A 288,358-nucleotide genomic window follows, 5' to 3' on the forward strand; every position below is an offset into this window, starting at 1 on the left:
AAATAAGAAAGCAATGGAGTCAAAAATCACTAAGGGAGAGGTCAGAACCACAGTATAGTGAAGGATGCTGAGACCCTAAGTGGTGTTAAACCTGGGATTAAACCGGGGTCAGTGCCAAGCAAGGCAAGCACCTTTATCTTAGTTCTCTCTCTCTCTCTCTCTCTCTCTCTCTCTCTCTCTCTCTCTCTCTCTCTGTGGCCTCATAAATCTCCCAATTTCAAACTGTTTACAACTAATCCAAATTCTTTTTTTTTTTTTTTTTTTTGCTTTTTGGGTCACACCTGGCAATGCACAGGGGTTACTCCTGGCTCTGCACTCAGGAATTACCCCTGGCCATGCTCAGGGGACCATATGGGATGCTGGGATTTGAACCCGGGTCGGCCGCGTGCAAGGCAAACGCCCTACCCGCTGTGCTATCTCTCCAGCCCCACTAATCCAAATTCTTAAAGAATCAAAGTGATTAAAAAAGCCATTGAGTCTTTGGGCTGCTTAGGTGCTTTTTTTCCTGGAGGACGAAGAGTACAGCTGGCAGTGTTCAGGGGATCATAGTGGTGTCAGATTTGGAACTCCAGCCAACACACCTCAGCCCTTCGAGCTCTTTCCCATCCAGGACTATCTAGTTGGAAAAAACCACAGTGCCAAAGCAGCGTGACCAGGCTTTTGAATAAAATAAATCCCATTGTCTCTCAAGAGTTTCAAATCCAAAGGGAAAAAAACAGAACATATCTGTTTACAAAACTAGATGACACGTATGGGGAACGTCCTAAGGAAGGCTGGAAGGTGGAGCTGGGTTTTGAAGGATCAGTAGGAATTCAGGACATGGCAAGTGAAGCTTTTGGAGAAGTGGGTTGAGTGATGTTTCCAGGATGAGAGAATCAGAATAGACAAAGATACTGAAGGTGTGAGGAAAACCTTTCCCTCCCAAGAGCTGGGAAGGTGGGAGGTGGGGTGCACATGGGAAATGAACAGGAAAGGAAAGCAGAGGCTAAGTCAAGCAGAGCTTGGCAGGCTGTGTTAAGTCTTTGGACAAGGGATTTATCAGGATTTCTTTCTTCAAGGAACCTGAACATGCTTCTTTTTGGCCCAAATTAAATTTTGCATATTGTGGCAACATCCTATTGCACTCATTTAATAAATATTCATTAATATAATGCTTTGTAAGTACAAGTATTGTTTTAATACTTCATATAAACTCACTTAATATCATCAAGGGTGGTTCTCAAACTCTTCACTTGCATCAGAATTACCTGGAAGTCCTCCTAAAAGAGAGATACCACAACAGTTTTTTATTTAGTCTGGAATGGAGCCCAAGAAGTTGCATTTCAAATCCAGTTCCCAGGAGAAGCTGATGTGATGGGTCCAGGGAGCACAATTTGAGAACCATTGCTTTACACCAGCTTTGGATGGAAGGTATTATTATCATCGCTATCATTCCCATTTTTACAGAGGAGGAAACAAACAGGTTAAACAACCCCTGACTGAGTCCATATAGTGCTTGGTGAGGAAGTTGTGAGTCAATGTCAGGTGGCAAAGTTTGCTGTGTCTCTTAGTTCACAGGTTTTTTGCAAAGTGAAGTTAAGCGTTGATATTTTTAATCCTTGTTTTCAATTATCATTAGTGTATTAGACATACACACTCACACAGACAAGTCTTCAGTGACATCAGAGATGAATTAGAGATGCTAGCTGATGCTGAGGAGATGGTTACAAACAACAACAAAAAAAGTGAGATTTTTTTTTTTTTAGCACAGTGAAATATTACTGGTCCCACTAGGGGTAAACCCAGGATTTAAAAATGCACAAATGCCAATGTACAAAATGATAAATTAAATACATGAAAGAATAGGATGGAAATGGCAGAATTGAACTATACGTGAGTATTCAATAATGCTGTTTTACATGTATTGCACATGTTGACTAAATAATGAAAACTAACAATTTAAAAGAAGAAAATCTTATTACAAGTGATGCTTGGGAGGGGGCTGGGTGGGGACTGAGGCAGAATTTTTAGATGAAAAATGGCAAATCTTTCAGTAATCTGGTTGCTTTTCACATCTTGATCTAATTTATAGCATCTCCCTGGTTTCCTTCTAATAAACAACTTCTTCCGTGAATTGGTGGCATTATGTTATTTTTGAGATCTGAATCACAGAGACTGTAATACAAGCCTGCATGCTCCATCTTGTCATTTTGTTGAATGCTGTATATCTAATTAAAGCGTCTTACAGGTCCATAAAAAGACCTAACATTAGAAAAAGCAGTTTGTGTTGGAGAAAGCCCCAGGGCAAATTGGAGAAGGGGTTTCATCATAAACAATAAACACAGTTGCTTAAATTCAAAGTTAAGTAATAATATATTAATTTGTACTTGAATATTTTAAAATATTGCCCAAGTATAATCAGATCATGTTGCCACATTTATGGTGTGGAACCAAAAAAGGATCATGTTGTTGCCAGAAGCACACCAGCCCCCCAAGAAATACTCGGGATAAATAAATGATTTACCACATGGTCTTTACTGCATCACTCTTTCTGGAAGACGGTTGGCACCAACTTCATTTAAATCAATTTATTATTATTCTGTTTTCACTTATTGTTTTCCTGTTCTTATGTCCTTGTGTTTCTTTCAAATGTATTTGAAACCCGAGTTCACAGCAGTAAAAGAAACAGCTTTTCGAGGACCATTATTTTGTAGTTATTGTTGTATCTCAGGGATTACAGGCCTGGCAGTGGAGACCTTAACCATTGAAATTCCCTTGGGGAGACCATTAGTGTGGTTATTTTTCCCTTTACTTGGCTAGGGGGGTTCTCTGAATAGTGATATCTCCCAGAGGGGAAAGAACTGAAAAGGCTTCCAACTTCCCAGCAACAAAGGAACAATTCCACACACCAAGTCAGACATCCTTCCCTAATACACTGCTAGAGAATGTCAGCATCAGAGAGACCACGATCTTTCCTAGCTTAAACCAGTGATACAGGATTGGGCCCTTGATTCAGACCAGTGGAATAGAAGCTCCTTCTGAAGCTTTCCCCTTAAGATCCTTTACCCCATGGAAATGCTTTGAGGCAACTGGGAGAAAACCTGTAATAGAAATTCTTAATCTCCTGAGGGTTTGCAACTCCCAACAACCCACTTTTGCTCTCCAATCATCTTCTGACATGCTGGGTCCATCATGCTGTGGAGAAATTCAGAAAGAAAACGTTCTTTATGTTTGCAGGTTCGATGGAGGCATTCGCTAAAGCCTTCTGGGTTTCTCTCCTGCAGACTCAATTTAATAAAATTTGGAGCATCCAAGCCGTTGTTTTGGCTTGCGTCCGTCTTTTCCAGGGCTCTTTTTTCGGGGTGGGGGGGCGATGGGGTGTGGGTAAAGGTGAAGAGACTGTGTGGGGGTAGGGATGGGGTAGGCAGGGGAGAAAGGGAAAAAGCATGCTGGACAAATTTGATATCCCATCCAGCTTTGCTGCTTGCTCTCTTCCAGGAATCTGCAAGAGTTCTGTGCTGCCTGGTCAGCGCTAAGTTCTTTTCGCAGCCCTGGCCTGGTGACCAAACACCCGAACCACCCAACGCCTGCATTTCATATGCTTTAATACTTTCCAAGACCTTTTTGCCTTTGTACACTGTTTCCAGCGAAGGCAGTGTAGCCAGACCAGTGTCTCCCAGTGACCTTTAAAGCCAGAGGTGCAGTCAGATGTCGGACTTTTTGTTTAAATAGCAACAAACCCGACAAAAATCCTTTCCATTTGGACTCCCAGAGAGAAGGCGCGGCAGAAACGAAGGAGCAGATGCATGCCTACACGCGCCAGTGTCTCTCTCCCTTTCCTTGTTTAAACTTGGGCGGGAGGCGAGGTGAAACCCTTAAAAAGGATAAACAAGCGCGCGCAGCTCTCAGCCCCTGGCTCCAGGGACGCAAGACTCTTTGCTTTCCCATTTCCATGGACAGCTCGCTCTACCATTTCTTCGGTCATGTTCCGCTGTCCCCGGTGCTTGCCCCGTCACCCGAGCCTCCCCTCCCCGAAAGCTTCGCCAGCTCCGAGCACCAGCTGCAGCCCAGACTTGCAGGATGCCCTGCAGCAGCACCAGCAGCAGCAGCAGCAGCAGCAGCAGCCGCCCGCGCGCGCCCGGTCCCGCAGGTGCGCCCCGCCCCTCCTGAGGCCCCGCCCACCGCAACCCCGCCCCTGCTGACGTCACCGTGACGCGCGTACCGCGCAGGCGCAGCCCGGGCCCCACCCCCTCCCGCGGCCGGCTGTCCGCTCCGTATTATGATTAGCGCTGGGTGCGGGGACTCGGCAGCCGGGAGGGAGTCGTCGGCGCCGCGGCCGCTGCGGACGGACGGCCGCCTGCAGGCGGAGGTAGGGGCGAGCGCCGAGCGCGGCGGGGCGCGGCGGCCGGGGGCGGGCGGACAGACAGGGGCCGGCCTCCAGCCCTGGCCGGGAGCGTGTGCCGTGGACCGGGCTGGGCTGCCCGGGCCGGGGCGCCCGCCCCGGGCGGAAAGTAAGTTGCGCGCCCGGCGCTGCCCGAGCCCGCTGCAGCCTGCGCGGGCCCGGGAGGACGCGGGGCCCCCCGGGCTGCAGCGGCCCCGAGCTGGCGGGGCGGCGGCGCGGCCTGAGTGGCGGGGCCCGGGCGGGAGCCGTCACTGCGGCGGCGGGTGGCGGACGCCCCGGAGGCCCTGCCCTTGCGGCCGCGGCGGGATTGCGGCACCTCGGGAGGCGCCCGCATCCCCGCGCCCCGCCCCGGAGCGGGCCGAGTGCGGCGCCCGCGGGGCCCCGCGCCCCAGCCGGGGTGCCCGCGCCCAGCTTCTCGCTCGCGCGCGCGCGCGCACACACGCGTGTGTGTGTCTGTGTGTGTCTGTGTGTGTGTGTGTCTGTGTCTGTGTCTGTGTGTGTTCGTCTCCGAACGTGTTTTTTTTTTTTTTTTGCAAACGGTTCTAGAAATGTGGCCGCAGTGAGGGGGGTGTCCCTCGGTTAAAACTGCAGCCGTACAATAGAATGGGGATATTGTTGTCGGTAGAGAAAGGGCAACGGGGGAGCAGTGCGGTTCCCCAGGGAGAGCTAGATCCCACCCTCCTCCACCCCCCCACTCCCCCAACCCGTCACCCCCTCCAGTTTGGGAGACCTCCCTTCTGATCCATCGTCATCGCCTGTTGATTTCTTTCTGGACCATTTTGCACAATACCATCGTGTGTGTGTGTGTGTGTGTGTGTGTGTGTGTGTGTGTGTGTGTGTGTGTGTGTGAAGCTTGGTCTCTAGGAAAGTAGGAATGGCCTTTTATTCTGGGGGTGGGGGGGGTGGCTACGGGGACCTGGTGAAGCTCCGTTGCCCATAGCAGTTGGGTAAGGTGCAGCCCAGCAGCTTCCCGGGGAGTTCGGTTAAAGTCCTGTTATTGGGGAGAATTGAACAGGAGGGTGATGAAACAGTAGCCCAGTGAGAATACGTATAGGACCTTTCCCCACGTTACTCTCCACCCTACCCCACCCCCTCTTCAGTTCAATTGAGTTCTCAAAGCAGACTTAATGCACTTCACATTTGATCTGGTGTTAAGGTGAAACATGGCTTGCCAGGGATGGCACTGCAAATACTGGGCATCCTGTTCAATTTCCACCAAATTCGTCTCAAATGTCAGCTACCCCAGTCTGGGTTCCTTGTAAGGGGGTCGGGGTGCTAGGTCCCAGATCCTTCTAATTTATCCAAGGGTATATCCAGAGTACTTTAAAGCTTGGAGTTGTCAAGACTTATGTAATCAACTTGTTAATTTATAAGCTTGGTACATTGCTTTCCAGATTCATAAACGTACTCCCTTAAGGAAATCTGTCTTCGGCGTCTGCTTAAATATTTCTCATGGAATTGGATTTGTGAAGGGGAATGTACTGTACAAAAGCAGTGATTAAGGCATACCAAATAGACAAAGTTGGATTTTTTTTTTAAAAAAGGATTCTTTATCCAATTATCTAATAAACCTTAATAGGGAAAAATGATACACCCATTTTACAGAACTAGAAATGAGAGAAATCACACATTCCCAAGGTCGCATGTGGAAGCAGTGTAGTGACTGACCATGCTACCTTTTCTTTATACACCACCTTCAAGACTTTCCAGACAGGGCATTTTGGGTGGTACCTTTCTTTTTCAATTTGCACAATTGATTTTTTTTTGTTTTATTTTTCTGCATAGGAATTGCTCTCTAATGTTTTTTGTGTTCTGAGTAAATTGAAGTGAGATCCATTACTTTAAAACATAGGAAAACTCAGAAGTTAAAGTAATTTTTAGGGTTTTTTTTTTTAGGTTTTTTTTTCTAGAATGGAAATATATTTGGGACTTTATGGTTAAAATTTAATCCCATAATGTTCAAATGAAAGCTTCTGAACATTTTTATTAAAATAGAACTTTTGGCACACTTTTTGGGGTCTCAGGTAATATTATGCATTTGAACTTTTTACTGTGGGTATTATATAGAAAGTGAAAGTAAGTGGTGGGGCTCTTTGTTTTTGGAAATATTGAGTAACCTTGTTTCTAAACATCAGTATAAATAAGACTTGGTTTCTTCTCCATAACCACTTGTCTGAGCCTCCAGGGTGGTTGTACTACAGAGGAAGGAAAGGGTGCAATAGATGAGGAACTTTCCAGGCTTCACCACATGCCAGCTGTTTGCTTGACAACCAAAACAAAGTTTTTAGTCAAGATGCTTTTTTTTTTTTTTTAAATAAGGGAACTGTGAGTCAAACTGTGAGTCAAGGTGCTTCCCATGTATGCATGTATATGCAGGTAAATTCTTGAAGCAGCTTAGCAGGCAAAATGTGGAGCACATTTTAGCAGTTTGGAAGTAGTTTTATCATTTGGTTACGAAGCCTTTGTGTGTGCCCATGAGGGCCCTGGGTTAGAGTGAGTAGTCATAGAAAAGTGAGTGAAAACTAGTTACCACTTTAGGAATTTGCCAGACGATTGGGGAATCCTGAGATAAACAGTAGAACGCAGTGACCGCGGGTCCTAGGAATGACTGTGGAGAAGGTACAGGCAGAACCCCACAAAAGCTCAGGGGATGGGGCCGGGAGCCGTATGATTTATGATTTGGGATTGCGTCCCAGAGGAAGTAACTGTTGAACCTGGACTTGCTAAGACAGCAGGGTTCCCAGGCAGAGAAATGGGGAGAGAGTTTGGAGGGTTCCGGGAGGGTGGGAAGGCAAAGCCGGGTGGTAGGGGACGTTAGCTACAGGCGTTGAGGTTGCTGTTCAGTTTTTTAAAAGACCGATGTGTGGTAACGTGGTCCCGAGCGATAGCATGCGGGTCAGGGCGTTGTCTGCCTTGCAGACAGCCCACCCCGGGCACTGCCAGGAGTGACGCCTGAGTGCAGAGCCAGAAGTTAAGCCCAGAGTACCGCTGGGTGTGGCCCCAAACAAAACAAAAATAAAACAAAAAATAAAAATAAAAAACGGAAATGGAGGCGGAGAAGTGGGCAGTGCCTCTCAGGCGGGAGCTGCAAGTGTTTTGTTTCAGTTTGGGAAGGGCCCGCGTTACCATCTTGCGCTTAAGGGCTCCCTCATGTCCTCCCTGGAAGCGAGTCTTCTCTGATGATCTGGAGATGGATTATTGTTCATACCTCGGAGCTTCTGTTTTTTACTCTCACTGCCTGGGGATGAAACCGTAGGGTGTTAGGGGAGGAACCTGTCTAAAGAGGATCCCTGCTCCACGGTCCCTGGATGTTTATTTCTCTGCTGTCACTTCCACAGTCTCCGGAGAGTCTGCTTTGGCACCTGCAACTTTGACCTTTCCTCAGGTAGGATCTTTTTCCATGACAAACCAGGTCTCTTTCTCCTCCTCCCTTGTTGATTACCACCACCCCATGCCCCATGCACACTGGTTGCTGCCACATGGCCAAGAAGTTACCTAGCACCCAGCAGTGTCTTCAGAGTCAGATCTCTCTTTGTGTCCCGGGGAGCCCGGGAGAGTCTCCCGGCAGAGAAGTGTTAGGGCTGTCTGTTGAACAACCACTCACTGCGCATTGGCCAGAGGATTGATGCAACTTATGATGGGTCAAATCACTTTCTGGGCTACAGTTTCGCAGTCATTGGCCTGTAGATATCTTCCTCAAACCCCAAAGACTCTCAACGCCTTATACCAGAGACTACTTTGATTTCTACACCCCTCGACCAGTGTTATCTGTGGCTGCAAACTGAGAAGCGTCTTGGTGAGGAAACTTTATAAAAGAAAATTGAAATTTTTAGTATTATCAATGTATTAGTAGAAACTGTAACCATTGACTATTAAATTCAGCTGCGGTTGGATTTAAATTCTTCCCATCATAGAATTTCAGAGCTAGAAACGTATCTGCTCCATACTAGCAGGCAGTGGTTACTCAGGAAGTGTTTGCCCCGTCCTGGATTTCTGGTACAATTGAGTGGCATCGCATGCCACTGGCCGTGCCCTGATCATTCTTAGATTTCTCTCTTTGTGTCCCTGGCACACAGAATTATCAGATTTTTGCTTCCTAATTGTGTTTTCAAGATAGCCTTCTCACTATTGCCCAGATGCTGGTGGCCTGCATTTGCAGGTTCTTAAGAAATTATTTATGTGCAGGCCTTTTCAGTGGTCCCCTTGTCCCCTAGGCCTAGTCTTGTCCCTCCAAACTGATCTTCACTCGGCTACCAGAGCAGTTGAACTGTCATCTCTAGTTGCAGCTCCCCTGCCTAGAATTCTTCTTTGGCTTCTTAGTGCCAGTCTTCATTTGTTCATCTACTAAAATGTATCTGTATTATGGGTAGTTGACATACTTTGCAGCTCCTAGGATCATAGCTGAATAAAACTTACATGTGGTCCCTCACACAGACCTAATTCTCATTTAGTTTCCTGGGGGACACTCTGAATTAGATACCCACACTAGTTACCTGGGCTGTAATGGAAGAGGGCCTGGTACTGTGGGAGAGTCCAGGAACTGGTCTGCAGGGCTGTGAGGAAGGGAAGGGAATGGTCAGGAAGGTGGCCATCAAGCTGGCCCTTAAAGCTTGAGTAAGGCCACATTTGAGAAGCCTGAGGCGATTTGCTTGAAACTCAAAGGCCGCCTGAGTGTTCATCCACTCCCTGTCTGTCCAACCTTATTTTGTCTGCCCTATGTCTATTATTGTCATCCCGATCTTACTAAGTTCTCCTGCTCTTTTCTGAAAAGTTTCCTTCCTACCAATTTCAGGGCTTTGGTCAAAACAAGTGACTTTCTCTGAGACGCCGCCTCTATAAATTCCCAAGGTAGATCGAGGGGAAAGAATACTTACTGTGGTATGTCTGTCTCGTAAGAATTTGCAGACAACTTGAGACAGACAGGAACTTTCAGTGACATCCAGTAGAGCTGTCTTGGGCCAGTTTGTTGATCCCCTCACGTATGGGTGAAGGTGCTGAAAAGATGGGGAGCTGCGTATGCAGCCCGTCTAAATACTAGCCTCTCCTCCCTTTGGAAAGGAAACCAGTTCTGGAAAGTTGGGAGGGGAAGTTGTTGGGTGATGTGGTTTTAGTTTTGGTGAGGGCTTGCTGACGACTCTGCTTGGAAGACCAGGTGGTGCCAGGGCTTGAACCTGGGGCTGCAGCATGCAATGCGCGGGCCCTGAGAAGTGATTGGGACCCCACTCACACCTGGCTACTAAGTGTCATCCTACTCAGCTTTCATAATAACTGTCAAAAGGTGGCGATTAACTTAGTTTCATAGGTGTACTTGTTTGTAGGAGCCGAATAACTCATTGAGTATGATGCTGCGCCTCATATTTACTGAATAAATGGATTTTAATTATTTTTAAGGTGTATTTCTATAGTGAAGACAGTAAGAGAAGTTATTACACACGTAAACACAGCTACTTCGGTCATTGTATTATCTATATACTGAGTAACTGGGGTGTGGTGTTTGAATAATATATTGAACTTGGTTTAGTATTTGGCCATGTTGATTTTTCAGTATTCGATTATATTAATGTAACTTTTACAGTGTTAGTTAAATAGGTCACAGATTACGAATTTTAGGTGTACTACACGTATGACTGTTTAAAGTGGTCATAAATATACTGTATAGCCTTTTTATTTAGCAGTGTACAAAGCTAAGTGATGGATTTTAAGCTTTCTATTTTACTTCTTCATTTTCTTCAGGTTAAACAATTTTCTGTTGGCATAAAATATTATGAATCTTACTGGAGAAATTTGGAATGAAAATACTCAGTTTTAAGTTTCAAGGCTGGATTTTACTCACAAAACTCCTACTTTTAAGAGTAGCTGCTAATCCTTTAGTGAGGGAAATACATTTCAGGAACAAATGGAGGGAATATCTTTTGTAAAGTCCAGAATTAAGTTTGCAGAGGGGGACCAGTGTCATGGGCAGCTGCAGACTGCGTGTCTCATGTATGTGAAGCCTTGTATTTGACCACATATGAAACACAACAGAATTGCCATTTGTCGGGGGAAAATGCTATTTAGAGAAGGATAGACTTTTTAAACCAGAAAATAGAATCTGCCTCAATTTCACCGGATTATTTATTTAATGTTGGCAGTTTTATGTCAGCGGGAAGAAATTTTGCCATCACAAAATTATATGTAGACTTGAAGGTGAAGTTACTTTCAAGGTGCCATTCTATTTTTAGACAGCCGGTAATGACCTCAGTCTCTTTTGAATGGTTATTTTCCTGACACTTTCTTCCATCACTTAAAAAGCAGTTTCTAAACAAATATTTCAATGAATTTTAAATGAACTGAATTGTTAGTCATTTTTATTAAGTGATTTTTTTTTTTGGTGTTGCCAAGGATTTCCTCCATTTAATTGATTGCTGGAGCAGGTAATTTGCATTGCACATCAGAATTGGAAGAACACCAGAAATGTCAAAATAGGTTTATTATACTGCTACCATTTCCCCAGGAATTGGAGAGGCTCAGGTAGAAGAGAAGAGAAGTAGAGACAGATTCTGGAGCTGGAGGGAGTGGGGCCTGGGGTTGTTAGGGTGTAGGGCTGAGCCGAGGAAGACCTTTTACCCTGCTTTCCGCCCAAAGGCAGGCAGTCTGTTATTTCCATTGCGCTGTGTGCTGTGGGGAGTCAGTGATCTAACAAATATCCCTTCATAGATTCTTAGCAGTGGCTCACCTTTTTTTTTTTTTTTTTAGATCTGCATTAAAACGAATTCTAAAGTGAGCAGTTGTGGCATTAGAAGACACTTTAAAATTTTGAAGCGAGACAATGAAAGACAAGTCCAACTGTGTTTTTTCACTCAGTTTCTCCATAAACCTAGTTTGTGGCAGATTTTTAGGCAGAGTAGTATGGGTGGTAATGGGAGGGCTCTAATCAGTCAAAACAGGAATTGGGTGTTTGTGCAACTTTATAGTAGACAGTGAACTATTGACATTGTATTCCCGAAGCGTTCTTATTAACACTATTGTAAATCACTGTGCCCTCAAAAAAAGTAAAAGAAAAACCCACTTTCTGTGCACACATGTACACAGAAATGGACTCTGAGCTTTAAAATTGGTTTAAATTCTCTAATGATCTTATTTTGATGTACTTTCACCTTAATACCGAACGAGGTTACTTTTTAGCTGAGGCCTCCCATCAGCTCTGTGATAAGCTGCTTCTGTGCATTTTATCTTATTCTCCCTCTTTCTTTTTGGCAGGGGGATGCGGGGTGGGGGTGAGCTCCCTGCTGTGCTTCGGGGGGGCTGCGTCACCCCCAATGAGGTGTCTCTGACCGCCAGGCTGGCCATTCATTGCCAGGGCCTGAGGAGGGGTGGTTGCTTGGGTGTGGCAGTACCAGCAGTTCTGTCCCAGGGAGACTGTGTAAAGGGGTGGTGGTCGTGCTTTCTGGGCTACATTCGCATTGCTTGGGGGACCATGTGGTGCCGGGGTTCCTGGTGGGTTAGCCATCTGCACAGCAAGTGCCCGGACCCCTGTACTCTCCCACCAGCCTCCATTTTAACTTTCCGATGACCCTTGACTTGAGTATATTAGAAGGACAAGTGTGTGGTAAACACTTTAGTCATGTCAGTACTGTACTTAGTACCACAGGAAGGTAAGAGTTTGGCAGCCGATGGCCAGCGGTTGGGTACTTTTCAGGTTCAGTCCAAACTCTCCCTCCTGAATTGATCCCCTTGCACTAAACTGTAACTTTCCTTGCCTTGATGGTCCCCTTCCTGAAGCTAGCACACTCCCTGGCACTCTCAGCTGCCTCTGTCCCCCACGTGCAGAAATGGGGTTCTGCCACTCCCTGTTCTCTGGACTGCCCGTGTCCTGCCCTGTCGTCTTAGTGTCCTCTGCTCTTCCATTGACGTGACTGCCTAGGCTAACTCTGTTTTTATATGTAGACAAGTTATATGTAAGACGCTAAGGCTAAGGCAGTTTTTCTGTCTTTTTGCCACCATAGCCCTGGCCCCTTCTGACCTTGTCTCCATTTTAGGGATGCCACTGTCCCTTCTGCCTGCTGACCCCCTCGGCCCCTGCTGTGACAGCTACTCATTTACAGTGGTTGCCACCTGTGGCCCCCGTGAACTGCCCTGGGGACCCGCAGGGGACCCTGTGGCCCCCTGTTGAGGAGTGCTGTTCTAAGGGACAGGCGTGCATTGTGGCCGACACAATTGGGGCCCACGTACTTGGCTAATGGAAATAGACTCCGTGTTTCTGTTCCTTGTCAGCCTTAAGGAATGGCCTCCTCGTCCCTTAAGGGAAGCAGATGTTTCCTTGACTCTGTCTTGTTAAGATTACATAACTAACCTTTAGACAGTATATTTTCATGAAATTGTATTATTTCATAGCTCTCAATGGAAAAGTAAACTGATTGTGTGGAGTCAGAATTTTAATAATCTCTGCTTTGCCTCGATGATAGAAACAACACATTCACAATGTTGCCAGAAATGTGAAAAGAACAGAAAACCTGTTCTTATAGAAATTGGGGAGGCTTTCTATAATCTTACCAGTTTAACATCTTGGTAATTAAAAAAAGAAGTATGCAGACAAATTATGTGCTTTATTTAAGAAATGGAATCATATGCTATGAAATTTGGCATAAAGGTTTAATTGGGGGGGAAGGGGGTGTCGCACACCCAGAGTGCTCTGCCTTCAGGGATCAGACCTGCCTCAGCTGTGTGGAAGGCGATCATCTGATACCCACTATACTGTCTCTCTGACTTCTTAGCATAAGAATTTTTTACTGTACAGTGTACTGTGAGAATGTCCTCTTTGCCTCAGGGTCTAGAAGCATAGTGCTAATGTTAGGTATGGAGTGATTTATTTGACCATTTCCTTACTTAGATCTTGAGATTATTAATCATTTTTTGCACATATAAATATTATCAAATATCATTGAATAGAAGTATTTGTCCACAGCTTTAAGACGTCAGCCTAGCAGTAAGGAAGTAATTCCTTGGCTACTTCTGCTGGCATGCATGTGGCTATGTTTAAGTCAGACCAAGAATGATTAAAATGATGAATAAAAGGAGATTAAATTTTTTTTCAAAGGGATGCGATTCTTTTAGAGACTCTTGATATATGTGTACAGCCAGATTGCTTCTTAGGAAGGTAATCTGCTGTCCCGACAGGGTAAGAAAATCCCAAAATAATTCTTGTAAATCAAAGTCAGTAATGTTGGTTGTCAGCATTTTTGTTTGGATTTGTTTATATTTTCTGTTCTAGTGTTCTTTGTGAATCATTTCTTAATGATCATCTTTACAGTATCTGCAGGGGGTAAATACGGTGTGGGTTAAATGAATTTTGACAGTGTTAATAGAAGTATTGGAAGAGAGGTTTAGATTTGGAGGCTTTTAACTTGACGTATTTTTCATTTACACTCTTTTCTTGGCAGCAAGAGTGGCATTGTGGGTTGGCTTTATTCTGGAGTGATTTCTACACACTGATTTCACTGAAGTCAGTGTGTGCTCCTCGGACCAGGGCTGCCACTACACCAGTCTTTAGTCTCACCATTAGGAGAGGTGACAGACCTAGCAGTTTCCAACATTTTAATAAAAGGCAGGTTACATAGAACTTAACTGAGCTGCTTTGCCCAGGGTTAGTGGCTTGGGTTTAGCCCCTTTTTCTTAACAAATAATGGAGTGCTGCTTTACATATTTGTATGTACATTGCCTGGCTCTTGCGTACATTGAAATTCTTGATGTATCCTGGACTTGCTCTTGTTTTACTTGGAGGAAATAAGGATGACAGGAACTGGCATTTTAGGGGACTGATGTGCAGTGGCAGCTGGGTCAGTGTCTGAGGGACTCTTCCAGCTGGCCCTTCCTGGTCAGCCCTACCCCAGGGCCTTAGAACTGCTGCCCCATGACTTCCGACTTCCGCAGCACGCTCGCTTAGGCACTTACCTTTGTGTCTTGAAAAATGCTTCTCAGGCTTTCAGGAGATGCAGTCTTGCTTGTGAGGACTTTGATCGTTGACCTTTCAATTTGTACTTGTGGCTCCTGTTTTGATGCCCTCCGTGACTGCAGACACCTTGCCTGGTCACCACGTAGTGCTGGATGCCTGTAAAGAATTACGCACGCTGAAGGATGTGTGTTCGCAGGCTCTTCGGGTGGCTATGTTATCCTACAGATACCCACCTCAAGGTACTCTAGAGTTCATCTCTAAGGTAGAGTTCATCTCAGCCTGTCGACTTGTGTATGGTTTCTTTGTCTTTATAGTTTATGTTGCTGATTCCCAGTTGGAGTGCTGTTCTAGATAGGTGGAGACTCTACTTCGGACAAAGAGAAAGGCAAGGTGGGGGTTGTATTCAGTTTGTTTGCTGGGGGGGTGGGTAGGGGGATGGATGGTTGCTCCCTGAGGGTTTCTTGCCCAGGCTTCCACTCTGCAGGAACTCTCGATAGACATTTGGAGTTTTAGCAGTTTGATTGGTACTGTGGTAATAATCTCGGAGTGCTGTTTCCTCCACGTGAGTTGACTTTCCCATAAACATACAGTATAAGAATGTAAGAATTACCGTTTTCAGTTTTTGGTATTTGTAAGTGATAGCAGATCATTTCCATGGGTAAGAAGCTTAAGTGCAGTTTTAGTTTGGCTTTGCAAAAGCTCCTCTTTTATTTGGTGGGTATTAGAGAGAGGGCATTGGCACAGATTAAAAAGAAATTTAATTTGTTTGGAAGATTTTTATATATTTGAGTATCAGCAATCGCCTTTTTTGGTGGGAGTAACAGTAACCCCCTCCCCCCTCCCCATCTCAGAGGCTAGAAAGTCCCCCAATTCTTAATACATCGCCTTTTTTTCCATCTTCTTCACTTTCCCATGCCATGGATTAGTTTGCTGTTCCCAGCAGGGCCACTTTTGTTCCAGGAGACTGTTTTGTCCTCCCAGCTCCTGGGGAGATATGAAGGGGAGGTCTTTTGTTTGCGATGCAAGCCACACTGCAGTGGTGATGTCAGTCGAAAGCCAAAAATGAAATTTGCTAAGACCAACCGAGCGACTTCCAGATCGACAGTATGTTTAACTGAGGCTGGTTCTACAACTGTTTTTCAGCAGCTTGCAAAATGCGTTGTAGGGCCTCCCACACTTCCTTCCTCTTCCCCAGCCACGCCCGCGCACAGGAGTCGCTTCTGCAGTCTCTAACTGGGCGAAGAAAACATCAGAACGGTCTTGCAACACATACTATTACTTGTTTCTCAAATAATGAACTTCCATATTATAAATATGCTTGATTAGTTGCCTGTTTCATTTAAGTCCAGTCTAAGTTACACATGTGAGCATTGGCGAAATAAAACTAATTTAGAAAGGCCTAATTTTGTGGTGGGGGGGGGTTTGTTTGTCTGTTTTAAAAGATGTTCTGTGGGAAATGTTCATCATGTAAGGTAGAAAGAAAAAGTTGTTGTGAGGTTACAGGTGATTTTCTTTTTTCCCAATTTACTTTTCTGCATTTTCCAGATTTCCTAAAGGGTAACTTTCTTAAGTAGTAACTGGTTTTTGGGGAGAAATATTTGAAAAATGATTATATTTCCCTGACCCTGGATATGATTTGTCTTACCTCATTTTATTAAAAAATTGTTACTAGGCTGGAGAGATGCCTCACAGGGGTGGACTCAGGTCCCTCAAGCGCTGTTGGGTGTGGCCCCCAAATAAATAAGGGGGAATAATGGATGATTTAAAAAAAAAAATCCTCACTGGTTCTGCCACTCTGTATAAAATTGTATCTCCTCCTCCTGCCTTTGTGTAGGTATTTCTTTTATAAATTCATAATTGGAACAGAAATACACAAAACAAATGTGCTGTCTCAGGAAAAAAAGGAGAATATGAGATAAAAGCTATTTATAGATGCTTGGGTTCCTTGGGACTTCGCTCATGCGTGAGGCTCGGGCAGAGCACGTGGAAAGCTGCCTGGAGCGTGGTAGTGGTTGGGTAGTGGAGGTCGGCTGCCGGGGCTGGGTCCCTTGGGGTGGGAAGGGCTCTCACCCGCCCCCCTCTGGGGCGCCCTGAGTGGAAAGAGCCTCTGGCATGGAGTCTGGTGGCGTGGCTATGGGAGCATCAATCTATGCTCCCTTCGGGGAGAAGTAGCAGTGAGTTCTGGAGGGTGGTCGACCCAGGGGTCACACCCATAAGCCACCTCCTGCCGGCACCAGGGAATCTCCTCATCGGCCACCCTCCAGAATTCATGACTCCTTCTCCTGGAAGGGAGCATAAAATCAGGCCCCCATAACCATGCCACCAGACTCTGTGCCAAGCTATCTTCACTCCGGGTGCCCCAGAGGGGGGTGGGTGAGAGCCCTTCCTGACTCAAGGGACCCAGCCCCAACAGCTGACCTCCACTCCCCAGCTGCTGCCTCGCTCCAGTCCACTTTCCACAGGCTCGAGCCGAGCCTCATGCATGAGTGAACATATTCCTGGACCTCGCTGTCACGAAGCCATCATAAGACACTCATAAGATATCATAGGATACTCCCTACCCATTTTCCATAAAATCATAGAGGGAAGTATGCCTCTCGGAGAGCCCGGCAAGCTACTGAGCGTATACCACCCACACGGCAGAGCCTGGCAAGCTCCCTGTGGCGTATTCGATATGCCAAAAACAGTAACAGTAACTGGTCTTATTCCCCTGACCCTGAAAGAGCCTCCAATCGTTGGGAAAGACGAGTAAGGAGAGGCTGCCAAAATCTCAGGGCTGGGATGAATGGAGGCTTTACTGGCACCCGCTCGAGAAAATCGATGAACAAGGGGACGACAGTGATGACAGTGATAGTGATAGATGTTTAGGCCTTTGTAAAAATATACAAAGTATAAAAATATTTTGAGAAAAATCAGGAAAGTATTAATAGTGCTGATTTTTAGTGATAAGACTATGGATATCTTTTTGTTCTTTCTACTTCCTAATTTGTGTTTCCTCATTTTCCTATGAGGTTATATTACTTTGAGGGGAATAAATGTAAAGGAACATGTAGTCATCCATTTTGAAAGAGTAGATTTCATAGTCATTCTAATATTTTAAAAGCAAAAAATTTGGGACAGGGAATGTGGCTTAAGTAGAAGAATGTTTGCCCCCGTATGTGGGACCTTTGGTGTGACCCCAGGCACCGTGCTGCTCCTTTCTGCATCCCTCCCACCAATGAATGTGGCCCCAAAGAGGTATATATATGTATAAAAAAATCTTTAGGCATTGTGGAGTGTTTAATTGAAAAAGGATCAAACATTGATGCTGAACCAGAGATACTGGAGATACTGGTGTTCTCCCCCCGCCCCCCACCATACACACACCCTTGTATTCTTTATCACATTTTCACTTTAATACATTGTAGGAAGCTGTAACAGCTCCATAACTTCATTTTCTTGCAGTATGCAAGGATGAGGACTGAAAGGATTTCTCCCTAGGTGGGGGAGATACCGTCATTAAGTCATTAACAGTGAAGATGTTAGCTCGGATTTCCTTAAATGCTTGTATCCTGCTCTCAGTGCTTTACCTCCATTAGCTCTTTTCATCCTCAGTTGGGCTTCAGAGGTGGAGCCCTTACTGCTTACATTTTCTGATGAGGACTGGGACTATGCAGAGAAGTCAGGTTTGCTTAGGTCCTGCCCCAGTTCGTGATTGGTAAGCAGGTGTTCTGATCCAATCATTGGCCTTCTGGGCCGGTACAAAACCCTCATCTGACACCTGCCTTGCCACAGGACCTTTAGAGAGAAGCAGGCAAAGAGGTTGTGTGGAGCTGCTGTCCCCACCAGAAGCTGAAGGACCTGGTGAGCATCCTCCAGTTCCCGCGTCCAGATCTGGGTCTATTCCTGTCTGGTGCCCCTGCAGAACTGTCTTCATCCCCTCAGCTCCTTGTTCCGAGCTGGAGAACTGCTTTCACTTCAGAGGTTATCGCCTTTCCTTCTGCCCCTTTGCACTTCTTTGCACCGCTTGGCACCTCCTTGTACTTCTTTTCCCAGGCTTGGGGGAAAAAAGGCGTAATGCTTACCTGGACACTCCCTTTTATTCTAGGGGGCATGTTGTCTTGGCCTGGTAGGAATCCCTTCATTATCCTGTGCTTTTGCAGAGTTGTGGGAAGACCCACCAGGATACCTCGGGGATCCCTTCTCTCCAGCGATGCCAAGAACTTTAGATATAAGTAACTACCCCCATTCTCTTTGTTTGCAGAGATGGTCTTTTTTTTTTTTTTTGCTACCAAATGGAAAGCTGTCAAATAGAATGTGAAGGTGTCTCTTCATTCCCTGGTGGTGGCAGTGCAATTATTTCTGCTGCCTGCAGAGGCCTGTGAGTTGGAAAGGTGGCAGTCTTTGCTGTTGGAGGGAGTGTTTGTGAGCCTGCAAGGGCTCCTGCAAGTGTGACCAGCTTTGAAGTGGGGCTGAGCAGGACTGGAACTGCAGAGCCACTGCGTTTGGGGCAGGGAAGCCTCATCATACCTGACTCACAGGCTCTCAGTGAGGATTCATTAAAATGTGGATTTGGTGCCAGAGGAATTTTGAAGTGGTGAATTTACTGTTACTTGTTACTAATATTTTCTCCTCCTTGCAGTGGAAATGATCTTTCAGACTTCATCCTTATGTTTCTGTTCACTATGAGATTGCTGTTTACCAAGGACTCACAGGATGACTGATAATTCATAAAGGGGAAAACATGGGAGACGGGGTTCCTCAAGGCAAACTGTCTTAATATGTCTGGAATTAGTCTCAGGGTATAAATTGATATTTAAGCGAAGTTAAACAAAACTAAACCGAAGTCCTCTGTACTTTCTTTTAGGAGAAAGAAACAACTAGCAAAGCAGTGATAACAAGGATCATGCAACACGCAGCTTGTGCGGTATGTCTTGGAACCAGTACCAAGTCACCTTTATTCGTATGTTGTATGTTAGCACTCAGTATTGATTTTTTAGGATAACATTTGAGCTCTGGAAGGCCCTTGCAGATCAAAAAGTGATTTAATCACTTGCTCTACTGTCTCCACGTGTCATTAGTAGTAAAACAAGACAGTGAACTAGTATTTAACAAAAAATGTTTGATACTAAGAATATCACCCCCACCCCCCCAGCCTTGTTTAGAAAGTACCACAAGAAAATAAGTCTTTGATAGTGAGACCTGTCTTTATGATGAAAACTCATTAGATTCTTTCCCATGAACTTGGTAGTAGATTAAAAATTATTTTATTGTGCTTCTTTGTTGGCTTTGTTCAGCTAAGAGATATGTCAAGTAGTAATATTGATTATCTCTGGGTGTCTAGAAGTCCTGAAAAAAACATGATTTTTCTTACCTGTATACTCATTTATTATTTTTTTAAGAGCAAAATTTAAAAACTAAATTTAAACAAATTCAGTTTTATTTGGAATACTTTTTTAAGGAATACACCTATACTAAAGTACGAAAGTGATAGAGAAGACAAATATAATTTGGGTATAGTTCAAGGAAAGTGTGTTTTGGAAACTAAAGTTGCATTTGCAAGCTTATGCAATAGAAAGAGACATAGATTTGAGTAGATTTTTAAGAATAATTTTGTAAGAGAAGGGATATGGTACTTGCCTTTATGGTTAATGAAAGTTAAAGTTCTCTTTTTTCCTTTTTTGTTTTTGGGCTACGCCAGCGGTGCTTCTGGGTGCTCTTGGCTCTGTCCTCAGGGCCCACGCTGGGGACTGTGTGTGTTGTTGGTCATCAAGCACCTTGCCTACTCTCAGATTCTTCAAAGTTAAGGATTAAAGATAACTTTCAACCCACCCCTGGAGGTTAGCTCAGTGTACATCTTTTGGAAAATTAAATACGCTTGAATTAAGTGTTTTTTTGGAGAACTGCTGTCCAATAAAGACCTTTGAGCTTGGGTTTTCTTGCTAATCTTTTCACTAAAATTATTAGTTCTGAGACAAGATTAATATACAGCATTCTCCTATACATAGTACTGGTTCCTATAATAATTTAGTTTTTGTTCTGATATTATTTCAGAAACAGTATAGTGTAGTGGCTAACAGTAAACTGGTGTCAAATGGTCCTGGGTCTGAATCCCAGCTCTCAGTACACTGGCTCTGCTGTATAGGCCAAGTTACTTACTGTTTCTTTGCCTTAAATAGGACTAGTAATCCCTTGATCAGAAAACAACTACAAGGACTAACAGTGATATTTTAGTCACCTGAGGGTGATACTGGTATGTGGGGATACTTACCATATTATCTATCTGCTTAGTGAATGAATCTTCTTACAACTGCTGATTTATCATGAAAAACCATTAATAAATACTAATACTGGCCTTTAGATTTATAATGTGTGGGGCTGGAGCAATAGTATAGCGGGTAGGGCGTTTGCCTTGCATGCGGCTGACCCGGGTTTGATTCCCAGCATCCCATATGGTCCTCTGAGCACCGCCAGGGGGTAATTCCTGAGTGCAAAGCCAGGAGTAACTCCTCTGCATTGCCAGGTGTGACCCATAAAGCAAATAAAAAAAAGAAAAATAGATTTATAATTTGTATATCTATATATTGTATATTAATGTATATATATGTATATAAGGTAGTCTTAGATATATGATTCAGATTATTTCAGTTTACATGTAAGAATGACTTTGTTTCTTTTTAACTTATCTCTTTCTTAAAGGTGTTATCCTTAATGTAACATTGTTTAACTTGGTCAGATATAGTGTTTAAGCTTTGAAGTAAGAATTAAGTTTAAATCATAACTTCAGCTTTTAGAGCTTATCTAGAATATTTTTTTTCTTGGACGTGATTAAGGGATTAGCACTTACTTCTGAGGATAGTTAAGATTCAGTGACATTAGGGCTGGAGCAATAGCACAGCGGGTAGGGCGTTTGCCTTGCACGTGGCCAACCCGGGTTTGATTCCCAGCATCCGATATGGTCCCCTGAGCGCCGCCAGGGGTAACTCCTGAGTGCAGAGCCAGGAGTAGCCCCTGTGCATCGCCGGGTATGACCCCCCGAAAAAAAAGATTCAATGACACTAATCTGGTTTGATTTATTTTGCATGAATACACGTGTTAGGTTTTCAATTAATGTTAGCTTTTCTTCTGTTCTTTTCAAACAAAAATGAGATTTAAAATAAATTAATGTTAGTGCCTTGAAAACAATTAGATTATTGTATGTACAGTTTAGTTTTCCTGGATATCATTTCAGTGATATCCAGAAAGGAATAAATAATTTTAATACCGTTCTTAATAAAAAGTAACTGAAAATGTGCAGCTACATAATAGGAGAATTAGAAATAGCTTCACTGAAGGGATAATTAGCACTAATAGGAAGGGACTAGTCATCAGAGATTGCGATATTCCTAATTGAAATTTTTTATTTAGTTCTATTAATCTCAGAAGAAAACTCAATCTGTGAGATATAAAGTGATATCTTAATTTGTATAATTTATGTATTTGTTTCTCTGAGGTAGGATCATTTATAAGAAACTTTTTCTCTTATGGCATAAAGGTTATAAAGACTGAGAATTAAAAAACTTAATGAAATGTAGATTTTAAAACTAAATGATTTAATATTACATGCTTATTCTTGAAAATAAGCAGATCCTGATGAGGGATCTTTGAGATTTGGGAAATCTTAATATAGATACATAACTGACAAGTACAAAGAGTAAGTGCCAGTCAGCCCACAAATACTAAGCACCTACTCTGCTCCAAATACTTTCTAAGATCAGTTAAAGAGTAAAATAAAGGAACCATAACATCCTTAAGAGCTTTCAGCCTCAGGTAGAGGTGATGTACACAAAAACTATAGAATGAGGCCCCTTGAGACATAGGTGTCCCAGCGTGCTTTGGATATAGAGAAGGTAAACATTATCAGAAGGTGTCATGGAAGAAGTTTTTTATCCTTATTATTGTTGTTCTTACAAAAAATAGTGCTAGTCTTGGAATAACAGCAAAGAAGTTGTTGGGTTTCAAATGTTTATTTCTTTATATCTTGCCAATTCTTGTCTTGTTTTTAAGACAGTAATTGAAATTACTTTAGGAAAAAAATTTTTTTAGCATAACCCCAAAGTTGGCAGCTTGCTTAAACTAATATCACCATAATGATTTCAACATACATTTTTAAGTCTGAAAAATTTAATATATTTAAATTCTTAACTTTTACAGCACTGTAGCACTATTGTTCCATTGTTCATCAATTTGCTTGAGTGGGCACAGTAATGTCTCCATTGTGAGACTTGTTGTTACTGTTTTTGGCATATCAAATATGCCACAGGTAGCTTGCCAGGCTCTGCCAGTCGGACGAGATACGAGATACTCTAGGTAACTTGCCGGGCTCTTGGAGAGGGACAGTCCAACTTTTACAGCATAACCCCTAAATATGTAAATTTGTTATTAATGGACCTGACTGATGTTAGGTTTCACTTTACTTCAACTTTTTTCTTTAAGATATTTTTGTTTTGGGATCAATAACAGGTAGTGCTGGCTGGAGCGATAGCACAGCGGTAGGGCATTTGCCTTGCACGTGGCCGACCTGGGTTCGATTCCTCTGCCCCTCTCGGAGAGCCTGGCAAGCTATCGAGAGTATCTCGCCCGCATGGCAGAGCCTGGCAAGCTACTCGTGGAGGAGTATTCGATATGCTAAAAACAGTAACAATAAGTCTCACAATGGAGATGTTACTGGTACCCGCTCAAGCAAATCGATGAGCAACGGGATGACAGTGATAGTGACTTGGTAGTGCTCAGGGCTTATTTCTGGTTCTGCACTTGGGAACTGCTCATGGTGGCAGTGTTTGGGGAATGATACGGGATGTTGGGAATTGAACCCTGGTTGGCTTCTTGCAAGGCAAAGGCCCTACCCGCTGTATTATTACCCATTTATTAGTTTGTTTTTGGTTTTGGGGCACACCTGGCAGCGTACAGGGCCTACTCCTGGTTCTGTCCTCAGGGATCATTCCTGGCAGGCTCAGGGAGCCATATGGGATGCCTGGGTTGAACCAGGATTTGCCACCCACTACACAGGTGCCCTACCTGCTGTACTATTACTCTGACCCCTAAGATATATTTTTGAAAGGAAGCAGTAAAAAGAAAAGTTGACCAAATTTAATTTTGTCCTTTTATTTTTTAGATGTCCATGGCAACGTAGAAAATGAATTCCTTCTTGTTACCAGACTTTCTTTTATGAGACGATCCATTTGAAGCAATCTAAATATTTTTCCTTCTGTTGGACCAGCATGGCAGGATTCAAGCGAGGATATGATGGAAAGATTGCTGGGTTATATGATCTGGATAAAACCTTGGGGCGAGGCCATTTTGCAGTGGTTAAACTTGCCAGGCATGTCTTTACAGGTGAAAAAGTGGCAGTGAAAGTTATTGACAAGACAAAATTGGACACTCTAGCCACTGGTCATCTTTTCCAAGAAGTGAGATGCATGAAACTAGTGCAGCATCCCAACATTGTACGTCTTTATGAAGTTATCGACACCCAGACTAAACTGTATCTTATTTTAGAACTTGGGGATGGAGGAGATATGTTTGATTATATAATGAAACACGAGGAGGGCCTTAATGAAGAGTTGGCCAAGAAGTACTTTGCACAGATAGTTCATGCTATATCTTATTGCCATAAACTCCACGTAGTTCACAGAGATCTAAAACCAGAGAATGTGGTCTTCTTTGAAAAACAAGGTCTTGTCAAGTTGACAGACTTTGGTTTCAGCAACAAATTTCAACCAGGGAAGAAACTCACAACAAGCTGCGGATCTCTTGCATATTCTGCTCCGGAAATTCTGCTTGGAGACGAGTATGATGCCCCTGCAGTAGGTATGTATACTACTCCTAGTATTTATGCGCTGACTTGAATTCTTTTTTATAAAAAATTTAATTTTATTGAATCACCGTGAGATAGTTACAGGCTTTCATGTTTGGGTTACAGTCACACAATGATCAAACACCCATCCCTCCACCAGTGCACATTTCCCACCACCAATGTCCCCGGTATACCCTCCTCTCCTTTTCCACCGTCTCCCTACCTCTGTGGCAGACAATATTCCCCATACTCTCTCTACTTTTGGGCGTTGTGGCTTGCAACACAGACACTGAGAGATCATCATGTTTGGTCCATTATCTACTTTCGGCATGCATCTTCCATCCCAACTGGTTCCTCCAGCCATCATTTTCTTAGTAATCCCTTCTCTGTTCCATCTGCCTTCTCCCCTCCACTTAAGAAATAGGCTTCCAGCTATGGGGCAACCCTCGTGGCCCTTATATCTATTGTCCTTGGGTGGCGCTGCCTTGAATTCTGCCATCTAGAGTATAGTTGCTCAAATTTGTTGTTTACCTAGAAATAATCCTTAAAGAGCATTCTCTTCATTTGTGTCTTCACTAACATGCACGAATGTCATATATCCCTACAGCTGGCAGCTAGTCTGTTTTTCCTCTTAGATGGCAAATCACTCAAGTCTAACACAAATAGGAATGTCAGTTTTCTAAGGTAACCTCCCATCTGCTCATCATCATCGTTATTATTATTATTATTATTATTATTATTATTTTGTTATGGGAGATTTTCTATCTCCTTTGATTCTTCTGGTAGTTGACCTGGTCTTCTCCTTCTGTGAATGCCCTAAATGGTCTTTGATACCCATGCTGAAAGGTACTGTGGCTGTTCCAGTGCAGCGTGAATAATTTGACATCGATGTTATTCACCGTGACCTTGAACAGTCTGCTAAAGCTCTTTTAATTCATAAAGTAAAATTAGATCATATTCCCATCATACCTTTCTTGCTTATCATGGCAACCTGTATGGTGGGTATTGTCCATCTCATTTTACAGACTGGGAAGTTGGCATACAGAGGACCTGGTATATGGGGGTTCCAGAATGATAGAATCCATAGCATGCCCAGCCACGCTCTCCCTTCAGTCTAGCATGTTTTTGTCCTCTCACTTGTTATGAGTTACCTACCTGTAGGAGTGTCCACTGCTTTTCTGCTTTTGTCCACTTGTTTCCTCAGCATTGTATTTATATTGAAAGTCACATAAAGATGTATTTCTAATTTTTAAGGATTTTTTTTTAAATTTTATTGAATCACCATGTGGAGGGTTACATAGTTCTCGGGATTATGTCGGTTATACAATTCTCAAACACCCTTCCCTTCACCAGTGCCCATATTCCATCACCAACCACCCCAGTATACTTGCCGCCCCCTCCCGCCTCCCCAGTCCCCACCCTTGTAAGTGATAAGTTTCACTTCGTTTACGCTTTATCTCGATTACATTCCATGTTTCAACACATAACTCACTATTGTTGCTGGGGTTTCCCCCCAAAAAGTAAAAGACAGTCCTATTGCCAAGGAAGCATTTGATAGTTCTCCATTGCTAAGAATATAGAGATATTAAGTCCCGCTGTTTGTTACATAACTTTTCTTTTTTCCCTCCTTGCCCTGCGCCACCGAGTTCACGCCTGTTTAGTAATCGCCACGCTGCCTGACAAAGGGAAAAAAAAAACGAAAAAGATGGTTATTTCCCGTCATCAGCCGGCGTGGGGCTCTGGCTTAGTTGATAGTCTAGTAGAGTGTCTGCAAGCAGTTTCTGGAACCAAAGGTATTGCGCTGGTATCAGCTCTGGCTCGAGATTCCACCAGCGTCCCGCTGTTCCATGTACATAATTTTTCCCCTTATATCCCATTCCCACTCCACCAGGTCTGTGTTTGCTTAATGGACATCACACTATGGTTGATGCCACACCGCGTTTCTTCCTGAGAAAGAAGGATATTTCTTCTCAGCCGGCGTGGGGTTATGGCTTAGTTCAGTCTAGAGAGATGGCTACCACTTTGATTGCCTTGAATATTTCAGCAAAAGACTTACTATTCTTGTTAGGATCCCCCACAAAAGTCCGACCCGTTAAAAAGGAACCATTACATATTGCTGATGCTTAGGTGACATTAGGTCGTGGCCGCGCGGTTTGGGGTTTCTGTATAAAGTCCAGGGAAAGTACAACCAGAAATAACATCATTACGAACTTTTACCCTTTTATGGTGCTCATAAGATGGAGAAACCTAGAGAGAGCTGGCTCGGCGTCTCCATTTTGCTCTCAGAAAGCCGTGGACCCTGTGCTGTGCTCAGGAGGAAGGGGTTGAGAGAGAGAGGTTAAAAGAATTGGGGAATGCCCGGTTTCCACTGTCGCAGCCTGCCGTGGGGTCTCCGTTCCCGTGCCGGAATTAGTTCAGTGGGCTGCTTGGAGTCCAAGGGCGCTCTTTTGGCCTCTTCCATCATGCTCGATCCGCAGCAGCGCCAAAAGGGTTTTTAAGGATTTTTGCTACTCCGATGGTGTGGTCTTTCTTAGTATTTTAGTTTAATCGTGGAAAAATTTGTTCAGACACTGCACAAACATTTTGTCAGGTTTATAGGTAGAGTCTTATTTTTGTATTTTGCTGTTTTCAAGGCAGGTTGCAGAAGATTAAAACTACACCTTGAGAAGCACTATGCTGTCACAGTGCTTTTTATGCTAGGGTATGTGTTCAGGAGAAGAAAGGGTTAATTTTGCCATGGTAGATAATGAGGGCTTCCTTAAAGTCTTGCATTGGACTGTTTAAACCAGAGATGTTTCACTTAGTGGGGCAGTTCCAACCAGAAAATGAAGTCAACAATTTACAAAAGAGAAAACAATTGTCTGAATGTGAAAAAAATGTTCAAACTCATTAATAAGCAGGAAAAGACCAAACTGTTATAACGTGTGTGTGCGCTCGCGCGCGCGCACACACACACACACACACACACACACACACACACACACACACACACACACCTGTTTTCTTCTTTTCTTAACTGTGAATGACAAATAGAATCAAGAATAGATTAAGACTATAGAACATCAGGGTCTCTTGTACTGGGTCGAAGGCAATTTGTCAGTTTCAAATTTAAAGATGTATGTCAGGAGTCCTAGCAATTCTACCTCTGTATGCACCTTAGAGAATTTCTCACTTGTCTACACAGATTTTCAGACAATGCCTTTAACAGCATTATTGATTATTCACCAGCAAAGGAATAAATTGACCAGTATTCATATAATAGAATTCTGTAAGTTGGGCTGCACTCACCCTCAGCTCATTGTGCAGGCTTAGGGGACCCCCACTCCCCACTTTCCCATGGAAACCTAAAGTCTACACTGCAATTTAAAAAAAAAAAAGCTTGAGTCTTTGGGCTTAATCCCCCCCAACCCTCTCCAGAGAATTTGTAAGTTAGTGAAAGTTTATACAATTCACAACCACAATGTTTAAGAAAACAACTTGATGATACGTACAGATAGTCGTATGACATTCAGTAGAGGTTTAAAACATATAGAGCTGCATTATATGTTGTTTAGGAGTATGTGCACATGTAATAAAGTGTGTAGGAGGTATGACATCAGTATAATTATTTCTGAGGGGTGTACTAACCTGGGGACTCAACCCTACTGGGGTGGGTAAAATGTACACAAATTTTCAAAGGGAATAGAAAATTGAAAGGATGCTCTCCAGTCAGGTGAATGGTTACATTGTGTCAGTAACGCAGAGCTAGGTAGAGTTTATGGTAACTTTATTTGTATTTATTTCAACTTATTTTATTTAATTACATGATTGAAATGAGCAATTGCTTTAAAAAATTGGACAGCTACTTTCTGTTATGTAGTATTCATTTTTTTTGGTACTCAAATCAGTGATTTTTCACGATTGTTTAGCAGCAGCATTAAATGGTTAAAAAAATTAAAATCTTTATATTATCACATGTTGCTATATAAAACAAATTTGGTTCAGTTTTATAAGTAAATGTTTAAAGTAGACCGGTCCTCATTAGGACATGGTTCAGGAATGTTAAGAGTTACTTTTAAAGAATCAGATTTTGATTTTACTTAATCATCTCCCCCATACCCCATGTCATTATATCATTCCTTTTTTTTTTATTGGGGGGGGTTAACCATTCTTTCTGGGATCTTTGAGTTTTCTTTCTCTTTCTCTCCCCGACCGCTTTTTTCTTTTCTAGTATCTTGAATGTTTTTTCTTTGAGACCCTGTTTCTTATAGGAAATCTATAACCCCCATAATATTAACTAAGGCTGTATTTTGCCTTAATGATAGCTTCTGGTAACATGCTAAAGGGGGTTATTCTGCAATCCTTGTTCATAGGTAAAATTTATCTTTACTGCTTTGTTTCTTGTTTAGATGTCTTTGTTTTGTTTAAATTTCAAAGTGGTTTTGTTTTTCCTTTTAGTTATGTGAATTTTAACTAATTTTGTTCTATTGCAATCAGTAAATATACATGATTGGTTTCTGCTTAGGGAACTATTTTTAGATTTTTGGTGTAACTAAATATATAGTAATTTGGGGGAAGGATTTCCCATATAATTATCTTTTTTTTTTTTGCACATACAAGGTTTTTAATACATAATTGAGATTGTTAATTATTTAACTACTCCCCACCCCCACCCTCTGCTGCCTTGAACTCTATTTTGTTACTTTTCTTTTGGCCTTAAAGCAGTTTCCGAGTGGAACTCAGAGCCTCCTGCATGAACAGCATGTGCTCTGCCAAGAGGCCTCATGCCTGGCCAGGCTTATTTTGCTTAAAACAGCAATAAGTAGCTGTATTTTGTGTTTAATCAGCTTGTCAAGTCTTTCAGTAGGTAAATTTAATCCATTTTTTTATTACTGGAATATTTGTGTTTTCTTTCCCAAGTTTTTTATTATAGGAATTTTTGTGTTTTCTTTCCCAAGTTTTGTGGCATTATTCAGGTTTTCTTTGCCCTTCCAGCCGTTTGCAGGGGTGTGTAGCCTCTCTTTCATGTTACTCTCTACCCTGCAGGGTAGAATGAATCCGTATATTCCATCTACTAAACAGATAAGATATGCTTTTTCTTCCCATGTAAAATTAGATTTTTTTAAATTTACTTCTATTTATAACAAGTGTTTGCTTGAAATTACTTTTACACATTTCTTGGCTTAACCCTGTCTTGATTTCCCAATCATTCACATGGATTATTTTTGTTTGTTGTCCTTTAGAAAGGATTTGTGAAAATCTTCCCAATCCTTAGCTACCTAACAATGGTCTCCCATTTGAGTGATAATTGGCCTGAAATACATAGGCAGTAAATATGTTGAGATGCATATTCAAAGTCATCTTCCTCTCAACTTTGAAGGTTTTTTTATTTTTTGCTTCTAAAATTGCTAGTGCAAATTCTGATGTGGGACTGATTTTATTTCACCTAAGACTACACTCATTCTGTGAAGCAGCGTTTTTGGAAGTGCCCCTTTAGTGAATGTCCGGGTATATTAGTTGTGTTTCGTGCATTGGGTCCCTCTCTCACTGGACTTACTTCTTTTGGCTGTTAAGGCTTCTTAAGATTCCTTCATACCCTGACTGAATAGGGTGTGTGAGTACAATAATCTTCCTCCATTGGCAAGGGGAGAGGAGCAGGGTGTGACCAGATGGAACTTCCTGGTATCTGGCCTGAGAATTTGACAGACTATACATCTCCACCTCTAATGCCCTCCTTCCCTCCTCCGGCCGGGGTGATCTGTCTGCTTGTTCCTGCTGGGTAAGTAGCAGGGTGATAAAGAGTTGATCCTACTAATGGTCATCTTGATGCAGGTTCACGAATCCTCCTGCCAGCTGGGTTTTGGACCCTGGATTCCTCCATCAGTCTGATCCTACCTGCTCTCTGCCTACTTCACCACACATACAGCCCAGGGCTTGGGGGGAGGGCGGGTGACCCTCATGCTGAGTGGGCTGGTGAGTCTGTGTGCTTTCAGAAAGTGTGATAAGTTGACTTTGCTGATTTGGAAAAAAGAGCGGGAATATCATCTCTGAAAGTCTCATGGCTGTCACCCGAATTCCTCTAGTAGAGACATTGTGGGAAATGTTTCGTTATTGCCTGTTGAGGACAGGCAGGAGGATGAATGAAGCTGTGCCTCTGTGGTACACAAAGCTCTCATGCCATTCTCGAGAGCTCGGGCTGTGTTAGAACTGATGGGTGAGGGGCTGGAGAGATAGCACAGCGGGTAGGGCGTTTGCCTTGCACGAGGCCGACCCGGGTTCAAATCCCAGCATCCCATATGGTCCCCTGAGCACGGCCAGGGATAATTCCTGAGTGCAGAGCCAGGAGTAACCCCTGTGCATCGCCAGGTGTGACCCAAAAAGAAAAAAAAAAAAAAAGAACTGATGGGTGCCCCATGAAGACGCTCCTAGTGAGTTTCTGAGTTGGTGGGGTGGTTTTTTGGGTGTTTTATGTTTTTCTTTTTGGTCAAAGCAGAATTGTGCAAGAGCCTGTTCTCTCCTTTATAAAGCAAAACCAAGGCAGCGAGATGGTTCAGAGGGAGCAGTTGCTTTGCATGTGGAAGACCTGGGTTCCCTCCCTGGTTCCGCATGGTCTCCTGAGCGTGACCATGAGTGAAACTTTACAGTGGGAAACTTTCTTAGGCCACAGATACAACTTTCCTGTCGTTATAGAACCTTGATGTTGTTTTCACCCCACTCACATATGAAAGCTTTTTTTCAAATTAAAATGAATTAAATTTGGTATTAAAGATGTTGCTTGAGGCGAGAGGTTTCCTTGCATTTCATAGGCCTGACCCGGTCACCCTGACAGCCCCTCTGCTCCCGAGCTTATGGACAGACTGCTTCAAAGTTGAAATATTTTGTCTTTTCGTTCATTATTTCATAAGCTGATATGCCATATATGTCATCGAAAACTAAATTACTTAAAATATGCTTCTATTTTAGTTTAGTGAATACATTGAAAAGATTTAGATTTAGAGTCAGTGTATATAGTTTTTTTCAGGTTAAAAACAAAACATTTTTGGGAATACACTTTTCATGAAGCATTTTAATGAAGAATTTTCATTCTACAGTAATGAGTATCTCCTCATGAATGTACAAAAATACTGGGATTATTTTCTTCATATTTCTGTAGTTTGTCCTACATTAAATATACCAACTCCCCCCCTCCCCCCCCGTTGCTCACTGTCACTGTCATCCCGTTGCTCATCGATTTGCTCTAGTGGGCACCAGTAACGTCTCATTGTGAAACTTGTTACTGGTTTTGGCATATCGAATATGCCACAGGCAGCTTGCCAGGCTCTGCCCTGTGGGTGAGATATTCTCAGTAGCTTGCCGGGCTCTCTGAGAGGGGTGGAGGAATCGAACCTGGGTCGGCCGTGTGCAAGGCAAACGTCCTACCCACTGTGCTATTGCTCCAAACCCCCCTGGTTCTCAGTAAGAGAAATATAGGGGAACTTCCTGTACTTGATCAGAGCATATACAAAAATCCTTCACCTAACATCATGCTGATTGGTTAATGAATGAACCATTTGGTGAAAGACTGAATACAATTCCCCATAAGTTCAGAAATAAGGCAAGGATGTCTGCTTTCATTTGAAGTAGTACTGAAAGGCGCACGACTGTTAGAAATAAAACTCTCCCCCTGCAGATATGATTGCTACATAAGACATCTCAAGGTAGCTACAGAACCTTCCCTAGATTCAGCAGGATCACAGGTGCAACACCAGCATATAAAATACAGACATTGGGGGCTGGGGAGGTAGCACGAGGGTCAGGGGCTTGTGGGATCCTGCTTTGCTCCTTGGTACAGTGTGGGTGTGGCTCCTTGATCAGCCCTGTGTGACCTGGAAGGACCCCACCACCGCCAGGTGTGGCCCTGCCGCTGGTTCCTGGGAGCACAGACCTGAGCACGGCTGCATCCATGGGCCCTCGTATTGAACCGTCTGGTTGGCTGACTGAGCATTGCTGGGAGTGTTCCGGGGCCCCGACTGCTACTTGAGGGATGCCCTCCTCCAAACCTGTTGCAGTTCTTTTTTTTGATTTTTGGGCTACACCCAGTAGTGTTCAGAGGTGGTTCCAGGCATGTGGTATCAGGGATGGAACTGGGGCTCTGGTGTGGAAAGCATCATCCCAGCCCTTTGGAACATCTCCTTGCCCCGCCTCCATTGCATTTCTGTGTACTGACAAAGTGTAGGGATTAAAATTTAAAACATTATTTTCATGTCATCTCAAAGTAATTGTCTGATAATACATAGATGAAACACTGCACTGAAAATTGTAAAATGCTAATGAAGAAAGTAAAATAGACGTACCTAGACACGTTAACGAACTGGAAAACCACACGACACAATACAGGTGCAAAACCTACGTTCCAGCCCATTGAGCTCCCTCTCTGGCCATGAATAATAGCCTTTTTTTTTTTTGGTCAGTTGCAGGAAGCAAACCCAGGACCTCACATGTGTAAGGCTTTGTTATCTACCCCCTTAAACATTTCTTTCTAACTAAGTATGTGCTTAAATATACAACCCAGCACTTTACTCCTGAGTGTTTGTTCCAGAGAAATGACTTGTTTTCACATATAACCTATGCATAAGGTTCATGGAAACTTTATTTGTAATAGCCCCAAATTTCGGACTACTGGGGGCAGAAGGGGGTAGGTGGCAGGGCATCAGTTGGTTAATGATTACCATGTGGTATGTCCTTGCTCTGGAATAGTAAGCAGCAATGAAAAGGAGCCAGCCTAGTAGAGTACTTTGAAAACACCACAAGGGAATGAGTTGTGCTGAGTGATCAAAGGTGATCTGGAAGGCTGTGCACTGTGTGGGGATCCCATTTGTTCAAATCTTTGTTAACAGAATTGCAGAGCAGGTTGGTGGTCGCCAGAGGTAATGGCTAGCTTGAAAGGGTTTCTTGCTGCAGTGGCAGAGCACTTCTGGCTGGACTGACAGAATCTGAGTCAGCCCCTGTGGTGCCAGGACCTACCCGTGCCCTACTCTGAAAGGGCGCTCCTGTAGAGCATTACCGGATCATCTGTCATCAGAACCACAAGGAAAAATCCGAATCCTCTCTTGAGCTGATCTGGTACACACCGCTGTGTCGACCACTTCATTCAGCATGTGGTGTGGTCACAGTGTCCTTGCAGTCTGGTGGCTGTTGTACAGGTCAGCGCTCGGAAGCAGGGAGCAAAGGGTTTTATAATAGCCCATGCTTGACTGTTGGTGCTGGGTTCTTGACTGAGAAATGTTATACGTACTATGTAGGTACCCTACATATGGGATTTACAAGCTAAACCAGCCTTTGTTGTTTTTAGTAAGAGGCCTGAAACATAAGGATGATTTATATGGTTTTTGTTTTTAGTGTTTTCCCTACCATTTTTTTTTTTTTTTTAGCTATGATGCTTATAGATCCCCTTGTTTTAACAAGACTCAGATAAAATGAAAAAATATGTTGACATTAGCCTGAAGAGTACAGTTTATTCATATTAGTTTGGTAAGATTTTAACTGGTGGTTCTCAACTCCCTACGTACCAGTTGAGTCGGAAGGAGGTTTAATTTAAAAACAGAAAACAAGGCATGCTGGAGCTCCCCTTTGGAGGTACTGATTCGGATAGTCTCAGGAGAGACTCACATTCCGAAGCTTCCACGGGGTTCTGATGTGTATTCAACCTTGCCTACCACTGATTTATAACCATAGATTTAAGTGTTTTTACTTACTAGTGGAAAAATAGGTTCCAGCATTTTAATTCAAGGAAACTAAAATAATGAGGATTACATTTTTTTTTTAAAAAGTTAAGCATCTTCAGTTTTAAAGAGTAAATGTGTATTTCTCCTTTACTAATGTTGGTAATTGTGCTTCTGTTCCCCTTTCCTTTTCTATCAGTCTGGAGTCATTTGGGAATAAGTCAGAGTCAAATTGCTAGTCCTGGGAAGTTTTTCTGCTGCTGGTCCAGCTCCCTGGAACTTCCAAGCCTTTTGGGGGTGCCCTAAGGTGTCCAGTCTCTTTGCCTACTACCACCCCCTGGTTTTCTGCTCAGGTGGCACCTGATGCTGCAGGTCGGAAGGTCACCTCACTGCTTCAGAATTGCTTTCTTCTTTCTCTGTGGGTTTCTGAGGGCTCGCTCTTCTACTAGTGTTAACTGGAAGGGTTTTGTCTTTTCAGGCAACCGTATTTCCCTTCTTTAAAATTCTGTGTGGAAAGACAAGCGTGTGCAGGCTTAATCAGTGCATCCTGGAATAGTCCTGGATCAACTGTGAATCAAATTTTCCCTCCTTCCCTCCCTGCCTTCCTCTTTTTTTATTTAAAGAACTGTGATTTACAAAGGTATTGATGTTGAGTTTCAGGCACATAATATTTCAACACCAACCCCACCACCAGTGTCAACTTCCCTCCACCACTTGTTCCCACATTTCCCCCCCCACCCCAGCCCCCCACCCCTCTCTCCTGCCTGTCAGCTTGACAGTCACATTACAAAGTTCTGGTGGCTGTAGCTTAGCTCTCATGTTTTCAGTGTTGTTGAATCTTTGTTTCGCACATTAGCCTCTGTGTGTGTGTGTGTGTGTGTGTGTGTGTGTGTGTGTTGGGGCCACATCAGTCTGTGTGTGTGCTGGGGCTACATCAGCCTGTGTCTGTGTGTGTGTGTGTATTTGGGCCACATCAGCCTCTATGTGTGTGTGTTGGGGCCACATCAGCCTCTGTGTGTATGTGTGTGTGTGTGTGTGTGTTTGGGGGCCACATTAGCCTCTGTGTGTGTGTGTGTTGGGGCTACATCAGCCTGTGTGTGTGTTGGGGCCACATCAGCCTGTGTGTGTGTGTTTGGGGGCCACATCAGCCTGTGTGATGTGTGTGTGTGTATGTGTGTTGGGGCTACATCAGCCTGTGTGTGTGTTGGGGCCACATCAGCCTTTGTGTGTGTGTGTTTGGGGGCCACATTAGCCTGTGTGTGTGTGTGTGTGTGTGTGTATGTGTGTGTTGGGGCTACATCAGCCTGTGTGTGTGTTGGGGCCACATCAGCCTGTGTTTGTGTGTTTGGGGGCCACATTAGCCTGTGTGTATGTGTGTGTGTGTGTGTGTGTGTGTGTGTGTGTGTGTGTTGGGGTTACATCAGCCTGTGTGTGTGTTTGGGGGCCACATCAGCCTGTGTGTGTGTGTGTGTGTGTGTGTGTGTATAATGGGGGCCCAAGGGTCTGGGGCTCTCCTTTGGGGAGGCACGCGTTGGGCTGACTGGCCCCGGCAGTGTGCCTTCAGCAGGAGCTGAGAGACCTTGGAGACTGGCGAGAGGGAGACGGAGTCAGGGGTCTCTGTGAGAGGCGGGCCAGGCCTGGTCGGTGCAGGGAGAAGCCACTGTGCTTACAGCTCCCTGGACCAGTGCTGCTCCACTGCTCGGGATTCTGAAGGCCTTCTGGGCAGTTAAAGACGGCGTCTGCGCGGGGACTGGCATGTGCCCCCCGCCCCGGGCCGACGTGCCCGCGCTCTCCTGGCCAGGCAGGCTTCTCCTTCCACTCGTTGCCCAGATGCTGGCTTCGCTCCAGCCACAACGCCTCCGCTCTGTGCTCTTAGTCACGTTCCACGGGCCCGGCCTGCCGTAGTGCCCTTGGTCTCCCGTTCCTGTGCCAGGCCCGTTCTTGCTCACATGCCTCCCTCCTGGCAGTGCCTCCCTTCCTCCTCCAAAGGCAGACTGTGCCCGCTCCACTGCTGCCTAGAAGTTCTGGTGAGATGGGGTCACGACAGCTCCAGCCTTTCGGACTGGGGAAGGCATTTGAGAGATGCGCCTGGGTGCCGGGTGGGGCGGGGCCCCAGACACTCTCGGAGTCGGCCTTCAGAGGGCCAGGTGGGGCCGAGGTCTCGGCCAGCCCATTTCTGGAGTGGCTGCAGACCGCTGTGTGTTTCCGTGGGGTTGCAGCTGCGGTCCGGGGTGGTGTTCAAAGATCACAGCCTCATTTTCCTCCCGAGGTACTGCTCTCCTTCTCCGTTGGAAATGTGTTCTTGGGAGTTTCTGCCCACCGTGGCAAAAACGGGGAGGAAGAGCAGACCCAGGCTTCTGCTCCCGCCTTTGTCTTATGTGCTTTTCAGCTGTGGTGAACTTTCGGGTTGTTGGTGTTCAGGGAACAGACCGACTTCTGCAGCAGGGGCCTTTTCCTTTGTGTCGCCTTTTAAGGTGAGCTAAAGGCAAATCAGGTTCCTGGTATTTATGTCGGTAACTGGCTCATTTCTTGGTGTTTCAGAGGCATGTGTCAGAGCATCCAGAACAGAGATTCTCAACCCCCGTCCCCACAGCCCCCAGCAGTGACACCTCAGACACAAACACACATGGAAAGAGTCTCTTTATGATCACTTCAGGTTACTTTGCACAGGAGCCCCCAGAGCTAAAAACATGGTATCTGCATATGTGCACATGGGTCTAGAGAAGCATAAACTTGGTAAAGAAAGTCTGGTTTGGAAAATAAAAAAATCCTGGTTTGTAAAATAAAAAGTAGATTTTTAAAAAATTTTACAAGCTAGTTAGAACAAACTTTTTAACAGTAACTTGGGAATCCTATTAGAGTACACAATGGCTGGTCAGGTTCAGAGCTCTTGACTGTCCAGGTGCGTTCCTTTTTTATTTATTTTTGGATGGAGGGAGGCAACCAGTGATGCTCAAGGCCGAGCACAGGGATCAATCCTGGCAGTACTCAGGGGACCACCAAGGGTGCCAGGGATTGAACCCGGGTCTGCCGCTTGCAAGGCAAGACCCTCCCTGCTGTACTATAGCTGTGGCCCCCGTGCAGACGAGTACTTGTAGTAATTTTAAGAACTGTGGAATCATGTGTTGACACCCCTCTCTATGGTTGTGCTGGGTTGGGCCTGGTCCAGCTTAAGTTATGGCAGGTGCTCGATTTCTGGGGAAACTGCCCTGTCCCATGGGGAAGTTGTGCAGTGGCCCTGGAGTCGGCAGGAGGGCGGCCTGAGAAGTGCTTTTTTTGTGACCTCCAAAATGGGTGGTTGGCTGCTTGGAGGGTCTGTGGCTTCCGTCAGTGGAATCTTCACAGGCTGATGTTGACTTGGATGGAGAAAGATGGTTAGTGTGTAACGGTACCTCACGGTGATTCATGTAAAAAAAAAATTTTTTTTTTAAAAAAGAAGGAGAAAGATGGAGAGTAGATGTAGCACAGGACACTGCAGCACTAAGGCGGGTCAGTGAGCAGAGATAGGATCGTGGCCCCTGCGTTGAATTGCCACTGTCCACGATCCCAGACACACACCCTTTTGTTTGCACTTCTTCCTCTCATCATTCTACCCAGCCTACTTTGTCTAATTTGATATTTGGAAGTGGTTTTTTTTTTTTTTCAGAAAGATTTTTATCTAGAAACTTTAGTAGAAAATAAATTGTAGGAGCCTAGATTTTGTGGAGCTGTCTGGTAAGCGGGGGGAAAAAAGAAATATTTGTGGAATAGGACCCTGTTTGGGGGTAGGTCCAGTTAACATCCACCTACATGTGGGTGTAGGGGTGCAGCCAGGCACAGAGTGGGCACACTCCTTGGTTGGATAAAAATAATGGAGGGTTGTCAGCTAAAAAAAGACGTGATGAGGTGCAGAGGACGTATGCCTTGCTTGCCTTTTCCCTTTGGAATTGGACGGGGTCATGCCAAGCTTCGCTCACTCCAGATGGCTCACTTGTCCCCCTTGCTCAATAGTGAAGGGCCTTGAGAGGGAACTGTGTGTTTGTTTGTGCCTTATCTGTGACCCATCCCCATTGCCTGGTAAACATGGCAAGCGCTTAGTGTTTACTGAAATGGATACGTAGTGCAGAGCTTGCTAAAGAAACAGGAATTCATAATTTTAATACTTACAAAGCTTAATTATAGCTGCTCTGCATGCCTTTTCCTGACCTCTGTGCTCACGTCATGATCCTTTTTCTGCCTTGTGTATGATTTTTGGGGGAGTGGGGAGTGTTGGACCCTACCTGGCTCTGCTCAGGGCTTACTCCTGGCTCTGTGCTCAGGGATCACTCCTGGCCACGCTCAGAGACTATATGTGGTGCCAGGGATTCCGCTGGGGTCAGCTTCAAGCAAGGCAAGTGCCTTAACCCCTGTATTCTCTCTCTCTCTCTCTCCCAAGAATGTATTTTTAATGAATTCCAGACTCATCCTGAGTTTCATAAAAGCAGTGATTTCTATCTTGAGAGAGAACCAGAAGTGCAATTTCCGAGGTGTTTTATGGACCATTATGAAGTGTTTCCCCTTTTAAATTGGGTATTATGCCTGGAGGTGAATAAAACATAGACCCATACTTATTTGATAGAATAAGTACAATATGCATAGAATTAAGTTTGGGAGCATAAAATACAAATGCAGAAGAGCGTCCTGGTTTTTGAACTTTTGACTGCTACCTAACTCAGTCAAGTTTTCTATATGAATACCAGGTAGCTTATTTTAACTTTATTTCAAGTGCTATAAACTTAGGAATATCATAGTGGAAAATGGGAAGCAAGGTTATGGGCTGGGCTGTTCTCAAAAGTACATCAAGTCATTAAGAGTGGAATGCTCTTGCAATTTATTGTTTTTTTTTTTTTTGCTTTTTGGGTCACACCTGGCTATGCACAGGATTTACTCCTGGTTCTGCACTCAGGAATTACTCCTGGCGGTGCTCAGGGGACCATATGGGATGCTGAGATTCGAACCCGGGTTGGCCGCGTGCAAGGCAAATGCCCTACCCACTGTGCTGTCACTTCAGCCCTGCAATTTTATTTTTTTAACCATCAAAAATAGACATTATAGAATATAGACCAAACACGATGGCCACACAGTGCCTCTGTTGCAAACCACAGCACCCAAAAGGAGAGAGAGATCAAAAGGGAATGCCCTGCCACAGAGGTGGGGTGGGGTGGGGGGGATGGGGTGGGAGGGTGGGAGGGATACTGGGAATACTGGTGGAGGGGACTGGGCACTGGTGGAGGGATGTAAACAAAATGCAAACATGAAAGCTCATAAGTTTGTAACTGTAACTGATGGTGATTCACTAATAAAAAATAAATAAGATAGACATGATAGATATTTCATATGGCTTGATAGTTTTTTAAGCCCATTTTGGGTTATTAACAGTTTGTACATATTATCTTTTTACCGATATTGGAAAGTAGTTACAGCTAACTGAGACTTCATGTAGTCTCTGGGTGGTCTGATGGCCAATTTTGTATCCAGTAATAAGTCATTTCTACAGCACTGGAATGATAACAAATTCTTTAAGAACTAACACGTATGCATACAATTGCTGTTCGAAACATTAAATACCAGTTCACTAGATTCTTATATTCTGGCATCCAGGGAGTTGTATTTTCTTCACTTTAAGGGTTTTGGGGAGGGGGGTTATGATTTTGGCTGCACCTGACAGTGCAGGGTGTTACTCCCAGCTCTGCTCGGGGGACTAGGTGGTACCTGGGATCAGCATTATGCAGGGCAAGAACCTTTAACCCCTGTCTCTGCCTTCTCTCTAACCCTTGAGTTTTTACGGAGATTTCAGACCAATGGTCTTCATTTACTAATTGTGTAAGTTCATTGGATCTAGTCTTCTTAAGGAAGATCTGTGATCCATTAAAACTTTGAGATTACACAAATTGGTTCTTGTTTGGATTCTTGCCACAGCTTTAGAAAGGGTTTCTCCTGGTCTCGGTTTCTAGGTGGTCTGCTCTGTGGCTTAAGAGACTTCGAAAGTCACCATGGGATGGAAGCGCAGCTCTCCCCAGTAGACCCTCTTCCGAAGAGGAATAGTTGGTGAAAAATTTAGTAAATTTGTAGTAGGAGCACATTCTCCTAGTGTGTCACCAGGCTGATGGCCCTGATGTCCACATTTTTAAAGTATTTTTAATAAACGAACATTTCAAATGTTGTGATCAGTGTTATCATAAAATTGGACAAAAGCTAGAGGGTTTTTTTTAAATGTATGCTTATAGAAGAAAGTATTTTGATAAGACTTTTTTTTTTTTTAGAGATCTGATTTTGGGAAGGTTTGAATTCGTAACTGATTCTGCGTCATTGAAGTATTTAGAAATACCTGGAGGGGTTGTTCTGGCCACGTGGCAATTTCATGAGAGCCGGAGCACCCAGACGGACTGTCTGGGAATGTACCTGTGCTAGTGACTCACGGTGCCTCTGACTGACTTCCATGTCCCCTTCTCGGGAGCCGCGTGTTTGCTATTTGTCCCGAAGCAGGAGAATACCAGCATGAGTTGGCCAGCAGCACCTTCCTGAATCAGCATTCTTCTCTTTCTTTCTCTTCTCTCTTTCTCTTCTTTCATCACATTTCACCAGAGTACTGGGGATTCTGAGGGAACACCATTGAGTTCAGGGTTTGGATTTTCATAATCCTTGATGGAAATCATTTGTGATAAAATTGAACATGGTTTTTACTCTTGTTATTTTATATATATATATATACACAGACAAACACATATACATACATATACACATTATATGTGTGTATATATATACATGTATATATTTAGAGAGAGAGAGAGAGAGAGAGATTAGAGATTATCCTTTGGATGCATTAAAGGAATCTAGCAGAATTGGGTGCCTGTAGACCACAGCAAGAGTTGCTCTCAGTTAGGCATGGCTAGGCTGCTTAGGTGGTGGAGGTTGAGGTTGGGAGGCATGGGATAATCTCGGAGGCAGTGCTCAGGGACCTAGGAGCCACCATGCCCAGTGACATTCAGCCAGTGGGGCCAGATGCCTTAGTACTGCCAGGCCAAGCACTGGTGCAGTACTAAGGCATCTGGCCCCACTGCCTCCGACATTATCCCATGCCTCCCAACCTCAACCTCCACCACCTAAGCAGCCTAGCCATGCCTGACTGAGAGCAACTCTTGCTGTGGTCTACAGGCACCCAATTCTGCTAGATTCCTTTAATGCATCCAACAGCATGCAGTGCCAGGATTGAACTTCAGTCCTCATGCTCACGGGGCGCTCAGTGGCATGCAGTGCCAAGTTTGAACTTAGGTCCTCGTGTTCACAGGGTGGCATGCGGTGCCAGTTTGAACTTAGGCCCTCATGCTCACAGGGCGCTCAGTAGCATGCGGTGCCAGGATGGAGCCTGGTTCCGTGTGCTCTCCGGGCGTCCTCCCTGATTGCTGAGCTAGCTCTCTAGCTCCGAGGCTTTACCAAAAGTTTCCTTACCTTTATATGTCTGTAAAAAGATTTCTGCTTATTCAGTTAGTATGTACACATCAAACTGTTCCATTACTGTCACTGTCACTGTCATCCCGTTGCTCATTGATTGGCTTGAGCAGGCACCAGTAACATCTCCATTGTGAGACTTGTTACTGTTTTTGGCATACCAGATATGCCACGGGTAGCTTGCCAGGCTCTGTACTTTTTTTTTTTTTTTAATCGAGTAACATTCTCATAAGATAACCCACATAATATGGTAGTTTCTTAAATAAGAAACTACTTTTCCTTGCAGGTTGATCTCTTAGACCTTGGAGTTACTCGGTTTATTTGTTTGTTTTTTTGTTTGTTTGAATCGGTGATAGGGTGTTTGCTCAGCTGCTCACTCAAGAGATTACCTGCCAAGTGGAAGTGTCCACATTTTGGAGCAGAGACAGCTAGGATGCGTCAAGCCAGGTGACTCTGGCCAAGGAGTTCCAGCTAATTCAGTGGCCAGGGTGGGATCTGAGTGCGGCCTCCGCGGCTGAAGCCCAGGTGTGCTCTTTCCACGAGGCTGTAGTGGACATCATCCCATGGTGGCGACATTTCAGCTTGGCTTATCTCCTCCCCCCACCCCCTGCCCCTGTCAGTGAAGTTCTCTTTCTGGCAGGCTCTGCCTGTGAAGTGCCTGTTGAGAGGGCCAGCTGGGAGGGTGTCAGCTGCTGTCTGCTTTGGGTTTGTGTGGACGTGCGCTGTCCCACGGCGTGCAACTGGCAACCTTTGACTTGCTGAACTTTTTTCCTGTTTCCTTTTGAGTTGAAGAAAACAAACTTGCACAAGGCCTTGAACATCTGACTAAAACTCAGTGTGTCTACACTGACAAAAACTTAGTTTTCCTTCTGCTTTACTCTACTCTAGAGGGTCCCAAACTTTTCTGGTGTGCCACCCTGCTGTCAGGGAAGGGAAAACAAAACAAAACAAAACAAAACAAAACAAAACAAAAGCAGCGGAAATTCATCTTCACTGAGTGGACAGACAAAGCATTCCAGAGTTGCACCAGAGGTTCCTGCCATGGCCCCTGGATTATTCCAGAGCTGAAGGGTGGCTCTCACCCCCTTTGGGGAGCACTTCTCTTTGGAGGGGGGGGGGGGAGAAAATGGCTCATTTGCAGAAGTACTGCTTTTTCTTTGGTTCTAGAGCTTTCCATTTTGCAACGTTGTCAAACAGGTACTCCCCTGGTACGGGGGGCCTCCTCTGAGCTCGGGGGACCTCTGAGGCAAGAAGTGAACAGGAGAGCATCTGCCATCACAGCTCATCCTGCTGGTAGCCCAGCTCAGAGGACAGTGAGTGCATGTGGTGGTGGGGGGACAGGGCCGGGGGCTTGAGAAGGGAAGAGGGTCAGTGGCCAGAGCCATTGTGGATTCTTAGCACAGGACCTTACAGGAAGTTGTAAGCACAGGACCTTCTGCTCTCTGACCTGGAAGTCGGCACCCACAGGGTGGGTGACGTCCTGAGTTTCAGTTGGGTGGGTGGAGGTGCCCTTGACCAGGTGGTCAAAACACACATGGGGGCAAGTAGGTTTGGATGGAAGATGATCACCTTGGGGCAGCGTTGACCTTGGGAGTCCTCAGGGGACATTTAGATGCCTTCAGATCTGGCAAAGAAGTTTCTTGCAGTAGGGATGAGGAGATGACGTTCTTTCTCAATTCCTTTTGTTGTTATTTAAGGGAAAAAGTGATTTCTTGTTGAGTAGAGTCGTGGTAAAACCAGGATTAATGGAGGTAATCTGGAAATAGGAACTTGTCCACATAGTCCATTCCTCTCCTGCCTTCCCTCCATCCTTCAGTGACCTGACAGTTTCCCCTTTCGGACCCGTTTCTGGGCAGTTTCTAAGATCAATCACTCATCTCGTTTGGATCAAGAAAATTACTTTGCAGAGCTGTGGGTGATTAGAATGCAGCTGAGTGGTTCTTACTGTATAAAATAAGAAATTCAGATCAGTGGCCTGAAGTGATTAAGTTTATGAATGTCACCCAAGAAACGAAGGCCCTGGGACCTACACTTTTCTGGAACAGTTCTTTCTATTCTCAGAAAGTGTTGCTTCTTACATTGGCGGTGGGTCAGATGCCCATGGCTGGTGACCACAGTTGGAACTGAAAAGTGGTGGCACCGATCCTGCCAGTTGTAAGTGAAATAGTAAAAGGTGCTAGTTTCTACTTCCTCTGTAGTAGTTTTAGCACGTTCTCTTTCCATTGCTGCTCGCATGACTCATGGTTAAAGTGATAAAAGTCAGAGGAGAAAATAGAGGTTTCTACCTAAAACAGTCCTCATGTTTTTCTATTCTTAGTACTTTGTGATTTCTGTTCTTTCATTTGTCACCTAGATTATTCTCTTCAGAATGATTTTTTTTTTTAGAAAAGTTCTTAGTAATCATGATATTCCCACCCCACCCTTTTGTCCATTATTTTGTATCAAATTAATTATTAGCATATTCATTTATCCTGTTTCGGTCTTTTGTTTGCCTGCCTCCATGCCTAAGATGAATTTTGTAATATAACCGCCCCCCCTTCCGGCTCTGGATATAGCTCAATTCAGTTGTGTATGAGAAACTGACTCCACTGAACATCAGTGGTTAAGACTAGGGCACCTTTTTGGGCCGTCATTTCCTCTTTGCTAGAGAGTGGCCAGGGAAGGGGACCAGTAACTCCCACCCTTTATGCTAACAAAAGCTTCGTTATCTTTCCTTCTCAGAATTTTGTACGGTGAGGGGGATACTTAGCCAAAGAACTCTTGAGTGATGTTTTCTTTTTCTGTTTTTTATAAATCACGGGCTGAAATCAAAACATATGCTACAAATAGTAGTTAACAATGTCGAGCTTGATTTTTTTCAGGTGGTTAATATATGTTGCCTTGTTTAATAGGGTCTGGGTCCACACCAGGTGGTGCGTGGTGACTGTTCTTGGCCCTGGGCTTGGGGGCCAGTCCTCACAGTACTTAGGGTCCATTCCCAGCTGTGCTGTGGGAACTCCTCCATGGGGCTTCCTGATGCAGGGCCACATGCTCAGCCCATTAACCTCTCTACGGGCCACCTTGTTTAGTGTGACAGGTTTTTTTTTTTGTTTGGGTTTTTTTTTTTTTTGCTTGTTTGTTTTTTTGCTTGTTTGTTTTTTTGCTTTTTGGGTCACACAGGGGTTACTCCTGCCTCTGCACTCAGGAATTACTCTTGGCAGTGCTCAGGGGATCATATGGGATGCTGGGAATCGAACCCAGGTCTGCCGCATGCAAGGCAAACGCCCTACCCGCTGTGCTATTGCTCCAACCCTGTGACAGTTTTTTAAATGAGAATAATGTAAAGTCTCCATTCCATACAGCTCTCATCTTACCTTCCTTTTCTCCTTCCCACTTGATCAGCGTCATTGATCTCTTGTGCTCAGACTGAGGCTGTGAGCTGCAGCTTGGGAATGTGTTTTTGTTTTATTAGCATGTTGAGGCTTGTTTTCAGTGGAAAAGATCATTTAAAATACCGGCTAACATGAGCATGGAGACAGGTGCCGACACTCTCCCCTCATTTGTGAAGGGAGTGAAGTAGGTGACCGTTCCCGTCCATTTCTGTGTGACTCGCCAGCAGTCCTTCCCTATCATCAGTGTTGGTTTTCCTTCTCAGCTCATGTTAGGCCTTCTGGGGCTTAGCTGCTTTTTGTTACTGCCCCCCCCCCCCAGCAATCTCTCTTGACGTGCTCTGGGAGCTCTGGAAAGTTAAGGGGTGCATGCTCCTCTCTCCTTGCTCGGCCTGGCACAGTCTCCTAGGATGCTTTGCTGGCACCAGGCTACAACCTGGTACCGAACATGGCTTCTGTTTCAGTTCTCCGATGCCTACCACAACTCCCCATTCTAAAGAAGGGGAACCCATTTTTCAATATCTTAGCTACACCTTTCATTGCATTGAGTGCTGTTTTCTCTTTCCTTTGACTCTGAGGATGAAAAAGTAAAAGGATTTAAACACAGACAGTGGGAGGGAAGAAGTCGAGGAGTAAACGACCCTTGAACAAGCAGGTTGACTCCTGAGAGGATCCTTTGCCCTTTCTAAGACTCTGCTTCCTTAATTACTCTGCCCTTTTCTCGCTGAAATGCTACAAATTATGTCCTTTACCTTTGCAAACTGCTTGGCATAGAATTATATTTCTAAGCCTCAACTTCTAAGCATTAGCCATATTAAGCGATTATTTGAGCCTGATTAGGAAATAGTGGAAGCAGAGTCCATATGTGTGTATTTTATTTTTCTTTCCTATTCTTCCCACTGTGCACCTCAGCCTAACAAACAAAATGTGTTAGTTTGCCTGGGCAAATGATCCTGAAGAAAACATTAAATTAAATTAATGTTTTTTTGTTTTGGGGCCCACACCTGGCTGTGCTCAGGGCTCATAGCACCCAAGGATCAGTCCTGGTGGACTTGGAGGACTGGAGGGGGTGCCTGGGATGGAACCTGGTTGGATACATGCGAGACATGTGCCTTATACTTTGTACTATCTCATTTTCACTCTGTCACTTTATCACTGTATCACTGTCATCCCGTTGCTCATTGATTTGCTCAAGCGGGTACCAGTAATGTCTCCATTGTGAGACTTGTTGCTGTTTTTGGCATATCAAATATACCACAGATAGCTTGCCAGGCTCTGCCATGCAGGTGAAATACTCTTGGTAGCTTGCTGGGCCCTCCCAGAGGGGCGGAAGAGTTGAACCCAGGTCGGCTGCATGCAAGACAAATGCCCTACCCGCTGTGCTATCGCTCCAGCCCAATATCGCATTTTAAATAAATAATTTACTTTGTTGCTGTTTATGTGACAGAAAAGAAAGTTTTCTTTAAGAAATTTAGGTTATTGTTAGTTGTATAGTTGATATCTGGAGTTGAGCCAACTTGTCAAACATCCATGGTCCAACTTGGAGACCCTGAAGAGCCCAGGGTTTAGACTGAATCTTTCTCTTGTATCTTTCATCTCATTGATATAAGTGTATTAATTTGTTGGATTTTTCCATCTGCTTCATTAATTTCCATGGGAACATCCTTAGTAAATATTTATCATACATCCTAAAAATTGCAGTGTATTTGACTTCGGGTTTTTTTCTTCCTTTCCCTCTTTGTTTAGTTAAAATCAGGAAAAGTATTTTATTAACAAGTTTTAATTTCCTTTGAAAATAACATAATTTATGTGATTTGGGGTGTTTTGTCTAAATGATAAATATGCATATTAACTTGCCCTTCCAGTCTTCTCTAATTTTTTGTGGTCTAAAAGGTGTCTCAAAATGATCCTTTGTCAGATTTATATAGTCACGTTTATAGTTAAGCTTCTGGAATGAATGAATGACTTGCGTTCTTTCTAAGTGGTTCATCCTTTGCATCTAATTTCCCCCCCTTCTGGTTTTTGGTTTTTATTTAGTGGCAGGAAGTCATAGGGGGGTTTATTTATAGGAGTTAGTCTAATGTCTGTCCTAATGGTTTAGCTAGTTCAGTCTTACAGCTGGTAACAGAAAGCCTTATGCAGAATACTGAAAAAATGGTCGCCAAGCCTTTGCTGGAATACTTAACTATGATAGGAAACTTACCACCCTTTTCCATACGTTAGCAGCTTTATTAAGTAATTTGTACTATATTTTAAGCAAAAGTGTGCCTCCAGGTTGCTTTTACCTTTGTTCCCAGTTCTTTCCTCTGAAGTCTCTCTGAGCTTTAATTTCTTAACTATCATATCATCATAACTTCATCTGATCATTTCATCTGCTCTTTCTTACCTGGATTGATGTGAAGAACAACCAAGATAATGGTGGCTTTCAGCAAATACTCTGCATATCTCATTTCTTAATCTCTCATGTTGTATAATATAATGGGGGGAAAAAAGCAGTGTTGTCCAATGAATGTTTGGGAGAATCTTCATGAGGACTCTCTGGTTGATGTTCTTGCTTTTAACAAATGAGCCCATTATCCTCTTGAGTCCATATTTATTGACCACTCACTCTGTGCCTGGCACTTGATAGGACCTTACGTGAATATAAAAACACTGAACAAACCAGACATTTTCCCTGCCTTATAGGGACTTAAGTTTAAGTTTCTTGCATAAGTGTTTTACTTTGAGATGTAAATGTTTGTGATTATTCAGAGTAAAATAATACTTTGAGTCTGTTTTACTCCTCGTGATGTCTTTGGCTTCCTAACTAGTCCAGTGTTTAACAGTGTGTATCTTTGCGTTGTAGATATATGGAGCCTGGGAGTGATCCTGTTCATGCTGGTATGCGGGCAGCCACCCTTTCAAGAGGCCAATGACAGTGAGACACTGACCATGATCATGGATTGCAAATATACAGTACCATCCCATGTGTCTAAAGAGTGCAAAGAGTAAGTAAAAATAAATAAATAAATAAAAGCACATGGAAACCATAGGCACTCACATAAGAAAACCAGAAATTTTATTCCATTAACTTGTCAAAAAAAATTTGAGGTGATTTCAGTCCCAAGCATCTGGGATCATTTTAGTTCTTGCATTTAATATTTCTGCTCCTGTTAAGTGTATTTGGGTTTTTGGCAGGGGAGTGGCGGGTGGGGGTGGGGGGATAACCCCACAGTGATTTGAAATTTAAAATTAGAGAATGTATTAGTCTATGTCTTAAATATAGGTCTTAAGAACTCTTATTACATACGTGGTGCATTTTTTAAGCATCCAGAGTGGTCTCGAAATGAAGCCATTACCATGAGGAGTATCTTTTTTCTTTTTCCATTAGCTGAAAGGCAGGACCACCTGGACTTATTTTAAATTCCAGAAAGTGAGAGTGAGGGTATTTTCTGTTCTCGAAATGTCGACACACCATTTTAGGATTTTCGTGGTGTTGTGTGAATTTTACTCTCCCATAGCCTAGCCCCGCAGTAACTCAAGATCTCCATTTTGGCTTATGTGTTTGTGGTGACCCGACAGTGTCCTCAGGGAGATGATTTGGAATTTAAGGTACTGTCTAGTGCCCTGCAGCGTGTAGGGAGAAGTGGGAGAAGAGCGCTGCCGGCCACTTGGCGTTCCAGTGACGCTGCAGGCACAGTGTCTCACTGTACGCAGCTGTGGCCGTGTCACTGCTTGAAGGAATCTTATTGGAATAATAAAGTTTTAAATTCCTTCCATCAACTGGTAACAAGGAAACCTGGGCACTTGGGGGTCTTTTTGTCCAAGTCTTTTCACCCCACACTAGGTCGTGTGATGGATGCTTAAGAACTTGAGTTGTTCCGACTCCCGGGATTCAAATACTGACTTTTCATCATACTAACGGGAGAGTCTTAACACCTGACTTGGAAGGGGTGATTGTCAAGATTGAATCAGTGTGTATCAAGCGCTGAGCTCGACACCCCCCCCCCCCGCCCCAGTGCCTATTTTAGAATAGCTTTTGATGGAAGTATCAACGTTTTCAAATTTTATTTAAAAACTTTTATGTCACATATGTTTTTGAGAGAGTTTTATTGAGTATAGAATTCTAAGCTGACGTTAGCTTCTGCCGGGTCACTGAGGATAGTCCAGCCTCTGGCATGTCTTCGTTCTGTGGAGAGGTTAGCTGTCCACCTTTCTGTCCTTGCACAGGTGATCTGTCCTTTCTCTCGGGCCACATTAGGTACTTGTCTGCATTTCTTTGGCCTAGGGTTCGAGGGTAGGTTTCCTGCTTTGAGATTTTTTTGTTTCCAGTGAATTTGAAAACTAGTTGGCCATTGACTTTTTGTATATAGTTTCTCCCTGTTTTTTTTTTCTTTTTAAAATTGATTAAATGTGTGTTACTCTGTTCTGTCTTTTAACCTCTCCTTTACTCTCCTCTCCCTTCCTTTCCCCTCTTCTCTCCTCCTCTCCCCTCCACTTCCTCCCCTCGCCTCTCCTTGCCCAAATCTTACTCCTGGCTCTGTGCTCAGAGATCACACCTTCACACCTGGTGGGACTTGGGGGGCCATATGGGGTACCAGGGATCGAACTCCAGTCAGATGTGTGTGAGGCAAGTGCTTTACCCTTTGTACTATCTCTCTGGCCCTTCTTTCTTATTTTCTGTCTCTTACTCTACTGATCTGGATTATTTCCTTGACTCTGTCTTCTGGTTCATAAGTTCACTCTCGTTTTAAAAATTCATTGATTAATTTTTTAAAAAAATTTCAAGTTATTCTTCAAGCCAGAGAGATAGCTCAGCTGGCTGGAGCCAAGCCTCTGCATGCATGACGCCCAGTTTTGTTTCCTGGCTCTGCACAGTGAGCCAGGAGTCACCCCTGAACACTGAGCACCAAGCCAGGGGTAACCCCTGAACACTGTCAGGTATGTGGCCCCCCACCCCAGGTAAAAAAGTGAAATAGTTCCTTTTCACTTTTTGAAGTCTTCCTGATATTTTCAATCTTCTTCCTGTTTCAGACATACAACACTTATGTATCTGAAGGTGCCAGTACTTGACTTCTTATATTCCTATTTTTCAGCTTTGGTTCTTAGTTCTTGCTGCTTACTTACCTTGCTTCCTTTGTGTGTTGTCATTGTAAGTTCATCTCTGTATCACTGTCACTGCCATCCCATTGCTCATAGATTTGCTCGGGCGGGCACCTGTAAGGTCTCCATTGTGAGACTTGTTACTGTTGTTGGCATATCACATACACTACGGGTAGCTTGCCAGGCTCTCCGAGAGGGCCAGAGGAATCGAACCTGGGTCGACTGCGTACAAGGCAAATGCCCTACACGCTGTGCTCAGGGGTTAGAGCACTGGTCTTGTAAGTTCATCTTCTGGGTAATATGTGGGGTGTTCTTTATGTTCGTTTGTTTCCGGAGAGCATTTTTAGTCTCAGGCTGCCTTGAATTATTTTCTTTGCCATAAACTTCATGCAGATAGTATTCATTCGTACCACAAGCCTGTGAGCCTGAAGCTTGTAGAGGCTGTCCTCAGGCCTGACCTGTCTGCCAGCGCTGAAGCAGGCAGGCTTCCTTCTTACCAACAGATTTGTTCTTCAGACTCTGTCCCACTGAGGTTAAGGCTCCAGCTCTGCAGTGGTTCGAGCTGTGCCTCTCACCTTAAGGGGGCCCTGCATGTTATACTTCATTTCATTACTCATTGGAGCCTTCAGAATCAAACAAGCCATCAGTACTTCTTTGTCATTCATGTCCTAAGATTCCTGTTTTTATAGGTTTGGGTTTTTTGTTTTGTTTTTTCAGCCTGGTGGTGCTCAGGGCTTAACTCCTGTCTCTGTACTCAGGGATCTCTCCTGCACTGCTCAGGAGACCATATGGGGTGCCAGGGATCGAACCCTGGTTAGCCATATGCATGACAAATTTCCCACCCACTGTACTATTGCTCCAGCCCCAGAAGATGTGATGTATTTTTTTTTTTTTTGGCATTTTGTGTCACACCCAGCATGCACTCCTGGCTTTGCATTCAGGAATTACTCCTGGCAGTGCTCAGGGGACCATCTGGGATGCTGGGGATCAAACCTGGGTCTGCCACATGAAAGTAGAGAGCCCTACCCTCTGTACCATCGCTCCAGCCCCAAAGATGTGATAGTTTTTAAACTCTGAATCTTCATGGCACTAGATGTTCTTTATTTCCCGCCAGCTCCCCCTCCCTACTCATGAGCATAATGTATAATGACGGCGTGAGAGTCGGAAGCAGGTTTGATGGGCCCCCCCTTACCCTCCTCGCCAGCGGGTCTGCCGTAACAGTGGCCTTGCCTCCTTTCCAGCTTGATCACGCGGATGCTGCAGAGAGACCCCAAGAGAAGAGCCTCCTTAGAAGAGATTGAAAACCACCCTTGGCTTCAGGGCGTGGACCCTTCGCCTGCCACCAAGTATAACATCCCGCTAGTGTCCTACAAGAACCTCTCGGAGGAGGAGCACAACAGCATCATTCAGCGCATGGTGCTCGGGGATATAGCCGACCGGGACGCCATTGTCGAGTATGTCAGCGCTTTGGTTTGGGACTCTCGGAGCGGGGCTGCCTTGGTCGGAGTCGGGGCCCCTGGGCACCGTAATGGATGCGCAGTCAACAGTGGGTGATCCCGTCTACTTCTTACAAGTCCTGGCCCTTTGCCTGCCCTCTGGGTCAGCCCGTGCCAAATGCGTCCATGCCCCGGCCTTTGTTCCCCCACCCCTGCTTCCCCCAGGCAGAGGGGATTGTAGAGGCTTGTGTCGTATCCCAAGTTCACGCTGTCCTTGTCCACAGCCATGTTCTTCCCCTCCTGAATTCCCCGCCCCCCCCCCCCCCGGGACTTCACAGGCAGCAGAGAGAACGGGCAGCATCTAGACTTAATACAGCAGGCCCGGGCCCCTGCAGCCTGCTGTCCACTCACAGGAGGCTCCAGAGGGCCAGGCTCCTGGGAAGCGGGGGTGCCCATGTCTGGGTGCTTTCAGTACCTGGGGAGATGGGCCACATCATGCAGGTTCTGTGTGTGTGTGTGGCGAGTCTTCATGGATTGACCTCCAGCTGCTGACATGGCTTTGGCGAGTAGGAAGAGGCAGGCCCACCCTGCAGGAGTGCGTTGAACTTCACTTTTCTTTCTTTCATACATGAAAGAGGCTGTCTGTAGCTCCCCGAGCTGACTGGCTTGGTGGTCTCAAGCGAAGCGCGTGTTCAGGAACAGTTCAGGAACAGCAAAGGAGGGTGATCTGAAGTGTGAGGGTGAGGCTTCGAGGCCAAGTCTGTTCTTCCCCGGCTCCATCTCCCACCTCTGGGGTCACATCCCGGGGTTGATTCTGGGTGACGGCCGAGTTTAACACGACATGATTGCTGGTCTCCTCAGCACCAGCCTCTTGTGCTCAGACAGAGGGTTCGGACTGAGAAATCGCTCCACCCCTGCAGCCTCCTTTGGGCTCTGATCCCCCACCCTCCCCCCGACCTCACCCTGCTTCCCTGCCATGCAGCTGATGTTGGAATGCTCAGCAGTGGCACACACCAGGCTTCTTTCAGTGCACACACACACACACACAGAGCGCCCTTTATTTGATACACACACACACCAAACACCCCCCCCCCCCCAACCTGCAGTGTGGCTGGGAATCACTTGTGGCATTCAGAATCACAGACAGCAAAGCTGTCAGGATCACTTCAGACTCATGTTTTGTGCATGTGGGACACCAGGGATTTGAACTCAGGACCATTGGCTGGCCAGACTTCTGGCCCCCAGCCCCTGTGCCACCCCTCTAGGCTCTCACTTTTGTATTTCTAACAAAAGCATGTAACTGGCCTAACAGAATAAATGCTTTGGTGCACATTAAAGTTTCAGGTGGTGTGTACATGCTTAGATGCTTTGTCATCTCTTTTTTAGCACACCTGATACTGACCTCCAGCTCAGTTGCTGGCGGCAGTTTGGAGTATTTTATGCAGATTCTTAGAATTTTGAGAGTGATTTAGATAATTACTAGGGTTGTCTTCCTTGTATTTTTTTAAATATATATATAAACTTTAAAACATTCCAAGTGATTGGATTTTTAATTTACTTTGCTTTTGTGTGTGTGTTTTATGTAAAAATAATGTTGCTAACATGGCTATTTTCACTTCTTGTTTTCCTCAGAGCCCTGGAGACAAACAGGTATAACCACATCACAGCCACTTACTTCTTGCTTGCTGAAAGGATCCTGAGGGAAAAGCAAGAAAAAGAAATACAAACCAGATCTGCAAGCCCAAGCAATATCAAGGCCCAGTTTAGGTGAGAAAAAAAACTCTTCACTGATTTTAGTAAGTTATCGTTTTGCAATAGCGAACTCTCCCCCTGCACCCCCTCTTGTGTCGTTTCCCCCCCACCCCCTCGTCTGTTGGTGAGAGGGTGCACGTGACAAGCCCCCCCCCTCCTCAGGAGGCCTTGCCCAGGCTCCTCTGCATGTGGGTCCTGGTTCCGTGGCCACAGGGATGCCTGCCCATCCCAGGCTGGTAGGAGAGCAACTGCAGCCGTTTGGAGGAGCCTTAAGCCTGCCAATTACTTCCATTACACTCTTCCATAGACTAAGGTATTAATTTTCATTGACACAGGAGCAAGGTCATGTTTGCTCTGTTACTCAAAATAAACTTTAAAAGCATACATAACACTGTTTTTGGTAGGGGGAGACCATCCTATGGTCTTAGTTTGATGGTCGGATTAGCTAGTGATTTATTGCTTATTTGACCTTGGGAGGTTACCGAACCTCACCAGGGACTCTGGTGTGGGAATTAGGAGGAAAAGAGTGCTCGCTGGGGGTTGGGGTGAGGCAGGAACACCTTGATCTCCGTTGAGTACTTACAACTGGGCTCCATGGGTCTGGCAGCACTATTGGACTCTCACCGTAACTGAAGTAGTGAGTATTCTCCCCTTACCCCTCCTTTTCCCTCCCTGCCTCCCCTCTCCCATCTTCTAATATTTTTTTTCTTCTGCCATATTTTCCATTTAAAATCAGAGCAAGGGTGATTTAATAAAAAGTTTAAAAAAAATAAAATCAGAGCAAGGGAAGGGTTGCTTCCCACAACATTATGAAATTTGTTTAGAATTGATTGTTATCCAATCAGATATGGTAGTGTATGGGAATTATTGTGATTAAAGAACAGATGCTCTCCCATCTAAATATCTACTCATACAGTCCAGTAGATGTGAAGAGATGAGTAAGAATATGTATTCGTTATTTAAAAGGAAAAGAATTGAGTCTAAGTTCCTCAGGTTGCAATGTGTAAGTTGTTGGTTGGCCAACAGTGACAGAAACAAGAAAAAAACCTGGTTGGCCCAGAAACAGACTTAAAAGTCTGGTTTAATTAGAAGATGGACTTTGTGGACTTCAGTGAGGCCTGGGTGAGGACGGCAGGGCGAGGGTCTGCTGTTTGTGGGGGGCGCAGGGCTGTGTGAGGAGAGGGAGCCCACACCTTGGGCAGCACTTTCCTGGTTGGGGCCCCCGGGTCTGCTCCCCTGCCTCGTCCTTATGGTGGCTGGACCTGCTCCCCTGGGAGTCAGTGCCAGCCGGCAGGATCCTGGGTGCTGCGGCAGGAGGCGCAGGCCCAGGGGTGGAGGGGGGTGACCCTCCTGGTCAGAGCAGGCTGCGGGAGCCCCAGGGGAGTGTGTGTCCTCTCAGAAGAGAGGCCAACCACTGAGGCCAGGTTGTTGCCCGGGCGCCCATTCGGGGGCTCCCCAGGCCCCGTTGGGAAGCACTGCCCTGGGCCCCAGAACCCATCAGAACCAGCCCAGGGCTCCCTGTTTGCAGGCCGGGGTGACCCAACCCCACCAACACATGGATCCTGTCGTCTTGGACGGAGGCTGCTGCAGCACCTTCCAGAGGGCACAGTGGTGCGTGGTGGGTGCCTGCGAGGCTCCTCAGTGACAGAAACGCCCGGGAGGGGTGGGGGGGACACGATGGGTGCTGTTGGTTTGACCGGCCCAGAGCCCAGCCTGGCGCTCCTCACTTGCCTTACATGGGTGAGGTTTCTAGGACGTGGTAGTCGAGACATTTGACTGACGGGAGTGAGAGCTGTTGGTGGGGGGGGCTGGCGGTGGCATGGCCTGCCTGGGTCCTAGGGCGAAGGGCCTTGGTGCACTGTGCCCCTCCTGGCCCTCCAGTGGCGGGCCCCCAGTCTCGACAGCACCATACACACATACCCCCCAGGGCCGCACTCTGCTTGCAGGCTCACTGCAGGTTTCTCTCTCCTGGAGCAGCCTGCTGGGAAGGGGGGTGCCGCTCCCCAGGGCAGGAGGTTCCCCTGGAGGCCGGTGGTGGTGGTGGAGGACAGATGAGGGTCAGGAGCACCACTGAACACGGCGCTTGGATGGCCTGCAGAGCACGCTGCGGCATAGGGACCCTCCCCGGCCCCTGGAGAGATGGTTGCAGGGAGTATCTGAGCTCACTGGGCCAGAGCTTTAATTGGATTTTATTTCCAGAGCAGCATAAGTGCTGTGAAATGAAACCCTCATTGTGGGAAAGTAGTTGTGTTAAATGTCGCAGGCACCCACAGTCCCCTGGGCGGAAGGGACTGTGGTGGATTCTCAGATGGTCATTCACAGCGGCTCTGAGGGCCTCATCCCCCAGGCTTTTCCTTTGGCCCCCCCCAAGCAGAGTTCTCGTTGCCTACTAGGTGACTCCAGACTGGGGAATAGCATCAGACTTTACATGCTAATGGACTTTGCTGTCCAGTGCTTGTACGTGGTATACTTGTTTGCACCCAGTGCAGCTCTTACACGCGTGGTTGTCTTGTGCTGTAAAACTTAGCTGTGGGAAGACTGAGTCGCTCTGTGCCCCTTCCCGACAGCTGAGCTCTGTGGCCAGCCAGTCAAGCCCGCGCCACACTGGGTCCTGGCTCCCCACACAAGCTGCCAGCCCTTGCTTGCTGCCGACAGGATGTTGAGTTGGGTTTGCGAGGCAGCGGGGTGGGAGGGAGCTCTTTCCCCCTTTTTCCTTTTTAAGTCTCTGGACCGTGGCCTTAAAAGCTCTTGTCTAATCAACTGCACTGAACTCTGCGTGTTCTTACATGGTTTTTATTTTTCCAATGTGTTCCGTAGGCAGTCGTGGCCAACCAAAATCGATGTACCCCAGGACCTGGAGGATGACCTCACGGCCACTCCTCTGTCCCACACGACCGTCCCTCAGTCTCCCGCTCGAGCGGCGGACAATGTTCTCAACGGCCACCGGAGCAAAGGCCTGTGTGAGTCAGCCAAGAAGGACGAGCTCCCTGAGCTGGCGGGGCCCGCGCTCGCCATGGTCCCCCCGGCAAGTCTGAAGCCGGCAGCCAGTGGCCGGAAGTGTCTGTTCCGCGTGGAGGAAGACGAGGAGGAGGATGAGGAGGACAAGAAGCCCATGTCCCTGTCTACGCAGGTGGTGCTGCGCCGGAAGCCCTCAGTGACCAACCGCCTGACGTCGAGGAAGAGCGCGCCTGTCCTCAACCAGATTTTCGAGGAGGGGGAGTCAGACGACGAGTTCGACATGGATGAGAACCTGCCGCCCAAGCTGAGCCGGTTGAAGATGAACATCGCCTCGCCGGGCACCGTGCACAAGCGCTACCACCGGCGGAAAAGCCAGGGCCGGGGCTCCAGCTGCAGCAGCTCCGAGACCAGCGACGACGACTCCGAGAGCCGCCGGCGGCTCGACAAGGACGGTGGCTTCACCTACTCCTGGCACCGCCGGGACAGCAGCGAGGGGCCGCCGGGCAGCGAGGGCGACGGCGGGGGCCAAAGCAAGCCGGGCAACAGCAGTGCCGGGGCGGACAAGGCCAGCCCCAGCGAGAACAACGCGGGCGGGGGCAGCCCCTCCAGCGGCTCGGGCGGCAACCCCACGGGCACATCGGGCACCACGCGCCGCTGTGCCGGGCCCCCCAACTCCATGCAGCTGGCCTCGCGCAGCGCCGGGGAGCTGGTGCAGAGCCTCAAACTCATGAGCCTGTGCCTGGGCTCTCAGCTGCACGGGGGCACCAAGTACATCCTCGACCCCCAGAACGGCCTGTCGTTTTCCAGCGTGAAGGTCCAGGAGAAGTCCACCTGGAAAATGTGCATCAGCTCGGCGGGGGGCCCCGGGCAGGCCCCCACCGCCGTGGACCGGGTCAAGTTCTTCTCTGACCACGTGGCCAGCACCGCCGCCACCGAGCTGGAACGGCTCAAGAGCAGGAACCTGAAAAATAACGTGCTGCAGCTACCTCTGTGTGAAAAGACCATCTCTGTGAACATCCAGCGGAACCCCAAGGAGGGACTGCTGTGCGCCTCCAGCCCAGCCAGCTGCTGCCACGTCATCTGACCCCGGCCCCCGGCCTGCCCCCAGCACACTTCCTGCTCCAAGCCGAGAGGCCTGGCTCACTTCGCTGCTCCGTTCTGGGTTTTGCCGCCGTCAAGTGGGCGCGTTAGGAGCAATTATTTATTTCGTTGTCATTCGTTCGCCTGACGATGTGACCATGCATGGTCTTTGTGCATGCTGCTAGACTCCACTTTTTTTGTTGTTGTTGTTTTGTTTCTATTTTGTTTTGTTTTTCCAGCCGAGAAAGGTCTTATTGTGTCCTTCTTACATTCATAGTTTCCATGTGGCTGATCAGGATTCAATTAAAATGTCAATTTGGAACCCAACATAAATGGAGCACTTAGAAATCTGATGTCCTGCACTTAACCTAGAGCAAGGGCGTAGGGGGATGCGGGGGGTGGGGGTAGAGAGTGGGGAAAACACGACATACACAAATAAACTTTTTTTTTTTTGAAAAAATCTAAATTCCCATCCCAACCGTCTGTGATATGGAGCTCTGTGCCCAGAGGCACACTGTGCAGCCCGAGACCGAGCCAAAGCAATAACGTCGTGATGCCGACAGTGCTGGGAGCCTGGAGCGCCCCCAGCTCTCTGCTGCCCGCAGTGCAGAGTTCAGCAGGCGTCTGTCTGCACTGAGAACCTTAACCGTGATCGCGGCATCCCCACACCTGTGTGTCTTAATGCTATGGTGGGGAACAAAGTCGGGGGGGCTCTTGCAGCTTAATTGAAAAAAGGTGGTCTTGTTTCGTAGTAGGTGAAATTTAGATGTGTAAGGAGCTTCCCCAGTGGCCGACCTGTTCCAAGCAGACAATCTTCTTCCGTAATGTGATGCAGTGAACTGACGACAGTGTCTTAACTCTGCTCCTAGAATGTGTGTCTCTGTAACATAATGGAAAGATGCGTGCAGTGGAGATGCCTTCCTGTAGGTGGTGGTGGTGGGGGGGTGTCTCCTGCAAAACATGCAAAGAGAAGGCACAAGATCTTGGGCTGAAGATAAAACCGGAGTTGCACACAGAGGTTGGCCAACTCAGAATCCCCAAGATTAGGTGAAAATTAGGGGGGTTCGACTTTCAGCTGTTGTCTCTTCTGTCATTTCCATTTTTTTTTTCATGTGGTTAACTGTGAAAGTGGGCTGATCAGCAGTAACAGAAAAACACAAAAAACACATAAAAGGAGAAAATTACACCTGCAAGCAAACAAAAATCCGCAGTCTTTTTGTTTTTGTGTGTGTATTGTTTTTTTCTATGTTTGTCTTTTGCTGGAAGTCTTTTTCACTTTGCCTTCCTGCCAAAACAATAATCAAAGAACTCTTGCTTTAAATGATTCCTGTACAAAGACTACTTTTTGACCAGATAATCCTCTTTTGTGGTTATTTTCTTTTTTCCCCTGTAGGACATAGTCTATTGCAGATTGCTGGTTTGGAAAGCCAGTGTTTCCCATGCTGTGCCTGGGGATGAGCTACAGGGGCCTTCCCACACGCCTCAGTCTCCCTTTAGCCTCTGAAGTGACCGGGCACCCGGTCCATCCAGTGGGCAGAGCACCAAAGGGCAGCATTCCACTGGGCACGGTCTCTCCAATTAACAGACTCTGCTACTTTAGGATTCATGCATTTTACTCAGAATTCTGAACTTCACAGTATACTTGATTCAAAAAGCTAAGTGGAGATGATACTTAAAATACTTACTTTACTTTCTAGACCTAAGCTAGATATGTTTTAAGCTACAGCTCTAGTTCATTGTGATACTTATATCTGAAAGCTACGAGAATAGATGTGTGGTGAAGCCATAGAACATATTTTGCTTGAACTTTTTGAGCAGGGATCTTATAAAGGGCCAGAAATAAGATGTGTGGTTCACGTAGATAGTGAGCGTAACATCTGTATTAACTGTAGGAGAGAAGTTTATAAAGGGCATTGGCAATAAACTCTTTGTTGCAGCTGTTTTCCAAGTAATGTAAATACTTTTTCCTGTGATTATGTATAGCCTTGGAATGGCACCTTTTAACTAACCCATATGTGTTTGGTTTTCAAATTCAGTTTTTTATATTCAGATGTATATATGGTGCTCACTTTAGGATCAGCAGTGTTGACCATTTATGCTGCATAGCTGTATTATAGCCTTATTAGTTGTGTGTGGTTGGTTGACCCTCTGGGAATACAGATGTTAGTCTGAGTGGCGTCTTACTCATTTGTTCATTAAGTGAATGATTGTGCATGTGTTGTATGTCATAGTATGTTGTCAGTTAAAAGGGAGGGAGCAAATAACCATTACATTAAGATAATATTGGACCAAACTACTTACTTGCTCTAAACAGTTTCTTGTACCCCTTAACCTGTCTTCAGAAGTTGCATATAGTTACAGTAGTGTGTAAATTAAATATTGTGGGAAAACAATTAGTCTTGTATTTTTCTGTATGTGTGTATATATATATACATATACATGTGTGTATATATATATATAAAATATATATATATATAATTATGTACTTCTGGCAGTTCTATCTGTATTTAAAGATGTGACAATCTTGACACCAATTTTAAGAATAGCCTGAGACTGAATCAGATTTAAGCTATCCCTACCAAGTAAGAATCGAAATATGTTAAGAGGGTACAGAATTACCAGCTGATTTGGTTCAGTTGCTTCCACTGTTGGTTGATTTTCCTCATGTGTAAACATTGACAGGTATGCGACAAATGGGAAAAAAAAAATCCAAATAATAAAGAACATATTGGTGTTCAGCAATATAAACTGTGTTCCATGTTGTATTTCTTCTCATGAATGCAGCTTTCTGTGTCCCTTGCCTGGCTTGGACCCACAGTCCCACACGCAGTGCACCTGCATCGCCAGCAGGAACTGGGAAGTAGAACGTGCAGTAGACTCGAGGCCACCAGTCTCAGGCAGGCTGCAGGCCTGGCCAGTCTTGTACTTTGTTTCACAGCTTCCTTAGTTTTCCTCCTTCCACTGTTCATCGCGCAGCCGCATCATTGCAGCAAAGCAAGAACTGTCAGAACCCCACCTGTCTGCTTTCCTGCCTCCGTAGGCAGCCAGCTGCTCTGCCCTTCCTTCTGGCAGTGTGATGCCCCCAGAGGGTCCTTCATCTCCACTGCAGCCCAGGGACCTAACTCTGGTCAGTCTCTTTTTCCATCATCGGCCTTTGCTTTTCTACCAGATTGTTCCTAATACAAAACATCTTATTTCCCTGTTTTAAAAACCGTGCTGTTGTCTGTTGTCTGAACTGTGGCCACATTTCTCTGTTCTTCTCTACTCACTCTTGAACCCTTTTAAGCAGGCCCTTGGAGCTATCACTTCAACCGAGGCAACATCAGCACATGGTAAACCCAGTGATCAGAAAACTTTGAGATAAAACTGCACAGTTTGCCAATTTAAAGTGTTCATTGGTTTTTAGTATATTCTCAGTTGTGTGTGTTATTCCCCCCGATCAGTTTTCATCATTCCAGGAAGATCTCGGACCCACTGACACATCCTCCCTTTCTCAACTCAGCTCCCCGTTTGAGCCTCACCCCCTGCGCTCCTGCCTCCCAACCCTCACCCCAGCCAGGCGAACTAGTCCCATGACCAATTTCAGTCCTGTGTGGCATTTGATACATTGATGGCTCTTGTAAAATTCCCATTGTTCTGGGCCCGACTTCCACCTTGCTGACCTGAAGATTAGTAGAAGTCTCTTTTAACTTCTTGGGATGCCCAAAGGGCCATTCTGGATCCCTGTCTGCACTTGGGTTTCTTGATAATCCCGTACTGTCTCACCTAAATTTGCAGACAGAACCACAAAATATAGTTAGCCCATGTCATCCAGGAATTCCAGACTCTGCAACTGCCTGTTTGACTTCTCGGCTTAGAGATGTGTGATGAGCATCTGTGTTCACTTGTCTCCGTTCTCACCCTCCTAGAGGAGGTCCTCATCTCGGAGGTGGCATCTCCGAACTAAGTATCTTTGCGCCATTCCTTTTGGCAGATCTCAAAAGGAAAGCTGATCCCTTTTTTAATATTGGTCCATGACTCCATCACCATCGCCTGGACCACCGGAAATGTCACGAGAATCAGCCGTGCGCTGATAACACCTGTTCTCACTCATTCTCCACACAGCTCTAAATCATGGTTGGTTTTCATTTTCAAATACCTGGGGGGGTTCTGCATCAGTTTCTGTTAGTATCTTTTAGTTTCTTTTGGTGATAAATCCTGCATTGTTTAAATTATTCTTAATCTCACTCAAATGTTTTGTAGGCTAGAGAGTGGCCTGTCTTGAATATTTTTTTTTTGGTGTGAATCCTATTGAGGTTACTGGTTTTCTCACTTTGATCAATTACTGAGAGAGGAGTGTTGAAATCTAGCTATTCTAGTAGGCTTGCCTACTTTTGAGCCATTGCATTTGACTTGACGCTGTTAGGTACTTGCACATTTAGGATTGTTAGGTTCTCTTGATGAATTGATCCCTTTTATCATTATGAAATTGTTCTATATCCCTCGTTATTCTTTGTCCTGAAATCTACTTTGTGTGAAGTGATAGGACCACCTAAGTTTTCTTTGGCTTGTGGGAATCTTTCTCCACTTTTTTTATTTTTAACCTGTGATTATATTTAAAGTAGGTGTTTTTTTTTTAAGTAGGCAGCATATTGCTTTTTCATTAAGTCTGCAAATCTTTGCCTTTTATTTGAAGTGTTTAGACTAATTACTTTTAGTGTAATTTTCGACATGGTTCACTTCTATTTTTAATTTTCTTCTTGGTTTGGGACCACACCTGGCAATGCTCAGGGCTTACTCCTTACTCCGTGCTTTGGGGTCACAACTGGTGGTGCTTAGGGGACCATATGTGGGGCCAAAGATCAAACTAGGGTTGACCACATGCAAGGCAAGTGCCTTAACACGTTGATGCCAGCATGGACCACCCATGACTCACACTTGAATATGGTTTAATTAACACATCACATGCAGTGCTGGTATCGATGTGTTAATCTCTGTACCATCTTTCTAGCCTCCCACCCTGGTGGTGTAAGGGGTCACTCCCAGTGGTGTTTGGGGACCATACCATGCCACGGAATGAACCCAGGCCGCCTGCATGCACGCATGCAGTCAGCCCTCCAAGCTCCCTCACCTGCCCCAGGCAGAGTCTGAATCCATCTTCTCTCCATTGGTCTCATCTGTTATTTCTCTTTCCATTGTTCATGGCCTTTTGGTTTAACTGAACACCTTATAATTCCATTTTATCCTGTTTATTGGCTTATTGACTGTACCTCTTTTATAGTGTAGTGGTTATTTTATAATAAATAACACTTTTAATTTTGACAATTTACACATGTATATATAAAATCAGTCTACTTAAAAATATTCATGTAGAATGTAAAAAAAAACCTTATAATTGTATAGATCCATTTTTACTTCTGTTCATTGTGCTATTGTCATTTTGTTTTTACATATGTACAAATTTGTTTTGAAGTTTTTTAATAATTTAAATATAAGGAGAAACCTTTTATTTTACCTACATTATAGCATTTGCAGTGCTCTTCCTTTGTGTGGATCCAGTCCACATTTTGGTATTTCCCTGCTGCTTGTAGAAACTTCCTTGAACATTTATTAAGAGTGCAGGTCTGCTTACAATATGTTGTTATCTTTTGTGAGTCTGAAAAATTATGTTAATTTTTTCCATGAAAGTATTTTAATTGGGTACAGAATTCTAGGTTGACAGTTTTTTATTTCACTGCTGGACACAGAATTTTACATTGTTGAGTGCTGAATTTTTGTATTCCTATAAAAAGCTTTGGACTTTGCTTTAACATAGTTACTTGGAATCAGTTGGATCGTTTTTGCCTTTCAAGTGTGAGAATGATTCAGAGCAGTCTTTAGGGCTGATTTGACCCTCTGCTGAGGCAATAAATACTCTTCAAAGCACTCTGCGGGTTTTCTCTCTCAGGCCGCCGGGAACGTGACCTATTCCCAGCTTTGTATAAGCTCCGAGCATTGCTTAGCTGTTCCTCAGCTATTATAGGGGCTCTTTCTCTTTAGATAAGATTTGCCATGCCAGATCTCTTACATGTGTACTTGCATTGTATAAATTCCACGGTGTAACTTCAGGCCCTGCGGACAAGAAGCTGAGACCAGGGGTTGGAGTGCACTTTCTTAAGCTGAGGGGATCTGGGAGCTGAGCCTCGGTCTCGGAATAGCTCCCAGAGATTACTCTCCTGTGCCCAAGCTTCCCTGGGCTGGGTTGCCTTGCCTTGAGGCCCACTGTCTGGTGGAAATGGGACTAAGAAAGAAGTTCCTGTTGGCTCCCACAATGCCTATGGCCTGTTAGCAATCTGGACACGCAGAGGAAGAGTAGCAAGACCTAGACACACAGTTTAGGTGGCCAGTTGCCTGAGCTGTTGGGTTGATGCATCATTGATGCAAATCCTTACCTGATTCCCTCCTTTCCTGGGGCCCCAAATGCTGGGGCTGCGGAGCCATTTGTACTTGGGGAGCACCTGCTCCGGCAGGGTGCTTGCCGAGGGCACCACGGCAGGTCCTGACCGCCGTCTTCATACCCCTCATCTTTACTGGGCTGCCCGCCTCCTCTGGAAAACCCGTTTCCAGCCACTTTAAATGGTTCTTCAGTTTCCACTCCAGGGGAGACACACCTGAGTGCCCCTGTTCGAGCAAGACCACTGCAGGAAAGGGAGGCAGGGGTCCGGCTCTAAGCCCTCCACAGCCCAGCCCTGCCGTGGATGTCTCGTGCTGGGCAGAGCTTCTCACTGGTGTTCTGGCGCGGCCTCCGCAGCCCTCTCTGGCCTGAGCCGGGGACCTGGGAGGGAGTGGCAGACCTCTCCTGGCCTGGCTCTGCCCTCTGACCCGGGCCACCTGCTCTGGGGAGATGGTCACCCCCTCTTTCTCCTTAATCCTGTGAGGCTAACACCAATCAGCCAAGGAGCCTGGAGTCCCTTCCCCGAGGGGTGCAGGCCACTTGAGCCCTGGGCCAGGGACATGCTGGCCATGCTACTGGCGCCCTGTCCCAGGCCTGCTGCTCTCGGAGCCCGGGGCAGCCGCCAAAAGCTCGTGTGCCGGGTTTCCCTCATCTTCTGCCTGGGCACACTGGGTGGGACACTTCTCCTCAAGGGTCTATAAAGGGAGTGGTGCCATTCTGCAGTAGGGCCGGGTATCTGGAACCATTCTTATCTCTCCCTAAAGCCATGAACAAGACTGGCGGGTCCCCGAGCACATAAAATATCTAATACCAAGGGCTGGGGCTGAGCAGTAGAAGAGCTGCCTTGCATGTGTGTGTCTGAGAGAGGAGGAGGTAGCGTGGGGGAAGATGAGGAGTGGAGAGGGATAGGGAGCGAGAGGGAAGGGGAGAGAGTCAGGGAGAGCTGGCTAAGGAGGTGAGGAGGGGAGAGGGAAAGAGGGAAGGTAAGAGAGGCAGGGAGAGCTGGCTAAGAGAAGCCATGCCCAGTGTCCATGAGCCGTCAAGGCAGGGATGGCTGGAATGGGCTTCAAAGCACCTCTGCTCAGAGCCGGGCACAGGCGGGCAGAAGAACGGGGCCGTGCTGGTGAACAAGGAGACACAGAACCCGTCTCTCCAGACTAAGCCCAGCCACCACAGGCTGCCAAGGACAGTGGCAGAGCTCAGTGCCCCGGGGAGGCCGTGCTGCCCGGATTCCCCCTGCCCAAGCCGCTTTCCACCTGTCTGCTGGAAAGATCTGGAGATCTCCGTGCTCCACTTGGAGTCTGCGCCCCCGGGGGAGCCAGCCGGAGCTGCTTCTCCAACCTGCGGGTCATGAGTTCTGCCCTTTGCACCCAGGTCTCTAGGACAGCCGCCCTCGCCCCCACCTCAGCCCGTCCCCTTCCCAGCCCCACTGCCGTCTCCAGCACACGGCCAGTTTGTCATTGCACATAGCTCTGTGCCATGGTTGGGGTGGACGGCGCTGTCACAGCCGACACAGACACCCCTTTCGCTGTCCAGAGTGGGGGTCTCCCACCCCAGTCTAGAAACCAAGCAGTGTGGTGCAGGGTGGGAGGGAAATACCAGGCACTGGCTGGAGGAAGGAGCCACGTTCTGCCCTCAGGGTGGGCCTCATGGCCAACCCCTCGCCAGGCAGCAGTTGGGAGCTCCTGGCTCCATGCCTTGACAGCTGCACCCTAGGGGTCAGGCCCCACTGCCTTGTCCCGGCTGGGCTAAGGTGCAGCCTCCAGGGGTCTGACCGAACCCCACAGCACCCCTGGGCAGGGCCAGGTCCCTTTTCTGCAGCTCACAGCAAGGGTGCAAGGCACAGAGCCCGGCCAGCCATGCGGGGTCTGCCTGGGGCAGGCTCCTGGACGCAGGACCCCCGGGCACCACCTGGGCTGCCATCCCCCGGCTGCCCGTCGACGCATCGTGGCTCTGCGTCCATGGCAGAGTGGAGGTCAGTGTGGCACAGAGCCCAGCTGGCGAGGCGTGTGTGGCCTTTAATAGCAGCTCGGTTTATGGCCAGACAGAACGGAGGGAGCCGGTGTGGAGCTGTTGGGAAGGGCCTCACCCAAGGTGGGCAGGCCCCTTCAGAGTGGCCCGCCACCTGCCACCTTACCCCCACGGGTTTCTGGGCCACAGGAGGGCTGGGGGGTAGGGGTGGGGTGTGTTCCATGTGTGGCGTGGGGGGAGGGGTCGGGCCAGGGGGCTCAGAGCAGTCAGGCAGCAAGGGTGAAGTGTGGGCTCCAGCTGAGCATGGTGGGAGGTGGGAGTCCGGAGAGGGTTCTGTCCCCTCCTCTGCCCCGGCTCCGTGGCCTCTAGGCGCTGCATCAGGCACTGCCTCCGAGGGCCTGGCTCAGGGCAGAGACGCTGCTCCGGGGCCCTGCGGCCCGTCCTCAGCTCTGCTCCTCTGTATCTTCCTTCAGGTCCTCCTTCAGGTCCTCCTTCAGGTCCTCCTTCAGGTCCTCCTTCAGGTTCTCGGGCACAAGCTTCATTTGCTGCAGAGAGAGCAGGACCCTGTGAGTTGTCGGGCTCGGGGCTCCCCACCTCCCCCCGCAGGGCAAGGAGGGTCCTTCCAAAGCTTGCCCTGAGCCCAAGAGCCGGGCACGTAATTCCGCTGCTGCTGCCTAGGTCTCTCGGGCGCCCAGAGACCCCGTTTCTGATCAGACAAGGTGGGAGATAGTAGCCCAGTGGGGACATGCAGGGGTGGGGATGCCTAGCTTGACCTTGGGAGGTTTTTTAAAAATGAGGAATGGGGGGCAGGCTGTGGGGGGTCTGCCCTGACCTTCCTGGATCAGGGTTCAGGGAGACAATTTCTTCCACTCTGGGACTCTGAGCTTCTCTGTGTCTGCTCCAGACATACCGGGGCACACACTGTGGGGGTCGCTTTGGGAAACCGCAGACCCTGGTCCAGGAACAAAGGCTCAAAACTGTTTCTAGAGCCCTGGAACTGCACCCCAACCGGGCACTCCCCAGAGCCATGGGCGTAGCCTGTGACACCTCCCTGGGGGTAAGGTGGGGCTGGAGCATCAGAGGAAGGAAACTTCCCCCCATCCAGGCAGTCCTGGGGGCCCCCTGCTGCCTCCAGCCCTGCACCCCTCCCTGCCCCAGCCCCTCCAACCCCTGGGCAATGCCCCTCTGGCTGTAACTACACAGTAACTACTTTGGAATTACCACACACACACACACACACACACACAGTCTTACATACTCACACACAAAGAGCAACTGTTTGCCCACAGGGTAATCGACTCAGCACAGGTGGTGGAGCCTGTGGCCCCTCTTGGGTCCCTCTCAGACCCTCACCACAATCCTCCTGCGTGTCCCCATGACCCTTGTGAAGAAGCCTGGGGACTCAGGGCAAGCCTGGGGGCGGGGGTCCTGCATGGAGGAGGGAACCTGGTGGTTCTGTGGGCTGGGAGTGGCCGTGGGCACAGGAACCAGCCCAGCCCACGATGAGCCTGTCCAAGAACGAGATCGCTGGGGCAGACATTTCCTTAGTTTCTGAACCTGGAGCGGAGCACGCCCTGTCCCGTCTCTGGGAAGTCACCATTCACAGTGACTTAGTAAGGGCTCCATTGACCCCGTCCAAACACGGCGATACTGCGGCCAAGAGCCCCTGGGACTCGAGAGCAGGCGCTGCCTTAATAATCCTGAGCCTTTTAAGATCCCTTTTAATGAGAGACAGAGAGAAGATGAATCTGTTCTATTTTCAGATGTGACAAGTAGCCACAAGAAAAGTAATGACTTAAAGAAATGGACCCAGAACCAGAATGAGGATTAACGAGTCCATGGCACATTAGGGAACCTTCTAGCACTATCTTCTGAGAATTCCACTTGGGAAGAAATTTACCAGCGGGTCATGATCAAGGGGTTCCTCATCCAAAATAAACTTCTCCTGATGCTTCAAGTTGGGTACAAAATGTTCTCCCGCTTACGTGGCTATGGTGGGGCCTTCCTTGGTGTCAGGGAAGTCTCCCCAGAAGCAGCGGGAGTTTGGGCTGGTGGACGCTCTCTCCGGAATGGGAATGACGCAGTTAAGTGACTTTCAGACTTTTCAGAGATGCCCTTCCCTCAGGTTCCAGGCCAGGGGCTTCATCCACAACCCTAAGGGCAGCTCCTAACGTCCCAGACATGTCCTCTGGGAGCTGCAGAGGAAGTTGTGGCTAGGTCTGACGGTCTGGCCCCACCCTGCCGTATCTGGCATTCCCTGACCCGACACGCTGTGGAGTCTGCTGAGAGGCTTGTGAAGCCGTGGCCGTGGGCCGGGTGCTAACTGAGCCTGGCACCCTCCTGGCATGCCGTAAAGTTCTCCACCTCCCCACCTTGTGGAGCCGCACAACAATGCTTTCTGAGGGAGCCACGCTGCCACAGAGCTGGCCAAGCCCTCAGAGGCATGGTGGCTCCCACAGACCACCCCTGGGAATGAGCTGGATCGGATGCTTCTGGAACAGGGAGCCTAGTGCCTCTGACTGGCCCCAGCGCTCCTGAGTCTGCCAGTGCTGCTGCCACAATACCCCGGGGGTGGCTGAGGTGCTGGGAGCCAAGGAGACCTGACAAAGCCAACCTGCTGAGAGGGGCACCGCTGTCCTGGGCTTGGGGGACATTATCCCGTGTAGTCAAGTCCTTCTCTGGACGCCCACTGCCTCTGTCCTCTCCCATTGCCTTCAAGGACGGACACCCAAATGCCATCTTTCCACTGAGCCTGACTCTGCAAACCCCTCCCTGGGCACACCCTCACACCAACGTGGGGGGCTAGAGGGGGACGGGCACAGCCACCGAGGTGCTGGGGGTACAGAATCTCAGACAAGCTCCTCTGGGACCGCTTCCTGCGAATCTTGGCCCCACCTCAGCCCTCTTGTTTGCTGCAGGTCACAGTGGCACCACACACCAGAGTCTGCCCGAAGCCCCCTTGGTGGAGGTGACCTTTCGTGGCTGCTTCAGGCTGACTGGTCGGGCGTAGAGCTATCCTCACGCGTCACAGCCCTCTGCCGGGCTCACCTGGGCTAGGAGGGTCAGCCGTGTGTGGTCAGGCCAGAGAAACAACTACAAGGATTGAGCAGGCTTGAGTTGGAGCTCTGCCTTGGTTCCACAAGCACCCACAGGGGCTGTCCCCAAGCACAGACCTGGAATTAGTCCCAGAGCACTTCCGGGTGTGCCCCCAACACCTAAACCAACAACTCCAACAGAAGCGAAAAGCAACCAGATGTGGATGGATTATACCTTTATCCTGGAGGGTTTGCTGGTGGTTTTCTGATTCACTGACCTCTTTCACCTGACCCCGATTTTCTGCTTCTGCCCGGGCTCTGGCAACATACAACGTTAACCCCAAGGCTTCACACGTCCAGAAAGGAAGCACACTAGCCTTTTCTGCTTTGTGATTTTAAAGAATGATCTCTAAAGGGCACAGTGACAAGAAAATGTGGGAGATGCAGGGCAACAACGTTAGCTGGCAAAAGCCCAAGTGCCAGAGCTGCTGAACCAGGGGGGCCAGTGTGAGCTAAGAGTATGGCACAGCCAGCCTGGATGCCCACGGCCCAGCTGCCCGCTGGGTGTAGCCACGAGTTATTCAGGAGCAAGGGAGGCTGAGGCTGGCCCGTCTGCTTTACGAGACAGGGAGAGGGAGTGGTCATGTGACGTGCTTTAAACGCCGCTGAACTGCACACACAGTATGGGGGGGAGGGGGAACATGTGGACACAGGCTGTAGACTTGGGTGGCCCAGGGTACCCTGGGTGGGAGCACCCAACAACAGAAGGGCAGAGCAGAGGGGGAGGGTGTCTGGGGCCGGGGGGTGGGGTGGGGTTGGGCACGCTCAGGGTTGCAGCACTGGGGCACTCACTGAGCTGTGTCAGGCCAAAAAGCAGATGGAATCTACACACAGGAGATGGAAATTGGCACTAAATGGAGTTGACGTACCTAAGATGACAAGCCAGTCATGATTCGTGGTGACAAACAACGCAAAGAGTCACTTTTATAGGCACTTCGCCGAGGCTTAAAGAGCTAAGCTCAGACCGGAGTGTGCTGATTAGCCACAGGAACCCACGGGTCACTGAGAGGGTCTCAGAGTGTGTGGGCAGGGGGGACTTGGTGGTGATGCTCAGAGAGGGCTGCCTGGGTGGTCAGAGAGAATCTGGGGTCCTCAGCTTACTCTGAGGGTCCTGAGTCCTGGACACAGTTTCCCTATAGTGTGCAGGGGACACAGAGAATTCAGAAAATTAACAGCAGAGGTAAAACCTCCCAAACGGGGCCAGAGGGACAGTACGGCATGTGAGTAAGGCAGCCTACCCGGGTTCTGTCCCCTACATCCCTGAGCACAGAGCCAGGAGTAAGCCCAGAAACAAAATGCCACGTGCGATCCGAAAGCAAAATAAAATGAAATGAAAATAAAATGAAACACTGGAGAAAACTCCCTGCCCACACTGGGTTTCAACCGATGATTTAAAAATTCTTTCAAAATGAACATATTTCTTAACTTTCAGGAGAAACAATTTTTATTAAGACTGCGTGCTCCCATCCCCCAACACACAGACACAACACACACACACTCATGTACACACACACACACACACACACACACACACACACACACACACTCACACACGCGCGCGCCCGTGGTAGGCACCAGGAAAGAGTGAGCAAGGGAGGTGGGAACAGCCACATCCCGAGCGAAGCTTCACAGCTGCTCACAGAAAGGAGGGCAGGCGGGGAAAGCAGCTTCCCACCAACCAGGGAAGAGGTTTAGAGGAGGCCTCGGGGTTCTGGGAGAGGGCCTGAGCCTTTCTGACTCACAGACCAAAGGCGGGGACTAGCTTTGCCAAATTGTGGAAATACGACAGCCAATGTATTGTTCTCCCATCCGCCCACTGAAAGCAGGAAGTGACCATTTTTCTTAGGTCCTGAAGGCACAAGGGACCGGAGTTGTCAGTTCCTGGCCAGTGTTACCAAATTCAGCTGTGCTCTTGGGCTCAGAAAAAAGACAAAAGCAATAGTGAAATACTGTTGCTGAGCTTTGTGAGTACTTTGTATATCCTGGATCACTGTATCACTGTCATTCCATTGTTCATCAGTTTACTCAAGCTTACTCAAGCAGGCGATAACGTTTCCATTCACCCCAGCCCTGAGATTTCAGCAGCCTCTCCTTACTCGTTTTCCTCAATGATTGGAGGCTCTTTTCAGGGTCAGGCGAATGAAACTGTTATTGTTACTGTATTTGGTATATCGAATATGCCACATGGAGCTTGCCAGGCTCTTCCGTGATAGCCTGGATACTGACCCTTTATCCAATGTGTTGAATGTGAGTATTGCTTTTGCCATTCAGTTCGCTGTCTTTTAGTTTTAACCCATGTTCCTTTCATCATGCAAAAACACTTATTTTTTGATGCCTAAAACTCAACTTCAATTTGTAAACCACGATTCCTTAATCAGATAGAATTTTTTTCTTTTTTGAAAAACAAAAGCTAGGGTTGAACTGTTAAAATTTCACCCCCACCTCCCTTATATACCTAGGAAATGTGCAGAATGGAGAAGTTGGAAGATACGCTCATGAGACTCCCAATAAAACTCATGAAAGATTTTGACTGAGGGGGTCACACCCAGAGGTGCTCAGGACTTACTTCTGGCTCTGCACTTGGGAATTACTCCTGGAGTGAGCTGGGGGACCATATAGGATGTCTGGAATTGAACCCAGACAGTGATGTGCAAGGCAAATGCCCTACCCACCACAGTATCTCTCCAGCCCCAAAGCCAGGACAGATTTTAGCCCCTGACACTCCCTTTAGTCTGACTCCACCTGTGTCTAACACTGCCGCTCTATTTCACACTTTGAGAGCAACGGTGACTTCCCTTTCTGGTTCCCATTATGCACTTTCCAGAAACCAGGACATTTTAGCAAGACTGTGTCTAGTCCAGGGTTTTTTCCACCTTTCCTGCCCCTGGACCAGCAGTGGCCTCAGACCAATGGCTGAAAAACTTGCTGTCAGTAAAGCAAGAACTTCCTCCTGCTAGCAGGGAACTCCCGTGGACTGGCAGGGTTCTGTGGACCAACAGTTGAAAATGCTGCACTAGTTCATGTTGTCGGCGCTCTCTCTTGTCCTGTTTTATGAAAGAGAGGATGGGCAGGGTTTGGGTGAGGCTGTGGGCCTGCATGATCCTGCCCAACACGTGATTTCCAAGTGAGAGCCACGAGTGCCAGGGAGGGTCTGAAGCCTACCATGTTGTTTGCTATCGATCAAAATGAGCCAGTGTAGCTAATGTTGAATTAAACATGCCTTCACGCATCCCATTCTTCACCACCGCCACTGCTGTCATGTGAAGCTGAGAACAGCAGAGAGCATTCGAGAGAAGCTTTTTGCTATCGGCGGATCCTCTGGTAAGTCATAAAATATAGATGATTTTTGCCTGTCACCCTGAATGAACTGCCGAGTATCTTGAGGACATGAAAAAAAAACTGCTTCAGGAGCACATGAAGTGATGAAGGAGTGATTTGGTGTCACTTTGCAAAGCTGCTGATTCACAGTTAATTTATTTGTTTTTGGGGTGGGGGGGCAGGGAGGCGCTAGGGGAGAAAACCCATATTTCCCTACGTTGAATTCTTTTTTTTTTTTTTTTGACTAGTCAAACAATCTGGCACCAAAGCCACCATCATGCAGCTGTATCGGGCTGTGGCAGGTATGTGTTTGCCCTTAGCAGGCCATTCCGGGCCAGTGTTCTCTGACTTACAGCTCTGGTTGGGCGAACGACCGGAAGGGAAGACGAAAGCATCCTTGATGGTTAGCAAAACCAGCCTGGGGATGAAGCCCTGCCATTCTTTTCAAAAAAGGGACTGGCTCCCTCCCTGCACTAACAAGGCCAGTCCGGCCCCAGGCTGTCCCTGTCCAGCCCAGCTGAGCATCTATGCTGGAGGAAGTGACGGCTCAGCTGACCACAAGGGAGCACAGGCCCCAGATGGCAACAGAACAAAACAAGAGTGAGGGAGTCAGAATGTGTGTGTGTGTGTGTGTGTGTGTGTGTGTGTGTGTGTGTGTGTGCGGGAGGGGGGCATGAGGGGACAGTGAGGGAACACAATCTCCGGACAAAACCCCCAAGGGGGCTGCCTGCCTCCTGGGAGTGCTCTCGGGCCAACACCAGCTGATTGCCCTGTGCGGGGAGGAGCCACCCGTGCTTTGGGGCCACAGGATGTCGCCTCTGCGTGCACCTGGAACCCACTGCTCCTCTCCTAGTCGGGGGTTCCCCTCTGTTCTCCTGCCAGGCCCCCTCCCAGCAGGGCCTACAGGGGTTTCTGAGGAATCACAGCGCACGCACGGAGAAGGGCTCAGTTTCAGAGCCGCCCTGTTTCGGAGCCCCGCTGCCTTGTTTCTTTACAGGCACTTGACAGTGGGTTCCAACTCCTCTTCAAAGTGTGTGTTGGTGTCACCCGTGCCATGAGGACGCCTCAGCCCGCCCTGCCCACAGCCCCGGGTGCTGGAGGCCCAACCTGACACCATGTGCCCACTGGCCTGCCACCAGGTGGCAGCTTCCCGCAGCCAGTCTCAGGCCCCTGGGCCCCGAGTGGTGCCAGGGATTGAGCCCAGGTTGGGTTCGAGCCAGGCATGCCCCCTAACTGCTGTCCTTTCTTCTGGACCCCAAGGTCTTTTTTTAAAAAAAAACAAACAAACAACATTTCCTAGATGATTCTGAAGGGCGGAGGCGGGTCAGCTTTCTGTTGCTAGCACACTCCCTGCATTTCATGAAACTGAGAGAATTCAGCAGGCATGACAGATCGGAGTCCCTAAAGTATTGCCACAGCATGATGAAACGATGTCGGGTTACTGGGGCGCAAGACACAGGGAGGTCAATTCCCTTTCTGTTCCTGACATGCAAAATCTTTTCTGATGAACTGAAACAGAAATGCCAGGTGCGAGGGTGTCTTCGCTAGGAGATGGGTTGCCTCTCCCCCATGTCTCTCTGAGAGGGACCGACTCTAGAGCCAGCTAACTCCCAGACCCATTTCCAGAACCAGCAGAAAGCCATGGGCTGCGATGGCTCTGCTGGGACTGGCCACCCTGCCTTGAGCTGCTGTACGGAGGCCCCTGGGGAGGAGCCGAGGCTGCCCCAGTCCAGGCTGCACCTTGAACCAACCCCCAAGGCCCCGGAGAGCCAAGTGCAGACTCACAGAAACCATGAGGGGGCAGATACCTGTTATCGGGGGCGTTTTGCCTAGCCACGGGTAGCCTGGATGGTCAGGCTGGACGTCATGAAAGCCAAACCGGGTGAGCGTCATGGAGAGCTGGTCCGTGACGTCATGCATGGTCCAGAGTCTGGGCCAAAAAGGCCACTTCTCTCTCCCCTCTCCTGGCTGCTACGGAACCTCTCCCAAGAGAATCCTTCCTAAGGGACCTGTTGCTTATTTTCAGTGTTTGGTTTGGGAGCCACAGTTGGCAGTGTTTGAGAGCTATTCCTGGCTCTGGACTTGGGGTCACTCCGGCAGTGTTAGGGGGACCATGTGCAGAGTGATTTTTTTTTCTGAAAAGGGGGAAGTTTGCCTTTAGGTGGAAAGAGTACAGCAGATAAGGCATTTGCCTTGCATGCAGCCAACCTGACTTTGATCCCTGACATCAGATATGCCCTCCCCACCGGGGCCCCACGAGGAGTGGTCTCTGACCAGAGAGCCAGAAGTCAGCCCTGCACACCACTGGGCGTAGCAACCAGACAAGAATTGGGAACCTTTGGCTTCTAAAGAAATCATATACTACTATATAAATATTGTGACAAGGAGACATGCTCCCTCTTTGGCCATCAACCCCTCATCTTGGAGGCACCCAATTGCTTCATTGTCAATTTTGCATCTTCTTTTGGAAGTCCGCCTTTCCCTAAATACAGACATGGTTATTGAATATGAAACAGGCAGAGAAGCATCATATGTTCTGCATCTTGCAAAATAATAAATCTTGGTGATGCTCTCATTACCAGGCATAATACAAAGGATTTTTTTAACTGAATGGTTACAATAATTCTACCATATGGACAGGATGATTCATTGAACTAGTCCTTCTAAACCAGGATGTGTGTGTGTGTGTGTGTGTGTGTGTGTGTGCAGATGCATACACACTTGTACCCATCTTTATGTATTAGTAGTGTATCTTGGGGATATATTCTCAAATTCTCCATGGTCTGCCAAACATTTTAGTCTCTATCATTAAACAGATAAAGCCCTTCTCTCTACCCTCCCCTTCCCCTTCCCTCAAGTTTGTCCTCTTTCTGAACTGGATGACAGCCCATCTACCCACATTATTTTCTCACCACTTACTCTCCAATCATTCCATTATTGCCTCCTGGAAGAACTCCCACTGAGGTCCCTGTCACTGCTATGTTGCCAATACCAAAGGGCCATTTCTTGGTCCTCATCAACTTTGATAGTAGCATAGGACATTTTGCAACTTCTCCCATCCTGACTGAGCCTTTGACTCTGTGACATGACAATGTCCCCTGCCTCCCCTCCCTGTCTCCTCCCTCCACCTGCCTGGCAGGCCCGTCACTCCCTTTCCCTTTAGCCTAGCACTGTCCAACAGAAGCCTCTGTGACCACGGGGAGGCTCTTCCCGAGGGTCCATGTGGCAGAAGAACTGAATTATGATCTTCCTAAGCTTCAACCTCAGCAGCTACTGATGACTCGTGCCCATAGCAGCAGTGCAGCTGTCTTTGATCTCCCTGAGATGGGCCCGGCACACCGACCTGGGGGCGGTTTTGCAGCCCAGTTTTGCCGCTGAAATCAAACAGTACCTGCTCCCAGAGTCAGTGCCCACCAGTCGTCCCCCCTTGGATGGCACTAAACTGAAGGAAGGCTATCTTCTGAAGACAGCCGCTCACATAGGGAGGTGCACAGCACGGCGACCTCAATAAAACCTCCTCTGGTTGACGTCATCTCCTGATTCTTGCTCATGTTGGTCTGCTTCTCTGCAGCTTGATCTCCCCTCACACACACACACACACACACACACACACACACACACACACGGATCTACCATGGAATCTTTACTCACCTTTCTCTCTCATCTCCCTGCCTACAATTTCCCCAGTCTGTCCTCTGTGATGTAACTCTCCTCTCTGGTCAGCCTGAATGACCAAAAAGGTCTTTACATTTTGTCAAATATACCGACTATTCCTTCTGACCGGTGGTCATAGGTGCCACTTTCAGTGTCGGAACAGAAGTGGCAGTGGTGAGAGCTGCTTGTGTTTTTGTGGTACCCAGCACTCTGCTGCAGTGACAATTTTAGTGGGAGGCTACTGTGGCCTCTAGCTGGTAACCTAAGAGCCGGAAGCTTAGAGAAGAAACGATCACCCACAGTGTCAGAGCATCCTGGTCCCTCCTGAACTCTCCCATGCCTTTACCGATGGGCAGCCGCTGGCACTCAACGCAGCCTGCTGGTCTCTGCTTTGTGCATCACCGGGGGGGGGGGGGCAGCGCGGCATGGATTTTAATCTGTTCTACTCAGATATTGGGGATCCACCCCACATCTGTCAAGTCACAATCTGTATGTAAGTCAGGTATAGGGGTTCACAGAAACTTTAGAGTTAGAAAGATACTACTCTTGGGGGCCAAGAATACAGAGGGGGTGTGCATTTATGAATTCTAGAACATTCATTATGAATAAGGCCATTACACCTACACTGTGTATCTATTTACACTATCGAGGGATTATCCAAGGCCCTCAAAGCGGGGCTTGGTGCAGCCCTGAGACGGAGGTGGGGAGGATGGGGCCAGGGGGCTGGGGGGGGACTTGGCAGACAATGGACTCAACTGGGGGCTAGGGGCAAGGGGCCAGGAAGGCCCAGAAGCGAGTATTTGTTGAGCATGAGTTGATCTACGCCCTGAGCAGTGCCCGAGAGGGCCTTTCTCAGCAGCGAGAGTATGACGGCAAAGAATGAAGATGGTGGAGAAATCTGGAAAAAAGAGATTGGACAGGAGTGGTGGTGAGCTGGGCCCAGGAGGCCTTGGGGTCATGCCCCTTTGTTCTGGACACGACTCCGTGCTTACAGCTACTGGTTACATAAGTGTCTCTGGCAGCCTCGTCCCCTCTAGTGCCCTGGGACTTGCAGCCTGATTCTTTCGCATGGACGTCATGTCGACAGAGAGTTTCCCTTTGGCCCGTATGTTTGTGGTCTATTTACTTTTTTAATAAATAAAATGGAAACCCTTCGTTTCATCCTGATTAAATGCTAACCTTTCTTATTTTGAAGGCTAATGGCCTGTTTGAAACCTTCCCCCCCCCTACCCCCAGAGCATTCCATCACTTTCCCACCATTTTTCCTTTGGGGTCTGCCTCATGCCTCTCCCCTGGGCATGCACGGCCCCGGCACTTGGCCTCTCACATACCCTGACCCTCCGGAACAGGGTGCGTTCCCTTCCCTTGCTACAGGGTGCCATCCCTCCCCACCATGCTCAGTTTCTCCCTATTGTTAGAAGAGTCAGTTACTGTTTGTTATAAGTGCCAGGTGCTGTCTTAAGTTTCTCCTGCAGTTAGGGTATGAACTAATTCCTGGCCAGGGGTGCTGGGGGCAAGGTTTTCTTTTTATTAGCATATACAGGTGTTCTTATATGTTCTCAGATTTTTTCGTCAAATCCCTGAATGAACGATTTAAGGCTCTTCCTATTTCTGGAGCAAGCAGATATCATTGGGCTGCACTAGCACTTGACAGGGACGAATGGCGACGTTACTGGAGCCCGCTTGAGCAAATTGAAGATCAACGGAATGACAAGTGATACAAGTGATACAGGTGTTCTAGAGAGAAGCCACCTTTGCCGACCCTCAGCTGCCTTTGGATGTGTTCGTGAAGGCATGATGGGTGGAGCTGTGGCAGCCACCTTGTGACTGGGAAGACAGCCCATAGTGAATGAGGATGGGTGGACAGGAAAACAGAAGGTCCAGCTAGGCCCTCAGGGATGTCACTGAGCTGTCCCCCTGTGCTGGGATAGGTCCATGTATGTAATGTTATATTTCAGTCCAAGGTTATTTAATATATTTTATTCTTTATATGGGAACAACCCAGAAACACCCCACAGGCTATGAGAATTCGCAAATATCATTCTTATGTTCTCCTACACATGACTGGGCATCTTTTCAACAGAATATGTCACATCTACTGTTTATAATTCTACTTACTCTGAAGGCTTTGTCTGGGCATATGTTTCTCTCCTTTAAATTATAATTTAATGTTTTCTTGATTACCCCAGCCAGTTTTCAGGCAAGCTCATTCTTCTTGTGTATTATGAAATTCTTTCTGGTGGTTGCTAGACTCAGCTATTTTCAGCTTCATTTAGGAACCAAATAGCATGTTCTTTAACATTCCATGCAAGTATTTCTTTTCTTTTCTTTTGGGTCCTTAAGTCATGACCTCCAGTGATTGCCCGCGGCCCCCCCCCCCCCCCCCCGACGTCTCCCCTGCCCCTAGGTCTGCAATCTCAGCAGAAGCGATACGGGCGCCTCCCCTGAGCCCTGGCCTGTCTGATGTGACCTAGGAGACAGGCAACTCAGGCACCCAGCCCTAGGATCCATCACCTTCTGCAAGCTCAGGCCCCAGGCTCTGAGCCTGGCTACCCCTCTTCTACCTCCCCAGCTCCTCACTCCTGGACTCTTCCCGGGAGGGCAAACAAGGCCGCAGTCTCAGTCCCCTCTCTCACACAAGCCCCTACCATGCTGCTTCCACCGGAGGGAGGGACAGGGCGGAGAGAAGGGAAAGGGGAAGGGACCAGGTGTGACTGTGCAGGAGAATCACACTGAAGCTTTTCAGATTGAATTTCATTTTCTCAAGAACCAGGCAAACTTGCAGAGTGACCGGGCGGGCCGACAAGTGTTTTCAGGATGAGGTTCCCGCTGAGGAAAGACGTGCCTGAGAAGCCGCTGTCCCTGCTGGCCCGTGCAGCCACACCCTTGCACCTGGGCTCCCAGTGCCGGGTTCTGGTCCGGAGTGTCAGCAGTGGCCTTCTCAGTCCTCTTCAGTTTCTTTTCTTGTTTATTTTTCTGGTGGTGGTCGGTGGAGGGGCTGGGGTAGCCTCTCAAGAGATCCCGGGGCCCCACTGATGATGCTTGGTCAATGGTTGGTGCTGGTTCAGTGAAAAGGCACAAGGCCACGGTGCTGCTTGGGCCCTGCCGTGATGGGGGGCGCGGGGAGAGGGGACCAGGGCCACCTCTGGGGTACCGAGGGCTTCCAGGACCACCAGGGCATGCTCAGGGGATCCAGGGCTATAACAGGCAATTCTCAGGGGACCATGTGGTGCCAGGAATCAAGCCCGGGTCAGGCACCTGCGCCCTAACAGCTGTGCTGTCTCCCAGCCCCCCTCTTCTTATTTTCAGCCCAGAAGGGAGCTGCCCCGTTGAGCAGTCGGGACTGACCTTTGATGGGAAAAACTTCCTGGCATCAGTACCTACCAGTAGCCTGTGCTTTTCTTTCTCCCTTGTGTCAAATTCTTCCATGCTCACCTCTTGACTCTAAGCCTCCCCAGGATATTTGTTTTCCTGGCTTCCTCTCGAATTTTTTCCATCCTGCACAGGAATGCGGTATATGCACCCATCCCCCCCACCCCTACTGCTGCGTGTCCCGACGCGCCTACCCCCCTCCCCCCTAACACCCCTCCCCAGCTTCAAACGGTAGCAGAGGGCATGCTCCACATGTAGAGGGTCCTGGCTTCCACCCTGGCGACCTCCCACGGATAAATTGATTATCTAAGATATTAGACCTTCTTTTCTAAGCAAAATGTGTAGCTCCCGTTTACCGGAAATGATTTAGAAACCCACCTTGCCCTTGCCTGTAGTTTTAAGTTTGACAAAACAGTTCCCTTGGCTAGCCACGGAGACTGAGATGCTGGATCATGTCTCGGCACCCCTGAGCTGAAGCCTGTGGGCACCCGTCTTCCTCACCCAGAGAGCTCACTGCGGGTCCCTCCGCACGCGCAGGCGCAGAAGCTGACCCGCTGGCAGAGGTGGACGCAGGTGTGCTAAGAAGCTTAGGCATGAACCTAGAGCTGCCTGGCTCCAAACCTCTTCCCATTAGCCTCAAATTCCCTCTTTTCTAGCATCCAAGGGCAACCGACTCCTCTGCTGCGTCTCCAGAACCAGGTTTCTTGACCTCAGGAAATGTCAGTTGTGTTGGCCGTGGGGAGCTGAGGTTTCCCGTCCACTGGGTGCAGCCTGCCTCCCGCCCAAAGAGGAATAATCGGGGGCTCAGAAGCCCCCAGGCACGTCCTCGTTGATTCCTTCTGCTGTTCTTGGCATTTTCTCATTATGGAGATGACAGATTCTGAAAAGCATGATTTTAATTTTGACGAAGTGCCATTTATAAATCTGTTCTTTCGTGGATCACATTTGGCGGAGCTGGGATCCAAGAACTCTGCCTAATGTGAGGTCATAAGATTTTTTTTTAAATCTTATTATTTTTTTTCTTGGACAACTTGCAGTTTTAGGCTTCACAGTAGATGGATGACCCATTTTGATGGGAGGTGTGGATCTAGTCTCATCTCTTTTGCATTCGGACATTCAACTGTTCCTACACCTTTTGTCTAAAAGACTGTCCATTCTCTGCAGCACTACAGTTGTCTTTGTTGATAATCAACCGTATGCCCTGGGGTCTGTCTATCTCTCAGACCACTGTTTTTCTTCCTCTATCTGAGGACCCTTGAGGCTCTCTTCATAACTCTGAAAGAAGGACTACCATCCTGAGTGAGTGAAATAGTCAGAAGGAAGACAGACATAGAATGATTGCACTCACTTGTGGGATATCAAAAACATAGTATGAGGCTAATACCTAAGGACAGTAGAAACAAGGGCCAGGAAGACTGGTCCATGGTTGGAAGCTAGCCTCACGTGCTAGGGAGGAGGGCAGTTGGGATAGAGAAGGAACCTCTACAATGATGGTAGGAAGTGATGGCTCTAGATGTGAGATGCATTCTGAAAATGGGTAAAGGATCCAACATGGTGGCCTGTCAATATCTCTATTGCAAACCATGATGCCCAAAGGAGTGGGGAGGAAAGAGACAGAGAGAGACAGAGACATAGTCAGAGAGACAAAGAGACAGAGAAGAAAACTACCTCCCATATAGGCATGCCGGGGGGAAGTGGGTGGTGGGAGGAATATTGGGGATATTGGTGGTGGGAGATGTACACTGGTGGAGGGATGGGTGTTGGAACACTATATGGCTGAAATCTGATTATGAACAGCTTTGTAACTGTGTACCTCATGGTGATTCAGTGAAGAAGAAGGGAGAAGGAAGGAAAAAGGAGGAGGAAGAGGAGGTGGAGGAGACGGAGAAGGAGAAGAAGGACTAGGTGACAAGAATGGCCATCTTCCAGGGCTTTTCTCTCTCCTGGCCCCATTGTCTTCTGCCTTGCTTCCCTCCAGGCTTGAAGGATATGCTATGGGGGTGCAGAGGGATGATGTAGGCTCCGTGTAAGCTCCCTCCCTCCTTCTTCCTTCCTTCCTTCCTTCCTTCCTTCCTTCCTTCCTTCCTTCCTTCCTTCCTTCCTTCCTTCCTTCCTTCCTTCCTTCCTTCCTTCCTTCCTTCCTTCCTTCCTTCCTTCCTCCCTCCCCTCCTTCCTTTTCTTCCTCCCTCCCTCTCATGCCCTATGACATCAGGACCATCCTGGCATCGTCTCAGTCCCCCAGAGACACCCTGAGATGCTTGGGGAGGTCACTGACGTTGAGGATCCAACCTGTCTTGAGCTTGTTCCTTGTCTGTGTCAGAGCCCAATACTATCTCCCTGGTCCCAAGAACATTTCTTCCAACCAACTTGAATCAGCCTCTGTGTTTTCTGGAAGGAAAGTATATGTCTTATTTATTTCTAATATCTAGTTAGTATTTAGTTAGTGCCTGATTTTTAAAATGCAATTTGAGAAATTTTGTTTTGTCCTTTAAAATCTCTATCATCTTGGTCCTGTGAATGATTTCTTCTTTTCTCTCTCTCTTTTTTATTTCTTTTCATTTTCCATGGTATTTCCTCCCGAGCCAAACGTGCTGGCCCTGGCATTTATGAAAGAACTGCTAGGGTGACATACCCAAACCAGCACTACCAAAGACGTATTTCTCAGTGCCTACTCACTCTTGAGCCAAGAATAGCAGCACAGTTACAGTTCCACTTAAAAAAAAAAACACTCCAAAATGTCAGGTTCCCTTCCAGACTGAAGTTTTGATATTAAATCGCTGGGTGTAAAGACATACCAAATTTTTAAAGGGAGGGACGGCAAACCTCAAAAGCACTCCACACACTTGAAGACGCACCTTCTTTTGTTAATGGGCTTTTGCCTCTGCTGTTGGACACATTAATTTTCATCTGGCTGTTTGCAAACATTTTTAATATGTTCAATCATTTCACAGACCAGTAATTTCATGGTTCAATTTTTTTCTTTAGGCAAAATGGACTGTTACAAAATATCCCAGAGTATTCTCAGGTTGGAAAAATTAATGACTTAGAATAGGGACAATTCCGCATGACTGCCTTTTTTTTTTTTGTTCTAATTACAGAATAGAGTCCTTTCTATACAGATAAAAATGCTTGGCACTAGAACAATAAATGCAAAAAAGGTAAATATACAAATCTTATATTTCCTCACCTCCCCTTGCATTCCCTGAAGCATCCCAAATTGCCCTGTTTTCAGCTGTAGGTGTCAGCAGCGTCCAGCTGGGGCGGCAAAGGCCAAGGCCAGTCCTTTCACCTGCACAGACCTTCCGCCCCAGCTGAGACCAATCCCTACTTCCCTGCGGATGGGAGAGTGCCGAGAGGGAGGCCACAGGCAGCCCGGGGCCTGGGTTCCTTGTCCTCCCAGCCAAGCACAGGCAAAACTCAACTCAGCAGGTAAACCCACCCCCCATATGGTCTCCTGAGCACCATGAGGACTGATTCCTGAGTGCAGAGCCAGGAGCAACCCCTGAGCATCCTGGGTGTGGCAAAAAAACACTAAAATCCAAACCCAAAGTGTGATTCTCATAAATTGATGGAGTAAGACTCTTTCCATTAAGTATTTTGCAACTCTGGGAGTTGGAAGCAGCAGTGCGACCCCCCATCCCCTAATTCCTGAGGCAGGGAACATCACCCCTAAGATGGGCTGCCCTGCTCCCCCCTGGCTTCGGAGGAGCTGCTCCACCCTCCACCCTGGGTTTGCTACTGACCATTTGCAGGGAACTGTCACCCTGCACAGGCAACAAGGCCTAAATCTGTGTGTGTTAATGTCTCAGCACACAGTGTTGAGTGTGGTCAGTGGTGGAGGGGTCTGCAGGAGCTCCGAGGTGAACTCTACCCCTGCATTCACCTCCTCCCTCCTCCTACAACCCCATCCAGGCCAGTAATGTCTCTGACTGAGCCTGAGGGAAGCCACATCCCCTCCATGATCTTGGTCACACAATTGCCCTGCAGCTGCCCTGGCCAGCCAGTGCCACTGGCAGAATGCAGAGGGGGCTGAGGGCCTTTTCCTGGGGATGCCTCAGTCTCCCGTGGAGGCTGTGGAGACGCCTGACACTGCCTGTGGGAAGCAGAGGCTCCTGCTCTCTGCAGATGCCTGAGGCTGTGAGCGCTCCAAACTTTTTAGTTTTACCATAAAAATTTATGGCTTAGCGCTATAGCACATGCTTTGCACATGGAGGACCTGGTTTTGATCCCTGATATGGCAAAATACATAAACAAACAATAATCAAATAAAGAAAGTCAAGACTAAGAAAGTGCTTCGAATCTATGCTGAGAACCCCGCCCTCACCCCCTGCCATCACCCCCGTAACTGGCCCCACCAGACCTATGTTTCAAGCAGCTTCATGTCCCTGCAGGCCGCTGGGCTCTTTCTGGCAAACGGGCTAATCCTAGTTTTGCAGAATTTGGGAGTCTCCAGATTCTAGGACACACTCCAGTCCCCACTCTGGGCATCCTGGGGTGAAGAGATGTGGCACCTTCCTCAGCGTATGCCTGCCTTGTGACCTCCGGAGCCAGCGGCTCCAGGGGGATGAGAATAGCCACTTTGTCGGGGACCCCTCCCCGCCCCGTGAACACAAAGGGCTGAGGTTTCTGAGGAATCGTGTGAGCTTAAAAAGCTAGAATACATTTTCATCGACGGGGTGTTTCCCTCTAAAGACCCAGAATGCCAGTCTCCCGGGCACACTTCTCACGGCCCAGCTGTGGAGACATTTATCTGACAGCACTAGGCTTTCCTCGACTACTTAGCCTGTGGTTAAGAATGTATTTCTGTGGGCCCGAAGAGGAAAACCATTTTCTCTAAGTGGTGCCGTCCTTAGGGTGAAATCATTGTTCTAATCACACCCCAAAGCCCGCTGTGGAAAAGGCAGTGGAAACGGTGGAGAAGTGGTCGCCGCGGAGCAGGCTGACCCCGGCTCAGCACTGCCGTGAAGGTCATGTTTCCTCCACCAGGGGAGGGAACGGCCAGGCCAGGGTCAGGGCAGGTCTCAGCGGCCTCTTCTGGGCCCCCCTGCTGGGCTAAGGCCACAGGGCTCCCACAGGTCACGGCCTGGCTGCGGGGCCCTGCACTGGGCCCCTCTGTGTAGGTGGAGGGGGAGCCGTCCCTAAGCAGAAATGCCGTGAGAACAGGCATACACACTGCACATGATCACCGGGACTTGCTACAGCCACAGCCACGCGCCGGCACAGCTACAGGATGTTGGGATAAAGCTCATCATTTCAGAACTAGTCTTGAAGAGGCGCCATGCAGCTGAAATCCCCAGGCAGACGGTCTGTGGGCTGAGAACTCTGGGGCCTGCTCGAAACGGGGTGGGCTTCCACCCCTGCAGAAAGCCCCGCAGCCCCGCCCATTTCCAGGATCCTCAGGCACAGGAATGGCCCCAGCTCCACAGTTAGTCTCAAAGAGGAGCCAACCGCTGAGCTGTCCCAGCTCCCCAGCCCCTGGAGTACACGGCCACAGGTGGAACTGCGCAACGCCTCCTGATTTCACAGGACTGACAGCCCAGTGGGAGCACAGCAAATTAGATGGGAAATGTGTAGAGACCCACTGAGCTCGATGAGCAAAAGCCATAACCAGAAGACTCAACTAGCAACAACCAGCTCAGTAAATTTTCAGACAAAGTCTTTGGTAATGCCATTGTGAGATATAGCAATTCTCACAAATATTCTTCTACTGAACTCTTTTTTTTTAAAAAAAAATAATTCCATGTGTGTTGTAACAAGCAACATAAAGTTAATTATTTTGTGCCTGCCAAGGGAGCAGGCTTGAGGGTGGGTGGGAAACACCAGTGTGTGCAACTGAAATAATGAGCATTGCAGCCAAGCACGCTGAAATCACAGCTACCGTGTGCAACCTCAGAGTCAGTGTGACTGTGCAACCTCAGAGCCAGTGTGCGTGTGCAGCCTCAGAGCCAGTGTATGTGTGCAACCTCAGAGTCAGTGTACGTGTGCAACCTCAGAACCAGTGTACATGTGCCACTTCAGAGAGCAAACACACGTGTGTAACCTCAGAGCTAGTGTGTGTGCAACCTTAGAGCCAATGTGCATGTGCAACCTCAGAGACAGTGTGCATATACAACCTCAGAGAACAACCTCAGAATACAACCTCAGAGGTGTACGTGTGCAACCTCAGAGCCAGTGTGTGTGTGTGTGTGTGTGTGTGTGTGTGTGCAACCTCAGAGACAGTGTGCATATACAACCTCAGAGAACAACCTCAGAATACAACCTCAGAGGTGTACGTGTGCAACCTCAGAGCCAGTGTGTGTGTGTGTGTGTGTGTGTGTGTGTGTGTGTGTGCAACCTCAGAGAGCCAGTGTGTGTGTGCAACCCTGTCCATCCCAGCAACAACCTCTACCACAAAGGGAATTATTAATGCAAGAGGAAGTTTATGTTTTACTGTGTAATGTAGCAAGCAATATAAATCAAGCTATTTTGTGTCCTACCGAGGACATTGGTGGAGGGAAGGTCACAGCGGTGGCAGGATTGGTATTGGGACACTGAATGCCCGAGACTGTTGTATTATGAATGACTCTGTAAATCATGGTGTTTAAATAAAGCTTCCAAGTTTTTAAAAAATCCATAAAGAACTCACCATTTTAATTAATTTTGTTTTGGGGCTACACCTGGAAGTGCCCAGGGCTTACTCCTTGCTCTGTGCGAAGGGATCACTCCTGGCAGTGCTTGGGGGATGCTGGGAATGGAACTCAGGTTAGCTGTGTGCTAGGCAAGTGCCCTCCCTGCTGTACGACTGCTCTGACCCCAGTAGGGCCTAATTCTGAAGTTACAGTCGCAGTGCTGTGCCATGACATTATCAGCGCATAGAGGGCTGTCTCCTGCACAAGCAGCGTTGCCAGAATCACAGCTTGTTGGTGACCCACAGTGACTCCCACTAAAATGCACAACATAGAAATAGGCCGAAGACACAGGTGAACAGGGGCCTGGAGAGGTGAGCAGGGGCCTGGACGAAGGACAGGTGAACAAAGAGGTTCTCCCCAAATAAGTGACTTTATACATCCAGAGTGACCCACACAGCCGTCCTGTGTTTTGTTTTTCTCTTGGGGCAGCTTTAGCACTCTAATATTTTCAAAGTGTTTCTGACCAGGGGACACCAGGAGGTGCCAGGGAAGAGAGTGGAGGAGGCCTGAGGCGAGGACAGGAACAGAGAGGGAGTTCCAGGGCCTCTGGCTTGGGCCCCAGAGGGAACGTTCCTTTCTTGAAAAGGAAGATGTGCTCCCAGCACTGGAACACAGGGGGAAGGGAGCACCGTGCTCGGCAGGCACACCTCCAACGCTGCCCGCCCCTCCTACACACATTTTGTATGAGGTGGCGTGTGTGTTCCAAACCAGCCCCTTGGAACACCTCACCCTGCAGCACATGCACAGATTTTTCCCAGAGAACAGCCAGAGCACAGCGAGGAAGGGGCCTTGGTGCGCGCCTGGTCGGAGCCACCCACGAGGCAAAGGCACCAGAGCAGAGGCGGGTGGTACTCGCGTTGGTGTTCAGGTTCACAAACACGTACGACGTTGAGCAAAGTTCCTGCCCTGCGGGGTTGGCAAGCTGATGGCAGGTGTCTGACCCCCAATATTCCATGTTTAACCTCCTTCGCCTACACCTGCCGACTCCCAGACAAGGTGCGGGGGAGATGATGCCGCCTGGAACAGCAGAGCACGCACCATTTGGGGGGCATTCAGGCAAACCTGGGGCTGTGGGGCAAGGGGCACCACGGCATGCTTTACTACACGCCACCACCAGGGATGAAGAAAACGCACACAGGCCAACCCCAGGCCACAACAGGGATCTCCGGAAACCAGCATGACGGCTGTCCAGGAAGGAGGGCGGTCGCCCAGGATGAGTCTCAAAAGAGGGGGATGGTCCAGAAAGGAAAGTGCAGAGCAGGGAACAGCAGAGGGAGGAGAACGTGCAGGGGGCAAGGACAAGGCACGCGAGGAGGAGCCGGGTGCAGCTCTGCGGTGGGGCAGGTAAGAAGGGTGTGCACAGGGAGAGGCTGAAACGCGGCCACAGGATGGGGTGTCGGGGTGGAGAGGGCGAGGCTGAGGACTGCAGGCAGGAGCTTGGCCCGGGGTCTGTTTCCTTTCTTTCCAAATGGGTGGAAGTGGCTGTGGGGGCAGGGAAGCATGGAGAGGGCCGGGGCGTCCAGGAGAGGGCGCACGGGAGCAGACAGAGCCTCCGCACTGGCCCAGAGCGCTGTGCTCACACAGCACGGGCCAACCCCGGAGCCCATTGGAGGTCAGAATTCCTAACCTTGGCAGAGGAGGCCGAAAAAAACACAGCTTGTTCGGATAAAGAGCAAGTCTTCATCAGAAAGGATCTTCAAATAGAACAACAGCTTCTGAATCCGCCAAAAACCGAACAGTTCCTTCAGGACCGTTATCTTACAGGCCTAAGTCCTATTACAATTGTCCTTAAAATGAAAACTGCTGCACTGTTATTTTGGGGGGAGGGGGAAAGGGTGGTTTGGGATCACACCTGGTGGTGCTCTGTGCTTACTCTCAACTCTGTGCTCACAGGTCATTCCCGGCAGCGCCAAATGATGGTTTGAGAGAGAGAGAGAGCTCAAAGGTCTGAGCGCATGTTTTGCATACAGGAGGCCTGGAACCACAGGATTCCCTGAGCACTGAGCTGGGAGTCACCCCTGAGCTTCCCTGGCTGTGGACCCAACCCCCAAACAAACAGACACATACCAAATGAAAACAGACAAAGGAAAGCCAGCAGGACATACAGTGGTTCTAAAAACAGGTTTGATTTTCAACTCAGCACTTGGCCCTCTGAGGAACGCAAAGGTGTATGAGAAACCAACGATTCTGAGCAGGCATTCGGGGCTTCACCAAACGTGCATCCCCTCCAAATCACCTTTCGCACTGACCGAGTCTTACTAGCCGCCTGCCTGTTTCTGACACACCAGGAGTGTGAGTGGCAGTCAGCTGGAGGAATGAGCAACACCCGGGCTGGCAGCCTCCGCAGCCCAGCGAGCCCGAAGTGGGCGCTCACTGACCGACCAGTGCTTCTCTCTCCGCTGTTCGTCACTGTCCTCTGGCTGAGGTTCCTGGACACAAGCAAACAGTGGGAACGCCTTGCAGCTGTAGCGCCTTCTCAGGCTCGGCAGGGGGTATCTGTTCAACACCAATTTTTGCCTGTTTGAACTTTAGCAGTACATGGTGAGGTTCGTCCAAACACACATCCCCACTAGCGCTGCCCTGTCAAATCTCCAGAATCCCTGGAGCTAGCAGGGAAGGGAGCACTCTGGGGCCAGACTCTAGAGGACAAAAGGAAGCAGGAGTCTTCAGAGGAGTCTCACCTCTGAAGGTGAGCAGCTCTGTGTTTAAATATCTTGTTCCCCCAGATAAAAATACAGTTCTCACTGATTATAATTGCGACTATGGGCACTTTGCCAGTTAATTCTGATATACTCTAAAAGAACAAACACGACGAATACAACTGGAACAATCAAAAGCATATGAAGAGTCTTGTACTGCATTCCTGTACTGCATCTCATGGAAAGATGAAAACCAACTAACCTATCGAGCTAATACCTGCACTTTGGCTTAATACTGTGTTAACAAAACACTGGATTAAAAGACACCAACATAGTATCTCTCAGGGGTTCTAAGGGGACCTGGCATCTTAAAACTTTTTAAATTTCATTGGAAATTTACCTTTTTTTTTTCCTTTCCAGCATCAAGACCCATCCTTTAAGAAAATTAGAAAGAGGAAGAGAGGAGTCTGAAGCCTTCCCTGGTGCTACATGAGAACCTGGCACTGTTTCTACCATGCTAAGTGCTCTGCAAAACGGACAATAAAATGGATTATGCTTTGTGAGATCACCTGACTTCCTTCTGCCTCACAAATCTAGCACATTTAACTTATACTTAAATTTCTTTTTAGTTATTTGTTCCGTCATAACATCAATGGAAATGGACTGGAAGTGGCTAGCAGGGATGGTGGGAACACTTCCCTAAGAAAAAGGTAAAACAAAGGGAATAAGGAAGCTGCATCTTTTTGTAAATTGTATTTTGTAAATTGTATTTTACTAAGAGGCCGTTACAAAAAGGGTTTTGTTCGCTAAGAAATTTCAGACATGTTCAGTTACTTCACCTTTAAAATTCATTTTAGAATATTTTCTTTTTAAATTTTTTATTAGAGAATCACTATGATGTACAGTTACAAACTTATGAACTTTTGTGTTTCCATTTCACTCATACAGTGATCATTTACCCATCCCTCCACCAGTGCCCATTCACCTCCACCAATGATCCCAGTATCCCTCTCACCACCCCACCCCATCCCCCACCACCCCACCCTGCCTCTGTGGCAGGGCATTCCCCGTTGTTCTCTCTCCTTTTGGGTGTTGTAGTTTGCAATAGAGGTATTGAGTGGCTATCATGTCCGGTCTATGGTCTACTTTCAGCTCGCATCTACCAACCCAAATGGGTCCTCCCAACATCCTCTACCTGGTGTTCCCGTCTCTATCTGAGCTGCTTTTTCCCCTAGCATGTGAGGCCAGTTTCAAAGCTGTTCTTGCTAGTCCTATTCCTGACTCCGAGGTGAGTGTAGATGAATTCTGTGAAATGAATTGCAATGGCACTTTTTAGAGACTGCAACACTTTAAGTTCTGTGTTTTTATTCTTGGTGCTGGGCTTTAAGTCTCTTCTAGATGGCGTCACGTGACTCACCACTGAGCTGTACCCCCTGCTTCTGTAATTATTTTCCTGTTTTTAAAAAAGGACACTCCAAGTGAGCATCATAGTAAAATCATTTTGATGTGCTCTAGGGACCCTTTAAGAAAACACCACGTGCCTTTTTCAACCACGATGCCACTTAGACCACCAGCAGGAAGGGGGCAGCACCATACCTCTTCCATCCTGCTGGGCCTCATCTAACTAAACCCTTAGAAAACTCACTAGTAATCACAACCTGACAAAGATGACTGGTGAATGTCTCCACCCAGAGAATCTGATACGAGGTGATCTGAAGAACAACACTTCTCTCATGGTTTTTAAATAAATGCATACAGTCCAAAAACATGGCAGAGAGCTTAGACGCTAATACCTTTCTCACTGGCTTGTCTAAAAGAGAACTTTTATAATATCTGCAGGATAAAGATCTTTGACACACTGTGGATATGCGTGCACATTTGTGTGTGTGCACTTAAAACCAAATTCTTATCTCGACAGTTATGTCTACAGTCTTAGGCAAGAAGGCTTTTGATGAACTAGTATGTGAAAATATAATGGTGCTTTAGGTGTTCATTAGGGGAAAAAATGTACATGCATAAGTACAGTGGAACTAAGATGGGAATCCAGAAATTATTGGAAACAATACTGAAAAATCAAAGGGCACACAGCTCATTTTGAGGACATACTTAAGAACACCTTTGTGCTGTGCCTTGTAATTATCCCCTAAGAGAAAACCTGTCCCAGTCTCCTACCCTTTGCCCCTCTCGCCAGTGTTGTCTTTATGTCTCTTCAAAATCAGCCATACTAATTTTGACAACTGTTTTTGACAACTGAGAAAGAATGACTCTCAGAGTCCAAAATGCAAATGGGTACTTGAGGAAGGCAGATTAAGTGAGATTTAATCCTTTGGAAGCCCCAGAGAATATCAGAGCGAAGTCCAATTTTGAAAAGACATATTTCCCTCTGGTTCTTTGTTCCCTAATCAAATCAATGGAAACGCACTGGAAGTGGCTAGCGGGGCTGGCGGGAGCACTTCCCCGGGACTCCTGGCGCTGTTGTTTCTCTCTCTGGAGTGATGCCACCCTCCCGCAGCTCAGAACAGTGGAAAATTTATACTTTGGCTGCAAACAAGCAGATGGCGTCAAGACTAACGGGGGACCATTTAAAGTTGCCTTGTGCTGTATTTCAGGACTCAGGAAACAACTGCCTCTTGGAGTTATTGTTTTTCAGAAAAATTAGTTTCCAGGGGAATAGCAATGTGTTAATCAACCCTTCCTTCCTGAGATTAGCACTGCATTAAGATGTAATTAACTCACAATCACTTCGTTATTTTCCAAGTCTTCAAAGCCTAACGTTCTTTTCTATTAGCCTTCATTCTTTTCTCTCTGCAGTGAAAGGGTCTGATTTGAGCTCCCCACAGTCTGTCAAGAGGACAGGTCCGAGGAGGACCGGAGAGAGGGCAGATGTGTGTATGCCAGATGTAGTTTTCTCTAATAAGCCCAAATAATAGGGGCACCTGGAGTATCACAGCTGAAATTTGACGGCTTAAATAAGATCCCTGAAACCAGGAAAGGGAAAATCCAGGCCACGGAAGCAAATATGAAAGAGAATCAAACCTCATCTACCCTCCCACCCCTGTCCCTGCTAGTTACTACCCACCCACTCTTCAACCAAACACACCTGGTCTGAAAGAGAACCTGAGGGAGGCAGAGAAGGGACAGGGTGAGAGATAAAAGGCTTTAAAACCAGCAGCAGATCAAAAGGGCTGATGCAGTTAGCGTGAAGAGAGCGTGGGAAAGGAGGCACCGAGAGGTCACTGCAAGGCTGCGGGTGGCTTTTCCTGGTCCCAGGTCAGGCCTGCTGGGAATGGCTGAGAGCCCGGCCTCCGGGTCGGCACCCAGGCCAGCTGATTCAGAACCTTCCTCCAGCGCTGTGAACCCCTCACTGTTCCGTCCAGAAAGCATTTCCGCACTTCTGAAACCACTGCTCCTCTCCAGGCCTCGGGCTATCTGTCTCAGCCGTGGGCCTCACTTCCCACTCGGGAGGGCTCTTTTTAAAATAAACAAACAAAACATCAAATGAAAGAGACCACAGAAACGGCAAACAATCATCTTCGTTCCCTGCCTCATTTGGACAATAAAAAGTATGTCCCTATGCTCTCAACCCAAACTGCTTCACTGTCAGAATCTCACTGGGCCTGCACTTGGGGACGGAACCATCCAGAAAGGGCAGGAGGCGAGTCCAGCTCAGAGCCCTCCCTGAGTCCCTGGAAGCGGCCACGGGGAGGATGGACAGGAAGTTTTCTCTCCACCGGGATGTATTTATTTGGGTGTCAGGTTAAGACTGACTCCTCGTTTGCTTCCTGCGATGGCAACAGTCGCAGAACAGGACAGGCTGCAGAAACCAAGTCACATCTATTTTCATCTCGCCTGCTGTTACCAGGAAAGTAACCCGCAGGGCTCTCCGGCCCCCACCGGGCCCAGCTGTCCTGGGAGGACAACCCTTCAGGACACCTGGCCAGCATGCGTCACAGGCCCTGGGAGGTGAGGGGGCTGGGGTGCCCCCACCGCTCAGGGAGAGCAGCCTTTGGGAGGATGAGTCCTGCTCAGGCTGAGAGCACACAGCCCAGGGCCTTGCAGAGCCCCGCGTTGAAGAATCAGAGGAGTACAAAAGGCATGCACGGGCACCTGGAAAAGACAGCCCGAAGCAGAAGCAGACCCATTTGCTAGAAGGAAATTTAACAACAAACAAACAAAACAAAGATCCAACTATTGTGAGCACAAAGAAAAAGGTTTCAAAGGAGGGTCTTGGGATAACTTTTGATTTAAGAATGGTGGTGCTCAGGGATTACTCCTGGCTCTGCACTCAAGCCAGCCCCACGTGCTGGGGGAAAAGGCAGTTGGGATGGAGAAGGGAACACTAAGTCAATGATGATTGGTGGGATTGCTCGGGATGGGAGATGCGTGCTGAAAGTAGACTTAAGGACCAAACACGGTGGCCTCTTAGTATCTGTATTGCAAATCACAATGCCCAAAATTAGAGAGAGAGTGTAGGAAGGATTGTACCTGCCACAGAGGAAGGGGGTGGGATGGAGTTGGGGTGGTGGGTGGGACACTAGGAACAATGGTGGTAGAAAATGTGCACTGGGGCAAGGATAGGAGCTCGATCTTTATATGACTAAAATGTAATCATGAAAGTTTGTAACTATCTCACGGTAATCCAATAAAATTTTAAAATTAAAAAAAAAAAAGAATTACTGCCAGCAGTGTTCAGGAGACCATATGGGATCCTGGGGCTCAAACATCACATGCGTGTGCAAGGCAAGTGCCCTACCCTCTGTACTATCTCTCCAGCCCCAAAGTCCTTTACTCTTGCTCAAAAAAATTGTTTTAAATAAATAAAATAAAATAAAACAAAAACAAACAAAAAAACCACCCCCCCCAAAAAAAACCAGGAAAAAGTAAAGAAGATTTCTAGTGGAAAGAAGAGTGAAAGGAAGGAGAAAGTGGCTGACACCCAAAGACTGAGCAGCGTGCTATGCAGGCGTGCAGTGTCGGCTCCGTGATGGCGGATGATCACATTTCTCACTGTAGAAGCTTTCCCCTCATTCACTGAAATCTACGAGTCAGAGAGTTCTGCCATAATATAAAACATAGGTCCTCCTTTCAAATAGGAAGTTACCCAATAAATGACAATAACGTTTGCCTGGAAGATAATAACTGCCTTGAACATTCTATCAAAAAGAACAGCACTAATTTTTTTTTTTTTAAGTTTTCAAATCCCCCTGTAATTTCTGATGAAGGACACCGATCTACCAACCACTCCTCTCCAGATACTCATGGAAATCCAAATTTCTCTCAGTTAATGAACATTCCCTTATCCCTTTTCAAGGTTCAGATGTAGTTGGACAACAATTAAGAAACCCCAGGGCTGACTGGAATCACAGATAAGAACACCCCTTGCCAGCAAAGAGGTAAATCTATAAAGCAAGCAGTCTCCTTTCCTACAAATGATCTGCAAATGAAGAAAAAAAAAAACTGGCGACTTCCGAGGATGGAATGTTCAAAGGGGCGTTTTTTTCCTCTCTCAACACTAAAGAAGTTCTTTGCTGTACTCAGCTGAGAATTCTATTTATACTCATCTGCTGTAGGGTGAGAAATGGAACAAAATCCGTTGAAGTAAGAGTTAGTGACCTGAGCCAACGCCCATCTGCTCACCCCATGTGGTAATTATATCATCACGTCCATTTTACGGAGGAAGAAACTGAGGCCCAGAGAGGTTTGGTAGCTGGCGCCAGACGCTTAGTAATGGTACCGTAGGGATTCCCAAGATGTGTACCTGACTTCAACGACTCCTAAAGCCGTTTTCTGAATTTCCAAAGCAGGCAAACCATCTGCCTTGTCCCAGGCTGCTTAAGGTTCTATTCTCAGAGAACCACAATGCTCCACTTATGGTCAATGTTTTGGAGCAGGCTGTGAATACTAAAGACAATTTCTCCATGAGTGTCTCTGAATGCAGTTGTTTAATCACACATCATTTTCACGGAAATGATTTGTGCACAGCTCTCCTGGACAAAGTTTAGCCCAGATTGATGGTTTTAGAATTGGTTTTCCACAACCTACATTTTTTAAAACGGGAAAACATTAGTCCAAGAATCTAAAAAGAGCATCCTGGATTGATTCTGTCTCTAATCAAAACAATATTTATCACATGTGAAAGGAGACGGGATTGGAGTGCTGCTTCTCCGACACTTGGCAGCTCATTTTCTCTCGTGCTTCTGACTAAAACCAGACTTGCAAATTAAATATATGCCTATCATTTTTTTCCCCCAAGACAATTTAAACAAAAGAAGCTGTAACTCTACCCACACAAACACTGCTTTAAGCAACTTGAATGAAGAACTGGAAAGAATCTTGAGATCCATTTATTTTCCAAGTGACAAGTGATACATAATTCTTTCAAAACTGGAGATAAGAGGAGATAAGACAAATTTAACGTATAACTCTAGAAATATTTGCCTGGAAGATAATAACTGCCTGGAAGATTCTATCTAAAAGAACAGCCCTAATTTAAAAAAAAAGGTTTCAAAACTAAAAAAACTCATGACGGAAAAAGCTGATGCCTCCCAGACCACATGTGTAGATCAGGAAAATACAACATTAAACAGATTTTGGAAAGGATGGAGAAGATGATGTGCTTCTGGATGAAATCTGATCATCCAGGGTATTTTGTCAGGTCTAGTATTCTGCTCTTTGGTCTCCCACTGTTTTCCTTACTATTTATGTCACATTTTCAATTTTTAAGTGGCATCACCAAGAATTTTTGGTTAACTGTATAGAAGGAATTTTTTTTTTATCTCATAGTCAAAACTCCACATTAAATCTTATTCCACAGTTATCCTGGGGAACTACGAAGCAGAATCCTCCAGACCCATTTTCTGACTTCAGTACATCAATCAAAGAGTTGGGGTAAAGTATTTGGAGTCTCTGCCATGGGAATCAAAAGACACATTGTCTCAAATGCCCGTTTCATGCACCTGACAATCAGTGATTTTCTATTTCAGTGGGACTGAGAGGAAATGTAGAGATTTCCACAGAGTTTTGTTTTGTTCGCTGCACTTAGTATAATAGCAAAGATATGAAATCAACCTAGATGTCTAAGACAGAAGAATGGATTATGAAGATGTGGTAAAAATACACAATGGAATACTACGCAGCTGCTAGGAGTGATGTAATTATGCAATTTTCTGCAACCTGGTTGGAACTCAAAGATCATGTGAGTGAAGTAAGCCAAAGAAGAAAGACAAATGCAGGATGATCTCACTGTGGGATGATCAGAGAAAACTGGATTAGGAAATGTAATTAGTAGAGGTTAGATCACCCTTGATCCCAGAGTTTAGGGAGGAGGACAGAGAAGGAAGGAATCAGGCACGGGGACAGAGGGTGAGGGTGAAAGATGAAGAAAAAGGGAAGGAATGGGAGCACAAAGAAGTCAGGGCTTCAGTTATATTTTTGAGTTGGGAGAGTGGTTAAGCTCTATATCCAAAGTACAGACTAGACAATGCTGAAAATAGGAGATCGAAGCTGCAACCACTGAACTTTGTATCGTCAAAGTGGCAGATGAGGGCCGGGGTGGAAGAAGATGGAATCTGGGGACACCGGTGGAGGGAATTTGACACTGGTGATGGGATTGGTATCGAAATATTATATGCCTGAAACTCAACTATCAATAACTTTTAAAATTGCAGTTCTTTAATTAAATTAAAAACTTTAAAAATAAAGTAAAATTCTACCTATTTCTCCTTAACAGAAAGGAAGTATGGGTTGAAAGAACACTGAACAGCTGGGTCTAGAAGGTGGGCCCTTCTAGCTACATTTATTTAAATTAGACCTTTTATTTTTTTTAGGGGGGGTGGGTCAGTGTGCATACCAGGGTACTCACTAGTATTACTCAAAATGAATGGCCATGTGGTGCTGGGAACTGAACCAGGGTCTTCCTCGTAAAGCATGCACTCCAGTCCTTTGGGCCATCTCTCAGCCCCCCAAACACTCTACTTTTGAAACTAAATCAGGGGAAAGTGCAAAAGCCTCTATTTACTTAACACATAAAAAATTTGCTATGAAATCTAGCAGGCTTATCCTCATAGACTGTATAAAGAGTAACCAACATAGTGGATTTGTTAGCGTTCTGATGATCTCAACCAGCATATAAAAGGAAAGTATCACTATACTCCAGTCAGGCTGGACTCAGTGGATCTTTAAGCAAGGCTCTCTCAGCCCTGATTTGACAGTTTCAAATATAAAGAGGTACAAAGGTGTCCAGGATGGTCTCAACAATGGCAAGGGCTACCTGAACCACTAGGACCATTGTACTATTGAACTAAAGTCCAAATATCCAGCTTCAATGTTAAGTGCAAAGAACTGAGGGGAAATCTTGGGCAAATCGCTAAATTTTCTGGTCCTATTCATGCAGGAAGACATAGCCAAGAGAACACAGGACTGCCGAGCCAAAGGCCAGGGTATGTGCAAGGGAATTTGGGATTTATTGATGGCTTGATTTTAGAGAAGAAGAAGAAAAAAGTTGTTTTTTGTCTTTCTTTTTTTCCTTTATCTTTTTGGACCACTCTTGCCGGTGTTCAGGGCTTACTTCTGGTTCTGCACTTGGGGATCACTCCTGGCAGTGCTCAGAGAACTATTCGGAGTGCTGGAGATCAAATCTGGGTGGGCTGCGTGGAAAGCTAGTGCCTTATATACTGTACTGCCTCTCTGGTCCCTTTCCTTTTCCTTTTCTCCTTTTCTTATACAACATTAGAGAGAGTAATACACTGAATACCTGTCTATCTACCCATGATCTTAGCATCAAATTTTTATCAACTCCTAATCAAACTTGTTCCCTTTGTCCCCACACTGCCTTTCCTGGATTATTGTATTTTTGTGGTGGGGAGGGGGTCACCCCTGGCAGTACTCAAGGTTTATTCTTGGCTCTGCACTCAGGAATCACTCTTGGTAGGCAGGGAATGATGGAATGACTGGGATTGAATTTGGGTTGGCTGTGTGCAAGGTACTACCTGCTGTATTATTGCTCTAGCCCGGAAGGAATGATCAGATGACTTTTGTTTTTGTTTTGGCAGTGCTCAGGGCTTATTCCTAAAGAGCTTAGGAGTGCTAGGTGCTGGGATTGAACCTGAGTCGGCTATGTGCTAGGCTATATTGTCTCTCTGGTCCTGATTAATAATTTCTGTGTAATAAATTACTGTAAGGGTTAGTGACTTAAAACAACAAGCATTTAGAATCTTGTACTTTCTGTGGATTAGGAATTTTAAAGCAGCTGATAGCTGATTCAGGGCCCCAATAAAGTTGTAGGCAGGGATACAGGAATAATGAAGCACAACAAATTATGGTCCAATGGTGAATCTCACCAAGTCTCTAATTTTGTGACCACAGGGTGTAAATATTAAGGGGATGGCCTTGGGGGCCACACCCCACCACAAAAATATAATAATCCAGGAATGGCAGTGTGGGGACAAATGGAATAAGTTTGGTTAGGAGTTGATAAAAATTTGATGCTGAGATCATGGGTAGATAGACAGGGATTCACTGTACTACTCTCTCTAATCATCATGGAGGATGACAACCAAATTAGTGACCTGACTCCTTAATCTATAAAATCAGTGTTTAGCTCAAGGTTATTTCTGTATAGTTATTCAACTCTAGAACCAGACAATTGTCTAATGCAGGAAATTACTGATGCTTCACAATTTTGCTCTATCATCATAGAAGTATTCAATATTTGCTTGAGAGTTATAATGAATTTTAATGTTGACTTACATATTCAGTAAACTACTATTTATATTCACAAAATCATTATAGTAATAATGAGAGATTATTATATGATAATGGTGAGATTGCTTTTTTAAAATTAGGTAGGTGAATTTCAAAAAGTTCTAAAGTCCAAGCATTATTGTTTTCCATATTTGATTTTTAGGGGAAAAATTGCAATCACCAAATATGCTCTTTTCGAGAATCTACCTTAAAGTCCATTTCTTAGTCTGACAATTGCTATAATTTCAGCTTAGTCCTTTTAGGTTTTCATCCATTGAATGTTATAATTTTCAGGCATATCCCTAATGGTCTGTAGTATTGGAAATCAATAGAAACTAATAGTTTGTTATGTTAAGTAAAAGATTTTCTACTTCAGCAATTTTCTAGTAATTAAAAACAAAGATTGAAAAAATATTCTGTGGTTTCCTAGTATGTAAATGCTCAATAATGGTTTCCTGATTCCCACCCTTAATACACTGAAGGTAATTTCAAAGTCAAGGACTTGAATTTAGTAAAGAAAGAAAGCATAAAGAAATGGTATTTTGATACTAGGAGTATTCATTTAGTTACTGACTTATTCATTAACAAATATCAATTTCTCTTGGAGTAAGACAAATTTATATTGAATTTAGTATGGTGATCACGAATGTCTGTGACCTTGATAAAGCCAACAATACATCCTAGAACATTTAGCAAAAGAGTGAAAACAGATACACGTCTGGGCATTGGCCTGGAATGGGAAGACCTACTTCCTGTGCCTGCTGGCCGTGAAACAATGGAGTTATAAATCTCTGACTCTGAGATGGGTCCTTAGAACGTTGACGTTGACTATCTTACCGGATTATGGCCTTATTTCTTTTCTTTTTAAATGTACAGTTTTAAACATTCCTAAATTTCTAGAATAACTTATGACATGACTAATTTTTTTTCTTGATGACGGCAGACATAGTCTACAGTAATCCTGAGCACAGGGCAGCCCCGCTGCCACCCTCCTCCTGGCACGGTTACTCAAGGGTCTTCTTGGCTGGAACATGCTCTGTCCGTTCTGTTCTTTCTGTCTGCCCACACTGCTTCCAATCTACCCCTGGGATAACGTGGAAATGTCCTGTTTTCCTCTATTTTGTGGCCGACCCAGTAATCTTTTCAGAAGTGAAAAAAGAAAATCCAGCTATAACTATGTTTTAGACATCTACGGGAAAATCAACATGTACAAAATTTTTAATTTAGCTTAGAGAACCAAGGGAAAGAGATAAGTAGCAATTTACAGAGTCTGTTTACTAGGAAAGACAAAAATGATTAGAAGCTTTCTAGAGCTTTAACAAAGGACCTTATTTTAATGTCTGGACGCCTCTGCACACTTTAAAGTGTTTTTGTCTAATGAGTACAGAAAAAACAGTGGGGGAATAATCTACACACACATGTGATAAGGACAGGATTGGCCCTGAGTTGGAATCTGGGCAATGCACAAGCAACTGCAGAATTCTACTTGGCCTGATCTAGGCTTATTTTGCCCGTTTGTGGGGAGCTACCCCCTTGTTACTCATGTCAACCAGTCCTTCTGGAAAAAAAAAAGGCAAGCAACAGGATTTAAACTTTATCAAGGCTGGGTATGAGACCCAAATCAGGTACTGACACACAGTTTTCCAGAAAGTGTTCTCTTGCCAGTGACCCCTGGGAGGCAGGTGACCGAACTGCTTCTGTTTTTTGCCAGGGTGCCTATTTTAAGATTCCTCTTTCTTCTCATCCAAGGGCATCGTTTGTCATTTACTTAATATATTAGCTTCTGAACTATGTATGAGTCAATAAACACAGTTTGATTAAGTGGAGATTTAGCCAGAGTGTGCTGGCACTGGGCCCCGGACAGCATGAAGGAAGGCCCTGCTGGGTCACACATAGCTGGCCAGGAGCAGGGGTGGGGCGTGGGGGGGAGGTGAAGGGGACAAGTGCACAGAAAGGGTCAAGGTACCCATGTCCTCCCAGTGCAGGTGAGGCTTCCCAGGAGGTGGGGTCGGGGCGACGAGGAGAGAGGGAGGCAGAAGCCCGTGGTCAGTTTCCAGCAGGGAGCCAGGAATGCATTAGTACGAGATTGGAGCTGGACCCAATCAGCCGAGAAACAAGCAGCATGATGGGAAATGGGGCTGAGAGATGCACAGCTACGAGGGCTTATTGGAACACTGCCCTCCCTTGAAGAAAGTTTCGTAGCTGACAGCAAAAGATCTACTGTGTGAATGAGCACATGCCAAAGGCTAACCGACTTTACCCCCAGAACTTTGCTGAGGCTGTCACAGCATGTGGAGAAGCCAGAAGTATGGTGGTAGTATGTGGTAGTATGGGAGGAGAGGCGGCTGGGCAGATAGTGCAGGGGTTAAGGTGTCTGCTGTGAAGCTGCTGATTGGTTAGATCTCTGGTACCACCTAGTCCCCCAAGTCCCTCTAAGATCAGCCCTGGAGGTTCCCATGCATTGCTGGGGAATCTCAGGCGGCTCTTCCTAGGGCCCTTGCATTGAACTGCCTGCCCAGGAAGCCAAGATCACCAGGAGGAACCCCCTGAGCACTGCTTGGGAGCTCCCCTCCCTCCAATAAAACTGTGGCAGGTTTAAGTGCCACCCAACCTTGTGCCAGCCATGACTGCCCTCCCCACTCCATCCCGGCATAGAAACAGCCCTGGCTATTGCAGAGATGGCATTTTGCCTCTTCCAAAATCCTGATCCCGGAACGCCTTCCCGCTACACCGAGAGGATTCTCCCCTACTGTCAGCACCCTCCCCACCCTCCCACACCTGGCTTCGCTCACGCCGTGTCTTACTCGAAGTTTCACTCCAGCTTCTTAAGGAGGTGGTGTCTCTGGCCTCCTCTGACTCTTGGGGCTGTGTTGTGTGGAGCTATGGCATAGGACAGTGAGGTCACCTGCCCTGAAGTTGCAAGGGTTGGAAGACTGGTGACCTGGGGAATGGACCATCCTCTCCCTTGAGGATTCAGGTTCTGGCAGTGCCTGCAACTGGTTTTCTTAGAAGCCAATTCTTTACCTGGATTAACATTTCATTCTGCACTCTATGTTGGCCCATCAACACAGGATTATAGATGCATGAGCCAAATACTCTAACACCCCCTCCTTGTATGCTATGAGACTCACTTTCCACTTGCAAAAGCTTCAGAGTTTGAGAGTACACATACAGGAAAAGAAAATGCCTGTAGTTCTTGGAAAAGACTGCAAATAGGTTACACCTACGTAACCCTGCAAAGTAAAGTTGCTGATCGGTGAAGCTTTCCTTTTCCTTTTCTTTTCTTTTTTTTCATTTAAAATTTTTTCTGTGCTTTACAGCGATTTGTTATTTTCTCAAAGTCTCCACTTGTACCTTGGCCCTGGAGTGCTGTCTGGTGTGAGGGTCAGAGCGGTGCCAGCACCGAGAAGTGGGATGTCTTCCTGGAAGTGCTCCACGGAAGAGCGAATGGTACCTGGAGAGGGCTCCCGCTATGTTTAATGGGACCAAAAATTGCTGAGAGCTAAATAAATCAATTTGAAAAGAAATAAAAGGGCATTACTGGGATGATATTTACTGTCTAGAATTCTTTGTAAAGGTCTCCAAACTGAAGTCTACTCATTTGAAAATGCCCTTTGAAAAGCAAACAATTTTATTTTCCCGAGTTTGCCTCTCACCTTCAAGTATATCTAATTTGCCTCTATATTTAGAAATAGCACATGGTTTCCTGCCTGACACGGAAAGAAAGAACAGGTCCCAGTACTTTCCTCCCCACCTCCACCCCGTCACAAGCTGAGGGAAACTGCTAGAACCCACGGAGCAGGCTCCTACCTGTGACGCTTGGAAGTGCTGGTTAAAATGGAGATTTCTGGGCATTCCTACAGATTTTCTATGGAACCATCCCTTCATTTTATAAAACACACACACACACACACAACAGAAAAACCCACCTCACTAATTCCGGGTGACTCAAATTGGCCCAGAACTTGCTGGCTCTTGGAACTCACCTAACCAAACTTGGGGTCTATCTCTCACGGAAGAGGAGAAAAGGGGGACGGAACAGTAGGAACGGTTTTTAACTGTGGGTGCGTGGACCCTGCTTTAGACTTAGGAAAATCAGAGTTTTGAGAGGGCAGGACCTGAGCAACCCCTAAAGTCCTGCATTCAAGGGGCATATTTTGAACGGTCCAATGATAGTTTCTCAGTCACACTTGTTCATAAAATAGAAACTAAAGCATAATACTGTAATTATTCACAAGGAGTAATATTTAAAGAGGAGCTTACTGTCAAACATGGGTCACATTCTCAAATAGTCTGGGGTTAGACAGGACATTAACAAAGATTCTTCAATATGCTCTTAACACTCTATGTTTGATCTGGGGCGCAAGAACAGACCAGGGCATATGGCAAAAGTTCGCTTGGCCTTGGGTCTTGGGAATAACTTGGTGAGTTAAGACTTACTTACCAAGCGGACAGTAAAATGCAAAGAAAAATAAGAAAAAAAATATTGCATCCTAGAAATTGGCACAACTTCAGCCAGTAAACAGAAGACAAGCCAGTTAATCTCAGTTTTTGAAAAAGCAAAAGTGAGGAGTCCCTGCCCCAGCTCTGCTGACCAGCATCCACCCAGCACTTTTATTCTCAGTCTGGGATTTTAAGAAAGATGTCATGGAGACAGGTGCAGGGAAGCGCCTTCTGTGAGTCTGCAGTCCTGGATGAGAACCCCTGACCATACTTCTTACTGCCTCTTGCCTCCTCGATGCAGCAGAGACATCCAAGCTGCAAGTGCAAAAATTACCTATCATGCAAGCTAAGGATTCCTGTTTGAGGACATTATTCAATAAGTGAACTGACTCTTAACCCTGCTGATATCTTGTTTCCCCCCCCCCCCCCTGCAACCTATCCATAAAGATCAGCATTCCAAAGCATAGTTTGTAAGAAGGTGATGTTAGATAAATGCATCTAAAATATATCTATGTCCTGGAAAGAAAAAAACAACAACTAAAGACAAAGTTAGGGCCAGGGAGAGCTCAAGGTGTGCAATCCCTGAGCGCAAGCCTGGTTCTAAGAGCGATGTGAGAGATGTGACAGTTGATCCCTGGGTTCAAGCCCAGCACCACATGGTCCCATAAGTACTGCCGGAAGCGACCCCCTCAAAGAAAGAACTCAAAGAAACTGGAAGTCTTTTTCATTGTTCCTGTCACTGTCACTGTCATCCCATTGCTCACTGATTTGCTCAAGTGGGCACCAGTAACGTCACCATTGTGAGACTGGTTACTGTTTTTGGCGTATCGAATACGCCACAGGTAGCTTGCCAGGCTCTGCTATGCAGGCGAGATACTCTCGGTAGCTTGCTGGGCTCTCCGAGAGGGGCGGAGGAATCGAACCCGGGTGGGCTGTGTGCAAGGCAAACGCCCTGCCGCTGTGCTATCACTCCAGCACTGTTCTTACTTTCCAAATACTCTGAGATAAAACTTTGGCTCATGTTAAACCTTTCAATGATGGTAATGACACAGAGATGTTTACTTTGAATTGGGGCTTGCTTCATTGTCTGGGTGTGCCTGAAGATACAAAGTCCAAGAGCTGAGGCTGGAGAGGACTCATGGTCACGCCCGAGTAAACCCGAATCAGCAGGACACCCCTCAAATAAAATCTAACATCTCTGTGGCAGGGCACCCCTCAAATAAAACCTAACATCACTTTCACGGGATTTTACGTGAATGTGTCTAGTAAACTCATGACAAGGGGGCAAGTTCATGGACATGTGCAATCGTGAGCACTGGGAAAGTTTTACTGACACAAAGCAAGGTCTCCCCTTGAGCTCCAGTTAATGCCAGTCATGGAGCTGTGTGACGAAACCTCACTACGAAGCAGAAGCCTCCCTGGGAATGCAGAAATCTGATTTTCCAAAATCCTTCCAGAGACAATGCTGTACATTAAAAAAAATGTATTTCTTCTACAAGCTCCTTAGAATTTTTGGAAGCTACGTCTTACACACATAGCAGTCACAATTTTAAATTTATGTCTGATATTTTTCACCATAAATCATAGAGTTGTAAAAAATAATTAAATAGTTGTGCCCAAGGTATTTGTCTGAAAGTGGCATTACTTTCTAGCACACTGTGAATACTTACATGAGTGGGTTGCTCTTTCAAAGATATTCAAGAGATTCTAAATAATACAGGAATCTTACATCTGCCATCACCCATTTAAGTTTCCTAATTAAGAACACGAATAGGTTCTTAATAGGAAAAACTGTTCCACGTTTTCTAGTTTTTGATATATATTTTTCCCACTTCTCTTAAACTTTATGCTAATTAAAAAATATTGGTTTTTTTTGCTTATAAGTCTTTTATCAACCATTCTTGTGTATGTTGCTGCAGTAACTAGATGTACATAAGTTGAAATATAAAAGTTTTAAAAATTTACTGTGACCAGTAAATAAATATTTAAGATTCGCTGGACTGATTTATCATTTAAATGTAAAATATAAGAATTTTAATGTTTTTAGGGACTGATTGACATTCCAATTAATTATTGGTGTGTGAGTGATCACAGTAACATAAATCAAAATATATGTTTGGATAGCATCTATCAAACTTGTTTTTTTGGCTATATTTTAGAAAACATCTCTATAAGGAGATAGATTTGGTTTTGAGAGGCAGGAAATGGTGGGTCTTTGTGAAACACAGGCCCCCTACACTTCCAGTTTGAAGCTTCTCTTCAAACCTGGGAGGTCTGCACAGACATGGGCAGATAAGGTACCTGGGCCTGGCCAAGGTCGAGAAGAGAGGAGACACAGTGACCCGCCAGGAGACACCTGCAGGCCACCTGAACCTGGCAGGTGGACATGTTTTAGGAAGTAGAACATGTGGAAGTTGAGGGTTTGAGAATCGAGGTTCAGACGTGCCAGCTTCTGCCCGGATGGTCCTTGTGAGATCCATGCCAGGATACACTCTGCTCCCTCTCCCATTCATCCTACTTCTCTGCTGCTTACCCTCGGGGGCCCTTTGGCTAAGAGAAAGCTGAATAGACACTTCAAAATATGGAATGGGGTGCCAAGTGCACAGTGCCCAAGCCTGCCTCCTTGCTCTGGACTTGTCCTGACTTTGCCAGAGGTTTGCTGAGGAATTTACAAACACACCCCACTTGGCCTCCTCCACAGCCTGGGTCCCCTATTAGTTCATGGTCTCCATCCAATTTTACACAGACAATGTATACAATGTGTGAAAATGTTTTACTCTAAAAATGTCCTTGTTCTTATCAGGTTTTTTTCCCCTTAAACAGTGAGAGTGTGTGAAGAATGTGTCCATGGTATTTTTCTCAAAGTGGCATTAGGAAAGGCATTATTCAAACTACCCACACGAGGGAGAACTTTGCTCCTCACTTACTTGTGCTAAATGCAGAAATGCATATAGGCAACATGACAAATAATCCCAGGACTGGGATGATAACTCAACAGGTTGGAACACAGGCCCTGCATACAAGTCAGAGCTTCAGTCCCCAGTACCACAAATGGAACCTTGAGTACCACTAGGAACAAGCAGTGACCCCCAGGACTGAATCAGGAGTACCTCCTGAGCACTGCTCTATGTGACCTAAAGACCCAAACAAAAAAACAAATAAGGCAGGCCCAGAGCGCACCCACACCCTACAGCCACACCACACAAACAGCCCACCTTCACTGCTTCATAACTAATCTCTGAAGAGACACCAAGCTGACAAAACTTCCAGGAACATGGATCATGGAGTTCCGAGAATGTACAGAATATACAGATGCATATACTATCCCGTAGCACCTCCAAATTCTACAATATTGACCGCCCAGCCAGAGCACAGCAAATTAGATGGGAAAGTGGCATAGAAGCCAACTAATCTCAAGCAAGAAACAATAACACAGAAGGCTCAACTAGCAACAAACAGCTTAGTAAATTCTCGGTGACTTTAATAGCCCTATGGTGAGATATAACAATTTTCATAAATATTCTTTTGCTGTACTATTTTTTTTTATAATTCCACTTACCATCTTGTTGTAACAATCAATATAAAATACTTTATTTTGTGCTGCCTGACAAGGGAAAAAGTTTGAGGGGTGGGTGGGAACAATGGTGGAAGGAAGTCAGACTGACGGTGGGATTGGTGTTGGAACAACTAGATTATGAACAACTTTTGTAAACCACAGTGTTTAAATAAAGTTTTTTTTAAAAAACATTTCGACCATTATGTTTTGGTACTCTTTAATATATAACTTTATTATGATCCTAAGAAGAATTATTATCCTAAGAAGAATCTTCTGTGTATGTTGAGGGGGGCACTAATTTGGATTTTGATTCAATCACATTCTAGAAAGGCCACATTAGTTTATATTTCTGTCAAGAGTATATGAAATAACGACACACTTTCCTCCCACATACAATTTGTTAATTTGTTGACAAAATAGCTAAAATGCCAGGTTTTATCATTGACTCAAAAAAGAAATTCAAAATTTCTTAAATTTTGAGTGATATTGAGCATTCTTATTAGCTTGATAGTATGTGTATCCATGTTATCCTTAGATTACTGAGTTGTCTTTTGTGGATTTGGAGAAAATAATGAATTAAAAATTAACTTTTTATATGTTACCAATGTTTCTCTAGTTCATCAAATTTATGCCTGAAATTTTCTTACACTTCTAGTGTATAGATATTTTAGATTTTCATGTATTTTACTTTCTCACTAATTTCCTTTATATTTGTGGGGTTTTGTACTCTGATGCAGAAGGCATTTGTGCTGGGAAATGTCTATAGTTTTTTTTTTCCATAGATCTTTATTTTTATTTATTTATTTGCTTTTTGGGTCACACCTGGCGATGCACAGGGGTTACTCCTGGCTCTGCACTCAGGAATTACTCCTGGCGGTACTCAGGGGACCATATGGGATGCTGGGAATCGAACCCGGGTCGGCCGCGTGCAAGGCAAACGCCCTACCCGCTGTGCTATTGCTCCAGCCTCTCCATAGATCTTTAATGTTTTTATGTTTCTTTCTTGGGGCTAGGGTACACCCTGCTCAGAACTTACTCCTGGCTCTGTGCTCAGGGATCACTCCTGGCAGGGCTCAGGGCATTGAACCTGGGCTGACCATATGCAAGACAAGCACCCTACCAGCTGCCCCTACTGGTCTGTGAGGTCGGTAAGGTGCCAACCCCAGAATATGACCTCCCCAATGATAAAATCTTTTTGCTTTCTCATTATTTACATGCCTAAGCATCACCAAAGAAAACTAGCTCTGAGAATCAAGAAGGTACTGTCTCCCCACTCTCCCTTTCTTTTTATTATTTATTTATTTTGGGACCAGGATTTACAAAGCTATTGGTAAAAATCCACCATTATGTCAGCATCCTTTCACCAATGATCTATTTCTTTCCTCTTTTTTAAAAAAATTGAAAAATGACTCCCCCCCTTCTTTTTCAAGTTAAATTAATTCACTTATGATAGGGGCACCATTCCTGGCAAACCTCGGGACAGTGGTGTTTAGAGGCCACCGGAGCAATACCCAGTAACACTGGAGGGGCAGAGGGCCAGCAGTGTAGGGGGCAGCCCAGCGCCAGGTAAAGGCTAGACATCTGCCCTAACACCTGGCCTATCGCTCTCGTTTGTGGTGGCGGAGGAGTCTCTGGCAGAACATGGGAGCCTGTGGGAAGCAGCTTCCACATTCTGATCTTTATTGTTGCTTTTGCCCACACTTTCTCCTTCTCTCCTGCTCCCTGCAGGATACTACTTGGGATTCAATTTCTTCTCTCTCTTCATGTTTCTGAGGAAGGCAGACTGAGCAAATGTGGGAAGCTGCCCCACTGTGATTCTTGGAAATCTCTTTCTCTTTCTTTGGCTAACTGATAGTCTTATTCTTTATTTAACATGCCTGAATATTTTTGCTTTGCTTAGTTTCAGTGTTTAAATCTCTGTGGCTCATATCATTAGGATTTTAGTTTTGTTTTGCCAAGCTAAGCTGGTGACTTCTGTACTTAGTGGGTAATTTCAAGGCTGAAGGAAATACAGAGAGAGAGGAGTGAGAAGGAAAGAGAAAGAGAGAGAACACCCAATGAATGATGGCCTTTGGTATTTGCTAAATACATTTACTTTTAAAACTCTTGCCCTTACCTGCTGCTTCAGTGCTTCCAACGACTCAAATTCCAATCTGGCCAGTTTCATCTGGATATGCCGTGGTTTGTCAGGAATGGCAAAGGCAAGGATAAACTTTAGAGCCAGGAGAGCGTGCTGGAAACAAGAAAAAGTACATGTTGACATACCACTTCAGACCAGGTTGATATGTAAGAAATGTTCGTGCATCCCAAACGTCAGTGCCTCGAGGCCACCATAGTGTCTGGCATGGCATCTCTCAGGAAACAAGAATCAATTAATGATCACAGTACACAATCTTTGGATGGCATATACTGTAGGGCAGGAACTCAGAATTGTACAGTGCACCCACTAAAACGTGGGAAGCTTAAAGCTGAGAGCTATTCCATTTCCCCTTAACACTAATCTCACAAAGACACTCTCTATGGCCAATTATAAAATGTTTAATGATGCTTCTTTCCCCCAGAACAAGCCATCAGGTTTGCTGCCTCTTCTACGCCTGCTCTTCAGAGTCACAGCCTCAGTTTACCAATAATCTCCTGGGCCAGTCTCATCCCACCCCACGGCGCAGCGCCAGCCCCCACAGAAATCTGATCCCTTGAAACCACAAAGTCACCTCCTTGATGAGAGCATAGATGACTCAATATTAAAATCGATGAAATAATTTTTATAGGTAAAACACCATTGATAGGCGTCAATAAAATCAGTGATCGATAAAGGAGATGAGATGCTGCATGACACAGTTGGCAGATTAAGAAGAAAGCTGGAAAGTTATACCTAATTCTTTATTGTGACATTTCCAAGAGGAGAATGAAGGCTAAACAACATGTTGATAGCTTGTGGGAGAGCATGAAATGGAAAAGGAAACCGTCATGATGTCAGAGAGAAGCAGTAACGTGTTCCAAAGACGTGAAACCCGGCAGAACCTCAGAGGTCAGGCCAGTTTGGGATTAACCAGAGATGGGGGAGGGCCAGGGGCTAAAAGTCTTCTCTAAAGGGCCGCTGCCATGGCCAGCAAAGACACTGAGAGACTGACCAGGCGTCCAAAGTGTGATGGGTGGCTAGTACAGTATGGATTCCATGCAGTCACGTGCTCTAAGCCTGAATCCCATTAATTCATTTAACAAGAAGCTAGGCATAATCTACAAAGAATAAACGAACATTTCAGGAAAGGTTTCTTCTTTCTTTTTGTTTGTTTCTGCGGCACGGTGGCTCAAACCCAGGCTTCATATATGCAAGGTAAATGCACTACCCTGACCCTGAATAATTTCAGAAAAAGTGAATGCGTCATGGCTTTATGCATTGGATATTAATATAGTTTTTAAATATATTTTTAAAAAATTTCACTAGAGAAAATATTAGACAAAGAACCATCAGGAGAAGATAAGAAATTCCACATAAACACCAGAGTAATAGTACAGTGGGTAGGGCATAGTACTGGGTTCAATCCCCGGTATCCCAGATGGTCCCCTGTGCAATGCCATGGCTAATTCCTGAGTGCAGAGCCAGGAGTAACCACCTAAGCATCACCAGGTGTGACCCAAAAGCAAAATAATAATAATAATAATAAATAAAATCTTAAAAAAATGAAATTCCACATAAGATTCAGAAACTGAGTCTCTTCAGGATGCCAGACCTCCCCCAAGCCCCAGTCATGGTCTCCTTCCCATCTCTTCTTAGTCTGAGTCCATTTTATCTTCTTTGGAGTCTGCATGGGAGTGAGCGGGAAACAGAACCTGACGAGGTCTTCCCTGGCACTTAAGGTGCCTGGAAGGTGCCAACCCTTCTTTGAGAACCAGGATGGTCTGTTAAGGAAATGGAAGAGTCACTTTGTGCTCTGGTTTCCTTAGGAAACAGTCACAAAACTATGGTCACAAACGCTGGTATGTCTCAGACACTATTGTTTATAATTGGGAATTGGGGGCTGGAGAGAGAGTAGAGGGGAGGGGGCGCTTGCCTTGCACGTTACCCATCAGGTTCAATCCCTGGCACCACATGACCCCCTGGGGCTCCGATGCAGTGACCTGACTGATCCTGGCACCACAGGACCCACGTGGCACCACGGCCTCAAGCCCTAGCACTGGAATGCTGACCCAGTTGGCTGAGAATCTCTGGGAGTCCCAAAGAGAAAATTAATGAAGCATTTTAAAAATTAAAACTGGAAGCTAGAGTGACAGTACAGAGGTTAGGGCACTGTGCCTTGCTTGCGGCTGCCCCTGGTTCATTCCTTGAACTGCATAGAGTCCCATGAGCACTGTCAGGAGTGATCTCTGAGCCCAGAGCCAGGAGTAAGTCCTGAGCACAGGACCCCAAAACAACATTATTTTTAAAAAATTAAGAAATAAAGAAAGTCTCTTGCCCGTGCACCTGCTGTCTTCCCCGGGGCCCCTCGGAGGAGATGGGCTCCAGCTTCCCTCCCCACCCTGAGCAGAGCTCCCGGTGGCCGAAGACCTCTGGATCCTAGCCACAGCCATGCTCAAGGTCCCTCTCCACACATTCGGATGAGCCTCATGCATGAAGGTACTGGCAGAGGAACCCAGGTGTGTAGGACCTGGGGCTGAGACCTCCAAGCTTGCTCGGATCGGGACTGGGCCTCTTTCGCCCAGATTTCCCATTTTACAGTAGCTAGGCGGTCACACCCAGGGACTGCACCCCCCCGCCCGCCCCCCCCCCCCCCCCGTATAATCCCATCAATGGCCAACATCCAGAGACTTAAAAGCAAGCTCCCGGAAGCGCTTATAGCCTACTTCTCCCTCTGGGAGAAACTGGCAAGCTACCGAGAGTTTCTTGCCCACATGGGAGAACCTCTCAAACTCCACATGGTGTATTCATATGCCAAAACCAGTAACAAGCTGGGTCTCATTCCCCTGACCCTGAAAGAGCTTCCAATGCGACATTGTTGGGAAGGACGAGTAGAGAGAGGCTTCTAAAATCTCAAGGCTGGGACCAATGGAGACGTTTCTGAGACTGCTTGAGAAATTCGATGATCAACAAGATGATGATGATGATGATGATGATGATGATGATGATGATGATGATGAAGAAGAAGAAATAAAATAGGGAGTCATTTAAACATTGTTGAAATTATTACAAGAGGCTGGAGAGATAATAGAGCAGGGAGGGCATTTGCCTTTCACATGGCTGCCCCAGGTTCAATGCCTGCATCCCATATGGTCCCCCAAGCACCATCAGGAGTAATTCCTGAGTGCAGAGCCAGGAGTAAGACCCTGAGCACCACCGGGTATGACCCTCCTGCAAATAAAGAAAATCTTATAAAATCTTCGCAAGTAGTTTGTGGTCACTTACTTTTCTAAAAATCTTTTATCATCAATATTTTTCAAAAGCTTGTTTGTAGAGAAATCCATTTCTTTTGAATTCCAGTTGCAAAACAGTTTCCAAATAAATCTATTTACCTCAGGCTTTTAGCATCCCCCTCACCCACTGTAGGGTCGCACTCCTTACAGAGTCTCACACAAACCGCCCAACAGAGCCCAGAGTACTCTGCAGGGAGCCGCAAGCACCACTGACAGCCAGCAGGGAAGCAGAGCCCGTCAGTGCCCCCAAGGAAGGACGAGTCAGGGAAAAGTGCTAGGGCAAGTATAGTGAGAGCAGGGGCGCCCCAGAGCTCAGTCCTGGTGGAGATGGGGCTGCAGGTCCTCCTCAGGCCTCCTGGGAGTGTCACTGCCAGAGAGCAAACAAGGGCCAGAAGCACACAGAAAGCTGGTCAGACAGGGCTTCCTGGAAGCAGCACATCTGAGCAGAGACATGAGGGTGAGGGGTCAGCTTGACAAGGGAGTGGGTGGGGGGGGTACAGTATTCCCAGTGAGAACCAAAAGGGATGCAGGGGCTAAGGAGAGGGAGGACACAGAGGAGCTGAACGCCAATGAGCTGTGAACCCGGGCAGAGAGGAGGCTGGTCTGACAGGAAAGGCAGAAGCAGAGATACCCCTGTGTGTGGCATGGAGGTGGGTGGGCTCAGAGGTGACAGAAGTTCCTGGAAGCTGGCAGAATGAGCTGAAGTGTGTGAGTGCCGTAGGGACGCAGCTCCCGGGAATGAATGGGGGACTTTGGAGCAAAAGATGTGATTTGCCTCCAGGATCATCCATAGAAATAAGCTCAGGATGAAAAGGGGGGTGGGGTGGAGTGCCATGTGGCCCACTGATATCCAGATGTCAGTGGGCTATGTAAGCGGAGATGTCCGGCAAGCGGTAAGGAGGAGGGGTCTTGCGTTGGTCAGGGGGCTGGAAGCTGAAATGTGAGATGTCGCACACAACCAAGCCATGGGACTGAACTAGACTTGCAAGAGTGTGCAGGGAGAGAGCACAGAGGGCCGAGGGTGGGACAGGGAGAACAGGAAGGTGAGTGTGAGTGACAGCGGGAGAGCCTGGAAAGAAGCTGGGAAGCAGCAAGTGGGGAAAGGCAGGAGTTCAGGAGGTTCTGGAGTTACAGCCACAACAGGGAGGGAGAGAAGCCAGGCGGGGTGCGTATTGGAAAGTCATGGATGTGAAGCCTGAGAAGAAGGATTGGGGGTGATCACTCAGACCCTGCACGGTGTGGAGTCAACTTGAACCCACAGGTTCAAGTCCCCAGGGGAATGAGAAGGGACTGAGGAAGGAATGAGCAAGGCAGGGTCAGCAAGGCAGGGTGGGAAGAAGGAAGAGGTGACGTGGTGAGTTGCCTTGCGTTTTGATACATCTCAAACCTGCTGGAATGCTCCGGAGAAGGAATGGAGAGATGGGCCAAAGGCAAAGGTGCTGTAAGGAGAAGCTCTACGAGGCAGGGCAGGTGTTGGGCAGGTGCTGGATGACAGATACCAGGTCTGACCCTGGCACTTCGAAGAGGGAGGGTTGACCTGGGCAGTCAAAACTCTGGGCACCGATTTGAGACTACAGAGATCTTTCAAAGCGATCTTGTTCAGAATAGGGAATTCAACACTTGAAACGATGAAGGGTGATGGGAGTTAGTTTTCTACCCCCATCATTTTTTTTATAGAACTCATTTTACAGATCTGTATTGAGTACCATTTCCTCAGAATTAATCCTCTTAATTCCCACTTGCCAAAATAGTGTACCTTAAGAAACAGAACTAAAACACTGATGTTATTAGCTAGATTAGAAGAAAACAGGCTGGCATCTTCATAGTGGACTTTGTTTGTTTGTTTTCTTTTGTGTCACACCTGGCAATGCACAGGGGTTACTCCTGGTTCTGCACTCAGGAATTACTCCTGGCAGTGCTCAGGGGACCATATGGGATGCTGAGAATCGAACCTGGGTCAGCCGTATGCAAGGCAAATGCCCTACCCGCTGTACTATCACTCCAGCCCCACACTGCGGTCTTTGTATGGTGGCAAGAAGCACCTTGTCTAGAATGTGTCCTCCCCACCAAGCCCCGTGAGCCTGAGTGTATGGCCCAGGACACAGGATGCCACAGTGACTTCACCAGAAGGGCACCAGCTTCAAGAATGGGGGTGAAACAAAGCAGAAAGGAGCCACACTGTCAAAAAAGCAAGGAAGGAGGGACAAAAGAGCCCCCTCTCCCCACCTCTTCTCTCTGGTTTCTTGTATTTAGCAGCCAGAATTTACACTGGGCATCACGAAGCATTAAAGAGGTTTCTGTGGTCAAGCCTGGGAGCCTTGATAATACTTACAGCACCGCATTTCAAAAGATCAATTTTTTTAACTCCTGTTTATTTGTTCTGCAAATCTGCTTCAAAGCGAGGAATTGCTTTATGCTGAGAACTGAGGGGAGGGCGGGGCTGTAAAAAGCACTTTTCCTAGTCCTACTTGTTTTAGTATATAAAAGAAAACCTACACTGAAAGGAATCTGCTCAGATGTGAAGAAAAACACGTACCCCCAAATGAATGGCTGGGTTGGCGTTCCATGGAGCTGTCTCTGAAAGAGAAGCTATTTCCTGGGCCATGGGGGTGTTTCTTCACTAAGGAACCATCTTCTTTAAAAGTAACTCACAAAAGTATGTTCTCAACAACGTGAAGGAGAAAAAAGAAGGGTGGGGGTGTGGGCAGGGCGATGGGCAGAATTTAAAAACCAATAAATACAAAGGAGTTGATTACCCATGACACTCTATGCTTCAAGTATGATTATAGGGTGTCTTCAGCGGGGCAGGGACCGAGAACAGCACTCAAGCTCTTGGAGGTTGAGTGTTTGCCAGGGCCAGCCACCGGAAGGGACAGTCGACTCTGCCACAAGAAGGTCGCAAACCTCTGGTCACTGCAGGTCTGTCAAGCTCCTGGGAGTCCCATGCCAGGTGCACAAACAGTGAGGGGGGAACGTTTTATTTTACAGAAACGAGGAGACTCGTGGCATGATCGACAGGAGCAGCTGTGTTTGTCGCCGTGTGTCCCCAACCCTGTCTCTTCTGAAATAGAAAATGCAAATTGCTGCTGGGTTCTTGGAATTCTGAACAGCTCATTTGATTTCTACAGTGCTATGTCTGCCACGTTACTTCCTTCCATTCAGAGCCCAGCCACCAGTGAATAAAAGAAACTCCGCGCCCCCCCAAAAAAAGCATCTTCTGCTGATTACCAGACAAATTACCTGCCAAGTGCAAATTAATAAGAAATGATTAATGAAGATGAGCTTGGAAAAGAATAGTATGGAACTGGGCTCTTTAAAAAAAATGAATTAGGTTGTTAAGAAAAAGAAAATACTGCAGGGAAGTTTCATTTTAAGATGGTAAACCAAGGGCTGGAGAGATAGCTCAGTGGCTTGGAGCACATGCTCTGCAGGCAGAAGACCTGGTTTCAATCCCCGAGCACCACCAGGAAAGGCCCCTGAGCACCAAGTTGGGAGGAGTTCCTGAGCACCAACACCAGATATGACCCCCCACACAAAACAAATATAACAAAAAAAGGATGGTAGAGGAAGCACACACATTTACTTCTTCCACGACCACAGGATTCCCTGAAATAATAGAAATTATCTTCTAGAAAGATTAAAAATGGAAAACAAATAAACAAGCCAAAAAAAACAAATCTAAATACAGGGCTAATGGAGAAAAAAGTGAAATTTAAGTTTCCTGTAACAAAGATCCCTCACAGAGCTCAGAGAGGGACTGATGCAAGACAAAAGGGAAAGATTTGGCCAATGGGTCCATACCACGGTTCCTGCACTAAGGAGCTCACTTTAGGAAAGTCTCACCCATGAGGAGCTTTGTCTTATACCACCTTATAGGAGAAAGGCTACAGAGTCTCCTCTTGCACGTAAGCCCAGAGATCTGCCTTTAGAAGAAAGCATAATGTGCTGGGAAAACTCCTTACGCAGGGTTGGCAGGTCAAGAGAAAAGCTAGGCCACTGTCATGTTAGGTGCCGACTCAGAGACCGGAATAATGTCAGCCCAACAGTGGAAGAGAAAAACCAAACCTTGTTCCCAGAAGAGACAGTGATAGAACAAGACACTTAAAACAAAACAAAGCAAAAACCAAAGAAAACCCCTTCGTGAGAATTCTAAACACAAGAAATCCAAGTAGACTGGGCGAGCACAAAGTCAAGAATAGCTACACTGGAACGGATAGGAAAAGTAACTGCATTTCACCTTTGATCACCCTTGTCCAAGCTGGCTATCAGTGAGACAACATCTAACTCAGGGTGTCTTCCTAGGGAGAAAAGAGAAGAGTGGGATGATTGCTCCGTGTTTTAGTGTGGGGTCACTGAGCTCCAGAGAAGATCCAACATACTAAGCACACAGGTCACTGAGAACAAAAGACAGTGTGGAGGCCTGTTAAAGCATTTCAGAACCTGAGCTGGAGAGATAATACAGCGGGTAAGGTGCTTGCTTTGCACGTGACTGACCCAGGTTCAATCCCCTGCATCCCCTAAGGTCACCTGAGCCAACAAAAGTAATTCTTGAGTGCAAAGCCAGGAATAACCCCAGGTTTGACCTCCAAACAAACATATACACACAATTAAAAAAAAATATTTAAGAACATAGTACTCAGACACTGAGAAGTGCAAGAGATTGTAAACCCCCAAAAAAGAAACCACAAGACTTCCCTGCTTGGGAAATTACATGCACAAGATCAGAGAAGACCCCCAGGAAAGGTTTAAGACATCCTCAGAATTTCTAGCTGGGCTGACTGATGGCATTCTTCCCCTATACAAAGGTAGTTTATAAAGACTCTATATTTCAAGTGCTCAGTTCCCAGTAAACAAACAGGGGTGAACAAACACAACATGGAAATATGACAATCAAAGAAATAAAATTAATTACAAAAAAATTGACCCTGAAAAAAATAGTTCATTTAAAATTTAATCTAAAATTTAATCTAAATTTAATATAAAATTAGTTAAAGAAATAATTCAAAATAATAATTGATATTATTTTTTAATTTATTAAAAATAAATTAAAAATAATTTAAAGACGTACATTGAACTACAAGAGAATACAAATAGATAAGTAACCGAAATCAGGAAAATGAGAGATGGATAAAATGTTAATAAGGAGAAACTAAAAGCATGTAACTACACAGACATTCTGTACATGCAACTAGGAAAGAATACAATACCTGAACTGAAAATGTCATTAAATTCAACAGCACTTGATCAAACAGAAGAATCTGAAAACTCAAAAGTAGATAATTTAAAATGATCGAGTCAGAGCAGGAATAAAAAAGAAGAAAATAAAGGTAAAGGAACCTTAGGGATATTATCAAACTGATCAATACATAAATTCTGGGGATCTCAGGAGGAATACAAAGAAAGAGAAAGTGGTCGAGCACTTACATGAAGAACTTATATTTGAAAATTTGATGAGTGGGTACCAAACTAAGATGAAGCAAAAAGGATCTACACCAAGACACACTGTCACTGAACTATCAAAGGAGAAATCTCAAAAGCAATAGGGGGAATCTATCCTGTCACATACAAGGGGGCTCCTGTAAGATTTTCAAAAAGATATTAGCATAATTAAAACCAATCAGAAGGAACTGAAATGTTATTCAAAGTCCTGAAATACAAAACTTTTCAACCAAGATAATTATATCCAGAAAAAGTAAACCTAAAAAAAGAAGAAATAAGAACCTTCCCAGATAAACAAAAGTTGATGGAATTCATTACTAATTAATAAGTCTTATAAAAATGCTAGAGCAAAGGCCTATGGATGACTCAGGGGTTAAAGCACCTGCCTTGAAGATGTGAGGCTTCAAACTGAATCCCTGCTACATCCCCCACCCCCGCCAAGTACCAGCCATGGTGCCCTTGGCACCACAATAAAGTGTGTAATCTATACTCTATCAGGTGTGTGTGTGTGTGCGCGTGCGCATGCGAGTGCACGTTGTAATTCTAGCAGGACACTCATGGCACGCATCACAAATGAGTGTCTGAGCCCTATGCTAGGTCTGTGACCCGCCCCCCTCATCCCCCACTCCTCCAGAAAGCACATGTGTGAGTATCACTGTCTGTAGCACTGTCGTCCCGTTGTTCATCGATTTGCTCGAGCGGGCACCAGTAACGTCTCCATTGTGAGACTTGTTAGTGTTTTTGGCATATCGAATTATGCCGCGAGTAGCTTGCCAGGCTCTGCTGTGCAGGCAGGATACTCTTGGTAGCTTGCCGGGCTCTCCAAGAGGGATGGAGGAATCAAACCCCGGTTGGCCGTGTGCAAGGTAAATGCCCTACCCGCTATGCTATCGCTCTAGTCCACATGTGTGAGTACCACAAAGAAATGTGTGGTCCCTAGTGAATATCACAACCACAGGATATGCCAGCCAACTGTGTGTGAAACCTGGCCACAGCAACAATAGCAGCAGCAATAAAGGTGTTCTGTAATGGAATGGGGGGAGGAAGAGCACACGTGAGACCCTGGTCAGTCTCAGGGTGACGCCTCCTGCAGCAGGACACTGCAACTGCTTGAGCCTCTCTTCCCTCCCGAGACACGTCCACCATCACCCCCTGACACTGCATGGTGGGCAGTGAAGATACAGGAAGACTGATTTCTACAACGACCCTTACTGTTGTAACCAGTGGGGCTTTCTGGACACAGTGAACGCCAAGCTGGGTGTCTAGACTTCAGTGGTAGCAACTCTAACTTCCCAGCTATCCTTCGGAGAAGAAATTACTACAAAGACTGTTATTGTCCTTGAGCGGAATCCCCCCAAATCAGATAGTTTCTATTCAGAAATGAAGAGAAAGCAAGCCCCTCTTCCAAATTTTTCTCGTTCTAAGTCTTCATTCTAATCCAATTAATGCTGGTTGCTTGAAAACATAAATGTCCTTCCAAAGGCCACAGTATTACCTGGTGTGTCATTACAACAGAATTTTTACGACCAAAGTGTGCTTCTAATGGAGAACTTGGGCCCGAAGTAACAAGTGTTACATCTCGAGCACTAAACCGTAGTAGCAGCATTAGCTGATTTATCAGGTGACAGACAACAGAAAGACTCTAAGCTGATCCCCATATTTAAATGACCCACAGAGAAGAAGAGCCTGGAAAAGACTGGAACTGGGGCGGGAGGTGGACATGGCGAGATTTTTGCCCACTCCCCTGAGGACAGCTCATCGCTGCTGTCATTGAGCAAATAATTAGTTTGCCTAGTTATTGAAACCTTCTGCTTCAGATGTTTCCCTGAAGCAAGATTTAGTGTATTTACTACAGAGCATATGCTTTAAGGTACTATTTCTGTAACTGACAAATTTATATAAAACAAAATAAAATCTTAAGGACGTTATGAGTACTTCTGGTATCAGCTCCAGCTCGCCGAGTGCTTAGAGTGCAACCCCGTTTGCCGATGCATGGGACAGCTGGGCACATGGCAAAGTGACATACTTCCCCCCAGGCCTGTCCTAACAGGGCCTGGGGACAGCCCCGGCCACCCTCTCAGCCCTCCAGGGAGAGCTTCTGGAGCAACCAAGAGCTGGGAACAGAAGAGGAGACTGGAGCTCTGACTGACCGGACTAAGAGAACAGTGATTCCAATGAACTGAGTGGCTGAGTTTGACTAGCACGAGAGAGGAACCTCTAAAGACTTCAGTCATCCAGGGTTCCCCCCACTAAAAGGATGTCGCTTTAAGAACACTATGGCCTCATAACTCGAATGCCAGGAGAATCTCCTCCAGCATCTTAAAGTGGGAAGAGTGGACATGAGGATATTCCAGAACTTTCTCTGTAACAGTGGCTAACTTCCCAGGGGAATTCTGAAACCTGATTCCAAACCTCCCTGCCTCAGTCAGAAAGCCCTTCCTACCGCGGCCCCTCCAGACTTCCCCTCTCTTGGAGGGATACACAAAAGCTATTGCTCTCCCTGCAAAAGTTAAGGGCTTCTGGGAAATAGGGAGCAGTGTAGTGGGGAACCCCGCATGAGCCTGGCCAGTGGGGTGATTAGAACACAGGGGAACAGTTGAGCAGTGGCCGTTCTGAAACATGGTGCGCAACGACCGGAATGAACCAGAAGGTTATGAGACAGCCCCTCCCAACATCTTCCAGGCACCAGCGGGGCTGGGTCAGAAACTGCGACAGAGTTCCGAACACACTGCTCTTTGGTCCTAACTTACTCCTTTCCTATTGCTTAGGCTTCATAATATAACAATGATGGTGAAAACCTTGCATCAGGGTAGTGGGGATCCCTGTAAAAAGAAATTTTCTTTATTATCAAAGTATTTCTGGAGCATAGATGTGAAGTTCACAATGTCACAATCGCTCTGCATTGTGTTCTCTAAGTCCATTCTTACAGACATAATCGCTTACAGAGGTGAGTGTGGGCTGAACAGCCCGCAGCACAAGGGAAAGGTGAGATGGGTAGGGACCCGCCCCACCGCGCCCTCCAGGACGAAACAACTGACTTGACTCCCCCAGCTGCTGGACACTCCACATAGCCAGCTTGATTGTGGACACCTCCACCCCCACCCCAGAAGCAAGGTTATGAGAGGTGGAGAGTGAAAGCCGGGCCGTCTGTCTCCTCTGGGAACAGCTCTGTGGCAGCCAGAGGACAGGAGTTCCAGAGCTGTACCCACTGCAGCTCTCGGAGAAGCAGCTAAGTCACAGCTTGCTGCTGGACAGTGGCTCTTTCCCACTTCTTCCCCTGCTTTGATCAAGAGCTTTGGCTCTCAAGAGCTTCTCTACTAAAGGTTCTGCACCCAAGACTCTGTCTCAGTGTTACCCCACCCCACCCCCACTGGTTTATGACAGCAATGGTTTATCACCGAGTTTCGAACTCTCTTTGTTTTCCAGGAGGTAGGGACTCCCCAGGTGCTGCTGGGGGAAGGCCTGGCAGTATAGGCCTGACAGAGCGGTGCTCAGGCTGACGGTGCTGCTCAGTCTGCTGGAGCCGGGAGCAGTGACGGGAAGTGTGTGGCCATGTGCTCTAGGGGACCAAACTCAGGCCCCGTGTGTGCTCCGAGAGCACCTTTGAAATATGTGCCTCATCCTAAAGCACCTTTCCTATGGTTTGCCTGTAAGTGGGAGTAGGAATGCAGAGTGGGGAGACACAGCTGGGAGAAGTTACAATACAGGCAAACTCTCACAGGCAAGGACCCTGCCACGCAGGTAAGGAGCTTATAGACACTTAAAACGAGACTATGAAGAAATATGAATTTTAAGCAGATATGCCAGATTTTCCACATTCAAATACCCACTATTCACTTCAGCAATGAGTCTGGGAGACTCCAGGGTTATCCAGAAAACAGGAATTGCAAAGTCAAAACTCTCAGATGCAGAGGCAGCACGAATGAACAAAAATGCCTACCTTTGGTGGTTCTCTACTGCCAACTGTTTAAGGCACACTGACAATTTAGTAACGTCTCAAGCTTTCCTTCTACTTGTGAATGAGTGTGCCACTCTGAAGTCAAATCCACTGAAAAGTTTGTTACTAATAAAGATTTAGAGCTAATAAAATAGGCTACAATTCTAACTTTGCTCTGAGCTTAGAAGTGAATTTGCACCTTTAAAAACTGCTTTACTGATATATCTGATTTTTTTCCTTGAGGGAGTATAGTTTAATGGCTTTTAGTATATAATCCTTGAGTTATGCAACCATCACTACAGTATTGGGACATTTCCTATCATCTCCCCTCCCCTACCGCATCCCCATCCACTTAGTCATTACTTACCAACAGCTGATCTCACCTATGCCAAAGCAATCACTAACCTATACTCTGCATCTATAGGTTTGTCTATTCTAGTCAGTTCTGTAAATAGAAGCTGGCAATATGGGTCCTTCTGACTGTCTAGAAATGTTTGATTATATGGTAAACAACATTTTATTTATCATCAATCAATGGAACCTTGGAGATTGTTTTCATTTTAAAGTTATTGTGAATACTGCTCTTATGAGTATGTATAAAGAATCCTGGAGCACGCCCCCCACATTTTTTTGTGTGTTATGTACAAATTTATGTGTAAACATATGTTTCAATTTCTCTAAGAGAGTAGAAATTGTGGATCAATTAGCAACTATATAATATTTTGAGGAAAAGCGCTACATAGTAGCTGTAGCACTTCCTAGTCTCCACATCCTCACCATCAATTTTTATAATTGCTCTAGGAGGCGTTGCAGAATTGGAGCCGAATTAAAACTCAGCTGGAGTTTAGCTTCATGTGGGAGGTAGAAAAAACAATAAAAAAGTAATTTATATCAAATGTATCAGAGAACAAGTATCACATACAAAGCAAAGAGGAGGCTATGGTGTGTTTGGGAGAAGCAAACATATATACTTAGAGAGGCCAATCAAGAGAGACCTCACCAAGAAGGCGAGTCTCAAGGAAGGACCTAAAGAAGGTGAACGAGCTGAGCACTCGGGCACCTGAGTGAGAGCACTTTTAAGGGAGGGGGAAACAAAGGTCAACCCCTGAGATGGTAGCTTTATTGGTGATTCAAGCAGCTTGGAAGAAGAAGAAGGCCAATAAGTCCTATGGAGAATGAAGTGTAGAATTGAAGATAAAAGCAGAAAAGGTACGTGTATTGCCACATGTCTACTGACAAAGCAAGTCACTGCCATTTACTATGAATGAGGTGGAAAGTGATCAGAGACTTCTGAGCCAAAGAGTAACATGATCTGGTTGAGTCTATTAACAGAATTACTGTGAGAGCTGTGTCAAGTAAAACTGGACAAAGGGTCTGGGGGTGGGGGTGGGGGTGGGGCAGAAGCAGGGTGGTCAGTGAAGAGATCACACAATAATTGAAGAGGAAGATGGCGGTGGTCTGTTCCAAGAGAATGGCAGTGGGGATTATGAGAAGTGCTTGGATTCTGAAGCTGAACCAAATGGGATTGCACAGACAGGGACAAGTAGAAGTGAGGCATGGGGACACATGAGGGTTTCAAGACCAAACCAGTTGATTTGCCAAATAAGATGTGTAAGTCTTCTGAAAAGAGCAAGCTTAGGCACAACCTAGAGCTTACCTTTGGAAACAGTAACACGGAGACACCTGAACCCAGTGCAGAGGAAGTCTGAGGAACAAATACAGATCAATGGGAGAAGGAGCCAAAGACAAGTAAACACTGTGTGCGGGTTTAGGGGGCTGCTGTATTTTTGATCCACTTTCTCCCTCTGATCATCAGCCTAGGCTTCATCCTTGGAGCGTTCTGCTGTGGACCCCATTTCTTTCAAGGGGAGTAAGATGTGCCGGTCAAGATGGCATTTTGGTAGAGTGGTTGTTCAAGAAAAATTTAAAGAGAAAGTGGAGACAGGGAGCATAGACAACTTTTTCTAAAATACTCATTTAAAGAGAAGTCAGGCTGTGGCTAACTGGACAGAGACATGAGGTCAACGTGGAAGAAATAATGACATGTTTGTGTGCCTGTGGAAATGAGCCCACAAAGAGGAAATAGGACATGCACGGGCGTATGTTGGGGGAGGACCCCTGCCTGAGAGACATGAGAGACGAGAATCCAGCCCATGAGGGTGGGGGTGTCCCTAGCTGGGCACAGGCACGGGTGCCTCAGTCATGGGCAAGAAGGTCGAATGCACACAGCAAGGCTGCAAAGAGTTTTCATTTTGATGTGTCCATTGTTCCAAAGAAGTGGGAAGCAAGGTTACCAGTCAGGAGGAAAGGAGGGAGAGGACCAGATGGGAGACTGAGGGAGGGCAGCAGAGGAGGGAATGTGCCAAGAACATGAGCCTGACTTCCAGGCAGAATGAAGGGGCATCTGAGGCCAGTGACTAGCAACTGAAACTGGGACCGGTCACATGGCTATCCAGCAGTTACAAGGTCAGGGTGTGCCTGTGTATCATACCCCCCATCACGCCAAGGGGTGGTGATAGGTGCAGATCCAAGGGGCTGAGTTCAGCGGGGGCAGACAGGTCAAAGAAGGAGAGAGATGAGGATGCGGGCCACTGAGGGAGCAGGATGGACAGCGATGTGCAACAGAGCAAGCGGAAAGGGGTCTGCAGAGAATGATGGCCAGCCAGGCCCTTGAGTCTGGGCCACGGGGCAGGTGGCCTGTGAGTGAGACAATCTGTGCACTAGAAGATGCTCGTGGACAGGACGACAGCCTAAGGTGCTGGCACTGCTCGTCCCTGTGAGAAGTTGTATTTAACAGATCTGACAGGCTCTCTTCTCCCTTCACCAATGAAGTGAGGGGCCTTCCTAGAGGGCCTGGGTGCTACAGGCGTGGTTTTTTCCTCACTCTCTAAGCTGTATTTGTGCCACTTCCAAACTACAACCACATATTGATTCTCAACATTGTTTTTTCTTTTTTGACATCAGATTCTGGCTCTAGACCTTGGGGAGTAAAGACAAAAAAAGAAATAGGAGAAACAAAGTATGAAAAAAACCAAACCAAGCAAACAGAAAACCTCCTTGATAAGCCCTCTCCTGATTTACCTACATAAAATTTTTCCATTGCCATATCACTGGTTTATAATACTATGGAATCTACAGGGTTAGCTTTAAACATCTCTCTGCACAACTGCCACCATTCCTCGCTCCAAGGATGCAGTGCCATCCAGCCTACCACCACAAAGACTCCTGCCATTCCTGCCACATCACCACTCCCACCCCCAGGAGCCACTGTAGTTTGTGCGGAGTAGAGGAGTTAGTTTTGTGATTCATATTCCACATACAAGCTAAACCATCTGATAATTATCTCCCACTGCCTTACTTAATTCCTTTAGCACCATCACTCCAAGTTCCATCCATTTTTAACTTAATCTTATTCCCTCAAATTGTATATCAGAGTTTCTTTATCCAAGCACCCACCAATGAGCATTTAAATTGATCCCATGATTTCAGGCCATTTAAACTGTAGCCTCCACCCAAACACTTAAGATCCACCTGTATGCTTCATAAGTGATGCCATTCTCTGACACATTATACATTTGCTTAAATATATTTAACGGTCTGTTTCTTCTATGACTTGACTCATGTGTTTGCGGTATGTGATTCTTTAGCTATGGGTCTCAGCCCCATATAAGGCCAAATTACTTTTCAAGAAGTTGTTTTGAAATAGCTTTCTTTTATTCTACCTTGTTAATAGTGGACTGAGTGATAGTACAGCGGGTAGGACATTTGCCTTGCACATGGCTGACCAGGGTTCAATTCCTCTGTCCCTCTCGGAGAACCTGGCAAGCTACCGAGATTATTCCACCTACCTGACAGAGCCTGGCAAGCTACCCATGGGGTATTTGATATGCCAAAAACAGTAACAACAAGTCTCATAATGGAGACATCACAATCGAGCAAATCGATGGACAATGGGATGACAGTGCAACAGTGCTATTACAGTGCTACCTTGTTAAGAGTAAATGGGTTATAGGATATCTCACTTAGATACTGACTTACGTGGGGAAGCGTAAACATTTGTTGGGTGAAAAGGAGTCACAAGTGGAAAACATTTAGGAGGCCCTGTTCTAGAGCAGGTCTAAGTGCAACAGAAGCAAAGAGTTGTTTGCTTCTAGTTTCTGACACTGGAGCTGAAGATTAGCTAGGGGAATGTTTAACATTTGGACAACACACACACATTTCAGTACCTGCAACAGGATGAAGTCATTCATTTCTTTAAATAGAAACAGATAAGCTACTTTGGCCCACTCCTCAGATCACTCCCCGGGAACCTGGCACTGAAGAAGAAGCAACAGTCTCCAGCACCTGCAGAGTCATTTGGAGAAAAAGGAAAGGACGCCACAAAAATAGAACCTTCAGAGACAGCAGTGTAGAATGAGCAGTAATCCCAATTGCACTTCTGAGTGTCATCGTTGATACCAAAAATGTGTCTGTTTTAGGCCTCCTAAACTTCTGTGATACACAGAGGCACTTGTGCCCTCAAGGTGCTAAATATCTGCTAAGCCTGTGCATTTTCCCCACATGTGCTTCCATATGAGCTCTGGCACACACACATCAGGGGGTAAACTTCAGACTGTGTGTCCTTATGTAGTACTGGCTATAGAAGCAAAGGGTTGAGGTCAGCCTGAGTAGTCCTCACTAGCTGGCAAAGAAATAGACGAGTAGAGAAAGTTTTGGTAAGTTCAGAAGATGAAAACGTATGCAGCAGTATGAAGTGAGGAACTTGATTTATAGATTCAAGAGCACAGTGAAAACATACACTGAGTGAAAGCTAATTAAGACATTTGGCTCCCAATATCCATGCACATAAATGTAAACACATACAAAACAACACAATTTAAATAGATTTAATACGATGGAAGACATAAACCAAGTAGCAGCAGTCTGGATGCCTGTGCTGAAGGAGAGCCACAAAAGAGGGGGTAAATGTAGTGCAAGCAAAGATGGCTGTGCCACGAATCAAGGAGTAGGATTAACTGCGCATCCTGTGTCTGAGTTATGGTGGTTGTAGTCACAGGGGAAAGGGAACAGGGGAAAATGTCATAGGGGGAAATGTTCTACGAATAAAACACAGTAAGCATGGATTTTTCATACTTAGGGGCTTTCAGAATTGGTTTGATTCAGAAACATCTATATTGTAGCATGACAATGCATAGACAACATATCATCATTCTGTAAACTTAACATGTTTTGTTATGATCATTATCTCAATTTATAGATAGTACTAGAATAATGATGGCTAAAAGCTAAATTAGCCAATGCTGACTCTAATGAAGAGCAAAGCTTTGATCATGCTTCAAAAGACAATGCAAAAGAAAAGTAGGTGAAAAAAAGACTCTGACAGAATGGAACTTTACCTAGTGATTAAAACAGAAAACATGAAAGATCTCTTAGAAGATGGCTAACCAGAGACATCAAAAACTCATTTCAATTCAGGAGATATATATATATATATATATATATATATATATATATAGAGAGAGAGAGAGAGAGAGAGAGAGAGAGAGAGAGAGAGAGATCTACAGTACAGGATTTATAACACGCTTTTTGTTTTCCATCTCTAAACTACAAATTGCATGCTAAAATATAATCAAGTACCAGAAGGAGATCAGCACCAGGTAGAAATCAAATTAACTCTGTGTTCTGAAAGCAGCCACATGACTGCTAATGCCATAGGGAAAGCTCGAGAGCCTAAGGGGCTTGGGATCAATCAACTAAGACTCAAGTCTCCCTGTTCCCACTCCTTTGGAAGAGTTTGTGGGAATCTGGAAAAAATCACTCCAGATTCAGTATCTTCCTTTCAGTGACATTAAGCTCCTGGCCACAGACCATGGATCAACAAACCCTTGAAGAAAGGTCAAGAGCTCTCCATTTGTTCCCTGTTTATTGCCTATAAAATGGGAACTATAACACTGCACATATAATACGTGACCATTGTTATAAAGTGGAAATATAAAAAACCAAGAGACCTGCCGAAATACTGATCCTGAAGGCCTTGGCAAGGGACCCTCTTCAACCAAGACCAGGCTCAACAAGACCTGGACGGCCTTAGCAGGAAACTCTCTTAAGAGGTCTAGCACAGGCACTTTCCACCTCCTTGAAAGAATGTTCTTAGCACAAGGCAATGCAGCCCTGAATTCTTTAATTCAAGTTGATTTATTTTAGCTTGCTTCATAAACTCTTCCACATCTTCCTTTTACTGATGGCAGGAATACTCTGAAAATGCTTTTCCACAGAAAATATAGAAAAATTTCTCCATAGAAAGCATTTTATCTGAGAAAATAATTCTCTGTTGAATAATGAACTCCCATTAACTGCAAATGAAGAGGTAGTAAGGAGGAAATGCTAAGTAAAATTCTTTAGATTTTAGCCAATTCTAAAACAAAAGGATATAGAAACATAAAGAAAACAGAAAAGTCTTAAAATTGAGTTACACATTATTAAACTCAACAGCTAGAAAGCATCTCCCAACAAATGGCATATAACAATGGAAGATCCACATGGGTAAAAGAACCTCAACCTTTATCTCATAGCATACACAAAAATTAATTTTAAATGTATTGTAGAACTACATTCAAAGGCTAAACCATAACATTCATAAAAGAAAACAGAAGAAACTCTAGGAAAATGGGTAACAAAACACTTTTCATATAAAACATATAAACACAAATAAGAAACTTTATTTTACCAAATACTATAATGCCTCTCTTAAAAACAGCATTATAGAAATGAAAAGGGAATCATGGATGGAAAAATACCTGTAATGTATGTATCTGACAACAGACTTTATTATTGTGTACATAATATATTAAAAACAATAATTAAATACAATAATATGCAATAAAAGCAGGTGCAATAAAAATGAGCACAATAACTGAACAGATTGATGGCAAAAAGGATATATGTACAATGCTAATTCATCACACTAAAAGATGGTCACCATTCGTAGTGGGCGCAGGGAAATGAATTCTCACTGTACACATACTAGAGTGAATAAAACAAATAAAGAGAGAGACCTACAACTTGAACAAAAGGCTGATAAGGATTTGGAGCAATCAAACTCCCAGCCACTGCTGGTGGAAGTATGTGGGAAGGACATGTTAAAAAAACAGTCTGATAATTTTTTGAAAAACAGTCTGATAATTTTTCATACAATTAAATATAGGCTTATAAAACTCAGCTATTCCACCCTGAGAGAGTTACCTAAGAGAAATGAAAATGCCTGCACAAGATTGTTCATTGCAGTTCCACTCATAATATGGAAGCCACCAAAATATCATCTCTAGTGAATGTAATACTACTCAGCAGTATAAAGAATGACACTAAAGACGATCATCTGTATAAAGGCGATCATGTGTATATCTCTCTAAAGCATTATGCTTGATAAAAACTAAAGCCTGTGAGAGACTCTCCAAACAATAATAGTGAGTTTTGTTGAAATATTGTATGCAATCAAAGTGAAAGTAAAGTGAAATTTATTAGTTACACAGGTGGGGGGGGCTTGGGGGGGTAGGGGCGTGGGGGGGTTAGGGGTGTGAGGGGGTGGGGTGGAGCTATACTGGGATTCTTGGTGGTGGAATATGAGCACTGGTGAAGGGATGGGTATTCGAGCATTGTATAACTGAGATTTAAACCTGAAAACTTTGTAACTTTCCACATGGTGACTCAATAAAAAATTTAAAAAAAAAAACAAAAAAACCAAAAAACTAAAGCCTGATTCCTCTGCAACCTGCCCCAAAGAAGTCCAACAGAGTACTTATTGTGTTTTCCCATGGAAATCAATTACAAACAAGAAATTATAATTAATAGTGATAGAACATATTCCAGTGATACTTTGATGGGGAGTGGGAGAGATGTGGTCCAGAGGGGAGAAAAAATTTTATAGTAAAATAATCACTTTTAACTCATAAGTGATGGCGCTAATGTGGCTGAATAGAATTGTCAAGATCCCATCAGAATGAACATTCTAAATGGGTGTGTTTTGTTGCATACAAATTATACCTCAATAAAACTGATTGGAAATACTGCACAGCAAAATGAAGCAATGAAGCCTTAACTCTCCTAGTTTTATCTATAACAGTAAAGATACACATTAACCAAACTGTAAAGATAATTAAAATAAGATCAGGAGGAGTTTAGCTTTCCTTTCAATCTGTAACTACAAAACTACATGGGAAAATATTGCCGCTTTCCTGGACTTTCATTACAGTGACGGGCCTCTTAGCAGAGAGCCTAAAATACTCTTCTGAGTAGCCTGAGGAAGTGTAAAGCAAGCATTTTGGGGGATGTTTTAAATTTTAATTATAAGCCCTTTTAATCCACAGAGCTGTTTACCTCAGAGCAAAGTGAGCTGCTTTCCTGCTTTGGCTCTGATGCCTTAACAATTGTCAGCAGTGCCTTCTTAGATGCATTATGTAATATGTCATTATGTCACTGCTTAAAAAGCCACTCTGGGCACCAAGGTGGGATGGACAGATATTTCTAATGGATTTCACACACTGGTCTCTTCTATACATTCCTTGATCATGCCCATAGTTGTCTTGGTCACAGTGCAGACACACAAGCCATTGGGAAATACTTTAAGGATGAAGGAAGCCATGCAAAGACTTTTCCTGTACCAAGAGATGCCCTGGACAAATGGAAAGCTCCTTGCAGGAGTCAGAGAGGGGTTAGAATGGCAGAGCACAGGAGGTGGCAGCCATCTCTAGTCAAAGGACGGCCACAGAGCAACTGGCGTGAGGGTGCAGCTCGACCCAGGTGGAGGGCTGTGGAACTGAAGAGTGATCTTTCTGTTCCATCCTCGGAGGAACTTTAAACATAAATAAGGCTTTATGTTTGGGAGCCTTTAACGACTCCCAAAGCACCCACGTGTCCACTACTATAAATCATGCATCCAGGACTGAAGTGGCTCAGACAGTAGTGGTGGTACTGGTGTGAAACTGCTGGGTTTTGATCAAGCAGCTTCTATCCACGATTCACCCACCTGGCAATTCTTTTAGGTTCCTACTGATTTCATCTTCCATTGAGTCAACAAATCAATAGGCCTGAGAGCACAGGTCCCAGACAGGACCCTCTACTACTTTCTCTCTCTTTAGACATTCCAGGTTTTGTTGAGATCATTGTTTTATTACTTATCCTGATAAGAGTGAAAGCTCTGAGAGTTTCTGAAGGTACCATCTTTAGAAATGAAACTACTATAAATAAGAGACAAAGGGTGGTCACAGAGCATCTGTCACAGTGAAAGGCTTTTCTCCCAAGGAGTTCACTGACTTGGGGCTCCAATTGTTCCATAAGCATGCTTCATGTCCAGCAATGAATCTTCTAATTACTAAAGTAGTTACCAATTCTCGTAGGATCCACATTTAAGATCTTAGACACATATTTCTTTACATAATGCAACTTTTTCCTAGAGAGGCTGCAAGCTTCTTAAGACAAGGAACTTGACTACCTGTTTCTGTGATGACAGTGCTGAGTGGAAACATTTTTCAATCAACTGTGGGCAATCATTCAAAAGAAATATCACAGGGGGCTAGAGCAATAGCACAGCGGGTAGGGCGTTTGCCTTGCACGCAGCCAACCCGGGTTCGATTCCCAGCATCCCATATGGTCCCCTGAGCACCGCCAGGGATAATTCCTGAGTGCAGAAGCCAGGAGTAACCCCTGTGCAGAGCCAGGTGTGACCCAAAAAGAAAAAAAAAGAAATATCACAAATAGGCTTCCTATAAGAAAAACACCAACTATTATCACTTTATTTTAAAATTGCATTATAATTTATAGCAGCATTTTTCATTATTACTCAAAATTGGGAGTAACCAAGAGGTCCTTCTGTAGATGATGAGACAGTAACTACAGTGTATCTAGAAAATAGAGTAGTATTCAGTGACAAAAGAAACGAGCTATTACATTAGGTCAACACTGACTTAATAGAAATCTTAAGAGGAACCCTAAATCCTTAAGGCCACACATACTATCTGGTTCCAACTATGCAACAATACAGAAAAGGTCAAAGTGAAGAGACAGGAAAGCAATTTGTGGTGGTCTAGGGGAGAAGAGGAAGGGATGGATATGTGAAACACAGGAAACTTCTGAGGATGGAAAACTAATTCATATGTAAAATGGTGAATGCATGACAATATGCCATGTGTCATAAGTCACAGAATGCCTAATATAAAGCCTAACACACACTGTGGAACTTAAATAATAATAATGTATGACTATCGATTCATCAATTATAACAAGTATGCCTGCAAATGTAAGATATTAGTAAGAAAAATGTTTGGGGGAGTTGGATGTATATGATAATACTGTAGTTTCCACATAATTTTCTGTAAAGCTATTAATATTCTAAAAATGAATTTTACTTAAAAGTTACATTGTAAATCAAGATCAAAGAATTTTAATAGTCTACCTTTAAACAGATAATAAATATGCTTGCAAAATAATTTTCCATTAAAGTATTTTTAGAAGGATGATATAATGATTTCCTCTCTTACATAACACTGCTGTGATGGCCCAGAAAATATTCACAAAACACTTTCTCTCTGTTGGAAATCTATTTAAAGTAACACCAAACATTCAATTCCAGGTTTAACTAACAGTAAAGTATACCAATTTAAAAAGAAATAGAAAAGAAATAAACTACTAATGATGTCCTTTTCCCCTTATTTGCCATGAAATGTCCCTTATTTTGAAGGTACAACATTTAAAATTTTCAAAATTTTAAATTTAGGAAACAGAATATTGCTTGCAAGCTTAAAGTTTCTACTCTTGATGGGAAACCTTCTGATGTCTGTCCTCAGAACGAGTGTCTTTTCAGAGTCTGCAGGTGAATCTCAGGGGTGTTAGAATTTATCGTGTAACAACCAGTTTTACTGAAGTCATTTCTATATATGACACACTCTTTGAGCACTCCTTCATTTTTTAAAATAAATTCTCCCAACATGAAGATAAATTACTTAAAACTGACTTAATTGGGCCAGATAGTACAGTGGGCAGGGTTCTTGCCTTACACACACACACACACACACACACATACACACACACACACTGCTTTAACTATTAACAATGTGCTCAGAACAATTAGTCGGAAGGAAAAAAACAAGTCTGAGTAACTGTTCTGTAGACTCAGGGGCTCTTGGAGCCTGGCATAGGATATTTTCCACTAGTCCATTCAATTTTCCACTTTTCCACTTGATTCTACACTTTGTCTTCTCAAAATATCCAACACCTCCAATACCTCTCTCTACTTTCTGTCAGCAACTGGTCTTGCTTGCTATGAGAAGATCTGTGACTAGAGATCGAATCTAGGGGGTATACTGAATCCTTGCATTCAGTCAACCTCAGTTCAATTTCCAACATGGCATATAGTCCCATGAGCACGTCCAGGAGTGGCTCCTGAGACTGTAGACTGTGAGATGGTTTATAAGGAAAGTGATCTAGATGTTCCAAAACTAATATTAACATTATGTCATCAAAGGAAATATATAATTTCAAATAAATATCTGGGAAAAAATGCTCGCCTTCACATTACTCATTAGAGAAGTGAAAGAGCAGACAACACAACAAACTTATTAGAATGGCTAAAAACCATAAAATATCAAGTGCTGACAAGGTTGTGGAGCAACCGGAACTCATATAGTCCCAATAGGAATGTAAAATGTCATGGCCACTGTGGAAAATAATTGGCAGTTTCTGACAATGTTGAATATTCCCTTGACCATATTACACAGCAATCCCAACCCTAGGTACTTACCCAAGTGAAACAAAAGCCTTTATCCACACATAACACTGTGAGCAAAATACAAAGGCTGGAAACATAAAAACACCTCTCTTCTAGAGAACAAATTTTTTAAATGTGGGAGAGGGACTAGGAAGATAGTCCAGCTGTTAAGGCTCATGCCTAGCATGATTCCAAACCAAGTTTGATCCCTTGCACCACATGGTGCCCCAAGCATTGCCAGACACAGACCTGGAAGCCCCTCGCACTGTGAGGGTGGCCTACAGATATTTGTCATCTATTGTATTCTTTTCTGCTATTCTGTCTGAGCAATATCTCATATTTAGGCCTGTGCACTTAATGGCCAGTCTTGGTTGACTCAAGATTGCTGGTGGGGTCCCTAGGCCCTCTGAGCACCATTTGAAGGCCAAATAAATTAATTAAGAAAAACATGGCACAGCCACACAATAACGTATTGCTCAGAAACACAAAAGAACTATTAATAAGTGTAATAAATAGGTCTCAATTGCATTTCTTAAGTGAGTGAAAGCAGACTCATGAGGCTCTATGCTCTCTGATTATACTTACAAGGTATACTGGAAAAGACAAACCTGCAGTGGATGATATAACAGGTCAGAGCATGCTGAGGGTCAATGGGAAGGGAAGTTTGAGTGCAGAGAATATGTTAACTCTTTTTCTAATTTCTTCCCTTTTTCAAATTAGGTAATTAGCAATGCAAGGGTTCATAAAAGAAAGCTGGTAGCATAAAAGGAATCTATCAGACGTGAGTATCCAATACCAAAATATTTTTCAAGGACCACTGCAAGATTCCAAACAGGAGAAACAACATTTATCTGGAAATGAGTTTTTCTTGTTGGCAGTGGAAAGTACCTTGGTAGACAATGAGCTAAAACCATCATTCCTTGGTTACATTTTGACTTATAAACATTTAAACTTGCTAAACCAAAGCTCATTACAAAACATATTCACTAATTTTAGTTTTCCATAATTATTTGTATGTTAAAACAGCTCTTTGTCATTCAATTTGGAGAAACTGAAGAAAACAGACTGGTTAAAAAGAATGACTATGCATATAAACCAAGATTCTATTAAAAAGATATACCAGTTTAAAATAAAATCTTGGGGTTATTTTAGAAGCAATATACACACACTGGCTCTCATGTATAAAGAAATTTACATTTATGAATATGTAGATCAAATTACCATATAATAAAATCTGTTATCACAGTTAAAACTAGATGATCACAAAAATCTCTGAGATCTCTGTAAGGCCAATGAGATAGTAGAGCAAATAATTATGGAACCTGCCTTGCAACCAACCAACTCTGGTTTTATTGCTAGATCTGAGGTACCACATATGGTCCCCCAAAACCCTACCAGAGTGATTCCTGAAGGTAGACCCAGGAGTAAGTCCTGAGCACTGCTGGGTGTGGCCCCAAAACAAAATGAGAGAGAGTGAGAGACAGAGAGACAGAGACAGAGACAGAGATAGAGAGAGCAGGAGAGCATGAATCTAGGAGTTAAATGTGAAATTCAAATTTCAGTTTTTTGCCCAATTTTATTACTAATTATTTTGAAGAATTTTTTTTGTCTTTAGGTTTTATACTGACTTGATACTTAAATATATTCTTATGTCTATATGTGAGAATTTATCTTCCTAACAAAACACTTATGGGTGAGATAAGCTTCTAGGTTAAATAGTTTAGGTCTTAGAATGCAAAGGATTTGCAAATGTGTAACCAGGGAATAGCAGAAAAGAATACAATAGATGACAAATATCTGCAAAAATGCACCAGACAAGCACAGAATAAGACTGCTTAGGGCCTTTTAGATGGTAGGGACAGCACAGACAAAAGCAGCCCAAGAAATTGTCAGGACTTTAGTTATTTCTGGGCTTTTTTGGGCTAGGAGGGGTAGCACACCTGGCAGTGCTCAGGGCTTACTCCTGGCTCTGCACTCTGGGATCACTCCTGGCAGGCTCCTTGCAGGATGGAACCCGGGTTGGCTGGGTGCAAGGCAAGAGCCCTACCAGTGGTACTATGGCTCTGGCCCTTTATTCTGTATTTTAAGGTGTCTTCTGATTGGCTATCTGCTCTTTACCTATTGAAAGCAGATTTTTTTACTAACTGTCCTTAATGTTTCTGTCAACTTAAAACAATGGCTCACCTGTTGGGAGGCCAATGGGAGTGGGGAAGCAATATTGTATTGAGTAAATGTCCAGCCTGTGAGCTCAACGACAGGTGCCCAGGAGACCTAAAGCTTGACAGTCCATGTGTGTTTGTCTCCTTATGTGTTTGTCTCAGTCTCTGCAACTGACTCCCACTAGACAGGGATGAAGGTGCCAATCTTATTAGCATTATGCATATATATATAGTGATTTTATGTGTATATATGCATACATACATATGTATGTGTATATATATATATATATATATATATATATATATAACCAACATAGAAAAAATAAGAAGAATCAAGGAAAGAAATTACACAAATCTCAATAGTCTGATAGAGACTTTTGTAGAAAGTATTTAGATGATAAACATCTAAGCCTATTATTTTATTTTATTTTAACATGTTTATTGAGATTCAGTAGAGAGCAGGAAGGAGATGTGTAGATACAGGATGAAGGGACAACACGGGCTTCTCAAGAATGGAGAAAAGCCCAAAGTAGCATTTGGAGGAAGGTTAAATATGGATATTTTCTATAACCATGTTTGGTTCAAATTCTTTAAACAAGTGGGAGTCAGTGGGACTTTTCCTGAGGGGAATGCTTGAATGCTTGGACTTCTGGTGGTTCATTCTTTCTTTTTCTTTTTTTTTTTTTCTTTTTGGGTCACATCCGGCGATGCACAGGGCTTACTCCTGGCTCTTTACTCAGGAATTACCCCTGTCAGTGCTCAGGGGACCATATGGGATGCTGGGAATTGAACTCGAGTTGGCCACGTTCAAGGCAAATGCCCTACCCGCTGTGCTATTGCTCCAGCCCCAAGGCCTTTTATTTTCTTGTTTTTGTGTTTGTGTGCCACACCCAGTGAAGCTCAGTCTGGGCCTTTTCTTCTAGAAATGCATATATGTAAATATATATGTAACCTTTTCACTTAGACATATCATGGCTATCCTTTCAATAATAAAGATCTCTTCTTTGAGGAGACACAAGTCAAGCAGATAAAACTCATGGACACAGGGGTTCCCACAGCTGAAAACTCTGGGATGCCCTTGGGGGTGGGGCAAGGCCGAGACCCCACCGTGTAGAAGTCCTGGCAGCTTCATCCACCCCCCACTGCTGCAGCCATGCCCTGGGCTCAATGTACTGCTTCACCAATACCTGATGCATAGACACCAAACTGTGAAAAATTTCAGGTACTTGGTGAGCAGACTGAGAACTCTGGGGTCTTCTTGGAGTGGGGGCACACAGCCTCTACCACCCTCACCCCTATACTTCTGGAAGCCTCTGCAGGTCAGACCAACCACCTACAGCAGCCGCCATGTCACCTCATTGCTCCAGACCATAGATCCTGACATTTCTGCACTGAACAACATCTCCAGATTCCTCAATACTGAAATCCCAGAAGGAGCACACCAAATTAGACAGGAAAGTAACATAGAAGCCAACTAATAGAACAAACAAAAGTAATAGCATAGAAGGCTCAACTAGCAATAAAGAGCTTAGTAAATCCTTAGACAAGGACTTAGCAATCCTACGATGAAATATAATAATTTTCACATTAAATTATTTTTTGAACTTAATTGATTTTAATGTTGGAGATTTGTTATATAATCAATTCCAACATTAGAATTAACATATCAACAGTTGTAGTTCTTGTCAACATTAAAAACTTAAAATAATGAAGATTTCTATATTCAATTTTACATTATAGTGATAAGATATGCCCCATTATAAAGGGGCTCACATGTAATCAATACTCTAACACTAGATACATAATTTCTTTTCTGTCTTTGTCCGTCAACATCACCATGAAGAGCCCATCTTTTATAGTTTCTTCCGTTGGTATCATTTTTCACAGTAAAAGGTCTCTCTCATCCAAAGATCGGGAAATATTCACCTATTACTTTATTCTAATTCATTCTAATACTTTAATGGTTTTAAAAGTTTACATTTATATTTTTAACTTTACTGAATTTAAATTCCATGTATGATTTAAAGAATATTTTATAGCATATAAATTAACTTTAACAACCCCAACTCCACCGCTACCACCACCAAACGGCTAACCCACTACTGCACCCTGGGGTAGAAGAGATCTCAGCTTTCTCTACTTAGCAAGGTCTGAAGTGGCTACTAGAAGTTGTTAAAAGTAACTCTCATGACACAGCATCAGTATAATCATGTTGTTTCCCTTATTTGGAGGTCAGTTCTTGGTCCTCTGTGTTCTCCTGACATAGATCTGTCCTTCCTTTTATTTCAGGGAAATTTCAGGAATGCTTGCCAAGTACAGGGAGAACCACTTCCCCAGTAACTTCCCTGCTTCTGGACTGATGGAGTTTTCCCTTTCTTTCCTTTTTCTTTTGTGTTTTTGCTGATTTCTCCCCTTCATTATTTTTCCCAGGGCACCACGAATTAGATCACTCTGTGGAACTTCATATGAGCAAGCAGTACTAAAACACACTAAACTCATGAGATAAACTAAGATTAATGCTATTGAAACAACAACAAAAAGTCTAGCTCTAAATCAGTGGTGACCACAGTATTGAGTTTGGGATGATGAAATAAAACACGGTGAATCTGCTTCTCCCTGGTCTGTTTAACAGAGGCAAATCTCCAAGGTGTGCAGAAGGTTTGGATCTATCCCACCCAGGAGAAAAGCCAAAAGCTCACTTATGCTATAATAATTATCAATTTATAAAACAATCTATAATAAGCCTCCCGTGAAACTATTTTCACCCAAGCAGGGCATCCCTCTGGAGGCCCCAGCACTGCTGAGATGGCTCTGGGGGCCCACACCTTGAGGGGAGGGATCAGCTCTTGTCTCCCCAGGCCCTAGCACTCAACTACCCGCTCCAAGTAACCAGGAGGGCTAGAACAACTGCACAGGGGCTAGCTCTCGCCTTACATGCAGCTAACTTCAGTTTGAGGCCTGGCACCGCATATGGCTCCTGAGCACGGCCAGGAGTGATCCCTGAGCACGGAGCCAGGCGTAAGCCTTGAGCACTTCCATATGTAGCTCCCCAAAACAAAAACAAAACAAAATTCGAGGAGTGGTCCCCAAGCTCCCTTAGCATCCCTTGGGAGGCCCCACCTGCTTAAAAAAGTTTTCAGCTGCCAGAACTACAAGGAATGCCCTGGAAGATGATTACTGAGCAACTCTTCAGATTATTAGCAGGATAAATATATTTTCCGCGGGTTGAGCACAATAAATAATACTTTTTTTCTCTTATGTGTCAGATTGCTTTCAGTTGCAAAAGTAATGTCTACATATGGTTAGAAGGAGGAAAAGAGTACAAAAAAAATAGATCTTCCATTCATTTCTGACCTAACTCCTGCCTCCATTCTTCATCACTTTTTCTATGAGTAAGCCCTGCTACTTTTATACTGGTGAACAAATAGAAATGGTGTTCATTAGCCCTCAAATTAGAATTGATGGGAATATTATATGAGAAGAATATCATGAGAAGAAAGAGTATAAAACTGTGAAGGAAGTTAGCATAAGAACTGCACTCACAGCATATGAACTGAATTCAACCTGAGGTATCCAAATATACTGCAAAAATAAAATGCCTTTTCCTTTCCATTTCTGAATATGGAATTAACTGATGAATTTTATATTCAACGGATCTTTACTGAGCTACTGTCAACTGTTAAACTGTGTCCTAGAGGAGGAGGGGCAGTAGAGATAGAAAACAAAGTAAAATATGACCTTCCTAAAGAAAATAGCTCAGAAAAACCAACAGCTATTCGGATTTAAGCTATTTAAATCAACCACAGCATCTCAGAGAAAAGCTATTTGTGAATCCTGTGGAACAGTTACAACATCAGCTTAAGGCTGAACTGCTTCCTCAAATCTGGGGATACGCAATTGCACTGCAACAGGAAGAAACAGTGACAAATTGCAACTTGGGTGCATGTTGTCCCTCCACTGTTAAACTCAGGTGATTTGTGTGCAGAAGCACACAGGTCAGCACAGCGTCCCTATTTGGACCAAGCAGAATCTTAGGACAGGAAGTGTAGCATGCGGTTAAAATGAAGATGGTTTTAGTGTCTCCCTCCGTAAGTATAGTTTGGCCTTCAATCAGAAAGGGGCTATGTGCCTGACAACATATATCTTGGAAGCCTAGGATAGGACTAAGTCCTTGACTTAGGCTAACAACAGGACTTTGAATCAGGACCCAGAATTAGCAGAGCCTTGGGAACTTGTTTGCAATCCGGGTTACAGAGAGGCCTTAGGGTTGTGCTGGCTTTGTTCTCCTCCCCATCAGGAGCGAGGGGCAAGCTAGAAGGGACTCAGTGAAAGGATGCTGTCATGAGAGGGGTGGAGGACCACCCGATGAGAGAGAGAGAGAGAGAGAGAGAGAGAGAGAGAGAGAGAGAGAGGCTATTTCAGAGAGCTGAGAGCAGAGAGGGGTGCCACAGCCATTGCTGCGAGAGGTCCATCTAGCAGCTGCTGAGGCGAGTCAGTGCACAAGTGCTGTCAAGGGAGCTGCTGCTTGCTGAGAACAGCCCAGAGAGCCCTGGAGGGAGGAGGAGTTGCCCGGAGATGCTGCAAAGATGCTGCCAGGGAGCGAGCGCCGCAGGTACACTGTTTGCCTCGTATACATCTGGCCTGGGTTCAATCCCTGGCACCATCTCTGGTCCCTGAGCCTCGCCGGGAGTGATCTCTGAGCACTGAGGCAGGAGTAAGTCCTGAGCACTGCTGGTTGTGGCCCAAAGAGAAGAGAGAGAGGAGGGGCGGGGAGAAGGGTCCAGAGTCTGCACAGGGACTTGAGCTACAAGCAGCACTCCCCTCAGGCAAGAGCAGGGGCAGCCTTGAGACTGTCAGAGACAAGAGGGCGGCTCGAATGAGACAGCTGGAATATGTGCAGCTCCCATAGACAGTATTTGAGTCCTGCCCTCTCAGCCCCCCACCCCTGATGACTGGTCTCCCCCATGGCTGCTCTGATTCCTGAGTCCAGATTGTCGGGGTGGACTGGCCACTCTACATTGGTAGATAGAGGAGAACCCACAGCTTGACCCTCATGGCCAACCCCCTCCAGAGCAGGCAAGGAGCATGTGTCACAAGGCAGGGGAAAGCCACCAGCACAGCAAAGGCGCACAGGTTGGGGAGGGCGAGAATGCCTTGTGGCTGTTCCACCACCACCAATCTCTGGGGACGTGGTTGTGCTTTTTAACCCCTTGAGATGGTGCTAGAGGCACCAGAACCACCTCTAAGTACTTTCCACGCCACTACTCATTCCATCCTTCCATCAGCAGCAACCCTCTGAGGTAGGAACTATGTCCACTCAACGACAGACAAAACTGAGGGTCATTTCCTGCCTCCCAGGGCCCTAGTAGGTAAGATGCTCTGAGGGTAATGCAGGTTTGCCTTCCATTTGAGGACAAGATTTCAGGCATAAATAAGTAAAAAACGGTTTTAACTTCAACCCCTTACACACAGTGTTCAGCCTGGCATGATTTTTCCCCCTTAATTTAAAACAATACAAAATATTGACAACATGCCTAGGTGGTCAATAACTCAAAAATAAATCAACTGTGATCTAACTTTTGGCAAAAGTTGGAGAGACAAAAATAATTGAAAAAAAAAAAAGTCCAATAGGTTATTAGACTTCCAAATTCTCTCTCTATTTTAAGAGTTGAGCATCTGAAAGCGAAGACAAGTGCCTGGGTAATAATTTCTCAGACTCCAGCAGACAGCACCTCCCCCATTAGGGCACTTCAAAAACCGTACTGAACTATCTGAAAGGCATATTATACACGTTTTCTAAGACTATCCCCAGGGATGCTGATCATTATGTAAATCAAGGTTCCCGATTCAAAGAACTATATGATAAAGTCATCACTGAGTTCAATTCCTCCCAAAATTTATCTCTGAAGAATTTTCATGATGTCTTTTGTTTAGCCACAAGACATACCTTTCCCCATTTTTACTTCAGCTGTCAGGAGCACTTCAGAGCGAGATTTAAGACTCAGCTGTATTAAATGTCTTATCACAAGGGGCTGGATAAGGACAGACTGTGCCTGTTATTCCAGATATTCTCTAAAAGCTTCTTAACCTAATTCTCCTTCTCACATTTTCAATGTTGTTACTTTCTTTTTCAAGTAAGTAGAAGCAGGAATGGAAAATATTAAACATTGATGTAATGATTAATTCAAAAGTGGGCCGATCTGAAATTCAATAACGGAGCAAAAAATGACCAAGTTCACAGGACTCAGTGATTAAAAAAAGAACTGGAGAAGTAATGACCCTTAGTGCAATGTGATTAGCACATTAGGAAGGAGACAGGGAGGGAGAAGAGAAGAGGGAAAGAGGGAGAGAGGGAAGGGGGGGCGGGAACAAAAAAAGGGGGAAAAGTTCACAGCTGCAGATATTACTAAGTAATACATATGGAATAGACAATGTAGGAGAAAAGTTAATTACTAAATAGCTAAAATGTAATGCTGGATTTTGAGATATTTCTGGAATAAACAGATGAATTTATTTCTGCTCTCCTCTCTTCCCAAATTTCAGGCCCGGCCCTGGCAAAGCTCAGGATACAGGGCTCAGAGACCTCAGAAGGGTTCCCCTCTCTCCTCGCCTTTAGAGCCAGGCCCCCTGGAAACAAAGCCAGATGCTCTCCAGTGAACACAACGAGAAGCCATGATCCTACAAGGAGAACTGGGAGACAAAGGAAGAAACAGAAGAAAACCTCAGTGAGAGGCTCGGCCCTCAGCACTCGGCACGGAGCGACATGGATGCTATCTCTCGAGGGGGTATCGAGCGCTCAGAAAACAAAGAAGAGCTCTGGGGTACTCGACATAGGAAGAAGAATTAGAAAATACAGCCGAGGAACTCTCAGAATAGATGTAAACAAATCAAACAAAGAGACAGAAAGGGGGGCATACACAACAGGACAGCCTAGGATTGCCAGGAATGGAACCAGGATGGGATTGCCAGGATTCGCACAGGTTCTGGGAATGACCTCTCCAGGGAAAATAAAACACAACACTGGCAGGTGATCGGATGCATCTCAGCACACACAGTCTAGGAATCATAAGGGGTACACAAGAAGCCAGCAAATAACAACAACAACAGCAACAAAAAGAGGTATACAGCAGTCCTATATTTAAAGGACCCATCATGGCACAATGGGCTGGAGCGATAGCACAGCGGTTGGGCATTCGCCTTTCACGTGGCCAACCTGAGTTCGATTCCTCTGCCCCTCTTGGAGAGCCCGGTAAGCTACTGAGAATATGGAGCCCGCATGGCAGAGCCTGGCAAGCTACCCGTGCGTATTGGATATGCCAAAAACAGTAACAATAAGTCTCTCAATGGGAGACGTTACTGGCGCCCGCTCAAACAAATCGATGAGCAACAGGATGACAGTGCTCATGGCACAATAGTGTGCTGAAAATGGCATTTGCTGAATAATACATTCATGAGAGCTTCACAACCAAAGGTTATGATGAAAAACCCCACTGAAAGACTGGGAGAAGAGAAGCGTGTGGTGGGAGAAAAGGCATTCCTAGTCAAGAGCAGTGAGTTGGGAAAGCGGATAGTGAGCAACGCAGAGGCCACCAACAGGAGAATAAAATACTAAAGTCATGGAGTCTAGGAAATTAGAAAAGTGCCGTCACCTGCCACACTCTTCTTAAAGAAAAAGTTTAAAATTATGACTGTTTAAAATGATGAATATACATTGCTTTTAAAATATAGCACCGTAGGACTGTTGTCCCGTTGTCTGTCGATTTGCTCGGGCGGCACCAGTAACATCTCCATCATGAGACTTGTTGTTACTGTTTTTGGCATATGGAATACACCACATTGAGCTTGCCAGGCTCTGCCGTGCTGGCAGGATACTCTCGGTAGCTTGCCGGGCTCTTCGGGAGGGTTTAGAAATATATAGGTATAAAATAGACCCACAAACAGAAAGATTTTAGTGCCTAGTTTTTCTAAAACAGCATGGCTTGCCCAAAGCCAGACACACTTATTTGTGCCTGTGAGCCCCAGGGAGCTCAGGTTGGCCACACCTGAGCAAAGGGCTTGTTCACGCCACCTGCCCCAAGCAGGGCCAGTCACTAAGGGCAGGATCACCAGCTCTGCTCTGGAAGTGCTCACTGTGCAACCAAACCTTCCAGGAAAACACAGAGTGACACGCCCAGCTGAGCATGCCGACAAACTCTGACCCTGACCCCTTTTCCTGAGCTCCTTCTCTGGCCACTCCCTCTCTCTTCTGAGGGGCTTCCCACACCCACCCACCCCTCCCCCCCAGCTCAGCAGCCGGCTGACATGGTCTCAAAGCAGGCATCTGAGACGACAACTGCTACCTGCAGGACACCCGCACAGGCTTTCCCCCTCGTAGACATTTGGAGCCTTTCCAAGGCTAGGATGCCCTGGGGAGAGCTAGGCTGGGTGCTTCCGTGCTTGTCTCTGGACGAGGAACAGGGTGGGATAAAGCCCACCAGGCAGTCAAGGAGAGCCTCCAGGTTTCAGTTCCCAGAAGAAGCTGGTAATGGGCAGGCAGACACGGGTAAGTGGGACACGGGCGCTACAAAAGAGAGGCTGCTTATTGAATTTGTCTCTGAATAGATTCGATTACCGGTCATGTTTAAGAATTATTTAATTAGGTCTTCTCCGAGGAACAAATAGCTTTATGCTACCCGCTTCCTGGGCCCTGGGCCCTGGTGAGTGATGAGCACCAACGGCCACCAAGCTGGAATCCAGCAGGACAGTTGCTTCTTCCTGAAAAGTCATTCTCCCCCTCCCCTGCGCTTGTTTGTTGTGTGGCAGGAAGATTACTCTCCTAAGGGACTCTACCCGGAGTGGAACAGCTCTGGTTCTGGGCCGCAATAAGATTAGGAACTTGTTTTTATGGTTTTTATGGCTTGGGGGAATCTTGACTTTTTTTTTCTCTAGGGGGCAGGTTTTTTTCTCATTTGCCTCGTGAAACATTGTCTCGCAGAGAAGGGCCAGTTCTGTGACCAGACTCCCCCATAACAGTCGATGCGACTGCACCCTAGGACCACACTGAATACTTGGCTTGGTTCTGAACTGTGTAATAGACAGGAGTGATTTACCATCAGTCACACCAGCCCTTCTCCCTGCTCATACCAGTACCATGCAGGCTGTACCCTCCCTCCATGGACCCGACTGATGGACCAGGCAGCTGGACTTCATGGGCATGCAGCGTACTGCACAGCTGTGAGTAGGGGCCTGGTGTGAGCCAAAGGAACTGATTTAACACTCCAAAACCAGAAGGATCAAAGAGTAGGCAGAAAGTTTTCACAGTAACACAGGTTAGGGAGATCATACAAGCTGACAGAATCCACTCCAGTACATTTTGTTTTGGGTGCACAAAACATGCATCGATTCAATCAGTTGGTATTGCAAATACAGGACAGAAAAAATTATGCTTTCTTCTCGTTTCTAGTACTAGACAAGCATTTTACTAACAAACAAACAAACAAACAAACAAAAGGTCGGGAGCAAAATGTCTCAGATTCCAGATGGCTAGGCGGAGGGCATAGAAAGGTTTTCTACGAGGACCAGAAAGAAAGACAGAAAGTCCCGCAATGCTACAACATAAGATGGCTAGTGTTTCACATTCATTTTCATAATATTGCTAATGATACTATAAAGTATTACCTGTCTTACCTCATTAAAGTATTTTTTTCCCTTTGGTGTTAGGTCACACCTGGTGGTCCTCAGGGCTTACTTCTGGCTCTGTACTCAGAGGTCACTTCTGGCAGGACTCAGAGGATGGTATGTGGTACCAGAGATCAAACCTGGGTCAGCTGCATGCAGGCCAAGTGCCCTATGCACTGCACTTTCTCTCTAGCCTTAGAGTCACATTTTTAAAAACTTGGGTTACTTAATAAAATATAAGGCCCATTTTATATGACCTCATCTCATTAGTGTTCATGATAAAAAGATTGTCTTACAATTAATGAACAAACACCCAAATATTTACAGATTCAAATCATTCACTGAAGACCTGTTCTATCATAACTAGTAATTTGAAAAGAATAATTGCATGACAAGCACTTTGCTTTTTTTTATGGGGAGGGGGATGGATTCCTCTGACTTCCATGGCCACCGTCCTGCTGACAGTACCCTTTGTATCAACGTGATGTCTGAAGGATTTACGAGTCCTAGTGTATTATGTCTTCTGTTCGGCACAGCAACTGTTACCAGCATGACACATGAATGAGGGGAAAGCAACATGCAGTTCAGAGAAGGTGTGCTCAGAGGGACCCTTTTTCAGGGCATGGGGGCTGAAGTCAAGAGCTTTCAACCATCAGTCCTGTCCTCTTTTCCCGACTAAATCGAGGTTCCTTCCCCTTCTCACATCTCTCACTATGCAGAAATAAAAGCCTTCTACGGGGTGTGATGACTATCCCTTCTGTTTGTTCTTTCCTATGCCAATAAAGCTTTTAGCCTAAAAAATTACTGACACTCTGGAACCTTTCAAGTAAACACAGGTAGAATAAAAAGGGAAAGAATAACAAAATCCTAGCAGTTCAGAAGGGAGGATAGGAGGCATTTCAGAGCTCTCCCTTCAAAGCAGTGAGATCATACTTTAAAATCACACTGGAAAATGCAAAATGCTTGGTATAACCCACACCCTTAATGTTTACTGGGAAGTAAACATTATCAGTGAGCAGATATTTACTCTGGACTCAAACCAGTCTAGACCATGAAAAAAGATGGAAAGGCCCAAATCCATTCTCAGAAGTGAGAAAATACTTAATACCAAAAGCTACAAAAGAAAAAATAAAGACCCATTTCACTTGCAAATATAAATGCAGAAGTTCTCAATACATACTGGCAGAGAGAATTCAGCAATGAATTAGCAGAATAATGTAACATGCCAAGCATGGTTTATTTCAGGAATGCAGAGATGCCTCACCATCAGGAAAGCTATCAAATGTAATTTATTACATTTTAAAAAGTAAAAAGAAACCCCACCATATTAATAAAATATGGAAGATAAAAATTGGGTAAAACAAGTATTACCACTAATTAAAACATGCAAACACACAATGACCTGAAATAGAAGTAGAAAAAGGCAAAGATCAAGACCATGAACTGCAAACTGACAATAAACTACTGATTAAAGTGTGAAATGCTAGAACCATTTTATCACTCAAGTCACAACTGAGATAGGGCAAGGGGTGTATGTGCTGGGGGAAGGGAAGAAAGGGGAGGTTGAGGGTGTAGCCCATACCTTGCATCTATGAGGCCCTGAATTTGATCCTTGATAATGCAAAGAAAAAAGACTAAGCGAGGGAAGCATACCATCCAACACTGTTTTAGAGGCACTAGCTAATATAATAAGAGAAAATATAAAATAAGCAATAGAAGTACTATCAGAGAAAACAATCTAAATTTGCAGGTATGAGTATAAACCAAATAAACAATTAGTAAACAATTATAACCAATGAAAAAAACTTCATAGCTGTTAGATACTTTTTAAAAGTCAGAGACAAAGCATTATAGAGATTTAATACAGTCTCTAAAAGGATACCATGACATTTCTCAAGAAAAAGATCACTCATGAAATTCAATCCCCCACTAATAGCTAAAGCAATCCTTGGGAAAAGTAAAAATGGGAGGCATAACCTTCCCCAACTTCAAACTGTTTTATAAGGTGGTAGTAATTAAAACAGTATGGTATTGGAATAAAGACAGACCTGCAGATCAATGCAATAGAGTTGAATATCCTGATACCAATCCTCAAATATATGATCATTTGATCTTTGATAAAGGAGAAAAAAAATATGAAGTGGAGTAGGAAAGTCTCTTAAGAAAACAATGGATAGCTACATGTAAAAAAATGAGTTCAGACCTCTATCTAATGTCATGCACAGAAATCAGATAAAAACAGATTAAAAACCTCAACATGAATTAAAAACAAGATTAAAAACCTCAACATGAGGACAAAAACTGCAGCAAAAGGACGCGAGGGTGCTCTTGGGAAGGTGGGAGGCACCGGCCCCTCCTGCCGCCGCGGAGATGTGATCCCGGGGGCGCATGTGTGTGCAGCCTCTCCGCAGCTGCACGAGCGTGAATCCAGACCCAGCTAAACCACTTTTGACAGGGGCAGCTCCTTGCAGAATGTCTCCAACCTGAGAACTAAGCCGCGACCCCATGCCCACCCAGGAGGGGAAAGGTATTTCTCTCTCTCGCCTCTCCCTTTCCGGGGATGAAGGGCGTGGGGACCGCCATATTATGACCACAGATGGGGTTTACAAGCTTGCAATGATCCAATATCCGGAAGAAATCTCCCTGGACTTAGTTGTTAAAGTACAGAAATCCAAGAGACCTCATTTCTCTTCACAACAGGTCTGACTCTAGTGGGGTGCTCCTAACAATAATGGTGAGGTTTGTGTTGAAATATTGAATGTAACCAAAGTAAATAGAAAGTAAAGTGAAATTTATCAGTTACAAGGCAGGGGGGGTGCGGGGGGGTGGGATGGGAGGTGTACTGTGGGGTTTTTTTGGTGGTGGGATATGGGCACTGGTGAAGGGATGGTTGTTTCAGTATTGTATGACTAAGATTTAAGCCTGAAAGCATTGTAATTTTCCACATGGTGATTCAATAACATAAAATTCTTATTAAAAAAAAAAACCTCAACATAAATTAAAAATCTCAACCAAAACTGAATTCATAAGGTACATGGAGTTAAACATAGGCAGAACCCTCCTTGACATTGAAGCTAAAGGCATTTTTTAAAATTGTTTTTTATTTTTTGCTTTTTGGGTCACACCCGGTGATGCTCAGGGGGTTACTGGCTCTGCACTCAGGAATTACTCCCGGCAGTGTTCAGGGGACCATATGGGATGCTGGGAATCAAACCCGGGTTGGCCGAGTGTAAGGCAAACGCCCTACCTTCTGTACTATCGCTCCAGCCCCAGCCAAAGGCATCTTTAAAGATGAAACACCACTAAGTTAGTTGAAGCAAAGATAAATAAATGAAACTACATAAAAAGAAGCTTCTGCATCTCAAAAAACGATGACCAAGACACAAAGACTGCCTGAGGTATGGGAAAAATTATTTATCCAATACCCATCTTATAAGGAGTTAATATCGAAGGTACATAAGGCACTGGCAGAACTTTACAAGAAAAAAAACAGCCAACCCTATAAAAAAAATGGGAAGAAGAAATGAACAGAAACTCAAAGAAGAAATACAAATAACTAGAAGGCAAATTAAAAAAATGGTCAACATTACTAATCATCAGGGAAATACAAATCAAAACAGCAATAATATATTACCTCATAACATAGAGACTGGCACCCATCAAAAAAGAAGAACAACCAGTGCTGGCATGAATGCAGGGAAAAAGGGACTTTCGTCCATTGTTAGTGGGAATGCCTACTGGTGTAGCCTTTTTGGAAAACAATATGGACATTCCTCAAAAAACTAGAAATTGAGCTTCCATATGACATAGCAATACCACTTCTGGGAATATACCCTGGAGGCTCAAAAACACACATCAGACATCATGCCATTTCACTTCCATATTCAATGCAGCACTACTCACAATAACCAGAATCTGGAAAAAATGCGAGTGCTTGAGAACAGATGACTAAGTAAAGAAATCATGGCAAATCTATACAATGGAATACTATGCAGCCACCTGGAAAAATGAAATTATGAAATTCGCTTATAAAATGGATGGAAACAGAGTATCAGACTGAGTCAGATACTCAGGAGAGGGTCAGACAGAATGATTGCACTCATCTGTTCAAGCGGGCACCAGTAACATCTCTCATTGTGAGACTTATTGTTACTGTTTTTGGCATATCCAATCTGTAGGATTAAAAAAAAATACATAGTATGAGACTGATATCGGAGAACAGTAGAAACAAGGGCCAGGAGCACTAGTCCATGGTTTGAAGCTTGCCACAGTGTTGGGGGCAGGGGAGGGGAAGGCAGTTGGGACGGAGAAGGACCCACTATGACAATGATAGTTGGAAATGATCAGTTTGGACAAGAACTGAGTGCTGAAAGGAGGCAAAGGTATATACGTGATAAACTTTCAATATTGTGCCTATGTATGCAACACTGTATTGGAAACCATAGTGCCCAAAACAAATGAAGAGAACAGTACCTGCCACAGAAGCACGTTTGATGGGGTTAAGGGAGAGAGGTGGGAGGGAAACTGGGGACACTGATGGTGGGAAATGTACACTGGTGAAGAGACAGGTGTTGGAACATTATCTGACTGAAACCCAATCATGAACGACTTTGTAACTATGTACAAAAAATAAATAAAATCAGAGGTACTGTGATTAACAATACCATTAATGATAGGATTTCATGCATAGACACACCCGCCACCAGAATATGTTTCCCTCCACCACCCCACCCTGCTCATGGTAAACTCAGTTCTACAGATTGTTTTTCTCTGTTTCCTTATTTCCCACATAAGAGAGAGATCATTCTGTATCTGACCCTCTTCTTCTGACCAACTTCACTCTGCATGACATATTTTTAAAGTTTTTCTCTATACCATAACTAGTTAGGAAATGATTCACAGGAGCAATTAGCACAGATGAATTGCCAAAGAAAAACAAAAGAGCAGGCTGGAGAGGTGGCTAATGGGCTGAGCACGTGTTTTGCATGCAGGAAGTCCAAATTCAATCCTGAGCACTGAGCACTGAACACTGAGCTTGGAGTAACCCCTGAGCACCACTGGGTATGGCCAAAAAACAAAAGAAAGTTCACTGAAAAAGCTTAAATGAAGAAAACAAGAAATGTTTTATTAAAGGATATGTAAAAAACCACCAACGAATGGAGACTTTAGATGGATATACTTACTTTACTACTAAACTTTTCAAAATTCAATTATAAATTTAATACATATTTCATTAGAACCTAATGAATTCTACTAAAACAAAACTGAATGCTTGGGTTTACATAGAAAATAAATTAAAATTATGAACAAATTTTTAGAACAAACTGTACGAGAAAAATATTTTGATAAAAAATATTTTCCTACCAAGTACTGAAGCTTATCATAATAGACAAAATAATATGGATTGACTCAAAAGGAGAAAGATTATTGAAATAGAGAATTTCAAAACATGTGATAAAGGTGGTATTTTAAGTTGTTGGGAAAGCTCGTTTATTTATGGTAGGAACGACAGAAGCAATAAGGACTTCAGGACTATTGCATGTATGCAAGACCCTGAGTTTGATCCCTAGCCCTGAATAACTCTCTCTCAGAACTGCTAATGTGTGGAGCCCTATTTTCTTTTAATACAGATGACTTATTTTATTTCGTTTTTCTGAGTCATACCCAGTGATGTTCTGGGGTTACTCCTGGCTTTGTACTCAGGAATTATTCCTGGCAATGCTCAGGGGACCATATGGGATGCCAGGTATTGAATCTGGGCCAGCTGCATGCAAGGCAAATGCCCTACCTGCTGTACTATTGCTCTGGACCCCAGATGATTTACTTTAAAATAACATGAGTATTATATTCCTTTGGAAAAGACAACATTAGGCTCCTACTTTAAAAATGTAAATGACTGCCAAGTGAATCAAACATCTAAAGACACCAGCAATAAAAACAAGGTCCAGTTCTGCTTTATTTTCTGGATCACAGGTAATCCTAGTCTCAGCAGTGGAGAAAAAGGGCCTCTCTCTGACTGGCAAGTAAATATCAATGGTGTTAAGGAATGATAGAGCTAAATATTCAAACCACCGTTGTGCCTGAACAACCCTGAAATCATAAGACCCAAACTACTACAACCGAACCTAAAAAGATACCTGTCTAGATGGCAGGCTGGGGACAGGAGGGACGAATAATAGGAGAAAACCTGGGAACCCTGGTGGAGGGGAGTTGACACCAGTGGTGGGATTGGCTCGGGAACACTGTACGTCTAAAAGCCCAAGAATGAATAACTTTGTAACTCATGGCGTTTTAATAAAATCACTGTCACTGTAACTGTCATCCCGTTGCTCATCGATTTGTTCGAGCGGGCACCAGTAACGTCTCTTATCGAGAGACTTAACTGTTACTGTTTTTGGCATATCCAATATGCACGGGTAGCTTGCCAGGCTCTGCCGTGCGGGCTTGATACTCTTGGTAGCTTGCCGGGCTCTCTGAGAGGGGCAGAGGAATCGAACTCGGGTCGGCCGCGTGAAAGGCGAACGCCCAACCGCTGTGCTATCGCTCCAGCCCCTTTAATAAAATAGAAGTTAAAAAATTTTAAAACTCAAGAAGAAAAAAATGACTCTAACTCCTGGGGCTTCCTGTCGGAGTGCTCCCCTGTGCCTCTGTGTCCTCCTGCCCTCCCACAGACCTCCACTGCCTGTTGTTGTTTATGCTGAACATGCGTGTGTGTGGGGGGGGGGGGGTGAGGGCACAAAGGGAGTTGCTTTCTGCAGCAAGTTCATTAGCAAAACCATAAAATTTACCCCTAAATATAGCATTTTTGGTATGGCTTTTGTTATAATATAGTTAAGGAAAGAAGAAAAATATACAGACTCACTAAACATGAAGAGCACTCAAGTGAAACTCATGGTGCGTATCTTAAACTCGATGCTTCATTTCAATGTTTGTGGCCTGATCCTGGCACTGGTAGTGTGGAATGGCTTGCCTAGTTTGTCTCTAGCAGAACACGTTTTCAGTTGTGAATGAAATCATTAAACGCCGCTGAGTGTTTTTTACAGGTTAAAGTGGCACAGAATTCCGTGCTCATATAACACTTCCCAGAGCATGAAGCAGAGGGCGCTGGCTCCACTGTGAAGCTCGTCTGTCTGTGCAGCAGGATCTGACACTAATACACCCGGGCTGTGGGCAGCAAGGAGAGGAAGACCATGGCTGGTACGTGAAGAAGTTACCCGACATGACTGTGCTTCTTCATCACCAAACAACTGTTCAATGCACGCCTTCAGGTTACGTTGTCAGGGGCCTTGGGGTAAGTTTCAGATCTGAATGACTTTATGAATGAATACTGGGAATGAAGTTAAAATCCTATCACAGATGCAATAGGGGAGGGGTCCTTAATTGGTTCCAGAGCCTACAGAGAGACACTTGGGCAAAGGGGAATTAAAGGGTTTGCTCTTGTCTTACTTATGAGATACCTTCCTGTTTCTGGCCATGGCATAACCACTCCCATACAACACCTATTTATCAAGTGAGTACAAAACAATGAGAGAAAGACTGGTCAAGTAACAGGAACTCAGAGAGAGGACCCTCTCACAAAGAGCTTGCGATATCTCACAGCTAAGGAATCCAGGTATTAAGTGAGCATGAAATATTTCCACAGCCATATACATTCAAGTGTATTTCAAATTATATACCTTCATGCAAGGACCTGAATAGAAAGAAATGCTCCAGACAGGGCAGCAACTTACAAGGAAGGCTCACAGAAGACTTCTGCCTCAGGCAGTCCTGAGAGACACCAGGAACTTCAGAAGAGCTTGGATGGAGGAAGAGGGCTTTGCAAAACAAAAGCCAGGAAAAGCAGTAGTGCAAAATAAATAAATCATGTTAGAAAGGAAGAAAGGTGTGAAATCAGAGATCACCTAGAATTCTAATTAGAAGGGCCTTTTTTTTTTCTTAAAAAAAAAACACCTGAAAAACCCTTGGACATATTTTAGTTTTAGTTATCACTCTTAAGTTACAAAAAAAAAAAGGTACATGCAATATACCCACTAACACACTCCACTGTTCACATTCAGAAACCAATACTTCTAACAAAATTTTGTCTCAGTCAACAAACGCTTCAATTTTTCAATACAGAACCATCATCTTGTGCTTCTTCCACAGTATAGGGGGTGTAGCAATGCTTTGTAAAACAGTGTTTATCCTCTTGGGAAAGTATCCTGAGGAAGGTGTCCAGGATGGCCTTCTAAGAAGATGACACCCACTTGGGTGTCTCAATGCTGCTGCTTCCTTGATTCCATCAGAGGAGTCATACAGGTTTTTGTATTGCCCTGAACTAATTTTTCCATATTCTGAAGAGTCCGCTTTAACAGCTTTTTGGCTGAGACCAGGGGCTGCAACAGTTGCAAAACCAGTAACCAGGAATAAAATGTAATTTGCCCATGTACTGACAATGGCATCCCCTGATGACAGTCCCTGAAAACTGCTGCCAATTTCAGATGTGTTAAAATGTGAAAGAAAACAAAAAAGACCCTTATAATCAATGAGATGTGGTGGTATAACCTGTTAAGTCTTTATCCTAAACTACTGTTGTACAGATTTTGGTACGAAAGCCATTCTTGAATATAATTAACCTGAAGGCAGGGTTTGTGTTTTGAGCCTTAATAGATGCCTCAGGGAAACTGTGCCTGCTGTAGGCAACACTCACAAGCAAATACCAACACAGAAAATGGCACAGTAAGTCACTCGACTTAATATCTTAGCTTCATCACTGAATGGATAAACTGCGTTGGGTTGGCATAGTGTATGCGTCTTCAGAAAAGATACTAGAAATACTTCCAAATCAGTATGACTTCCTAGAAATAAGTCAGCCTAGAATGGTAAAAGAGAATGCAAGGTGGGGGTTAGGGGAAGCATCCTGAAAGAGAGCATCCTGAAAGAGATCGGTATATGAAGAATTGAATCAACTCAAATGTTTCAGTAAAGAAATTAGTCACATTCTGAGATAGGATGTACCGGACAACTTAAAAAAAATTGAACTTATAAAGTGGATGAATATAAAGACTTTAATAATACCCAAATCCATTTCTATGCAAGGGCTTCAATACACTGTCACTTTGACACACAAGCAGCATTCCTGGTCTTGTGCTTGGTGCAGTTCACCATGTGCATGACCCCGGCCTTAGCCGGGTGTATGGTTCTGATGTGGTTATTAGGTTCCCTGTGGGTAGGTGCGGAGCCCTGGATGGAGTGAATCTAAACAACAGGCGGTAAATCCAGTTTTCCCAGAGCCCAGGGAAATTGTCTACACTGGGCTGATATACTGCTGAATGAAACTATATCTGCCTTGGATTCAGTAGAAGAAGAAACAGAAGAAAACAACGAGTATTATGTGCAAAGGGAGAAAACCCTGAAAGACAGAAATCCTGGCCAAGGAGTTCTCACAAGGCCCCCTGCTCCAATTACCTCCTATCGTGTTCCAGACCCTGGAGCAGAGAAGCCAGTGCAAATAAGGGTCTCCACTTGTGCTCTGCCTTTGTCTGTTTTGGATCCACACCTGACGGTGCTCAGATTTTACTCCTGGCCGTACCCTCAGGGATCACTCCCATCGGGCACCTGGGGCACCTGGGCAAGCAGCATACTAGGCAGGTGCTTTATCTGCTGTACTATTTCTCCAGCTCTTCTTACCATAAACATGAAATAAAGGAGATCATTAACACAATATGTACAGATATTACCAGCTGAATGGTTGGAGGCATCTTTTCCAAAAACATCAAAATGAAGACATTAAACACTAGGGCTGGAGAGATAATACAGGAGAGAGTGTTTGCCTTGTCATGGCAGACCCGGGTTTTATCTGCAGCACCACATATGGTCCCCTGAGTACTGCTGGGAGTGATCCCTGAGCACAGAGCCAGGAGTAAGTCCTGAGCACAGCTGGGTGTGACCCAAAACAAAACCAAGCAAACAAAAATGCTAAACATGACAGGATTCAGAAATCAGAACAATATGGGCTCCCTCTAGTGGTTTAAAATACCTTTAAATAGCCTCTTCTTTAAAGAATGAAGCTTGTAATTTATTCTGATTTTTTTTTTTATCTAAGTCCTTTTGGAAAATCCAAATCTTATAAAGCCCATGATAACTACTCACGACAGTAGGTAAGTAGAGGGAAGTTAGACCCAAAGATCAAATATCATAAAGCAAGTTTACCTGCTCCTTTTGAGCAGCAAGAAAGGAAGGAATGGGGACACCCAGCAAAGCCACGTGCGGTGGAAGACTGGAAAGAGACAGCATTTTCACGCAAACAAAAGTGAGCTTTAACCAGAACAACAACAACAAAAATTTCTCATGAGGCTACAAAATCATCTGGGAGTTGGGGACTACTAAACAAGATTATTTTCTACTAGGTTTTAAGCTGAGCCTGGTCAAAATCTGTAGGCTGTCATCTATGTGGGAGCTTTAAGTCCTACTGTGCCATGCTGCAATAAAGAGTTAGAGATCTACAGTGAAAATAATTAGTGCACATACATGCACACATGTGTGCATGCACCACACACACACACACACACACACACACACACACACATACACACACACACACAGAGCCAAAGGCAAAGAAATCAAGGGAAAAATATGTCCACTAAGAAATGTAAACAACAATTACCTAACAGATGGCCAGTGTAATTGGTACCTCACAGATGACAGCTGAGGTTGGAGCGGTCTAGATTCCCTGCCATCGCTGAGGAAGGTGTTATTTTTATTTTTAAAATCAGATTCGTTTACCTTGTTCAGAAAAAGAGTCTTTTCAGAGAACTCTTCTCCAATTTTTTTTTTCTCAAAAAACTGCCAAATTCATCCAGTCTCTTTCAGAGGGGCGGGTGAGTATCTGCATGAAGCTCCTCCACAGCTCTCACACACACCATGGCAGGGTAAAATTCAGGTGGAAAACACAAAAACAAGGGCAGCAATCTGGTAGCGAACGAGACAGTGTCATCACAAATAACATTCTGTGGCCGGTAACTGGATTTCTTGATACTGCACAAGTTCTGTACTAAATTACATGTCACTTATAATGGAAAATAAATGTAACAAAATTCAATGTGTCTGGTAATTTATGGAAAGATTTGAACATTGGATCCCCGTCAAATAGAATCCCCTCACCTTACCTCCTCTGCGGGAAATGCAGATTCAAATTAAAACTGCTTTAAATATCAGGGCACTTTTCCTGTTGAACTGCTGTTTACAGGCTAGATTCTCTCAATATTATTTTACAAATAAGCCAATGTTCTTCCTGAGATGTCATCATCTCCAGGATGTTTTCGCGGTGCAAGAGCAATTCCCCCCAAAACACAACATTCAGGTCTTACTTGAGGTGTAACGTATGCAGGCCGGGGATGAGAGGCCAGGGGTAAAGACACTTGTCTCTTGCATGTGTCTAACCCTGGTTCCATCCCCAGCACCACATGGTTCCTTAAGCATTGCTGGGTGCAGCCCTGGAGCCCCTACAAGATGGACCCCAGCACCTCCGGGCCCAAGCAGCATTGCATCCCTGGGTGCTTGCATCCAAGCTGCCTGCTGGGGAGGGCCCCAGGAAGAAACAAAGTCAAAACTGCCATATGCTTTCTTGTACTGTTTAGCAGTGAGGGGAAACATTCACTACTAACTACAGAATCTTCTTTCCTTCCCCTATTCCGGCCCATGAGCAGGAGGCATTACATCCCTATCAGATAACGGTGGTGGCGTAGGCCCCTGCAGCCCAGCAGGAGATGGCCAGGCCTGTCAAATCTCTCCACCGAGGAACAGACTGGCGTCTTTCTTCCTTCCTTCCTTCCTTCCTTCCTTCCTTCCTTCCTTCCTTCCTTCCTTCCTTCCTTCCTTCCTTCCTTCCTTCCTTCCTTCCTTCCTTCTTCTTTCTTTCTTTCTTTCTTTCTTTCTTTCTTTCTTTCTTTCTTTCTTTCTTAATTTTATTGGATCACCGTGAGATAGTTACAAGCTTTCATGTTTGGGTTACAATCTCACAATGATCAAACACCCATCCCTCCACTAGTGCACATTCCCCACCACCAATATCCCGGGTATACCCCTCCTTTTCCACCCTCCCCCTGCCTCCATGGCAGACAATATTCCCCATACTCTCTCTCTACTTTTGGGCATTATGGCTTGCAACACAGACACTGAGAGATCATCATGTTTGGTCCATTATCTACTTTCGGCATGCATCTCCCATCTCAATTGGTTCCTCCAGCCATCATTTTCTTAGTGATCCCTTCTCTATTCCATCTGCCTTCTCCCCTCCACTCATGAAGCAGTCTTCCAGCTATGGGGCAATCCCCCTAACCCTTGTATCTACTGTTCTTGGGTGTCAGCCTCATGTGATGTTATTTTATACTCCACAAATGAGTGCAGTCCTCATATGTCTGTCCCTCTCTTTCTGACTCATTTCACTTAGCATGATACTCTCCATGTTTATCCATTTATAAGCAAATTTCATGACTTCATCTCTCCTAACAGCTGCATAGTATTCCATTGTGTAGATGTACCAAAGTTTCTTTAACCAAGACTGGCCTCTTTTGATGGGCTCGAGACTTGCCGTTCCCTGTCACCGGATGCCCAGGGCTTGTGTGCACTCTAGCCCATCTATTCTGTCTGTGAAGGCTGTGTCAGGGCACCGGGCAGTGCAGATGTGACCTATCTACAGGCAGGACCCACTGAGGATGCAGCCCTGACCCAGAAGTCCCAGGTCCCCATGAACCCTGGGCCTGCAGCCAGTCCAGAGCTATCCCGGACAGCTGCTCTGTTCCCTGGGAAAACCAGATGAAAGCCAACTCACCTCCCTCAAAGGGGCACAACAGAATAAAGGTCCCAGCCTTCCCCTTGTCTGGACGCCATGAGAGAAGGAGGGCCCTGTAGACCTTCCCTATTGTTAGGGATGCGGGAAAACTTGGTAGGAAAGGTAACACCACTGGGTGGAGAATGTGGGGCCAGGGGCAGAGGCTATGTCTTGTCTGGATGTCTGTCCCAGCCCTACGTGCTCCCTTCTCCCCCCTGTCCTGGCGTGAAGGCTACAGCAGCCAACTCAGGGAGGAAAGGTCGAAGTCCAGACAGTGTAGAGTCTGGGGGAGGACAAAGCAGGGATAAGGCTGGATGAGACACGTAAGTGAAATATGCGCTGTGTGCCACACGGGAACCGTGCGTTAGGAAGGGAACTGGGGAGTGTCAAGATGGGGGGTGTGAGCTGCAGGGCTTCAGGGAGGATGGTCTGAGGCTTCGCCGAGAGGGTGGTGTACTGAGGCAAGCCTCTGGGAGGGGACCCTGGGCCCGGCGTGTTTAAGAGCAAAGAGGGGTCAGAGAGTGCAGTGGGTGTGTCACTTGCCTTGCGTGCAGCCAACCAGGGTTGGATCCCCCTGAGCACCACCAGGAGTGATATCCAAGCACAGAGCCTGGAGTAACCCCTGAGTATGGCTAAGTGTGGCCAAAAGCAGCAGCAGCAACAACAATAACAACACAAATGTATGTAGAATACATAAAGAACTTTTAAAACTCACCGGTTTAACGAACAGAAACTTAAGAAAACAAATGTAAGGGATTATATAGAGATTGCAGATAAGTACTTGAAAAGACATTCAAGACACCGTTTGCCAACAGAAAAATGAACTTTAAAACCATAATGAGGTATTAGAACATAACCGTCAAAATAGCTGAAATAAAAGTCAACCCAGGATGTGGCTCAATCACAGAGCACAAGTCTCACATGTGGGAGGTCCTGGATTTCATCACGTGGCTCGCTGAGCAACTCAGGGTTAAGGGCTGGTCCCCAAGCAAAGCAGTGGCAATAACAACAAGTTAACGGCATCAACATATTAATGACATTACCAAATTCTGTAAAGAATACGGAGAAACCAAATCACTCATATACTGCATTTGGTAATTTCTTATAAAACTAGCCATTGCAATTACCACACAGCCCAGCAAGGTCACTCCTGGATATTTAGTCAGAGAAATGAGAACTTATGTTCCCACAAAACCTGTACCAAACTGTTCTCAGTGGCTTTATTTTCATTTCCTCAACTCTGGTATCAGCCCAGATGCCTCCAACAGGACACAATTAACAGACAGAGGTAAATACATACAAATACCAGACAATAATACTCAACTATAAAAGGGATAATCTATTAATGCATACAAAAACTTGAGAGTAATTTTTAGGGAATCATAATGAATTTTAAAAGCCAACAGTAAAATGTTCGAGCGATGTGTGGTTTTATTTACATAAAATTTCTTCAAAGACAAAATGTTGGAAGTGAAGAAGAGAATGGTGGTTGCCAGCTATAAGAGCTGGAGGGGTCAGGGCGGGAGAGTGCTGATGACCTCCCTGGTAGGGTGGTGGCCAAGTGTTATTTACTATGTGGTGATTACACAAACCTATACAGGAAAAAACTTAAAAATACAGAACTATCTACACACACATGCAAATGAGAACAACAGGGAAATCTGATTAAGCTCCGTCGATCATACCAATATCATTATCCTGACGGGACATGGCTCAACAGTTCCACAAAATGATACCAATGAAAGACACTTTAGCAAATCACACAGGAACTTCATGAATTATTTCTCAAAAAAGCTTATGAACCTACAGTTATCTCAATAAAAATTTTAATTAACAAAACTCAGATCCTGATTTCGTGCCCTTTCCTAAGTCCCTGAGACCTAACTAAATATGTCACCTTTTGTGCAAAGACTTATAGATTTGGAAAATGTAATTGACTCAGTTGATACTTAATGAAACCCAGATAGACACAAAAACTCCCCAACAGTTTTAATGAGCCCACCAGGTTTCACCTTCTGCAAGTTATTCATATCCCCAGTCAACTGGAAAAAGACCAACTTTTTTTAAAAAAGGACACAGTCACACTTAGTTTTAGTATAATCTTACTGCTCTCAGGTGACAAAAATAAACTACCTAATGCTTATTCTATTTTTTGGTTTAATTAAAATTGTTCTTAAGAAGATTATAGCTTGATTAATATGCCCATTAGTGAATTTTTATAAGCAATGATCAAAATTTCATGATCACTTTATTGACTTTATTTTTAGAGACTGTAGCTTTAAGGGATACAAAGACAGTCAATGCAAAAAATAGTTAATGGTAATAAAATATTGGAGTTACAATATGCATAAATAAAAAAGTGAGTATCATTATATTTCGAACATAATTTATTTATATATTATGGTAGTTTAGCTTTGTTACTGCTGCTCCAGAAACACAAATTAGATTTTTTAATTCACAAAATACAGTCCATATATCAATTTATTCATTGAATATGACAGTATCTGCAAAATCTCAGAAAAATGTTTTAACAAGGTCTTAGCTTTAGACTGACATTTCCAATTCTATTGAGCCTGAGAGCAGAGTCTGCATAAACTCTCCCCTATTAAATTAATGACTGTCTGACATCCAGTCCCTCTCTCTGCCTGAAAGCAATCTTTCATGAAATAAACTTAAGCATCCTTGGTCACTAATAAATCATGACTGTGGATAATACACAGAGCCAGGCAGAAGACAATTCGCAGAGTTTTTACTTATGTTCGCTAGTGCCATTTTTTGTTTTGTTTTGTTTCTATTGGAATCAGTGGACACAACCAAGAGAGCTTAAGTTTCACAGTTGCTAAGAATATACTGGTTTCTAAACTCATTAGAGTTTCCCACTGACTATGCACTACTTTCTGTCTTCCGATCATGGAACAAAATGAAAACTAGGGGCTGGAGCCATAGCACAGCAGGTAGGGCATTTGCCTTGCATACAGCCACCCCGGGTTCGATTCCCAGCATCCCATATGGTCCCCTGAGCACCGCCAGAAGTTAATTCCTGAGTGCATGAGCCAGGAGTAACCCCTGTGCATCATCCAAAAAAACAAAAAAAAGAAAGAAAGAAAACTAAGCTAAAGGTATCTCCTCCTGCTTTCTGAGAAGAATCAAGGGCATGTGCTGGCCCATCTCCTCGGCATTCTTGGTCTTCAGAGGAGACACCTAGAGAAAGCATCCTTCTCTTTCTGAGCTGACTTTCCCATGCTCTTTACCTATGCACAGATCACAGCTTTTACACTGATAAAAAACCCAACCCAATGCCTCCCATACACTGAGTGATGCACCGTCTGTAATGCAAACACTAAATAGAGCATAGTTTCTGCTCTCTGAATAATTTTGTCTGGAGACAGGACCCCTAGGAAATAGCGAATGACAACACAGTGCACTGTGGCACATCCACCATTAGTCCTCGATGGGAGACATGGGGGAAGTGGTGGGAAGCGGAGGGGAGGGTGGTGGTAGATCTGAAAGGCTTCTTGAGGGGAAGCGGGTCCTCTCACAGGACCAGCTGAAACTGAATGGGAGAAAATTCCATGATGAAGGCAAGGAAACTCCAGGCAGAGCCACTGAAGCAGGACGACACAGCCCCAGTGGGGTTGCAGTGGACACGTGCCAAGGACAGATGATGGGAGAGAGGAGCAGAGAGAGGGGGCGGACGGACCACAGTGACCTTAAATCCTTAAATCCTGAGACATCATTTATAATAAAGGAAAGCCAGCGAAAGCTTCTCAGCATGCTAACAACATAGTCCAAGCTGTGTTTGAAAGATTCTGAGCTGCAGCGGTAGGGAAAGGAGTGGGTTTAGGTGCTCGCCGAAACCCTCCAGCAAGGCACCTGGGAACAAGGCACACAGCACCTCAGGACGGGGAAGCCTGGGCTTGGGGAGAGAGCTCAAAGGGCAGAGCGAAAGTTTACACATAGGGGCCTGGTTTGATCCTGGCTCCACGCAGTCCTCCCCACACTCACCCCTCCCCAGGACCACCCAATTTAATGAAATAGAATGAAGCATGTGAGTGGGGTCCCAAGAGGCTGAGGAAACCTCTTCGGAGGCTGAGACAGGATGCCCATGAACTGAGTCCGGGGAGAAGTCCACAGGCTGGATCTCACATGGGGAGGAGGCTTTGCATGTGGCCACAGGGGCAGGACACAGAAAGCAGCCTCCACACTGTAAAATGCGTCAGTCCTAAGCGCAGGTCTTCAGAAATTAACTGTCCAGTATATCTTTTCCAGTTCTCACTCTAATCTCTTCTCTCAAGGATCAACATTCACAGAAAACAACTGTATTAAATCAGGATCCATAAACTTCATAAATAGTCATACCTCTCAAGCCCAAACAACCTATTCCTTTGCTTCTGTGTGATTCTTTAACTGGTATTTAGATTTACCCATTTAGGTCTTCAGCCGAGCTTTGCAAACTACCTGCAATAAGGATCTGTTTTAAAAACTCCCACTGATGCAGTTAGTCCATAAAGAGCCTAACCATGTATGGCCTGAACTGAGTCCCTCCAGACTTCCTATGTTGAAGCCCCACCCCTGCCCCATGTGGCTGTATTTTAGAGATGGGGCTTTCAAAGAGGTAATTAGGATAAAATGAGGTCATGAGAGTAGGGCTTTGAGTCCAGGTAAGATTGAAACCAAGGCGGGGACAAGAAGGTGTGGGCAAGGACAGCTGGAGGCTGGCCACCTGCCAGTCAAGACACCACACACTGGAATTTTACCTTGTTGACATTTTGATCTTGGACTTCTCACTCAAAACACACTGAGAACTAAGTTCCTTTTCCTCCTGTTCCCTTCCTTTCCTTTTCTCGCACTGCTGTTGGGATGATGAGGGTCACAGACACGCACACAAACACACACACACACACACACACACACACAGGGTCACTGAGGTTGCATTCCTTTCCTGCAGTGTTTGCACACATGCTTGTTGGAACCCCAGTCCTTTAGTTCTGGTGCTCCCATGTAGTCTGGCCACAATACTTGCCCAGGTTCACTTCAGAGCCCTGGGTACTTTGCTTGCTGCATGTGATGGTATCGTGGATGGAACTTGCTGTCATACCCTTGCAAGGGAGGCACTTTAAGCCACTGAGCTGTCCCCTAAATCCTGAGAACAATCTTTCTTCTATTTAAGCCACTTAGATCTAGCCTAAATATCTTGTTCTGCAGCCAGAGCAGTATAATGCATCCTGCAGAGGACAATTAGATAAGCTGTGTAGCAAGCATCTCATCTTGCATACTGACCAGTACTCTTCTGGGTCAGCAAAAGAAGCCAACTGAGCAGAGGCTTTAATTTCCCAGCACTGTCAAACTACCTTGAGAATTTCCACTCATCTCTTTTCTCCTGAACTTCTCTCACTGTGAACCACACAGTGGGAGCTAACACTAATTTGCAGACCATATATCAACCAACAGTCGTTTACAGCCTTTCTGTGATTTTATTTTTTAAAAATTCACCATTTAGCTTCAATGCCAAACTCAAAAAAATCAAGGCACAAAATTTAAATAGGGTAAAGTTCAAGATCCTAGAAAATCTAGGCAAGATCCCCAAGACTGCAGAATACAGGGACTTACAATGAACAGCCCTGTGCCCTGCTTGTAATGTCCTTCTGTATTGCTTCTCTTCAGCTCTCCCACCAGTCCCTGTCTTCACGACCACAAAGCCTGTTAAAATTAGATTACAAACTCACAGCTGGAGTATTGTTTCTTCATTTGATAATGCATGTACCAAACTGACAAAACAGATCCTCTCAAGAGAATCTGATCTAAACAGATGAGCAAATTAAGTCCCAGGATCCACCCTCTGAGATGAGGACTCTATGCAGAGATGCCCAGGCTGCCGAGGCCATCCCAGAAGAGAGTCAATGCACTACAATCCATACTGCTGGTTTTCACTGTGAGACATTACTGGTTTGCCTGCCTTTCCCCCCTGTAAGATAGGGTTCTTCCATCTTCAACAGCTTCACACAGCTGCAGTCCTCCAAACCAGATCTATACCTATCCCTTTGGCTCACATGGAGACAAGTTAAGGTTCAAAAGAGCTCTTCACAGTCTCAAGTGAACATCTTGCTTTGGCAAACCGGTAGGTACACACAATCCCAGAAAATCACTCTTCGTGTCCAAGGAAAAGATGATGGAGTACTATCCTTATTTCTTTTCAATTCTCCTAATGACAGAACTCAATGGTGGGAAGCTAAGACAGAATGGAATTTCATACATGAAAAGGCAAAGAATAACCAACAACTTTCTTGTAGCAGAAATACACCTAGTCACCTAAATAATTTCCTCTTCCTTTGGAGCACACAGCTGGACCACACTTAGCTGCCCAGCAACCAGGTGACCTGAGGCACATGGCTTTGTCATCCTACATGACACCCCCCACACCCCAAGTCTTACATTTAGGTCACTGATCCACTTTGTTTAGAGAGCAAGGTAGAAGTCAAACTTCATTCTTCCACATGTTTTTTTTTTTTTGTTTTGTTTTGTTTGCTTTTTGGGTCACACCCAGCGATGCTCAGGGGTTACTCCTGGCTCTGACTCAGGAATTACTCCTGGCAGTGCTTGGGGGACCATATGGGATGCTGGGGATCGAACCCGGGATGGCCACGTGCAAGGCAAATGCCTTACCTGTGGTATCGCTCCGGCCCCTCATTCTTCCACCTGTAAGTAATCAGATATCCCAGCCCTATTGTTTAAAAGATAATTATTTCCCCTCTCCATTATCTACAGACTCTTAGCAAAAATCAGCTGACAGGTTGGGGGCAAGGAAGAGGCAAACTAGAGAGACATAAGCACAGTGGTCTCAGGCATTTGGGTAGTTATGAAGGTGCTGTAACTTGGTTCATCAAACCATAAACATTCACGTTGCTGTGACCAGGCTAATTACCTCAACTACAATTTAAACATGTTTCAATCCAATAATCACAAATGTCAGTGAGGGTTCATTTCCATACTCTCAATTCTGATCTTAAGTCCAATCTTGTATCAGTTCTATACAGTCTTGATTACTGAAGCTCTGAGGAAATTTCTGAAACTGAAAAGCTGTGTTCTTATACATTGTTCTTTTTAAGATTGTTACTACTTTGGGTTCCTTGTATTTCCATATGAATTCTGGGATTGAATTTTGAGGGAAAAAATAAGCTGGTGTTTTAGTAGGGCTCGTGTTACATCTATATGGGAGGGGAGCACTGCCATCTTAATGGTATTAGTAAGTCTTGCATTCTATTCTTCTAGATGGTACTATAAACGGAATTGTATTTTTGGTGTCATTTTGCTTTGCTCACTGTTACCATATAGAAACACAGCTCAGTTTTATACATTGTTTCTGTTTTCTGCAAGCTTACCAAATTCATTTGTTGGTTCAATAGCTTTTCTGTGAATACCTCAGAATTTTTTATATATTAAGTAATATCATACACAAATCTTCCTTTCTGATCTGTATGCCTTTTACTTCATTTTATTTTCAAACTAGAATTTACCGAGAAATGATCATCAAAAATGGCAAGTGATAACTGTGGGCAACCTCATCTGGTTCTGGCCTCTGCAGGGAAACACTCAATCTTTCACTCATCTATACGGTGTTGGCTGGAGGCTTTATGTGGAAGTCTTGTACTGGGTTGGGGGCAAGGGCTGCCTTTTAAAATGTTCTTGAATGCCATGTCTTTTGTAGTACTTGTATTCCTTATCTTTGAGAGGTTGGCCTCGCGATAGAAAGATATAAGGTAGAAATATTTAAGGATCTTTTAAGTAATAGTCAAAATATTTCAGAAAACTTTAAAATACATAGCACGTATAGATACTGATAACAAGTGTGTTATAAGTGCTCAGCTCAATAAAGTTTACAGAAGTGAACACATTTGTAAGGCAAGAAGTTTTACTTGAAATCCCTTCTTGCTCCTTCCACTAATTACTGATTAAAAATAACCATTTTCATGATTTCTATTTCCATTGAGTTTTTCTCTTTTAAAAGTTTTGCAGGGGCCAAAGAGACAGTACAGTGGGTAGGATGCTTTACTTGCACATGGTTGACCTAGATTCCATGCCTGGCATCCATATTGTCCCCAAGCACCTCTGGGAGTAATTCCTGAGTACAAAGCTAGGAATAACCCCTGAGCACTTGCTGGGTGTGTCCCAAACACCAAAAAAATATTTTGCATAAACTGTGTCATAAAGTATGCACTCTCAATATATTTTCCCCTATTATTTCACTCGGTTAAAATTGTTACTACACTACAGTGCTTTTTCACAGTTTTTCCCTTCACTGACTTGTTAATTAATCATTTGGTATCACTGCGTTGACATGCACGAAACTGCTTCTCGGGGCTGGCAGTGAGCTGCAGTACCCACAGATGCACTGTTTCTGGTGGTGCAAAAATAATCATAAATATTACATCTCGGATCCCAGTGAAGAACTTGTCAACGTGATGGTTAATTAGAGAGGTTAATAAAATATGAAGATATTTAAAGATTTGGTGACAGAAGAGGACAATTAGTATGTTGCTAATTCAGAGAGGGAATCTAAAATGGGGAAGATAATTTTACAGCCCATATGTTAGTCAGATCCCTGACTAAAGAGATAAGTTGGCAGTCTTTTTAAAGGTTCTTCGTTTTCATCGTTCAATTTATTTTCTTTTCCAAGTGTGCTGATTCTACTGGTCTTTTTTACTTACTAACTTCTAAGCATATTATGTCAACATGCTAGAGAAGATTGAATGCTGCCACTTGAGAACAAGTGAGAAATGTGCTGTGAAACACGCAAAAGGAAATTTGAAGCCAAGAGGTGATGTTACAGAGGTCTCAAATCCTTGGGTTTGGAAGGAATGATTTCCAGAAAATCTGAGGCTCAAAGGGACCAACCTCCATCAGCTCTTCTGTAGATTGCTGGTGCTTTGCTGTTGAAAGCTCTTGAAGGGCACCTGGCAATGGAGAAGTGCAACTGGGAAAAGCTGGCTTCTGCTTCTCATAAATGCATCTCCCTTTCCCCTGCCATTACCACTTACAAACAGACATTTAGGGACTTGGAAGGAGGGGCAAAGAGAGGCAAAGCTTCTTTCCCTACATAATAATTTTACTCCCTTGGGGATGGAGAGATAGTACAGCTGGTAGGGTGCTTGCCTTGCATGCAGCCAAACCAGGTTCAACCCCAGCACCTCATATGGTGCCCTGAGCACCACCAGGAGTGATTCCAGAGTGCAGAGCCTGGAGTATCCCTGACCATCACAAGGTGTGACCATCTCAGCCCCCAAATAAAAATTCTATTCCCTTTATGTTACATCATTCTTAGCAAGTGTGATCAAAACACTTTGTGGTGATGAAGAGCACAAGTTCACTGGCCTCAGATCATGGGGTTCACTGAGCCCTCAGCATGCATATACCTTAGGGGGATTTGCACTCTTTCCACACCTGATGCTGAACCCTGGAGGGAAGAGACTTCCTTGAGTGTGACAAAGTACTGTATTCAGAAAGATTTAAAGTGGCTCAGGTGTAGACTGAAGGAACTTGACTCAACATGAATATCACTTTATTCATTTTTAAATTAATTTAGTAGGACACTGATATTTATTCACTGATATTTACTGCAAGTAAATTTGCAAAGTTATTCCTAGTTGAGTCCTAGCATAATATGTTCCAGTACCAGTGGTTTATGTTTTTGAGGGAGAGTCACTACTGATCTGGAGTCTGAGGTTGAGGACTGAGGATTGGGCAGAGAGGAAGGTTGTCTGCTACAGAAGCGTGGAGGGTTGGGGGAGTGAGAGAAGCAGGAGCAATTTGGAGTGAGGCAGCAAGCAGCAACCCTGACCCTGGGGCTGGTACTGACAATACCATTTCTTTTTTGTAAGAGCCTGGGAAGACTTGAATGAGGATGAGGATGAGGAGGGGAGGGGTGGGGGGTGGTGACTGAGTGAGAAAGTCTCTGGGGTGATGACCTGATCACAGCTGCACTTTGAACTCCTTTCTCACCAACACCAAAGGATGCTTCTCACATAGGCTCAGTGGGCAGGACTGGGGTGCAGGGATGTCTCTGAAGGGTTAGGAGTGGAAAAAAATGAGAGGGAAACTTTTGGCGTCCAGAGAAGGGACTGTCATAGTCTGGTCTAGGTTAGGTATTGAATCTTGTGGAGAAGCACACGAGGGTGAAAAAAAATGGAGAAATTTGAGCCTTTAGGCATTACTAGTAGGAATGAAAAATTATGCAGTTGCTCTGAATTTCAATTTTGTGGTTCCTCAGAAAACAAAGTATAGAATTACCATGTGATCCTGCAATTCATCTAAGATACTCAAAATAACTTAAAATATATAACCCAAGAAATATTTACATGCCATTTTTCATTATAACGTAATTTACAATTATATTAACTAAGAGAGCACAAATGTCCATCAACATATAATTGGATAAGCAAATTTGGTATGTCCATTCAGTGGAATGTTCCATATTCTAACCCACATTTATTTTCTGTCTTTTTATTTTTAAAGCATAGTTGTTTTAACAGATATGAAGTAGTATCTCACTGTAATTGTGCCCTTAAACAGTGCTGGTATGACCCCCAAAATAAAAACAAAAAGCAATATATATATATGTATATATGCCAAACACATACATGAATGTGTACATACAGTGGTATACAAAATACATACAAACACACATGCCATGGTGTTCTTCAGTGACTTGGGGAAAGTTACAAATGATTTAAATCATAGATTTATGAATTCACCGGTGTAATGAATATCTGGGGAAAGCTTCCATATTTTGTCATTTTGTCCAATAGCTGTATATCTTTAAATATTCTATTTTTAAATGCCCCTTACCTAATCAAACTATTACAACAAGCCTAGCATGCTCATTACAGGTAAATTTTAGTATTATATTCACTATTATTTTACTATAATATTTACTGTTATGTTAATAAGAATTGTGAGCAGGAACTATAAATTAGAATCAGTATAATGATAAATCAAAATATTAAATGTCATAAGCTAAGCTGAATGTAAAGTTCTCTTTTTTAGTTTAGAAGTGAGCAAAAAAAATTGCCTGAAAATAACAAATTAAATTTTTTCAGTTATAAAAATATTACGGCTGGAGCAATAGCACAGTGGGTAGGGCATTTGCTTTGCATGCAGCCGACCCGGGTTCAATTCTTCCATCAATCTCGAGAGCCTGGCGAGCTACCGAGAGTATAGCGATACAAAAAATTATTACAGAATGCTGCATTCTCACAGAATAATAAAGTCATCTTGATTCAAGTCTCTCCATGTATTTTCAAGAGAAATAAATCAAACAAGGAAAGAACAAATGAGACTGTCTATTCCTCCTTCCCACACCATCACAAGGAGGTAGAAAGTATCATGAAAGTTACGTTATGTAAAACTTGAGAAAACAAAACACCCAAATCCACGAGGATCAGCTTCAGAGTTCACATCTATAGGAAAAGCCAGGCCAGAGACTCTGGGGTGATATGAGTAGAGAGGAAAATTGAGTTCTTGGGATAATGAAACAGATAAAATTGCCCCAGAAAAAGCAGCTTAAGCTTCCACTGAGAATAGATATGAGATCTGGAGAATCAGAGGTTTCCTGGAGAACCAAAAGGATTTGAAGCAGAGGGTATAGTCTTAGGAAAGACCATTTCTGGAGGAAAGATTACATAGAAGGCTCAGGTGTCTCCTGAATGCCAATCATTATGGGAAAGAAAAAAAAGTGAAAGCTATCAATTATAGCCCTGCAGAAACCAGAGAAATACTCCCACTTCTCCCCACAAAGAAGGTACTCGTTAAAGAATAGCACTTTACCACATCAGGAAGAGAGCTTTCAAGCCACACCAGCTTTGTACCCCTGACAGCTAGAGGTACAGCTGGGAGTCCTGGAAAATCATTAATTTGAAAGTGAACCTAAAAAGGAAGATATCACCCGTACAAAATTACTAAGAGAATAAAATGGTATTGATATTTTAGCTTTGGGTTTGTTGCTGTTTCAGTATTAAATGTCATAAGCTAAGCTGAACTTGCAACAACAGCTTAGTTGTATCTCATGGTGAGAAAAAAACAAACAAAAATGTGAGCTAGGGCTAGAGAGATAGTATAGGAGTTAAGGGGCTTGCCTTGTATATGGCTGACTATGGTGCAATCCCTGAACCTTGCCAGGAATGACCAGAGAACAGAGACTGGAATAAGTCCTGGTCACTGCCATACATGGTCCAAAGTCAAAACCAAACAAAAAGAAATGTTAAAGGAAAGCACCTACTAAGAAATTTCAAAACAAGGGGCTGGAGCGATAGCACAGCGGGTAGGGCGTTTGCCTTGCACACGGACGACCCGGGCCCGATTCTCAGCATCCCATATGGTCCCCTGAGCACCACCAGGGATAATTCTTGAGTGCAGAGCCAGGAGTAACCCCTGTGTATCGCTGGGTGTGACCCAAAAAGCAAAAAAAAAAAAAAAATTCAAAACAAAAGTATCAAATAAGATGCAAAGTGAGACTGACAATTCAGTTAAGAATAGGAAAAATGGGGCTGGAGTAATAGCACAGCGGGTAGGGCGTTTGCCTTGCACGCGGCCGACCTGGGTTCGATTCCCAGCATCCCATATGGTCCCCTGAGCACCGCCAGCGGTAATTCCTGAGTGCAGAGCCAGGAGCAACCCCTGTGCATCGCCGGGTGTGACCCAAAAAAAAAAGCAAAAAAAAAAAAAAGAATAGGAAAAAAGTCATCTTAGAAATAAAGATTAATTACAAAGTACACAAAGGAGAATGAAAACAATTGGCAACATAACCAGGGACCCAGATAAAGGCTTAAGGACATAAAGGGACCCAAATACAAACCAAAAGGACAAAAATCAATACAAATGCCGAAATGAAATAATACAATTATATGGAATAAAAGTAAAGAAGATATAATGGATGTGTATGTGCCTGTGTGTAACTGAAACCCCAGAAGAGAAACAAAACAAAATAAAATCGATATTAAATTATGTAAGTCAAAAGATGTTCTAGAAATAAAACTACATTTGAAAGGGCCAACTGTGAATCAATGAATCAAACAATTTGACTGTAAGGGCAAATTTTCAAAAGAAATAATAACCCCCCAGGCCTCAAAGCAAAATGGCCAAGTTGCTTAGAAAAGAAGAATAAAACTGATACGAGGAGTCTGACGGCAGTTAAACAAGGCAGCGCTGTGGTAGCATTTTAAAGAAATGAAGAAAAGAAAGCTGGGCCATTCTTTCAAAAGCCAAGCCAAGTTGCCCTCAAGTATTAATGTTACAGAAGAACAACCTATGGCAGGGTATGTGGCTCAATGTCAGAACGTGCGCGCGCGCGCGACACACACACACACACACACACACACACACACACACACCACCCCTCACCCCTCCTCTGGGTTTGATTCTCCAGCCCCTCACCACAAATAAAAATAAATACATACATAAATAAGAACAGTCTTAGCTATTTTAGAATAGTGATTTTGCTACTCATGGTGAGATTCATAGCCCACAGCATGGATACCCTCTGGGAATGTGGAAGGGAAAGGAACCTAGGCGTGACCCGCGTCCCCACGTAAGCTCATCTACCAGCCCTGTTCCAGAGACTCATATATAAATCTCAAAAGAGTTCACCTAGCTGCAAAATTTTCTTAGATCCCCCGAATTGAGACCTGTGGGGCCATCTCAGGGGTGGGGTGGGCCAAGTTCCCGCCCTACCAAAGCCCCAGTAGCCACACTTGCACCCCAACAGCTGCCACCATGCCTCCAGCCAGACTCCCCAGTTCAAGATTCTGGATTTTCTGGAACGACACTTCAAACTCTACAATAGTTAAACCCCAGTAGGAGCACACCAGATTGGACGGGAATGTAATGTAGAAGTCAACTAATCTCGACTAACAAAAACATTAACACAGAAGGCTTAACTTGCAACAACAGCTTAGTAAACGCTCATGGTGAGATACAACAAGTTTCACAAATTCTATTTTACTGAAGTAGTTTTTGATCATTCCATTAGACACTTAGTGATAACAAGCAATATAAAGGGAAATATCTGGGGCCTTACAGAACTGAGCCTGCCTTGGTGGAAAGGAGGAGGAAGGTAAACGGGCAAGGTCCCTAGGACACTGTGGGTGGCAGTCGTTCACTCTGGGGTGTTGTTGGAACAACATAAGCATAAAGCTTTCGTTAGCTGTACTGTATAAATCGTGGAACCCCTATAAACATGGAAAACCATACAATTAAATGAATAAAATATGGGTGAAAAGAATATATGTATTTAACTAAATGCCATTTTATCTTGGATAAATCTTCTTGTTTGTTTCATTTAGTTTGGGGGCCATATCCAGAGGTGCTCAGGGCCTACTCCTAGCTCTATGCTCATGGATCACTCCTAGAGATGCTTGGGGGACTATTGGTGGTGCTAGGGATCAAGTATAGGTCAACTGCATGCAGGGCAAGTGGTTTGCTGCTGTACTATCCTTCTGGCCTTGGGTCTTCATAATTATAAACTATGGCTTACTCCTTACCCAAATAGTTCAGCAAGACTTAACTTTATTTTTATCTTAGACTTGTAAATGATTCCAGATTTTCCCAGTGGTTTTATGAGAACAGAGGTGAATGAATGTTCCCTCTTATCTCAAATTAAAACCTCTACCTCAGATGTCTATGAAAAAAATTACCATCCTGTATATTGTGCTATGTATTTTTAAATACACATAGCAAGTATCAAAAATTAAGATACTGTGATATATCTAATCTCTCCATTCATTTACTGAATATTTATAAACATAATGATGAAAAATCCAGCAGCAGAATCTTCAACACCGGGGGTCACCATGGACAGTTCCAAGTTAGCTCCACCCTGAGCATTGGCCTGGCCCATGCACATCTAGCATCAACCGTGTCTTGCCAACACGAAGAGTAGACAGATGCTCAAGCAGCCACACTAAAGTAAAATATTCCCAAAGAGATGTTAGAAATGAAAAGAGAAGACTAAAATTCTGGTGGGCAAAAGGACCAGGACCCAGTCTGTGAAAAAAGAAGTCATGGTAATGGCTCCACCAGAGGATTTCATGGTAAGTGATGCTGTGCCTGAACTTCAAGTTCCCATATAAGAATCTAAAATGAAAAAAAAAAGGTATCCTCACTGAATTTCTATTCTCACTTATCTGAGAACTGATTTGATATGAAATAGAAAAATACTGGCCAGCAGACATCAATAGAAATAGTGGGAAATTGTCTAAGTCCTCAGCAATCCCATTATTCTTAGCAGCTTCCATCAGGTCACTCAGGTTAATGTTGATTACTCAACTAGCTACACCTACAGGTAAATATTCAGTGCCAGGGATACATAAATGTCTTCAAAACAAAGTTATTTTATTTTGACTTTATTTTTTAGTGCATTGGTCTCTAAATTTCAACCAAAGCATAAATCCATGCAACTACCATCAGGATACAGAATGGTTACATAATCCTCAAATCCTTCTTGCTACATATAGCTTTATGATCCTACAATAGAAGATTCATTTTAATTCATATTATTTTAATGGTTTTTTTCTCACAAAAGAATAGACCAAAACACAACAACTCAAATATCTCTCCAAAATATCCAAGGACTCAAAAGACACAGTGATACAGCAGAGCTAACTGTGTGCTCTCGTTTTTTTTTTTTCTGATCCTAGTGAAAGGGAAATTCACCTAAAATTATGTCCTGCTCTTAGCACCGGTCTTTGGTTGGGAAGAGGCTTTTTCCTGACCAGACCAATGTCTCTCTGGTTCTGTGGCAAGCCCAGGGCCCAAATGCAGGAAGGAATGAATAAATCTCTAGGGCCCCAGCCCAAGACATAGTTCACCACTTCTGCAAAAACAGTTCAAGAAGATTCATAGAAAAAAATAAAAGAAGAAGAAGCCCTTGACAAGAAGCTATTCACAAAACAGAGGCAATATGTCTCAGAGGATGATGGAAAAGTGAAATCCAATGCAGAAGAAAACTGAGGAACATGGAGAGGTAAAGCACAAAGATAGAACAGCAAAAGTGAGAAGGTTAAAGAGAAAAGGTTAAAGAAAAAAAAAACTAAGAAGGTTAAAGATAGTCTGTCCAAAGAGTCAAGTCAATGAGACAAAGTTACCCCACCCCCAAATTCTGTCTCCTGTACCTAAAACTATTTGAAGTAGAATTTCTAGGTCACAGAGTACACATATTTCACATTTGCTTAAATTTTATTAAGTTTTTTTAAAAAAACCAACCCCAAAAGCTCCCTCAACCAATGCATTTTTAAAAGAGTACACTGCTAAAATGGATTCTTTGCCATCACTGCACAAATATTTGTTTAAGCAGGCTTTGCCTCAGGAGCAGGTCTAAAAAAAATTCATTCTTATTAAAAAATTATAATAGATGCACAAATAGGCTGCTCCTTTACTTTGGCCCCGATCCAATAAGGTACTATCCTTGGCAAAAATGACAAAGTATTTGTTATTAATAAGTGGCTTTTGCATTTCCTAAGCTGCAAGTGAAGCCGATCCAAACCTGAAACAGGAAGCAGGCCCGTCATTATCCTTCAGCCTCTCATCTACACGAGACGCAAGGACTTCAATTATCCTGAAAAGGTCAAAACTGCTTTATAAAAATACCACGCAAGCCATAAATCCTAAAGTTCAACAGCTTGAGAAGTCTGTCTTATGCATTCCTTTATATAAATGTTTTAAATTACCATTAGTGTTCTTATTTTCACTCAACCAGGTGTAAAGCAAATCCACGATATTGTGCTCATGAATTCTTGGTCATATAAATACACCTCTGTGTATGTAATAGACTTATAATCAATATATTTACATGTGTGTAATTATTTCTATCTCTACAATAAATATCTGTGATGACAAAAATATGGAATATGAAAATTATGGCCTATCCTGGGGATGGGAATTTGTTGGCTGAGAGATGGAGGTGGTACGATTTTTAATCACTATTTTGAATCTTGAAAATTTTGAATCATGCAAGTGTATTACTATTCAAAGAACATACACAAGAGAAGAAACAAAGAAAACCATTACTCCTGTAAGGAATGCCTTGGTTTCCATACTCAGAGAGTACAGTGAGTAGGATGCCTTCCTTGTATACGGCTGACCAGGGTTCAATACCTGGCACCCCATTATGGTCCCCTGTACCCCCAGGAGTTGGTCCTGAGCATAGAGCTGAAGTATAGCCTCATGTGACACCCCCCCCACCCCGCCACCTACCCATCCACACACACACACACAAAGCAAAACCAAAACAGAGTATATTGGAGAAAACAGCTTTTTCCAAAATGTGACTGGACGTTATACATAGAAAACAAAAGGAAGAGCTGAGGAGGCCTAGATCTTTCTCTCAGCGATGGAAATGCTGACTCAATGCCTTCTGCCGTTTTCAGAATTCTGTTCTGGGGTGGGGTGTGCGCATGTAGGCACACAGGTGTCTGTGTGGGTGAGGACACAGCGAAGCTATGACAGCTGCGATCCCGAGCAGCACAATCTCTCAGGGATGCAAACGAGGGACCCAGACGGCACTCCTGACAGCACGAATGTGCAGAGCTGCCGAAGGGCAGGGATGACCGCTCTGGAGGACCGCACTCCACCCCGCCTACTGCCACCTGGAAAGGAACAGCCACCACGCCGAACAACGGCCGAGCACAGGCACTTGAGAGTCAGGTGCAGAAAACACGACAGGCATTATAATGTCACCCACACCTAAACCCCAGGACTTCCTGAGAAGGAGCAGGAGGAAGCATTCTTCTGCGAGGCTGTGTTTATTTATCTGCAGTGCAGGGCACCAGCCCCAGCTACCTGTCCCCAGGGAGAGGCGTGCCAGAACGGAAACCAACCAGTCACTAAGCTCCACAAGATGATGACTTTGCAACTGCAAATCTGCACATTTTCAAGGAAAGAGGCAGCCTGGTAATGTACACTTACTTGAGCTCCTTTTCTCTTACAGACTTAACAGTTCTCCAACGAGCAGAGTTGAATGGAGCACACTTAGCGCAGTACCAAGAGCAATGGTGAAGACACATGGCAAGGAATTTTAGTGACACACTAACCAAGAAAATGGGAGTGGCGGTGGGGGGAGGGGAGAGAATTCTGAAAAATCCAAATTCCGTTCATCTCAGTCCACAGGTTCTGAGCCAGGAACCTTTCCTCCTCCCAAAGTATAAAGATTATAAATCTGATTCTTCCAAAGGACACATGCAAGGCTTGGCACCATGGTTTTGAAAGGTCGCTGTGCCTTATTTTAAAGCTATAAGGCAAGTATTCCAGGAAAAAGTTTCCCCAATGAATAAACAAACTTTCAACTAGATAGTAGGGACATACAAGTTATATTTTGTATTTTGTATTTTATATTTTAATACATATGCTTCAGGATAAAACCTTTAATGGTGTCTTAGGATATTTATAGACTATTCAAACATTCCTCACAAAAGCCAAGCTCATGAGTAAAACTTAATATTACAAGTGGTCTAAAATGTTTCTCTTGGCTTGGAAGTATTTATTTAAAATTACTACATAAAGACTTCATGGTTTTTAATGAAGCCACTGACAGCCACCTTGATCTTTCACTCATAAAATACTGTCCCACTGTACCTTCCCTCCATTGCTGCTTATCATCCTTCTACACATCCTGTTGACATTAGAAGTACACTACGAATACCTTTGGTCTTCAAAAACCTTACCTACAGAGTGAGATTGACAGCACAGCAGGTAGGGCACATGCCTTGCACACAGCCAACCCAGGTCCCATCCCCCTTATCCCTTATGCTTCTATGAGCCCACCAGGAGGGGTATCTGAGCACAGGGTCAGGAGTAAGCCCTGAGAACAGCCAGGCATGGCCCCAAAGCAAAGACAAAAACAAATAAAAGAATTAACTGCAGTGGCATTCTACCTTCTAAACAATTGTATTAACAAAAATGGCCCACATTCGGTAAACAACAAAAATAGCTGATCTTTTGAGGCTGTAAGCATGACCAGTGAATTTTGAACCCAGGTTCAACACACTATGCAAGCACCTGGACTGCCTTACTTCGGCCCCTAGCAATTCTCTTTCTTCCCAATTTTCATGCTCACCCCGACCTTCAGAGCTATCCCCCACAGCCCTATTCTCCCTTCAAAGGGATCTCCAGCCACATAAAACCTCCCCAAATATAGTCCCCTTGAATTTGATACCTTTTAGCACTCAATCCAATACCAGAGTCAGTGGGAGTGTTCCATAGTCTTAAGTTCTCCTTGTATTTTATGAAGCAAAGCTTACTTTCTACTCTTGTGGAAAAAATTGAAAACCAAGAACTGTTTTTTTTTTTTAAAGTCTCTCCATTCTCCGAAAAAAATGAAAGCAAAAAAATCTGAGAATGGGGCAAAGTCTGACTTAGTAACTGGTTTATTTAGCTAATAAGTTTACATAGGCAGTTTGTGGAAGAGGCTGGCAGGTAAGACCGGGAGGAAGCCGGGCCCTTAGCAGCTCTGCAGCTGAAAGTGGAGGCAGCAGGAGATAACTGAAGCAGAGGTGACTGGCAGAAAACCATACAAGCATCAGCAGAAGAGATGGAGAGCACTGGTTCCCAAAGACAAAATCATTTATTTGCAAGTTTAGAGTATTTATGTTTGAGCAATAGCACGGCAGGTAGGGCGTTTGCTGTTCACGCAGCCGACCCGCGTTTGATTCCTCCGTCCGTCTCAGAGAGCCTGGCAAGCTACTGAGAGTATCTCGCCCACACGGCAGAGCCTGGCAAGCTACCCGTGGCGTATTGGATATGCCAAAAAACAGTAACAACAAGTCTTACAATGGAGACGTTACTGGTGCCTGCTTGAGCAAATCGATGTGCAGTGATATTTGAGAATGAATGTAAATGATGTTCTGTGATTTTTGTTTTGTCTTGAGGTCACACCTATTGATGCTTAGAGCTTACTCCTGGCTCTGCCTTGAGGGGTTACTCCTAATAGGCTCAGGGACTATCTGACATGCTGGGGATTTAACCCAAGTAGGTCATGTACAATGCAAGCTTCCTAACCACTCTACTATCTCTCCGCCCCCTTTTTTCCTTATTCTTAATTCCCCTACAATTATCTTCTGTAAGCAACTCCCTCCTGGTTATAAACAGATGTCTCTCAGAGGTTAAGAGTTGCCTTTTTCTAAACTTCCAAGGACAAAGAAGGCCCAGGTTAGGACAACTACTTTAATACACTAAAAGAATGCAAAGTAATTTATAGAAATCGGGGTTCAACAAAGTCATATTTAAACAGCCTCATCGGGAAGGCTGGAAGAGCCTCCCCCAGGTGGTCCTACCAGGAAGAGGAGGGCATTGGGTTCTTCACAAAAACAAACAAAAAAACCACCTGACATTAACTGTCAAAACTGAAAAAAGTAGTCCACTAATTCTCTGCTCCCTAAAGACAAATGAGGGTCATAGGCATGTCATGCTGGGAATTAGTAATTCCTCAGTAAATCAAAAAAAGTTAGCTAAGTTAAAGAATCATGAACAAAGCACATCTTTATACTTTGCTTTATCAAACATTTAAGTGTGCATTAATTTATAAATTATTTAATGCAGGGTCTTTCCTTTGAGTGCAGTCCAGAGACTAAATTTCTCACTATCTACCCTGCACTGATAATATCCATAAGACAATGTCCTAGGTTCCCAGGTTTGCTTTATTTAAAGAAGAGTAAAAGCTCAATGATATTTGTGAAACCGTGTGAAAACAAAATCTGGAAGCTGTCCATATTTTTATGATTTTTCCCTAATCTTTCATAATTGCCTCATCTTTACCCAATCTGATAGCAATTTGTCTTTATGGAGTCTTTCCAAAGGTTCTCACAGAAATGGTGGCTCTCTCTGTTTAGCACACACATTTCATCAGTTTGCATTTCATTTAATTAAGTTATGTCAATTACAGTAACAAGAATATCACACATAAGCAGACTTGAGAACAAAAATCCTTCTCGCTGAGCACTTCACTCAGCCAGTGGGCATCTTCCGTTGGGGCCTCATCGGGAAGGCTGGAAGAGCCTCCCCCAGGTGGTCCTACCAGGAAGAGGGCGAGACTTGAGTCTGCTCGGCCTGCTAGGAAAAGTTCAGTCTTGTGCTATGCTGTCATATATCTCTTGGAGAAATCTGTGAGCACTTTCAAAGCCAGGGCTGTAGCTTGGTGGTGCACAGCATATTTTAAACACACAACAAATATACATTCAATTTGAAGATTTGTCTTTAACTATTCTCATGCCTTCAGGAGAACACAGAGCAAAGGTTCATTCAGATAAAACTGAAGAGGGGGTAAGGTTCCTAGATGGAACAGAAAAGTACTCAACTAAGGGAATAGATGAAATAAAAGGAAAGGGGAAGCTAGTTCACTGGGTTCATTCTAAAGTACCCCTTGGGAATACCCTGCCATAGTGGCAGTGTGGGGTGGGGGGAGACAGGACTGGGGAGGGGGGGAGGGATGTTGGGTTTACTGGTGGTGGAGAATGGGCACTGGTGAAGGGATGGGTTATCAAACTTTGTAAGGGAAAAACATGAGCACAAAAATGTATAAATCTGTAACTGTACCCTCACGTTGACTCACTAATTAAAAATAAACTATTAAATTAAAAATAAATAAATAAATAAAATAAATAAAAATAAATAAATAAAGTACCCCTTGGGGCTGGAGCGATAGCACAGCAGGTAGGGTGTTTGCCTTGCACGCGGCCGACCCGGGTTCGATTCCCAGCATCCCATATGGTTCCCTGAGCACTGCCAGGAGTAATTCCTGAATGCATGAGCCAGGAAAAACTCCTGTGCATCCCCGGGTATGACCCAAGGGAAAAAAAAAAAAAGATTTCCATTCTAAAGTACCCTAATCCAGAAGTCATTGTTTGCCACCGCCGACACGCTCTGAGTCTGGAAAGAGGGTGTCAAATAAAAATTGGATGCACGCTCCTTCCTAGGCAGCTTTGAAATTGAATTCTCAACCACACCTTTCAATTAGGTGGAGAGTGTTCTATGAGAACAGCTTTTATCTTTCTGAAACACTAATAACATTTGCTGAATCCTTAGTATCACCATACTCTGTAGCAAGCATGGCATGTGCATTTATTCATTTAGCCTCATTCCAGGTATATTAAAGTTCCAGGTATATTAAAGTCATTCAAAGATACAAAACTTATCTGAGCTAGAGTCAGGAGTTGAACTCAGAGACCCTCTTCTAAACTGCTCTGCAATATTGTCCAGCCCAACCTACCTTTTCTTATAAATATTATCATTTTTATATTTTGTCTGAAGATTTATTATAACTCCCAAAGGGACATGGTAATATAGTTAAAGTTAATTCTTAAATAACTGCACTTAAATACAATCTATGTAACTCACTCATCTAGCGGCAAGTATTTAATAAGCAACTGCTTAATCACTTGAAATCACAGTTCAAGTAATTAAATGAACACTTCCCAATTACTGAGTATTGTTGAGTCCTTTGTCCTTGCTCTCAAAAAGCTCCCAGTCTACTCAGACACAAGACTACCAGGTAGCTTTGGTAAGTTCTAACAGCAACTTGTAGAATAGGCTCAGGATGGCCATCAGTAAAACTGGGTAGCAGGGAGGTAAAGGGGAAGATGAGATTATTAATTGATGCAGTTCCTCTGTGAGTCATGGAGGATTATGTAATGACTGTAGCAAAGGCAAAATAATAATCAGAATTTCATTTTGAAAGAGAGCATGTGGCCAAGGAGAGAAAGCACAAACCCAGAAGCTGGTAAAGAGCTGCTACAAAGTCTAGATACAAACTGTAGACTGCCTATTTGAAAAAAAGCAGACCTGGGGCATAGCAATTATTTCTCAATGAGGATGCCTTCAAAAATAAATTTATATGGGAAATGATGAAAGCCTAATGCAACAGCAACAGGAAAGAGAAATTAAATGGATATTCAGAAGTCAGAAATAGCAGGACCGGAGGGGTGATGGATAAGTGGAGGGGGATGGAGGGTTAGACTGGGTTTGTGGGAGCAAGATCAGGAAATGAGTAGAAAGATAAAGTTATGTTATAAATGGAAAAGGACAGGGAAGACCAGGAGGAGTATAACTTGCAAACTAGAACCCAAACAAAACAATTCAGTGCTATTAAGGAGGGCCAAGACCATAAAAGCTCACTGAAGAGCTAGCTGATCTAGCTGGTATAGACGCAGATAGAGGTACTAACGGCTTAGGGGTCTCTCCCTTAGGGACATTTCTCACTTCCTCACCTCTTCCTTCAAAATGGTACTCATCACTCCGTGTGCATATTACCAGTGCCCTCATTTCAGGTGTGAGGAAACCACAGAACATGGAGATGAAGAGGAAAAGTTGGAATTCTAATTGAGCTACTTCCTTTCTCAGACAGCCCACCCCATTTTCAGAATTTTGCACTGCTTACTTAAATAACGGCAAGAACAATGATAAAGAAAATCAGGACCCCAAGAGATGGCAGCAGCCATGATTCTCACTCATATTCCCAGCACCAGCTATACCCCCTGAGCACCACCAGGGGTCACTCCTGGGCAGAGAGTCAGGAATAGCCCCTGAGCATCACAGGGTGGGGCTCCAAACCCTCCACTCCTCCACCCCCCCCACCCATGCTAAAAAAAAAAAAAAGAAAGAAAGAAAAGAAAATATCTTTACCTTTATTCTGCCATTGCTAAGGTGGTTAGAATCACAGCTCACTAAGCCTGTATCCTGACCAATACCCAAAGCAGTTGTTTCGAGTATTACACATACAAACTCATCTATACCTGCCTTGTCTGAGGGATAATAAGAGTACCACTGAGCACTTGCTGAGTGCCACACCATTATGACTGGGGTTACACATACTCTCCATCTCACTCCTCAGAGCATCCCTGCCCGGGAAACAGCACTGAGTTCAACCTCCACTGAAAGAAAAAGTCTTTCAGTGGAAAGAAGAAGATGAGGCCTCCTGAGGTCACAGGGCACTCCTAGGCAGTCCAGAGACTCTCCATTTTAAAACAGCCTTATGTAGGTGTCGATAAAAATGCAGATACAAATCAAGAAACAGAGGGCATGTTATCTGATAGAATGTTCAAAGTGAGTGAATCCTTATAACGGGTAGATAAGAATTTTCCGTATTATACTTGGAACGCTCAGTGTCAACTTGCTTTTTGAAAACAGAAAAATGCACCGAGTAAGTCAGAGCATAAAAGAACGCTAAGGGTTTGTCCAATCCATTCTCAGAACACAACCTTTAGACATTACAAACAGATGAGAATCAGTTGTTTCTAAATAGCTCAAAAGAAAAAAATCACAAAACATACTTTGTATTTTAAGAAACTGCAATTAAAATGATATTTTTAAAGCGACCAATTAAGCACATGTGTGTAGACTGGCTCGCTGTACACCTGGACCTAAACATTAGAAATGCATTATAAATTCTGGGCCAAGAGCTAATTTGTTTCACTGTATGAAAAGAAAAACGTTTAGTAGGCAATTTGTTTTTGTTCTTGTTGACATTGTTGTTTTAGGGCCATGCCCAGAAGTGCTCAGGGCTCACTCCTGATTCTGCATTCAAGGATCACTGCAGGTAGGGCTTGAGGAATCATATGGAGTGCCAGGGATCAAATCCAGAGAGCCACGTGCAAGTTCCTTAACCACTGTACTCTCTCTCCAGCCCATGTTCAAAATGGCTGCCGTATCCTGTATTATTTAGAATTTAAAGAGAACTATGTATGCACTTAATACCAAAATGAAAGATTAGGGGCTGGAGAGATAGTAGAACAGGTAGGGTGCTTACTTTGCACTCCACAAACCTGGGTTCAGTCCCCGGTACCCCATATGGTTCTCCAAGCCCTGTTAGGAGTGATCCCTGATCACAGAGCCTGAGTAACGGTAGGTGAGACCCAAACATAAAAAAAAAAATGTTTTTTAAATGAAAGATTATTTAAAATAGTATTTAGAGTATTTTAAATATGTTAATTTTAGCACTATTTTTTTTTCAAGAACTGAAGGGATGTGATTCTATGCAGAAAGTCATAGTCTTTGGCTTGAATTTATATCAAACAAGTAAATCTGAAAGCTGAAGATGGATATTGAAGACGGGTGTTATTTGGATGCTGATTGAATCCAACACTGCCAGTGTTTTGAGAATTTTTAACCTAGAAAGAGGCATCTCTGATTGTTTTGTACAGTGGTAAGCTATTTTCTTGGTCAATACATGATACATTTCAGGAACTATTTTACGAATAAGTGTTCCAGTATCATTCATTTTGGAAAGCAACGCTAGATGGCAGTAAAAACACAAACCATAACAGAGTTATCCGCATGCAGTAATGATAATTTTTACCTTTTAAATTGCGGCAAAACAAGTGATTCTTTTTGATATAAAGAAAATAAAAATATGGGTTTCCTTAGTTTGAAAACGTGGTCCAGAAAGGCTACTTAAATAATCAATTCATCCACAATTTCAATTATGAAAATACTAATTCTCAACATTGATTTCATAAAATTGTTACATTTTGTCTTTTTAAAAAAATGTTAATCAAATGACTGTATTTTAGATATTATTTAAGCTGGAGTAAACATTTAAAATAAATATCCTAAACTTCTTTTTCTATCAGAATATTAAAAATGTATACAAGCATTTATTGTGTGTATTTTCATGGCATATTTACTTTGTCTCTCTTTTTTTTTAATTAGTGAATTTCTTCTCTTTTAGAAACCTTGAGTGGATAATAAAATACAGGTTGTGGGCCAGGGGAGATAGTACGGAGTTTGGTCCCCAGCACATGATACCCTGAGCACCATCAGATGGAGATGCCCCAAGCAGTGCTGGGGGTGGTCCTGGCAGTACCCAGCAGTGCAGTGCCTAAGCAACGAGACATCCTTGGCCTCAGTATTTACGCATCTCATCAGGTTCCTTGAAAATCGCTAAAGTGGTCCTGAGGCCCCAAGTTACACTTGAGGGAAACCCCCAACAATACCAAAAACCGAAGCCCAAAAAACCCCCAAGCCCCACACATTACTATTAGTTTCATAAGCTATTTGTAAAGCAATTTTTTTTACTTCAAAAAGACTGTAAAAAAAGATGAAATATAATTTTAAGATTTTACTTCCTTATCTGAAAGCACATTTGCAGTGCAAAGAGAAAAATTTTTATAAACAGAAGCATGTTGATTTCATCCATAGACGCTTTTGAACTTTCTGTAATTATGAATTAGAATTTCAGTATGATTTTAAAAACTAACATGGTAATAAACCCCAAACTTATCATTTCTAATTTGTCTGTAAACATTCTACTTTTTGGACTCATTATAACACCAGATGGCATTCAGCTCAGGCCTCAGAAACATTTGAATAAAATTAGCTAATTAACCTTACAATTTTTTGGTTACCAATGCTTTCCCTGAGTTTGATTTTGTTCTGACACACAAAATTCTCCACTTTGAATCCAAAGCTAGAGCCCTCTGAAATAAATGAGAGCTAATAAAATAAAAACAAATATTCAGATGTACTAATTTGGTAGAAAGGAGTTGATTATTTCTATTGTAGCTGAGGTCACATGGCTACATTAATCTTTGTGCTTTTGATGTACAAAGTTACTGTAACAGGGCTGGAGAGAACAGCAAAGAAGGCTCTTGCCTTGCACTTGGCCTGGATCCAATCGCTAGCACTGCATATGGGTCCATGATTCCCACCAGGAGTAATCCCTGAGTACACTGACAATAATAAACCCTAAACACTGCTAGGTGTGGCCCAGAACATGCCTTCTCCCTCCACCCCCCACCTCCCGCCCACACACACCCCCTCAACTACCACACACATCAAAAAATGATCATTAAAATTACACAACTCCTGAGTGCAGAGCGAGGAGTAAGCTTTGAGCACACTGGGTGTGGTCCAAAAATTTTAAAAGAAATTACATTTAAAAAGAAAAAACAAGGGTCAGAGTGATAGTGCAGCAGGTAAGGCAGAACTGCCTTACATGTGGTCAACCAGGGTTCAATCCCCAACATCCCATATGGTCCCCAAGCATCATCAAGAGTAATTTCTGAATGCAGAGCCAGGAGTAACCCCTGAGCACCATGGGGTATGGCCCATCCCTCTCCCCACAAAAAGAGAAAAAATAATAAATTGAAAGAAAAACAAAACTCCATCCCCATGGAAGTGCCTAAGAACCCAATCACAGTCCTTAAGTCATTTGAGTCTGCCTCTTCCTCTCCCTTCACCACTTGGTAACCTCATTTCCATAAGTCAAAGTCCAAAGGTTTGTTATCTTTAGATAATATCCATTCCCTTTGCTTTATTCTGTATATACCATGTAAGAGTGAGATCATCTGTTTTTTTTCTCCTCCTGACTTCACTTAATAATAAAACTTATTTTAATACCAAGCTGTGCCAATATAACCAAACTTTTGATACACAGTTTTTAAAAACTCAGGAGCTCAATATCTAATGTTGCTACAAACACATTAAACAAATACACATTCAAATAGTCAAACAGTATTGAAAAATAAGAACAAAGTTGGGCATCTTACACTTCATTGTTTCAAAACTTAAATCAAACCTACAGTAATTGGACCAGTGTGGTACACACATAAGATGGATATATACTGATTTCAAAATCATTAAGTTGTGTATTTAAATAGGTAGCTTTTACGCAGGCAGGGTGGGGGGATAGGAGGTATACTGGGGTTTTTGGTGGTGGAATATGGACACTGGTGAAGGGACGGGTGTTCGAGCAGTGTATAACCGAGACATAAGCCTGGAAATTGTAAATTTCCACATGGTGATTTAACAATAAATAAATAAATAAATAAAATAAACAGGTAGCTTTTTAATATACCAGTAACACCTCAATAAAGTAGTTAAAAATAAAACTACTAGTGCAGTGGGTAGGGCATTCGCCTTGCACTTGCCAATCCGGGTTTGATTTCTCCGCCCCTCTCGGAGAGCCCGGCAAGCTACCGAGAGTATCTCACCTGCACGGCAGAGCCTGGCAAGCTCCCCGTGGCGTATTCGATATGCCAAAAAAAGTAACAAGTCTCACAATGGAGATGTTACTGGTGCCCGCTCAAGCAAATCAATGAGCAACGGGATGACAGTGATACAGTGATAGTAGATGTAGTAATAACGAATCCTGAAATAAGTCGTTATATACTGATTTTCAACAAAGGTGGCAAAATCATTTATTAGGGAAAGAACAATTTTTTCAACAAATGATGAAAAGGGACCAAGCTTATTTTTCAACAAATATACATGCAGAAGAATAAACGTCAACCCTTATCTTGTATGAAAAATTTAATTCCTAATATAACAAAGACCTAATTTTAAAACTCCTAAAGCTTTTACTGGGAAGAAACTTTATAATAATATTAGATTTAGCAATGACTTTTTATTTATTTATTTATTTTTAAAATTTATTTTCTTATTGAATCACCATGTGGAAAGTTACAAAGCATTCAGGTTTAAGTCCCAGTTATACAATGCTCGAACACCCATCCCTTCACCAATGCACATATTCTACCACCAAGAATCACAGTATACCTCCCCCCCACCCCCCCACCTTCCCAGCCCCCCACCCTGCCTGTGTAACTGATAAATTTCACTTTACTTTCACTTTACTTTGATTACATTCAATATTTCAACCGAAAAAACTCACTATTATTATTTGGAGTTTCTCCTCCCTAAAGTTGGACCTGCTGAAAAGGAAGCATTTGATAATTTGTTTTCCAGCAATGACGTTTTTAGGTATGACACCAAAAAACACAGGGAAAAAGCAGGTAAGTTGAACTTTTGTGCATCAAAGGATAGTATGAACTGAATAACAGACAAACTCACAGAATGGGGAAAAGTATCTGCAAGTGCATTATCCACAGTACTATCTCTCCAGTGCCATATTTATTGAATTTTTGGGGAGAAGGGCTCAGGCCTCACTCCGGGATTAGAGTTCAAGGATCTCTCCTAACAGACTCTGGGGATCATATGGGTTTGGGGATCAAACTAGGGTCAGTTTCAAGCAAGGTAGTAACCCTACCCACTGTTCCAAGGGAAGAAGAGGAAGAAAGAGAAGAAGGAGGAAGAGGAGGAGAAGGAGGAGGAAGAGGAGGTGGAGGAGGAGGAGGAGGAGGAGAAAGAAAAAGTGGAGGAGGAGGAGGAGGAGGAGGAGGAGGATAAGGAGGAGGAGGAGGAGGGAGAGGGGGAGGAAGTCCATTTGTTTCAGATAGGGCAAATAGCTAATGGAAAGTAGAACAGTTGCTGCTAGGGGCTAGGGTGGAAAGAAAAGGGAAGTTTCTGTTTAGGGAGAAGTTTGTTCTATAAGATGGAAAGGATTATTCAGATAGAGGATGCAAGCTATATACAACAATGTGAATGTACTCAATGTATACTTTAAGATGGCTTGAGAGGGTAACAGTTATATTTTTACCACAACTTAATATGGTGAATTTATGTTCTCTGTCATCTCTGTCATCCTGTTGCTCATCGATTTGCTTGAGCGGGCACCAGTAACATCTCCATTGTGAGATTTATTGTTACTATTTTTGGCATATCAAATATGCCACGGGTAGCTTGCCAGGCTCTGCCGTGTGGATGAGATACTCTCAGTAGCTTACCGAGAGGGGCGGAGGAATCGAACCCGGGTCGGCCACGTGCAAGGCAAACGCCCTACCTGCTATGCTATTGAGAGTATTTCAAATTTATGTTATGTATGCTTTATCACAATGGGGGGGGGGGCGGAAAGGGATTGTTTTGGGGGTCATACCCAGCAGTATTTAGGAATTACTCCTAACTCTGTGCTTTGGGATGACTCCTGGTGATAATCATGGGACCATACTTGGTGTCTGGAATTGAAATGGGGTTGACCACATACCATGAAGGCACCTAAATCCCTGTACTATCCATCCATCCATCCACAATTTTTTTAAGGGCGTTTAATTAACATTTAGTTACAACTTCCTCATACTTCCTCACCTTTTGACTTATTCTAGGTGATCTCCAAATGAACAAATATTAATAACATCCAGGTTATGCATTCATGCAAAAAGCATATGTACATATACAAATGAAAATGATCTTTCATATAAGGACAGCCTTGGTAACAACAACAAAAAATCCACAAAACTTTTTCTTCTTTTGATTTTTGGGCCACATCCGGCAGTTCTCAGGATTTACTCCTGGCTCAGTACTCAGGGATCACTTCTGGAGGTGTCCAGGGAACCATAGTGGGTGGTGGGACTGAACCTGGGTCATTCGCATGCAAGGCAAGAGCCTTACCTGCTAATACTATCTCTCCAACTCCCCATCACACTCATCCTTTACAGCTTTCAGTCTAGATGGGAATGAAGTATTGTTGGTGTTTTGGCTTCTGCGCATATACTGACATTTAAAAATACCTTTCTTTTATGTCATGATTGACTCAAAGCAGAGTCAACTGCTTCAACTGCTGTCTCCCATACTTCAGGTTGTCGGGTCCCCGCCATCGGGTCTCCCCCATCGGTACCCCTGTCAGCTACAGGTCAACTATAATGGTCTCAGAAGTCAGAGCGAGAAATCTCCATAAGCAGGAGAAAGAATTGCCTTTTTAAATGCTTCTGGTGGTGGGTGTGGAGTTGGAACATTGTATGCCTGAACTATTATTAACAGCAGCAAATCAGTGTCTAACAAAAATTGGAGGGAGGGAAAAAAAAAACCATTAGGAAAGAAAGAAAAGAAAAAGCCACTCCAGGAAGTCAGGCCTATGTCACAATCAGGCCTTCCCAAAATATGCTCGAAGGTCTAGACTTCACCAGAGAATAAGATTAGAGACAAGCTCCTAAGTACCAGTGGGTGTGGCCCAAATACCCTATCACCCCACCCCACCCAAAGACCCTGGATATATTTAAAATAGATATTAAACCCACAGAATTCAAATAGGACTTATTTACTCAGCACTAACAGGCCACAACAATGTCAGGGAAAGTCACTTTCCTGTTTGCACTGTGGTGATTCTTTTTCTCTCGTGGTCAATAACCAGGAATGCACAGTCTCATTTCTCATGTCTTCCATTACCCAAAGTGTTTTGCTTTATTTACCAGCAAGTGCATGTAGCTAAATTACCAATCACTGGCATTCAGGAACATTCTTTATAACAACAGAAGTGTCCTATGCAAAGACTGTTTAGAATAGGTTTAAGTTTTCACTTACCTCCACTGCCACTACGATCAAAATGAGATCCGTTTTTGACTCGGGAAGGAGGGCATTCACTTGTGGTGACATTCCAATCAGAGCACAATTAGTGACCACAGATATAACACTCATTGATTCAAATGCCAACTAAATGGAAAGAGAAAGTGGAGTTACAAGCCACAATGACTGTCCCTATAATTCCTCATAATTTATTCCTTTCTCTGTAATCAAAGGAAAAGTCTTTCTCTGCTTCCAAATATCCTGAGTATATTCCAGACATTCTGTAACACTATGGCGCCTTTTAACTTTAAAATTTCATGCTTTAGTAGGTATTTTCTGAAACAATTACCTGCCATACACCAATGTTGGAAGAAGGTTCTGAGAATGGACGTTTGAACACCCTGCACATTTTTAAGGCATCTGAATTAACTTCAGTGAAGTTGTTTAGCACAGCAAAGGCTGCTGCTAATGGGTAAACACAGGAGAAGAGGCTCACATAACCAAATTGCAGAAATAACTCCAAGTAGTCATCAAAAGTACCCTGAAAATGGGAACCACAAGAAAACAGACACCTTTAATATCACATAATAAAAGTAACACTTTGTAAACTAATCCCAAGGCATCCATCCTTAAACAACAATAAGGTTTTAAAAATACAAGAGAACAGAAAATCTCAATGCATTTTTCCAAATTTTATTTTCAACCCCAGAATAAATGCAAGGGCAGATTTATGTTAAAGTCCCTAAAATATAGAATGAAAAAAAGTGCTTTTGCTACTCATCTCATTTTGCCAAATCATTACATTCCCCGCCCCCCTAAAGTTAAGGATGCTTGTTCCTGGGCTGGAAACAGGGTACAGGGGCTAGTGCTTTGCCTTGCCTATAGTTGACTCCAGTTTGTTCCCTGGTAACACATATGGTTCCCTGTGGCCCACTGGGAGTGGTCATCATCAATTATCACCAGGGCCATGCATATAAGAATGACAATGAGATACCATTTCACATCAGTGAGGATGGTATAATCAAAAAGACTGGAAAACAACCAGGGTTGGTGGGATGTGGTGAAAGGAACTCTCATTCACTATGAATAGGAATGTCATCTGGTTCAGCATCTATGGAAAACAGTATGGATATTTCCTAACAAATTACAAATAATGCTTCCACTAGATCCAGTCATTCCACCTCTTGGCATCTAATCCCAAACACAAAAATATTCTATCAAAAAGGACTATGCACACCTATGTTGATTGCAGTGCCAAGGACAATAGGATATGGAAACAACCAGTGTCCAATGACAGATGAATGGATAAAGAAGTTGTAGCATGTATACATATGAATATTACACAGCTTATAAGAAAAGAGTATGGAGCTGGAGGGTATCGAGTTAAATGAAATAAGTCAGAGAAAGAAATATCAAATGTCTCACTCATCTGTAGTATATAGAGAAACAAAGACCAAGGCCACACGCACATACTTCTGCATCTTCCAGGCCTCAGGATTATTCAGTACATGTGAAACAACTTGTTTAATAAAAAAGTTCTTCACAGCATTGGATAGCAACATTACACACATACAAATTTACACACATTTATATACACACATTTATATATGTGTGTATGTATGTGTATATACATATATAGTACATGCATGTATACATAGTATATATGTGTGTGTATATATACACATGTGTATGTATATATAGAGAGATGGATAGATATAGATACATACACACATTTATGTGTGTTTGTGGTTTGGGGGCTACAGCCTGCTGTGTTTGGGAAACCACACCAGGTAGGTGGGGATCAAACCTAGAGCTAGCATGCAAAAGATGTGCTTCAGCCCTTTAAGTCATCTCCTGGGCCAAACATTACTATTTTTAATTTGACAATATTCATGATTATTGCTGCATCTCAGTCTTTCACTCAGATGAGCATATTGGGTTCAGTAGTTGAGAACTTTCATTTATGTCCAAGTCCATTTCCAGTGAGTTGCTTTCTTTTTTTTATACTTTACTAAAATAGAAAGGAACCAAGCACAATTATAGATAAGTGGGGACGGCAGGAAGTGCTTCTCTCAGATGCTCTGGATACTTGGTTCGAAGCATGAACCCAGGGATTTCAAGTCAGCCTCGTTAGCTGCTGGCAGCACTTGCCAAGGAGTAAAGCCAAACACGTGTGCCTGGGAGCTGGCAGGCTGACAGGCCGATGCTCAGCTGGGGATTCAGCAGGGAACGGTTTCTAAACTACTCTTCGGTTGCATATGGCTCTAGAAAATATTTCCTTATGTTGTGCTGCAGCATACAGATGTGGTTTGAAAATATAGCCAGTGATACAGCATCGGTTTATTTCTCTGAAGAGTGAAGTAATCAGGAGATGGGGAAAAGTAAGAATCTTCGCAATCATGCCGTCTTTACAACCATTCGTTTCTTAAGAAATCCTGATAGCCTGAGCTCGACTTTAAAATAATGTGCTGTTTCAGCTCACGAAAGAAAAGGCTGTGCCTCTGCAAAGACCTGCAGGCACCCGGTTCCTCTCCCAAGTGCCAGTCACTGGGCAGCCTGCAGTAGACACGCAAAGGCCAGGGCCGGGAAGTGGCTCAGCGGCAGAGCACAAGACTTGCCTGTATGAGATCCTGGGTTCGATTTCTGGCATCACCCAAACAAGGCATTCCTGACAATGTTAGGGCACAACTCCCAGGGAGACCCTTACCCTCCCTCTGAACCCAAGATAATTCACCCTCCTTCCACACGCTGACACTTGTACCGAATAAACTCTTTATCAGTCCCTTTTTACTTCTGAGCATTTCTGCAGCAATAAAAATAGCATAATCCAATCCATGATATAATCCAATAGCAAAAATGGGAAAAAATGCAAATTGAACAAAGTAAACAATCACATACTGAAATTAAAAAAAAATAACCAGGAGAAACCTTAGCAAATGATCAAATAAGATAAGTTTTTAGCCTTTTTTTTTTTTTTTTGCTTTTTGGGTCTCACCTGGCGATGCACAGGGGTGACTTCTGGCTCATACACTCAGGAATCACTCTGGCAGTGCTCAGGGGACCATATGGGATGCTGGGAATCGAACCCGGGTCGACCGCCTGCAAGGCAAACACCCTATCCCCTGTGCTATCACTCCAGCCCCTTTAACCTTTTTTTAAAATTTATTTTATTGAATCACCAAGTGGAAAGTTACAAAGTTCTCAGGCTTATATCTCAGTTATACAATGCTCAAACACCCATCCCTTCACCAGTGCCCATATTCCACTACCAATAAAAACAAAAACAAAACAAAACAAAAGCAAAAACAAAAAAAACCAGTATATATCCCACCCCTCACCCCCCAACCCCCCACCATGCATGAGTGATAATTTCACTTCCTTTTCTCTTTACCTTGATTACATTCCAGATTTCAACACACAACTCACTATTGTTAGAGTTTCAAAACAGACTCACTATTTTTGTTGGAATTTATCCCCCAAGAATACAGCTCTATTAACAAGGAAATATTTGATAATAAGTTTTCCACTGATGAGAATGAAGAGATAAAAAGTCGTGCGGTAGCGGCCGCGCGGTTTACAATTTCTGTATTATAGTAATTAAGTCCGCGGATTTTTAAGTTGGAAAATGAATCATTTCCCTTCCTGGACCAGCATGTGGCAAAAGCTTAGTTCACAGTCTCCATACATGGGTGCAAGCGCTTGCTGGAACCCCAAATCCTAAATTGTCTCTGGTTCCCGCTCGTTCCACATCCACCGGCTGTGCAGAGGCATGGGCACCCGGGCCGAAACCCGGCCGGAGCCGAGCACCGGCCCTGGCAGGGACTGCCCCGGTATCCCGCGGTAGCCTTTTTATTTTTAATCTTTCGGAGCAAGTCAGTTATTAAGAATACAATGGAATTTCTGTGGAGATGTATAAATGGATTAATTTATTTCATGTGGCTCATTTTGTTAAATAAAAGTCTAATTTATAACTGTTTAAGAGCCAAGTTTTAGGTGCCTCAGAGTTCCCTGAACTAAGTGTATTCTTTGGTGCAGATTTGAATGAAAAGAAAGTTAAGTGTAGGACGGACAGAACAAAGAGCTCACAGACATCAAGCGTTGAATTGTTCTTCCCCTGAAATGTTCTTAATTCAATATCATACTGAGTTAAATGCAAGGCTCTAGGTTAATAATGCAAGTTCCCAAGACAAATAACATGTGGGGGCCTATCCTGTAGCACTGTCACACTGTCATCATGTTGTTCATCAATTGATTTGCTCCAGCGGGCACAAGTAACGTATCCATTGTGAGACTTGTTACTGTTTTTGGATACGCCAAGGGTGTCTTGCCAGGCTCTGCCGTGCGGGTGGGATACTGTTGGTAGCTTTCCAGGCTCTCTGATTAGGGATAGAGGAATCAAACCTGGGTCGGCTGCGTGCAAGGCAAATGCCCTACCCGCTGTGCTATCTCTCCAGTCCAGGAGCCTACCCTAAGTGACTGAAAATGGAAGACTACAAGCTAATTGCACTAAATGCCTAAGAGACTAATATATGAGAGAAGATGATTAAAAAATAGAGAGAGGTCAGGGAGTTGGCTCAAAGGGCTGAAAACACATGTTTTGCATACAGGAGGCCTCAAGTTCAATGTCTGGCTTGGCATGGCTGAGTTATGGCCTAGTGGCCCCCGGCCCCCAGGATCTGAGTAGTACTGCATCCCAGGGCCCAAGCAATGAACAGTCAGTTGGACCAAGGATCACCGGAAGTGGCCCAAAGCCCTGAATACCACTGAGGAGACCTGCCTCAAAACACAAATTTTCCATTTCTTAAATGGAAAATACTGTGCAAATAATAGTAATCATTTAAATACAAACATGGTGTGCTATTAGAAAGTTTATTAACATAAATAAAATACAAAATATTCATAGGAAATAATGGAAAGTCTCAACAGAAACAAAATTTTGATAAAATTTAACTTCAATCAAAATAAGAAGTCCTTTGTTTTGTTTTGGGGCCTGGAAATACTCAGGACTTATGCCTGATTGTGCTCTGGGATCACTCCTAGGGGTGACACTGGGAGTCGGATGTGACATGGACATGTGCAAGGCAAGCACCTTTGCCCCATTCTCTCTCTCCAACCTCCCAAAAGACCACTTTTAAACTGATAAAAAGTTATCTACTTGGGGCTCGAATAATAGCACAGCAGGTAGGGCATTTGCCTTGCACGCGGCCGACCCGGGTTCGATTCCCAGCATCCCATATGGTCCCCTGAGCACCGCCAGGAGTAATTCCTGAGTGCAAAGCCAGGAGTGACCCCTGTGCATCACCAGGTATGACCCAAAAAGAAAAAAAAGTCATCTACCAAAAAGATGAACTGGAGAAATAGCACAGCAGGTAGGGCATTTGCCTTGCACGCAGCTGACCTGGGTTTGATTCCTCTGTCCCTCTCAGAGAGCTCAGCAAGCTATTGAGAGTATCCCGCCTGCACAGAAGAGTCTGGCAATCTACCTGTGGTGTATTTGATATGCCAAAACCAGTTACAACAAGTCTCACAATGGAGACATTACTAGTGCCCGCTAGAGCAAATTGATGAACAACGGGACAATAGTGCGACAGTGCAGTGCTACCAAAAACAAGGAGCAAGCATAACCTTTGATGGTGAAAAAATCATAACACTCAATGGTAAAAAGATCAAAAGAAAAAAATTCCTGCTCTAACTATTTCAGTCCAAATAGTGTGTTGAAAATGAAAAGCCGCTGAAAGAAGAAAAGAAGAAAAGGCTATTATTAATTTATAACTGAGATGACTATCTACAGAGAAAGACCCTAACAATTGGAAACAACAGACTTCAGCAAATTTGCTAGTTAATAAGTGACATTTCCTTATGCTGGCAACAATTAGAAGCTATTTCTAAAGGGTCTTATTTACATGGAACAGTGTTGTCTCAAAGGATCTCCGCAGATAAATAATTTGTATGTAACAAAAGGACAAAGGACATATGAAACTGGCCAATAATCAGGTCAAACCATCAAGCCAGGTGGCCCACACAAGAGCCAACTACACATCTGATGGGTGCAGAGGAATTGCCCCACTAAATCCCTGAGCTTCACTCTAGTGAAAAGCAGGCAGGTGACTCTCTCAAAAGCCAGTGTCTTCCAAAGCAAGAAAGGCAGAGGAGATCCTTCTACAGTTGCAGTTGTCAAGGCTTCTGGATCAGGAGACCCTATAAGCGCCTAGAAAGGGCCGAGATCACCCAAGACCTATTTAGGGGTAATTACACCTGGTGACATCTACCACACTAGGGATTAAAACTCAGGGATGGGGGAGCTAGCCAAAGGGTGAAGGCATTTGCAGCCACCCAGGCTCAATCCCCAGCACCACAGGTGTCCCCCCACCCCAGTACTTCCAGGAATGACTCCCAAGTATAGAGCCCCAAGCGCTGCAAGCCATGCCCCCCAAACCAAAGACAGAACTTAAAACTCAGAACTTTAACAAACATTCCTCACTGTCTCGCTTAATAATAAGCAAAAACATGGTAACAGATAAAATATTGTTCCAAAAGTAATTACATCTCCAAAACAAACAGAAAATAAATGTTAGTCTGGGAAATGGTGTGCCTTGACATTTCCTGCACCCTTCTTGACTGTTTTGGTGACAGAAGTCAACTCCCTCACTGGGGTCTGTGCATCTGTGGTGTATTCATCATGCATATTCAGTCCCCTTGCCTATGGGGTCACGGGTGGCCTGGTCACTCAGGAAGAGGAGCAGCAGACAGAAGAGCCGAGGTTATGTCTCACAAGAGTCCTGTGCCAACAGGGCAGGGTCAGGAGACCCAGTGGACCACGCTGTGTGACATCACTGGGAGCTGGTCCCTGATTTGCTCTGTCCTAAATTTTCTAAGGGCTAGAGCAATAGCACAGCGGGTAGAGCGTTTGCCTTGCGTGCAGCCAACCCGGATTCTATTCCTCCGTCCCTCTGGGAGAGCCTGGCAAGCTACCGAGAGTATACTGCCTGCACGGCAGAGCCTGGCAAGCTACCTGTGGCGTACTTGATATGCCAAAAACAGTAACAACAAGTCTCACAATGGAGACGTCACTGGTACCCTGTTGAGCAAATTGATGAGCAACAGGATGACAGTGATACAGTGACACATTTTCTAAATCTTCTACAGCAAAGAGCCGAGTCTTCCTTCCATGACAGCGTTCGTCAAGTTCCAGGCAAACTGCTTTTCCATGAGCCTTTACATTATTTCAGACTCATCCTGAACACTCAGGACAGGTGGAGAGTGGAGAGAGTAAAAGAGAAACTTGGGCTGGGGCGGGGAGTCGGGGTGTGGGGGGATCACGCAGGGCCCTATAAGCAGGTTAGAGAGTAGCACTATTCTCACAGACTGCCCAGGCCTGTAAGATAAACTAACACGACTTCCTTTATTCAAAAAGCTGGATCTCAGACTCTATAGTCACAAGCACCTACAGTGGTGCTTCAGTCAGCTTTTTTTCGGGGAGCAGGGAAAGTGGGGGCAATTGGTGTGGTGGTAACGCCCAGTGGTGCTCAGGGCTGACTCTTGGTAGGCATCAGGAAAACCATATGGGGTCTTAGGGATCAAATTAAGGTTGGGGTTGGCCACATGCAAGGCAAGCACCCTGCCTGCTGTACTATCTCTCCAGCCCCAGTTGTTTATAAAAGTGATGCAAAAGTGGTACCTGATTCACCTTCCTCCTTCAAAGTACTACAAGATATCCCAGATGATGGAAAAGGTGTGATCTAAGATTCTGATAGTGTCGCCATATGAAGCCACAGTTCTCAGATGAATTAGCATTTCTTAGATGCAGGGCACAACGTATAAGTCAGTGTTTCCTGTAGTGGCCGACACCACCCCTACCCCTCCCAGAGGCACTACATCAACCGGGCCGGGAGTTGGGGAGGAGTGGTAGGAGCCCCAGGTGCAACCTGGGCCCCTGAAGGGCACTTTCTTTTCCCTAAAAGGAGGTTAATTCGCAGGGGTCACTGAGCGGTGCTCTTTCGGAACAGAAGGCAGAGAGCCAAAGAAGCCTGGGACACACTGGACTGTGTGCCACGCACCCAGCCAGGAGGGAGGTGGGAGAAGCCGGGTCAGCAGAAGACTGTGAATTTGGTTTGGGGTCCTTCAGGGGATGAAGTCGTGTGTCCTAACAATTCTCAAGAAAACCAGACTGATACCAGATTCTACCTGGTAGCAAGAGGAAAAGCAGGGAAAGGGGCAGCAAGAGAGAAAATCATTTTCTTTTTTAAGAAATATTGAAGTCACAAGGGGCAGGAAAGAGGATGAAAGCAAAGGACATGTGGGGCATGCTGGCCTGAAGGAGGAGAGCTGCTGTCATTCAGGGCACGGAGAAGGAGAGGGGAGAGGGAGACATAGGCGACCCAGTAAGCCCAAATGAAACCAGCCCTGAAAAATGGGGGGGTGGGGAGTGAGAGAGCTGTTTTTTTTTCTTTTGGCTTTTTGGCTCACAACCGGCTATGCTCAGTGGTTACTCCTGGCTTTGCACTCAGGAATTCCTCCTGGCAGTGCTCAGGGGACCATATGGGATGCTGGGAATGTAACCTGGGTTGGCCGCGTGCAAGGCAAATGCCCTACCCACTATCCTATTGCTCCAGCCCCTGGTTTTCTTTCTAAGAGAGAGTGAAGGAAGGCTTAGAAAGGCAGTGCAGGAATGAGGGGTTTGCCTCGCATGAACTGATCTGGTTCAATCCCGGCACCAGATATGGGCCCCTGAGCCTTGCCAAGAGTGATCCCTGAGCACAGAGTCAGGTTAAAGCCCTGAAAACTGCCGGGTGTGGCCCAGAAAACTAAAAGGAAGAGAGAGGGCGTGTGTAAAGGCAGAAAAGGAAACATGACTAGAAATACCATTCCTGGAACAAGAAAAGGATTCTGGCTCATCTGAATTTGAGTTTCTAACCCATCACATGAACCCAACCAATTGGGACAAAACAGTTCCCCATTATTCTCATGTGCTCCCCAAACTCTTCTTGCATGTGTGTGTGTATATATGCAGGTGCAGGGTTCTAACACAAAAATGGTACCACTGGTCTGGTGCTATAAATTTGCGTTTTGAGTTGCCTTTTCCCTCATCTTCTGCAATGCAGAAGATGTTACTGCATATGTGTTTATTTTAGTAAAACTTATATGTCATGGCTCAAAAATAAGCAAAGCAGCAGCACAGAGAAATGGAAGAGAATGGAAGGTTGCAGGCAGGGGTCTTGTGGATTCCAAAGCTACAGACCAACAGAGGTGACAAGGACCTGTGCCCACTCGGGGACCCCACTCCTCCAGGATATAAGTGGAACCAGAGGTGAGAACAGTGTCCCTGACCTTAAAGGGAACCAAGTGTGTGTGTTGGGGGGGGATCTACTTTGAAACCACAGCTTGGATACTGTGGCCTGTGTCCAGGCATGTTACTTGCAGGGTCCACAGCTCTCTCTGCTCTGAAAACCTCAGCTTCACTGCCAGGCAGGAGCAATGGACCTCAAACATGGGCAAAGCTAGGGCTCTAGAAGCTGGGGGGAGGGGGACAGGAGGGCAGCAAGGCAGGCAGCAATGGGGCACTGCAAAGGTCAGTCAAGGAGAACTGACCAGAAAGAATAAGATTCTATTCAAAATGAACATAGAACCTAAATTCTTTTTTGTTTTTTTGCTTTTTTCTGGGTAAGGGGGTCATACCCAGCAATGCACAGGGCTCATGCACTCAGGAATTACTCCTGGTGATGCTCAGGGGACCATACAGGGTGCTGGGAATTGAACCTGGGTTGGCCGCATGCAAAGCAAATGCACTACCCACTGTGCTCCAGCCCCTAGAACCCAAATTCTTAAACATGTGAGGATGGTTACCATAAAAGTACCTTCCCAAACAAAATAAAAATCTCTCAACAGTCAGATGAAAACAAGATTCCAAGAGTTAATAATAGACTCTCCCTCCCCAGTAAAGAATAGCCCCTGCACAATATACATAAGACAGGAGCAGGGTGAGATAAGAGAAATAGCAACCCACAGCAATGAGGACCCCAATAGCAGCTCCCCCGCCCAACAGAGAAATATCCACTATGGTCAGAGCACCACAAAAATTTGCCTAATCTTGCTGTAGAGTTACCAAAAAGCATCACCAAAGTTCCCATATCCTCTTTTCCACTAGTCTTACGTCATTTCTAATCTACCTTGTCATCTGCCTGTAACTCCCTATTGTTTGGTTATATAATTTTTTAAAACTAGGACAAAAGTTTATCATCATTCGATACTCTTAATTCCCGTTTTGTTTCTCTATATGCCACAGATGAGACACACACCATTTGTTCATGTGCCCCTGAGCCCTTTCCTTTCAGGTGACACTCCAAGTTCCATCAAGTTGCAGTAAACCATAAGATTTTATCTTTTCTTTCGGCTGCATAGAATCCCATTGTGTATTAATGCATCAGCTTCTTTGTCCATTCAACTGTGGTTAGACATTTTGGTTGTTCCCAACCCTAATAAATTGCATTAACCATTGCAATAAACATAAGTGTGCATACCTATTTTGAATTAATGGTTTTGTGTCCCTGAGATTGATACCAGGAAGCAGAATCACTGAGTCATATGAAAGCTCTATAATTTTCAAGAAGTCTCCATATTGTTTTCCATAGAGGCTGAACAGACAACACAACCATAAATGAGGGCTCCTAATTTTTTCACCACCCACACACTGCCAACACTGATAGTTTTCAGTTCGTTTTGTTTTTGATATATGCCTTTCTTACAAGTGTAAGGTAATATCTCATCATTTTGATTTGCTGATAGCAAGTAATGATGAACACTATTTCTTAATGCTTACTGGCAAGATGACTCCCTTTTAAAATGTACTCTTCCTCTGCAAGAGGAATTCAAGAGTGGGAGGCTGGAAAAGAGGATTGAAAAAATGTTGCTTTCTTTGCAATTACAGAATATAAATAAACAAATAAATAGACCAAGTTTGCTTTAAAATGTCTCTAAACAACATTTAATATGTTTACTACTCCAGGTTAAGAAGACAGAGAGAAATCAACTCGATTGCTAAATTTCTGTCTGTAATCAACCCAAACTTTGCAGCTGACATACCATTTGCAAAGCACTACATTATATTCAATTTAAAGATCAAATTTTAAAAATTAACATTATGCAACATAATTTTAGCTTAGTAATACAAACATTAAATTAGACCTACAAGATAATAGTAAACTTTCTGCTGAATTCACCTACATTCTGTATATTAGTCTGTGTTCAGAATTTCTAAACAGCAATCATTATGAAAATCTACTGTTTTTCTATTGTACAGTAAATCTACTGTAAATTCTCCTTTTTATTATAGTAGTTAATATTTTCCTATAACTGCTTCATATTATATTCTTCCTTATAGAACACTTTGTTAACTTTAAGAAGTAAAATATTGTTGACACAAAGCTATGTGACTCATTAATTTCTAAGAATGTATTTCAAGTATCAAGAAATTCCCACAGTTTCTTTTGGATCACTGACAATCAAAAAAGTCACTGTATTTATTAAAATTTTACATTAAGTAAAAAAAATTGTGTAAGACATGCATATATTTTATGAGCATGACTTTTTAAGTATTACAGTGACCAAACCACCAGATGTCTGCTTGTAGTTCCCAAAATTAACTCAAGAATTATGTCCTTTTTTTGTTAGAATTATGTCTGAAAGGAGCAATTTTATGTTTACGATAGCACTAAGTAATTTGATCCAAAAATTCTCATTGCTTCAATGTTTTCTCTGACACAGAATGGTCAAATGTGATCAATGTTAATTCCTCCCCATGGCCATCTCATGGCCATCCCCCTGGGAATGACTATTCTCCATGTTCTGCAGAGCAGTCACAAAACTTGCCAAGTTCATCCTTTGGGGTTACTAGGCAAAATTTCAGACACAAGGCTGCAAGCATTCATGCATGGCAGCTTCTTTCTAACATGAAAGTAGTGTTTGTGGTGTGTGTGGGGGGGGAGGGGGTGGTAAAGAGGCTAGCTGGAAAGCACTAACAAAATAGCCAAATATAGACAGCGAGTGCCTACCATTTTTGTAAACTGAATCCATGACTGCTACTTGCTTTCAGTCTGTGTTTAATTCATCCATATTCAAACTTACCAAATAGGTTTCCATTTCTTTTTCTACAACAACCTGCTCATACAAGGTAGCATCAAAATCAGCCTTCAAGGCCTGGACCTTCTTCTTCACCTGCACATGGTACTTCTTTTGGAGCCAGTAAGGAAGAAGAGATTCCATAACTTGGTTAATGATCTGGGAGGTAATCAGGAGAGTGGCCAAACTCTAAAGAAAAACAGATAAATAGCATTTGGCAATGTAGCTTAACAAAATCATAACATGCGTTCAAAATGATTCAATAAATTAAGTGGAATCTTCAGTAGAATATTCTGCCGTGTCGGTAAACTACCTTTACAAGGAGACTGTGAACTATTATTGAATGAAGCATTATTCACCCCCCGCCCCCCGCATCAAGGCTGCCTGCTGCTTGCCTATGTGCATGAATATTGGTCCATGAGTGATGGCTTGCTAGGGATGGACTAAGGCTCCTGGAAGAACCGTCCCAGTTTCCAGAGGAATTACATTATTTCCACTTTGCTCAGATAAGAATTCTCCAATTTGCTGCTGCCTCCCCTCCTCCCTCCCTCCCTCCCTCCCTCCCTCTCTCTTTCTCTCCATCTGTCTCTGTCTGTCTGTCTGTCTCTCTCTCAGCTGATTTTATGAAATTAAGGGACTGCTGTGAAATCTGTGACATTAACACACAGGACTCCTTTATCACTAACCAAGAGTGTTAGTCATCAAACTCCTCCAGTTAGTTGAAAAAAATGTTAGACATTAACCAAACACCTCCCTTTACTTTGTCATAGAGTGATGTATTCTAGCTTGCCTGTGTGAACTAAGACCACGTTTCCAAAGGCAGGTCCATCATTCTGAGAAAACTGTTGACTGTTCCTCAGTCTAGATCTTAAATTTTGCCCTGAATGACCTCTTAAAATAAATTTTTGTGCTATTAAACTCTGAATGAGCTTCACATCAGCAATTATTTTCATATTAAAGTTCTTTTTTTCCTTTGGCAGTGCTCAGGGATTACTACTGGCTCTGTGCTCAAGGATCACTCCTGGTGGAGCTCAGAGGACCATATGCTATGTCGGGGATCAAGCTCAGGTCTCCCACATGCTCTACCTAATGTACTATCACTCAGACTCCAAAATTCTATTCTTTTTAAAACATCTCATACCAGTCCTCCATCTCCTATTAAGTAAATTAAACTCTCCTAAGAAATGAGAAATCATGGATATACCAATGATGGGAAAGGAGGTAGTGTATCTCGAACTTACCAATTTCAAATGTATAATTTTGAGATTTTTCAATTTTTAAATTATTTTTTTAAAGTGTCGCTCTATTATGTTAAGAGGTTAGACCCACAGCTACAAAATCTTGTATCTTTCTCTGATTATATAATTCTTTTAATTCCTTGAAAAATGATCCTTAGTTTTTATATAAATATTAAGAAGCCTGGGCTTCTAACTTTCTTCACCAACAATTATAGAATACTGGGTCAGAGAGATAGTACAGAGGTTATGGTGCTGTGGCCTTGAACATAATTCAAATCCCTGGTACCAAATACAGTCCCACCACCAGACATAGCTCCTGAACACAGAGCCAGGAAGCCCCTGAGTACCACTGAATAGCACTCCACAGCATCCCAGAAATAAACAATCACAGATATTAAGGAAAGAACGGCCCTTCCTGATAGCTGACTCAGATATTAAAGAAAAAAAATGAATTTAGAAAGCAAGAGTCATTTTACTATTTACTGATAAAAGATCCCAAAGTAGTAACATACCAAGATAAATGTCAAACTTTAACAAATTCAGAAAAGATACAGTACTGCAGGTCTCTCAAATCAAACAACTATTAATTTGAAAATGAAGTAGATAAGCTCTATGTCAGTTATATCAATCACCCCCACTCTGAGAAAAATAGACATATTCAATTAATAGGTACACTTTGTTCTATTAGAATTGATTTTGGCAAGCTTTGTGACAAAGCCTATATTTGACTTTTACTGCCCTATGTGATTAATCTTACAAGCTGGTGAGCTTCGATTATTTTCTTTCCAAGTGTGTACAGTATGTGACACAATTGCTTATTAAGAATTGGGCTTAATGATGCCGGGGAGATAGTACAGCAAGCCACTTGTCCTGCATGAAACTGAGCCAGGTTCAATCCCCAGCACTCCATATGGTTCCCCCAAGCTCTGCCAAGAGTGACCCCTGAGTACAGAGCCAGGAGCAAGCCCTGAGCACCTCTGGTGTGGACACCACCACCACATTCACCCTCTCAAAAGAAGGATTGGACTTAGAAATATAAAAAACTTAAAATATCTATAGCACAGTGGTAGGGCATTCGCCTTGCATGCGGCTGATCTGGGTTTGATTCATCCGCCCCTCTTGGAGAGCCTGGCAAGCTACCCAGAGTATCTCGCCCACACAGCAGAGCCTGTACCCATGGTGTATTCAACATGCCAAAAATAGCAACAAATAAGTCTCACAATAGAGACGTTACTGGTGCCCACTTGACCAAATCGATGAGCAAAGGGATGACAGTGACAGTGAAAATAACCATAAAATTAATAATATGAAATAATTACATCATCTGAAAACAGGACTCCACCTTTAAAACCTATTAAATTGATCATACCTTTTTGTTATTCACACTCACCTGACGTAAAAGCTTCATGTCCATCAGGACAAAGGCAATGTAGAAGAGCGAGGCAAAGCAATTTAGAAAGTTGAACTGTGGGCGAAAAGAGCAACATTTAATAATGTTTTAGAGTGCTGCAAGAATACAGAGTGCAGGGCCTAAGAGGTAGCTCAGTAGTAGAGCATATGTAGAGGGTCCTAGGTTCAAGCCCTCACACTGGAAAATAGGAAAACAACAACAAAACAATAGTAATAAACAAGGGACTTCTAGTTCAGCCAAGATAGCACAGACTTGTGTATTGCTCCTCCATCTTTAGAAAAGCGTTTTTAAACTCTGGAAATAACACAGGAGGCAACCTATAAAGAACTCTGTAAGGTGCTAGAAGAAAGGCAAAATAATCCCAGAATATAGCACCAGTGCATTGAACCCACCTATTATCTTCTTACAAGAGAAGAAGAGAGATGTCAGAAGAGAGACCCCTGAACCTAGCAACCCAGAGAGACCAGGAAGGGTCATTCCCTACTCACCCCTCCTCTTTCTACCCAAACTGGACCCTGACAGCAGCAGAGAGGTCCAGCAGAACTGGCAGAAGGGATTGATCAGGATGCCTCACTAATTCTAAGTTGCCAGGGCAAGAGTTCTCCTCCCTGCTGGGGCTGGGAAGACACCAATATAGTCAGGCAGCACCACATACACACCTCCACCCCCAGTCAGCAGCCCAGTCCAGGAAGTCTCTAATCTATGCCCAGGATCAAAGACTTCCCACCCCCAAAGAAACACAGCAAGAGAGACTGTCCACAACAACCAGCTGTGCTGGTCACCATGGGCCACTAGTAAGAGACTAATCTGCTGTGAGTCTGGTGGGTAAGTGTGGCAGAGGGGGGATGAAGGATGGGGGGGAGCTTGCACCAATCCCACTACAAGTGCCCTTTTATCAGTTGCCCTGTTCAAGCACTGGAAACTACTCCCTGCTTTGACAGATTTCCTTTCTGCCTCCCAGCACCATGCTGGGTGACTTCCACTGAGCAGCATCACTTTCTGAGACAAAAGACTACTCTGTGTACAAACGCGGGCAGCTGATTAACGAGGAAACGGGGAATCACTGCAGAGTGAGGTCAATACAGCCATCAGTAGGGGTGAGGTACTAATTTAGAGTAGAAGTGGAATAGAAAAATCCCCAGAAGTTGAGACACGTACACCCATTGGATTAAAAAGGAAGAGAGTCATAAGAAATGCAACCAGATGAGCAGATTCTCACACTGGAGTCTTTTTAAAAGGCATAATAAAGCCTCACAAACAGCAAACTTTAAGATAAATGGAGTTGGTTTTTCCTTTTTCCTTTTTCACTCTTTAACCTCTCCAGGCATCTTTTTAAAACTCAATTTAAAAAAAAAAAACACATTACATGTTCCCCTGCTTTCTTACACAAAGAACACAGAAGGCAAGTTTCTTGCTGATATGGCACCACCGTTTTGAGTATCATTTATTTCACAGTGCGAGAATGAGGCCTTCACAGTGCTTAAATATAATTGGCTGCATGCGCCTTTCATATGCCAAGATTACTAAGAAATACATATGCATATTGTATTATTATTATCTAGTTATGACACATTTTCTATTTCCGTGCCACCTTTGCTGTTATAAATGCACCTATTTCCAGAAACCTAAATACCCTCCTAATAAGTGGTTTCTGTAAAGGTCTAAAGAACAAAACAACCCTCAGATAAATAAGCTTCTTATAATGATTTCTACAGCTGGAACAAAGACTCTTTCTAAGTGAGGGCTCTTGGGTGCAAAGTACATGGACTGTATTCATCAAGTGCAGTTGGAAGACCAGAGGACTCTATTCCTCGGTGCTGTTATCTTACAGGTGCTGAGGTAATCTCCTCACAAATTAGGTGCTTTCAAGCTGGCATCTCTTTGTCATTTATAGTAATGCTGGAAAGAGGCAAAATGTGTGAATTTTACACAGATATCAAGCTGATTACACAATGCCTTCTACTTCCTTCCTTCTACCCACTGAAAAATGCTGGGACCCTCTTAGATTTAAAAAATTTCTGCAACAAAATTTTGAAAAATAATTATTCAGGATGGGGGGCAGGCAGTTCTCTCAACAGGTGCTCAGGAGATCTGGGGGCCCCTCCCTTTCAGCTATTCTCAGTCAACAGGGCAAGCAGTTCAATGCAAGGGCCGGAGCATGCAGTGCTGTCTGGGTCCTGTGGTGCTAGGGCTTACCTGGGCGACCTCAGCCGTGCTCAAGAGCCTCCCAGGAGAAAAAGCTAAGGGGACAAAGCTAGGGGGACCATGTGGTGCTGAGGACTAAACCAGGGTCGGCTACGATCCAGGCAAGTGTCTAAATCCCATTACTTTGAAAAATAACTTAATGTTCTGTCACTAAACAGTTGTGGGTAACTGGAATGATTGTTTTGTTTTATTTTGATGTTAACTTCCTTTGAAATTTTAAATTTCTTTTTAAGTTTCTTTTTCCAAGATTCTTTTATTGAATCTGTGAGACAGACCCTTACAAAGCTGTTCATGATTAGGTTTCAGTCATACAGTGTTAAAACACCCATCCCTCCACTAGTGTACATTTCCCAGAGTCCCCAGTTTCCCAACCATCACCTCCCACCCCACCCCAGCCTACCTCTATTGGCAGGCATCTCTCTGTCTCTGTCTCTATCTGTCTCTGTCTGTCTGTCTGTCTGTCTGTCTGTCTGTCTGTCTGTCTGTCTGTCTCTCTCTCTCTCTCTCTCTCTCTCTCTCTCTCTCCACACACACTTTTGGGCATTGTGGTTTGCAGTACAGATACTGAAAGGTTGTCATGTATAACTAGAATGATTACTAAACAGTGAATTAAAGTCATCACAGAGAAAACCAAAACAAACATCCATAAAATGGTTCATCACTTTCTAAATAACTATATATTGGCTCTACTTTCTGTGTAGATCACTTTTTCTATGATTACCAAATGTGTGCATTAACACATTAATCAATCCTTGCCTACTTGCATAAAATACAGTAACTATCTGATAAATTACAAGCAAGTCTTCATAATTATATTGCAACATGCTACATAATAAGCATTTATTCCATAACTAAATGGACTTATAGATTCAAAACTCAACTTACCACCAGAACTTTCAGAATGAGATGATTCTGGTAGGCAGATTCCAAACGGTGATTCTCTGAAATATGAGAAGGAGAGGTAATTCCTCCGGGATAAGAAAGCAAGATGGGGAGCACAGTCCATTGAGAAAGCAAGACAGGAGCAGGGGTCTGACCTCACCACAGTCTCTGTCGGGACATGTTCTGGGCTGCCACTCCAGGCTACTGTTTCCCACCTGACACTCAGCTGAAGACACATTTCTTATGGTACGGCCATTGGAACTACACTCTAAAATTATATTTTAAATACTACCACTGCCGTGTCATGGGTTAGCAAGCAACCCCATAAGTGGCCACTCAGAAAGAGATCATGAGTTAGTGGGAATGATCAAAAGGTACTGCAATCTCCAAAGAGTGGAACAAAGAGCATAACAAAGAGCGGAACAAAGCTTTCTGCACATGTGGCTCACAGGAATTTAAAAGGGAATTCAAAGTTTCATCCTTATCCAGGAAAAGGAGAAAAGCTCCCAACACAAGCAGGGTGAAAGGATCAGATGGAAGATTGGGGAGCAGGGGGGAGGCTGGAGCAATGGTACAGTAGGTAGGGTGTTTGCCTCACAGGCAGCTGACCAGGGTTTGGTTCCTAGTATCCCACATGGTCCCCATATGAAGGGCAAGAGTGGTCCCTGAATACAGAGCTAGGAGTAAGGCCTGAGCATCACTGGGTGTGCCCCTCTCCAAAACATTAAATAAATAAGTAAGTGGAGATTCTGGAGAAGAAGTGTGATCTCAAAGAGTGTTAGGTCCATCTGGATAAGAACTCCAACTCAGCCACTCAGTGACACTCTCTTTGCCTCTGAAAGAGTGCTGACACCATCTACTTCCCGAGGCAACTGAGAGGGCGAAACCTCAGGAACAGCACAAGAAAAACTCAAGCATGGCAGCTTTTGTTATATAACTAATAACTATTTAAAATAGCATTATGGGGCCAAAGAGATAGCATGGGGATAAGGCATTTGCCTTTCACATGGCCAACCCCATTGGATCCCCAACACCACATAGCACAGAGCCAGAATTAAGTTCTGAGCTACGGCTGGTATGGCCCAGAAATGAAAAACAAGAACAAAAACAAAAAAAATCTTAATAATTCATGAAGCCTAGACTTTGTTCTAGAGTAAATGGTTTAACAGAACATATTTAGGGTTCGAGAGATAGTACAGTGGTGAGTTTGAACCACACCAGTCATGTCCAAGGGCCATTCCAGCTTTGTGCTGGTTGTTACTCACAGCAGTGATCAGGGAGCCAGGCAGTATGGAGAGGAAATCCCTCATCATTGAGCTCTCTCTCTCTCTCTCTCTCTCTCTCTCTCTCTCTCTCTCTCTCTCTCTCTCTCTCTCTCTCTCTTTCCCTCTCGCCCCTAGCAACATTCCCTATAGATTACATACAAAGTACCAAGACTTACCCCATGAAGTCAAATATTCAGCAGCATGGCGATACAGCCTGTTCATGATCTCGATCACGATGGCATAGATGATGCTGGGCACGTACAACAAGAAGCTGGTCCACTCGGAACCGCTGTTCTCATGCACATCCAGAGCCCACGCCTCCAAGTCAAAGTAAATCATCATGACATGCAGAGAGAAATAGAGACATAGACACACAAAGGGCAGGGAGACCAGGTAAATGCGCAGCTGCCTCTTGTAGCTGGGGTAGAGGGGCTCCTCCCTGCCTGTGATTGGGTTGATACCCAGGACCCCATGATATCCAGGCCGGGGCTCCTCAAACTGTCTCTTCATGATCAGCGTCCCCCATCTGTAGGTCATGGTGGCACAGCCACGCTTCCACACTTCTAGGATCACCGTGGACCAGATCAGGTTGAATGAGGCAAAGATCACATACTTGTCGTAGTCTTCCCACACAAACAAGTAGTAAGGCAACCCAATGACTGCCATTGGGATTAAGGCATAAGTGAAAAATTCCAGAAATCCAAAGTAAATCGCAATGGTTTCCCCAAAGTAGCCACGGATGTTATCTATAAAGGAAACAAACAAACAAACCCTCAGTACAGGCTACCAAAGATTCTTTTTTTCTTTTTTCATTTCAAGCTACTCATTTTTTTTTTCAGCTAGATGTGTGGAAGACTGACCAAAACGGATACATTTACTTGACAGAAAGATAAAATGCAAAATTCAAATGGATCAATAATGTTAAAGAATGAATGTAACTAACAAAATTACGTTTTCTTTTCTATATTTTTCCTCACACCAATCAACTGATTGAGCATCTTATTGCTGTTTGAGTATTTTGTTCTGTTTAGCTATCATATTCCTTGTCTAGCTACTTAACTCTTTGTTTAATCACTAAACCATTGAACTCTTTGTTTACTAACTATTCCACCACTTCACTCTTGGTTTAACTATTTACATTTTAGTTCTAGCTTAACTGCTTTGTTTTTTGGTTTCTGTGTTAATGGATTGTCTAGTTCACCACTTTTTGGCTTCGGTAAATTTGCTTCTTTTCTTAGTGAAATTCCAAGTGGTTTGGCCCTTTAAAATATCCTTTCTTTTTATACTCAGAGCTGCATCTCAGGCAGGCTGGGTTTGAGAGAGCAATCGCTGGCCAACTAATAAAGGCTCCTTGATTTGAGATAAAATTCTGGTTTATAGAGCATTTGGGGGGTGCTTAGCATACAGCAGGTGGGGGGTCACTGCATGTCGTGGTCCCTCATCAGAGTGTGACAGTCAGTGTAGCCCAGCACCAGCCTGGCCTCCCCCAGCTCCTGGCCCGGCCCCGGCTACTGCAGCTGCTCCGCCAGGCCTCTGGTGCTGCTTCCCCTGGACTTTCTTAGCTGCTGGCATCTCCTGCCCAAAGCAGAGCTCTCCTCAGGGCTTGTCCCAAATCTCCAATGTCCTATATTCAATTCAGCCATAGCTAATGAACCATTTGGATTCGAGGACTTATCTTTATCTTATATTTATCTTCCCACTTGCTTATATTTATATTTATATTTATATTTACTTATATTTATCTTCCCACTTGCTTCCCACCTTACCATTCCAGTTATTAATGTTCTTTTCAAAGAGGATTCCCCAGCCATATCGCCCTGCTCACCCATCCTTCCAAAATGATGGACCTGACAATTTCCATCCATATGTCATTTTTCAGTATACTGAAGGCAAAAAAGCATTCAAAAGTACAAGATAGGGGCTGGGTGAGTAGGGCACTTGCCTTGCATGCAGCTGACCTAGGTTTGATCCTCTATATCATATGAGGTCCCCCAAGCCCAGCCAGGAGTGATCACTGAGTATAGAGGCAGGAGCAAGCCCTAAGTATTGCTGCATATGGCCCCTAGTGCACCCCCACCCCCCCAAAAAAAAGGGGGAAAAAACTAACAAAATGTATCACTGTATCACTGTCATCCCATGATCATCAATTTGCTGAGTGGGCCCAGTAATGTTTCCATTCGTCCTAGCCCTAAGATTTTAGCAGCCTCTCTTTACTCATCCTTCCCAAAGGTGCCACATTAGAGGCTCTTCAGGGTCAGGGGAATGAGACCCATCATTGTTACTGTTTTTGCATATGAATAAGCCACAGGGAGCTTGCCAGGCTCTCCCGTGCAGGCAGTAACTCTTGGTAGCTTGCTAGGTTCTCCAAGAGGGAGAACTAGGCTATAAGATGTCACACGGGGGGCCGGAGCAATAGCACAGCGGGTAGGGCGTTTGCCTTGCACGCGGCCGACCCGGGTTCGATCCCCGGCATCCCATATGGTCCCCCAAGCACTGCCAGGAGTAATTCCTGAGTGCAAAGCCAGGAGTAACCCCTGAGCAGCGCTGGGTGTGACCCAAAAAGCAAAAAAAAAAAAAAAGATGTCACACGGCCTCAAATGCTTGGTTTTATAGTCTCTGGATGTTGGCCGTTGATGGGATTACACAGTGCCGGGGGCAGTTTGTGGGTGTGTCTGCCTAGCTACTGGAAAATGGGGGATCTGGGTGAGTTGTTACTTGTGAGTAAACATTTCAGAGAGAAAGGGCTGGCTCTGCATTTTATCTGGCCCTTATCTACCCTTCACTGTCTGCCTGGCTTCAGAGTGACACCCAGAGTGTCCTGTGTCAGGCCAGAGCAGTTGAATATCCATACCTACATATGTTTACACAAAGTAATGTTCAACACATACCAAACAAATAAATGGTGATTTTCTTGAGTTATACTCAAGAAAAGTGGATAAATACAGTAATGCACACAAAATATTTTGTATATACATCAAAAAACTTTATTAAGCATTCTGATCTATCTCTAAGAATGAGCATGCATGGTCCATTCCAAATAGCTCTAAAATATTTTTCTAAAACAATATATTCACAAACAAAATTCTCATAAAATCTATTCTATTCCAAGTAAAACAGGTTATTTATAGGGTCACTATGAATTGCCTGTGCTGGTGAAATTTAGTGAAAAACTGTAATTCAGTCTATAACATGATATATGACAGGTAGGTGGAGAGAGAGACATAGTCATATACACATATAAATAGGTTGTATAAACCAACACACACACACACACACACACACACACACACACACACACACACTTTTTCCCCAACGCAGATGGTGAGTTCTGCCTGGCATAGCATTTGGTATTGGCCCCAAGGCCTCACACCACTGCTGAATCCCCTTTTCATGGATGGGTCTTCCTCTTCATTACCATGCAGGTATTGATACCTACCTATAGGCTGATATCGAAACGGAAGCCGGGTGTACCACGTGTTTTCAAGTTTCTTTAGGGCTTCGTTATCATGAAGTGGAAACACCTGAATCATGATGCCAGAGGTGAGCAATCTTCTCACTGCAGAGGGAAAAGATTACAAACTTCATTTAATGGATTTTAAATTGCCCTAAGTATGTTTCATCGAGTGCTATAAATATAACTCAATAAGACAGGAGTGCTAGACAAAAATTGGTACTACTCTACTTATTTCAAAGGCTTATGTTCTTTTATTCTTCAGAATACAAAACATTTTTTACTATTTACTTTGATTAGGAAAAGGAATACAAGTGAGTGTAAAATTTAAACCATAGCACAAATTAGAATTTGAAAGGCCTGGGTTATTTTTCTCTCCTTGGCAAACTATAATGAATACTTTTCAATGCCAAAATAAATAATAAATACCCCTTTTAACACTGTCATAATATTCCATTATTAAAAATATGCTATAATATCCCCTTAAATTAAGTACTATAATTTAATCTTTTGCTATTAGAAAGTGTTACAGTTTTCATACAAATACTTTACCCACCCATCTACTATACCTTATCATACAGGCTTAGACGTAGAATTGCAAGGTCCAAGAATATATATATATGTATATATATACATATGTATATATATATAATACCAAGATATGCCAATATAAAGCCATTTTAATAGTTTTTTAAAACTCATAAGATAAATATCCAATGTTGCTACAAACACACTAAACAAATATACACACAACCAAACAATCTTGAGAAAGAACAAAGCCGGGCACCTTACACTTCATGATTTCAAAACTTATTACAAAGCTACAGTGACCAAAGCAAGATGGTACTATCATAAAGACAGTCAAGTTCATTAAGATGGTAAATACATCGATTGGGTAGACATTTTTGTACATTAACGATATCTCTATAACTATGTGCCTAAGTCTATTTTCCTTTACAACATAAACACAAATGGATAATAGACACAGATTTCAAAACTGTCTCTGGAAAACTTTTTATCAATTTCCTCTCCCACCAAAACAAAGAGAATGTTCCTTTTATTTTTGTTGATTCTGAGTATTTCCAATCATTTTCCTCTTATCTACACCATCTACAAGCTTATAGTAGCAAAGAGCAAGTACAAAAATCGAATAAGGACTTCCTATACTCAGACTCATATGACTAGTGTGACTTTAACACTCATGCACCCAGCTGAAAGAGATTTGTATATTGACCTAAAAACACAACCAAAGACAATATCCTCAAGTCATAATATATGGGCATTTGCTTGTGCATAATTAAAGTGGCTCACCTGGTGGTGAACCTTGGGTTCTATAGGTAAATTAAACAGAGGTGGAAAACTCAAATGCAACAAGTGCCCTGGGTCATATGGAGATCCTACAACTACATGGGATTCTACAACTTTTACTAAAGATACACAAGCTTAAAAGATGTAATTTGCATCAAGAAAAGATGCATAGCCCTTGTCATCCACTGATAATCATTGTGAACTCATCTCCTTGAAGAACTGCTCTCATGTTTCCAAACACCTTGTTACCAAAGTCAGACATGATGAGAGCCTCAAGACCCTTGGTGAGGATGGGCAAATAAATGTCTGCAGCATGGAGGGGAAACAGAATATAAGTCTTCAGCAGTGTCACAAAAAGTGAAAAAGGGGGAGAGAGAAAAAGAGAGAGGGGGGAGGGAGAGCATGAGAACATGACTCAAGGTTGCTGCCCTATCATAAAACCTTCAGAGTAATCAAAGAGCAAATCTACTGTCTTTCTTATAAGTAAAAGAAAAGCTTTTTTAAAAAGGAGAAATCTAATATTAACATTAAGAAAGATCCCAAATCTGAGAAAAAGATTCATTCGTTGTCTTAATCTCAAAAATATCTGTTATGTAAATTATGCTGAGGGGAGAAATAAGTATAAAAAGCAAGGATTGTGAGGAAATTTTCTTTCTTGGCTTGTTGAGGGTATAAACTCAAAAGGGCAAAAACTCAAAATTCATATCTAGGTAAAATAGTGCACAGCTATTAGTGAAGGGTATTGGACATTTTTGTGGTGCTGAGATATGGGGACTACAAATCAAAACCACAAGCATCAACACTATGTAAACATGTGACCAAAACTATAATAAGTAAATTACATTAAATAAAATTTAAAAAGAAAAATACTGTGATTTTTAAAAAATAGAAAAGAAGAAAAGAGAGAAAGAGAGAGACTGCATTCTACCATAAAAAAACATTCCAGGCAGCTTGTTTGCTTCTAAATGTAGCACTGTGAACGGAGGGACTCAGAGGGAATATAAAACCACAGGCCCTACATTACTGGGCTCCTTTGCACTGTCAATGCCAAAGTATGTTCTGGTTTTAGTTTCTAAAAATAGGATGGCTCTGTTTTAACTACTCAGTTCACCCATGTCAAGAAGTGATTAGCATGAGCCTTACCTTCTAAGGAAAACTTGGTACTGGGCAAGCCTATTACAAGAAAGAAATAACATAAACCAAGATTGTATCCTTTAAGAATGCTTAAGGAACCTCAAAGCACTTGCACTGCACATGGCAGACCGGGGTTTGAACATGGTTCCCTGAGCCCACTAGGATTGATTCTGAGTGCAGACCCAGGAGCAAGCCCTGAGCATGAGGAGGGAGGGAGGGAGGGAGGGAGGGAGGGAGGAAGGGAGGGAGGAGGGAGGGAGGGAGGGAAGAAGGAAGGGAAGGAAGGAAGGAAGGAAGGAAGGAAGGAAGGAAGGAAGGAAGGAAGGAAGGAAGGAAGGAAGGAAGGAAGGAAGGAAGGAAGGAAGGAAAAAAGGAAGGGAGGGAGGGAGGGAGGGAGGGAGGGAGGGAGGGAGGGAGGGGAGAAGGGGGAGGGGAATGGGAGAGAGGGGAGAGGGAGGGGGGAGGAGAAAGACCTAATGCCCATTCTCCGGCAATTACTAATTGTCATTTAACAGTTATCCAAGCAATTCAAGGAGTATTTTAAGCATCCTAGCTTACAGAAGGACCCCTTAAATTAAAGAATCCAGTGACAATACTAACACAGCACTGTCTCTCCATTTAGTGTAAACACTAAGTCTGTCACACTGGGAGCATCAGAAAGGGGCAGGCCACACTGTCTGCAAGCCGGCAAAGTGTGACAGCACACTGAGCACCTCGGGCAGTGAAGTCAGCACAGTCCGCACAGTGGACACAGGGCTCCCTTGGCCCTCTGCCGCTGCCCCCGCACCATGCCCCAGGACCCACAGCTAGACCTCGCCCAACTCCCGCACTCAGCAGGGAACACATTTCTTTTGTCTACATAAGGAAAAAATTGTTTTCAGAGTACATGATGATATCCCTATATCCCCGTATTGTTTTCACCCTCCTTGATATGAAGCTGCAAGTATGTGTATATCAAAACACAGCATGAATAGAGAGGGACACAGACATCAATAAAGAGCTCGATCCTATGTACCCAGGATCCTAGCTACGTTTATTTGAGATCTAGCTACATTTATTTGAGATCTACTAGATCTTGCTTATAAAATCAGTGAGTCCTTTTAGGAGACACACTGTATCCCACCAATCTATCCATCTGCATACTGAGACGTTACCATCATGTTCTAAAAGACAAAATTTGAAGTTGCCCTTACTTCTTCCCTTTCTAAAGAAAAGCTCTAATCAGGCTGTATGCGGAAGGAGTGACTCTTCGGAATCAATCAAAAAAGATAAACTGAAGATCTGATGTGATTTCGATTCACACAGGTAACTAGAAAGGAGGTACCCATCCCACCTCACCAGCGATGGCTAGGATACACACACCACCCATTTCTCCTGCTCCACAGACGAAGGAGTGAGAAGTCCTGACAGGCTTGACTCACAAGACAGCCTAAACTGCCTCAAAGCCACGTTCACAATGACACAAGTAGCTCTCTGCTTAATGAGAACTCTCCAGCAAAGCATCCTGTGGTAGGCAAAATTACAATCGCTGCGTAAAAACAAAAATAAAACTTCACCTACATCATTGGGGAGTGTGTCTCGTGGAAGGCCTGGGTTGGTGGGGAATCTTTACTGTTGCTGCTACTCAACCTCTCCTCCCTATCAGATGCAAAAAAAGGGCCTCCCCAAGGAGTGGCTCCCACAAATCAAAAGGCAGAAATAAACCTTCCCATTTATATATGGATTAGGCACGTGAAAACCTAGAATTTTAAGTTACTCTAAGCTTTAAGTTCTGAAATTTTGTTATCTGAAAATAGTTTAAAATTATCTATCATGTATTTTTTTATTGTTTAAATTTTTGTTAAAAAGTCATGATTTGCAAAGTTACTGATAGTTGAGTTTTAGGTATACAATAATTCAATACCCAGCCCTCCATCAGAGTCAACTTCCTTCCTACAATGTTCCAAGACTCCTTCCCCATCCCAATCTCCACTCCATTCCCAGCCGTCAACTTGACAGGCACGTTACAAAGTTTCAGTGGTTGCTCCTTAGGTCTCATATATTCAGTTTTGTTGAGTCTGTTTTTAGATATATGGTTATACCCTCATTCATATCACTGGTATAGCTGAAGCCCTGATGCCTGTTCACCCATTACTTCTTTAAACAAACTATCATGTCTTCTTTTAGTAAATATTGCAACACAAAATTAAAATGATAAAATCACACGATATAAAAAAATCATATTTCCAATGGAAGATAATAAAGAAAAATTCTAAAATCTAGCTTAAACTGAGAGTATCCCGCCCGCATGGCAGAGCCTGGCAAGCTACCCGTGGCATATTCGATATGCCAAAAACAGTAACAACAAGTCTCACAATGGAGACATTACTGATGACCACTCGAGCAAATGAATGAACAACGGGACGACAGTGCTACAGTGCTACAACTTAAACAACTTAAATCTGATTCTTGGTGGTATAAAAATTTCCCAAAGCGCATGCCTGAGACTGTACTGTTTTACCTCTTACCACGAAAAGAAAATGACAGGGTGAAGGTAGCGGGGAGAAAGGAAAGAAACAGAAAGGAAGGCTTTTTGTTTTGAAAGTCTTACTCTACCAGACAGAACGCTATTTCTAGGATGGGTCTCAGTGCACCAGACAGGCCACCTACACACCCAAGAGACACTCAAGTACATCTTTCCTTCGAAGAGAGTTGTTCAGTAGGAAATTCCTCCCTCAGAAGCAACTGGAAGCACTGGAGAACTGCCGCTCCAGAGTCCCAGCGGATAACAAGCACTTTATTCTCGGTGTCCACCCCAGAGGAGGTATCTGTACAAACACTAACAGGAGGAAGCAGAGACCTCCCCAGGATGCTCAGATAAATGTGGACGAACAGGAAGAGACAGGATGCTTGCACTGTCAACTAGAACCATGCCTCTGGTGAGATCTAATATGATGCAGTGCCAGCTGTGTCTGAAAACATGCCTTCCCCCTAAAAGATCAAGCAGTATTTAAAACTGGGTTTCTGAAAAAAAAATTATTGACGTAACATTGATTTATAAGAGTGTAGATGTTTATGCACTTTACTGGTAAAGCATTAAACCACAAGCACCATTTAAGTGCCACTTGAACTACCCTACCATCCACAGTAGTCTTCCTTCTACCACTCTGCCCCAGCTTGAGTTGCCTCGGTTCTGTCTTGAGTCTGAGTTTGCTTTCATTTGACATTGTCTGTACTCTTGTTTTGTTTCTTTACATGTCACGTGAGTAAGAGCACCTGGCACTTTTCTTCCTTCTTTGGATTTATTTTGCTCAGCATAAAACACTCCAGTTCTTTCCATATTATCGAGAAAAAAAAATTCGATTTTGTGTTTTCTAGGGGCCAGTGCAATAGTATAGCAGGTAGGGAGTTTGCTTTGCATGCAGCCAACCCACGTTCAACTTCCAACATCCCAAATGGTCCTCTAAGCATCACCAGGAGTGATTTCTGAGTGCAGAGCCAGAAGTAACCCCTGAACATCGCCAGGTGTAAAGCAAAAAGAAAAACTTAGAGATTTTTTTCTCTTCTAGTAACTGAGTAGTATTCCACAACTTCTTTATCCATTCCTCTGCTGATGAATGCTTGAATTGCTCCCAGGTCCTGACTACTGTAAACAACACTGCAATGAACACAGGTGTGCATTTATCTTTCCATGTTCTTTTTGTATTCTTAAGATAGATACCAAAGGTAGAACATTCGGATCCTATGCCAGCTCTATTTTTAATTTTGTCCATTCCGTTTTCCATAGAAAATCTTCATTCTATTTGCCATACAAATTAAACCAATTTACATTCCCACCAACCATGAACGAGGGTTCCAATTTTTCCACCTGCTAATGAACAAAGTCCATTTCTGACCGTTTCCATATAGGCCACTCTCTGATGGGAAGACATTTCATTGTGTTTTTTTTTTTTTTTTGCAATACTTCCCTGATAAATGGTGATAGTGAGCAGTGTGTGTGTGTGTGTGTGTGTGTGTGTGTGTGTGTGTGTGTGTGTGTGTGTTTCTTGAGTATCTGCATGTCGTCTTTGGAAAGGTGTTCAACATTTCTTTCCATATTTTGTTGGGACTGTTTTTATTGTTGTTGACTTTGTGTTTTAATCTTGGATATTAGCTCTTGGTCAGATACATGTTGTTTGAACATTTTCTCCCTCTATAGTAGATACCTTTTTAATTTAGTGATGGTTTCTTTTGTGGTGCAGAGCATTTGGGTGTGATACAGTCTAGTTTGTTTATTTTCGATTTTGTTTCCCTTGTTCTTAGGGTTGAATTCCGTAGCACATCAATGAAAACAGACCACCAGGGTTTGTCTTCATGTACTTCACTGCACTACTTTATGGATTAAGGGCTAACATCTAAGTCTTTAACCCATTTTGAGTTAACTTTTGTGCATGGGTGAAACAGTGGTACAATTTCATTCTTTTGCATATGCTTATCCCACTTTCCCCAGCACCATTTGTAGAAACTTTCTCTATTTTATGTCCTAGGCTCCTTTTTCTAAATTAATTATATAAATGAAGATTTATTTCTATGCTCTAAATTCTATTCCGTTGTCCTGAACATCTGCTTTTATTCAATACACACTGCTTTATATTACTGCAGCTCTATAGCACAGAAAAAAGTCAAGAAACATGATGCTTCTTATCTTCTTTTTCACATGGGATTGTTTAAGCTTTAGGGAATTTAGTGATTCCATACAAATCTTTTGAATAAACATTCTATGTTTCTGAAGAGGAAGTCACTGGACTTTTGATAAAGACTTGACAGGGATTGCACAGAATCTATAAATTCTTTGGGTAAGATACTAATTTTAATATCATGGAGTATTTTCCCATTTCCTTGTGCTTAAAATAGTGAATTATAGTTATCAATAGATGCCTTGCAGCTCCTTTTCAAAGTTGATTCCCAGGGCTGGAGCGATACCATAGCGGGTAGGGCGTTTGCCGTGCACGCGGCCAACCCGGGTTTGAATTCCTGCATCCCATATGGTCCTCTGAGCACTGCCAGGAGTAATTCCTGAGTGCAAAACCAGGAGTAGCCCTGTGTATCACTGGGTGTGGCCCAAAAAGCAAATAAATAAATAAATAAATAAATAAAGTTGATTCCCAGGTACTTGATTCTTTTTGATGTAACTACAAATAGGATTATTTTGGTTATATTCTAATCTATTTTTGCATATTGCAACTGAATTGTTTACATAGACTTTACAGCATGTCACCTTACTGTTTTTTTTTCCTAGTAGTAGTTATTGCTCCTAGTAATATTTTAGTGGGGCTGGAGCGATAGCACAGCGGGTAGGGCATTTGCCTTGCATGTGGCTGACCCAGGTTTGATTCCTCTATCCCTCTCAGAAAGCCCGGCAAGCTACCGAGCGTATCTCACCCATACAGCAGAGCCTGGCAAACTACCCGTGGCATATTCAATATGCCAAAAACAGTAACAAGAAGTCTCACAATGGAGACGTTACTGGTGCCTGTTTGAGCAAATCAATGAGCAATGGGATGACAGTGGCAGTGACAGTGAATATTTTAGTGGAATCTTAAAAATTTTCTATATAAATTATCACAATATCAGCAAAATAGTGATAGTTTAATTTTTCTTTTCTAAGAAACCTGTTTCTTTTACTTGCTTTCTTCTATGGCTAAAACGCGACTGACCTGTGTTTGATTCCTCCACCCCTCTCAGAGAGCCCAGCAAGCTACAGAGAGTATCACGCCCGCACTGCAGAGCCTGGCAAGCTACCTGTGGCGTATTTGATATGCCAAAAACAGTAACAATAAGTCTCACAATGAGAGATGTTACTGGCACCAGCTTGAACAAATCAATGAACAACGGAATGACAGTGAGTGAGTGAGCATCAATCGCTGAATAAATAGCAGTACTCCAACATTAATTTTAAAAAGCCCTTCTAATAGCATCTCAGGTACACTGAAAATAATATATATTAAGATTTGGGGGTGGGGTAGGAAATGCCTATTAAGCCCAGTTTATCCAACTCCTCACTTAAAGCTGTTGTGTCTCCCCTGACTTTCTGTTCATTTTTCAGAATGGGGTGTTATGATACTAATAATAATTGCATACAAATCTTATGAATAAACATTTGTTTTATCACTATCTTTCTTTTTTTTTTCTCTTTGGGCCACACCCGGTGATACTCAGGGGTTACTTCTGGTTCTGCACTTAGGAATTAAATCCTGGCAGTGCTCAGGGGACCATATGGGATACTGGTGATTGAACACAGGTCAGCTGTGTGCAAGGCAAACACCCTACCCACTGTGCTATCGCTCCAGCCCCTATCACTATCTTTTCTAAGGCCAGCCTATAAATTGCTTTATATATTTTGATGCCACTTCATTTGGTGCATATGTTATTGAATATCAAGCCCTCTTGATGTACTTGATCCCTTAATCACAAGAAAATGTCTACCCCTATCTTTTAGCCATCTTTGCTATTTTTAGGCTATCATGTGCCTGAATGCTTACTTCCCAAACTTTTACTCTGAGTCTATTTATCATGAAAGTTCAAGTGAGCCTCCTATAAGTAGTAAAATATGGGATTTTTGTTTCTGAATCCATCTTACTATTTGAGTCTTCTGAGTGGTGAGGTCAGGACACTGATATTTAGAAATTTATTAATAAAAAGGAATGATTGCCCCTTTTCTATAAGGATTCTGTATATTTTTATATTTTGTCCTTGTTTCTTGTTCTACTTTCTCCCCTGTACTTTGATGCTGCCTCTGTACAATAGTCAGGTTCCAGGCGTCCCTTCTTGTGTGTTTCTTCTAAGTAATTTTGCTTAAAAGTTACTATAAGGTTAGTACTTTTAGTATCTCACAAGTACTAAGCAAGCCAGAGCAATAGTATAGCAGGTAGGGTGCTTGTCTTGCACACAGCTGACCTGTGTTCAATCACCAGTATCCCATATGGTCCCCTGAGCACTGTCAGGATTTAATTCCTAAGTGCAGAACCAGGAGTAACCCCTGAGTATCACTGGGTGTGACCTAAGCATAATTCATTTTAAATTTAAAGCAAGTAGATGTGGCCCAAAAACAGAAACAAAAAGAATTAAGCCACAGGTCATTTTAAATTTAAAGCAAGTAGGATATGCCAAAAAGAGTAACAATAAGTCTCACAATGAGAGACGTTACTGGTGCCCGCTTGAACAAATCGATGAGCAATGGGATGACAGTGAGAGTAACAGTGACAGTCTCACATTAATTCCAAGAGATCTCTATATTACTCTCCTTCCACACTTTGATTTTGAAATATTGGTGTATCTTTTATAGAGCATTCAGCACTAAACTTGCAGAACCAGTTTAGTGGCCGTGAATTACTCTGTTGTTTGTCTGAAAAGCTCTTCATCATTCTTATCTGAATGATAACCTAGTTGGACTGGATGGTGGCTTTCAACCACCAGACTGCGTAAGAAAAGCTATTGCATCTTACCACAGTGGTTTTCAACCACAGTTCCTTGGGTTGGTGCCAGTCCTCTGGTGCTAGAAGGTGGAGAACCACAAGGATAACATATTCTTGAACAGAGACTTTTTCATTCAATATTTGCATATATCATATATTCCCTTCTGGTCTGTTAAGTTTTGACTAAGAAAATCTACTCTCTTATGAGAATTCCCTTATATGTCACTATTTGCTTTTCTTTTCATGCTTTTAGGATTCTCTTATATTTTGAACATTTTTACTACACCATGTCTTGGCATACATCTATTTAAGCTTATTTTGCTTGACAGTCTTTGAGATTCCTGGATCTAGGTAAGCGCCTCCTTTCTGTCAAAGCTCTCAGCTATTACTTCTCCAAATAAGAATGCCACAGTTTTTTCTCTTCTCCTTATATAACCCCACAATGTGAATGCTGATTCCCCCTAAGTCTGTCCCCTAAATATCTCTCCCAGCTTCTCTTCAGGATCACACTCTTGTGAGGCTTGTGCTCTACTGCTAAGACACATGAGCCCCATAAATCTCTTAGATTACCTTCTTGTGTTTAGAATTCTTTGCTTCTGTTCTTCTTTTAAATGATTTTCTCCACCTTATTCTTGAGTTCATTAACTCAGCCTTCGAATCCTGCCATTCTGCTGTGGAGCCCCTCCACTGCACTTTAGAGCTCCCTAGTTTGTGTGTCTGTTTCATACTTCGTCGAAGTTCTCTTTCACTGATTCCCTCACTGAAATGGGGATCATTAGGACTGTTCCTTTGAAGCTTTCATCTAAGATTCAAGGAGACTTGAATGAACTTGAAGTTCTTCCCAGGCTTTTGTCCACATCTGACCCTGCAAGTGAAGCCCTCTGGTTCTTCATTATGCCGGGTATTATGCTAGAGCCAGGGGCGAGGTTCATGTCCAAGCAGGACTAGGCAGGGACCAGGGATTCAGTTACAAACTCCAGTCGCTCACTGTGGGTGTGATTTTGTGTGAAAGGGTCAAATGATCACCAGAAACTGGTGGGCACATCAGTACCAAGGCTAAGTAAGCCTGAATAGTGACCTACGATTCACAGTATCACAGTATCCAGCAGTGAGCGTGGCCTGAAAGTCTAGCAAGACTGGACAGCATGTGTGGGCACGGGTCTCGAGAGCCCAATAACAGCTTCAATACTAAACAGACCTGCATGGTTAGCAGGGATTTATATCTGCAAGCACCTGGCAGCAACTGTAATGCTAAGGTCTCGTGGATTTGGGTGACACACTGTGGTGTGCAGTAGGAAGAATTTTGTGGGGCCTGTGGTACCAAGTTTGAGTGGTCTGGACTGCATCCAAATAGTCATAATCACAATGACCTGAACAGAAACCAGGAGTTCTAACTTGCAACTGCCATGGGCACTTACGTGGCAAGTTCAAACAAACCTGGGTGTGATGTGGTGTTCAGGATTGCCAGGGTCCAGGAACACCTAGGCACCAACTTTGAGCAGGCCTGATGCACCAGGAAAGTGCATCACAAGTTCCCACCAACTGCTCGGTGCCACTTTCTCACAGGCTAGGGTGGCCTGGGTCGCAGGATGGGAATGCCAGGGGTTGGGGAGTCAGGGTGGGGCAGCTACGCACCAAACTTGAGCAGACCCAGAAGATCTTTCAATAGATCGATTTAAAGGTATAATAGAAGGAGGCTGTAAAGACCAAAGATATGTTAGTGAAAAATCAGTTACTATAAAGTTGTATTACGTTTTTCAGTATGAGGAAAAAAATTAAAGGCTCAGTAATTTGTTATTTATGTCTACTAAGAAAATATAACTGCATTTTAGAATGTGCAGTGATGATGCTAAGTGAATGACTTACATAATGATTTTCCTGGGTACAACTTGGCCTGGGGATAACCAGGGATCATTTTTTCCTCTCTGGCTCTAAGATTTTCAAGTTCGTATTTGATAATGAATTGACATTCTGCCAATGTGAGGAAATCATCGTTGTCATCTAAAATCAAACAAAAATACCAGGTTATTTTCTCAGTAGTGATCAAAATTAAGTAATAATATTTAACTGGGATAAAAAAAATTATGATATAAACAATAAGTAACCAACATATAAGAAGTAACTGAAGCACAAAACTGGAAAATTAGAACAGATAGCTGCATGGATATTTTAAAATAAAAATTCTATTATTCTTTCATGTAATATAATTCTCTAATTATTGTAATAACTATTAGATGACAAGCTATAAGCATCCAAACAAAGTATACTCTCTGGAACTTGTTTTCTACCAAAGAACATAGGTAAAATATTTCTAAATTCTAAGAATACTTTTAAGTAGGAATGGAATTGAAATTTGCAGATATGACCAATATCTCTTTCAAACTCTTAATCCCAGACTGGAATGGAACATCCTGCACATAAATGAGGAAGAAGATATTGAGAGGAAAAAACAGTATTTATGTGAGATGTATTTTATATTGCTTGTTTATTCACTAAGATTAAAAAAAATCTAGAGTGAGTAAATATGATAAAGTCTAATCATATCTTCTAATTCTAAAAGCCCCAAAGGAACCAGTTATATTCTCTTTTATGTTCTTTTTATTTTTATAATTTGGGCAGTGCTGAGAATCAAAACCCAAAATTGCATATACACAAGGCAAGTGCCCAAGAGCTGAGCCACATTCCCAGCCCACTCATTTATTTCTCAAGTCAGATATTGCACGCTGATATTACAATCACTCTGGCCTTCTTGGTTCTTGCCAGAAACCATTCTATTCGGGAATCCCCTTGTGCCCAGAAGAGAACCAGTTACCCTACCACCAAAAGGATTTTCTAGTACACTGAACTACTACTGTGTTTCTTACTATAAGATTTTTCTCCACCAAGTCTGTGAATAGCCACCATCCTGGGAATTAGAATTAGACTGCACACATCATTCTCATTTATGTTCTTCTATTCCAAAGGTGGCACATAAAGGCCTGTGGACCAAATATGATGGATGATCACTTAGTTTTACAAATCAAATTTTATTGACACATCACCTAAACATTCATTTTTGTCTAAGGTTGCTTTGGTTCTACAATGGAAGTGCTGAATAACTATAACAAAGATAACACAGTCCACAAAGCCTAAAATATTTATTATTTGAATGACTAGTTAAATATCTGCTGATCTCAGGACTCACTATCAAAAACTTATTCTTGATAAATTGATCCAGATACAATCAAGGAATCTTGGGACTTACCATCGAAGCCTTTGAAGTTATGTCGGGTTTCATAGGTGAAGGCTCTCATGGAACTGTCATTGCATTCTTTTACTAATCCCAGTGCTTCTGCCCCCAGTAGCAATCTTATCTTGGAGGCGCCAACAAGATACAAATTCTGATGTTCAAGTGTTTCTTTCTCATACTTATTTAACAAGGGTCTAAATAATAGTTGGGCACCTTCAAAAAGGAAAAAGTAAACATAATCTTAGAGAGAAACAAAAATGTCAAAGATGAAAATCTGCCAAAGTAAATATTTTGTTCCTGGCTTTAGTTGAAGAAAAAAAAAACTACATTAACCATTTAAAGCTAGCTTCCAAATAAATTAGAAATTTTTGCTGATCCTTGAACAGTGCTGCAGTTAAACCATCCTCCTCCCACAAAATCAACAATCCAGAGAGTGTGGGCCAGAGTTAGCACTGGGGTTAAGGAGTTTGCCTTGCATGCAGCCGACCCTGGTTTGATGCCCGGCTTATAAGTTACTCTAATTAGAAGTAATCGCAGAACAAGAATTCAATATGTATTAGCTCTCAGGTATAAAATCACACTGAGTAAAATTATGGTGGAGGCCAGGGACATTGTGGAGTACATTCCTCATCTGGCTGGAGCCCTGAGTTTGATCCCTGGCACTCCTCAAAACATGAAGCAAAGTGATGTCATTTCTAAATATGAAAGTAACATCAAAATTTAAGAACACTGGAGCTAGGAAGATGACTCTACAGGTTGGAGCACATGCCTTGAATAGGTGAGACACTGAACTCATGGTCATGGCACCCTGGTGGACCTCAGGCACCAGAGGGGCGGCCATGGGGCTCAACCACCTAACATCAGATCTGGCACAGGTTGAGCAAGTATCACTGGGAGAGGCCACCAGACCAGGCTCCTGAGCACTACTGGGGAGTCTCCAACACAAAACTTTAGAAAATTAAGTTAAAATAAAATATCCCAGTTTTTTGTTTTTCTTTTTCTTTTTCTTTTTGGGTCACATCTGGTGATGCACAGGGGTCACTCCTGGCTCTGTACTCAAGAATTACCCCTGGCAGTGCTCAGGGGACCACATGGGAGATGCTGGGAATCGAACCCGGTTGGCCACATGCAAGGCAAACACCCTACCTGCTGTGCTATCGCTCCAGCCCCAATATCCTAGTTTTTAAGTCACAAATATAACACAATTACACTGGACTATAACAAAATTTGTTTTGTTTTGCTTTGTTTTCTGTTTGTTTTGGGGCCACAACTGGCAATGCTCAGGGGTTACTCCTCACTCTGCACTCAGGAATCACTTCTGGTGGTGCTCAGGGGAACCATCTGGGGTGCCAGGGATCGAACCCAGGTCAGCCCTGTGCAACACAATCTCTTTACCCACTAACCTATCTCTTCAGCCTCTGTAACAAAATTTGTGAATGTTAAATACTAAATCACTGTATTGCTGTCACTGTCATCCCGTTGTTTATCAATTTGCTCGAGCAGGCGCCAGTAACGTCTCCATTAGTCCCTGCCGCATGCTAGTGCAGCCCAATGGCATATTAGGGGCTCTTTCAGGGTCAGGGGAATGAGGACCATTATTGTTACTGTTTTTGGCATATCGAGTACGCCACAGGTAGCTTGTCAGGCTCACATGAAATATTAATATCATAATAATAGCATGCATATTCATGTACTGGACAGACTGATTAACAATATAGTTGGTAAAAGTTCCCACATTTTCCATGCAATTCTCCATTCTCAAAAACAAGTTACTAAAGCCAAAAAGGGCTATTGTTCCCAGCCACTTAGATCTTAAAGTTATTCACTTTTTCCTTCAGCAAGAAGGTCTGAATGAAGCTGGTCCGAAATTCCAGCAGGAAAACCTGATATCCTTAAAACTTTAAAACTTTTTCCAAGGCACAATACTATGGCTTCAGGCTATCACGTTGACATCTGAGATTAACCTATTATAATTCTTTGCTAAGTAACTCTAAAAATATTAGTTACCAAAGGTCTCAAAGATCAAATAAAACACTGGAAGGATAAGTTTTGCAACCAACTTTATAACTCTAGGAACTCATGTTTTAAACTAAACCATTAATTAAAAAAAAAAAGAAATAAACTAAACCATTACTCTTTGAATCTGTTTTTACCACAATTATTTCAGCTCACATTCTAATAATCAAATGCAGATGCATATGGACATTGACACAACAGCATGAGACCTTTAAACCATCAATTTTTATGAAACATGAGTAAACCTTTGAGTGAATTTCAATAGATCTTGTACCTTAGGTATTTCATATCATGAGCTTTTAAACAAATATTTTAACAGACTTTATTTAGTTAAAATACTAATAAAAAGAAATATAATTTTCAATTATTTTTCCCAAGAAATGTGTACATTCAATCACATTTAATGCTATCATTCTTAAACAGTATCCCCAAATATGAAAAGTACATGATGTGATTTGATGCACTATATACAATTATTACTTAAAATATTAATGGGGGAAGAAGTAATTTTTTTTCCATTTCAAAATTTCCTATTCAGGCCTCTTTTCTACTTCACATTTGTATAAATGTTTCCCTCATGAAGTAACTGTGCACACATCAAATCCTATCCTGGCATCTCTCACTTGGAAAAACCCAAACTAACACAGTGTGTTGTAAAAGGCACTTGCAAACATTTCTAGGGGAGTATAAATTAATGTACTTTTATGGAAAGCCATCTGTCAATACTTGTTTGAAAAACTAGCAGGCACCCATATCTCCCTAACCCTAATTTACCTTTCCTGAGGCAATGACTTGCAAATAGTTCAGGATAATAAATTCCTTTGTTATTTATTTTCATGTAATCAAAGATCCTTGAAAGCCATCTCCTTCCTTTCTCTTCCTCCCTTCGTAATAATGATTTATAGCCAGTGTTTGAGAGCAAGGTTCACATGTCAGTTGCCTTCCCACACCCACCATCCAAGAATCCTCCACCAAAGACCATTGGACACGCTCTGTCTTTTGCAACCACCACTTTCTAGGAACTTCAGTTCTCAGCAGTTCGTTCTTCATTTTTAAGTTTGCTACCTTTGGAAGAGATCAATGTCGTTTTCTATTCCTCAAAATTCATGATTTCTAGCCACCACTGCCTTCACCTGATTTAACAATATAGTTGCATCATCTTTTTTGTTTCACCAGCTGTATTTTCTTTATGACCATCTGTCATAGATAGCTTAGCCTCAAGGATCCTGATTTACTTTTCTTACAATTTTCCTTTTACCCAAAAATGGATTTTTTATTTTTTGCATGGTTTATTATACAGCTATTGATAATTCAACACCCCCAACTCTCCATCAGCGGTCTCCCTCCCCTTCCCTGTACACTGGAATACTCTAATCATCATCATCTTCTTAGAGATCCTCTCTCATTCTTCCTTCATGCCTAGTCAGAAGCTAGGTAGGTTTCCTCTCAGAAATATAGATGATATACTACTGCCTTCTGAATTGCAGTATTTCCATTATGAAGGTTGTTTCTAGGCCAAAGAGAGAGTATACGAAAAAGAAGTTTGCCTTACACACAGCAAACCGTCTTCAATCCCTGGCAATACAGATTGCCAGAGGTCACGCACCATGCACCTGCAGGGTCATGCACCACCAGGGTCACTTCCAAGAGCCAGAAATAGTCCCTGAGCACCCCCAAGGGTAGGCCAATTCTTCCCTGACCCATGCAATAAAGTCTTGATTTTCTCTATCTGACCTATTTTCTTTTTTTTTTTTTCTGGAAGTGTGTTTTCTTCACCACAAATTCTGAGAACTTCCAGTGAGATGCCATTCTCATGCACAGTGCTGGGACCCTTTCAGTCTGAAAAATCATCACATCACCTTCCGATTTGTCTTGGATAATTTCTTCTTTTCCATCTTCTCTGTTCCCTTTCTAGAACTTCTTTTAAAAACAGAGTAACTACTTACTGAAATCTAAGGTATTTTATTGGAGGAGAGTTCCCATTAACTTTCCAGTGATGCAAGAACAAGTGCAGTATCTTAGGAGGAGCAACTATAGTGTATCCCAGTTTTTGTCTTCCACCCATTGCTTGGTTTTACCAGAGAGACATGAGGATGGGGAGGGGGAGACAGCCTCCTACACTGCTTTGAGATTCCATAACAGGAATCTCAAAATAAAGTACCCAGAATCTTTCAATAAAGGGACTAAGAGAAATACTCGTTTTTATCTTTACTCTTTACCTCAACTCTTCCAGACTCCAGTTAAAGTGACAGCCTTTTGTTGTTGTTGTTGCTGTTTTTAAAGACATAAATCTACACTGACAAAAGTATCACTCTTTTGGGAGTCAAAAATAGATAAACAGTAATTAACTTCTCAGACTTGGCAGGGGAGAACTCTGAGATGCAATTTGGTTGGCACTTCAGAATACTCCCAAAGATTCAGGAATTAGTGGCAGTAATCAGTGCCAAGGGAGGTGGGAATAAAGTGGGTACCGAGAGAAAAGAAAAGTAGTATCAATTTAAGAAACAGAACCCAGGGTCCCTTTTATCTTCCTACGGAAGACTCTACTTGTTTCTGGAGAGGGTCAGACACACGAATTTTGTCACGGATGCATAGTTGATGACATATTCTGTCTGAAAGTAGGCTACTGGCTGTGTAGAGGTACTTTTGTTCTCTCCCTCACCAATTGCATACCTAGTTTAATGTATAAAATATTAGCAACTGGATTGAAATAATCTCAGAAGAGACTTAAATAATATTTATTGGGTTAGGGGAAATCTAACGAATCCAAGACAAATCTATAAAGGAGCAGAAATTCAGTTGCTCATAAAATGGATCTAGAGTCATTTCTAAGGAACTCCACCTAAACTTCCGAACTCCATTTTTTTTTTTGTCCTCTTACAAACCCTTTCTTCATGGAGCCAGAGAAATAATTCAGGGGTTAAGCTAAAGCTCTTGCCTTGCCTGTGGCTGACCCCAGTTCAATCCTAGCACCTTCCACATTTGGCTCCCCAAGAATCACCAAGAGTGATCCCTTGGCACAGTGCCAGGAGTAAGCCCCAAGAACTGATGGGAGTAGCCTGAAACCAAAACCCAAAACACACACCAAAAAAAGAACCTCATTATGCAACAGGAGTTTACCAGAAAATACCACTAATGCTTTCTGTGCCTGTAAAAGTGGGGAGATCCTGGGCTGGCTTGATTCTCTTCTGAAGTCCCTCAACAAAATGTTTTGATGTCAATGACCCTACCGCCCCTCAAAAATGGTTAAATATCCAAGGAAAATACCTTACATAAAGAAAAAAAATGGTTACAAGCTACAAATTATGCAGAAGAAAACTAAATGAAAAAACACAAAAATTGTGAAATGTTAGATCTATATCAATCAGGACTAAGATAATAGAAAATAATCAGTCAGAAAGAAAAGCAGTTCTTAACAAGTGAAAATATGACAGCAAAATTTAAAAATGCAATGAAAGGATTAGAAGATAATTATAATCCTCCCAGAAAATAGAGCAGAAAGGCAAAACATTTCTTCGGATTTAATATTTGAAAAACAACTTAATTAAAAACTAAAATTCTTTGAAGTATCATTTTTAAGAAAGCAGTTTAGGGGTCCAGAGAGATAGTACAACAGGTAAGGTGCTTGCCTTGCACACAGCAGACTCAGCTTTGATCTCTGACATCCCATATGGTCCCCTGAACCCACTGGAAAGGATTCCTAAATGCAGAACCAGGAATAAGTCCTGAGAACTTTTGGGGAAAAAGAAAGAAGAAGAAAGAAAGGAGGAGGAGGAAGAGGAGGAAGAGGAGGAAGAGGAGGTGGAGGAGGAGGAGGAGGAAAAAGAGGAAGAAGAAAGGAAGTACTTTAGCTTGCTTACAATAAATACCTTTTTTAAAAAAAGAATCTAGGGCCAGAGAGAGATAGTACAGAAGTTAAGGCACTTGCCTTGCAAACAACTACAGCTGGAACAATGGCTCAAATTCTGGCACCACTCATGGTCCCCCAACCACCACCAGGTATGGCCCCTGAGCACAGAGCCAGGTGTGGTCAAAAATAAACAAATAAATGCACTGTAGCACTATCATCCCGTTGTTCATTGATTTGCTCCAGCGGGCACCAGTAACATCTCCATTGTGAGACTTGTTACTGTCTTTGGCGTATCGAATATGCCACGGAGAGCTTGCCAGGCTCTGCCATGTGGCGGGATACTCTCGGTAGCTTGCCCGGCTCTCTGAGAGGGATGGAGGAATCGAACCCGGGTCGGCCACGTGCAAGGCAAACACCCTACCCGCTGTGTTATTGCTCCAACCCCAAGGTAAGGTAATGTGAAGTAAGGTAAGTAATGTGAAGGCTTTCCCATCTATTTCCTTTCTCTTGGAAAAACCTTTCCCATGAGAGAAGAGATGCTGAGAATTCAGCATTGCACGTACTCACTAGCTGCCTCTGGCTTTCCTCACGTACAGCTCTCAGGACTTTGCCCATTCTCAACAAGTATTTTGAACATTTAAGTGCTTATCTAAAAACCCACCTGAGATCACTTACAATCTCTCCATTTTTAACTCACCATTCTTATTCATTGCATGCAGTGAAACCTTGAGCTTAATGCCATTTGTCTTATGCATGTAGTGATTTTGTTTCAGGAATTACTGAAATCATGTTGTCCCATTTAAATCATACTCGTACAAGAAATCTGAGTCTCAGTTAGGTTAACCAAACAAATAAATAATAAAATAAAATGAAATTAAAAAATAATCAAAATTGGGTTCTTAAAATAGAATCTACATTAGGAAATCTACATTAATACAGTTTCAGATGTTGCTTTGTGTCATTTCATGAAATGTTAACTCCCTTAAAAGGCTCTCACAGCTCTAGACCCCACTGGCTCTTCAGAAGAAAACCAAGCTTCAGCTTGTTCTATCAAATCATCCCTCACCACCGAAGTGTCATCTCCTCCCTCCCTTTATTTTAATAACAAGTCAACAAATGATTCATTTTAAAGTATCATGCACAATCAGCTTTGGGACAGCTTTTCATTAGCTTTCATTTCTATCACTTCAATTTCTAAGAACTGATACTGTCTCCTTAACCCTGCTACCTATAAAGGTTAATACCCATGTAGGTAAAAACTGAACTTATCTCTCCCTTAGCACCCTAAGTGCTGTACAAAGATCACCCGCAGATACACTTCACTGACTTGACAGATATTTATTAAGCAACAACCATCCACAAGTTACTGTGCCAGGCAGAATTTATAGGTGTCAACAAAATCACTCAGGTTTCAGACAGAGACTTACAGTCTAATGTTGACTTAAGACCTCCTCTCAAATCCTAGATAAATTAATAAAGAGCAAAAAATCTGTGCCTTTGCTTTTGAAATATATCAATGAAAAATCTATAAAGCACCTCTGAAAACATTTCATCACTAGCCATGACTAAGCCTGAGTAGCATTGATTTCACTCACCTCCATCTTTCTTTTTAGCAATAATTCTGTTCTTCAGCCATTCTTTGGTTTCTTCTTTGACATCCCGAGCAAGTTCTATGACAACCAAAGGCGTGAAACAACTTTGAGAAGTATCCAACGCTGATAAGGTCACTTTCATCTTTGACAAACTTGCTGAAAATTAAAAAGCAAGCATGGGTTATTACAGAAAAGAGAAACATATAGGCTATTTTTTTTTATTTTGCACTTCTCTCTATCACACCCAACTCTGGCTTCTAAGTGAGAAAAAAAGTCCACTTGATCCAGAGGGGGTCCTATGACAGCCTCAACTAACAGTTGAAAAAGCATATGTGTGAGCCAGACCCCTCAGGAAGACCCAAAAAGCACTGCCCTTTGCCAGAAGCGGCTCAGAATTCAGGATGTGGAGACATATACTCTCACACAAAATGGAATAAAAAGGCATTTACAAAGGATGTAAAATCTGAACAGGATTTAGAAGAGTAAATAGGACTTTATTAAATTGGCAATGGGTGACATTCAAAATAGAATAAATGGTATTCCCTTACAAAATAATGATGGGAACTGGTCGACAGCCTCAGAAATACAAGAATTAGGTCTGGCTATAACATTATCTATGTAGGGAGGATATGAACGAGCTAGAATCAAACCGGGACGCCTGGAGGCAAGAAAACCGGGCTTTATCCAATGAACAATGGGAGTCAACAAATCATTATGGGCTGGGAATTGACACAGATTTCATGTCACAGTATGGAACTACTGTCCCCAGTATCAGCAACTCCCCTGATGTTCCCAAACTTCTCAGTGATAACTGATTTGTTACCAAGTTTGAAAAATAACTGACTATATGTTGCTAAGGCCTAACTAACGGCCTCCCTCTGAGATGTTTCCATGGGTAGAGTGACAGTACAAGGGTAAGGAGTTGCCATGCACGAGGCTTACTCGGCTAGATCCCCAATACTTTATATGGCTCCTTAACCACTACCGGGAATGATCCCTGAACACAGAACCAGGAGTAAGCTCTGAGAACTATTGAAAAGGTTTGGGTGTGACTCAACACCCCCCCTCCCCCGCCTCCCTAAATAAATGTTTTTCATGTGACTCTGTTGAATCCAGTGATTTCCAATTAGAGTAGTTTTCAGACTTTAGACTTAACTTTGAACTTCATGTAAGTTTTAATGATTCCAAAGTACAAGTGCAAATTAAGTCTTGAGAAAATTCACAAAAGGTGTTACCAACACCACAGGACACCTTTCCTTCCTTTGGGGAAAATCATACCAGGAATGATTCCTGAGCACCGAGCCAGAAGTAATCCCTGAACACTGCAAGTGTGCCCTACCATGACCCCCCCCAAAAAAAACCCCAAATTTAAATCAATCTTAGGATTATTCTCTACACTGCAAACTGTTTCACCTCTCAAGCTTCAACCTAGGATGTATACTCTTGGATTTTTCATCCCTCTGGAGAAACCCATGGTCTCTCTCTCTCTCTCCCTCCCTCCCTCCCTCCCTCCCTCCCTCCTTCCCTTCTTCCCCATTCCCCTTAATTTGCTAATTACTTAATTTCTTTAAGTAATTAAAAAAATAAACTAAAATTATTTTACCTCACTAAAACAAAGGAAATACAATCCCGGGGCCGGAGCAGGTAGGGCATTTGCCTTGCATGGAGCATCCCTTATGGTCCCCCAACTCCATCAGGAATGGCCCCTGAGCACAGAGCCATGAGTAAGCCCTGAGCATGGCTGGGTGTGACCCATAAACAAAACAAACAAATAACAATGACAACAAAATCAAACTGATCAGCAGATCCAAGTTGTCTGGCTTGGACAGATCAAATTTTACTTTTCTCTCAAAGTTAGTTTTGTTTTGGGCAATGTGTGTATTATAAATCAATGCTGAATACAAATTATACTACAAATATGTCAGGAAGGCTATTAACAACACCAATCAAAACAAAAGATAGTATGCTAGTCTCTACAAAGGAAACAAGCTCAAAACAAAGAGCTTATAATGTGGCCAGGAATTATATAGAGTGACAGAACAAAAGCACATAGCCATTGGAGCTCTGGGAACTCACAATGCCAAATGTGTAAAAGTTTTAGATCAAGCATGTTCTATACGGGGGAACTAACACGTGTAAAATCAATGAAGCAAGAACAAAGACAGCATAGGAGAACAGGACTAGCCTGACCAGAGCGGAGGGACGTCTTCTTATAAGCTGCAACTAATTAAGGATAGAAAATTCTACGCTTATGTCAGACCTGGGAGCTAGTCAGGAGATAGCCGCTGTAGCTTTCTGAGCAGAGGATTAGCACTGTGGACAAGTGATATGCATCTCAATAAGGGAATGTAATAGGCAAGAATAAATTGGGGGGGGAAGCTTACAGGGAGGGGGTGTTCAAGATATTCTTTCAACTTCCCTGAACTTTCTTAACTGTTCATTAAAAAATATGGAAACAAACCAGTCTATCTATATATTTCAGAAGCTTAACAGCAGTATCTTTAAAACGGAAATAGTAAATACACAACTCCCTGAAATACCAAATACACAACTCCCTGAAATTCTTCATAATGGAAAACTGGGGAACACACTGATTCACCAATGGGCTAGACTACAGAGGCTTAGCTGCAGCTTCCTTTAAAAGGAAAGAGCAAATAATGAACATTTATTATGTGATTACTATGGTCCAAGCCATGACAGAACCCAAAAATACAAAAGTACAGAGGGCTTACATCTTTCTCTTGAGGAGCCAGATGCAAAACAGCAGAAGCAAAGGTGTGCACTGAATGAAACTGTCACTATCACTGTCACTGTCATCCTGTTATTCATCGATTTGCTTGAGTGGACACCAGTAACGTCTCCATTGTGAGACATGTTACTGGTTTTGGCATATCAAATACACCACAGGTAGCTTGCCAGGCCCTGCCCTGCAGGCAGGATACTCTTGGTAGCTTGAGGGGCAGAGAAGTGGAACCCTGGTCTTATGCAAGTCAAATGCCCTACCCGCTGTGCTATTGCTCCAACATTGAATGAAAAGGTAAGTATAACACATAGGCCCTAGGATAGGGCAGCCTGAGAGGGGAACTACCCGCCAGCAAAGGGGAGACATGAATAAGATTGCCTTTGATTAAAAAAAAAAACCCTAAACAAAATGAATCCAAGCTTTCTAACACTGAGAAGTAGCTAAGATGGAGACAATGTCCAGCAGGGCATATTTAGACATACATCAAAGATCAAAGATTCTCAGCACTTACGTATCACCTGATGTGAATAATAAAGGGATCACCCACTCACGATTACCCGGGCATAGAACAACCTCTCAGAGAAGCTAGTACCATTTTAAATCTAAACATGTATTTATATGCAACATCTAGAAATTCGCAGTAAGGATTTGCTCACTGGCTTATTCTCCCGTGGCATATTATGTTCCTTTCATTACTACACAAGACACACCTTAAAAAGATTCCTCTTACCTAAGAAAGTGTTGTTGCCTTTGACATACAGAATTCTTAGAAATTTTTGGGGGCGGGGGGGTGAGTTGAAATCACAAGTCACAAAAATACAAGTAACCAAAGCACATTTGAAACAATCACTGTCACTGTTACTGTCATCCTGTTGCTCATCGATTTGTTCGAGCGGGCACCAGCAACGTCTCTCATTGTGAGACTTATTGTTATTGTTTTTGGCATATTCAATATGCCACAGTAGCTTGCCAGGCTCCACCATGCGAGTGCGATACTCTCGGTAGCTTGCCGGGCTCTCCGAGAGGGGTAGAAGAATTGAACATGGGTCGGCCGCATGAAAGGCTAACGCCCTACCGCTGTGCTATCGCTCCAGCCCATTTGAAACAATACTCAAAGCTATTAATAAAATAGATGTATAACAACAAGATACTTTATTCTTTTCAAATTTATAAAAGTTGAAAGAATCCATTGTGACAGACACAGAATGAGGTCCCTTGGATGTGGTATGTAAAGAAACATAGTAAGGAAACAATACCCAAAGGCAACAGAAACTGAAAATTGGTCTTTAGCAAGAAGCATATCACTGTCGGGGGGATGAGAGGACAGGACTGGAGCAGTGGGTGGTAGGGGGACACTGAAACAAAGGTGGAGGGAAGCTGATACTCCGTGGAGGGCGAGGTGTTGGACTGTTCTGTGCATGAAACCCTGCCATTATCAATATTGTAAATCACAATTCCTAGAATGAAATCAGGGGAGGGGAAAATCCATGCTGGCATAAGTATAAGTACAAAACAACAAAAGGACTTCACGGTTCCAGTTGGGGATCAATCTAAAATCATAAGCAATGATCCAATACACACAAAATCCCAAGACACTGAAGGGTAGAGTTACCTCTGTGCCACTGTCAATGTCCCTCCTTTTACCCAGATTAGCAAATGACTACATGGCCCAGAGCAGCCAGTTTCTACAAAAGCCCTGGGCACAGATCTGTGAATAGCCATCCCAAACCCTGTTCTTCCTCATCATGCATTGTTGGACTAAACTAAGGGATAAAGAGAAACTAGAAAAGGTGTGGCTATTACATTAGCTATGAAATCACCTGCCCCCAGAGGCCACTGTCAGGTAAATCCTGACAATGAGGGCTGAAAAGTGCATCTGAGGAGACACACATCATGAGCTCAACCATGGGGTGGGGTAGAGCAGAGGGCTAAGGTGCCTTAGGTTACATCAAGTGTCAAGAAAAAAAGTAAGAGTCCCTTTGTGCTCTTCCAGAGTTTGGGGAAAGAAAAAAAAAACAAAATCAATGAAATTATAAAATTAAAGGTTGGGAAGGAAATGAACTGGGCTATCTTTAGAAATTGCTGACTTCAGACTCAGGAAGAACATGGACTAAAATCACAAAATGACACTTAGTTCTGAAGCCCAATGGCAGAACATTAGTGAGAGAAAAAGGCCACTGATCGAGCCAAAAATGAGAGATTTCCTCAGGCCCAAAGTCGTCATTTTAATGCCAGGGATGAAAGAAAGGGGTCAAGGCACCTTGATGCCCTGAGGCGTAAGACAATTTAGAGGCACAGTGTTTACCAAAGTGGACAGTACCTTCCTTTGCCCAGGGGGCCCTGGAGAGATCGAGGCAGGCAGCTGTGATGTGAAGTTGGGTGCAACTGAAGGTACTTCTTATTTGTTCACTTAAAGAAGGTAGAGTTGGGGGGAGGAGAGGGGGAGGGATTTTTTTGGGTTTTTTTTTCTGAAAAAGGAGGCAGTGGGACATGTAAGTTTGGGAGCCTCTGCTCTGAGATTCCAGTGGTCAGTTACGACAGCAACCTTGCACCATCACTCACTTGCCACCTCGAGGTACATAAACTGTGGGGCACAGATTGGAGAGCGGAAGATCAGCACCTGGCATGTAACCACTGGAGTTGCTCAGAGGCACAGGTGAGGAGGCTGGTGAGGCACAGTCCCTGAGAAACTGATCCAAATAAGATACAGAAGTGGCACCACAGATAAAAACAGCAGGGCCCGGAGAGGCGGGGCCTAACCTGAGCAGAGGTCACTCTCAGTGAAGGCCACCTCTGTCCAGAACTGCCGGGCTAAGTCTGCCCTGCATGGACCAGCCAGGCACAGGAGAAGAATTCCTCCTCTTACTCACATTTTTCCGCATTCCTTACACCAGTTGCTGCCTAGATTTGTCTTGTTCTTGCTGAAATGATGCGACAAATTGTGCTGTGATTTCTTAGTAGAAATTCTAGGGAGGCAACAGTTTGCCCAGGTCAGAAGGAATGCCCAAGACAAGAGAGCCCAGCCACACTGAGTAGTGCACTGGGGTTATTCCTGACTCCGTGCTTAGAAGTGACCTCTTGGTAGTGCTCGGGAAACTATAGGCAGTGCCAATATTAAACCTGGGTGGACTGCCTGCAAGACAAGCTCCTTAAAGCTTGTACTATCTCTGGCCCCAGACTTTCCATTTTAAAACGGAGACATCTGTATTGCAAGCCATAATGCCCAAAATGAGAGAGAAAGGCAATGAGAGAGAAGAGAGGTGCCTGACATAGAGACTTGGAGGAGGGGGGGTCTTGGAGGGATGGGAGGGAAACTGGGGACACTGGTGCTGGGAAATTACACTGGTGGAGGGACAGGTGTTGGAACATTGTATGACTGAGACCCAATAATGAACAGCTTTGTAGGTAAGTAAATATATAATAAATAAATAAAATGGATACAGAGGCCAGAGAGATAGTACAGTGGGAAAGGTTCCCCTAATCCCCACCAAGGATGATTACTGAGTGCAAAGGTGTATGGCCAGAACACAGTAAAATAATAATTAAAAAAACTGAAACAAGATGGTCACACTAAACAAGATCATTAATCTTTCCTCCAAAATATTCAAACAGAAATCAGCATTTAGCTCTTAATTTTGAGGCATTCCCATTGCTAATGCCTAGGACACTAAGTAAGGAATACTAAGCACAGACTACTGGAATCACTCCTGGTCTGTCACTCCCTGCTTTAGAAATGATCTATGAGAGAAATAAGATAGAATCTTCCTGGTGACATAGTTTAGTCAAAATGTACCGATTAGGGTCAGAAAAGGAGGTAAATATGTCCTCTGAAGATATGATGTTTGAGTACAAGTTTGGGGAAGATGTATGTTGTCTAAAAGACCTACTTTATTTCTCAGGCCCACACCAGGTCATCATATGTAGGAGGACATCCAAATCAAAGGAAGTCAGGTAATAACTAAATGCAATACAGGATGTGGATTGAACTCTGGACATTACCAGCACAACTGATGAAATCTGAGTAAGGGCCATAGGTTACTTAATAGAATTGCATAGAATTACTTAATAGAAACTGAAAATTTCCATGGTTTCAATAACCATGACAAGGCCATACAGTATATGTTCAAATATATTTTGTGGTAGAGTGCAGGTCTACCACAAAATGTATGAGGTCTCGGATCCAAACCCTGACACCTACCCTCCTCTGGATGGTTTGTTTTTTGGGAGAGAAAAAAAAACATAATAGCAAAAATTGTAAACACTTGAGGAAGCTCAATGAGAACTCTGTACTATTTTTCAACTTTTTTTTTTTTCCTTTTGAGTCACACCCGGTGATGCACAGGGGTAACTCCTGGCTCATGCACTCAGGAATTACTCCTGACAGTGCTCGAGGGACCATATGGGATGCTGGGAATCAAATCTGGGATGGCCGAGTGCAAGGCAAATACCCTACCCGCTGTACTATCGCTCCAGCTCCCCCCCCCATATTTCAACTTTTAAAAAATAAATCTAAAATTATTTCAAAATAGTTAATCATACCCATTCAAAACAAAATTCCCTATTGGGCCAGGGAGAAAGTGCAAATTGTAAGGCACATTCCTAGAATATGCAAGGTTAAGGGCACCATATAGCCCCCCAAGTTCCACTGGGTAGGGCTCTGGTGGACAGAGCACAGACCGGCCAGATGCTGACTATGGTCCCAATTGCCAGGTCCCAATTACTAGGCCTTGCTTGGTCCCCAGCACCAAAAGGTTTCACTGGGGCTTTTAAGCATCCATTCTCTCGGCCTTCTCCAACTTTTCCCATTATTTTAGATCTTTTATGTTTCATGCCCCATAGCTGCTCAGAATAGACATGGTAAATGTTTAATGGAAATCCGTTGATAAAACACTGAGAAAACATCTAGACAGCTTTCACAGTGTGGTTGTAGGTTTGTGAGACTTTAAACGGGAAAGTAACTATGTGCGTGTGTGTGTTGTGTGTATGTCATCCCCCCTTCCCGATGCCACACGCCGTAGATTTTTTTTTTTTAATTGCAAATCCTCAGAATTTAGGACAATGGGATAGAATTGTGTTTTGACTCCGAATAAAAGTTAGCAGTACTTTGTTGAAGATCACGGTGCTGTCTTGGCTCCTGGAATAGGTCGTTAGAGAAAACAGCGCACCCCGAGGCCGGTGCTGGGCAGCCACCGGGAAAAATGAGAGGCCACCTATAGAAGAAACTCATCCGCCCACATTTCTCAGGTGTCCCAAGCATGCACCTGACCAGCATCTATAATTTAAACGAAAAGAGGCTTCCCGGCCATCGTCTGGAAGCGATCACTCTGATCAGAGAGAATGGCAATGAAAGACCTCATTCTCCCAGACACTTTCCCTGCTCCCCGACAGTCCCTGGAAGCGCGGGCCGCGGGCCACGCCCAGTGTATCGGCGCCCAAACCGCCCTAGCCCCGGCTCTACCTGCTTCTCCATCCTCACGCCCAGACCCCGCTCCCGACAGTCCCCTAATCCTGACCCCACTGTCCAGCTCGGCTTCCAGCACCCAACCACCCACCCCGACAACGCTGCCTAAATCTCGGCTCTCCCCTGGCCCCACCTGCGCCCACGACTCCGACCCGCAACCCCTTCATTCGGCCTTTCCCGTACCCGAGCGGCCCCGCAACCGGTGCCCATCCCGGTGTCACTTCCCCATTCCCGAGATGGTCAGCACTCGCAGGTCCCCGGGGAGGAAGGGCGGAGACCGGGAGGAGTCGCCGCACGCAGCGGGACTCGAGGTGCCGGAGATCCCGGGGACCCTCCTCCCCGCCCCCACTCACCGGCGGCTACTGCGCTCCACGTCCTCGGGGGCGGGCCCCGGAGCCGGCGGCAGCTGGAGGACGGGCCGGGGGACAGCGGGGCGGGCGCCGGGGTGCGCGGGGCGTGGCGGGTGTGGCCGGACTGGGGGCGGGGTCTCCGCGGAGGAGGAGGAGCCCGGGCTGCAGGGCCAAGGGCGGGGGCCCCCGCGAGGAAGGGAGAGTGAGCGCGGAGCCGGCAAGGGACGGGCGGGCCTGAAGCCTGTCACTCCGACTGGGGGGCGGGACCACGACGGGAAAGGCGGAGGCTCTCGGAACTGTCGCTCCGGGTAGGGGGCGGGACCACGACGACCGAAGAGGCGGGGCTTCTCGGAACTGTCACTCGCGTAGGAGGTGGGACCGCGCCCGGAGAGGCGGGGCCTCTCAAACTGTCATTCACGGTAGAAGGGAGGGGCCAGGGCGGAAGAGGCTGAACTTTGCTGAGCTGTCTTTTTTTTTTTTTTTAAATTGAATCACTGTGAGACAGACCCTTACAGAAGCTGTTCATGATTGGATTTCACTCATACAGTATTCCAACACCCATCCCTCCTCCAGTGTATATTTCCCAGCACCAGTGTCCCCAGATTCCCTCCCATCAACCCCCACCTCCACCCTACTTTTCTTCTTCTGTCTGTCTGTCTGTCTGTCTCTCTCCCCCCTCTCCTTTTAGACATTAAGACTTGCAATACAGATACTATTAGGAATATCCCTTTACCTAGTTTTAGCACTCAGTTCTTGTCCAGTGTAATCATTTCATTTGCTGGGCAGTCTTAGTGGGAGGCAGTGGATCCAGTAGAGAAAAGGGGGAGAAGAATATTCCTCCAAACTTCCCTCTTTTGCATTTCTTAAGGTCCAGAATACAGTTTTCTTCTCACTCTCAAATATAAGAAACTCTGGCTGTAATTCACTTTCAGGCAGTGAAAGACTCAAAACCAACTTACTACTAAAACGATCTTTTAAAAAATAGGGGGTTGGAGCAATAGCACAGTAGGGTAGGGCGTTTGCCTTGCATGCGGCCGACCTGGGTTCGATTCCCAGCATCCCATATGGTCTCCTGAGCATCGCCAGGAGTAATTCCTGAGTGCCGAGCCAGGAGGTAACCCCTGTGCATTGCTGGTATGACCCAAAGTGCAAAAATAAATAAATAAATAAACAAACAAACAAATAAATAAATAATACATATCTCTGGGTGGGAGAGATAGTAGTTGGTAGGGCACTAGCTTTACACATAGCCCATCCTGGTTTGATCCCGGGCACCCCATATGGTCCTGCAAACCTGCCAGGAGTGATCCCTGAGTGCAGAGCTAGAAGCAAACTCTGAGCACAGGCAGGTGTTGCCCCAAACACACACACATACACACACACCACATAAAATATAGATACATATATGTGTGGTGGGTTGGAGCGATAGCACAGCGGGTAGGGCATTTGCCTTGCACATGGCTGACCCAGGTTCGATTCCTCCGCCCTTCTCAGAGAGCCCAGCAAGCTACCGAGAGTATCTCACCCACATGGCAGAGCCTGGCAAGCTACCCGTGGAGTATTCGATATGCCAAAAACAGTAACAACAAGTCTTATAATGGAGATGTTACTGGTGCCCACTCTAGCGAATTGATGGCCAACATTATGACAGTGATACAGTGATACAGTGACATGTGTGGTGTGTGTGTATGTATCACTTGTATCACTTGTCATCCCATTGCTCATCGATTTGCTCAAGCGGGCGCCAGTAATGTCTCCATTCATCCCTGTCACGTGCTAGTGTAGCCCAATGGCATCTGTTAGTTCCAGGAACATGAAGAGCATCACATTCTTCATTCAGGGTCTTGACAAAGAAGTCAGATCATTTCGTAGGTGGGCCACCAGGTGTTCTTTTGACGTCCCATGGAATCCAGTCAGTAACAACTCTAGTCCATCGGTCATCTCCAAATCGCTTTATGTGCCCAGCCCATCTGATTTTCGACACCTTGGCAAATGAGACAGCATCTCTGATCCTCCATCGTTGACAGAGGTTCCTTCTTTCCAGATTCCTTCTTTCACTTGAGTGAAACATGATACTCCAAGCATAGCTCTTTGGAGTCCTCTTTGGGAGACCCAAATAGCTTTCTTACCCTGTTTTCTAAGGGTCCAGGTCTCTAAAGCGTATGTTAGTACAGGAAGAACAGTGAAGCCAGAAAGATGTGCCTGGAGCTAGAGGTTCTACATCCTCTTAACAACTTCTTTGATGCTCTTGAAGGTGTTTTATGCCACTCTCTTCCTCCTGCACACCTCTGGCACCAAGCCATTCATCATGTTGAGTTCTCGACCTAGGTGCGCATAGCTGCTACATTCAGAGATGTGCGTTGTGTTGAGAGCAAATGGAACGTCAGGAACTAGTCCGTTTCTCATGAACATTGTCTTCATGAGATTCAGCTGCAGTCCGACCTTTCCACACTCACAGTACAAGTCAGCCAGCATTTGTGCCGCTTGGCTAATGTTTGGTGTTATTAGAGCGATGTCATCAGCAAAGTGGAGGTGGTGTAGTTGTGTGTGTGTGTGTGTGTGTGTGTGTGTGTATATATTCAATTAAGCAAATTCTTTATAGGAATCTGTAAGGTGTCCAGCTGCACTCTCTCTGTACCACTCTCACCACTAAATTGCAAATATTCTTTCACCACCATCTTCAGATTCCTTAGAAGCAGGTTCTGACAATCCTATCTTCCCATCCCACTACCTTCTTTGCCTTCCTACCTATGTTTTGTTTCCACAGCATGTATCACCTTTTCACATTAATTGTTTATTGCCCTTAGAATATAAACTTCATAGGGCAGGGTTTTTTTCTCAATATAGTCCACTGATATGAAAAACCTCTTAACCCCATACATTGAGCTCAAAACAGGGATCTCTCAAATCCTTCAATGCCAGAAATGTCCACTTTGTTCTTTTACTCTCTGACTTGTCTTGGGAATTAGGACAGAGGAGAAGGAGGCTAAGAGAAAGAAATTGAATCCTAATTATTGGTTGTTCTTTGTGGGTTCCAATGCTCCATCATAGAAATTTACAAACTGATCAATAGACAAACTCATAAATTGATCAGTTATCCTAGCATGTTTAGTAAATCCTGCAAGGATAAGTACAGAAGTTCTCACTCTTCTAAAAATTAGGAAACATTTTTAATAAGTTTCAAATAGATATAGACATTAATTAAGCTGGAGCAATAGTGCAGCAGGTAGGGTGTTCGCCTTGCACGAGACCAACCAGGGTTCAATTCCTCCACCCCTCTCAGAGAACCCAGCAAGCTAACGAGAGTATCTCACCCACACGGCAGAGCCTGGCAAGCTACCAGTGGCATATTCAATATGCAAAAAACAGTAACAAGACTCACAATGGAGATGTTACCGGTGCCCGCTTGAGCAAATCGATGAGCAATGGGATGACAGTGACAGTAGACATTAATTACTCATTAGGCTCATTCCGAGTTTGGGTGGCTGTCACATAGATCTGGAAGTACATGCCGATTTGTGCTCCTAAATTATATCTTCCCAAGCATTGAAGCTGGGGCTCCTTCATGCAAAGGATAGGATTTTATTTAACTGCAGATTTCATTTCTTCTCATACCTTTAATTTATGATGCCATATAACTTCATAGTTTGATACTTATTTGCCAGAAAAATAAAAAATAATAAAATCCAACAACCCAAGTGTCCAAGAACAGATGACTTAGAAACTATGACAAATATATATATTTGTGTGTGACAAATGCCCAAGAACAGATAATAAATAATTAATAGTGGACACCTATACCCAAATCTCTAGTATGTGTCTGTGTGTGTGTGTTTTACCTGTTGCTGCTGCATAACAAACACTACACAGGATTAGGGATCTTTTTTCCATTTCTCTTCTTCTGGGAATGTTCTACCATATCCTCTACCTCCCAAGCCCACTGGTGTCCACTTCTGCAGGCCCCAAAATATTCTCCAGGAGTCTCCCCCATAGATACATCATGAAGTTCTGTATAGATATATCATGAAGTTCGGTACAACTGGGGCTGCTCTTGAGGTAGTGGTGAAGAAAAAGCAAGAGAAAGAAAAACAAACAGACAGGAATTTGCTCAATACTCTTTGCAATAACCATGCCCCTTTCCCTACTTCCATCAAGCAGGACAGTCTTTTTCTCAAGGTTCATATTTGTGTGTAGCACGCGGCAATTCTGTGAAGGAACAGGGTTCAAAAAAGAGCAAGGATACAAAAGACAAGAGTTCCCACCAATTTTTTTTTGTAAAACCTTAATTAATTAATTTTGGGTTTTGGACCACATCTAGCCACACCTAGGTCTTATTTGTGGCTCTGCTCTCAGGGATAAGTTTTAGCAGGGCCCCAGGGGACCATAAGGGGTGCCAGGAATTGAACCCAGGTCAGCCATGTGCGAGGCAAGGGCCTTACCGACTGTACTATCTCTCTTGCCCTCCACCAACTTCTCCAACTTGAGGCAGTCTAATGTTTTGGCCCTTGAATTACAGGGTTGACTTTTCATACACTTCTTGCTAATAGTATCAGGTAAGCAGTTTCCAATTTAGCTTGCCCTCTGCTCAAAGCCAGGAGGTAAATGAGAAATTTTTTTAAAAAAAAAGGGAATTTCAACATCCACTTACAATTTTCAGATTTCAACCCCCTTTTCTTAATCCTGGGAAGTTGTGTTTCCTATTTTGGTCAAAAGTTATAGTAATGATGGATGGCAATCAGAGACTATAGTGAACTTATTCCATTTTATCTAGAGTTGCACTTTTTAAACTGAGTCATAAAAGAATTTGATTTGTATTTCTTTTTTTTTTAATTTATTTTATTGAATCACCAAGTGGAAAGTTACAAAGTTCTCAGGCTTATATATCAGTTATACAATGCTCAAACACCCATCCCTTCACCAGTGCCCATATTCCACCACCAATAAAAACAAAAACAAAACAAAAACAAAAAAAAACAGTATACATCCCACACCTCACCCCCCAACCCCCCCCCATGCGTGAGTGATAATTTCACTTCCTTTTCTCTTTACCTTGATTACATTCCAGATTTCAACACACAACTCTCTATTGTTGTTAGAGTTTCAAAACAGACTCACTATTTTTGTTGGAATTTATCCCCCAAGAATACAGCTCTATTAACAAGGAAATATTTGATAATAAGTTTTCCACTGATGAGAATGAAGAGATAAAATGTCACGCGGTAGCGGCCGCGCGGTTTACAATTTCTGTATTATAGTAATTAAGTCCGAGGAGATTTAAGTTGGAAAATGAATCATTTCCCTTCCTGGAACAGCATGTAGCAAAAGCTTAGTTCACAGTCTCCATACATGGGTGCAAGCACTTGCTGGAACCCCAAATCCTAAAGCTGTCTCTGGTTCCCGCTTGTTCCACATCCACCGGCTGTGCAGAGGCATGGGCACCCGGGCCGAAACTCGGCTGGAGCCGAGCACCCTTGATTTGTATTTCACATGGCAAGTCGTAAAGAGACATTATAGTTCATTTTCCAAGAATTATCTAGTTATATATTAGGTCATTTTCTGCCAGATGTAAAATGCCTTATGTGTGAAAAAAGCAAAAACATAAGTCCTTTCTTAGATATAAATGGAAAAAAGGTTCCTTGGTTTGTTACCTCTTTTAGTTCTTTTCATTCAGTTTTGTTGATTTGTTTGTTTAACTTGCTCTTTTTGGTCATACAGTCCTTTTCCACATCTAGGCCCATTTTGTCAAGGTTTTCTTTTTCTACTTTCTGTCCTGAGAAAAGCCTTCCTCTTTCTTGAATTACCTTGAAAATTCTTCCATGGTTTTCTTTTAATGTTCTGTAATTTTCTTTTTTTTTTAACCTTAAAATTTTGACCCATCATGAAATTTTTTTTAATGTGAAGTACATTAGTAAGATTGCACACCCAGATTTTCAAGATTACAGTCATATATAGAATCTCCTGCCCCTGCTCCAGGCTGTCTTCATTGGGGCCCCCGGGGGGGAGTGGGCTGAGTTTCCCTCCCCAACCCAAGCAGAACCCCCCATAGCTGAAAACCTCCAGAACCCAGCTGCAGCCATGCTCAAGGCCACTTTCCACACACTTGGATGAGCCACACACATGAAGGAGCCGACAAAGGAACCCAGGTATGCAGGACCCGTGGCTGAGATCTCTAAACCTACTCGGATCAGAACTGGTCCTCCTCCACCCAGATCCCCCATTTTTTAGTAGCTTGGCAATCACACTCACAAACTACTCCAGAGCCATGTAATCTCATCAATAGCCAAGATCCAGAGATTATAAAACAAAGCTCCCAGAAGAGAGTGATGCAGAATCTCGCACAGCAGAGTCTGGCAAGCCACCCGTGGCATATTCGATATGACAAAAACAGTAACAATAATGGGTCTCATTCCCCTGTCCCTGAATGCGACAGGGACAAATGGAGACATTACTGGCGTCCGCTCGAGCAAATTGATGAGCAACCGGATGACAGTGATACGACAATGATACAGTCATATAATCTGAACAGGAGTACATGTCTTTCTTTCTTTCTTATTTCTGAGTTTAAGGAAATGCTCTGATGTTTACTCAGCAAGCAGGAGGTGGAATTTGCCGTGAGATCATCATCATCATCATCATCATCATCATCATCATCATCATCATCATCCCGTTGATCGTCAAATTTCTTGAGTGGTCTCAGTAACGTCTCCATTCATCCTAGTCCTGAGATTTTAGAAGCCTCTCTTTACTCGTCCTTCCCAACAGTGCGCATTGGAGGCTCTTTCAGGGTTAGGGGAATGAGACCCAGCATTGTTACTGGTTTGGGCATATGAATACACCATGGGGAGTTTGCAAGGCTCTCCCATGTGGGCAGGAAACTCTCGGTAGCTTACCAGGTTCTCCCAGAGGGAGAAGTAGGCAATAAGATGCTCAGATCGGGACTGGGCCTCTTCCGCCCAGACTTCCCATTTTCCAGTAGCTAGGCAGTCACACCCAGGGACTGCCCCTGGCACCGTGTAATCCCACCAGTGGCCAACATCCAGAGACTTAAAACCAAGCTCCTGGAAGAGAGCTACGAAGAGAGTCTCTTGCCTGCGCACCTGACTGTCTTCCCCGGGGCCCCTTGGAGGGGATGGGCTCCAGCTTCCCTCTCGGCCCCAAGCAGAGTTCCCTCGGCCAAAGACCTCCAGAGTCTAGCCACAGCCATGCTCAAGGCCCCTCTCCACAGGTTCTGACAAGCCTCACGCATGAAGGTACCAGTAGAGGAACCCAGGTGTGTGGAACCTGGGGCTGATACCTCCAAGCTTGCTCAGATCGGGACTGGGCCTCTTCTACTCAGATTTCCTCTTGCAGTGAGATACATATATTTTATCATTAAAAATTCATTATTCTTAGTAGAAATAAGTACCAGGAGGTTGACTCCATGGCTTGGAGGCTGGTCTCTCATTCTGGGCAACTCAGAGAAGGGAACACCAAGTAAAATGTGGTCGGAAGTCATGCGGGGGAAGGGTGATGCGTGCCGAATGTAGACTAGAGACTGAACACAATGGCCACTCGACACCTTTATTGCAAACCACAACACCTAATCAGAGAGAGAGAACAAAAGGGAATACCCTGCCATAGTGGCAGTGTAGGGTGTGGGGGGAGACGGGACTGGGGAAGGTGGGAGAGATGCTGGGTTTACTGGTGGTAGAGGATGGGCACTGGTGAAGGGATGGGTTCTTGAACTTTGTATGGGGGAAACATGAGCACAATAATGTATAATTCATTTCAATTCTTAATGTAATTTTATTTGATCAATAAAGTCCAGATGAAAAAAAAATTCATTATTCTTATATTTTTGGTACAATTTTATGTACCAGTATGAAATGCTGAATTTTATTGTATGCCTTTTCCATATGTTCCATGAAAATATTCTTGTTAATTTTTCTCTTACTAATTTTTAAAATAATGTTAGTAACTGGTGTTCTGGTTTAGCTTTTACTTAAGAGAAATTGGAAGCCACTAAATAATTCTGAGATGAGTGTCAACCTGCTCACATCTTTGTGTCCACTGCCCCACCTTTCCTGTTCCCAGCCTCCATCCCTACCCTTTGTTGTTGTAATGACCAGTGACCAGGGCCACATGCATGCTTAGTTGTACTTGCCTGGGGTCACACTCTTTTAGTTGTGCTCTCCGCACACACTATGACTAGAGTGTTTTCAGTAGTGGGTGGTTATCCCCACATGAGCTGGCCATGTGGGGGGTCTTGCTCCTGTCCTCAGTGCTCATATGCTTTTTGTTGCAATGCTCTTCCATACCAGAAATCACATGTTCTGTTGTGATATCAAGGATTCCAGACAACACAGCTATAGGGACTGAATTCAGTAAATATGGACAGTACCAGGAACTGAACTCATTACCCCATGCTCACAAGGCAAATGCTTTTGGTTGCTGAGAAATCCCCCGAACCCCCTTTTCATCTTAATAGGAACATATAGACTTCTGTGTTGAGATAACACAGCAGAGACATGAGGATAAAAGCAGAGTATTGCAATAACTGAGACAAGAGATGAGTTATATCAGGGTCGTAGTAATTAGTAGTTGGATTCTAGAAATATTTTGAAAGTAGAGTTCTCTTGGGTTAATGGCATATTCGATATAAAATATAAGAAGACAAAAAGAGGAACCACGTGGTAGCTTGGTTGTTCTTGAAGTTCCTAAGACTAGGGCAGGAGCAGGTTTAGAGGAAAATTTGGAATCTTGCACTAAGGAGATTGATTTTTAGCTGCTTTTTGAAATAAGTATGAGCTAAAATATTGGCCTTTGACACTCAGGAGAGAGGCCAGGGTGAAAAGTATAAGTATGAAAGCTGCTGACACAGATATTTGAAGTGTGAGACTGGGTGGACTCACCAAAGGTGCAGGGGAAATGCCAGAAGGAAAGAGGCTGAAAGAGAGAGTTCTAGATCTTAGCTCCAATAGTAAGAGCTTGAGAGACGAGAACACAGCAAAGGAGCCTGGGAAGAGCTGGCCATGAGATGGTGAAATAAGTCAAGAAGGGTAAAAAGATGGAAAGGAATTATCCCCAAAATAAGTGAAGAATCTGAATTAAGCATTACCACATGAGGCCAATTTTTTTTTTGGGGGGGGGGTTCACCTGGCAATGACCAGGGGTTACTCCTGGCTCATGCACTCAGGAATTACTCCTGATGGTGCTTGGGGGACCATATGGATTGTTGGGAATCAAACCTGGGTCGGCTGTATACAAGGCAAATGCCCTACCCGCTGTGCTATCACTCCAGCCCAACATTAGGCCAACTAAGGTGAGACTGGCGACATAAAATGACATGACAGCACAGAGGCCAACTTCAGTTGCTCTAGCAATTATTGTAAATGTGCCTCATTCTCTATGAATAAACAAAAATGCTCAGGCTGAATTTGAAACACATCTAAAACACATTTATTCAAATGATTTTTTTAATGGATGGGCAAAGGTACATCATGTAAATATATTTTCAAATAAGGCCAATGATCTTAACACTTCTGGTTAGGGAGCAAAAGCATCAAGCAGGATAAAGAAGGGGAGCCTTTGAGGTGTCAATCATAGGACAGGATAGATAGTATAGCAGGTAAGGTGCTTACCTTGCACTCTATTGACTTCATCCTTGTACCACTGCCAAGAGGTATCCTTGAGTAGAGTCAGGAGTAAACCCTAAACACTGTGATGTCAAGGCCCCAAATCAAGACAATAGAATAAAGCAAGATTTGTATTTGTAGGTTCACAATAAGATAACAATACATGTGTACATGTGAATATATGTGCACCAAATAATATGGTGACCTCCCCCCACCCCTTGACCTCTGATCTTGTTCCCTCTGACTCAAATACTTTTCCCTAGAGTACAGATTCCTCTCTCACTTCCCCTAAGCCTGCATTCAATGCCATTTTCTAATGAGCCCTACTATAATCTCCAGTCTAAAATTGGAACCTACTCTTTCTAATCCTTTAAAAATTCTTCTGCCTCTGCCATTGCCTCTGCCTCCTCCTCCTCCTCCTCCTCCTCTTGCTCCTCCTCCTCTTGCTCCTCCTCCTCCTCCTCCTCTTCTTCTTCTTCTCTTCTTCTTCTTCTTCTTCTTCTTCTTCTTCTCCTCCTCCTCCTCCTTCCTTCTTCATTCCTTCTTCTCTTCTTTTCTTTCTTCATTCTTCTTGTTTCCTTCTCTTCCTCCTTCTTCTCTCCTTTTCTTCCTCCTCCTCTTCCTCCTCCTTTTTCTTCCTTCTTTCCTTCTTTCTTTTTTTCTTCTTTTCCTTCTACATTCCTCCTCCTCCACTTCCTTCTTCTTTGTTTTCTTGTTCTTCTTCTTCTTCTTCTTCTTCTTCTTCTTCTTCTTCTTCTTCTTCTTCTTCTTCTTCTTCTTCTTCTCCTTCTTCTTCTTCTTTTCCTTCTCCTTCTCCTTCCTTATTCATTCCTTCTTCCATCTTCTCTTCTTATTTTCTTTTTTCATTCTTCTTTTTTCTTCATTCTTCTCTTCTTCCTTCTCTCCTCCTCTTTTCCTCCTCCTCCTTCTCTTCCTCCTCCTCATTTTCCTCCTCCTTTTTCTTCCTTCCTTCTTCTTTCTTTTCTTCTTTTCCTTCTTCATTCCTCCTCCTCCTTCTTCTTTTTCTTCTTCTTCTTCTATCTTCTCCTTCTTCCTTCTTCATTCCTTCTTCTTCCTTCTTCTCTTCTTTTCTTTCTTCATTCTTCTTTTTTCTTCTTCCTTCTTTTTCTTCCTTCTTCTCTCCTCCTCCTTTCATCCTTCTTCTCCTCCTCTTCTTCCTCCTCCTCCTCTTATCTTCCTTTTTTCTTTCTTCTTCCTTCTTTTATTCTTTTCCTTCTTCATTCCTCCTCCTTCTCCTCCTCCTTCTCTTCTTCTTCTTCTTCTTCTTCTTCTTTTTCTTCCTTCTTCTTCTTCTTCTTCTTCTCCTCCTCTTCCTCCTCCTCCTCCTCCTCCTCCTCCTCCTCCTCCTCCTCCTTCTTCTTCTTCTTCTTCTTCTTCTTCTTCTTCTTCTTCTTCTTCTTCTTCTTCTTCTTCTTCTTCTTCTTCTTCTTCTTCTTCTTCTTCTTCTCCTTCTTCTTCTTCTTCCTATTTTCATTCCTGCTCTCCACGACCCTTTGACCTTTATTTTCAAAAAAAAATTTTAAGTTTATTGAATCATCGTGATATAGTTACAAGCTTTCATGTTTGGGTTACAATCTCACAATGATCAAACACCCATCCCTCCACCAGTGCACATTCCCCACCACCAATATCCCGGGTATACACCCCCTTTCCCACCCTCCCCCTGCCTCTATGGAAGACAATATTCCTCATACTCTCTCTCTAATTTTGGGCATTATGGCTTGCAATACAGACACTGAGAGGTCATCATGTTTGGTCCATTATCTACTTTCGGCATGCATCTCCCATCCCAACTGGTTCCTCCAGCCATCATTTTCTTAGTGATCCCTTCTCTATTCCATCTGCCTTCTCCCCTCCACTCATGAAGCAGTCTTTCAGCTATGGGGCAATCCCCCTGGCCCTTGTATCTACTGTCCTTGGGTGTCAGCCTCATGTGATGCTATTTTATACTCCAACAATGAGTGCAGTCCCTCTATGTCTGTCCCTCTCTTTCTGACTCATTTCACTTAGCATGATATTCTCCATGTTTATCCATTTATAAGCAAAATTCATGACTTCATCTCTCCTAACAGCTGCATAGTATTCCATTGTGCAGATGTACCAAAGTTTCTTTAACCAGTCATCTGTTTTAGGGCACTCAGGTTGTTTCCATATTTTGGCTATTGTGAACAGTGCTGCAATGAATATATAGGTATAGATGTAATTTCTACCGTGCTCTTTTGCATCCTCTAGATATATTCCCAGAAGTGGTATTGCGGGGTCATATGGAAGCTCAATTTCTAGTTTTTGAAGGACTGTCCATATTGTTTTCCAGAAAGGTTGGACCATCAGCATTCCCACCAACAGTGAAGGAGCATCCCTTTTTCCCCACATCCATGCCAGCACTGGTTGCTTTTGTTCTTTTGAATGTGTGCTGGTCTCTGTGGTGTGAGGTGATATCTCATTATTGTTTTGATTTGCATCTCCCTGATGACTAGGGATGTGGAGCATTTTTTCATGTGCCTTTAGTCCATTTGTATTTCTTTTTTGAGGAAACTTCTGTTCATTTCTTTTCCCCATTTCTTGATGGGGTTGGAGGTTTTTTTCTTATACAATTCTACAAGTGTCTTGTATATCCTGGATATTAATCCCTTATCAGATGGGTATTGGGTAAATATTCTTTCCCATTCTGTGAGTTCTTTCTGTATTTTGGTCACTGTTTCTTTTGAAGTGCAGAAGCTTCTTAGTTTGATGTAGTCTCATTTGTTTATGTTTGCTTCCACTTGCATGGCCAGTGCTGTTTCATCCTTAAAGATGCTTTTAGCTTCAATGTTATAGAGAGTTCTGCCTACATTTTCTTCTATGAATCTTATAGATTCATGTCTGATATTGAGGTCTTTAATCTACTTTGATCTGACTTTTGTGCCTGGCATTAGACAGAGGTCAGGGTTCATTTTTTTGCAGGTAGCTATCCTGTTTTCCCAGCACCACTTGTTGAAGAGGCTTTCCTTGTTCCACTTTGCATTTCTTGCTCCTTTGTCAAAGATTAAGTGGCCATATATTTGAGGGTCTGTGAAAGGATATTCAATTCTGTTCCATTGGTCTGCAGGTCTGTTTTTATCCCAATACCATGCTGTTTTAATTACTACTGCTTTGTAGTAGAGTTTGAAGTTGGGGAGGGTAACGCCACCCATCTTCTTTTTCCCAAGGATTGCTTTAGCTATTCGTGGGGGTTTATTGTTCCATATATATTTCAGGAGTGTTTTGTCTATTTCTTTAAAAAATGTCATGGGTATCCTGATAGGGACTGCATTAAATTTGTATAGTGCTTTGGGCAGTATTGCCATTTTGATAATGTTAATTCTCCCTACCCATGAGCAGGGGATGTGTCTCCATTTCCTAGTGTCCTCCTTTATTTATTGAAGTCGTGTTTTATAATTTTCCTTGTATAGGTCCTTCACCTCTTTTTTAAAGCTGATTCCAAGGTACTTGAGTTTCTGAGGTACTATTGTGAACGGGATTGTTTTTTTAATGTCTCTTTCTTCTCTTTCATTATTTATATATAAGAAAGCCATAGACTTTTAGGTGTTGATTTTGTAGCCTGACACTTTACTATATCGACTTATTGTTTCTAGAAGCTTTTCTGTAGAGTCTTTAGACCTTTTGGCCTTTAAAGAGGTTCTTTTAGCATCTGCTCTCTCTGTCATGAATAACTTCCAGTTTTCCCTTCAACTCTTTGCTGCCCTTTTTGTTCCTTGCACTTATTTCGAAGCACTGCTAGTTCATGGTGTATCTTTTTTGTCTTATCTTCTCACGTAGGAGCAGATCCCAAGACGTGTATATTGGTAGAGTGCAGTTTCCTGGCTGAAACAAAATTTGTCTTATGGTTCAGTATTGATGTCGATAAATTGTTTTAGCTTTTTCTTCTAAACAAGAAAAACAGCAAGAGGGTTGATCTCAATATAGTTTTCTCAGGCTCACTGGCAGACTGTTTCCTGCCAACATATGCCTTTCTGTGTGTGCCCTTATTTCAGTGCAGCCTGCTTTGCTCCTACCTTCAATCCCTGTTTGCTGCTTCTCTGAGATTTGGCATCATAGGCCCCTTTACCCTTACTGCTGCTCTTTGACATATCTGCTGGGCCTTTGTGACATCTGCACCCAACAGTGTGCTCTCTGGGCTTCTGCCCCTGTCCTTACTTATTTGCACTGCTCTGAGGAGGATTCCTTTCTGTTTGGGGGCAGTTCCATATATGTCTCCTTATTTTACCAGAGATGAGTATTTTTAGTGAGTGTTTTACTTAGTGTTATGCTGTTCTGACAAAGAAACACCATGGAGAGAGGACACAGGATGTGACTCAAGTGAAAAGCATCTTCCTGGCACCAAATGGTTCCCTTTTCACCACCTGGTCCCCTGAGCACCACCACCTAAACACTACCAGGAGTAGCTTCCACAACAACTAAAATAAAAATGAAAAACCACCACAAACTAGTAACGTTAAGAACTAGTAATGTTCTGAGGGCCTTAGATATGTTACAAAATGCTGGAGCGCATGCTTTGCATATAGGATCCCCGGGTTTGATCCCCTGTACAGCATGATCCCCTGAGCACTGAGCTAGGAGGAGCTCCTGAGCATTGTAGAATATGGCTCCTCACCACCCCCCAGAAAAGAATATTTTTGATGTTTTCTCTTTTGATGTGTATGAATTAAAAATTTGCATATTTTAATATGTCTTATTATTAAGTAAGGTTAAGGATGTATCCTTTTAGAAACATGTAAATTGTTTTCATCTTCCCAATGTGTGTTGCATACACCTATTCATTAGAGAGGTGAATGAAAAATCATATAGACCCTTTTGCTCTCATAAAAAAATCATAAAAACATTTTTAAAGTATTTCCACTGTGGTTTAACTAGAGTCTGTAACAAAGAGTAACGACCATTTGACATCTGCCAAATAACCAAGGACACTATTTGGCTCCCAGTGTTACTTCAATTTCTTGTCTTAGCGGGGAACAGACTAAATGGCTAGTGGGTCTTTTTCTGTGTCTTGTGTGTATCTAATACATTCCTGGAATAAAGCCATTGAAGTAATAGAATTCCTCTATGAAATTGCTCACCTGAGGAGAACTGCTCATCCTAAATATTAGATTTTGATTAAGATGGCTGTCTCCAATGAGAAAAACCTCTATTATCAGTGCCAAGAACTGCAAAGGGTATGACATTTTACCATACTTGTGAACTAATAAGCTAACTTGTCAGACTTTCATGGATGCCAACAGGAAGCAGGAGACCCTCATGCCAGAGACAGAGGCCTTTCTGCTCATTGCTGAGCAGTTTGTGTCAATTCCCTCTGCCCCCAGGTCCTGTGGGGCAACATGAAGCAACCCAGCTGGACTCAGAACACTCACTGGGTTTGCATTATAGCTAGGAAACAGAATCCAGATTACTAAGAGGCAACACCTAAGGGTTATCAATGACTGTGAGCAAATCTGTTCAACTGTTATCCCTGAGAGAGACATTACTTTTATTATCTTAGATTGAAAAAAGATCTGCCCTCTGCTTGCCATCCCACAGGAGAACCCAGTTTATACTCAAGGCTATTTTCTATACATACATCCTTCACAAGATAGTTGCAACAAAAAAATATCAATGCCTTTACTTACAAATGTTCAGATATAAATGACCGCAATAATCAGGAGGAGTCTTCGTACCAGATACAACTCATAGGCTTTCCCAACAGAAGTACATACTACACCACAGACAGCTGACCTTCAGAGTTTTTGATAATAAAAGACTTTTAGAGTTCTATTTTATATATCTTTTTTTAGTTGAAATAAATAACACAGACAGGGTAAAATAAAAATCTGTAGAAGAACAAGCTGTGCAAAGTAGGTATCTTTTTTTTTTTTTTTTTTTTTTTTTTTTGCTTTTTGGGTCACACCTGGCGATGCACAGGGGTTACTCCTGGCTCTGCACTCAGGAATTACTCCTGGCGGTGCTAGGGGACCATATGGGATGCTGGGATTTGAACCCGGGTCGGCCGCGTGCAAGGCAAACGCCCTACCCGCTGTGCTATCTCTCCAGCCCCAGTAGGTATCTTTCAATATCTCTTCAATACCTTGTTTCTGTTCCCAGAAAAAAATAAAAATAATTAAAAATTTCCTGGAGCTTATACATACACACACACACACACAAATCTCTCTCTATTTCTTTTCTCTATCTGGATTCTACTCCTCTGCACATTATTACTCACCAAAAATAATCAAAATAAGACATATGAAAATTTTAAAACTAAAATACTCAGTTTCAAATCCAGTGACTTTGAAAATTCCTGCTTTCTTTTATCCATACATTACTCACTGGCAACTCCTCGCTATCTAGCTTACACAGGAGAAAGGAATTTCTACACATTATTATGAGATAAATAACATGGGGCCAGAGAGATGGTACAATGGGTAGGGCTCTTTCTTCACTTGCACACGGCTGACATGGGTTTGCTCCTCAGCACTCCTATTTTCTATTTTCCCCAGAATCTGCTAGAAGTTATCTCTGAGCACAGAGTCAGGAGTAAGGAGGAAGAAGAAGAAGAAGAAGAAGAGAAGAAGAAGAAGAAGAAGAAGAAGAAGAAGAAGAAGAAGAAGAAGAAGAAGAAGAAGAAGAAGAAGAAGAAGAAGAAGAAGAAGAAGAAGAAGTGGAAGAGTAAGAAGGAGGAGGAGGAGGAGGAGGAGGAGGAGAAAGAGGAGGAGGAGGAGGAGGAGGATCAACAAAAATAAATAAAATAAATGCACCATGGTGCTCAGAAGTAGACTACTTGGGAGGACTGGCAGTAGATGTCTTTTCTGGCATCACATGGACACATGTGAGTATTGTGAGGGCTGAGACAACAGGCCTTTTGTTGACAGGAAGAAGAAAAACATGAGCAAAGGTTTAGAAACCGGTTAGCAAAGCAGGCATTACAGAAATGTGGAGCTAAGGCAGAAGGATTATAAGGAAAGAGGGGAAGGATGAGTTGTCTATCAAATGTCTCAAATGCGATGACTGCTGCCAGTGAATCACAGCTTTCTTAGTGATGTGTGTCTAAGAACACCTACTTTGATCTTACCTGACAAGAAATTTACCCACTGAACTTATGTGCAACCACTCAGATACAAGTTAGGACACCATGTTGCTGGGATCTTCCATCCTTCCAGGTAGCCTAAAGTTCTGTATCTAAGCTGAGTTCCAAGCACTGGGGTCTAATTATTGACCAACATTGTCAAATATCAGTGCCCTGGAGCCTAGAGGCACTGCACATCACATAAAGTAGCCTTCCATGTTTCTGAGCATAGTTAAAAAATCCTCCATCTGACCTTTTTCAATACACCCTACAGATGTTACCCTGTTAATTATTGTGTAGTAAGTCCATGATGAAAACAAATTGTGCCTTACAAGTTGAGGTTTACGATGATAGAGAAACGATATAGATACAATAAATCTATACGATGGTAGAGAAAAAGGCAATGTTTTTAAGGTGTTCAATTTGATATGACTTTTAGTTTTGGATCTTATAATTTGTAAGCTCTTATGCCCTTTCTTTAGCTCAGTGCATAAGAAGTAAATATTTTTATATAGTGAATCCTTAAACAAACAAAATAACTTTCCCCAAACAAACAAAATGTAACAGGATTCTCTTAGTGTGGTGGTGAAGATAACAAGCAGCCGACCCCGAAAGAAGGATTTGAGTGTCACAGTTTAGCTGGGATGCGAGCCAGAAAACACACAGAGAACAGGAAGAAGGAAGTTGGCAGGGAAGGCGGCTGCAAAACGTGGTTGGGGCGGGGGGGGGGGGGGGGGTTCGGGAGCTGGGATTTTCAGGTCAATGCTGGGATTGAATGTGGCTGAACCTCCCACGGGCAACCCAGGCTTTCTAAGCTTTAGAGCACTGACATTTGACAAGTGTTGGGCAACAATTAGACAATGGTGCTTGAGACTCAGCTTAGATGGGAATGTTTGGTTTGTGAGGAGGAAGGAAGATGCCAGTGAAGAACAGACTTCAGTGTTTCCCATCTGGTGGGTGAAGGAGTTGAGTGAGGATGCTTGGTTGAAAGAAGTTTGTTTTCTAGCACTTCTGGCCACTGTTTCTAGGGTGAGCGGGGGTTCTGACATCACAGCCACCCTATCTCAAAAAGAAGCAGATGCTGGACCCTGGAAATCAGGTTGGCTGGACGATTGCTGGGGTGTGTAGGTGCACTCTGCCCTTATCTTCTACCAAGGATCATTATGGGCCCAGTGGAGTTCTTGGGGTTCTCATCTCCCATATCCACAAATTTCCACCCAGCAATCTGCCTGCCACCCTCCCCCAGTTAAAATGCCATCTCTGAAGTATAGAAGTAGTTAAAAATATATACAGACAAGATGGAATAATGCCAACTTTTTGGAGGGTGGGAAGAAGCTTAGGCCACACATGAAAGTATTCAGGGGCTACTCAAAGCTAGGTGCTCAGGGATCTTTCCTAGTGGTGCTTGGGGGAACCCTGTGGAAATAAAACTGGGGTCAGCCACATGCAAGGCAAACACCTTAACAACTTTACACTCTCTTTCTCTCTCTCTCTCATCCCCAAAGGTATCTATCAATTAATTTAAATTTGTTTCCTAACAAGAGATCACAATATTAATAGTTATAGATGGTTAATTTTATGTTTTTCATAATATTTTTATTACGTTCTAAATGGGGCTAGAGCAATAATAGCACAGCGGTAGGGCGTTCGTTCGCCTTTCACTCGGCAGACCTGTGTTCGATTCCTCTACCCCTCTCGGAGAGCCCAGCAAGCTACTGAGAGTATGGAGCCCACTCGGCAGAGCCTGGCAAGCTACCCGTGGCATATTGGATATGCCAAAAACAGTAACAAGAAGTCTCTCAATGAGAGACGTTACTGGTGTCCGCTCGAACAAATTGATGAGCAACGGGATGACAATGACAGTGACAGTGATGTTCTAAACGTGGAATTATATTGCCTTATACCTTTGTAAAAAGATGTATTTTGTTAAATAGAGTTTTGTCGGGTGGAGCGATAGCACAGCAGGTAGGGCGTTTGCCTTGCACACAGCCGACCCAGGTTCGATTCCTCCGTCCCTCTCAGAGAACCTGGCAAGCTACTGAGAGTACCCTGCCCGCACAGCAGAGCCTGGAAAACTATCATGGCATATTCGATATGCCAAAAACAGTACAACAACTCTCACAATGGAGACATTACTGGTGCCCACTCGAGCAAATTGATAAACAATGGGACGACAGTGCTACAGTTGTACAGAGTTTTGTCAGATGCTTAGTTAACAATTTTTAACCTAGAACAATTTTTCTTAGTTAACAAATAAGTACTCCAAACAATAAGTACTCCAAAATAAGAAGTCTGTTAGCATTTTTAAAAAATTAAATATACTGAGTCTTCAAATCTGAAATAAACTTGGGTCTTTTTCACTACTTGAAAGACCCAAATAAAAATAATTTAAAAAACAGAATTTTAATTCAGTTCCATTGGTCTGAGAGTCTGTTTTTATTTCAGTACAACAAAGTTTGGATTTACATAGATTTACAGTAGAATTTAAAGCCAGAAAATGCAGATAATACAGGCCAGCGCAATATAGAGTGAGTAGGGCACTTGCCTTGCACATGGCCCACCCAGCTTGATCCCTGGCATCTCATATGGTCCTCCAAGCCCTGCCATAAGTAGTTCCTGAGTGCAAAGCCAGGAGTAATCCCTTGGACTCAAAAAAGAAAAAAAAAAGAAAATGTAGATAAAAAGCTATCACCCACATGAGTTAGAATGTTCTATATGAAAAGCAACAGTAAGTGCTGGCAGGGATGTGGTAGAAAAAAACCCTCATTCACTACTGGTGGATCTGTTGCATGGTTCAGCCTCAATAGAAAATAGTTTGGAGGGTCTGGAGAAATAGTACAGCAAGTAGGGCGCTTACTCTGCATGCAGATGACTGGGTTTAATACTGGAACCCCAAATGGTTACTCAGAGGCCTGTTGGAAGTGATGCCTAAGCACAGAGTCAGGAGTAAACCTTGAGCACTACCTTGTGTGGCCCCCAAACCAAACCAAAACAAAAAGAAAACTGTTAAGCAACTCCTCAACATCTTATGAATAGAACTTCCACATGACCTTTAATTCTACTCCTGGGAATCTACCTCAAATAACACAAAAGTTTTAACCTAAAAGACATCTATAGACTGGCACACATTCAAAAGAACAAAATCAACCAGTGCTGGCATGGATGTGGGGGAAAAGGGACGCTCCTTCACTGTTGGTGGGAACGCTGACTGATCCAGCCTTTCTGAAAAACAATATGGACAGTCCTTCAAAAACTAGAAATTGAGCTGCCATATGACCCCGCAATACCACTTCTGGGAATATATCCTGAGGATGCAAAAAAAAAACACAGTAGAAATGATATCTGTACCTATATATTCATTGCAGCACTGTTCACAATAGCCAAAATATGGAAACAACCTGAGTGCCCTAAAACAGATGACTGGTTAAAGAAACTTTGGTACATCTACACAATGGAATACTATGCAGCTGTTAGGAGATATGAAGTCATGAAAATTGCTTTTAAATGGGTAAACATGGAGAATATCATGCTAAGTGAAATGAGTCAGAAAGAGAGGGACAGACATAGAGGGATTGCACTCCTTTGTGGAGTATAAAATAACATCACATGAGGCTGACACCCAAGGACAGTAGATACAAGGGCCAGGGGGATTGCCCCATAGCTGGAAGATTGCTTCATGAGTGGAGGGGAGAAGGTAGATGGAATAGAGAAGGGATCACTAAGAAAATGATGGCTGGAGGAACCAGTTGGGATGGGAGATGCATGCCGAAAGTAGATAATGGACCAAACATGATGACCTCTCAGTGTCTGTATTGCAAGCCATAATGCCCCAAAGTAGAGAGAGAGTATGAGGAATATTATCTTCCATAGAGGCAGGGGGAGGGTGGGAAAGGGGGTGTATACCCGGGATATTGGTGGTGGGGAATGTGCACTGGTGGAGGGATGGGTGTTTGATCATTGTGAGATTGTAACCCAAACATGAAAGCTTGTAACTATCTCATGGTGATTCAATAAAATTAAAAAATTAAAAATTAATTAATTAAAAAAGACATCTATACACCTATATTCATTGCCGTACAATTTACATTAGTAACATGTGGAAACACCTAAGTATCCAACATAAAAGTGGAAAAAGAAATCATGGCATATATGCACAATGGAATATTCGTTATGAGAAAAGATGAGAATTTGTGGTTTGCTGCAACTCGTAGAATTGGAGGGTGGGGTCGGAGTGATAGGACAGCAGATAGGGCTTTTGCCTTGCAAGCAGATGACCCTCGTTCAGTTCCTGGCATCCTATAAAGTCCTCCAAGCACTGCCAGGAGTAATTTCTGAGTGCAGAGCCAGGAGTAACCCCTGAGCATCGCTGGTTGTAACCCACTATAGCACTGTAGCACTGACATCCCTTTGTTCATTGATTTGCTCAACGAGGCACCAATCTCTCCATTGTGAGACTTGTTACTGTTTTTGGCATATCAAATATGCCATGGGTAGCTTGCCAGACTCTGCCGTGCGGGTGGGATACTCTCGGTAGCTTGTTGGGATCTCCGAGAGGGAAGGAGGAATCGAACCCAGGTCAGCCATGTGCAAGGCAAACGCCCTACCCGCTGTGCTATCACTCCAGTCCAGGTGTGACCCAAATAGAAAAAAAAATGGGGGAGTGTTGAACTGAATGTAGTGAGTAGAAAGTTAAAAATGAATACTGGATGATCTCACGCATAGGCAGAGTATAAAGAAGCAAAGAAGGGATTAGACAATCCCCAATGGAAACAAAGTCTGAGACATAATTGATAGAACTAGGGATTAAGAGAAGAGAAAATAGTGGAGGGATTATGAAACACTGGTGGAGTGACTGGTGTAGTACTCCAAATATAAAATAACAATTTCAGGGTCAGAGAGATAGTAGAACAAGTAAGACACTTGGCATTGCACAAGCCAGCTCACGTTTGATCCCCAACACCACATATAGTACTCTTAGCCCTGCCAGGAGAGATACCTGAGTGCAAAGTCAGAAGAAAATTTTGAGTATCATCCATTTGTGGTACCCCCAAATCATAAAAAACCAAATTAAAATCATAACTTCATTATCATTGTGAATTTTGGTACCTCAATTAAAAATAAATTAAAAACAAAGTCATAAAATGCAATACCTCTCATCTTTTTTCTGTGAATAATTTTAGCTATGATTTAGTGTTTTGATTTCATACATGTTTTAGTGAGTTTTTTCTAAGCCCTAAAGAATACTATCAGAATTTTTGACAGTGACTGTTTTGAATCTGTATGATGCTTTGGATAGGATGGTCATTCTGACAATGTTAATTCTTTCTATTTGTGAACATGAAATATTTTTCTATTTCATTAAAAATTTTTTTAATTAATTTATTTTTTATTGACTCATAGTGAGAAACACAGTTACAAAGTTGTTCATGATTGGGTTTCAGTTATTCCAACACCCATCCCTTCACCAGGGCACATTTCCCACCACCAATGTCCCCAGTTTCCCTCCCAGCTTTCCCCAACACCCCAGCCTGCCTCTATGGAAGGCACTTCTCGTTTTTTCTCTCTCAATCTCTTTTTCTCTCCTTCCTTTTGGGCTTTTCCTTATAATTTGCAATACAGGTACTGAAAGGTCATCATGCTCTGCTCGGGGTTGGGAGGAAAGCTGGAGCCCATCCCCTCCAAGGGGCTCTGGGGAAGACAGCTAGGCGCAAGAGCAAGAGACTCTCTGGACATTGGTGATGAGAAATGTACACTGGTGAAGGGAAGGGTGTGGGAACACTTTATGACTGGAACTCAATCTCAGCAACAACTTTTTAACTGTGTATCTCATGTTTATTCAATAAATAAATAAAAATTTAAAGGGAAAAAGAAAACTAGATGACCACAAGCAAAAAAATGTATATTTATCTCACATAATACACAAAAGTTAATTCAAAGTGTATTTAAGGCCTCCAGATTGGACAAGCATCTACCAAACATATAGAGGAAAACATATAACTCTCCAAGATACAGGCCTCAGATGTGTTTTGAATGATTTGATTTCATTGGCAAAGATAACAAAAATAAAAATGGTACCACATAAAACTAAAATGTTTTGTAAATGGCAAAAGAAACTTAGGCTAACATAAAGAGAGAGAGAGAGAGAGAGAGAGAGAGAGAGAGAGAGAGCCTACAGAATGGGATAAAACGTTTGTATACTATATACATCAGGTTTAGGACTGACATCCAAGATAAGAGCACTCACAAAGCTAACCACAAAAACAATATCAAAAAAATTGGGGAGAGGAGGTGAACAGACCCTACCCTGAAGAAAACATAAAAATGAACAGTAATCATATGAAAAGATGTTCATTGTCATTTAATTATGAGGAAAATGAAAACCAAAATCACAATGAGACAGCATCTTACGCCAGTGAGAATGGGAAAAAAAAACCACCCCAGAAGCAACCAGTGTTGTGGGAGGAAAGTAACCCATATTCACTGTTGGAGATGGCTAGCTAACCTCTGTGGAAAACATTATGGAGATTTCTCAAAAAAGAACAAAGCTTGGATATACCCCAAACATAAAAAATAATTAATAGTATATGCAGACCTATATTCATTGCTGCATTCACTAAGTGCAGTTAAGTAGTTAGGGTATGGAAACACCCAATGTCCAACAGCAAACAAATGAATAAAGAAATTGTGTTATATAAATACAATGGAATACTACTCAGCAATAATAGAAGATGAAATCATGTAGTTTGCTGCAACTTGAACAGAACTGGAGGGCATCACTCTCACTGTCACTGTCATCCCATTGTTCATTGAATTCCTCAAGTGGGTGCCAGTAACATCTCCATTCATCCCAGCCTGAGATTTTAGCAGCCTATCATTCATGGCAAGGGAAATAAGGCAGAAGGAGCACAAATATCAGTTGATCTCACTCATTGTGGTATTCAGATAAACAAAACAAGCAAGTAGATAACATCAAATGATGACAAAATCTCGACCATGGATTATGAAACTGAGATTACCAAACTGTGGGGGATGAGGCAAGGAGGAAGAGGCAGATGAAAAGTAAATAGGGTAGTAACTGAGGATCCTGGACACTTTGGCAATGGTGAAGGTGCAGTAACTTCACATATCAAAATATCGACACCATGTCTCCTAAACTAAAATTTTTAAAATGCTATTTTTTTTTGTTAAATGGAGTATCACGTCTCACGCAAGTGAGAGAAGGTATCTGGAGTTCCGACTACCATTGATGGTCAAGAATCAGGGACGCTGTTTCATTTGCCAATACATCAAAAATCAGATGGGCCGGCCCATGCCTCCCCAGGAGGGGAAAGGTTTTTCTCTCTCTCTCTGTCTCTGTCTCTCTGTCTCTGTCTCTCTCTGTCTCTCTGTCTCTGTCTCTGTCTCTCTCTCTCTCTCTCTCTCTCTCTCTCTCTCTCGTCTTTTCCTTGCTGGGGGGGAGGGCGTGGTGACCACCATACTATGAGGACCACAGATGAGAGGTACAAGCGGCAGCAAAGGGACGCGAGGGTGCTCTCGGGAAGGTGGGCGGCACCGCCCCCGATAGCCGCCGAGATGTGATCCCGGGGGCCGCACATGTGCGGTCTTACTGCAGCTGCACGAGCATGACTCCAGAGGCCAGCTAAACTAGTTTTGATACCAGCAGCTCCTTGCAGAATGTCTCCAGACTGAGAACTAAGCTGCGGCCCCATGCCTGCCCAGGAGGGGAAAGGTTCTCTCTCTCTCTCTCTCTCTCTCTCTCTCTCTCTCTCTCTCTCTCTCTCTCTATCTCTCTCTCTCTCTCTCTCTCTCTCTCTCTCTTGCCTTTTCCTTGCAGGGGGGAGACGGGGAGGGCGTGGCGACCACCATACTATAAGGACCACTAATAAGAGATACAAGCTTGCAATGATACAATTTCTGGAAGAAATTTCCCTGGGCTTTGTTGCTAAAATACAAAAATCCAAAACTGCGCTGTGACCTCATATCTCTTCACCACAGGTCTGACTCTAATAATAGTGAGTTTTTTGTTGAAATGTTGAATGTAACCAAAGTAAAGAGAAAGTAAAGTGAAATTTATCAGTTACCCAGGAGGGGGGAGGGAGATGAGGAGAGGGGAGGGGGGAGGGATGGGAGCTATACTGGTTTTTTTTTTTTTTGGTGGTGGAATAAGGCCACTGGTGAAGGGATGGTTGTTTTAGCATTGTATAACTGAGACTTAAGCCTGAAAGCATTGTAATTTTCCACATGGTGATTCAATTTAAAAAAAAAGAATAATACTATACTTAAATGAAAAAAAAATCAGATAGGCCGGACATGTAATGCAATTCAGAGACAACCGCTGGACTAGAGCTGTTACCGACTGGATTCCACGGGACGTCAAAAGACCACGTGGCCGCCCACCAATGAGATGATCAGACTCCTTCGTCAAACCCCTGAGTGGAGTTTCTCCCCCCTAAAGTCTGACCTGCTGAAAAGGAAGCATTTGATCATTTGTTTTCCATTGCTGAGAATGAAGAGATATGAGGTCGAGTGAACGCATTAGTGAACTCACGGTTTTGGGTTTCTGTATTTTAGTATTTTAGTAACTAAGTTCAGAGAAATATCTGCCAGAAATTGCATCACTGCAAACTTGTACTTCTCAGTTATATTATATTCCACATATGAGTGCAATCTTTCTATGTCTGTCTCTTTCTTTCTGACTCATTTCACTCAACATGATACTTTCCATGTTGATCCATTTATATGGAAATTTCATTACTTCATGTTTTCTGACAGCTACATAGTATTCCATTATGTATATGTACCAGAGTTTCTTTAACCAGTCATCTGTTTTGGGGCAAGTGAAAGTATAGTGAAATTTATCAGTTACACAGGCGGGGAGGGGGCTAGAGGTTGGGGGGTAAGGGTGTGGGGGGTGGGGTGGAGCTATACTGTGATTCTTGGTGGTGGAATATGTGCACTGGTGAAGGGATGGGTGTTCGAGCATTGTATAACTGAGACTTAAACCTGAAAACTTTGTAACTTTCCACATGGTGACTCAATAAAAAAATTAAAAAAAAAAACAAAACCCTGAGTTAACAGTTTGAGGCTCTTCCTGTTCCTGGAGCGTGCAGATATCATTGGGTTACACTCACACATGACAAGGACAAATGAAGACGAGCAAATCAAAGATCAACTGGAAGGCAAGTGATAGAAGTGATAATGTTTTTTGTTTGTTCGTTTGTTTTGCTTTTTGGGTCACACCTGGCGATGCAGAGGGTTTACACTCAGGAATTACTCCTGACAGTGCTCAGGGGACCATATGGAATGTCGTCAGTCGTGTGCAAGGCAAATGCCCTACCCATGGTGCTATGGCTCCAGCCCCACAAAAATGTTCATGTTTTAAAATACAGACTCAGACTGGAGAAATGGCTCAACAGTCTGAGCACATACTTTGCAAGTGGAGGCCCATGTTTGACTCCAGCATCACACGGTTCCCCAAGCACTGCTGGGAGTGACCTCTAAGCACAGAGCTGCGAGTAGCCCCTGAGTACCACCAGGTGTGACCCTCAAACTAAACAAAACAAACAAAACACAGACTTATGAGGAAATTCAGAACAAAATAAAGAAGAACGGTGGAGAGATGATGTCGGGCTCTTTTTGCTTCCCTGGTAGATGAGGGGAGCAGCAGCACGCTCTGTGCCTGCATTGAAAGGCTTCTTCTTGGGCTTTTTAGCACTCACAGGCCAAGGGACTAGAAACCCTACTTAATTTTTTGTTGTTATTTCAGGGATGTGTGTGTGTTTATACATATATAGCCAAACTATATTACAGCAGGAGTTCCAGAAACTCCACTTTATAGAGCTGGTAGTTGCCTCTGATACATGGACCTCTCTTAAAACATTTTTTACATGTTATCTTCTTACCTTTATGACAAACAAATGCTGTCCGAACCCCTTGTGCTCTTGAACCTGGCTCACCATCTCGTTTTAGACAGTGAATGGCTCAGCACACCAGGCATGGAACTCTATGCGTGATCCCTGCTAGAACTCTATACATGATCCCTGCTAGAACTCTATACATGATCCCTGCTAGAACTCTACACGTGATCCCTGCTAGAACTCTACGCATGATTCCTGCTGCACGTCGCCAGCTGTTGTGCAAGATTCGGACAAAATGGCGTCGGCAGGCATGGAGAAACCGCCTGCCCCAGCCAGGCCACGTCGCAGTGCCATCGGACATAGAGCTGTGTTGGCAGTGCGCACAGTGATTCATCCACTGTGAAGTGCTGTCAGCCAATCACCAAGTGACCTGGGACTCTGCACAGGTGTTCGACCTGGCACAGACCCTCCACCGCAGGGTCCTGCTCTGCCAGATGCTCAACAACCTCTGGGTGCACTCCATCAACCTCAAGAAGATCAACCTGAGGCCGCAGATGTCCCCGGTGCTGCCCAGAGATGCATGTTTGTCAGTGTGCAGATTGTCACAACATGCTAGTTGATGAAAAGCTTACATTCTGTACACTGGGAACACCTGGAAAGGCGATTAGGGGCCGCCCTCAAAGCCTCCATCCCTCTCGGAGAGCCCGGTAAGCTACCGAGAGTATCCCGCCCGCACGGCAGAACCTGGCAAGCTACTCGTGTCATACTCAATATGCCAAAAACAATAACAGTGACAACAGTCCTCATTTCCTTGACCCTGAAAGAGCCCCTAGTATGCCATCGGGTTACACTAGTACACGACAGGGATGAATGGAGACGTTACTGGTGCTCGCTCGAACAAATTGATGAACAAAGGGATGACAGTGATCCAGTGACTTTTTTTATGAATCACCATGAGATACAGTTACAGACTTACAAACTATTGTGCTACGTTTCTCTCATACAATGATCGAGTACCCAATTCCTCCACCAGTGCCCATTCTCCATCACCAATGTTCTCAGTATCCCTCCCACCACCCCTAACACTCGGGGCAGGTGGATTCCCTTTTACTCTCTCTCTCCTTTAGGGAAAACACAACCTTCTTTAATCATAAATCAGAAAACTACCTCTGCCTGCTTGGTCCAATGGGACTTAATACAAGTTTTGAATACAATATACAAATATAACAAGCACTGTGAATGACTAATGACAAAATCCTCACAGCAGAATTAAATCAGGGTTTTCTGTGGATGTTGTGAAATATAAAATGAATGTATGTTGTTCTTTTCTTTTGCTTTTCAAATGCACACTGATTAAAATGAGACATCTTGCACCTATGCTACTTACAATAGTCAAGGTCTGGAAATAACCCAAGTGACCAATATGGAACTAAGCCAAGTGTCCAATGGGTGATAAGGAAGTTGTGGTATATATAATGGACTATTTCTCAGCTACCAAAAATAATAATAGTGAAACCTTCCATTATTTTTCAACACAGACTGAACTAGAAAGGGTTATACCAAGCAAAATAAGTTCTAAGGAGAAAGCCAAATATCAGATAATTTCACTCATACATGGGATATAAAGAAATAAAACAACAGAGAAGGAAATGTTCAAAGAAAACAAATCCTTTGATATAGTTTAATAAAGTGGGAGGGAATTGTGGACAGAAAGGATTCAAAGAATTGTGCTGGAGGGATATTAACATTAGTGGAGAGTATAATAGTATGGTAATATTGAACTGCTAATAAACATGGGTTATTCCAGAAATCAAAGTGACATCACTTAAAAAGTTTATACTAAAATGATTATTACTCTTACTGACTTATTAATATCATCTCCTGTTCTTTAACAAATGCATCCCAGACACACTAACTTAAAACAACAAGTCTTTATTATCTCAGAGAGTTTCTGAGGGTTGGGAGTGCAGAGTCGACTGGGCAGGGCAGTTCTCACCAAGACTTTCTCCAGAAGCTGCAGTCAAGGTGTCTGATGGAGCCACAGTGATCTGCAGGCTGGACAAGAACTGCTTCCAAAGAGCCTAGATCATGGACACGTTCACAGAACAGATTAGGTGTCCTAGTGTCCTCGTGACAGGGCAGCTGACTTCCCAGAGGGAGCAGAAAAAGCAGAGAGGGAAGTTAATATGCCGTTTTAATCACTTAGTTCCTAAAGTCTCATGCCATCATTTCTGCGTGGTTCTATTTGCTACAAGCAAATCTCCAAGACCAACACACTGTCAATGGATGAGGATTAGGCTCCATCTTTTAAAGGGAGTCTGGAAAAATTTGACCTTTTAAATCACTGCACCACAGTAAGCTTTGGGGATTAGATGACTCAGCCAGTTTACCTCGTGCATTCCAGGGGCACTCAGACCACTTCCTTCTCTAAGCACTTATGGTGCATTTCCAGCTTGAATGCTTAAGACATCCATCCAAATGCTGCCCATCTAGAATAAGTTGGAAAAGGAGTTTGTGATGAAAATGTAGACAAATCTGCCTTTCCAGAAAGCAGAGCCTGACATCCTGGTACATTGCTAAATATAACTGTTTAGATGTTCATTCAGAGAACTTCTCCAGTATCATTTTGTCACATCAACACAACCTACACCAGCTGCACTTGCAAGAGTGCCACTAACCTAAGTAAGTCAAATCTTCAGAGTTGGAGCTGTACTAGTACATACTGGGGTGATAAGGGGAAGACATTGACTGAATCTGAAAACTTGTTTTGAATAGTCATTCTAAATTAACCACTCTACAATGCTTTTGTTGAAGAACTAATATCTAAACATCTAACTCATCAGACACACTTATTTTCTATGGCTTTACATATTGAGAGAGAACCTCTTACTGTGAGTAATGCATTTTGAGGGGATGGGTAAAAGTGGTTGAAAAAACATATGCCATGCTTCATTTGAGGAAAGAGTTTACTTGAAGTGTTTTTTTTCTCATTTTAATGCATTCTGATGGCATTTTCAATCCAGCACAAAGCATTATAAAGAAAAGGTGAGAGTCTGCCATTTGCAACAACTTGGATGAACTAAAAGGTATTTTGTTCAGTGAAAAAAGTCAGAGAAAAGTAGCTATCATTTCATGTTACTTATATGTGGCAAACAGAGAAATAAGAAAGTTAAACGAAAAAAAAATTTTTTTAAGTAAGGGACTAAGGAGATAGTACAGAGGTTCAGTAGGTAGGCATGTGCCTGTCCCTGGTTTGATTCCCCAGCACCACATAACTTCCCACAAACATCACTGGATATAGTCTTGGAGATGTAAGCACTGAATCCCTAAGCCCTAAATGAGTATCACCAGGAGTGGCCCTGCTCAGGCACTTGAGCACTGCTAGGAAAGACCCCCAGCTCCCCAAAGCATAAATAAAATATAAAAATAAAAATTATTAAAATAAAGCAAAAATAAAAGTTTGGACTATAAGACTAACTAGAAATTACCAGAGGATGCCAGGGCAAAGGAAAAAGCATCTGGTAAAAGGGGATCACTTGCACAGTAAATGATATAACTGAACTTTAAGGGGTAAATTCAATGCAATATCTATCAAGATGTTAATATGTGTGGGGGAGGGGGAGGGTTTGGGTTTTGGAATCATATCATTTGGTGCTCTGGAATGGCCCCTGGCAGCACTCAGGGGACTCTGTGCGGTCCCAGGAATCTAACTGGGGTCAGCAACATGCAAGACAAATGCTTTGACCCTTGAACTATCTCTAGTCCTCCAGATGCTAATGTCTTAAAGTTGCATACCTGAAACATATGCTATCCATCATTAGGTAAATGTAACTGTGTATTATCAGGAAGAAATGAATTTACCTGAATACTACACATCAATACTTTCGATTTTTGTCTTTTTTTTATGCTTAAAAGAAAAGCAAGGTGCCAGGGATGTAGCTCAGTGGCAAAACACTTGCTGTGCATACATCAATCCCTGGGATGAATTCTCAGCACCCCAAGCCTACCCCTGGGATCACAGCATTTGCTCTTCCTCCAGGCCCCTGCAGAAGAGTTTATGCAGAACAGGCAGCTTATCCGGGCTCCCAATAGGCTCTGGAAGATGTGCTTTCAATAGTCCCACTTCCTCGCCATGTAACAGAAGGGTGACTTTTACTTGCTGATGGAACACTTTAAAAAATACACTTCCCATTGCCACGTTCTAGAGAGCATTAATGTTCATAATAATAACCTTGAAGATCTGTCAGACTCTGAAGAATCTAATAAATAATGAAGAGAATAAAATGGCTTTCATTAGGATTTCATGCTTAGTGCTTCTTGTATTCTAACACTTTTGCTAGATGGTCATGGTTGACTGTCTAATTCCCCAGTCAGGCACAAAAACAGCAGATTTTCAGTGTTGCAGTGGTACTTTCATGGCAAGTTATTTGGGAGCATATTAAACTAACATCTGAGGCATGCTAAAAATCCTCAGCAAATTAGCACAGTCATGTAGGCTGCCATGTAAATACCAGCCATCAGAAGGCAGTGGATAGCTAGTGCCACTCAGAACTCATTATTTTCACTCAAGATTTAAAAAATAATCGTTAGAATCATACATAAATTAAATCTAATAGAACTACTATTCTATAATTAAAGAATCACTTGTTGTTCTTATCTACTTTAACCTTTTTAAATAATTGGACAAAGTATCATTGTAAAAAAATCTAGAAGGTAACCAGATTTGGGTAAGCAGGTTGGTAATCTTCCCTCTTCAGTACCATCTCAAACTATACTGAGATTTGAGATGGTACTGAGATGGTCCATTTCAATTTTAATTTATATTTTACACATTTCTGAGGGAAGTTTAAAAGCTCTTTCTTTTGGGCCATCACAACAGTGCAGCCAACAGGACATTTGTCTTGCAGGCAATCAAACTGGGTTCAATCCTTGGGCATGTCATATATCCCCTGAGTACCACCAGGAGTGATTCCTAAGTGCATAGGCAGGAGTAACCCCTGAGCATTGTTGAGTGTATCCCCAGACTCCCCCCAAAACAACATTTAAAATATCTTTCTTTCATTAATCTTTAGATCAGATTTAACAAAGAAATACGATAGCAAAGTACTGAAATATAAGTAATATAGTACTGAAATAATTCTGTTCACTGTGTAGCTCTATTGCCACATTTGTGGTAAAGTTAGACGTAATTGTACCAATTTGTTTTCCATTTTAATAATTAGTTTTGTCTTTTTAACTTTTGAATATCTAAAACATTTACATGGTCCCAAAGTAAAAACTGTATGAAAAGGTGACCAAACTTGCACTGTATAGTCAATTCTCTTCCTTTGCTTTATCCTACCATTCCCCCTCCCACCCTCTTATTTGTCACATTATTATTGCTTCCTTCTTGTAAATATTAGAAAATATCAGCATATACTCTTACTGCTCCTTTCTTTTCAACACAAAATTTAAAGTCATAGTCTGGAGAGTATAACAATTCATAGACATGATATTTTCTTTCCGACTACTTACTTGGTTTCCAATCCATATATGCACTGCAGTTCATTTACCCATTTCTCTGAAGTTCATTTGCCTATTTCTCTTTTAGTGGACATTTAGGTTGTTTTTAATCTTTTGCTACTACAAACAATGTCATGTTGCCCAACCTTGTGCAAATTTATGGTGATGTATTTTCAGAGTAGATTCCTAGAAGTGGAGTAATTGGATCAAAAGGCTAACTCAAAGGAAATTTGTTAAATTTTGCCAAATCCCCTGAGGTAGGAGTTTTTCATGTTTTCACTCTCATAGAGTATATAATCAAACTTCTATGTTATTCAGGGGATTTTTAAACCATTAAAATAGATTTAGCACCTCTTATGGTCTTAAGCAAGCAATTGGTCCAGCAGCAGTATTCTCAAGTGCAGACAAAACAAATCTCCAAAATTTGCCATCTGCCAAATGATAAAACTAGCTTTAATATATTACAAAGAAATTAAAACACACAAATTATGTTCTTGAGTAATAATGTTATGAAATTAGAAAACTTGTGTGTATGCAGTTTTAGAGTCATGCCCAGTGGTGCTTAGGTCTTACTCCTGGCTGTGCATTCTAGGATCACTCCTGGTGATGCTCAAGGAGCCATATGGGGTGCCGGAGATCAAACCCGGATCAGCTGTGTGCGAGGAAAATGCCCTACCCTCTGTACTATAGCTCCAGCCCCTGAATTTAAAAATGAAAATAAAATTGGGCAAAATCTTAATTATGTGGAAACGAAATAATAGCCTCTTAAATAACCAATGGGTAAAAGAAAAAATTACAAAGGAGTTTGGAAAAATAACTTGACATGAATGTGAGCAAAAACATAAGATAGGAAAACACAAATCAAAACTAATGCTTTAGCTGAAATATATACGTAAATACCTATACTAAAAAGAATATTGTCAATTAAAAAATGAAAAATCTTCTATCAATAATATAAATTTCTGCCTTTTGAAAATTTTTAAATAAGAGCAAACTAAACCAAAAAAAAATAAGAGGAAGAAAATAATAAATATCAGGGGCTGAGGAGACAGTTCAAGGTCCAGAGTGCATTCTTTGCAGGTAGGAGGCCAGAGATCAATCATTAGCAGCACATGATCGTCTGAGCATATTTTGGTGTGGTCTCAAATCCCAAGTAAATAATAAAATATCAGAGTGGAACTAAATAAAGTCATAGGGAAAATGAAGAGCATACCAAAGAAACCAAAAGTGAGCTCTTGGAAAAATCAAAAAAATTGACAAGCCATTAGTACTAGTCCATACATGAAAAAAAACACTTAATTAATAATATCAAAAATTAAAGGAAAGTCAGCAGTGCAAATTTTTTTAATTAAAAAGATGCTATGTTAATATTATGAATGATTATAAGACAACAAATTAGATAATTTAGATAAGATGGACTAATTGCTAGCAAGATGAAAACTAATTCAAGAACACACTAAAACATGATTATGTAAATAGATAACAAATAATCAAATTGAATTGGTAAGTTTAAAACTTCCCATAAAGAAAAAGTCATGTCCATTACTTAGTCTGGTATGCTTTGCCAAACCTGAGATGAAGCTCATGTAACTGTGATCTGAGAGTGCTAAGAGAGTGAGAGGGAAGGAACCCTGGGATTATGGTAGAGATATCCTGACTCCATAGTGGAGAGCCTGGTGTAGCAACACTACAAGTGTAGCGCTGTCACACTGTCGTCCTGTTGTTCATCAATTTGCTGGAGCAGACAACAGTAACATCTCCATTGTGAGATTTGTTACTGTTTTTGGCATATCGAATACACCATGGGTAGTTTGCCAGACTCTGCCCTGCGGGCGGGATACTCTTGATAGCTTGCCGGACATACTCTTGGTAGCGTGCCAGGTTCTCCGAGAGGGATGGAGGAATCAAACCCGGGTCAGTCACATGCAAAGCAAAAACCCTACCCTCTATGCTATTGCTCCAGTCACTATAAGTGTATATATATATATATATATATATATATATATAATATTTTTAAGACAGTAGTGGAAGGTCTTGAGCATATTGGTGGTGGTGAAGGTGCAGTAACTGAATACCACCATGAATGTTAACATTATTGTAACCATATTATCCAAACTACAATTAAAAAAAAAGATTTAGGTCTGGAGAGATAGCATGGGATGATGAGGAAATTGCTTTGCGTGGCATATGGTCATTTGAGCATGCACAGAGGCTACAGTAAGCCTTGAGCATAGCCAGAAATATTATCAAATGAAACGGGGACAGAAACTATAAAAGATTGTGGGCATAATTGTCCAAATACAGCTTCTTTACTCCAGAAAAAGGAAGGAAGGAAGGAAGGAAGGAAGGAAGGAAGGAAGGAAGGAAGGAAGGAAGGAAGGAAGGAAGGAAGGAACTTCAGCCCCAATTTTTTATAAGTCCTCCAAAAATATGGAGGAAATTTAACTCCCAACTAAATATATTAGACCAGTAATATCAGATGCCAAAATCAAAGAATTATGAGATAAAGAAATTAGATTTTCATTATATACAAATGTAGAGATAAAAAATCCCTGACAAATCAAAATATAATGACAAGTATTTACTAGGATGTGGAGAAATTAAAAGTCTGCTGGTGGTATGCAAAATACTCTGCCTATTTTTTTTAAATGCCTGTTACCTTTCTGGGGTGTGGGGAGTCACAGACTGGTGGTGCTCAGGAGAGTCCTCTGGAGATCATGTGGCACCAAGGAACAAATTGGAGTCGACTCCATGTAAGACAGGACCCTTAACTTCTATACTATCTCTCCATCTCCCCATATAATTATTTAATATGTGTTTTGGGGGGTGAGCTTACAACTGGATGTGCTCAGGGTTTACTCCTGAATCTGTGCTTAGGGATCTCTCCTGGTGGTATCACTTGTATCACTTGTAGCCCCCTTGATCTTCGATTTGCTCGAGCGGGCGCCAGTAACATCTCCATTTGTCCCTGTCTCGAGCCAGTGTAGCCCAATGATACCTGCTCGCTCCAGGAACAGAAAGAGCCTCAAATTGTTCACTCAGAGATTTGATGAAGAAATCTGACCATCTGGTTGGAGGGCGGCCACGAGGTCTTCTGACATCCCGTGGAATCCAGTCAGTAACAGCTCTAGTCCAACGGTCATCTCTGAATCACATTACATGACCGGCCCATCTGATTTTTGATGCCTTGGCAAACGAGACAGCATCCCTGATTTTTGACCGTCGACGGAGGTTAGAACTACGGATTTCTTCTTTCACTTGAGTGAAACATGATATTCCCAGCATAGCTCTTTCGATTCCTCTTTGGGATACCCTAATAGCATTCTCATCCTGCTTGCGTAGGGCCCAGGTCTCTGAGGCATATGTAAGTACAGGAAGAATGGTGGAATCAAAAAGATATGCCCAGAGTCGGAGGTACTTCGTTCTCTAAACAACCTCTTTTTTTTTTAATTCTTTTATTGAATCACCATGTGGAAAGTTACAAAGCTTTCAGGTTTAAGTCTCAGTTATATAATGCTCAAACACCCATCCTTTCGCCAGTTCTTCGGTGCTCTTGAAGGCATTCCACGTTGCTCTCTTCCTCCTGTGCAGTTCTGGCACCAAGTCATTCCTCATGTTGATTTCTCGACCCAGGTACACATAGCTGCTGTATTCAGAGATGTTCATTCCATTCAGAGCAAATGGAGCTTTGGGGACCAGTTCGTTTTTCATGAACATCGTCTTGTTGAGATTCAGCTGCAATCTGACCTTTCCACACTCGAGGTCGAAGTCGGCCAGCATTGTGCCGCTTGGCTAATGTTTGGCGTTATGAGAATGATGTCATCAGCAAAGCGGAGGTGGTGTAATTGCTGACCGTCTGTCTTCACTCCCATTTCTTCCCATTCCAATTGTCGCATGATGTTCTTAAGGGCAGCACTGAAGAGTTTCGGTGAAATGGTATCACCTTGCCGCACCCCTCTCTTTACATCAATGATCACTTCCTTGTAGAATGCTGAGATCCTGGTGGTGAATCCACAATACAGCTTGCGGAGGATTTTGATATACTGAGTTTGAACGCCCTATTTGACCAAGGCTTCGATGACCGCCTCAGTCTCAACAGAATTGAAGGCCTTCTTCAAGTCGATGAATGTTAGACAGAGCGGCATCTTGAACTCTCGCGAAACTTCAATGAGTTTGGTCACTGTGTGGATATGGTCTATCGTGCTGAATCCTCTTCAGAATCCAGCTTGCTTGCATGGTTGTCCTTCGTCTAATGTTCTGCCTATTCTATTCAGGATGACATGAGTGAACAACTTGTAGACGACAGACAACAGGCAGATTGGGTGATAGTTGCCGATGTCGTGGATGTCTCCCAGAACGGTCCTCCTGGTGGTACTGGAGGACAATATGCAATACTGGATGAAACTGGAGTTGGCTGCATGCAAGGAAAGTGCCCTAACCCCTGTACTAACTCTACAAACCTTGTTATTCTTTGTAGTGTTACTGTAGGATTCAGATATTCGAGTCATTATCACTGCCACTGTCACTGTCATTCCATTGCTCATCAATTTGCTCGAGAGGGCACCGGAAATGTCTCCATTGTGAGACTTATTGCTACTGTTTTTGGCATATTGAATAAGCCACGGGTAGCTTGCCAGGCTCTGCTATACGGATGAGATACTCTCAGTAGCTTGCCGGGCTCTCCAAGAGGGGCAGAAGAATCAAACCTGGGTCAGCTTTGTGCAAGGCAAATGCCCTACCCACTGTGCTATTGCTCCAGCCCAGAGTCATTTTATGATCCAAAAATTCCTCTCCTAAGTATGTACCCAAGAGACCAAAAATGTGCAACATGTTCATGTCAGCATTACCCATCATTTGTATCACTTGTCATCCCGTTGCTCATCAATTTGCTCGAGCAGGTGCCAGTAATGTCTCCATTTGTCCCTGTCTCGTGCTAGTGTAGCCCAATGGTGTCTGCTCACTCCAGGAACACCAAGAGCCTCAAACCGTTTGTTCAGGGTCTTGACCAAGAAGTCTGACCATCTCGTAGGTGAGTGGCCACGCTGCATTACTCATGATAGTCAGAAAACAGAAACAACCAAAATGCCCTATCAACTGATAAATGAATAAATAAAATATGGTTGGCCCATCCAATAAAATAGTTGACCATCAAAAGAAATAAAGTATAGATATATAATATAACATGGGCACATAATAAGTTAAAGAAGCCAAAAATGAAATGTAAAGTATTGTATGATAGCATTTAAATAAAATGCCCAAAATAGCACAGTTATAGAAGCAAAAAATAAGTTAGTGGTCACCTAATGCAGGCGAGAGGGAGAAATTCTTAGAGTCTATTTGGGGAATGGTGAAAATGTTATCAATTAGATAGTAATGATACTCACAGTGCTATAAATATATCAAATACCATTGAATTGGAACCTTTTAAAAGGTGAACTTTATGGCGTTTGGATTATGTCAATGAGCCTTTATAAAAAAGAATGCACATTCTCTACTGAAGTATCCAAAGCATATGTTTATAAGACCAGTTCTATAAGATGCGTTCCTCATCTATTGCACTTGAGTTAGTGATCAATCTTATTATGTGTTGTGCACAAACATATTTTGACAAGGTCCCTCTCACCCTAAATGGTATTATAGATATGTATATATAAATATATATATAATTCTATGACTAATATGTAAGCACATAAAACAGAAATTTCCTAAGAGTAGTGAAAGTGAGAGATCAGAAGTTGCAGAATTCCTCATGTACAATAAAACATACGTAAGAGGTAGCACTGTAGCTCTGTCGCACTGTCCTCCTGTTGTTCATCGATTTGCTCAAGTGGGCACCAGTAACATCTCCATTGTGAGACTTATTGCTACTATTTTTGGCAAATTGAATACATCACAGGTAGCTTGCCAGTCTCTGGTGAGCGGGTGGAATACTCTCGGTAGCTTACCGGGTTCTCTGAGAGGGATGAAAGAATTGAACCCAGGTTGGCCACATGCAAGGTGTCGTGCACCTGCTGTGCTATCGCTCCAGTTTAGATAAGAGGTAGGGGACCTAAAATATTTAAGAGTTCAAGAAAAAGAAAAATAACAGGTAGTTGAAAGGAAACTGCTTTGAAAATAAGGAAAATCCTAAGTTACTAAGCCAAGGATAGCAAGTCTGGAGCTTTTGGCTTGAGTGTTTACAAAGTAGCAACTGAGGTCTAGAGATAGCTCATCTAAGACATGTGCGTCCCTGAACTCAAGTTCCAACATTCAAATCATTGCCCAAACCCCGCATCACCAATGAGGCCCTGGTATCCACCAAGCATTGAGCCATCAGGTTTATAAATATTGCTGGAGTGACCCCATTTGAAAAAAAAACAGGAAATCAAAATTTAAGAACTAGATGCAGGGCTAGAGTGACAGTACAGCAGGTAGGATGCTTGCCTTGCACAAGGTCAATTAAGGCTCAATCCCTGGCACCCTTAAGGTCTCCCAAGCCTGCCGGGAGTGATCCCTGAGCAAAGAGCCAGGAGAAAGCCCTGGGCACTGCTGAATATGACCCAAAAAATTAAAAAATAAAAGAAATAAAATAAAAACAAACTGCGGAGCCAGAGACAGCTGAATTGGAGGACACTCGCAGGAGAACCTGCATGTGGTCCCCATCTCTGCAGGAGTGACCCAGAGCACCAACAGGAGGAACCCTGAGCGCTGCTGAATGTGACCCCCCAAACAGAAAAGATAGCAGGGTGTCTCTAGCTTGGTAAAAACTCACAGGGAAAATTCCACTAGGAACCACTTTGCAGATGTTAAAAACAACTTCAGGGGCTGGAGCGATAGCACACCGAGTAGGGTGTTTGCCTTGCACGAGGTCGACCGGGTTTGATTCCCAGCATCCCATATAGTCCCCTGAGCACCACCAGGAGTTAATTCCTGAGTGCAAATGCAGGAGTAACTTGTACATCGCCGGGTGTGACCCAAAATGCAAAAAAAAAAAAAAAAAAGAACTTCAATTAAAAAGTGAGACTGGGTAGGGACTAGAGTGGAATTTATGGAAAGGTACACAAGCAAGAATGAAAGTAATTATCATTATTGCCTAGGTTTTAGGCTGTTTTGAGCATTTCTCCATAGCCCTAAATAATTATCATAAGGCAGCTGTGGTCTTTTTGTGTTAATTCAGCTTCTTTTATTTCCTGTGTGCATTAAGTGTGTTTGTCTACATTAATATAATATAGCAAACAATTTACTATCTCTGAAAGAAGTCAACAGTCTCCAGTGCGCTCCTGGAAGTTCGAGTTCTAATAACAAAAAACACCTGTGCTCATTTCTGAGGAACACAATAGTGGCCTCCACATGGCAACAACTTTACATAAAGTCAATAATAAAGTATTCATGGCATTGTAGATGTGCTGTCCCTTGGATAAGAGAGCATGTACTCCTTTCCATTAGTATTCTGTTACTTATACAAGAACTAAGAGAAAATGTGTTTTCAGAGACATTAAAATTAGGTGAAATTACAAACATAAGAGCTGGAAAAAGTTTCGGATAAAAACACTATTAACAACGTATTTCAAAATTTTTATTTGGTTTTGAAATAGGGAGGTTGCTCAATGATATTTTGCATGCAGGAAGCCCAGGTTCAATCCCCAATACTGCATGGTCCTCCAAGCACCAAGGAGGGTGGCCCTGAACACAACCAAATGTGGCCCCAAGCACAGCTTTTTTTTTTTTAATTTATTTATTTTTAATTAGAGAATCACCGTGAGGGTACAGTTACAGATTTATACACTTTTGTGCTTATACTTCCCTCATACAAAGTTTGGGAACCCATCCCTTCACCAGTGCCCATTCTCCACCACCCGTAAACCCAGTGTCCCTCCCACCCTCCCCAATCCCATCTCCCCCCCACCCCACCCTGCCACTGTGGCAAGGCATTCCCTTCTGTTTTCTCTCTCTAATTAGCTGTTGTGGTTTGCAATAAAGGTGTTGAGTGGCCGCTGTGCTCAGTCTCTAGCCCTCATTCAGCCCGCAACTCCCTTCCCCCACATGGCCTTCGACTACAATGTAGTTGGTGATCGCTTCTCTGAGTTGACCTTTCCCCGGAACGTGAGGCCAGCCTCGAAGCCATGGAGTCAACCTCCTGGTACTTATTTCTACAGTTCTTGGGTGTTAGTCTCCCACTCTGTTATTCTATATACCATAGATGAGCAAGCACAGCTTTTTATTTGGTTCAATCTAAATCTTCAAATAATTACCAAATATTTGGGTGATACACTGTCCTGCTTTCATAGAGCTTAAGTAGAGGAGGAAAAACCCACACATGTAGATGGAAAGAAAAATATACAAAATATAAGTTTATGCCATAAAAACATGTCATTAAATTATTACAAAATTCCTCCTTGAGGAAAGATTTTGGATTTAGTCATGCAGTGCATGTTTATACCACCCCAAAAGGGACACTACTCGTGGCAGATATGGAATAGTTGCATATTGCAAAAAAAATTTTTAAAGCAAATAAAGTATTTTGAGAAAGGAGGAGGCATTTCTAACTAGCACAGAGATGTCATAGGAGCTAGAGTTCGAACAAAATCACTTGACATAGTACAGATGAACTACTTAAGAGGAGAGCTTTTCTTTTATGCAAACAGATTTATTGAATCCTTAACCCAGTAAGATGTAAACACTGAAAACATACATATCGCAATTATGCTTTAGCTATCTTATGACAAATTTTAGGTGCCTGACCCTTAATTTTAGTTGAGGCAGATTCTCTCTTTTTACAGAATCTTTTGTTGATTGGTATTTGGTTCAATTAGTTTAAGAACTTAATGTCATATCTGATTCAATTCATTTTATCAGCCACAGCAACAAATGTTGAAAGATTATTACAGATCTTTTTCCTGGTTCTATCTTCATAATTGGAAGGGCGCAGAAGGAATAAGGAAGGTGGAAATTTTAACAAAACAGACTTCCTTTTAAAAGAAGACCTAATTAATTGAAAGCTATCCATGTTTTTGAGTCTCCCATGTTATTAAATCTTAACTAGAAGGATAGTCTCTAGTCTAATTAAATTGGGATAGTCCCACATTGAGCTTTTAGACGAATACAGAAAAGATGATTCTAAAATTTAAAGTTGTAAGGGATTCATAATATTATCTTGCAAAAGAAGTTGGAAGGTTCACACTTCCTGATTTCTAAATTTCTTGTAAACATGCAGTAATAAAGAGAAAGTAGTGTTGACATAAAGACAGACATATACTCAATGCATAGAACCAAGAAGTCAGAAATAAACCGTGACATTTATAGGCAATTGATTTACAGCAAGAGAGCCAAGACAGTTCAATGGGTGTTGGCAAACGTGGGGCAATATTTTCAAAATGTGGTGCTCAGAAAACTGGAGATTTGCACATAAAAGAATGAAGCTGGACTCCTACCTAAAACTGTATATTGAAATTTATGCAAAATGAGTTCAATTTAAGTGTAGTCACTATTAAAAGTAGATGGTGCCTGTAGAAAAAGCACTTGCTTTGCATGTTGCCAACCTGGCTTTGATCCCCAGCACTACATATGGTCTCCCCATTAGCCGACCCCACTGGAAAAATAGATAATACATTGTGACAATGGTGTACAACTATGTATAGATGAAAATTTGTGAATGCTACACTTTCTTTTTTCTTATTTTTGTCTGTTTGTTTTGGAGCAACACCTGGTGGTGCTCAGAACTTACTCCTGGCTCTGTGCTCAGAGATAACTCCTGGCAGGCTCAGGGGTACCAGGGATCAAACTCAAGTAGGCCACATGCAAGGCAAATACCTACCTGCTATACTATCTCTTCAGGCCCCAAATACTACACCTTAAATGAATTGATATTATAATTTGTGAATTGTAATTTTGCTAACCTCAACAAAACTACTTTAACAGAATTTAAATGTTAACTAGAAAAATACAGATTGATATTTATTATTTTATATCAAATAATATTTAGAACCTATACTCTGCATATGGCATCAAAAATCAATGGGCCAGACACATAATGCGATTTGGAGATGATTGCTGGACTAGAGCTGTTACCAACTGGATTCCACAGGACATCAAAAGAACGCCTGGCCGCCCACCTACAAGATGATCAGACTTCTTCGTCAACCTGAACGATCCGTTTGAGACTCTTCATGTTTCTGGAGCGAGCAGATGCCATTGGGCTACACTAGCATGCGACAGGGATGAATGGAGATGGTACTGGTATCTGCTCGAGCAAACTGATGAGCAACAGGATCACAAGTGATACAATTCTGTATATAATATTGAATCTAAGCACAAAGTATAAAATTTAACAGAAATCATAGACTTGAGTATACTTTTTAAATAATTTTTATTTCAAACATACCACCAGGGCTGGAGCAATAGCACAGCAGATAGGGCATTTGCCTTGCACGTGGCCGACCCGGGTTCGATTCCCAGCATCCCATATGGTCCTCTGAGCACTGCCAGGGGTAATTCCTGAGTGCAAAGCCAGGAGTAACCCCTGTGCATTGCCAGGTGTGACCCAAAAAAGCAAAAAAAATACCACTAATAAAAATGTTAAGAATATACTGTGTTTAAAATAACCTTGGGCTAGAGCCATAGCGCAGTGGGTAAGGCGTTTGCCTTGCACATGGCCGACCCGGGTTTGATTCCTCCACCCCTCTCAGAGAGCCCGGCAAGCTACCGAGAGTATCTCACCTGCTCGGCAGAGCCTGGCAAGCTACCAGGGCACATTTGATATGCCAAAAACAGTAACAAGTTTTTGTTACTGTAACACAATGGAGACGTTACTGGTGCCCGCTTGAGCAAATGACAGTGACAGTGAACAATAACCTTAATATAGTTAGATCCTGTTAGAATCTCATCAATACCCTAATACAGAAATGGGTAAAAGATGTAAAATTTCAGAGCAGAGAGATAATACAATGGGTAGAGTACTTACCTTGCACACACCTGAATGGGGTTCAATCTCCAGATCCCCATATGGTCCCCTGAACACTACCAGCAGATCCCTGAGAACAGAGCCAGTAGTAAGCCCTGAGTGTGGCCAAAAAATAAAAAAATAAAAAACAACCCCCCCAAATAAAAAGACAATTGACAGTAAAAGAAGAAAACTGGAAGAAAACATATACAAAATATTTATAATCATTGATAGTCGAGAAATGCCAACTAAAGAACAATGACATATATTTTTTCACCCATTAGACTGCTGAGGATGAAAAAACTTGAAGTATAACATCCAGTACTGGTGAATATGTGGGAAAAATATACTTCTCAGTTATTCCTGGTGGGAATATAGTTTGGAATAATCATGTTGAAAGCAATATGGCAATATAAATCAAATAAGTGTTTAAAAATACAATTTTTTTCTGAGTAATTCCCTCTTGAATTATATTTCAAGGAAAAGTGCAAGTTAGGTTCATATTATATATTTGCAAATTCATATGAAAAATTAGAATAGCTGTGTCTAACAACAGCTATTATTCGAATCTCATTATTATATTTGTTCAAAGGGTTTTTGAACAAAGAGTGGCTATTGCTGGCTCCTACTCAGCATATATTCTCTTTTTGATATATGATTTTCATTCCTAGAATCCCATGATGTCCTAGGACTCAGAAAAAGCTGATTCCCCAAAGAGAAGTTGACTGAGCTCTAAGTGACAAGCGTGACACAATGAAGGGTCAATGAACTACAAGTAACAGTTTTCAGGGGGGCTTTATACAGCTTCTGGAAGCATTTGTTGGCCTTTATGAAAAAGGCCAACAGTTATCAGATCCAGATCTTTGCATTCAGCTACAATGTGTCCTTCATACCATGGAAGGACAGAGAAGAGAGGCTTATATAGAAATTACATTATAGGCAATTAATTTAGTCAGCCTGAAGCCTGCTCTTCTGTCCTTAATGATACAAACCTATGAATTCCATTATTATTTGATTCAACTTGAGAGGATTTTTCTAGAATTGGGCTACGTGAGTGTTTATTCCACTTCCCTTTACTCCTGCCAAAATGGGAAGTGCAAATAGGAAATGGCCTTGATTTTCCACCATCTTTAAATATTCCCTTGGATCTCCTTTCCCTTGCCCCAGATAACATCTCAGGTTTGTGTATTTTTAGAAGGTGATAGTCATCAGAGAGGGTGTTTGTGTGTGTGCTTGAACGGGAACAAGAAATATTTTAATTTTCACTGTCCTAACCGAAAGTGAAAATTACAATGGAGAAAATATTGTAATGAAGGTCCCCTGGGTTGATGTCTCCAATGAATTACAAAAGCTTCTCAAGAATATTGTTGGGTGTTTGCCATTTGGAGGGCATAACTGTCAGACAATGTCAATTAAGTGCAAACTAATAACAGAAATGATGCCAGGTAAGTGAAAATCTCTTTGTCTTTATTCTCTTTCCTATAGAAGACAGGCTGGGGAGGAGAGATAGTCATGCTCATTGAAGTACCACTGCTACAACAAGTAGCAATGGGATGCCTGCCACAAACCACAAGTGTAGACAACACTGGCTTTCCCTCTGAATGTACTCCATGGGGAACAGCCCCTGGATTTTCTTCCTTATACCTGTGGACATGAACATCTGCAGGAAACTGAAATCACGTGGATGTGTGTTGCATAAAAGAAGCCACACAGCGAAGTCCAACATTCTTGAAAATCTGTTCTTGTAAAGGTCAAGACCAGGCAAAACTTAACTCTGGTAGCACAAGTTAGAGAGGATATTTAGAGAGGAAAAGGAGTGCCTGAGTGGTGTAATGAGGGAGGATGTTGGAATGTTCCACTTCTTGACCTATAGGATAGTTAACTAAATATTCACTTTTTAATAAAGGATTGGGCTAAGTATTTGTTCTGTGCACTTTTCTATATGTGCATTTTAATTTAGAAAAATTTAAAACAAAGGTTAAAGATTGAACTTATTTTTGGTTTTACATAAAAATCTTTTGGTGGTGGAAGCTGTGGGATGGGGGTGTGGGTTGTATTTGGCCACAATTGAATGTGCTCAGAGCTTACTCCTGGCTCTGAACTCAGGAATCACTCCTGCCAAGGTTAACAGTGATTTTGTTTGTTTGTTTGTTTGTTTGTTTGTTTGTTTTTGTGCCACTCCTGGCAATCAGGGCTTACTCCTGACTTTCTGCCTCAATGATAACTCCTGGAGGGTGGGAGTAACCATATTGGGTGCCAGGGACTGCCGTGTGCAAAGCCCCTTCCCTACTGTTCAGGCACATGACATGTAAGGCAGCTTATTACAGAAACTCAACAAGTTTTCTTTATTTATTACTCTATTGTACTGCCTCTCTTTTCACTTCCCCTCATTATTTCAAATGCCTCTCTAAAAACATATTAATTCTGCTCAGAAACAGAGTTTAACCAGCAAAAGCCTCAGGACTTAGACTTTGACTACCTATACTTCTGACTGAGAGTTTAGTCAACTAATTTTAAGGTGATTACGCGATTCAAATAATTATAATAAAATTGTACAATGCTCTTATTGTAAACAATACAGAAAACTTATTGCTGAGGTTAGGGCGTGGTACAGCAGGCAGGTCATTTGTCTAGCATGTGGCCAACCCTGGTTCGAGCCTTGGCGTCCCATTTGGACCCCTAGCACTGCCAGAAATGATTCCTGAGTGCAGAGACAGGAGTAACCTCTGAAAACTGCCAGGTGTGTCCCCAAAACAAAAACAAAGGAAAAAGAAAAGGAAATTGATTGCGGTATATAATGTCTATTTTCATATCTCCAAACCGGGACATGTTTAATTACTCAGATACAAGCATTTCCTGCATGTGCTGCTAGATATTTACTATTTTTGTTGTCAATATGTTTTTATTCCAATAACTTCAAAGATGCAAAAGTATGCATAAATAAAAAAGTGGCATGAATATAATCATATGCCATTCACATAAAGAACACTTATTTAGAGACAATTTTCCATTTTAGCTGAAAGGTTTTCCATTCAATCCTGATTTATATGTTATTCAGAGTGCAAGCACTAGTTTTAAAAATTAAACCTATATTGTGAGCACAGAAAATAATTCAAGTGGAAGCTCTTAATGTCAAAAAAAAGAAAGTATTTAATGTCTCTTTGTTTTCTTCATCTCCAGGAGAAAATGAGACTTATGCTTGATTAAAAACAGTGATAATACAAACAAATGGAAAAGAGAATATTAAGAACCATAGTTTTGTGGAGAATGAAACAACGTACTTTAAATTTAGGGGACTGGACTGTTAACTATACCAGGTACCTTTTCTGGAAGTTGTTTAAAGAATTAAAAATTCATAAAATAAACCTAAATTTTTCCTTGCTTTATAATTTAAGTAGATTTTGACATATTTTAATAGATTAATAATAGTTTTTATTTTCAACCAAAGTAATTAGTTTTACTGGCAAAGTATTCAAGAGAAAAAATTCTAATACTCAGATACATCTTTATCTATCTATGAACATTAACATATTTATAAATTATAAAGCAAAAATTTTAAGTATTTTTATTGGTTTTTGTTTTGGGGTCACACCTGGCTGTGCTTGGGGGCTCACTCCTGGCTCTGTGCTCAAGGATCACTTCTGGAGGGGATCAGGGAACCATATGAAGGGACTGCAAGGCAAGTGCCCTGTTCATTGTACTCTTTTCTGGTCCTGGAGGTAATTTCTTATTTTTTAACAGCTTGGGATATTTATGGTTAAGAACTTACAGACTTTGCTGATATTTTTACATGAGGTTTCTGGGACACAACCAACTTGATTTCCAAGATTGGAAAATCTGTAAAAAATATCTTTTTCTCCCCAAATTTGATTTTATTAAAGCACCATGAGTTACAAAATTATTCATAGTTGGATTTTTGACGTATGATGTTTCATCACCAATTCCACTACCAGTATTAAATTCCTTCCACCAGTGTTCCCAGATCCCCTTTTCTACCCCCACCCCCTCCTTCTACCCCCACCATCCCAGCCTCAGCCTTTCATCTTGATATGCATCTTTTAAGTTTGGTTATTAAAGTTTGGGTTTCATAATATGAGTGATTTGGATATTTAGCTCTGTCATCCCTTAACACCACTGATTTACCTGAATCCCTCTGACCCTTACTTCTGTTGTTTCTCATTTGTCTCTTCTCTCCTTCTCCTTCACTCTACTTCTTTTCTTCTCTTCCCTATCCTCTGGGACCAAGAGTGAGCTCAGTATCCCCCCTTTAAACCATTGCATTTCCTGATCTAGTTACTCTAAATATTACATATAAGTGATATCATCCTGTTTTTGTCCTTCTTCTGGCTTACTTCATTTAACATGATGTCTTTCAGTTCCATCCATGTTGCAGCAAATTGTATGATTTTATCATTCCTTACAGCTGCATAGTATTTCACTGTGTATATATCCCACATCTTCATGATCCACTAACCTTTTGTTGGACATGTAGGTTGATTCCGATCTCAGCTATCATACTAAGTGTTGCAGTGAGTTATGGTATGCATGTGTCCTTTTGACTGAACGTTTTTCTCTCATGGCATTGCTAATTGCTGGGTCATATGGTAGCTCAATTTTAAGTTTACTGAGAATCCTCCATACTGTTTCCCACAGAGGTTGAACCAGATAACATTCGCATCAGCAGTTTATGAGAATTACTTTTTTCACCACATTCGCTCCAATAAGAATTGCTTCCATTATTTTTATAAGTGACATTCTCACTGGTATTAGATGATATCTCATTGTTGTCTTGATATGGATTTCCCTGATAACAAGTGAGCATTTTTTTCAAGCAAGAAATAATCCTGATTCAATTCTTGGAAGTGAAAGTAGGCAAGAAGAATAAATTCAGAATTCTTATCATTAAATTGTCTATGTGAGTAATTGATCTAAAAATTGAGTTGACATCTGAAGTCTTATTCCTAATTTACTGGTTACGGTATTACTAGTATATATTAGCTGGGAATAGGAACACAACCTCTGGCTGGTGACAGTTGCATTATGGCCCTAAAGTACATCTTTGGCTGGTAGCCCAGTAGATATTGCTCTAGACTAATAAGGCTCTCATGAAAGTATCTTTGGGTACTTAATAAATAAAATTTATTTATTTAAAAAAATAACTTAATTAATAAAATGTCACTTAGCTAACTTTCCTCAACAAATGCAGTCTGTCACTGCTTCTTGGAATACAATTCCAGGAGAACGCTATAGGGGTAAGTGGTGTATACTATTTCATCAATTGGCTACACCTCTTGGGGGAGCTCCCATCACCATAATTTGCCATGTGCTATACGCTGTTTTAGAGACAAAGGAAAGTTCCCTTAGTTCCTGTTACCATCTCTCTGTATAATAGCAGACATATAACAGAACTTCTCTATCCCCTGATTTCCCATTTGTGTGTTAGAAATAGTAACTTTAATGGCTAAGAATTATGGAAAGATCATATGGCTTAATTGGGTAGCATTTTATTATTTATTTATTATTATTATTTTTAAATTTAGGACTTTTGCTAT

General features: G+C 43.5%; 2 protein-coding genes across 2 annotated transcripts; one reads left to right on the forward strand and one right to left on the reverse strand.

The window, feature by feature from the left end:
* The first annotated feature begins 4,220 nt into the window (after nt 1-4,220).
* Nucleotides 4,221-59,697, forward strand: SNRK (SNF related kinase). The gene is made up of 7 exons (XM_055134560.1): nt 4,221-4,348; nt 19,159-19,218; nt 23,446-24,140; nt 47,487-47,628; nt 50,965-51,177; nt 52,792-52,926; nt 55,729-59,697. The coding sequence occupies exons 3-7, from the start codon at nt 23,552-23,554 to the stop codon at nt 56,951-56,953; spliced, it is 2,304 nt and encodes a 767-aa protein (XP_054990535.1). The 5' UTR covers nt 4,221-4,348; nt 19,159-19,218; nt 23,446-23,551; the 3' UTR covers nt 56,954-59,697.
* A 5,111-nt stretch (nt 59,698-64,808) lies between these two features.
* Nucleotides 64,809-240,042, reverse strand: ANO10 (anoctamin 10). Its single transcript, XM_055134561.1, has 13 exons — nt 239,823-240,042; nt 231,269-231,421; nt 223,823-224,020; nt 222,445-222,579; nt 210,689-210,808; nt 207,429-207,998; nt 205,991-206,046; nt 202,880-202,954; nt 200,258-200,440; nt 188,487-188,678; nt 188,156-188,284; nt 107,935-108,051; nt 64,809-65,877 (listed from the first exon to the last, which is right to left on the reverse strand). Exons 2-13 carry the CDS (start codon nt 231,405-231,407, stop codon nt 65,776-65,778), a joined length of 2,016 nt encoding a protein of 671 aa, XP_054990536.1. The 5' UTR covers nt 231,408-231,421; nt 239,823-240,042; the 3' UTR covers nt 64,809-65,775.
* Nucleotides 240,043-288,358: the final 48,316 nt, after the last annotated feature.

This window comes from Sorex araneus, chromosome 4, assembly GCF_027595985.1.
Source record: "Sorex araneus isolate mSorAra2 chromosome 4, mSorAra2.pri, whole genome shotgun sequence".
Taxonomy (NCBI): domain Eukaryota; kingdom Metazoa; phylum Chordata; class Mammalia; order Eulipotyphla; family Soricidae; genus Sorex; species Sorex araneus.

Coding starts and splice junctions, on each gene's coding strand:
- SNRK (XM_055134560.1), top strand. CDS start 23,552: ATGGCAGGATTCAAGCGAGGATATGATGGAAAGATTGCTGGGTTATAT. Junction 24,141..47,486: donor GTATGATGCCCCTGCAGTAG/GTATGTATACTA, acceptor TTTGCGTTGTAG/ATATATGGAGCCTGGGAGTG. Junction 52,927..55,728: donor AATATCAAGGCCCAGTTTAG/GTGAGAAAAAAA, acceptor TGTGTTCCGTAG/GCAGTCGTGGCCAACCAAAA.
- ANO10 (XM_055134561.1), bottom strand. CDS start 231,407: ATGAAAGTGACCTTATCAGCGTTGGATACTTCTCAAAGTTGTTTCACG. Junction 188,679..200,257: donor AAGAAATGGAAACCTATTTG/GTAAGTTTGAAT, acceptor TCCCATTTTCAG/GGTACTTTTGATGACTACTT. Junction 188,285..188,486: donor CCAACATTGGTGTATGGCAG/GTAATTGTTTCA, acceptor CTTTCCATTTAG/TTGGCATTTGAATCAATGAG.